The sequence below is a fragment of the Molothrus aeneus genome, chromosome 15 (genome assembly GCF_037042795.1).
Source record: "Molothrus aeneus isolate 106 chromosome 15, BPBGC_Maene_1.0, whole genome shotgun sequence".
Lineage (NCBI taxonomy): Eukaryota > Metazoa > Chordata > Aves > Passeriformes > Icteridae > Molothrus > Molothrus aeneus.
In genome coordinates this window covers 11152149-11436800 of record NC_089660.1, presented here as the reverse complement: position 1 = coordinate 11436800, position 284652 = coordinate 11152149, and the positions used below count along the sequence as shown (strand labels likewise).

Genomic DNA, 284652 nt, shown 5'->3' with positions numbered 1-284652 from the left:
AAATGTGTTCATGTGCCCTGGATACATTATGTGATAAATACAGGCACAGGCTATCTGTGAAAGTTTATCACAGTGCAGGATAAATCACAGTGACTTCACAGATGTTTAGGACAGAAATGTAGTACAATCCTACCAATGAGGAAAGCTTCATTCACTGATTAAACACAGGAAGAAGAAAATAAAAGAGGCTTTCAAAACATGAATGGTGGCCTTGGTTTTTATAAGGTAGAATTAACAGCTTCTTATTGCAGTGAACACTTTACTGTTGTGATATGCAAAATCCCCTTAGGAGAAAGGCTTGTCAATGGCTTTTCACAAACAGGAATTTTTCAGGGCACCATTACAAAACTGTTAGGCAAAAAGTGTCCCTTCCAGGAATAGCACATGCACTATTTTAGTTAATAGAAGATGGATATTTTAATCCACATGCAAATGACAAAGAAAAATTGTTTTCTCACATTGTTTCTCTGAACTGGATGATGACACAAGTTACCAAATGGCACTCCAGAATCTACAGAAAGAGTGTGCCAGTGCTCCTTTTGTTGCAAAGAAATTCTCTTTTTTCAATAGCTGCCTGATGACACTGTGAATGATACCATTTTAATTTACAGTGTATCATTCACTTCATTCTTCCATCAAATATCAGAAATCTTGAAAACTTTCTGGGACACCCTTTCTTCCACAGCTTTTTGGGGGAGGTGTAAAGGTTTTCACACTTTTGTTACTGCTTCATATTTCAGACATTTTGATGCAGCTTGTGAAATAGTGTGAGTACTGCATCTACCCTCCTGCACTGACACCATCTTGCACATTTATCATCTCACATCTTAGTGTAACTGAGTGTCTAGCTGACATATTTCTGTATGGGAAGTCACCTTTGCTATAATTAGATAGTAGTTTAATCACTTCTGTGTTGCTGGTCTGGTTCATTCCAGATGCAGAAGTTTAGGGATTGAGATACCTAGATATGTTTTAGATTTTTGCCCGTCTCTTAGGACTATAGTACCTCCACTGGAAGCACAGAGGAGTGACAAAAAATTGGACTGTGGGGAGGAGTGCTTTTCCTAAAAGGAAGAATAAAAGAGGTAATGATCTGTTATAATTTTATATAATGAATATATCTCTGTGGGTTCAGAAATTCTGAGGGGCATCTACACAAGAGGGGAGGGGGCATGTCCTAGGCTAGACTGCACTAGAAAACCATGTGGGAATTACAGATGGGCAAACTGTATCTGCCCTGTTGAAAACTGCCCACAATGCATCCATCAGTAATAGAATAGAAAGAAAGAGAGTAAATAGTTCCTTGAAACTGAAACTTTTTTCGGTTTTTAATTAGGGAATGATCATAACAGCATTAATTGACTGAAAGTTTACAAAAGACTGAACAAAAGCTTCTGCTATATGATTATATAGCAATAGAGGGGGAATTGTCATGGATATTCCTCTGCATGGCTTACCTGCAGTGGCTGCCTCCTACCTATTAGTTCTTTGAGTTTAAGAACATAGATGACTTCTTTTTGTCCCCCTTTTGTCAAGTCTGGCAGTGCTGAGCTGCAGCTCAGCCATGGCTTGTCCATGTATTTCTCAGGGACAGGGTGACAGTACAGTGCCACTTTCTGCAGCCCTGCCTGCTGTGTCTGACCTTGTCCCATGGAAAGTCTCAAAGTCCCAGTCAGAAATCAAGCAGGAGCTTCCTGGTTCCTTTTGAAGGCAATATTTCGGAAGTGGCTGTCAAAGGGGAGCTCAGGCAAGGCTGCAATAGCTCTAAATGTGCCAGCACTGGAAAAATCACCTGTTGTAACCTCTATGCTGAAGTGGAATAGGTGGCAAATCCCAAACAAGATGGTGTTGGAAAAGTCTGCATCCCCTTGATGTTTCTCTTTCAGGATATGGATTGTGGTGCTGAAGCTTCACTAACCAGATGAAAGCAAGCCAGTGACTTTTGTAAAAGTATGTTGAAAAAAATCCACACTTCATGGGTTCTTTCAATGCTATCTCTGTGAAAATATAAATCAAACAAGTGTGTAAAATATTCCAGAATTGCAGAAAATGGATTTTAAGATGCTTTTTCAGAAAGAGTTGGGACAAACACATTAAATATATTGCCAAAGGAGAGCAATATTCTTTGTAGATTTCCTGCCATACAGAAGATGGTATAACACAACAAACTTCCAGCAAGCTGGAATATTCTTGTGAGTTGTCTGAATTATAGAAAACTGTCGTTTTACAGAAGGATGTATCTTTGGGTTCTTTCTTCTTTCCTGTTAGGTGATTTGCTAACACTGATGGCACATCTGGTATCCTTTATGTTTTTAGTGATCTGAAATTAAAAGTTTTGTTTGCTTCTGCTACTTTTTCACTCTCAGCACTGAAGTTCACAGGTCAGGAAAGCCATTATCTTGCTGTTTTCATTATGTAGTTGTGTAATTCCCCCCACAGAGCACTTTAGTTCTGTGTGGTTTATGAGGAATTTCTGCATTTCCTGCAACACATTCGGTTGCCTGATGGCAGCAATTGGCCTCTCTCCGTGGATATGGCACTGTTTGACCACTGCTTTTCAAAGACACTTGGGAGGAGGGCTGAATTCCAAACTGAATAAAACTAAGTCATTCCATTAATTCATTTGTACAGTAAGAAATTTTGTTAAGATGGAGAGCAGAGAGACCCTCTCTTGAATGTCAAGCAGGCTTTCCTAATTGTGATTTGTGAAGCTTTAGAAAAAGTTTCCCAGGGGAAGTTGTGGAAGACATGGTTCTATTATGTGTAAAGCTGCCTTAATTAATCTTGTCTGCTTTTATTTTTAGCAATATGCCTGAAATTATTGCTTTTTTCATTTATAAATTCTAAGGAATTTCAACCTACCTTGATGTATCTCAGACACAGAATGAGGTGCTCTGATAGGTAGTGAATAACTCTGTCAACTGCAGCTTATATGAGGAGACATGTATATGTATAATGTGGTTAAAAATGTATGTAGTACAATCTGTATCTGGGTCACTTTTCCATCCACTGTTCAGACCTTAATTTAAGCTGAAATCAGCTGGGGAGTTAATTGCTCAGAACAAGAGCAAGGTGGCAGAATTTTCCAGGTGTCCAGCCTTTAACTTGGAAAATCTAAGCTGCATCATTTCCCTACAGTGTTTTCACTGAGTACTCACTGTGTGGTTTTGGTAAACACCAACAATGGAATTTCTGCCTTTTCATTATGAAATCCTTCAGCACCACAGTTTAAGGATTACACTGTAAGGACATGGCTCTAAGGTAGTATATGTTGAATATAACTTTGATTTCAGTCAAATACTCGTTAATTTGCCCACTGGCAGAGTAGTTTTCTCTTCTTCCAAGACTCAAATGTACATATATTTTTGAATATGATTAAGGATTTGGTTTTTTCCTAAAGAAAGCCACATACTCTGTATTTCTCCCAGTCTAAATTAGGTGGATTCAGTTCATGTTTTGTTCAGTGGAACCTTGAAGCTGCACAAGGCCAGTACCTTTTATTTTTGGTTTGCTTTTGCACATTTAGTGCCTTGTCACTGTATGGCAGTTTTCTGTTCTCAAACTCACGCTGTTTGAGTGAGATTTTGCTGTGTTCAGATTGAGCATTACAGCAGCTACTCTTGTGTGGCTGGAGCCCAAGTATCACACCTGCAGCTGTGAATGTGTGAGCAAACCAGGAGACAAATTTTCAGTGATAATAGGATTAACATTGGGAGATTTAATTCCTTTATCTCTCCAACCCATAAAACATCCATTGTTTTAATGCTGGCTGGGGTTTTTCTTTCAAATCAGATTTCCTTGAAGAAATTTGGAAAACTGTTACCTGTGTGTGAATGTGATTAAGCTGATGCTGCAGCTCTTTATTATCTGAGCTATTAAGATTCAAAACCTGAACCAGTCCTGCTATAAGTAAGAATGAACAGGAAAAGTATTGTAAGAAAGTCAGACATTTTAAGAAAAATGCCTGAATTGATTTGGTGGCACTTTGCAATTTGAAATATAGGATACAGGATTCATGATGGAAAAGTCGATGTTCACCACTGTTAAATTGGCTTTATCTCTGTCAATTTGCTGTTCTAAGACACAGAAAATAGATTTTAGATATTTTTTTCGTCCCCAGAGATAGAAATAGATTTTCTCATATTGAAGATTTTGTTTTGTCTTTTATTCTCTGCATTCTCTACAGAAGTTCTGAGATCGAAGAACATGCACTGCACTGAGCAGGAGAATTGTCTTTGTGTTAAACCTCAGCTTGCAAAACACGAAGGGAGTTTTCTACCAGAGTGGAATTGGATTTCAGCCCTTGCCATGCATTTGTCTTTCAGGCTGCCCTCCCTGCTGAGAATGGCTTTGTCTGTGGACTCGGCTCGGTACCGCTGGCAGCGACGGGGAGCTCGCGGTCCCTCCCAGCCTCTGTCAGAATCAACACCTCTGCTGCTTTCTGCCAGTGCCAAACCAAAACTCTGTCTAAACACATGGAGGATTGTGCTGCCTGACAATGGGAGACAGTGGAAGGACTGGAAACAAGCTTCTACAGTTTATTCTAGAAACAGGATACAGACCACGAAGTACACATGGTTCACTTTTTTGCCCCGAAATCTTTTGAGACAGTTCCACAGGTAAAAAAATTCATTCAGTGTAGGCACAGAGTTTGTGGTGATTGCAGTGGGGCTGGCCCAGCCCCATGCCCATGGGCACAGCTGTGAGCAGCAGGTGAGCAGCACTGCCAGCAATGAGCCATGGAGTGCCCAGGGGCACTGAGCAACCACCAAAGGGAGCAGAGGGCACACAGGGGCAGGGCATCAGCATGAGGGGATAAAAGGTTGGGCTGAAGAACAGGAAGGGCAGATGCTTGCAGCCTTCTGAAGTGGTCAGTTGTTACTCTGTATGGGTTGAAGCTTTCTGAAATTGTGTAGTGATACTTTGTGTATCGTGGCTGTCTCCACTGCAACAATTCAATGATCCTTGAGATTCAAGAACTCTCTCTGAAACTGTGATACTTGAGTGTGATGGAGAAGGGCTGCTTTCGTAGTTGTAACTGCACTAAAATTCAGGTGATGGTAATTTTTAACAAAATGGCACTCAGTTGACACTGAAATGGTGGATTAAAGCAAGCAAGGGACTGCTTAACCACTGCTGTGACCAGCTTTCTTAATTGAATGCTGCAAGAGTTCTCTTTGTAAAAAAAATCAAGTTTTTATTTAAAAATCCTTCTGGTTTTGTGTTGTATAAACATCTGGTTTTTAGAGCACAAAAGGAATTCATTGAATGTGTTGAGAACACCTCTGAAATTTTGTAGATTTCAGCAGCTCAATTTTGATATATTTTTAATGTTACAAAGTGACTGTCTACCAATGTAGATATGTCTACCAATAGTATATATGTATGTGCAAGTGCAAGGTCAGGTTTCTTTCGAAGGGCTGGTTTAAAATTATGTAAACCCCCCCCCCGCCCCCAGCATAAAGAATCAAGTCAAAAAGGACTCGATTCCAGGGAACCATCATCACAATAAAGAGAAATGGAAGTTGTAGATCCATCTCTAGCTTTGAAATTTTAATTCTGTATACTAGCTTGGCCCATTCATAATTTGACCTGCCATTTGCAGAATCCTTCATGGATTCCTGATGGGTACATTTCTATAAATTCATTGGTTTGTTTTTTGAGGTTTGTTTGGCTTTTGTTTAATTTTGTGCTTATTTTCAAGACTGAGGGGCCATTAAAGACCTTGGAGATCCCACAGACAGATATTGTTTCCAACATGTGAGAAAACTAGAGCTAGCTATAATAGTATGAAAATTTATGTCACAAGTCTTCTGAAGAAAAAATTTGCATCTGGGTTAAGCAGCTGATTAATTTTTTCTGGAGAAAGGAAAAACAAGGTAGAAGAGAAAAATTATTAATGTTCCTTTGACACAGAATGGGGGTTGTTCATTAAGAAAAGGATAGATTCTAATTTCTGACTACTTTTAATTTATTTTATACCTTTTCAGGTTGGGTAATCTTTACTTTTTCTTTATGGTGGTTCTGAACTGGTTCCCACAAGTGGAAGTCTTCCACAGGGAGGTTACCATGCTGCCTCTGGTCATGGTGCTGCTTTTCAGCATGATTAAGGATGCTCTTGAAGACTACAGAAAATACCAGTATGATAAGACAATAAACTTCACTAAAACCAGGGTATATGACAAGTAAGTAAACTAAATCTATTATTTCTTTCATTGCTTCTGTTGTCATAGAAACTGCTCATCTGATTTTACAGGAACTCCCTCACTGACCTTTCAGAGTACTCTAAGTTTGGAAGAACCATTACAAAATATTTTTTTCTACCTTTAAAAATGCCTTATTTATCTTACTTAAATCATCTCAATATCACTGAGGCTTTGTTTCATATCACAACAGCGTGTGCTGATACATACAGGTTTTCATTTCAAGTTTTTAGAGCAGCTTGTCAACACACACAACATCCTCTCCTCATAGCAGAAGGATCTGGAGGATAAATGGAACTTACTCAAGCCTGGAAGAGAAAACTGGGGCTGTACAGAAACTGGAACAAAGTCTTTCTAATGTCTCACAATAAAGCCAGTAATACAGAAATTAATGATCAACTACATTCAAGGTGAATCATATAATAATAATCAGGAGGTGAAAAAGTAGGATTCAAAATCATATAATAATCAGGAGATGAAAAAGTTTTCGGACTTCCAGTAAGCAGAGAGATCAATACAAGCCAGCTTGGCTTTGGAGCTGGTGCAATACCTGTGGGAAGCTGTTTGCTCAGGACTGACTCAGAAGGAAGAAATCATTTCACTGCAATTCTTGTTGCAACATTTCGATTTCATCAGAGTTTCTTGTTCAAGTACTAACTTGAGACTGCTTACCTTGTCACTGCATCGTGAAGCAAACAGGAGTTTTCATTTAAAATAAGCTTAAATATTTGTGTGCTTTCCTTTTTTCACCTGCTCTTAAGCCCAAGCCACAGAGAAAAAGATTGCTGTGTTTTACATACATGTCATTAGCTCTTGTGGAAATGAGCCCTCATCTGTGCTGACATATTTATGTGTCAGAGGAAGAAGGCTCAAAGGGGAAGGGGTGTCCAGGTAGAGAAAGGAAGGCCTGGGGAGAAGGATCAGGCTGAGGGGCAATCCAGGTACATTGTACTTCCCTTGTTTCTGTCTGTGTCTGATTCCTCTGGCTACAAAATCAGAGGTTTACTTAGCTTGGGGGAATGGGGTTGGTTGTTTGTTTAATAATAATCGATCTTATGGCCATGAAAACAAACAATAGATAGAGGAAATAAAAGAGAAATACTGTCTGTTCTGAGGCTGGTAGCAATCCTTTGTTGACATCTGGGACACAGAGCTCTGCCCATTACCTTTGAGCTTCCTGGCAACTCCCAGGGCTATAAAGTGATCCTGAAACTGCTGGAGTGACCTGTGAACACCGTGTGTGTGTGTGTGTTCCCAGCTTTGCCACAGCTCTGTGGTAAAGCAGAGACACTTCACACGAGCAGGGGAGGGAAATGGTCTGAGCAGGGCCTCCAGGCATCTGCTGGCAGGAAGAACAAAACATTCAGGATGCTTTTGGCAGACGTGAGGTGCAGCTGCCCCAGCAGGATCTAGGAGCTGGTGCAGCTGAGTCAGGATGATCCCTGGCCCTGGCTACGTGGAGGTTGGAGTGGAGGAGGCAGCCCTGGGATTCAGACATCTCAACTCTTCTCTTCACCATTTGGGAGTTCATTTGGACTACTGAACTCTTCTGACTTCATTGGTTTTCAACTTGGAGCTACTTTTTGAAAGAAAAACAAGATGTCAAGGAAAATTGCTCCAGGCTGCTTCTCTACAATGGCATGGAAAAAACATTTTTTCAAGGAAACCTGCTGCCAGTGTGGTGCTTCAGACACGGAAATCCAAAATGAGGAGCTGGAGAAGAGAGGAAAAGTAAGGAAAAGAAAGAAGAAAAATGAAAATAAACGTGTGATCATCTCCAATTTGCCCTTTGGAAGCAAGAAGTGGAAGGAAAATCCAAACAGATACTATGACACCAATGAAATTAAGACCACAAAATATACCATCATAACTTTCCTCCCTAAAAATATCTATGAGCAGTTTCACCGCTTTGCCAATATTTATTTTGTGTTCATTGCACTGCTGAATTTTGTGCCAGTGGTGAATGCTTTCCAACCAGAGGTGTCTGTGATCCCAATTTGTGGCATAATGGCCATCACAGCCATTAAAGATGCTTGGGAGGACTTCAGGAGGTATAAACTGGACAAAGAAATCAATCACATGGGATGCTACATTTACAGCAGGTAAGTTTTGTACAGCTTTTATTGCCAAAAACATTGGGTCAAGATCTTTGATCAATGGTGAGGCTTTTTCTTTAAAAAAATTAACAAATAACTGCTGAAAAATCACAGTCATTAGGTGAAATAGGGAAAAGTCATGGGCACTATATATCGCCTGGAATTTGTTCTCATACAGGGATTTTTTTTTTTGTAAGTATTACTGTATTATTTAAGTTGTTTTGTTTGGGTTTTTTTTAAAGTATTATTTTACTGGAAAGTTAAGTTTGAGTTTCATTGTATTGGTGTGTCTACCAGCATCTTAGACAAACAGGTGCCTAAAGAGCTACCAGCAGCTGAATTTCTGAGACATTTTCAAGAGGGTTTAATTCTACCGACCTAAGGTAGCACAGAACAAGATCTGTCATGGGACTTGTTTGCATTCTTAGATGCCAAGAAATCACTGAAAAACCTGGCTCTTTGAACTACATTTTATTTTATACTCTATGTTGTTATCTAGCTTTCAGTTATTTTTTCTTTCTTAGGCAGTATGTAAAAGGAACCTGTAAAAACACAGTCTAGAAAGGAAAGATAGTAATTTATACCTCTGTTTAGTCACCTCTAAATGAATTAACTACGTGTGCCTGTGCTCGCTTCCTCAAAGTGCTTCAAGAGTTCTTGCTTTTAGGAGATTCAGAAGATTGAAAATTATGTTTTATTGTATCAAAACTGTTCTCTCAGCAAAGTAGCAAATGACTTCTCCCTGATAAAGTCAGAAGTGCAAAACTTTCCATCTCCATGAATGTACCTGTCATCCCTCAAAATAATCAACAGTGCTTTATATAGCATGTGCTTTCATGGGCAAGATCCTGCAGAGCTGTGGCTTTTATCACATGGGGCTGTCATTTCTGTTTGTTTCTCCTGCATGTGTTGGACAGATTTTTATTTTTATGTGCTGCAGGTTAAATAGGAGAGTAATAGGTTTGCTTGTACAGGGACTAAACTTAGGCCCACATATAGATAATGATTTGTCATTAAAAAAAACTGCACTCCTCTCCTTGCCAACTTTTAATAAAAAGCTGGAATTTCACAAGTTTCTAAATATTGAGGATTTAAGGTCTCATATGTGGTGAAGAATGTCAATAATTGTAGCTCTTTGGGTAGGATGGCAAACTGCCTCTTCTGTCTATCTTTGAAATTTCCATCTGGCTGAATATTCTAGCTTTTCAGTGTTGCATTAGCCTATGAGGCAATGGATTATCTGTTAATACTTGTTAAAACCAGCACGGGACAGCATAAGTGGGGCAGTAGGTGCTAATGAATAAATCTGGAGAGGGATCTTATTTATTTCCTCTTTACACACAGAAACCATGCCAGTTTAAATCTGAAAGCCTTTTACCATGGGAACATGAGAAGTAGGGAATACAATAGAACTTGTTTTGTATAAGGGAAAAATATCCACCATGGAATTATAACATATATTCCACTCCAGATTCAAGATTGTTATGCAGAAACATGAGTCAGGCCTGCCTTAAAATTGGTTATTCCATCCCATAGAAAAGATTTTGATCTATGAATCAGTCTTGTCTAAGATCTTGTCTTTCACCAAAGTTTTATGGCCCAAAAAGGTGGTGTAAGGGAAAGGAAAATGTGAAGGGTTTCAGACTACAGCATTCATCCTCTCTGGAAAAATTGTGGGTAATAATATTTGCCATCAGATCAGTCACTACAGCTTAATATATTATGAATAATTTCAATCAGGCTTCTCTAGTGCTTCGGGAAGCTGCAAAGTCATGGAAGGGCATGATGTCTTCTAATTTTATTCCATATGAATCATGAAAATAAGTAATTGTTTTAGCATAGGTGAAAGTCTTTTTGGGACACTGCAAATTTTGTTAATATTGTGGCAGCAAAAAGTTATTTCTAATAGAACAACTGATCTCCCATCCAAGATGAAATATTACTTAGATTTTAAGAGATAATCTTGGAGTGTATGTTGTCTTTATTTCATATTTTAATAAGGACTCTGGCACCTGTTCCAAAAGAAATACAAAGCAAACCAAACTTTTCCAGATACTGAATGTTCTCCAAAATTTTCTTGAGGACCAGGGGAAATGCAGTAAATTGCCTTCTTTCAACAGAGAGCAAGGGAAATTAAAATTAAATAGGCTGGCCTGTAAACATATTTATTCTAATTTTCTTTTCACAGAGATCAGCTGAAATGGGAAATCTGGTCTGCTGGTCAAATGAAAGAAAAGACACTTCCAGTAGTGTATTTAAAGAATGTTTAATTGAAAAAATGAGAAACAATTAATAGGCATTAAAGTGTCCTGGGGAGATGCAATAACCCAGATGTTTGATGGAGGAGTTTGTACTTTCGGAACCAAAACTTTTGAAATCATACTCTGTAGACAATCTGCTGTGCTGTTGGAATGAATCACACACAAAAAGGAAAGAACAGAAATCTGAATTGCAGATGGTTCAGACCTATTTAATGCCTGCTTTCTCATGGTGTTCTTTGAAATACACTTTATCTACTTATCATTTTCCAAGCAAGGCAGACTTCCATTACTACAAAACACCAAAGCATTTTCTATGATGCTATACTTTATTATGCCTCTTTAATTGCATTTACATTTCTCAAGTCGCCTGGTTTCATGGAACCCTAATTAGTTAGACTCCATCCATAGCAGTTAATTATAATCTTCAAATATGTGTGATTTTTATCATATTCATTTTGTTGCACCCAGATGTGGGTGAGGGTCCATAGTGACACAGAGTCCCCAGGCAGGTGCAAAGGAGAGCTGCTTTATTGCACAAACCAGGCCTTTTTAAGGAGTTTGCCCATTATCAGTTACATAGTTTTAAAGCATAACAACCATAATTCAACCAACCACCATAAACCACAATGTGAACACACAATGGTTTATAACTCGTTTTCATACCCCTAATTCAGCTGAGTCCCTTCCCCACAGTCCTTTTCTACTTAGCCACAGTAGCAGGCCTGAGCCATGGTTTTACAGGGGTAACAAGGCCCTTGTTTTACAAGGCTGTACCTATATGCAACACCCAGAGACATTTTAGTCAAGACTGGCACAGATTGCTCTCTTCATCCTTCTAGTCAGTCAGTCCCTCCAAAGCTCCCATGGTTATTTTTCTCTAAACTCTCTCATCAGTTTGTCATTAACTTACTAACAGGGGCCAGCACTGAATGTGGTACACAAACCTGAAAGTGAATGCCAATGCAATAGTTGCTAAAAGCTATTCTATATATTCAATTTTCTTGAAGTTCTATAATGTTCAAGGAACTAATTGTTGTGTAGTTATTATGTAGCTTGGCTGTGATGTACCCCAAGGGTTATATCAAGCTCTGTAAACACTCCATAGCATTCAGACAGGTTTTTGCATCAATTGCACATTTTTAGAAGATTAAACCTATTTTTTCCTCAGTGTTTTAGTAGACATAAAGATACAAATGCAAAGGTTATGCACAGTTCACTATGGCACAGCAGCAGTCACAAAAACATTAACATTATTTAAGCAATTCATATTTCTTAATTGTAAGAACCTAAATCCAGGTATCTGAGACAGTGACTCAGAGAAACCTTGTTTATGTGCCTTGAATCATCCTGTGGCCCTTTTGGAGAAGCAGCTAAGCCAACAGGCATCCTAAATGAGCTGGCCTGATTACTCTTTCCATAGAAAGTTCCTCTGTAATACTTTCAGACCTTGTCATTTTCAGGTAGTTCCTACAAGCATCAATCTCCTCCTCCTCCTCTCTCAGTCCACTGATGCCTGTGGCACAAAAAGTTTAGGCTGGCCTTCACTCTGACTCTTTGTCTACTTAGTGTAAGGTTTTAAAACATTTAAAGATTTTTGCATCAGCACTAACTCTGGGTTAGCCCTGGAGCAGAGGTATAGAAAGAAGGAAAAAACAAAGTGCTCATTATTGTGGTGCATGAAATGAGAACTGCCAACAGCAGAAAAACTGAAAGTGGCTTAATCTGGACCCACTGTTTTGAAAGAGAATTAAAGTTTTTCAGTCAGCTGAAGTACTCTGAGTCTGTGCTGCAATTTTCTCTCTGGCAGCAATGGAGATTTGCTTGCCTGCAGGTGACCATCCATACTTTATGGGAAGCTGGGCAGCAAAGGCTGCCCTTCTGTTTGAACCTCCTTCACCTGCTCTGTGTAACTGGATTTCTGAACAGAGGAGAGATTGTATCTCCTGTAGGTGCTCCCCCTGTCTGGGATAGTGCCTGGGACTGGCCAGGGATGCAGTGACCAACAGAGGTATGGGGCATCTGGAAAAGAGCAGAGAAAGGGGAACATGCTTGAAAGCAGGGATTGACCTACTGTCAAAACTCGGAGTTTAAAGAAAAACAATTTTTCTCTGGACTCAGAAATATCATAAGCAACTCATTCAACCCAAGGTGAACTGAAAGTTTGTAAAGTAGAAAGCAGGATGAGAGAAAATTCCCATTCCTACAAGGGCATAAGAACTGAAAGATTTCTTGCCAACACTTAATTAAAAGTGTTGGTCAGCAGCACTGAGTTTTCTCTTGTTAAAGAGCCTTTTCTTTCTGCTTTGTTATTTTTGTTTTCTGACAAAGCATAACTGTAAAGACTAGGAGCCTGCTGGAGGCCTTAGTGGGTTCATTTTACACACAAAAAAAAAAGGGCTAAAGTCTGTGTCCCACTTAAAACCTCACCACAGGTAAAATTGCAAGCAGTTTTCTTGGGCATAGCAATATCAAGGCTTCAGTGGTACCTTCCCTGAACAGTGTAGGAATCTCACCAGCTGGAGGCTGAAGACCTCCTGAATAGGTGAATTCCTGTGACAGCCACAAAGCAGGCACTTGGACTAGTTGCAAGTTACTATCCCCCTGCCTAATGTTAAACATGAGTGTTGTTCTCTGGTAATGGGCATCCCCTGCTCTGCCATCCCTGGCATTTTTGTCTGCTCTTCATGTACTGTGGAAATTTTGTCCCTAGTTTAGCTGTGGATACCTGAATTAGCAGTGAGTTTGACACAAACAGTGCCTTCTGCTTGAGGAATTCTTCAGCCTTGCAGTGAGAGAGAGAAAATGTCCTTACCCAACAGAACACCCAGGTGCGTTGTGTCACCATGGCACTGCTTGAAACCAGTGCTACTAAAATCATGAAGAAATTAAAACACCTTGTGTGGGATATGATGATTGCATTGTGAAGAATTATGGACAAGCTGAACCGAATAAATGCAAAGAACTCTCAGCTGGTCCAGGCAGCAGCACCTGAAGGTGGAAGAGCAGTGAGCTGCAATTGTTGTCAGTCAGGGTGTATTGCTACAGCAGGATCCTCAATCTCTGTGGAACAAAATCCATAAAATGCATTACTAAAGCTACCACTGCTTCATGTATTGCTTGATCAGAGCTTTCTTCAAGATCTATTACCTGCCAAGACAATTAAAGCTGCTTCACAGAAAAGGTGCAATGGCTTAGCAGCAGGAGCTAATGACTAAACATTAAGACCAAATAAATAAGAATCTCTGGCTTTGGCTCAGAGACCTGCAAAATCATGGCCTCATGGCATTAAGATTCAACCTAACTGTCTGAACTTTTAAAATACCACTAAACCTGGAGAGAGGAGGGTTTCTACCATGTGACCTCAAGAGCTACATGGTCATATAAAGATATGACTATCAAAAAGCTGATGTAGGCTGTGCTTTCCAGAAACTTTACCAGTTAATGAGAGTCCATAGAAACTAATGCTAATGATTAGGAGACATCAACTGAGTCACCTTGAAATTATCTGTTCCTTCCAGCTGGTGCCAGGAATAATTGTAACAATAGTATTTTGTTCAAGGCAGTAAAAAAAAAAAAAATACATTTTCCTAAATACAAAAATCTACAATTTACAAAATTAACCTAGTAAAGTCTAAGTAACATGCTGTTTATGTCTGTTTTATTTTATTTCTTCAAAGATGAGTTAAAATAAATTCAAAACCATTTATATGAACAAATAATACATTTAGAAAGATCTGGTACTTACTTAAAGTTTACATAAGGTTCAGTTGTTTATGGAAGTGGAGCATAGGCTTGTAGCATTGAGACAGTAAGTTGCTTGTTATGATGCTATAGGCAGTTTAAGCATATGGAAAGATAGGATCTGTTATTAGCATTGAGGAATTTGGAATGCCAGTATGATACAAGTGTATGTACTTTATTAGACTTTAGAAATATTCAGTTATTTTTAAAAGATAATTTTTATTAGTTTCAGTTATTTTTAAAAGACAATTTTGCTGTCTTAACATAGTGTTCAAATCCTGAGAGTTTGGTGCTGTGGGGAAAGGCTGGGGCTGGGTACAGGACTGGGCACTGATAAATGGAACCATTGGTGCTGCTGGGCTGGTGTGCTGGAACAAAAACTGGGATGGGATGGGATGGGATGGGATGGGATGGGATGGGATGGGATGGGATGGGATGGGATGGGATGGGATGGGGTGGGATGGGATGGGATGGGATGGGATGGTGGCAGGAGCAGTGACAAACCCACACACACACCCTGGCACCTTCCCATGCCCAGGCAGCGTGTGCAGATCAGGAACATCATCAGCCAATTGACCTATGGACAGTTTCCAGAATCAGTTCCTGTCTGACCTAGTGACTTCTTTGAGTCCTAAATCTGCTCCTTTGATGTCAGGCTTTTTTGCTTTGTGGCAGTAGCTCTTGATGGTGAGGTCATGGACATAAAGTGATCTTTGAAAATATTTTGTGAGGGGTTTGCATATAAAAGCTATATAATCTTTGATAGCATAAAACTGGGCAAGATTTTTATTTGCAAAAAAAACTGTAAAGAGTAAGCAGCTGTGTGATTCAGCCTGTTGCCATGTAGACCCAGGATCCCAGGATATTGTTTTTTTATAAAATAGGTGGTGTTTGAAGGAGGCCATTTTCAAATACAGCATTCTAGCAAATTAACATACAACAAAATATAAATATGTAGATTTCTCTATTGATAACACTGATATATTTTTCTATGTGCCATGACCTGGTGACAATTTGGGGGGATATAGTGCAGAGCAAACAATATCTTTATTTTGAACTGCAAAGGATCTTGAGATAGAGCTTGCAGTAATTCTAGGGAATAAGATTCACTGGAGTAATTGTCTGATAAAATGTTTTTATATGACAAAAATTTCTGAAGATCTTTCTTTAAGACAATTTAGCAGACACACATACTGTGGAGTGCATGTGAAAAATTACTTTTATTTAATCTTTTCTGTATAGCAGAAAAATAACTTTTATTTCCCTCCATTCACCATGCATTTTGATCCAGTTTTGCTTTGAAATTTATCTTTATTGAATCCAAGAAAGTGAAATCAAATTGTTGACACAAAGTCAATAATTTATTCAAGTTCCCCCACAATCTCCAACTGCAGCAGGATTTTTTTATGATCCTTTTTTTTTCCCAGAAATTACTTCATAAAATCTGTTTAGTTCAGGCCTTCTGTTCAGATTTGATGAGTTCAATAACAGTTCTGGCAGACATCATTTTGACTGTTCAAGGCCTCTTTTCATTGGCAGTATCCTCTGATGGGCATCATCATGATATCTATGAGCAAGGGAACACTTTTTGAATGTGCTTTTGATCAATTCCCTGGTAAAAGAGAGCAGGAACTGAGGAACTTTCATCTTACCTCTTGTCTTCAGTGTGCCACAGCCCTGACACCACACGCTGTACGAATCAAGGGTCCAGATTCCCACCTATGGAAAATCCCCACATCTGGTGATTTTTATTTTATTGGTTCAATAGATTTGCCCTTTTTGTGTGTTTCTCATCAGACCATCTTGGGTTTATTAAGCTCCTCTGTTTATTTAGCAACCAGAGCTTGTGCTGTTAACTTTCATCAGTGAACAGAAAATGGGCAGTGTTCCAGTTACAGGGATTGCTGAAAGGAAACTGCTTCATCTGAAAAATCTTGTTAGACAACTAGGACAGAGCTGCCGTGGGGTGCACCAGTTTCATCATGAAGTGCTTTCTTCCTTTCATCCACTGGCAATTCCCTACAAAGTTGTAGAAAAGCTTTGTACTATTTTTAGTATTTTTAATTATTAATCTTATAATATAATCAAAATTTTAATCTTACAGGTTCAGATGAAGTTTTCTTCAGGAGCAGAAAATTCTTTGAATACTCATTGGGATAGAGTGACAGTTCCCCTGAATGCAGGTTTGGGATTCCAGCAATCCCTGAGCTGCAGTCCCTGTGCCTGCAGCTTTTCCTCTGATCTGAAAGAGGTCATTTGGCTTTTCTGACTCACTGTCTTCTCTCTAATTAGTGACTGGCTAGAAGCCTGAAGCTTTACACGTAATGTAGGTTTCATAGCGAGCTATTGGGAAAAAAAAATTACAAATCCATTATTTCTGTGGATTATTTGGGCTAATCTGATTTCTTTCAGCTGATGTGGAACACAGACAGATAGACAAGGCCCTTCTATAGCATTTTATGAGTGGACAAAATCAGAAATATGTTCTGTAAACTTCTGACTTGTGCAAGAATTGACGTACAGAGAGGTAGGATTACCATGGAGAAGCCACAGTAAACATTATATGCAAACTATAAATGGCATCCAAATGTCTAGGATGGCAAGACGAGACATCTGCTTCCTCTAAACTGATCTTGTATTCTTTCTTTCATGTTTTAGGCAAACAAATTAAGAAGTCCTATTCAGAAGTTGTTTGGCATGGAAAGGATTGGTGCTTACATAGTTGATTTGTTATATTAACTTAGTATCTGCTTTGTAGAGGATTAAATACTCAGCATACACTTGCTAAAATACTTTTCAAATAGAAATTTAATTTGATTTTTTTAAAATGCATAGCAGCACCTAATTAACTTACAAAAACCTCTGTTCTTCTGTGTGGTCTTTTATGTCTGTTGTTGCACAAAAGAAAAGGGACATGCAGGTAAGCAGAATCAGACAAAATGAGAAGAATTAAAAATTCAAGAAAGAAAAATCAATGTAAGATGAAAAAATATTGCTACAACCCCATTGTTCAGTAAGTGCTTCAAAAGCAGCAGTAAAGGGATTCAAATCATCAGTCTGGAGGGTTCTGTTTTTTTAATGAAAATTCAGAACTACTGGGAAATGGACAGAATTTAACTTCTTGCATAAGCTGCACAGGTGCCTGCTTGTTGTTGTTTGTGGCTGAGGGCGCAAGCCCAGTGAGAGGCTTTGCCTGGCAGTGCCGTGGCTGGCTCTGCACCAGCCCAGCAAAGTGGGTGAGCAGGGAGCAGCCCTTGGCCTGGCAGGGAGGCAGGGCTTGGATGTGGGCTTTGAACTGCAGCAAAACACTTTATCTCTCCCATCACTGCTCCCCTTCTCTGACACAGACACTTCAATGGAAGATAGTATTCTCCATCCAATAGATGAGGATGATTAAAAACTTAACCAAAAATGAGACTCTGAGTCATTACAAAAAGCCTTTAATTGTCTGTCTGGTAAAGTATCCTGAGCATTTTCCCTCTCACAGAGCAAGGCATAAGATGATTCAGTTATTCATCCTGAAAAAATAAATTTCTCTCAAGGAGTTAGAGGAACCAAGCCATTGTTGCAGTGGTTTTTTTTCCCATTAACTAATTTTAAAGCTTATTGTGTTGTTTCTGGTCTGCTTAGATGGTTAAGAGCAGTTGAAGGATTAATTGCTGAAAATGCAATGTCAAAAAATGTCTGCTATTTGCTGAGCTTAGTTCATTGATGAAATAGTAATTTCTTTTCTTTGAACCCCATAAGCTCTTTTTTTTTTAATTTTTTGTTAATTTACAAGCTCTTTGTTTCTTACTTTAACTTTTCCATTAAATTTGGGCTCTGGTTGTATTTTTTTTGCTTAATACTAAGGGACCATTTGTCAGCTCTTCCACCTTTTGAAGTTGTTTCTCTGCACTAAGCTAAAAATTTGTAACTACCCCTTGAGAGTTACAAACTGGAGAGACCTGAAGCAAGTGCAGCTGAAGTATCAGTTTACTTCTTTCAGGAGCTATATGCTGATGTTGGAAAGTGTCTAGGAAACAGTCACAGTCAAAAACAATAATCTGAATTTCTTCAGTAAGATACTCAAAAATACCGCTGTTAGTCTGAACTGCCTGCAATATTTTGTTGTGCAGATTATAGGACTAGTGCTAGAATGAAAGAGAACTGCTGAAAATGTTTTATTCCATGTAAAGATTTAGTTTGAATATGACAAATTATGAAGTTGCACTGTGGAAGTGTCTGAATCCTTAATTTCTAGCTTCTGTTCTGTGTTCTTTAAAAAAGGTTCTTTAAAAATGGTGTGCCCCCATGCCCTGTTTTCTGTTTTTGAAGCCCCCCAACCCAGCAGTCCTGCCTTCCTAATGCCCCTCATCGCCCTCGTTGTTCTTTCAATGCCACAGGGAGGAACACGCTTACGTGGAGAAATGCTGGAAAGATGTCAGAGTGGGGGACTTTGTGCAGCTGCAGTGCAACGAGATTGTCCCAGCAGACATCCTGCTGCTCCACTCCTCTGACCAGAACGGGATCTGCCACCTGGAGACCGCCAACCTGGACGGGGAGACCAACCTCAAGCAGCGCCGCGTGGTGATGGGCTTCAGCAGCCAGGTCAGTCTGGGCAGGGCAGCCCACAAATGGCTGTGCCGCCCACAAAATGGGCACACTTGTCTCCAGACACTGCACAGAGGGGTTTATTTCTGCATGGCAGCTGGAAGAAAGCTCGTGGTCCCCTGCCACAGCATCCGTGGGTTTCCTTATGGATTCTGTGTCTCTGGTGTCCTGGCACACCGAACTCACTGCGTAGGCAGGTGGAGGTGTGAGAGCTCAGCTGGAGCTGCTCTAAGGCACTATGGGCTGGCAGTTTAATAGGAACCCAAAGTAAATTAGTTGTTTTTTTTTTAAAGTTAAATGTTTGACATCAGTTTGTGATTCACTTGGAATTCTTAAAATCACCATTTTTTTTTCATAGGCAGTATCATTTCCTTTTTACCTTTTCCCTTTACTTTCCTTTCCTTTCCTTTACTCATGTGGCTCATGTTGGAAAAACCTGAAATAAACTAGAAAATATGACTTACATATTGCTGTTACATTTTCAAGTATCTTTAAACACACAGCAGGGCAGTTTTTCAAATAACCCAGAACGAGGAGTGGTAGCACACGAGGAGGAAAACTTTGTTCCATTGGAATCACTCCAGCAGACAGGAAATAAAACCTCACAGATAATTCTAGGAATTACATTAATTTATTCAGCAATTAGTACCAGTGCCACTAGGAAGATCTTTTGGGATTACTGGTGTGTGGGACACAGCTGCCATGGAGCAACCAGACATTAAACAAAGCACACCATTTCCATGGCCAGTTGAGATCAGGGGTGTACTCGTGTTATTTGCTTGTTGTTCAAATGGAAATCACTTTTCAAAGACAATTAAGGACTGTCTCATATTGTGGTATAGCACAGGCCCTTTCCAGTGCCTTCCAGTGATGATTAGGGAGAGGTTTTGTTCCTGAGACACACTCTAAATTTTAATATGTAAAGATTTAGCAGAAAAACAGTAAACTGGCTACTTAACGTTTTTAAAATGTTGCATTTTTGTCACATAGTTCTAATTTACATGTTAGATTTTCTACCTATTTTTCCTTTTAGACAAGAACAGGGTGCTCTACCATTACACAAAATGCAAACTTTTGCCTCAGTTGTTCATAACGTGTGGAAGTCTTCCACTATATCAGAAAATACTCCTGTGCTAAATTATGCCCCTGACTGCCTATTCATGGTGATTTTCTTTAGACTTTGAGTTATTATTGAGATAAACTGTATGCCCAGGAATGTCTATACTTAAGAACTCCTGTTACATGAACAGGGTGGAATGCAATTCTGGCCCTGGTGGCAGCCAGTGCTCAGGAGGTCAGAGCTGACAAAACTTCCTGGATCACCCTGCTCTTGTGGTGTGCTTGTGTAAACAGTGTGCTGGATAAAAAACCCCAGTGGATGTGGTATCACACTGCAGGTTTTAGTGTGCCAGCTTCTTCCTTGTTCTTTGAGCTTTGCTTAGTCCTGTGATTTATGAACTTCCTGAAACCCCCTCAGATGTAATTCTGCCTATAAAGTGACTCTTTAAATGGGGAGGAAGTAAATACATATCAGTTAGTTCTTCAGTTGGGTTAGAACTAACTGGGCTTAGTTCTTCAGTTTAGGATGCAAGAAAGGTGGAGAGAGACTATTGACAAGAGCATGGAGGGACAGGACAAGGGTAATGGCTTAAAACTGACAGAGAGTAGGTTTAGATGAAATGTTAGGAAGAAATTCTTCCCTTTCAGGGGGTGAAGCCCTGGCATAGGTGGTCCAGAGAACTTTTGGGTGCCCTATCCCTGGAAGTGTCCAAGGCCAGGTTAAACTGGGCTCTGAATCAGCCTGGCCTAGTGGAAGGTGTCCCTGCCCATGAGTCCTTGCTCAGAGCCCCATCCAGCCTGGCCTTGGACACTCCCAGGGATGGGGCACCCACAGCTCTGGGCAGCTGTGCCAGGGCCTCACCACCCTCACAGGGAAGCATTTCCTCCTAATATTTAATCTAAATCTCCTATCTTTGTTATATTCACTTAAAATGAAGACAGGTGTTTCCACTAATTGGCATCTGTGATGTCTTGTTCATTACACAGCATTTTCTTCACTTAATTTAACCACTTGTTATTCCAAGAGGAGGAAAATGCTCAGCCCTTCTGAAGCTCTGCTTCAGGCTGAATGAGTTAAAATGTCTTTGTATCTCCTGCTAGGGCAAGTGTTCCAGCCCTGGTGGTCTAAATTAAGCTTTTTTTGGTGTTTAGCATTTCAAATACTCACTGGATCTGACACTCAGTGTGTTTTCTCTTGTAGGATACTGTGTTTGAACCGGAATTTTTCCAAAACACCATCGTCTGTGAAATGCCAAACAATGATCTCAATAAATTCAAAGGTTATATGTAAGTATTTGTTTTCCATAAATGCATTTTTGATCTGTGCTTTGATAGTCCTCTTGGAGGAATTGGATGGAAGGAACATATTTTGAGGAAATTGATGGTTGTCACTATTAGCTATTCCCAGATCCAGAAGTCAATATAAAATGTAGACTTGGACTCTGTTTTGTGGCAAGGTAGAACCAAGGCTTGGCATTGCATTTACAGTTGTTTCCTACAAATTATTTTCACAGAGATTCAGCTCTCTTCAAAACTTAGACATAAGCTCATGTACATTTGACCTGATGATTGGACTAAACTAGATTTTAGATAAATCCTTCCAATTGTTTAAGGTATCCATCTGCATGGCTCTGGTTTCTTCACCTTTACAGCCACAGGGAAAAGGTGTCCAAGATCTAATAATCCAGAGTTTCTTCTTATTAGAAAGGTAGAAAAGTCAAACATGCATGCAAAATGCTATTGAACTGATGCACTAGACTAGTATAAAAAAGTAGGGTAGCTTTCTTTTTTGTCTTTCTTCATTAAATAATTCTGGTACAGGCATAACAGCAAATTCAGCAGATTTAACCCCATTTATGAATTATAAGGCAAATTTCTGTGTCATGGCTCATGTCTTAAAATTCTCTTACCCTCCAACACAGAGCAGGTTATTCCCACACCACAGCAGAGAGTTGTCCAAAGTTCCTACTGCCCCAGACCAAATGCCTGCCCCATTGTCATGCAAATAATTGAACTGCATGAGTGTGCCAGCATCCTCATCCATGCCCCAGCTTTGCTAAATTTACCAATAGCTAAACTAGGAATTAATGGCTCTGCAAGAAGCAGTGAGAGTGTTGCACCTGGAGGAGCTGCAGATGGCTGGCTCTCTGACAGAGCAAACCAGGGATTATCTCCATTAGCACTGACCATACCTAATCTGGTTTTGAGGCTGTGCCCTGTAAGAATGGTGCCTCTAATAGCAATGCCAATTCTCCTCTGCTGCAATTTCTTACAAGGGAAAAAGAGGTCGAGTTTGTATTGATTGCTGGCTGTGGTTGTTGGCTTCAGGGATCACTGGGTACAATCTAAATTGAAGCAACCCCTCCAATTAGCAAAGAGCACTTAGATTATAGAAAAGGAGGAGATATGACACAAGGAAACACACACACAAATACACACCCTTAGCACTCAGGACTGGCTTCAAAATATTCAACTCTCAGCTGAAAGTCTGTGACAGAAATCTCCTCGGTGAATGCCTATTATCTCACTTGCTTGATGGAACATGGAATTAGCTGCCTTTCTCTCCCCTCTTCAGGAATAGAAGAAAGGATTTGGTGGGGAAAATTCCTTGCTGAGAGTTAGTGAAGTTTCTGTCTTTGGTCTGCTGAGATTTGAGCTATTTTGTAAACACAAATTATTTGGAGCAGGCTACCTTCTTGTCCATGAACCCTTAATAAATTATTGAGGCTCTACCGCCTTTCTATAAAATAGCAGGAGCAGTCTCTGATAAAAAATGATAAGAAATAACTTAGTGACATCCATCTGACATGTCCAATCACAGAAAATTCTGTTCAAGGGGATGCAAGAAGGCTTCTATTAAATGAGTTCCCCAAGGCTGAATTTAGATTCCAAGAAAAATAGATTTCTGGCATTACGTTTTTACAATTCCACCAGCTGTAGGTTGTTGACACCTACACCTTTTCCCTTGGCAAGTTTAAGTTGTGTAATCATGTGTAGCTGCACTTAGACATTGGACTTCACTTAGCTCTAATGTAACACCTAGCCTTGCCCCTCATTTGAGAGATGAGACTATTTGCTGGTAAATGAAACACAAAATACCAAATAGAAAGTAGAGAGAAATTATTATTCTAGGAAAAAGAAGGTCTTTTCCCACCCTGACCTTTATATAACAGAACAAGACAGAGCATCTGAAATAGAAGCTCTCAGCTTTGGTAAAGATCTCAGGAAGAACCTACCAGTGTAAAATGAAAGCTGTGGGTAGGGGTAGGTGTGTGCCATCAATTTTCAGAGGCAAGCAACAAATTTCCTGCCTGATGGGCACTGACATTTTGGTTTTCACCAGTTTGTGCTGCAAGCAGAAGGATCTGGTGAGTGATGGGGCACCTCTGGCCAGGATGAAAAGTCTTCTGTCCAGGATGAGAACGAGGAAGAGCTCCTCAGCCCAAAGGCTGCTTCAGTGAAGTGAGATTCACAAAGACTTTTGGTGGCTGATGGAGTCACAGAGGCTCTTGCAGGGTGAAGATGTATTCATCTGAACCTCTGCTCATCTTTCTAAAATAAATTTGGCTGTAAGAAGTTGCAAAATGACTCTTGTTTTCTTTCATAAGATATTGAATCTGCCAGATAAATTTCCAAATGAAAGCCAAACTTGCTTTGTATTGGCATCATGACACACAGTGTGCAAGTGGTCTTTAAAAGAAAGACTCGGACTTCTCTGTAACATTTTGCTGGAAAAGTTTCCTTGGAGCTGAGGGAAATAAAAGCAAAAAAGGGCCTACAAAATTACTTCAGCTTGAAACAGACATGCACGTGAAAATTTTCTTTAACACTCCATTAGAAGAGAAAAATTAATTGCTCTATTTGATTATATTTCTTCTAGGGAGCAGCCAAACCATGAACAGGTAGGTCTCAACATTGAAAACCTCTTGCTTCGTGGATGTACAATCAGAAATACTGAGGCTGCAGTAGGAATCGTTATATATGCAGGTAAGATGTACTTTTTATTTAGGTAAACTGAGAACTTCCCTGTAAATATCCTTAAAAAAATAACTATATAGTCTAATATTGCAACATAATATGACATTTTGTTTTAAAAACTGGTAGTGCACAGAAAAGGTGTATAACTTTTTTTTTAAGGTACTACTTATCCATCTCCAAAGCCAGCAAGTCTTGCACTGGGTCTTTGGCAAGTGACAGTATCCTTGTGCATGTCAAATATCTTGTAAAAATATCCAGACAAGTAAAAAATTGCTCAGGTGTATTTAACCCTCAGCTCTTGCTATATTACTAATTCCATCTGTCATAAAATCTACACAGCTGCCCTAAGGGAGGTCTCACTGGCTCCTCAGGGTAGAAACTGGAGCAGCTAAAGAGCTAATTAGGAAAAAAAAAAAGTCATCTGTGAATTTCATTCATCCATTCAATCTGTGCCAGTGCCAGCACGCAGGAGGAAGTGAGGCAGCAGCTGGAGGTGGCAGAAAAGGCAGCAGCAGCTCAGGTTTGTGCTGACACAGACAGAGTGTGTCTGTGCAACCACGAACTTCATGCAGGAGACATGGACAAAGAGAGGCAGTGTTGGTGCCCAGACCAAATGCAGCAGTGGCAGGTTCAGCAGTGGGTCACTTTATCTGTTCCTCAGCATCTTTTACCTTTGGAGTGTTACCACTGCTTTTACTCAGTGAGCATGATTTATCATTGGCTTTGCCAGCTGTGTCCTCTTCTGCATCAGATAGAGTGTATCAGCTTCCTTCTTCTTTGCAGATTAAATAAAAGTCAATTAAAGCACAATAATTAATCCCATTAGCTATTATTATCTTTCCAGTAGAGTTATATTAACTAGTTATGCCTAATCAGCAGCAAGGGGTTCAGGGTTGAGCCACCTAAGAGAAAAGAGAAGTTACGCCTTTATGAGAGTCATTTAGCTTAGATTAATCTCCACAGCCTGGCACAATTTTCCTGACAACAGACTGTCTGTTTCATTGCTCCACAACTGGACTCTGAATGTCTGCAGCTCCCAAATGTTTCCAAGGCAGCTTTGCCTTTGCAGGTCTCTCACTGTGTGTCTCTGTGAACACCACATGCAAGGGTGGCGCCCACTGGGCAGAGGAGGAGAGCCAGAGCCAAACTCTGTAATCCTTTTTTTTTCCAAAGCAGCTACTGTATAAAAATCTCAGTGGGGATCATTCCTGATATAATTGGAGTAATTTATCTTCCCTTCTCCTGTTGCAGTTCCTCATTTTCTCCTGTTTAGCTCAGATTTCCCAGTATGTTCCCTTCATCAGCAGCACAGATCCTAATGTGGATCTGCATTTATGTTATTTAAGCTGCCAGTAGAAAAGGTTGGAGTTTTAAAGTTTTACCCAAGACATGGTGGTTTTCATATGAGTAGGTCTTCAAATCAATTTCCAACTGAGTTCTTATTGTTAATGTCAACATAAAAGTTTTGGGGTTTTTTTTCCCTAAAATTAGACTGGCTTCAGTCAGTATCAGCCTCATTTCTAGGATTCTTTGACATTGATTATACTCTGGCTTTTAATCATGGTCTGTGACCTTTTCTGAACAATCAAGATCAGTCACATAATAAGATGGCACACTTTCCATTTTTATGACTCTATTACTCCTCAAACTTTCTTTCTAATGGGAGCCTTTGTGAGGAGTGCAGCCATCACTTAGTGCAATTGCTTGGTCTGTGCAGTTCCCATCTGACCCGAGGACAGTTCTACTTTTCATGGCTACCCAAATTGTTCTACACAAAGCAATAGCATAAAACACAAAAACCTCATTACAGAGTGACAGCCAATGTAGTTTTCTCATTCTGATTGGGACAGCAGTAAGAATTATATGCTTTTCATATACTAAAGTGCCAGAAAATTTTAGATGAGCCCATCAGCATCTAGAAATAGAGACAAGGTACCAATAGGGGGGTAGGTGAGGTGCTGTGCTTTACAGCACAGGAAAGCGTGAGGATTAGAGGAGAACAAAGCTGTTTATTTCTTATATTTCTGATTTTCTGGTCCTTAGAAGGTGATAACTGTTACAGAACTGTTCTTTTCCTGATGATCACCTGAAGTGGAAAGGAATGGTAGAACTGATATTTGGACATAAGCTCATCACGATTTCTTCCTGAAATAAATTCATCAACACTTCTTTGAGGGCTTTCTGGGAGGGATTAGAGGGCTTTGGCTTGTTTTGATTTCAATACAGAGCATTCCATTACACCTGACATAAAAGAAAAGTGTGGAATAAGATTCACACAGCTGCTGGAGGAACAGAAATGCAAGCAGCAGTGCTGTCCCCTTCAGTGTAGCTCTGTGGTTAAGAGATTTTACTCATCAAAGGGAAGGCTTAGGGTTTGTTCTGAGTTCAGCCTGTATGGGAGTGAGCACAAATCTCCTGCCTGTACACTGAATAGCTGCCTAAGTGGAACAAGAGGCTTTGTGCTTATGTGTGAGTTGGAAGGACAGAAGCACTGGTAGCATAAACTGGTCCCACTGACACAGCTCCAGGTTTTGTAAATAATTACATATCCATTGGAATATTAAGCCAGGATCCCCAGCTCTTGAGTGAATGTCCTGAACATAAGGCTGGAGACTAATTTTCTCTCTAGCTCCCTTCTTAATTAATAACCACTGATGTAAACCTGGAATGAATCCAGCAGGTGTGATTGAACTGCACCTAACTTCCAGTTCTTGAGTTAAATCACTTCCCTAGAGAAACCTAAAAGGCAGTTTGGAAAACAGTCCTTGTCACACACATCATGCACATACAAATGAAAACTAAATACAAGCCTGCAGGGTCTGTGTTTTCAGGGAAAAGGACTGCAGAAATAAACATAAAATATACAAATCAATATAACAACAGATGGTGTCCAGATATCCCAGTTGTGGAGCCACAATTTAGATAACATTAATAGAACTGAAAAAGTAATTTCTGCTTCTTGACTTCTTGCAGCACTCCTTTTTTTTTTCATTATTATTATTATAGCTGCTCATCTCTATCTCACTAAGTTTAAGGATTGGGGATTTTTTTATTTCTCATATGACTGTTTTGTCAGCACTTTACAATCAAATAATGAAAAGCTAAATATTACTGTTTTTCACTGACTTGTTGAATTTTATTTAATATACAAAATGTATCTAGTGGCTTTTGAATTGCTGCTGAAAAATATTCAAATCTAGGTTTCAGGAATCTGTATAGCACCTAAACAATTTGTTCATAAAATTCAAGAATATAATACTACCATTCATTTTCTTGTTCTTCTTGTGGATATTTGGCTTTGATATTTTATATAAACCTTATGATCCTACTTAATCTGCTATCATTGGGACAGAAAAATGTATATGACAGCTGAAACCTGTGATATAATGGAGGTGTTTGGTAAACTGCAATATTTAGACTCTGTCAAATAGGAAGATGGACAAGGAAAGTTCTGAATGTCAACATTAGTCAGCCTGCCCTCAGCTGGGGGGAGAATACTTTTTTAAAAACCAGACCAAAATGCAAACTATTACATAACCATGATAATATCATTTGTGTTTGGAAGGTCATGAGACGAAGGCCATGCTGAACAACAGCGGCCCTCGCTACAAGCGCAGCAGGATCGAGCAGAGGATGAACAGGGACATTTTCTCATGTGTGGGACTCCTGCTTGTGATGTGCCTTGTTGGAGCTGTAGGTATGAACCACTGACAAAAATCTATTTCCCAAATGGTGATTAAAATGGATGTTACAGACATGAGATCTACAGCTGAATGCTCTTGGGGTCTTTAGGCTCCTTGGTCTTTCCAATGAGTTAAAATGGCAAATCTGAGCAATTCAGGTGAAGAAAACGTGGCTATAAATGTTTCAGATAAGATTCATCCCCACCATTGTATCAAACATGTAAAGCAAGAGAAAGCCATCCTGTAGGACTTGTAGGAATCATTGTAGGAATGGATATTTGTCAGCTGAGATTTTCCTTCCCTCCTGAGGGGGTGTTTGTTCCTTGTGCATAGCAGCAAAAGTTAAATGATTTTGCTTTACTTTCATTTCAGTAGTGTCTTCCTCTGATATGTTTGGGAGTGGTATTAATCAGAGCAGAGACACACAATTTAGAACCCATGAGCTGCTCTTAACTAATTCATTCAGTTTACATCCTCCACAGCTTGCTTCCTTCTCAAAAGCCCCTTTACATCAGGCTGTGAAATGGATTAATTGCTTGTGTTGGAATATCCTGCATTTTTCTGGGGTCCTTGCAGGTGACCACGTGTGAATTTATTAACTGGTGTTTGGTAACTGACTGGAGTTTACTGGACTGGTAATCTCACAAGGATCATCTTCACTGTGTGCAAGCACCTGCTTGCCTTGCAGCTCTGATGGCAATCTGTCCCAGGCAGGCCAGAATTAACAGGATCTCATAATTCAGAGCAAAGGACCAAATTTTAAGTGTACTGACTTTTGAATAGGGCAATGCTTTAAGGAGATGACAGGGGCTCCCATGAGCCCCTTTTCCTTTTAATGGATCTTGTTTCAGTGCCAGCTTACTCAGTGCTACTGCTCTGATTTAGCAACAGCCAAATCAAGTTTTCCTGTGCCTGCCCTGGAGGAATGTCATGTGGCACCAGTCAGTCATCAGGTGGGATGCCATGGGAAGTAAGGACCATCCAAAACAGATGAACAACTGAACAGGCTTGATCACTGCTTTAGCATCACTGCTTCATGTTGCAGTGGGACTTTTGGCACCAAAATGGGATTTCACTTTCACAACTGAGATCTGTGTGAACGAGAGATTTTATTTTCCTTGTTCCCTGGCTGCTGTCATGTGAATTTAGAGACTTGCCTTGTCTGGTGTGTAGGGGCTCTTGAGTAATAAAGTCCTTCAATTTAAGAAGTCTGAGATGAAAAAAATCAGCATTTGAAAAATAATTTATCTAGTCAGGTTAAAACAAAATATTCTTCGTCTAAGTTAAACATGTAAAAGCATAAAAAGTCCATTACCTTTCAGCCATCCCAAATGTCCAGAGACTCTGCCATGAGTTGTTGCTTTGCAGCCTCTGAATTTAGGGTTCTAGGAAAAAGTATCACTGATGGATCAGTTATCAGAATTGTTCATGCACACAGTGATAAATTGGGGTAAGAAGTGGCTTGTAGAGCAGAGTTCTCCTTGTTCAGATGTGACTGTGGTCTGAAGCAGCCAGAGAGCATTGCTGAAATAATTTGAATATTTTTGGCAGCATTTCAGTAGGCAGATGCTGCAAAACAACTGCTTGGTTAACTGCTGTTAATGGAAGTTTGATTTGAGCTGGACTGATAGAGGTTTTGGCATCTGAACAAATTATGCAATGAGGAAAACCAAGTTGTTTGCCTTAGCTCTGTGGGAAGCTTCTGATGCTGTAAATTTAGTACCCTCCTTTACAAAAGTTTATTTCAATAAGGAAAGTATGGAAAGTGGTAAAACAATTGTGATGGGATGCTGTTAAGTCCTGGAACAGAGGCTTTGTTGTAGCAGTGCAATGATATCTACTGCTGGTATTTAAAACACAGAGGGAGAAGCAGTTTGAGGTATGATTTAATTGAAGGAATGTAAAGATGAGTGGCCCAGACTGAATTTAGGGGATTTGTCAACTCTTAGCAAAGACAGACTGAAACCAAGAATGGTCAGGGAGGATAAGAAATATTTTAGTTTGTCTATATACAAAGATTCTAAGGTTTACTTCTGTGAGAGGAAAAAGAGTCTTCAGCTCTGAGGATTTTTATGGATAGGTGATAGAGATGGAGTCTTCCAGCAGGGAAACACAGAGTGAGAAAAGATATGTGCAGAGCTAAGAGCTGTGGGAAACACCTGATGAAGCAGAGGTGAATGAAAATATCCCTGAATACTCCTTTGTCACTTACATATCAATCATGTGCATGTGCTGCAGAGCTCTGCAGGTGCTCTGCATTCTCCAAAAGATTTGCAGCATTGCTTGGGGAGCATTGTTTTGGAAATGCTCTCTCTGTTTTGTTAGAGCAGTCCATATCTGCACATTTCAGAAGCTTTGTCCCTCACTCCACTGCCCAGCCCATTTCAGTCTTGTACCTCATTCCTACAGGGCATGGCATCTGGACAGGAAAGTTTTGGGAGCATCCACCTTACGATGTCCCAGACCAGAATGGCAATTTTGTGGCTCCAGTTCTTGCTGGTTTCTACATGTTCCTGACAATGATAATCCTGTTGCAGGTAAAAGACAAAAACCTCTCTGTTACCTCCACAGAAGAAGCTACGCAAAATTGAGTATAATCGCTAATGAACAATTAATATCAATTAATAGCTGTGCAGTGCCTTCTTAATCCTACTTGAAAATATTGCTAGGAGTGTTTCAAACCAGCCAAGTGTGAAATAATGTTTCTTTTTTCTTTTTTTTTTTCTTTCTAACTTCATATTTTCTTGCTATTGAAACCCCACAAGGATACACATGTACAATATCTTTAACTCAGAATATCTAGCAAACGCAAAAAAGATATTTACATCTAAATGCCAGCTTTTTTTTTTCTGCCTATATCCAGAATTCCAAAATAAGAAGGCCACTTAGCAGCTCAGAAAAACAGTGAAACAAAAATTGCCATTTGCCAGTGGGGAATAATAACTAGGTATGGTTCATCTGGTCTAGGAAAGAAGCTAAATTAGAAGTAGGATACTTGTATATCTGAGTGTGATTAAGCCTAATTGGGAAAGAATATTTTATTGGGTGAGGGAAAAAATTACATTTGCTTTTCAGATTTCTTGATGTCAGCACTGAGATTTAAGTGGACAGAATTTCTTTAATATTAACAAAATTTGAATATAACTTTCAGAGCTGCTCAGAGATTCCTTGGGGGATTACTCTTCATTACTGAAACAGAATATTTGTGCATCTTAAGAATTCATTATTCTTTGAGGGCAAGGAAGCTTGTGGGTGGGAAGTGTTGTGTGCAAAGTAATGGTTTGTGAAACTTTTCTGCACTAAGAGTCTGTGCTAGTCCATCCTTTCAGAGTTTCAGAAGGGTAAGAGGGAGAATGATCCTATGTCCAGAAAATGTGTTTTGTAAGGGCATCCTATGAAAGACCCACCATTGAATTTAGTACTCTAGGAATTGAGTCTTATGTTTGCCACTTATCCCTGTTTCTCCATCACAATTGTGTGCAGGAATTTTTTTCACCCCTGAATTCATCAGTCCTAAAATAAGTCTCTAGGAAGAGCTGTTTCTTTGGAAATCATTCAACCTGTGCCAGGACTAATTGCCTGTAGAAAGCAGTGAAATTTATCTCACCCCTCACTGAGAATTTAAACTTTCTTTCAGATTTTAATCCCCATATCTCTTTATGTGTCAATTGAATTGGTCAAACTGGGCCAAGTCTTCTTAATTCACAATGACATTGACCTGTATGATGAAGAAGCAGATTTGCCCATCCAGTGCCGTGCCCTCACCATTACTGAAGACCTTGGACAGATCCAGTACATCTTCTCAGACAAAACTGGGACACTAACAGAAAATAAAATGGTATTTCGACGCTGTACTATTGATGGAATTGAGTTTTCCCATCAGGAAAATGGTGAGAGACAGTTTTTTATACTTGATTTTTTTGTCTGAACAATTAAATGTCATTAATTTAAATATTAATACCTAATCATACTGAGCCCTCTGATCAAATGTAGAGTTTTGTGGAATAGTCACTTTTTTGTGGGAGACTGCTGTTACAGAGATTCACAAAAGTGAAGGTGTTTTAAATTATTCAGAAGGCAGATGGGAAAGGTTTTCCAGATCCCTCTGCAGGCACCTCCAGGATCTGCCCTGCATTCAAAGAGAACACTTTCTCTTTCATTTCTAAATGAACACCGGACAACCTTTTTTATAAGCTCACAAACTGATGCTAGTTAATATTTAAACTCAGTGGGTCCAAGAGTAATTATTTCTGTGACTATGTAAACGTACACTTCTGTGTGATATGAAAAATACAGGTACTCATTTCCTGGAGTGGATCCTGGCTGCAGTCCGGGTCTGGAGGATCGTGGCACTCGTGCTCTGAATTCATGGTGTTGACTCAGGCTCCTTCTTCGTCATTACTTTCATGCTCTGTGTAGTGGAAAGGATCCTGTTAAGCTGGCAAGCAGCTGCCAAAAAGATGTGTTTGTCCTGTGACTGAAAACATTAGCAGATTTGTGAATTACCATATTTCACTCTCCTGTTCCAACTGCAAAAAGCAGCTGAAGAGACAGAACATTAAGAGAAGCCCATAAAAGTGACTGATCACTTTGAAAACACATTTTTATTTTCTTGCAATAATGACAGTGGCAATTGCCAGAAACTGCTGGACAGTGGGCAGTGAAATTTTTCTGGTGATGGCTTTTGAAATGTTTTGGCTTTGGTTTAGTTTGTTTCAGGTTTTTTAACTGATCAAGGAATTCCTCTCAAACAATGAAAAAAAAAAAAAAAATCAGTGAAGAATCAGAAGCCAGGTTTCATTTTTCTTTTACAGACAGGCGACTGAAAACACAGAGAGAGCTGGATTTAGACAATGTGGATTTTGCAAAGCTTCAGCACTTCACTCTTCCTCCCATGAATCTGGAGAGACCAGCCACCTACAAGCCCAACACCATGAGGCCTTTGAGGAGGTGCCAGAGCGACCGGGCGCATTCCAAGGGCCACACCAGGAGCAGGTCCGTGGGTCGGCGTGACAGCAGCCAGTCCCAGGTGGCCTTCAGCAGCCCCATCGTGAGTACCAGCAGCCTGGGCCAACACCTTCTAACTTACCCCACCTGCTGCTTTTGGGATGGAAAGCTGTGGGAACCCGAAAGATAAATCTCCACTGACTCAAGAGGGTTTGATTCACAGCCTTAGAGATGTCTAGATTGGTGTGAAAGGAAGGTACACAGACATTGAACAGAGAAATCATAAGCTTCTGTTTCTATAGAATATGCCTTGAGTAAGAAAGTGTATTAGATAAGATGATGAAGGGTTTTATAGTGTAGTATTGATTTGTGGAACAAACAAACTCCACAACTTTTGTGAAAGTTGTAAAGCCGGTATGTTTATTACAGCGCTGAATGCATGTGGGAATTGTTCCCCTAAAATGACATGTGTGCCTCTGGGAGCTCCAGATTCTTTTTTATCTCCCTCTCAAATACATATGCATGCAATTTCACAATAGGTCCATACATATTCATTCTACTGATTTCAAGTGACATTTGCCGCTAATTTTTTTTTATCCGAAAGAATCTCTGGGTCAGGAGTCAGACCAAACAGCTATGTTTGCAAGCTACAGATCTAACTCAAAGATGTACATTTCACCTAAATCAAAATGGATTTCTACTCTGGAAAATTTCAGTGTCTCAGTATTGTGGTTTGAATAGAATAAGCTAAGAGTTATAAGAGAGCTAAATGTTATAACAGAGACATATGTGTGTGCATGTAACAAGACCTTATTGGACAAAACTATCCACATTGCAGCAGAAAGAAGTCAAGGGGACAGGTTAGAAAAGCAAAACACTCTGTGGCGAGTTTTCTGTCCATTGGATTAGAAAGTTATATACTGTCTGCAACAAAGAACTTGTGACCATCTTAGACTGACTGCTTGCTGTCTTATAAATCTCATGGCCTTTGAGACTGATGTTATCTAAGCAATAAATCATTCTTAGTCTAATTGTGGTCCTGACCCTTCAATTAATGTGATAACAGCCACAGGTAGAGAGGAGAAATCCAAGCCTTGCTGGAGCTAAGAGAGGGAAGGGGGAGACAAAGAATCAGAGTCCTCAATTGGAGCGTGCAGGCTGCAGTCTGGGGGGAGCAGGATCTGTTGCAATTTAGGTCTGAAGCTTCCCAAATTCACCCACAGCCTAATTAAAGTCAGACTGTTCTGCTCTTCTTGAAAGTTTTTTAACAGACGTTTCAGACAAGGCTTTTGTGAACACTAAAAGGTCATACACTCTCAAAATTAGAATTCCAATTAAGGTTAAAGGCCTGGAAAACCCATCCAAATCTTTTTATTAAAAAAAATTAGTCTGATAAATGCAGAATTCTCAGAACTCTGCTGCAGTTGTTATAAGATTCTACTTACCTCATTCAGTTCTGCTGTCATGTAGTAAGTTCCACTCAGAACTCCTACTGTTCTTGGAATAAGGGAGTTCTGTAAGTTGTTATCCCAGTATTTTCCAGCCCAAACCTCATGAGTTGATGAGAACATCTCCATGGATTCTTGAGAGCCCATGAGCCATGACTTCTGAGAACTTCTTATAGGTCATGACTATTGAAGGATGATAAAGAAATTTCTTGCCAGTATATTTTCCAATTACATTTTTTACTGCCAAGCCTTTTCTTTTTCTTCTAGAAATAAACATTTTTTTTAATTCACTGTGAAGGAGTATCTGAGGAACTAGTATCAAATGCCTCTTTTGTAGAAAACCATTGAGCTGCTGTTATGGAAATAACCAGCCTTCGCTGCTCAAAGGTGTGACTCTAACTGGATAAATTGTTTTAATGTCCTATGACAATTGTGAAAATAGAAACATTTAGATATTGCACAGAGCCTGCCCTGTATGATCTTTAAATGAGACCTAGTACTATCCTTTGCCACCTGAGCCAATTCCCTATTAATAAAATGGGAATAATAAATTTTTGGTGTCTCTATAGTTCCTGCCCTTTGGAATTTGCGTCACCTCATCTGATGCATTTTTACTCTGCTACAAATCTGCAGCATCCTGAGTACTCCTGGTATACAGAGTGTGTTTGTAGACTTGTGTGTATGTCAGCAGAGAGAAGTTTGTAAGAAAAATCCATTTTTCAACACTGGAACATGACAGAAAATTAACATTTACTCTCTACCTTTAGGAGTTCTTATGAATTAAGGGATAGTACATTTCCTTCTAGATTTAATAGTTCCAATAAGTAGTGCCTTGCTATTAGAAATATTTAACAAAGATTTTCATTGTCTCATGGTCATCAGGTTTTCATGCCATCAAGTAGAAGAAATGCTATCAGGTTAATGAGGAAACCTTAAAACTGAATGGCACTAGCCATTTTTTATTGGCATTTTCACTAACAAAATTGTTAACATTGAAAAGATGGCAAATTTAAATGATTATCATCATTAGTGCTGTTTTATTCAGTTTTCTTTTTAGCTTAGTTAGGGTTTTTAATATATGTTCAGGCTGAAAATTCAGGTCAGCGCTGTTTTCACTTAATGTGAAAAAGATGAGAAAAATTGTTCTGATAAATATTGATTTTTTTTTTTATTGTTTTGTTTTTAAAACCTGTCTCTGATGCCACAATTAGCCTATCAATTTTTTCAATTTTTCCAGAGGAAACTTTTGAGTTCAGAAAGTTGCTGCTGAAGTGAAGTGCACAGTAGTGAATTTTCTGATTTTTAGTAGATCTCAAAAGGAATAAAATTCTGAGATCATCTTCGTTTTGAAGATGCATTTCCTTCTAATTATCTAGTGATGCAGCTTTTTGAAAGACACCATCTTTCCATAGATGTTAAGTACAAAAGGCATTTTCTAGGTCTAAATTCAAGAAGTCTATGAAGTTGCCAGTTATTCCTTGAGGACAAGAGTGAATGAAAATAATCCTGAGTAATTTCTCTTCCAGGAAAAGGACGTGACTCCTGATAGCAGGCTGCTGCGGCGAGTGCGAGAAGCTGCCCTCCAGACTGAGAGCTTCTCTCCTTTTATACACATGAAGACTTCCACATCCTTTACTGATTTTTTTCTTGCTCTTGCCATTTGCAACACGGTTCTGGTCTCCACAGCTACTAAGCCAAGACAAAGGGTAATCTAACTTTAAATACACAAGGAAAATGGGTCATGCTTCCATTTAACGACGTAGTGTCCAGTGAAAACTGAAGTGGTGAAAAATGCTTTGTTTGATTGTTGTCCTCTAGTTCCTTTACATTTTCTGTAATGTCTACTGCTTCCATGCCTGTGTATCCCTTCCTAGCTTGTCTTATAATGTTTGATGATAGCTAGGGCTACCCCAGGATCTGCACTTTTTCTGTTAGATTTTGTATTATATATGCTGTAAGAAGTTTGTTGAACACACTGGGTTTTCTCTGATCTGCCAGGCAATTGACAGAACTACAAGAGCTTCATTACATCTTTGCTTCAGAAGCAGAAATACAAATCACCATCAAATTTGGATGGCATCTCTCATATGACTTCTCTATTAAATCCTTCCACCACGGTTAAATGGAAGGAGAGGGGAAAAGGGGAATTTGCAGTTATTGTCATTTAGGTGCAGAAAAGTAGAGAGGGGTTTTGAGAAGGCTCTTGAAGTTCACATTTATTTATTTTTAACCTTTGTTTTTCTCCTATTTCTAGGTCACAATCCCACCACCAATAAAACCTTCAGGAATCACCCTGGAGAAGATTCATCAGATATTTCAAAGGCTAAAATTAGCAAGCCTTAGTCAATCTTTTTCATCATCTCAGTCTAGCTCACAGCTTGGTGCCAGCTTCAGTGCAAAGAACACCGAGGAGCCTCTTGCTGTGCCGGAGAGCTGTGACAATGACAATGACAACGACGGCTCTGCCAGCAGTGGGGGCCAGGAACTCCAGGACAAGGGCAGCACAGAGATTGGTGCTGCTTCCTTGGATGAAGTTTTTAGGTCTGCAACAAACATTTCTCTGCCAGCAGACTTTTGTTACGAGGCTGAGAGCCCGGACGAGGCAGCTCTGGTCTATGCTGCCCAGGCCTACGGCTTCATGCTGGTGTCGCGGACGCCCGAGCAGGTCACGGTGCAGCTGCCCCAGGGCACACTCCTGACCTTTGATATCCTCTACACCCTGGGGTTTGACTCAGTCAGGAAAAGGATGTCTGTAGTGGTGAGACACCCTCTAACCAAGGAGATTGTGGTCTACACAAAAGGCGCTGACTCTGTAATAATGGACCTGCTGGACAACTCCACCAAAGGTAATGAGCCAGGGAGGTTTTCTGTTGTGTCTCCTAACAAGAAGTGTGCTCTGGTCTTTTCTGCATGACATAGTATATCTAGATATTAGGAGTATAAAGAAAGAATAAGCTTTGTCTAGTATTATCCTTGCAGATCAGAACTGAGATATTTATTCAACTTCAGAAGGGCTTAGAATATGGAATGGGATAGTTAAAATTCACTGAAAATGCTAACCCATGGGGATTGTGTACTCTGCAATAATACTGTCATAAGGCCCCAACCATTGCTTTTCAGGTTGTCAGCAAGAGTGCTGTAATGTTAATTTAAAAAAACACAAGTAATGTTATTTTAAAGGAAACAGGAATTTTTAGCAAGATTTCAGCTTCTGCACAGCCAATACTTTTGAGCTTTTCAAGAACTTGGTATTGTAATGGAATCCACTTTTCTCCAATGCCCACTCTTTTTTAATCTTGGGCCATTAGATTGAAAATTATCTGTACTTAAAATATGGAATCTTTTCCTTGTGTTTCACAGGTGACATTAGCTCAGACAAGAGACTGAAAAGAATAAAAGAAAGAACACAGAAGCATCTGGACTACTATGCCCATGATGGACTGAGAACCCTGTGCATAGCTAAGAAGGTGGGAGAGCACCAGGTTCTGTACATGGCAATAGAATTGCTAGAAAAATATAGTGGTTATAATTCTCCTTCAGACAACCAGCCAGATATAGCCCATCTCTTTGTCCATCTATTTGCCTTGTCTGGAGTCTTTTTTTCCTCAGTGTGACCAAATGAGGGATTTTTAGTCAGTCTCAAATCTCATTTATTTCTGTTTCTCCCATAGTACTCAGCTGACCAACTCAACAGTGCTTCCAAGCAAGAAACAGAGTCTGCAGAGCAGCCAACCTTTTTCTCTTTTGCTTGGCATTCAACTTTCAAAAATCTTTCTCTCAGCCTGAATTACTAAATTTTAGTGTCATATTGTCAATGTGGAACAAATAGATCATATTCAAGCTCTGGAGAAATGTAGATCAGCCCTCAGAAACTGTGTGCTCCCAGCTAAGCAAGAGTTGTGTGAGCAGGAGTTTCTCTACGTCATATTTTTGAGTCTCAGCTGTAGGTCATTTGTACAAACTACTTGTTCTTGCAGTTTTCTCTTGGAAAAGTCTGAGTTATTTTAAAGATGACACAGTACTTTACCAGTTTGGATACAAGTTAAGTCTCTGTGATCCAGAATGTTGGCATTCCTCTCTTATTTAAATTTCAAATAAACACTGTTTAAATTGTGTTATGCAGGTCTTGAATGAAGATGACTTTCAAAAATGGGCCAACTTTCGTCAGGAGGCAGAAGCTGCAATTGACAACAGAGAGGAGCTGTTAATAGAGACAGCACAGCATCTGGAGACCAAACTCACCCTGCTGGGTAGCTAAAAATAAGAATTGTCATTGCATGAAGTATCACTTGCTCTCCTGTGATAGTCCTGGCAGTATGGCAAACAGCTTATACTAATTTATATCTAAAATACTTCCTCTGTGGTTTGGAAATCTCCAGGCTAGGGAGATAAAATCCAATGACAGTGTCTGTACAAGTTCTTGTGCATTTGGGGCAGCAGTAACTTTGAAAAAGTTACTTGAAGCTATTGTGTGCCCTGAGCAAAGAACATGCACATCAGCTGTTACTGTGGCTCAGCTGACACAGTAGAGAATGAAGTTCCCACAATTCAATCATGCATACATATCCTTAGATAAACCTATAAAATACCAGAAATTAACTTCAGTTTTGGGCATGAATTTTGAGGGAATTTTGGTAGTTGAACTGCATTATAAAATCCAGTAACTTGAACATGTAGGCGTCTTGCTGCTGAGTTCCTACTGTTGTTGCATTGTTGTGCTTGCTTTGTGCACTTTGTAAAAGGATGTTTAGCATTAAAACTTACATTGATTGACATTTCTGCATTGTTCATCTCATATCTAACAGCATCATTCTGTTAAATTATGGAGTACTTCAGTGCTTTCTGTTCTATTTTGTTTGCAAACATTTTGTTCTTTATGACTTTGATTTTTGGAGTTGTCATTTTTCTTTGACTGCAATTTGTGCCCATATTTTGTTAAATTTCTGTGATTGCAAGTAATAGCTTATATTATGGCTTCTCATAATCTCTGCAGTGATTTAAAAAATTAGAGTAATAATGCTAAATGCCATAAGCAGACCACATAAGAGGTAATGCAGATTTTGTCAGAGTCTGTTACCTTTGTCAATTACTAAGGCTCTATGTGCTTTCACACTTTAATTTGCAAAAAGTGTTCCCTTAGCCTAAATCAATATCTATCTTTAATGTACCGCAGTTACAGCATCTTCAAACTGACCTCTAGTGGAAGGGATAAGGAGTATTGTAACATTCAGATGGTCATTTCCCAACATCATCAGGATGAATGTTGGCATCTGCTTCTAAGTTTGTGCATGTTCAAAAAGAAAATGTACTGTTCTGTTTCTTCTGCCTTTGATGGCTGAAGCATCTGACTTGACAACAGGGACAGCATCCATTTAAACAGTCAAAGTTCATCTTTTCTGGTTGCTTTGATGGGACTTAATGCAGCATTTTTAAAATTCATATGCTGTGATTCCTCTGCCAGCACATTGTCATTTTGGATTATTAGGAAGAAATGAAATGCATTGTTCTTGCAATAAGCAAAATGAAGAGACAGAACTTGATTGTTGACACATTCAGACCTTAATCCAAATGCAGATCATGTGCCTGCATGTTTGTTTGTTGGAAAAAACCTTGGTTCAATTCTCAATAAGTTCAGCAACGTGATTGGAAAGCAAAGAGCTTTTTTTAAACAAGAAAATAGCAACTTGATTTTCAATAAAAAGATAATTATTTCTCTTCTTTTCCTGTTTGCCCAGGAGCAACAGGGATTGAAGATCGCCTGCAAGATGGAGTACCTGACACTATTGTGTCCCTCCGAGAAGCTGGGATTAAAATTTGGGTGTTGACAGGAGACAAACAGGAGACAGCAATTAACATTGCATACTCCTGTAAGCTTCTGAACCAAAGGGACACTGTCTTCACCATTAACACTGAAAATAAGGTGAGTAAAGAAAGACAAAATGCAGAGAATTTCCTATCTTACCTTTTCTTTGTGTCTTGCAGTTTGGCATTCCGTTGCTTTAGACCTCACTTAACAAAGAACAGTCAAAAAGCCCCAAATAGCATTAGGAGCAAGAGGCACAGTGAGCTCAGCTCTTCCAAGGGCTGGCACGAGGCTGTGGAGGGCAGGCAGGGCTTCCCTGTGTGACCAGACAAGTTACCCACCTGGGTCGCCTCAGCTTTTCTCCCCAGAGAACCAGTGTTCCCAAGACAAGCTTGCTTTTCTCAATAAAGCTATTGTGAGGATTAAGTAAATACTGTTAAAATACTGACTGGTTTAGGCAGTTGCATGGAGCAGTGAGATGGCCTGGTTTCTAACTGCTTTTGTCTGCAGCTAGTACCTCTCCAAACGAGAAAAAACCCTGTGCAAGTATCTGTCTCTTTCAATGTCATGGAAATAGAGAAACAGGCAAAGATGATGTGGAATCTGGCACAGAAAACATTCCAAGGTGTAATTCCATTTGAAACAGATATCTGCTTTTACAGGAAGCAGAATGAATACATTAGGGATGGAAATTAGACAGGGGTGGTGCGAGAGCAGAGATGCTACAGGCAGGACCACCCTGGCTCCCAGAAATGCCAGCATGGGCATTTACTCACAGCAGCCTCTGTGCCCTGGTTCCAGGCTCAGAAACAACCTGCATACACATGGGGACTTTGGGAATCCCCTTGGTTCAGGGGACACTGGAGTTTCTCTACAATAAGATTTAGTTCCCTCACTTTCAAAATTAAACCAAAGACAAACTTCTGAAAGAGGCTCCCAATAGCAGCAGCAAGGGACACAAGTAATATATACAAAGCATTTAACCTGTTCCTTTTGTCAGAGTTAGGTCTTGAAGTGGTGTCAGTGGGAAGGGCCTCTCCTTACCCCTGAGCCCAGCAGATTATTCAAACACTGAAAATGAGATATCTTCCAAGAAGATGCAACATAATTAGGTAGCTTGGCAGATTTGTTTCAAAAGGCAAGTCCAGGCAAACCAGGATTTCCACTACTGTTTTTGGTTTGTTCACAGAAAGATGACGTTTCTTCAATATTTTTAGGGGTTTTAGGTGTTCATGCTAGATGCAGGTTTTTATTAGATGTCAGAGGTACATTTGATTCCAGAACCTCCCACTTAAGTGTAATTTAAATCTTGCAAACATCCTACACATGTACTTTATGCTACATAAAGTGAAAATAACATTATAGAACTGAATCATCACTCAATAAAGCTGACAGAAAAGGCAGAAAGAGGAGTGATTAGCTCCTCAGATATTCAGGGCCACAGAAGGAGGACTCTGAGTACTAAGAGGGAGCAAAATAACTTTGATATCATTTTGGATTTTCTCTGATAGTGATGTGCCAGTTTAGGAGATCTGGATGGGAGAGGTGAGAGTTTTCCCCTTAAATCTGTTTCCATCTAGTAATAAGTCAATTCCAGTTGTTGGCATCTAAAAGGAGACTTGATCCAATATGAAACAGGTTTGCTAAGACAGAAGGACTTTGTGTTTGAGGCACAGTGCTTGAAAATATGAAGTTCTGTTTCTGTTTCTAATTATGACACACACCTGATATGTGACTTAGAAAAGACCTAACTCTGAAAGTTTTGGATAATTTTGAAAATGTGGACCTCTTGTTTCTCTTACCACAGTTTATTTTTTGTGGAAGCCAATGCTGCAATATCTCACATCATTCATATCAGAACTAGATTTTTCAATCTCCTTAAAAGAAAATATTTTTTTTTAATTTCTGAACTCTCAGCATAAATGCACACATGCCTTCCTGATGTAAAGATTATTATATTTTCTTTTACAATAATTTCTTACCTCAGTTAACTGGCTGATAAAATGTGCAGTGTTTTCACTGAGGGATTGGATGGTGTCCTATTGAAATAATCTCCAATCAGATGAATCAGTGCATTTTCTCAGTAAATTTCTCAGTAAATTTCCCCTCATGTTTATCTGATAGGCTTAAACCCACTGGCATGATTATACAAACACACATTTGGCAAGGTGCTGTGCTGTAGATGGAGATAACTATTTCTAGAACCACTTCTGTTTTCTCACAGGAAACTTGTGAATCTCTCTTGAATTTAACCCTGGAAGAGGTGAAGAAGAATTACGAGTGCAACAAACCACGGAGGAAGTTTTTTGGCATCATCCCAACACCTTTGCCAGCCCCTGAGGTGCCCAGCCCCGAGTTTGGGCTGGTGCTGGATGGGAGGACGCTGAGCATCATCTTCCAGGGAGGTTTGGAGGAGAAGCTCCTGGAGCTGGCGCAGCACTGCCGCTCCGTGCTCTGCTGCCGCTCCACGCCCCTGCAGAAGAGCATGGTGGTCAAGCTGGTCCGGAGGCAGCTGAAAGCCATGACCCTCTCCATAGGTACCTCCACTCTGCACCTCACACAGACAGGGGAAGCGGGTTCTTTCCTGGAGAGAAATGTGGGGGGTGTATTGTACAGGGCAGATTTTTGTGCCTCAGGTAGATGCAGTGAGGAAACAGCAGTGATTAATCTGTCCTGATCAAAGACCATATAAAAGTCCTGCTTCAGCTTTCATGAAGCAAATCCACTCCCCTTTAAATAGGCTGAAGGCACTACAAATTCAGAATCTCCCAGCAGTCCCTTTCATGCACATCAGTACAAACACATGCACATATTGCCTCCAAAACGTCCTTGTTTTGGGCCTGGAAATCACTCATCATTAGTCACTATTTTATCTTTTCATAAAGCCCTTTTCCTGAAGGATTTTCCCTGGTGAAAACAGAATTATCAGAGTGGTATTAAGCACTGACTCATTTGCCTTTTACCTCCAAATATTGTGAAATGCTTTGAGTTTCCTTCCACACTTGGTAAGTGATGCCACTAAAATCCTTGATGAATTGATTTAGATGACTCCAAACTAAACAAATACACCTCTGTGGACAAAACAGAAAAGTCTATTGTATTTTTGAAATATTACTTTGCCTTACAGTTCAAACCATAAGCTTTCAACCTTCTGCTTCATTTACTTTATCAACTAACCTAATTTGCCATCTCCATATTGCAAGCAATAAGCATGGCTGTTCTTTCCCTGGAAATTTGGTTACATACTTAACATATTGCTGTGAGTTGAAATGAGCAAAATAATTCTTGAAACTGGCTTGTTACATTGTCATCTGCAATCAAATTTGTCATAGATTCAGAGAATTCAGTGAAATAGGGTGTTGCAAAACATGTTCCTGAGCATATGGATTTGGCCAAGCAGAAACACAAAATGATGCTGATGTAAAGGGTGTTGGGGTTGCTGTGTCACCACCCAGCTTGTCCCAGTGCTGGATTGTGCTCTGGTGGAGCCAGGGAAGGAGGGAGACCAAGACCAGAGCCTTGATGTCATGCTTGATGCCACGCATCAGTTCTGATCAAGCTGCACGGTAGTACACAATATTTGAAATAATCAGCCTTGCTGAGATTATTTCCTGCTTCTGATGGAGGCAGCCTTTCTTGCATTGTTATTGTTCCCTCCTGTCTTCCCACTCTAGGGGATGGTGCAAACGATGTGAGTATGATTCAAGCAGCTGATGTTGGAATTGGAATTTCTGGCCAAGAAGGCATGCAGGTATCCTCTCAGTTTCTTTCCTCTTTTGTCAGGTAGTTCCTTAAGGCTTAATAAGTTTCATAGCAGCCCTACACTCTCAAGAGTCATCTTAAAAATGCAAGTTGGCATCATAAATTAATACGCAGTTTGTAATTAAGGGTTCAGCCGCAAAAAGAAAAAGAGCATTTTGAGCCAAAAATTATCATGTGAGGACAAACCTGTGTTTGCTCATGAGACTGGAAAATTAGCAGATGTCTGCCCAGTGTTAGGTGAGCATCTGGTTTCTGAATCTTCTCAGCTGCTGCGTTTCCAGGTTTCCAGGTTTTGTGGATTCCCTTCCACCGGCTTCTGCCCTGTATCCTTTCCCACACATCCCCCTTCCTTACTCTCCTTAAATGGAGAGCTCTGCAGAGATAGAAAGTTCCAGCTATGTTCTTGAGGTCTGTTGGTTTGTTTCTTCTACAATATTCAATAGTAGGAAATTACTTCAATGTCTATGTTCAAATTTCATTACATAGCATGTAAAAAGGATGTATTGTAAATGACCTTCTATTTCTTTTCCCCAAGGCTGTGATGGCCAGTGACTTTGCAATATCCCGATTTAAGCATCTCAAAAAGCTCCTTCTTGTCCATGGACATTGGTGCTATGCTCGCCTGGCAAAGATGGTGATTTACTTTTTCTACAAAAATGTGGTAAGATGATTAAGATTCTTAAGTGTTCATCCTAGCAAAGGTTAATTCCAGGTCTGAGGGTTTTCTTGGTTGTTTGTTTTTGGTTTTTGCAGGTTATACTCTTACTTTTTATGAAGCTACAGTTCATGTTTCTTCACTTTGCAAGTTTATCGTATGCCCCTTCCTTCTTAGCAAGGTGCTGCATAAAGCATTGAGAAACATACAGGCTCTAAATATATTTTGAAATAGCATTATTCCAGAGGGAAAAAGGACTCAAGGCTTAGTAATTTTATATGGCAGCACAAGAACTTTATTAATGATACCCATGAGCCTCAAAATAAAATTTGCATGAGGGAGATCAGATTCTTAGCACTCGAATGTAGATGAGTGTGTACTAAGAACTGCCTGCCTTGAAACCTCTGAATTTTTATAGAAACCACTTGCAAGTAATGATGCATTCATATCTGTCATTTTTATTAAAAATTTAATGTATATGCAAATGATCTATGCATTGAAGTCTGATATAAAGTGGAAAAAATGACCGGGAAAAGAAAAATGAAAATGGTCTACAAGACCGGGAAAACAAGTCCATTTGACATGAAATACACTCTGAGCATGTGAGGCTTTTTACCTAGAATTCAAGGTATCTGGTTTTTTGTGAAGTTTTTAATAATTTTCAATAAGGATTACTTCTTATTACTGTTAAAATTTGTAGTGGAAATGAACACTGCTTTTTTTGACTGGACATCCTTTTACAGTTCAAAGGCTGTAAATTTGCAATGTGAAATAGTTCTCCAGACTAGGATGCTGCTGTTCTTTAATCTCCCCCATAGCATTAGGGAGCAGCAGGCCTTTGATTCCACATGGACAACGAGATTCCAAAAGGATTCTGAAATCTGGTGCTCAGGGCTGTGAACAGTTCACTTAATTATTCTTTGATATGTTCTCAAAGAACCATAATGGCTTTTAAAAAGCTTTGTCACAGTGGATCACTGTGAGACAGTCCCTTAGGGTATATTGCTCTATGGAATGAAGTGCAGTGCCTTTAACCAAAATCTTGTCCTCAGAGGAGGCCCTGTTAATAACCAGTGTCTCAATAAACACCACAGGTGTAACTACTCTGTCTGTTTGTCTGTGCCTCTTCCAGTGCTACGTCAACCTGCTCTTCTGGTACCAGTTCTTCTGTGGCTTCTCAGGCAGCACCATGCTAGATTACTGGCAGATGATTTTCTTCAACCTCTTCTTCACCTCAGTGCCCCCTCTTCTCTTTGGAGCCCTTGACAAAGATGTTTCTGCAGAAACGCTCCTACGTCTGCCTGAGCTGTACAAGAATGGACAAAATTCAGAGGTATGTCATGACTGCTGAAATAACTGCTTGATAACCCAAAGGACCACAGGGGGTTTTTGTTCAGGAATAAGGGAAGGAAGAAAAGAGTTTAGACGTACTTGGAATGTTGAAACAGGGGCCCAATCTTCTGTCTCTCCAGTAATGCATTCCACTCCATGGGAGCTGTGACACCATAGGTCACTAGATACATTTAAATATGGCAAATAGTCAAATTAAAATGACACAAAATAAGTGTTGCATTAGAAGAAAGGATTTTTGACAAATTTTATAACTCTAGAAGGAGCTTGGATAAAGAATTTGAGGAATAACATCCCTTGTGAAGAGATTTGACATTGGCAAAATTTGGCTTTTAATACTCTTGGTAGACTTGGTAAAATTCCTAAGGTCTGTCTTTACTTAACACAGATAAAATGCCTGTTTAGAGATAAGCCTTTGGTTTAATCAGCTGCTCAGGAGGTATTTATTCATAGAAAGAAACCAGTTAGCAATAATTAGTAGTGTGAATGGAAGACAAACAGCAATTATGTTTGCAGGACAGGCTAGAGACGTATATCCCATCATAATGACTGTTATCTGTAAACTCCTGCAGATATACAACTTGTCAGCTTTTATTATTACAATGTTGGATGCCTTCTATCAAAGCCTCATTTGCTTCTTTGTCCCCTATTTGGTAAGTAACAGGCTTATTAATATTCTCACTCTCCTGTCCTCCTTAGAAGTAGTAAATTCAGTTCTGAATAGTCAGGGCTCACCACAGTCTCTCTGCCTGTTTTGTAGACGTACAAAGACTCTGACATAGATGTGTTTTCCTTTGGAAACCCCATCAACACCATCTCCCTCCTGACCATTCTCTTGCACCAGGCTCTAGAAATGAAAACATGGGTATGTATTTGACCTGTCCTGTTGAAAGCACTGGATTTGGGGGTATTTTGGTGAATGTTGCATCTTGTATAGGGATAGAATTCTCTTTCAGAGTCATTTACCTGAATTCTGGGTCACAAAAGGTAAGTAACAGGTACACTAAGATTTCACAAAGTGCCAGAATTTTTTAGTAGCCCCAGGTTAATACTTTCATGTGCACAATGACAGAATTTGTTTCTATCATGCCTTTGGACAGGAGAGTACCAAATATTTGCATACCTCAGTATATGAGGAAGTGTTACTTGGAGAACTATATTCACTGCTGTTTTCTAAATTACTTTCCGGCTATTTCTCCTACTGCAGATTTCAGTAAAATGCACTGTTAGATGCACTCTTTGCAGCTGCCTTTGTCCCCTCCTGTCTCACACCCAGTCAGGGTCTCACTGGCATCCCTTGTGCTTGCAGACCGTGCTGCAGCTGGTGACAATGATCTGCAGTGTGGCTTTGTACCTCATCTTCTCCGTCATCTACAACGCTGCCTGCCTGCTCTGCAACCCCCCCACCAACCCCTACTGGATCATGGAGAGGCAGCTCCAGGACCCCACCTTCTATTTACTGTGCCTCATCACCCCCGTCATCGCGCTCTTACCAAGGTTTGAACGCTCTCCTCTTTCCTTTTGTGGGTTTGCAGACATGGGAGTGAAGAAGCGACAGGGATGTGTACAGATATGTGATGTGTCAGACACGTGCTGCACAGGATAACTGATCACAGTGGAAGTCAGATGCCTGAGTTCAACCTTCCAGTTCATGAACCATTCATTTATTCAGTTATATAACCCTAGGTCAGTCACTACATATTTTCTACTTTTGCCATCAGGAAAACCTTTTTTCTTGGGGTGCATCAAAATTTACCAGTACAGATCTGCTACCTAATTATTCACTGTCATGACCACAATGTTGTTGAGGAAATCAAGATTATAAACAAATCTTTGAATTATTCCTGTATGTTTGAGAGTTACTAAATGTATTCTTGGTTTTAAGTACATTATGATGCATTACTAAGCTGAATTTAAGAGCATTTCTATATGACAAATATTCCTTGCATCCAAAATTTTAGTTTAACTTTGTATTGCAAAAAACCAGATATGTTAAAGATAACTTTAATTGAGACTGGATAATATTTGGAGAGGGATAGTTATTGAGATGTGTTGCTGAAAAAATGGTTTAAAAAACAGAATTATTCTGTTCCCATATACATATGGGAACATTACTACTTTTGGTGTTCAATAATTCTTAAAGCAGGTATGTTTTGAGTTACACCATTTGTTTCAAATATTTATTTGCTATTTGCTTGGACATTGAAAAAAATGGGTTGGTTTGACTATCTTGCTAGTTTCCTTCTCATCCTAATTCCCATGAAGTAATGCAGCATGCTGGTATTACAAAATTCAGGACAATATTTTTAGTATCTGATTTTGTAAGTGCTTTAAGGGATTAGAATCTGAGCCTTAACTCTGACAGAAAAGGAACTTTTCAACAATAGATGGTGTTTTTCTTCAAACTATTATTATTTTCCCATTTGAGTTGAGATGCTCTTGTGATTTTTATGTTATATAATATAAGTTCAGATCAGAATAAAGAACACAATTCAGTAAGGTCTTATGTCTTCTAGGCAGGGCATCCTTTTCCAGTCTGCTTTGCTCCTGCATGACTTTTGTTTTCCTATCAGCCCTCATTCACAGTGACATTTTTGACCCTGAGCTTTCTGCTGAGAGCTGCATCAAGCACGTGGTTAGAGAGCTCGTGTCTCCATCTTGGGAATTCAGCACACTTAAGATCCTTGCTGCCTCAGCAGGTTACTGAGGTTAAGGGTTGTATATTCATATCCTCAAGTGCTGTTCCTTCATATTGGTACCCCAGATTATTTTCTGCACACTCCTTCACCTGCAGAATATCCAGGCCCTGTTTCTACTCCAACTGAGCCGCGCCACCAGATCTCAGCAGTGGTGAAACCACCCTTTGCTGAAATGCACTAAATTTTAACTTCCATTCCATTCCATGGTCCATTGCACTGTTCTGCCTGCTCCTTATCTCCTCACTCGGTGTCTGGAGGTTCCTTCTAACAGGTTTTTTTAAAATAATTGCCCTCCTGGGTTCCTCCCTTCCATGCTGCCTTTTGTATGAGCTGCAGCATTCAGGGGGAGACTTGGCCTGTGCCCTGCCAGGGCTGTGGGAGGGCAGGAGCAACTGAGAGCAGTTTACAGGATGGGAGACACAGTTTCCCACTCCTTCTCTGTCATCCTGTCTGATTTACCTGGAACTTGCACAAAAGATACAGAAAACGAGCTGAGGGGAAAGACACAGGACATTGTGATCCACAGCAAATCTACAAAGAAAGTCTTGGGCTCTCCCATGCTCTTCACTTCCTGAGCAGATCCAAGATTCTGTTGGGATTGACCAGCCTGAGCACAGGCACTGCAAATAAACTTTATCCACTCCTGCTTGTGCAAGCCCAAGAAATCCATTGCCTTAAAAGCCCTTTCTGTACCTTGTTAGCCTTTTTGATCTTGTAAATCTTGTTTATAGATACATTGAGCAGCAGGATGTGAGGATGGCACCTTTCAAAATGCAATTTCACAGAGTACCCATGTTTGTTATAAAATACATGTTGAAGCCACCTATGTAAAGGTCAAATCCTAATAAAAAGATGCTTTGAAAGAGACTTTGATTTTCACACAAAGCTGACATGACATGGAGAGAGGATGTATGCAGTCTCACAACACACAATATTTAGTTACTAAGTTCTCTGTCCTGCAAAGGGCAGAGAGGACATTTCTGTTGTTGCTTTCTGAAAAAAATCCAAAAGGTGAGGTTTTTAACTTCTGATTTTCTCTTATCTAACAAATTAAGATCTCTTCTTTAGCCTATTTTAGCAGTATAAACGCAACTTCCATATTTTCAAATATTGCATCTCTTGGGATTTTTTTTCTATTTTTCTTCACTGTTCAGCAAACAAGTAGTTATGAATACTAAAAAAATTATAATCTATACATGTAGTTGACTCTATACAGGTTAAGCTAAATATGTAGTAACATGTTGTGTTAAGATCCAGGAGTCAACTTTCATCTGCCAGGTATAAGGTGTCTACCAAATGTCTGTAAAGCAATGGAAAATTAGTATCTGTATTTGGGATATGTGATGTAGATTATGGAATGAGCCCACTGATAAAAAAATCCATTCCCTTCCTCCTTCATCAGGTTCTTTATTTTTGCTCTGCGAGGAACCCTTGGAGCATCTCTTGTTCTGAAAGCACAGCAAGTAGAAAAACTTCCTAAGGAGCAACAGGACCTTGAAATCCAGAAACTAAGATCAAGAAAAGAAGGTACTTGTAGTGCACCTGTGGCCTCACCTGCATCTAATGATGACCTTGACCAAAGCATCAGCCACTTATGTGTGTCACCATTTCTACATCCAGCAGCAGCCTTGTCTCCCAGGGACACAGAAAATCTGGGAGTTTCTGCCTCTAATCCCCTCGGAAGAAGGACATTTGAGGAAGGCTATTTCTTCTTTAACAGGTGGGCAGAGGAAGAATCTGCTGCTACTGATTCTTCAGCAGGGCCTTCCTCTGGCCATCATCCCCTTGTAGCCAGCAGGGAAACAGCTCCTGGGCAGGATGATAAAGATTATCTCAAAAACTTTAATTACGGAAGCCACCGGCGGTCAGTGAGCTCAGTGACACTCTGAAGAAACTTTCAGAAATGGAACCCACAGCCCATGTGGAGAAGGACTCAACAGGGAAAATAAAAATGTTTCTGCTTAGCCATTATTCTCACCAGAAATGGAGAGAGAGGCAGCTGGAGTAGTGCAATAGCAACTCCAATATGCAACTTTAGCTGTATGCGTCATTGTCTGGGTTTATCAGTACACGACTTTTTTATTTTCCTGGTTTGGTCATGTCACAGGAACATTACATGAGCATCACACAGTTGCTGAGAATTGCACAATTACTTTCTTTCAACAAATATTTTTGTATCATATTAATAGGGAATACTTGTGAAGTTTCAATGTTGTTATTATTATGCTATTGAGTTAATAGAAAGAGAATCCATTCTTTATTAAATCAACTCTTAAAGCAACACATCCCACTCTAGATTTTTACTCTCAAAGTCTTAAAAGGAGTTTATTAACTTAAAAATTATAATTGTGCATAAAAAATTACTACCTGCAGATACTAAAGGTACTTGCAGAATAATAGCAACGGAGAGACATTAGAGAATGTCCCAGATTTTAATATATGTACTTTACACATACAACAATATCAGCTCTACAGCCTGTGTTCCCTGAAGAGTATGATTTTTATGCAGAGAGCAGATTGACCTGATAATGTTAAGGAAAGGACAAATGAGCTTATAAAGATGAAGAATACAAATACTGAACTACAGGAACTGCCAAGACAACTTGGTGGTAAGAGGAGTCTACTTCTTCATACCTACAAAAGTAGACAGATATAACAAGTCACATTCAAGGATTTATGTCCTGGAATTCTTAAATTGTCCCTGATTTTTCTTCTAGAAATTCAGTTTCTCAGTTCCTTATATTGTTATGTGGTGCTGTTACATTCAATCAAGTATGAATCATGCTCCTCCCCACAGTGGGTCACATTCATTAGTTGATGGATCTCAATAATGGAGATTTTGACAAGACAGATATATGAAGGTCCCCAATTACATTGTAGGAAGTACATGTTGTAAAATTACCAAAATATGCATAATATGTTATCCCTTTTTTGGTATCTCAGGGCAAAAAGATGCAGAAGAAAACCATAAGATGTCACCATCATAACTACTTATTGCAATGCAATGAAAGGTGACTGATATTTCTTATAGAAATGTTGACTAGTAAGACCATTTCCCAAGGTTTTCTTCACAATGCGGTATGAAATCTTACCTAGTTTCAAATTCAACCCATCCGTACTTTTGTGAATCTATCACTGGTTCTGATTTAATAGGTTTTTAGCCTTTTTTATACATGCTGTGTTTAGCTATTTACTACCTATGACAACATGTGATCTTTCTAATAACCTATTTAGCAAATGCTAATTTAACTTCTGTATGTTATAATAATTACTGTAGCTAGAGTCTTCAAGTTCTTACTTTAAAACAACTCAGGCAAAATTGAGTAGCATATCTCCCACTGGGATTTCTGGTAGCCAGAGCAAGAGCATATGTAAGAACTCCTTTTGTTAAGAGTATTAATTGTCAGCAATTAATTCAGTAAAAGATTTTTTTGCTTGATGAGCAGAATGAAGTAAAATAGGTATAGATGACATTATTGTTAATGGAGGGTAAGATTGCTCAAATGTTTGCTCACTAGCTGGGAACAGACCTGGGGCAGCAAGACTAAAGAGAAATCCTTTACCATTCACAGCTTTTTTTACATTAAATGGTCCATTTCCTTTGAGCTTAAAGAAGATGTCCATTGCTTACACATTGTACTAAAAATCTGAAGTGTTTTATAGAAATAAGTGTGATAAGGTCATGCCTTGCTGTGCTGTTGAGGGGACAAAAACAGAGGTGGAGAAATGTTTTTCCTACTGTCACCCCTGAGCAGCAAACTCCTGTTTCCAGAGGCTGCTCCTCTGCACAGCAGGAGCCCTTATCAGAAGAGCTGCATGACAAATGTATCTGAATGTGCACAGGGCCAGACAGGAGATGTTTCACCAGTTCTGGAAGACTTCCTGAACTGAATGCCAGTTGTACGCCTTTCCTGAATTGAAAGCCAAGAATTAATCTCATGTTTTCTCATCAGTCTCTGCAAAATGGTTCTACCAATGGATTTTGCCCTGGCTTAGGGTTAGAAATAGCATAGAGGGGAGGGAAAACAGGATTGATTAGGAACTCCAACAAAATAACCACTAAAAGCTATTTAGTGATGCGTATCCTGCTGTGTCTGGGAATAAAAGAAGTGGAAGAGTCATTTTCTAAGTATTTTCTAAGCTGTAACCAAAAATAGTTATGTTGGTTAAAATAAATAAATAAATAAATAAATGCAAATCCAATTTTGCATGGGTGCAATTTTGCATGCCTTAAATAATTCTGTAGCTAAACATACAGACTGATAATTCTATTGTGTGGTGGATTGCCACAAATGGTCCAATGGATGAATTTACCTGGAGAGTTTGCAACATAGAAGAAAACTACCCCTTCATTTTCCTTGATCCTAGAGGAGAGAGAAAGCTGAAATAAACAGAAAAGAAAGGCAGCACCATGCAAGGCTTGACCTCTGCATTGCAGCTGGCTCCAGAGCTTTCTGTGCATCCCCTCCTGGGTGACAGCCATCCTCTGGAGCAGATGCTGCCTCAGTTTGGACCCACAATAACTGCTAAACAGAGTCATCTTCCTTCTGCTCCTGGCTATGCACTTACCATGAACTATCTCATGTTTAAAAAAATGTTGAACAGGCACTTACTTCCCTTTGATCATGAGGTAAATTAGCTGAGACTGTCCTTCCTTTGGGGATGTAAGATCAAGAGAAAAAACTTCATTTTCCAGTGAAAACAAGCCTCCAGCAAGACAGATAGTCTCCTAAGGAATTTCTTTGGAAGAAGGGAAGTGTATTTACTAAATGGGTTATTTAGACCTAACTGGATTTCCAAGGTAGCTTTATTTATTTATTTCAAGACATATTTAATAATACTGTCAAGGTCCATGTTCCATTAATTCTAATGTGAATGCTTCATGACAGAACAGGCGTCTCATTTTTAATGTATCCTCTGGTGATATTCAATATTTCATATGCTTGGACAATAAAATAATTAAATTAATGGAGGGATGTGTGAAATTACTGCATTCTTTTTATTCCTGTCTATGGTGTTATTTTAATGATTCTGCATATGGAGCAGTGAGCTATACATAGCTTTACCTAATGAAAAAGAGGAGGTGACATCTCACACAGAGGTGAGGCAGAACTGGCCTGCCAGGTCTGTTGGAGGTCATGGATGGAGTCCTCTGCTGCTTGCAGTGGTCAGTGAAGAGCCATCCCTCATGTTCTCAGAACAGGCAAATTCTGGGCTCTTTTAACACGAGATGCAGGCAGTGCAAACACAAACACACCTTGTTCATGTCTGTCTCAATACAGACAGCTGGAGAGGTCTCTGGCATTATTGCTGATTATCTGCTGCAAGTCAGCAATAACTGTGCAGTGTAAAACCCAGAACTATTCAGGTGTGAGAGAGGAAGGATTCCAGCTTGCTCTCTCCTTACATATCTCACTTTTAATACTCTGTGGAGATGGGTTCTCTGCTGAAGCAGAGTGAGCAGCCACTTTTCTCAAAGATGAATTGCATTTACTTTCCCACTTTGTTGGCTGATGCTGAAATGTTTAATTCATTTGTTTGGCTGGAGTTAGAGGTATGAGTACAGAGCTATTAGCTTTAGGGGTAAGGTGACTGCAGGCAGGATGTGGCATGATTAGATACTTGTAAGCAGCACTGATGAGTAAAAATACAAACTTGGAGACAAGAGGCTCTTGGAGATAATGATCACAGAGGGTGGGATTTAAAGAGAAGACCCAATAATACTGAAGAGCTATAAAGTACTTTTGACATTGCCAGGGACCGGAACTTGCTGCAATTATCAGTACATGAGACAACTGCAAATAGAACTCGCTGTCTGGCCTCTTTAATATAACACCAACTTAGGCTCATTTACATGAAAAAGTTTGAGACTGAATAGAGCCTGAATCATTATTTTTCAAAAAAGGTCTGAGGATCTGTTGTCTGAAGGCATAGAAGGCAACAGTTATTCCCCCACATTCCCAGTGAAGCTACTGAAGGATGCTTCCACATCCAGCCATACTTTTCCTGTGGGTGCCCAGAGAACTGGTGTGCTTATTGTGTTCTCCAGCAGGAGAGCAGAGCGCTATAAATTATCAACATAAATGACAAAAAGGTCAAGTTTTGGCTCACAGAGATTAAATTTTGACCTTCACAGAAACCATGTCATGCTGCTGCTTTCTTGTAACCATTACTGTACAGCACCACAAAGCTGAGACAAAAATTTAATGGAAGTGGGAAGGGAAGCAGTAAAAATATTTGCAATAAGTAGACAATACAATGGAAGAAGAGTCTAAACAGAGATGGTTCCTGCCTTTTGTATTCCTCTTTATTTTGCTAACATTTTTCTATTTAACGTCAAACAAATCACTTAGGGAACTTCCAGACATTTATTGGTTTTATTCAAAAAAGGACAAACAGAAATCAATAGACTGCAGGCAGGTCAGTTCGGTGCATTTGAAATCAGCTGGCTTCCACTGGAGTTTTATTAGTGCCTATCTCATTTTGTTAATACTTTAATTCTAAGGACTTTTGCCAGGAAGGACAAATATGTCAAAGCTCAGTCTGAATGGATCCTCTTTCACAATGCTTAGGCAGCTTGTGGCCAGTGATTTCATGGTCTGAGTCAAGATGTGAAGAGCAGAGGAGACTTTCATCCTGTTCCTGTCTACATGGCATGGAATGGGAGTGAACTATCAGTATCAAGACCAGGAGTAATGATAAAGGAAGAGCATGAGCAAATCCAAGACCTTCTGGAGCTTTCCAAACAAATTCTGGAACTGCTTTCCATCACTGTACACACATCATTAAGGGCTTTAAGTGTCCATCTAACATCCTTTATGAGTAGAACAAGTGAAGTGTGCATGTTCTTGATTAACTGCAGAGAACTGTGAAGAATGGCCACTCTCTTGCAGTAGCTAAAATGAGCATAGTTTTAATGAGTAAATAAGCTAAAATGAGCATGGTTTTAATAATGTTTTAAGAGGAGGTAATGCTGTAAAGACTCAAATTGGATTTCTCAAAAATTTTAACATATAAATACTGGGAATTTGTTCTTAGGATCCTCTGCTCAATTTCATAATCTTCAATATCACAGTAGGGAAGGAATATAGCACACAGACATCAAAGAGACAGAATTGTGCTTGCAGCTATTAGTTCTTACATAAAAGACCCAAAGCTAAAATTTAGAGCCAATAGGAGTCTAACTCTCCAACACTCTTCAATAATGCAGTCCAAGCACCACACCAAATAAACATTTTAATTCCTAATACTGATTTTGAAGTCAGCTTATTTAAAAGGAATATTCTGGCACTGCATTTGACTTGCATTCTTTAACATTTAAAATTATTTGCAGTTTCTTGAGATTACTTAACTCCTTATTTGTGATATACTTTCACAGAATCAAACAAAAGTCCAGTGTCTCAGGAGAGAAAGACAATCCATGCCTATGCAAGTATTTATTAACAAAAAAACCAAACTCAAACCCTGTGAGAAAGAGGATTAGCCCTGCAGTTGAGCATGCTTGAGGAGAACCTGCTACTGGAGTTTTGAAGATTTATCCACTATCTGTCATCAAAATAGTTTTTCTTTACTTCCAGTTTGTAGAAATAGATCACAATAATGGTAGGGATCTGGAACAAGCTCATATGCTGTGAAGACTTCCATGAGTATCAGAATCTGTTTCATAACTCATCTGTTATTGTAAGCATAAAATGTGCAAATGTTCCCCACTGCTGTAAATGTCAGCATGCTGGGGGCAAGTGCTTTGATTTTCTATCAGCAAATAATGTTAAATTATATAGTGTTTAATCATGCTTGGTGAGAGTGATGAACTTTAAGGAATGAGTTTCCTTCCAATCCCTCCATCTTCAGTTATGAAAATCATTTACAGGATCCTGAAAAAAACTTCCTCAGCCTGCAGAGCACTAAAATGCAAACCATTTAGACATAAACATTACTTTGATTGAGGAAACCAGGTATTTGAGCATATAGTTTCCAAATAAACTTAGAAAATCAGACCTCTGATTTTCTGACACCTCTAGGCAGTGAAATTTTCTGCATTTTTAAAAGAGTATACATTATCTGGCAGGACACAGCCTAAAAACTGTTGATTTCTAAATAAAGCAATTGTATTTACCAGGCAGAATGTAAGTGGTTAGAAGGTAGGAGTGCTCTGCTAGAATAACTGAAGTCTGGGGTTTTTCATGTGTGAGAATCTCACCTACACTCCCCACCTGCTCATTCCTAAAGAAAAGGTGCAGGTAAAGGCATAAAGGAGACTTGTACAGGGCTTAAAAATATAAAATTTCAAATACCAAAGGCACAGTGGAAGATAATACTGGTAGTATCTTAGCAACCAGTGAAACTTCAGGAAAAGCTGTACAGGGAAATCAGCTACAGCCCATTTTAAGGCCTCTCTCTGGTTTACATTTGTTATGTGTTTCTGAAACTGGCTTTTTATTCACAGTATTTGAAAATATTTTTTATTGGAGAACTTCATCATCTTCGGTTTCTGCTGAGGGAAGATACATTTTTATATTTGGATCAGTAATTATTACTGATTTATTAGAGCAATTTCATTAGTGTGTGCCTGCCTCGAGGGCAGAGTAGAAGAGCCAGTAGTGAAAGGAGGGGCTGGTGCTGGACATGGCAGCTTGCTACCCCCAAATAAATGCTGAGCCCACAGTGTGGGGCCAGTGCCAAAGCCTCTGGTCCTTCAATGGCACAGAGACAGGGCCTGCATGTCCTGAATCAGGACAGTTTTCTATGTGGTAACTTCACCTTTTTTTCTGATTATAGTGGTTTCATCACTGTAACTGCAGTCTAGATTTTCAGGATTTCTATGTAACCCCAATATATAGAAAATTACACCTTTTTTTTTTTAATCATCTGAAGTAAAGATATTTGTTTCATAGCAGTCAAGGGGCTTATGGCAAAATTTTATCACAATGCAGAATTAATATGACATCAGTCTGTTTTCAAAACATCAGATTTCTATTCAGTGCTTTTGGTATAAAAATGCAGAAATCTTGAAGGAAAATGGAATTTGCAGAGTTAGTAAAATATTAGAATAATTGGTGCACATAAATGCCAATACATTAAAGTTTCATATTCACTTTGTTGCTCTTTGATTGTGGGAGTTTCAGCACCTATTTCCTGATGTTATTTCTATCATTTTTAACCTTCATGATAATGACCACAAACATCAAAATCTGAAAACTATTTCATTGAAAGTATGTCCTTAAATATGTTCTATTTGTTACATATAATACTGTTTGATTCTCATACTGGAAAGTTACAATTACCTAAGGAAAAGCAGAAAATAGCTTAAAGTGAAAACTAGTTTTGTTTTAGATATCCAAAGTCATTTTGTGAGGAAACCTCTGTTTAGCAATTTATTCAGATCTGCTTGCTGTTCAGTGATAAATGAAAATCTTTCTAAAGATTGACAAGAAATAGGAAATTATCCAGAATCCCCTAAATGCTCACCTTCAAGAAATATATTGTCTTAACAGTCTTTATCTTGCTCTAATCAATACTGTCACAATCAAACAGATTGTTTCAGCTCTCAAAAGGCAAGCAGATCATTTATTGTAAAAGCATTTTTATTGGCTTGTGTATAGGTCTTTCTTTGTTAAGCCACTAATGGTTCAGCTGTGCTAAATAATCAGACTTTTGGGAAGAGGAAAATAAATAATTTTACTGAATTTCTGATAAAGAAACTATACATAAGTAGTTTTAATCATATTTCAGTAAGACTGAAGCTCTATGTATTGAAACTCTCTGTTACCCACAATAAGGTCTTACAGGTCTTGCTATTTACTGTAAATTCATCCCTCTCCAGGGCCTTTTGTCTTGCTGCCTGACCTGGAGCTGGCTCAAGGGCAGTTTTTAATTAGTATTTTGAGGTTAAGGTGTCGCTTGCTCGTTCCCTGAGCTGTCCCTGGCCAGCCCCTAAGGATGGGCTTCCCTCAGTACAGAGGTCCCAGGTCAGAAAGATGCAGGTGCCAGCAGCAAAATGGATAATTGTGCTGCTAAAACAGAAACAAAACATGCCTTGGCAAATGTCTTTTTCCCAGATCTATCTGTGCAACAAATGCTTTAAAAGTTTCTCCCTCTGCAACAGCACTCAAACAAAACCAAAATGCATAAATACTTTAAACCTTAATAAATACCTTATTATGCATAAATACCTTAAACCCACCAAGTCAGGCTGCCTTGCAGGCTCACATCCCCCAGCAGGGTCTGGCCCTGGGGAGTTCTCACACAGGTAAATAAATGATCTGCTGCTGGTTTCAGCAGTCACAGGTGCCATTCAGGGATTCTGACAGAGGAAAATACCTGCCAGGAAATGGGAGCCATCTCTCCATGCTTCCCTCCCAGACTGTAAAAGGAAATAATAATCCTTTCCTCTACAAGTGATATGAGAATAAACAGGCTTTCAGCTGTAGTGGCTGGAATGCTGGCAGAAGTGGGGGATGCTGGGCAGAAAATATTTGTGCCAAATGTGGAGAGAATACAGATCAGATTTATCAGGAGAAATCCCTACTAATGTCTTTACCTTATGAGAACTAAATTTCAGAGAGAAATCTGAATAGATTCACAAAAGGGAAATTTTAAGCAGTGCTAATGTCAATAGTTAACACCTTGGACAATGAACTGGAATTGCCTCTTGTGCAAGTACAAACATTCATCAGCACTGCTTCAGGTCCTGCCACTCCAGCAGCTGACACCCATGACATTCACATTTCTTTAAGTCTTTCCAGACAATATTAACAAGACCCTAATGAACACCTGTCCATTAGACTAAATTGACTAGTTTATTGTCTTCATAGTCTTTTGAAGAGTGATAAGAAACAGCTTTTGTTAACAAAGATTTCTGAATTATAACCTTTGCATCCATCCTGGGAGGTAGCTGACGTTGCCCTCTCTGGTTTGGAAACATTAAAATGAGACTGAGTGCCAGCTGGTGATGCTACCTGAGACAGCTTCTGTGCTGGGATACCAGATGATGCCTCAATCCCTCAGTTTGAACATTAAGGGAAAGAGTGGGTGGAGAAGTAAGTAAGGAGAGATAAGCACTGTGTTATTACCTGGAGACCAATTCACAGCAGAGCGTGAGCTGCTCAGCGTCACTGAGATGGTCTTAACATAGAAGAGAAAGTTTTCATTTGAGGTAATTCTGAGATTCCACTCAGGGCAACAGGCAGGTAAGCAAGGGGTGGCATTCACACTAGCACACTGATCCAGCACTGTCTTTCAGGGAGACTGGGAAGAGTCTTGTGTTTCAGGTTTTTCATTAAGTACTGAGCCCTCAAAATGAGAATCTCAGCCCAGTCATGCAAGGTACCAAGGATTTTTTTTCTTCTGAGAATGTCTAAGAGAAGTGATTCTCAATAATTGAAAGTCTGCATTGCAAAATAACAAGAAATATTCCCCACTGGTTTTTGTACTATATGGGTAGCATTTTTTATTTTCCTTTTTATTTTTCAGCAGCAATGACTTTCTGCAGACACCTGCTGCACTTGCAAACACAAATTTTTATCTGCTCGCTTATGCTGGGAATGATCCAAGATTCCCAGAAAGACAATCATCACCAGGCAGTCAAGTGGGCAACAGAGCTACAAATAGTTCCCTCTTGGCCAGAAGCTGAATGCTTTATTTATGTATGTAAGTGTCTATATATATATATGATGTATACATATTTATATATGTAGAATAGATTGAAATGGTTGGACATGGCAGCTTGCTACCCCCAAATAAATGTGAGCTAAGGCCTGCTGAGCCCACAGTGTCTTTCCTCTGGGCTCACACCCAGCCACGACCCTCCCAGTGGGGCTGAGAGTGCCTGACCGAGGCCAGGGGAGGCAAAATGAGGTCGAGACTCCAGAGGTGAGCACACAATGGCCATGGGCAGGCAAAGAGGCTGCCAGGCTTTGCACCTTGCTCCAGAAACCGACGGGTTTCTCTTCCTAAGTCACTGTTCCTTGCACAGATGCAGCCCAGATTTATATAAAGTTTTATGAAATGAGTTTCCATTTGCAATCCCCATCCTTTGCCTTCTTGCTACTTCTTCTTCTTGGATGTTTTCCTTCTGCTTCTTATTTCTCAAGGAGATCTATAAACATGAAAAGCAAGAATGGAACAGAGCTGAGCTAATTAACAGCTGCTTTAAGCTGTTATTTACCCTGAACAGGAACACATCTTAAATCAATGCCAGTTTGGATCACAAAAATGATGCTGGAAGAGACAGGCCAAAGGCTTGAAAGCCCATGCACCCTCTCTTTTCAAACTCACCATTTTGCTTCAGAGGAGTCCACTGAGAGACATTTCCTGGCTCCACAGGTCTCTGCCTGGAGGAAAATTTTTAGAAACACATTTCTCACCAATTCCAGGTAAGTGAAATCACCTTGTGAACAGTCTGAGTCAGTGCAGCATGATTACTACTTCAAAACAGGGAAGAAAGAAATCGGGAAATATTTTTCTTAAGAAAAAAAAAGGAAAATAAAGAGAAAAATTTAAAGGACTTTTGCTCTTTTCCTCCTTTTCACTGTCATAAAATTCTACTTTTACATGTTATGGCATGAGCTACTGGGAAGGAGCCAGAAAAAAACTGTGCTGGTTCTGGTTAAGGATCCACATTTTCAGCATTGACTCATCTGTCCTGGGTGCCCAAGCACAATGCACATACCTAAGTCTGTGTTACACAGACTGGGTTCCTGTGGGTTTGCAAGTGCTCTGAGTGAGTGTGGAGGAGGCTGCAAAGATGCATTTCAGCTCAGCTGTTCTGCATTTCAGTACAGGCAGCAAAACAAGAATAAATGCAGTTCAGGATCAAAGCTGTGAAATTTGTTAAATTTTCTGGATCACTCTATGTTGTTGCCCATGCAAATATACGAATTTGTTCTGATTTCCATGAAAGCAACATGGAAAAACTTGCATTGGCTTTATGAACTAAATCACAACTGGCAAAAAATGTAATCTGAACTTGCTTGCAGTTCATAAAATTATACAATGATTTGCAGAAAGGAAAAAGCTTCTGTCAAAATGAAAGCAGGATGTTTGGTTGAACACACTGCATCAACATTATGAGCTCTCATTTGTTCAGCAGACTGAGGTGTGCCAGTGTCACCTAGCAACTTCTGAAGGGCATTCAGGCTTGGCCATGCTGAACTCCACTGAAGAACCTGTTTACATTAATTTACAAACCAATATACATCAATTTACAAACCAATACTTTTTATAAATTTGTCAAAAGCACCACATTTGATATTAAAAAATTAACACTGTACAGGAGGAAAGGAATCAAAGAATAATTGTCATGCTGGCAGTAATGCAGTGGGAGGAGTGGAATTGCTAAACATGAAATGCTGTAACCCTGGGAAATAAAGGTGTGCATTTCCAAAGTCTCTCCTCTGACAGGTGTGCATGCACACCCAGGAGATTTATAAACATATATTTATAAATGTGTATCTATGCACATTTCTTTAGATAGGTTCCATGTTTTTCCAGGTACTTATTAACAAAGAGGAAAGATTAAATTTCTTAAGTTTTGTCCAAAGCATTTAATACTTCCTTGTGTGTACAATTCCTTATTCTTCAGTAAGTCTATACTGAGCTGCTCTCAGCTCTCATGAAGACCAAGGCATGGAGCATCATGGTGGGCTGTACTGTGAAAATCCAGTCACTTCCCTGGCATTGGCACTGCCAGGACCAATGGAGAAGACAAATCTGTGTGGAAGAGTTCAGCCAGAACGAACAGGAATGGTGGTCAGCAAAACTTGGGCTGATTTTGGCTGATGCATCAGCTCTGGTGAGGATCAAGTCAACCACTCAGTCTGTAGCCTACGAGCTTAAACTACAAAAAACCAGAATTACTAGAAGTTAATTTAGGCTTATAATAAGTTTAATAGGGTATTTTGAGTGGTTCTACATGAGGCAGGTTTAGGCATTCCTCTGCACAGCTGAAAATGAATGTGTCCCTTGCAGTGATTTTCTGGGTTTTGTTTTAATTATTAAAAGCTTTCAGAGAAGAAAAAAAAAGGAAAATTTCCTAAGAATTTTCAGACTTGTAATGCACGAGGGCATTTGCTAAAAGTAAGAGGAACAGAAATTCTAGAAAAAGCAGGAGTGGGTGCACATCACATTGCATTGTCTGGCTGTTGGTGATTTCCCTTCACCCACGCAGAGTCTGAGGTGAATCAGCTGCTCCCTGCAGCTCAGCCCTGCACTCTGGTTTCTCTGAGTTTACACTTGCAGCCATTCCCCACCCTCCAGGTCACACAGAGGGGCTGCTCCAAGATGGGGAAGGAGCAGGTGCTAATGGGATCTGCCTGCAGGCTTGTCTAAGCAGGCTATTCCAGAGCACATCTGAGAAGTCTACAATGATTTAAATCAAATCTGAGCCTGAAAAAGAGGAAGAAGTTTGAGTGTAGGGGGAAAAATAAAAAAAAAAAAAACTTAACTGGAAGCAAGAGTGGAAAAATCTTTTTCAACAATTCTTAAATGGCTCTACTCCAAAACTTTTCCTGTGTTGCTTTCCTCCCATCTCCTGTGACTCTTGGGCTTAACCTCCTTTCAAAAACCTGTACAGGTTCTGTGGGGGCCACCTGGCTTTGAGACTATTTGAACTCCCAGGTCCCTCCCCATGCAGGAAGGGCTGGCAGGATCAGATCTGAGGGCAGCAGATTTCACACAACAAACATAACTGAGGACACTGATTATTCCTTGAGTCCTCTGTAATTCTCATTTTGACCTGCATCAACCTCTCTTGCTGTGGCTGAGCCATGGGCAGAGCTGAGGTCCCCAGAGCCCTGCAGACCCTCCTGCCTGCCAGGCCTGCAAAGTGGGGTGGGGCTGGCAGGGTCTGGGGGTGCCTAGCACAAAATAAAGGCACTGTGACTACTGCAGCCACTGAGTTATTACTCCTTAATAACATGGATGTTGCAATCTACCTCAACCTACACATTTATATGACCTCAACCTACACGTTTATTTATGCTGCATCATCCCCTTGGCCTCACAAAACATAATTTTTATTGAGCATTATTTCTCTTACAACACCTATATATATATATAAAACAATTATATATAATGAATGATGGTAATTAGAAACTAAATCTGGCCTTGCTGCCTCCAGTCAGAACATTTTCTACTCCATGGGCTAAGATGAAACCACAGCAGATCAGTGAGACAATTTTTAATCATAACAATGCTTCTTATCTCCCTGTTCTTCCCTCAGCTCCCTTCCAAGACTGCTATTTTCTGTGAGAGAACATAAGTAACTTGTTTTCTCCTAAAGTCACTGAGCAATGCAGACTGTCCTGCAAAGAACAGGCAAAAAGCCTTGCTGCCTGGAAACCAAGTGTGGTAAAAGTGAAGTGACACCTCTCAACAGCAGCTGTTCCCACAGCATACAGGGTGTCCTGTTGTCCTTCCCTGCCCCTGGGGAGCAGGAGCAGCCTGGAACCAAGCAGAGGACACCAGAGCAAAAGACTTTGCAACACAAGGGGCTCCCCTTGCAATCAGCAAGAGCATAACATAGGATCCAGCAAAAGAAAGAGTAAAAACCATTGATTTGATGGGCTTTTTCTGACAAACTAATTAATCACTGGGGCAATCTATCAATATTATATATTATGTATATTATATATTATATAATATAGTATATATTATATAATATAATTATATATACTATATATAATATATAATATAATATAATATAATATAATATAATATAATATAATATAATATAATATAATATAATATAATATAATATAATATAATATAATATAATATAATATATATAAATAATATATATTATGTTTCCAGAGTTTTTGGTCCTACCTTCCTGTGGTGGCTGAACAGCAGGCCTGTAAAACTTCATAGACTGGACTTTGGCTCAACCAGACATAGCTGTGAGAAAGCTACCAGCCTTTCCTTAGAGTAGACTCCTGGAACAGTGAAAAACAGCTTGATTCCCTGAGAAAGGATTCTGAGATTGGGACTGTTGCACCTCTATAAGCTGTTCTAAACCATCAAAGAGAAAAATGCAAACAACATCTAAAAACAGATGCTTGCCAGCATGTAGGCATCTCTGGTGAATTCACCAGTTGTTACAGGTAACAACTTGTTACTGACCAATTAGAAATAGGCATGATATGTTTGTAAAACTCTATATAATGAGAGGTGGGAATAAACCTTTACTTTTTTCTTCATGAACAAGAGTGTGTCACATCTCTCTAAAGTGAGGTCAACAGCAATTCCTTCCATCTGCACTAAAAACTGTCTCTGCCTTTTTACTTTTTAAAGCTTCCCCTTTTACTTCACCACTACTTTCACTAACAAATAAACTACATCATTCTACTTCTTTCATTATTACTTTACAGCTGCCGGGGAAAAGTGATGCTGAAGCAAAGCTGTGACCCCAGAAGAAGTCTGGACTTCTTCAGAACTAAGGTCCCATTTAGGAGACAGATGGAAAAAAGTTTAATTAGTTGTACAAATACTTCACAAGCCATGGGCTGATGAAGTGATGAGCTTCAGTTTAATGCTTTCTCCTGTGGTTATGTTATAGCACCAGACACTTGCACTTCTTCTCATTGATAGAAGAAATATGGTAAGAATTCACAGCAAATTCAGTGTTGATAAAAAGATTGCTGGTGGGTGGGATACAAGGCAGAACACCCTGAAAAGTGCCTGGCTGAGAGCACAGGGAGGTACCAGCTGCAGGGTGGCACAGGAAACCCAACACACCTTTCTGTGCAGTGTGGGCAGCTGCAACAGAAAATCAGTTTCTGTTGTAAATGGTTAAAAAAACTCTTTGTGTTTATCAAATAAATGCAAATCATGTAATTTAAATGACTGGCAGCTGTAATGGGCTGTAGAATGATACTCTGCCAGTTTAAGTGGGATTGGGCATGCAATCAGATCTCAGAGCTGAAGAAAGAGCTCCCAACTGAGGCTAAAGGCACAAAGACAGAACAATCTCCCATGGAGTATCCAGAGAATAACAGTGGCAGGGGGTTAATGGGTCTTTCCAAAAGAAACCTCCCATTGATATGTCCCCAGTTCTACTCCTAAAGGCAGGGCTGAAATTGTAGGCATTAGATCAAATCACAATTCCTGATAAATTTATCTTCAGTGATGGAAAAGGCCACTCCCTTCTACTCCACTGGCAGCTGTGGTCTGCTGATTGAGAGGGTGTGCCAAGATGCTGACACTGCATTTCCATCCAGAGCTTCCTTGCAGGGCTGGAGCTGCCCTCAGTCACACAGGGGCAGAGGAGAGTCCCTGGTGAAATTCCCCAGAGCAGGAGCTTTTCCTCACAGCTGTTGTGGCTCTTACACACACTCCTCTGTCATCCATCCCTGGGCAAAGGCACACAGGCTGCTTTTATCTGCCAGTGACACCCAAGGTCACTGTCTGACATTGATGTGCAATGGTATTCCTGTGTTTCATCAGTCCCTGAGCATGTGAACCACACTGTGGGTGCCTTGAGCTCCTACAGACACCAAAGGACGATCAGCTCCGCTGTCTCTGCACCTTGCTGCCCCTTTGTGAAGCACTGCACCTCCCAGGAGGCTGCAGCACCCACTGGCTGAGGCACACAGGAACATCCCTCCTCCCCTGCATCCCCACCTCCAAGCCCAGCAGCCCAGCCAGCCCCAGCACTGCTGCAAATTCCCCTTTGAGGAGCCAATTCTCTGCCAGCTAACACCAGCCTGGGGACCAGGGGCCCCTGCCTTCAGTGCCATTCACCCATCATCAGCTTCTCCTGAAGGTCAGCCCTTCTGAATTCCCACACAGCTGCTCACAGACAAAATACTTAGCTCATTTAGATTAGCTCATTAGACATTTTATTTTTCTTTTTAAGAAATCTTGTAGTATTGCAGTTAGCTCTGCTTTTCTCATCTTATTAATTTTGCTCTGGTTAAATCAAAGCTGATAAATTAGAGACTTCTGTAAGGCCCACAGAAAATTAGGTTATATAACATCTTTTTTATTTATTTAGCTTGATATCCAAGTTGTTTCTTATCGTTCTTCAGGTATATTGTGCTCAGGAAAAAATTCAATTTTCTATTCAACAAGGAGGGGCTGATTTTTCTACTGCTGATTTTCTGTCTTTTTCTCAATTCTCACTCTATTATTGGGGGAAAAATAACAAGCTTAGCTGGAGCTGGAGGAGCCCTTCCAGCTTTGCACATCACACTGTGCCATTCCTCACACGATCCAAGTGGTCCACCTATTGGGCTCTGCTCGACAGAGCAAGCACCAAAGTCAGAAGCACAATGATGTTTTTCTTGACATAGTTACTTGCTGATGTTGACAGAGTGACAGCTGTGCCCTTTTAGGGTGAGATTTGTGCAGAAAACAAAGTCAAATAAATAATTTCCTCGGGTGTTTTTTCCAGCTCCTGCAGCCCCAGCTGTGCTGAGCTCCAGGCTGGCTGAAGCTGCAGCTGGGCCCCAGTTTCCCAAGTGTCAAACCCTGCTGCTGAGGGTTTCTATCAGGTCTTGACTTGCTTCCACCACAAAACTGCCTTATTTTACATACATTGAGATGGGAAGAGTGAGCAGGGACCTCTACACCCCCAAAACTGAGAGAAAGTAAGAAGGAAGGAGAAGCAGGAGGGTAGCTGGAGGCAGAGCTACCTCTTGGGAAAGCCATCAGGGCTGTAGGTTTTGTTAGGGTTTGGTCCCTTCCACATTTACACCTGGCAGTGCCAGGCACAGCAGGATGAGGAGCATTCAGCCACCTCTGGCTGACACTCACTGGAAAAGCTCAAGGTTCCTGCCATGCTGTGTTTCTGCTGGAAAAATCCAGCAAGGAAAACCAGCAACCAGAAAGGGAGCAGGGTTTGGGGTGCAACTGAAACGTTCTCTCTCTGCTCTTCTCTTTGATCACAGGCTGAGCAATCTCAGCCCTTTGCCCTGCTTCCCCCAGACAAGCTGGGGACAGGGTGACAGCTGCATGAGAACTCCATCAGCACCCTGATTCACTGCAAAGCACAGAAGTACCAAAAAACCTTAGGGAAATCTACCTCTGCCTCTCTGACTTCACAGAGTAGGTCTTCCAGAAACCACACTGGTTTTTGGGAAAGCAGAAGCACAGGCCAAGGTGATTTGCTCAAGGCTACCAGCCCAGTTACTGGTGGTTGCAACCACTGCAAATTTCATGTGATAGCTCTCATTTTATGGCTCCATTTTACCCAGAGAGCAGCGTGGGCAGCAGTGCCTCAAGTCACACACAGAGGCAGGAGGAGAAGCTGGGGGTGTGTGGTTGTGTTCACAGGGGTCCCAGGATGAGGGAAGAGATGAGAATCTTGACTCCATGTTTCAGAAGGCTGATTTATTATTTCGTTATATATACTATATATATTATATATATATAAATTACATATATTATATATCTATTTATATATTGTATATAAAATTTTATTTTATACATATAATAACTATATAAATAATATATTACATATATTATTAAATTATCTAAATTTTATATGAATTTCTATAATTTAATTATATAAAATATTATAATTATATAAATTATATATTAAATATATATATTTATATATTACATCAGAAGGCTAGCAAAGAAAGGAACAGAATGATAAAATCTTGTGACTGCTCACAGCCTCAACACAGGTGGCTGTCATTGGTCATCAAGTAAAAACAATTTCACATGCTGGGTAAACAATTCTCCAAATCACATTCCAAAAGAGCAAAAAGCCAAAGCTTCCCAGCTTCTCAGGAGAAAAGATCCTGGCAAAAGGATTTTTCAGAAAATATTTCTGTGACAGGGGTGCTCATGGGCAGGCTGGGACATGGACACCTGTGTGCATGTACACCTGTGTGAATGTACACCCGTGTGAATGTACACCCGTGTGAATGTACACCTGTGTGCATGGACACCTGTGTGAATGTACACCTGTGTGAATGTACACCCGTGTGAATGTACACCTGTGTGCATGTACACCTGTGTGAATGTACACCCGTGTGAATGTACACCCGTGTGAATGTACACCTGTGTGAATGTACACCCGTGTGAATGTACACCTGTGTGCATGGACACCTGTGTGAATGTACACCTGTGTGCATGGACACCCGTGTGAATGTACACCTGTGTGAATGTACACCCGTGTGAATGTACACCTGTGTGCATGTACACCTGTGTGCATGGACACCTGTGTGCATGGACACCTGTGTGAATGTACACCTGTGTGAATGTACACCTGTGTGCATGGACACCTGTGTGAATGTACACCCGTGTGAATGTACACCCGTGTGAATGTACACCTGTGTGAATGTACACCCGTGTGAATGTACACCTGTGTGCATGGACACCCGTGTGAATGTACACCTGTGTGCATGGACACCTGTGTGCATGGACACCCGTGTGAATGTACACCTGTGTGCATGGACACCTGTGTGCATGGACACCTGTGTGCATGGACACCTGTGTGCAAGTACACCTGGGAGGGCCCCTCACTGTGCACTGAAGGGCCTGAGCAGGTCTCTCCCATGGCAAAGTGCTGCAAATGTGTAACTGTTGGAATAACTAATCAGGACCCGACACAGCAAATAGATAAGTAATTGCTGGAAGGCCCCAAGGTTCAGCTCCTGAGCTAATGCTCTAACTGTGTGTCTTAATCTCAATTAGGCAGAAAAGTCCATACTTGGTGTAATTGCAATCTTGGTATTTGATATGTGTCACAGAAAGGGACAAGTCAATGTGTGGGTAACACCGTTGAGAGAGAGCTCGGAGCCCACGGACACAGAAGTCCTCATGTCCTTTTTGGTTTTTAATAAAAAGAGAGTGTGGCATCAAAGCTCCTGCATCTGTCAAGGATCTGCCTTCTCTGGGTACCGTGGTGCTGTTCCAGAAGCACCCAAGTCAGCAGGAGGGGCCATGAAATGAAGGTCCCGGCAATCTGGAACCTTCGGGACATCATTCCAGCACAAAGTTGGAGGAGACACAGTGGGTATCTGTGAAACCAGGGGAGTGACAATAAACTAAGGGCAGGGGAGAGGGACTGGGGCACGAGGCAGGTGGCAAAACAAACCAGAATTGCTGAGGAAGGAAGGAAAAGTAGAAGGGGAGAAGGCAGTTGTTTCTCAGCCAAAGATATATGATACCCACTGAGAAATTTTCCCAGAGCATAGAAATGAAATATTACAGGAGAGAAATACTTTCTGTATCTGTGAGTGTTTACATGTGCTTTGGGGCATAAATGCAGCTAGAAATGACCCTAACATCACACTAATCAGCTGTGATTTTCAGTATGACTTTTTATCCTGTTTCTTCTTCACACCAACTGGCCTGAAAATGGCAGTTCACCTGTTCAGATTTCATCATTAGCTCTGGAAGTTATCAGGCTTGTGCTTATACGAAGGTTATGGACAAATTCAGTTCTTCTGTTTAAACAAAAAGTAAAATAAATCCTTACATTTCCTTTTCTTTTTTTTTTTTTAATTACAACAAAACTGTGAACACAGGTAGGAAAATAATTGATGCTTTCTAAGAAACCATCAGGCGTGAAAAATATTGAAGGCTCAACAACCATATTAATGCTATGAAAAGTGTTAGACAGCAGATTATAAGATATATGTGACAGAAACTAAGACAAAAAAATTCTGTGCAAACACCCAAAATTTTTTCCTTCTAGAATTAGGGCTGATACCCAGCAGCTGGCAGAGGGGAGATGGGGCAGGTCCAGGTCCATCTAGGCAGAGAGCTTTATCAGCAGCAAACACCCCCAGGCAGCCCCACAGGAGCTCTGGGAGCACTGCTGTCTGTGACAAAGGAAGGGCAGAGCTGTGTCATCCCAAAAACAAGTGAGTTCCTATAGTTGTGCTCCTTTGTGAATCTGAGCATGAACACCCCCAAAAAGTCAGGTTCTACTCGTTCTCCAGCATCTGTAACCAGGCTGAATGAGCTGGGGTGCTTTTCAAAGGTGATCTATCTGTGCTGACTGTGGTGCTCCCAGAGGAGCTGGTTCCAGTGAGGATCTCTTTCTCTGCCCCTCGAGGCTGCATCCCTTAACTCAGAGTGCTTGGCATCCTGCCCTAGTCAGGCTTAGGGAAAAGGCACTTTGTCCATCCAGCTGTTGATAAGCCCAGTGAAGAGTATCTGCCAAGTCAGTCTATAGACAAAGGACCGTGACAGAAAAACATCTTTTTCTGTAATAGCCTGAGGTTTTTTCTTTTAATCAAAAGCAAAACAAACCCCCTGAAATGCATCAATTTCCCATTAGAACTGGAAATGTACTGACATCCTACGATATTGCCTTTACATTATAGTGTTCTGCTGACATTTCAGGAATTAAAAATGAAAAATTAGCTTTCAAAAGGCAGGATCTTCTTGATTAGAAAAACTTGTTGAAATTGTAATGGAAAGATCAGAACAATTTCATTAGTCTTCATTAAAGAAAATTAATATTATTTCTATTCCCTCAACATACAATCATCTATTACAATTATTAATATTGCAGATGTTTCTTTTGTCCCAGCACTTAATGTATAAAGCTGCAAACCTTCTTGCATGAAAAACAACTTATGATCACTAGAATGACATGCAGTTCATCTTTTTTAAGTTCATTAATTTTCTGTAAATAGGGCAGAGTCGCTTTGCATTGTTTGCATTAATGGAGAGCTCAGAGCGGTTTACCCTCCCACTCCTTATCATTCATTTGGGTGATAATTTTTAAAAGCTTTTAAATTAAAATAGTAAAGGTATTTAGGGGAAAGATACAGCCTTTCAGAATGTTTCAAGCATGATAGATTATCCCAGCCAAAAAGATGTTTCTCATTTAAGAAATGTGCCAGAGCTGGCTGCACCTCCAACAATTGCATTTCAAGGTATTTTTCAAGCCCCCACCTTGTTTTAGGCAGCTTGCCCACATCAATTTTGGAGCATAACTGACCCAGCCTCGCGCCTGTGTCCCCCCAGGGGCTCAGCCTGTCCCAGGACAGGTGACAGCACCGGGGTGGTGGCTGCACTCTGGTGCCGGGGCTGGGACCTGTGACCCATCACAGCCTGGGGAGCCAGGCCAATGCCACCAGCACAGGGATGGTGACACCTCTGCCTGGGCTGGTCACCCTCAGCCTCCCTCAGGGCAGGATTCAGGGCAGGAGATGGAACAAGGTACAAATTCCAGCACACCTGGTAGCGCATTTGCAACATCTTTTATATAGGGCCTCCTTGTGGAAAACGCCTATTTGTGATGAAAACATTGCAACCAAGGTACTGAGGGAAGAAGGCACCCCTGTTTCCTTGGTTGTCACCCTTCTGCAGTGAGACACCTCTCAGGCCTCTGTTTAACAAGGGAACTCTTCACCACATGTCCCAGTGCCCCTGGGAGCTCCTCAGTCCCACACAGTTCTGGTGGCAGCTGGGACAGTGCCTGTGGGAATGCTTCTCTGGGGAGCTGCTCCTCAGCTCAAGCTTTTGTTTTTAAACTTCAATGTTTCTGGCAATACTCATTCATTGTGTTGCAATCCAGGTGCCCACCATACCAGTCAGGCACTTTTTGAAAATGAAATTTTGCTTAAAATAAAAGAAGTAAAGATTAAATGAGCTCCCAGCACTCATCCAGGCAGGTGAGTCTGTTCTGCCATGGCAGGAGCACAGCCATGGATCCAATAGGCTGATGTGTACTAAAAGTGGTACATTTTGTTTGGTTGGTTTTGTTTGGAGCTCAGTCATAGGCGGTATCAGAGTGATGTGTTAACTCTTCAACCAGCATCTCCCCCTACTCCTGCAAGAATGTCCCTGCCAGAGGGATTTGGGATGGGTAGGAAAACTTGACCAGCTCTGGGGAATGATTTCATTTCCTCTCAAAAATCTGCTTAGAGGCTCTGAGTCAAGAAGGATAAGGAAAGGCAAAACCAACCCAAAACAGTGGCCCACAGTGGCAGGGAGGGAGCCCAAAAGGAGGCTAACTTAGACATAGGCTTGGTGGGCCTAAAAAAATAAAACATAAGTTCACTCAACCATCTTAAGAGACATTTAAGTTTCCTTCTAGAACCATTGTCACCTCATCAGTTTCCATTTCTAAGGCAGAGACCCTTCCAAACCCAATTCCAACCTCAGCCTTGGCTGGTGATGCTGCTCTAAAGCTCACACACCAGCCTGAGGCCACATTTCAGCCCACCCCCAGGCAATTTCAGTGCAGGCACGGGGGATTACTGCCACAGAAAGCAGAACCAAACTGTCAGTGGCCTCATTCAGCAGAGGGCACCTCGGCTCCCTGACCAGGAGAGCAGCACATGGGCCTTTAACAGAACCAGGGCTGCCCAGGCCACTGCAGGGCTCAGGAGGCGTGAGCCCTCCTGCACTGCAAAGGAACCAGCAGAGAGCAAGGTTTGTTAGTTCATACCTTGCCTTTCCTAATGAATGTTACTGATATAGTCCTGAAGTCTTGCTTATCTGACAGGGTAAATTTATTTTCTGTCAAATGGGCACATATGTTTTCCCAGCCAGCTGTGCCCAGGTGTGAACAGACAGAGTTCCTGTGAGCTGTGTCCAACTGGGAGAAGGCATTCAGAGCTCCAAGGCTCACCCTCTCCTATTCAGACTGTCTATAAATCCAGTCTGACAGGCATTTCTACATGGGACTGGAGTGTGCTCAGTGTGTGTGCTTGTTTTCCCCTGTGTGCACACAGCTGTTGTTTCTTGTTATTGCTGGAAACAGCCAGGCTTGTGTCTCCCACCTTCTCTCCCATTCTGCTCCTTCTTTTGCCACAGAGTGAAGGAGCTGTTCACCACTTGCAGGCAAACCTGACCTGGGGCAGATCTGCTGATTGTGAGCTCCATCCCTTCCCACACTGCCAGCACCAAGAGCACAGCTCCACTGTGCCACTGCCCTGATTGCCACCCTCCCAAAACACAGGCACTCCCCTCCTCTAAAGCAGGAGAGGCACCTCACTGAGCACAAAGAGATGCACATGGGCTTGAAATTACCCCTTGGACAAATGTCAGCAAGAGCAGGCTTTTACCCCATAGTCAGCACAGTCTGGGGAGGCAGACTGACACCATCTAAGATGTCACATTCACCAACAGAGCTGTACTCCAAAAGAGAAGAGTTTAGCCCCAGAAATTAGCAGCTCACTGCACTGAAATATTTGTCAGACTCCTCAGTGACTGGGGAATTGTGGTTCCTTTTAAGTGAGTCGATGTTGCCCTGGATCACTACTTTAGTACAAGGCAGGGTCCCCTTCCCTTCACAGAGAGGTTTGAAATCCAATGTCACGTGCAGAACTGAAGAGATGAAAGGTTCCAACAGAAGTGAATGCTTCCAACAAAAGTTAATAGCAAACCTAGGCAACATACACACACAGCTCCCTGGCATCCGTGCTGAGGAGCTGGTTTGAGCCACAAAGCTGGGCTCCAAGGCTGTTGAACCAGCTGGGAATATTGATGTGATTAACAATGATTTGATTTGGAAATCAATGTGAAGGAGGTTGTTTGCTTGCTTTGTCCCATTTAGTCCCAGAAATACTGGGTTCAATACAGGGAGGAATCCAGCCAAAGCAGGAAGAGGATTCTGAGGAGGGCTGGAGTGGGGTGTGTTTTTTATTTTATCAGACATCTGTCTGGATTCTAGCTGGGGAAAACTTGAGCATTCAGTCAAATATTTCATGTGTGTCTATAATAATCCAAACAAAGGAACAGCTGACAGCCCATGGTCATTTAAAGACAGAGCAATTTCTGTTTAGCAATCTTGTGAGTGCATTTTCTCTATCTATGTGCAAGACTTCCTAATAGTTATGTGGGGTTTGCTGCAGTTTAGCTGCTAATGAAATACCATGAATTTAGGGGGAAGCCAACACAAACACTAAGTCTTTAAAAGAAATATTAAGAAGCTATTCCCCTGGGTCACAGAACAAAGAGGCAAAGAGGCACAGCCATTAAATATTGCCAGGTGTAAAACATTGGGCTTATATTCTAACCCTAAGAGGAGTGATAATTCATTAGATATAGTTTGAATTAGAAAGCAGAGAAGCAATTTTTAAACTTTAGTCACATTAAATTGTCTTCTCCACTTCAGCTCCAGGGAGCTGCTTCTGCCAATAACTCCTGGGAGCAGTGCAAGAACCCCTGGATAAAAGTGTTGTGGTGTGGTCTGGGAAGCCAACTAGTAGTGATAGATAAATCTCTCCTGACATTATTATGTTTTTTTAAATGCATGAAAAGCTCAGTGATGATATCCCAGACCCCATATAAAGTTCTCATACTGACATATTACTTTTGCTAAGTAGCCACTTGCTCCATAGAAACCACAATAAAATACCACACAGGGAAGAGTGTCACACCAGAGGGGAAAGCTTATCATCTTAGTATTGCCCTTGGGAAAGTGAACCTCCTTAAAATCAGCAGCTTTGCCTGTTATGATGTAATTATTTTATTATTCACTGTGGGAAAATGAGGTTTTTCCAATCCCCCAGCATCCAACAGGTTACTCAGACTCCCATGAAATGCTGGGTCTCTGTATTTAATTATTTTGGAGCTGTAAGCCTCTCCCTGGCTTGAACAGGGGTAGATGGCTGATGCTCAGGCTTCTGTAAGGGAGGGAAGTCCATGGAGCACAGGAGCAGGACAGATCCTTGTGCAGATGCTTGGCAGCACTGGCTGGCAGGGCAGGGACCAGGAGCTAAGCCCACAGCAGACAGAGCTGGCTGCTCATTCCCATCCCCACAGCTGCTGAGGCTGAACAGCTCTGGGTACAAATGGAGGTGCTGGAGGCTGGGTGAGTTCTGCTGGGCGGAAAGCTGAGAACTGGCTTGGCAGTGAGCAGCACTGCCCATGTCTGAGTGGAGTCACTGACAATCCTGGATACCTCTGGTGAGGCTGCTCACAAACATCCCTTTGCCACCCCTAGGACCATCTTCTCCACAGGAGCTGTTCTCCTTAAAGACTAAAATTTCCACCTTCTCAGAAAGGTATCACCTAACTGATCCAGTACCAGACCTGACAGGAACAAAGTACCTCCTTTTGAGAAAGAAAATCACATCTGCCAGATTTTCACCACAGTTTCAGCATGTCTGTGTAGGCCTGGACTCCTCTGACAGAAGAGCTTCATCAGCTGAAGGTACCTCAGTTCCTTCAAGCAGTGGGACCTCTGCAGCTCTGCTTTCTGTGCCAAGACATGTTTCCCCTTCTAAGAGTTCAGGAAAATTGAAGTAGCCATGGACCAAAAGAAGTGTCAAAATATCAGCTGATGGAGAATGCACTGCTGCTCGGAGCAGATTAACACATTCTGCATACAAAAAGCACTGAATGGAAACATTCTCTGTATTTGGACACTAGGCAATACCAATATAATCCAAAGAAAAGCAGGAGAAGAGTCCTGCAGTGAAAAACACCACCAGCAGTGAGGCTCAGGCCAGACTGCAGCAGTTACCAAGTGAAAATGATCAGAGCAGTTTGGGCTGTGATCACCTTGCACTCTGGAGGCTTTTCACTAACCTTTCTTCTGCAGCTGAATTTCTCATGCATTAGACAATTTAAGTAGTGATTCAATTCACTGCAATCTCCTCCTGAGTCATTACTGGAGCAACTCCTATGCAAAGGTAAAGCATTTTAAACAAATAGCTCTACCTTGCCTGAGATGGGTTGCAAACCCCAGTTGGTCACAACTAGACATTCAGACAAAAGGGATTTCTATTCTCACAGGTGAGATCCATTTACATCCACTAATGCATTTTTATTTCAGCAATTCAGTGCGATCTTCCAGCCTCTTTGTGAAAGTATTCAGTGAGACTCTACCTTTTTTCATGTATTTGAAATATTTACTCATTTACTCAGATAAAAAAGACCTTGATGATTTGGACAGCAGCCATAGCTTTCCAGATGAAAAAAAAAAAAAACCCAAATAGCTTTACCATTAAAATTATTAACTAATTTGAGCAGTTCTTCAGTAATGGCAGAAGAGGAGACTACTCTCTCTCCCATGTGTGAAGAAGCAGTTTTGGTGCTTCTGTGCCTTGTGGAAAGGCAGCTCTACCCACAGGAGGGCAGTGCTAGATCAACTGTTCCTATTTCTGTAATATGCTCTCCCAGCACAGCCCCTGCAGAGCTGCCTCTCTCTCTTTAAATTGTCCCTGTGTGTGGAGAGTGGCAGGCACAGCAGCAGCCCTCCCAGACTCCATGGTGACAGGGTCTCTCACTCTGTGTCCACCCTGAGCCAGATAAAAGCTTTCCTGAGCTGCCCCAGTGGTCTGCACTGGCAGGAATGCTCAGCACTGGGTCAGGGCTCAGCCCTGGTGACAATTGGCTCAGTATTAAGCTCAGCAGCCACCCAGACTTCTACCCTTAATTCCAACACCACTATAGACCAATACCACCACTGTCTGTACAGCAGTAGCTGAGCCAAAGCCAAACTGTGTGTGTGTGTGAGACAGACGCTGCCCAGACTTGGCTTGCCTAACATTAATGGTTTTGCTGTTGTTCATGCTGACATCAGCAGTGTTGACAAAAAGCAAGCAATGCATTTTGATAAATCTGAGGATTGTGTTTGCCTTCCCAAGCAGCTCTGCAGCTTCACAAAAGGGACTGACACACTCCTGCAAACCAGGAGTCTTCAGGGAAGGGGGAACAAGATGAAGCAAATGTTCCTCAGGTTCAGCTCAGCAATTGTCTGTGCAAACAGAAAATTCCCGAAGCAAAGGCAACCACAGAGCTATGTTGACTAAGCCTGGGATCACTGAATCTTTCTTCCTGCTGAATTCTAGAAAGGAATGAGAAAAGTGCCCAGTCCAGTCAGTGAAAGTAACGGTTTTGAGAACACCCCTTTTTTGACTTCACCCCTTGTTCCACTACACCTGTAAATCCTTTGCTAAATTTAGTATTTTTAAAGTAAAATCATGAAAATACAGAAGAGTTTGTGTTGGGAGGGACCTTAAAGATCATCCAGTTCTAACCCCCTGCCATGAGCAAAGACATCTTCCACTATCCCAGGTTGCTCAAAGTCCCATCCAAGCCTTGAACACTTCCAGGATGGGGCAGCCACAGCTGCTCTGGGCAGCCTCTCCCAGGGCCTCTCCACCCTCAGAGGGAGAAATTTCTTTCTAACATCTAATCTAAATCTACTCTCTTTCAGACTAAAGCCATTCCCCTTTTTCTGGACCAAGGCTGCCCCTGCCAGCCAGAGCACAGCTCCACGGTCTCTGCCCTGATTGCCACCCTCCCAAAACACAGGCACTCCCCTCCTCTAAAGCAGGAGAGGCACCTCACTGAGCACAAAGAGATGCACATGGGCTTGAAATTAATCTTTGGGCAAATGTCAGCAAGAGCAGGCTTTTACCCCATAGTCAGCACAGTCTGAGGAGGCAGACTGACACCATCTAAGATGTCACATTCACCAACAGAGCTGTACCCCAAAAGAGAAGAGTCCAGCCCCAGAAATTAGCAGCTCCTGCAGCCTCCTGAGGATGCCACAGCTCCTTCACAGTTTCCAATCTTATAATTACTGGCAAAGGTTCCTCCTCGGTTTCCCAGTCCCCAGAGAGCTCAGCAGGCCCAGCCTGTCCCACTGGCTGCCCACCGTCCCCTCCCTGCTGAAATGAAAGCCGGTTCTTGATCAAACCGGGATCCCCTCAGTGCTCTGCCGCTGCACCCCTGCCCTCTCCCGGGCAAAGGCAGCCTCGCACCGTCTGTGCTGCTCCGAGGAATGGGGAAAAGCCCTGAAAAGCCCTGAAAAGCCCTGAAAAGCCCCGGCCCGGCTGGCTCTGCCCGCTGCCCCGCACGCCAGGAGCGTGCAGAGGATGGCAGCACAAACAACAACCGAGCAGCCAGACGGCAGCACACAGATCTGCTGTAAACACTGGCTTTGCTCAAGTAAATATGCACGTTTTCAGACTCTCAGCCAAATCTGAAGAGTATGCATCAGAGAACTTGGCTTTATCACAAGATTTCTCAGCCCTCAAACCGAGTTTATCAGGGCTGGTTTTGTTTAGCAGAAGTTCAGAGAACTCGGGGGTCAGGAGAAATCAGACAAAAGGTGCCAATGCTCAGTTACACAAACCTGTGGCACCTGAGGAAAATGCCTGCCCACATCTCAGACAGCTCCCATTGCAAACCAGGAGCTTCAAACCTGTCCAGGAAAAAGCAAAAACAAACAAAACCTCGAGAGCGCTGGGGCAGTCACCCAGCGCAGACAACAATCCTGTCACCAGGAGCAAACTCCCCAGCTGCAGCCCTGGGAGCTGCTAGCAAAAACCCCTGGCTGTTACAGCAGTAATTACATAAATCCCTTCCATGCATTTGTGTCAGGACCATTGATCAAGAACCAGCATTAATTAGACCTAATCCACACCTCGGAGGCACCAGAAGGCATCAGCGTGGCTCCAGGGGTTTAGGGCAGCAGACTGTGTGTTTCAGCAAGGCTTCCTTAATTTCATCCTCACGAGTTTGAAGGGGTAAAGGCAGAGAGGAAAGGAAGAGGGAAGAAAACAAAAGAAAAATAGCAGATTTGCAAATTTAACCTTTCCTAGGTGAGTTGTGTGGGAGGTTAAATACTGCTGGGGCTGTGCCTAGGCAAACTGAGTACCCTGTGACAGTCTGTGCCTTTGAGAGAAAACATTGAAATATCATGGAGGTGCCAAATAACCCAACTACAAGCACATCTATTTGCTTCTCTCAGAGCAGACAAGCAACAGGCAATTAATGGGCAAAGGGCTAAATGAACCCCTTGAGTTATTTACTGCAGGAAGGTGAAGTCTGAGATCCCTGGCACTGATCCAGTCTTCTACCAGCACAACTGGTTGCCTTGTCCCTCCAGTAAAGAAACAGGGTCTGCAAGATAGAGTGGAAGGCAGGCACAGACAGGAGGGAGGAGCTGGCACTTGAAAGTGATTCAGGTCTTGGGCTCTGAAGAGTTAAAGCAACCAGAGGAATCGTAAACAAAAACAAAACAAACAAAACAAAACAAAAAAAAGACCAAAAAAAAAAAGCTAAGCAGCAGCCCTTATAATAAAAATGCATTTTCCAAAATTAATGAGATTTTGATAAGCCCCCATTTTAAAAATGCAATATTTCAATTTTAAAATGTAAAACGACTAAAATCTTCATAAATATCCTATTAAGAAACTTCTGATGCTGTTTTAGGTTTTCCATTGAAATACAGTGCATGGAGGTTGCCATAGCTACAAGCAAATTTTTAAATAACTGTTTTTCATCAGAGCAGCTGCAGTATCCTACAGAAATGAAGATGAAGTGGGGAAGCTGGAAGGATTCTGACCAAATTCAAGCTCCTAATCAAATGACTCCAAGATTTTCATAAAAACAGCTTAGAAACTTTTACTATGGGTCCTGGTTTTTAGAGAAAATACCACTCTGTTGACAGGACCCCAGGAAATGCTGTCAGCAGTGCCAGAGATCTCAGTCAAGACAAGAGCTTTGTTTTCATGCTGGAAAACACAAAAATTTCCACTGCTGAGCCCCAGCCTGGTACAGCTCCCCGGGCACCAAGGGATGTGCTGCAGCCTCAGCTTCTCTGAAGGGCTTTCTGAATGAACTGCTTGACTGGCAGTAGTGGGCTTCAAAATGCCCCAAGAGCCACAGATTTCTGTACAAGAAAAGCTCTTCCTTGCCTGAGCTTGTACAGTGAAACACAGAAAGGAGGAAATGTGAAAAACAAGGGGAGCTGTAAAACACTGGCAGGAGGTCTTGAGGAGAGGCTGATTTAGGTGGTTCCCCCTCCAATGGTGTTGGGTGCTTGCTGGGCATCAGGAGGCTGTTTCTTCTTCTGTAGGATCTCTCCCTGCCTTGAACAGGCAGAGCAATGTTCTGTGCAATAGTGTGAGCAGAAAAACAGACATTTCTGCACTGTGGGCACCTGTTTGGGGGAGGCCTAATCTAAGGACAAGATCAAGAGCCTCCTTTCAACCTGTAGCGTTAACTATGGCAAAATTCCTACAAAAAACTTCAAATAAAATCATTTTGTGCCCTCAGGCAAGTATGTCTCTGTGTCCCAGTGCATAAAACAAAAATAAATAAAGAATAAAATTTCCCAACAGAACATCCAAGAGATTTAACTCCACCAAAACAGTAATTGAATTGCCATCTATGGAAGGGGGAAATGCTTGGCTGGGTTTGGGTGATTTTCTTAACAACAAACTAATTATTATTATTAATAACACTATTATGATTCTGAAGAAACCATCTCAGTGATTACTGGTTTTATGCACATTGCCTCATTTATCTACCACCTGTTTCTGAGAGGTACCTCCATAGCATCTTAAAATGAAACAGCTTCCTTTCCCAATGACTGTTTGCTCCAAAATTATTCTGGGGTAAAAGACAAAGAAAAACAAAGGGGAAAAAAGTTAGATAAAAACTTTAAATGAAAGTTAGATAAAGGAAAGTTTAAAAAGCTATCATGGCAGATTCTCCTAACAAATTACATTTTTTTTAACTAATTCCAAGTACTCAAGGAAGTGTTCAAGGCCAGGTGGGATGGGGCTTGGAGCATCTTGGCCCAGTGGAAGGTGGCCCTGCCCATGGCAGGTGGTTGGAAATGGATGATTTTTCAGATTCCTTCCAAACCAAACCATTCCATGATTCTATGGTTCATGGGTACTGAGGCAGTTTAAGTACTATCTTTAGCACAGAACAGAGATTTTCAAGAAAAGATGGAAGAGTCCCTCATTTTAGAAATTAGATACTTCATGGCAGGCAGACACATCTCAGTCACCCAGTGAGATCCTGGCACAAGACTGCTCAGCTGGCTTTGCCCAGCATCCCTCTCCACACTGGCAGTAAGTGATCAGAAAGTGGGAAAAAATAACGGCTACCAGAAAAACAACCTAGTAAATATCTTTTATAATGTAATCTATAAAAATTTCCCTTTGCCAGGGTGAAAAGAGGCTAGCCCAGCAGAGTGAGAGAGGGATGCCAATGAACAGAGAATTCTGTACTGTCCATGTATCCTCTCAGAGGGTCAAAACTTCCTGTATATTTTTAGGCATTAACTTTTCTGATGTAGAGGTTTTTTTCAAGGAAAGAAACAGAAGATTAAAAAAGCACAGCCTGCTGTATGGTTGGGCTGCCAGAAAACCAGATTGTGAGTCACTGCAAGCTACTGACCTTAGTCAGCACTGTGACTCCACAGCTCTCCAGCCCTGCTGTTCCTTCCTTCCCCAGGGCAGGTGAGAGGCTTGTCAAAGCTGCAGAGGCACACTCATACCCACAGGAAAGTGATTTCTCTCAGCTGTGCAGACATCAGGATTGCTGAACCCAACATAACTCAGCATTTTCCTGGAAGGAAAAAGAGATGTTAGCCAAAAAGATGAGCCATGGTCTGCAAGAACTACCTTGTCCTGGAGAGCCAAAGAGCAGGAGGGGCAGAGGAATCTCCAGAGCAGAGAGCAATGCACAGGCACTGTTTGGAGAGTCTGAAATGTTCTCCTGAGAGCCCTCCCTGCAGCCTGCACTGAGCCTCAGCATCCCTGGCAAGGCAGAAATGCAGAGGCTGAAGGAGAGGATGGGAGGCAGCCGAAGGGAGCAGTGCTCAGTGCCACAAGGCTCCTCCTCTCTCACCTGCAAAGGAAACACAGCAGCACCTGCAGGGCAGGGACTGCTGCAGCTCCTCCCTCTGTGCTGCTCTGCTCTTTGCTCCCATTTTGCTTTTGAAGCAGTTCATCAGGCCCTCCAGCACAGGAGGTTTGCTTTTTTCACCAGATTATCTTGAAGCAAGGAGAAGAGAATCTTGAGAGATGAGCTAAAAAAGGAAATAAAATTTTTAAAAAGAGGGAGAGAGAGATAATACACAACATACAGGGGAGAAAAGCAAAAAAAAAATATTCAAGAGATATGCCCTGAGAGAGGCAGGGATGGGCCAAGGAGCAAGAAGTGGGGACAGAATATCAGTCAAGGGAGGGGAAGGCAGCAAACCACACAAGCAGTGTGGTGGCACTGGGGCACGCTCCTACAAGAAGAAGAAGAAGAAGTATGTAGGTGTTTGTCCTCATTTGTTTGTTGTGAATAGTAAGAAGAAAACCACAAGTCAAAAGCAAAAAGCATGCAAGAGAATTCAGGGCTTCTCCATTTAAAGTGTATGGTCTCTCAGTTTGCTCATCTGCAAAATGTAGGTGCCCTGCTGTCTGCCAGAGCTGTGCCAAGGGGGATTCAGCCCATTTATTTGTTTCAGAAAATAAAGAGAGTGAGATCAGAAGGTGCCATAGGTCAGTTTAAAAGAGACATAGATAGAGAGTATATCTTTTTAGGAAAAGCTTTACTTGTGCCAAAAAGTAGGTTTTCATCTATATCAGCACTAAAAAATTCAGGTCAAGTTACCTGAATGCTTCTGTACTGAAAAATAAAGTGAAAAATCAGAATTTCACTTTGGAATTAAAAAGTTTGGATCAACAGATAAATCCTCCAGAAGAGCTGCAGTCATTAGAGTTGTGGTGCTTCAACTTCTGGTGATTGTGCATGGAGCTGGTAGATTCAGTAAAGATTTAGATCCATTAATATCTCCTGATGTGTTTTACATCTGACAGAACCCTGGGACAGGAGCCACTGAGTCATTTTACCTTCAGCTCTGTTACCCTGCCTTCCTCCATGTGCAGGCTGGGGTGTGAGATGCAGGCTGGGCCATCCTGGGGCTGCCCCAGTTAGAGGGAGGCAGAATAAACAGGAATATTGTGAGGCAGCAATGAGACAGACAGAGCTTACACTGGTTTGAAAATGCACACTGAAAATACTTTCTGTTCCGCTGGAAAGGCACAGCAATGTCAGTAGGACAGCCTGGGACTTGAAAAGTTCTCTGGTTTAAATACATCAAGAATATCCCAAAAGGAGATGCTTTGTCATGAAGGGCAAGCAAGCCCCAAAGGCAGCCACAGCAGCCTGGGCCCAAGGAAGGAACCCTGGATGCTTGGTCACTGCAGGGCTGAAAGGCAGCCTTGCATCTGCTTTCAAAATAGCTCTGTACCCATTCATTTATTCTGTTCTCTCAGTGAGCAGCAACTGTAGAGCACAGAAACATCCAGGCAGCTCTGAGAGAAAAAAGGCTTGAGAATAATGAACCTTGGGAACAGCTTTTTCCTTCACCATTTTCCACATAAATGCTCTGATCAGAACATATACCTGCTCAGGACACAAATACTATCGATTTTTTTCATTGCACACAGGCTATGAAAGGTCCTCATTCATGGAGAGCTGGAGCCCAAAGCTGGACAGAGCTTTCCTGACTCTCACCTGGGCACAGCCAGCTCCATGCACTTGGGAATGTTCAGCACCACACAGACATGGCCAGTTTTTGGTAGTGAGATCCCATTTGCAGTTTGCCAAAGGCATGGTGACCTGGGAGGTGTAGGGGGTGAAGAACCTCACTCTGGGGGTACACACACTCCTCTGGCCCAGCCAGGGCACCCCCTGGCCCTCCAGTGAGTAGATCACAAGCACCAGCCAGCACCAGAGTAACAACAGCCCTGTGTGTGCTCCCTGCCTGCAGGACAGTGACTCCTTCACCCCTCTGCTTTCTATTTTGAGACAACATCAGCAGAGCTATTATTAGTTCATTACTTACTGTAGGCTTTTGAGGGAAAAAAAAGAGCATTACGTACACCTCATTTTTTTTTTGTCACAGAGATGGGACTCCAAAGACTTCTGTATTCCTTGATTTCATCTATGTCCTTGTTACTGTTAGCATTCAGGAACACATAATCACAAAAAGATTGTATGTAGGTGCTTTTATTGAAGAGCTCTGGGTGTCAGGGGTACAGGCCCAAATCTGACTCCAACATGGGATGAACACATTTTTATAACCTTTTTGTTATGTACCTACATATTAATTATTAAACTTATATTGTTCTATTGTATACATTGATTTCATCTAAGCATAGATTTTTGTAATTTCCATCAAACCCCCCAAACATCATTTCTCATTATTCTTGTTACAATTAAACAACAATCATATCCAATTACCAAACAATCATCACATTTAACAATCATATCATTTATCATAGTCATTAAATTATTATACAGGGGCAGTTTTGCATGATCCAGTAAAGCCTAACATTTTCCCAGGACCTACCAGGCCCAACCTTTCTCCAGCTCCCCTGAATATTCCCTGATTTTAGAAACATTTTATCCCTATACTATCATTGCCACCACACACACATCACCTTCTGCAGTGCTGCATCACTGTCCCAAGGCTGGGCTGCACAGTGAAGGAAGAGGATGAAGCTCTGCAGCATCCAATATCCAGCACACTGCCTGCATCAGACATACTGTCAATTGTTCCATTGACCTCTCTTCTTTTGAAGATTTTGCCAACTCTGACCTCAAATCTCATTTCCTCTTTCTGACAGGGATGGTAGAGGAAAATAAAAAGTAAAAATTTCAATATCGTCCTTTGCTCAGTTTCTCCATCCTGTTTAATGGGTATTCCCACAGCAGGAGCTGGTGGAACCAGTGAGCTCTTTCAGGAACTGTAATCTCTAAACTGGTGAGCACAATACATCTCAGACAGCTGCAATTGAAACTCTTCAACCCCTAGGATAAAAATTTATATGAAAAGTATATCAGTATGAAGGTACATCTGTATCCACAGGCAACAGTGATTATTATCTGATTTTTTTGTGTGCAAATACATATTCAGAATGAAAGGCACACGGCAGTTTTAAGCTACTTAGCTCAACATGCTCTTCCTGCACCGGTGGGATTTTAGCATTTCTATGCTTTTAAGAGCTTTGTAACACAGGGATAAGATCAGTTATGATCCACTTTACTGAGTTGGAAAAATGTAATTTAGGTGTTATTATTGCAGGAAAGAGGTGGAAAGCTCGTTGCTAATTGTAACTCTTCACATGCTTAGAGACGACAATTACTTTTCCTGATCCCAGGAATGAAAAATGAAAAATTTTAACATAGGTCCTCCAAGAAAAAAATATCAACCTGTGACTTGAATTAATTCCCCCATAGAGGGATGTTTGTGCTACCAAGCCTCCAAACAGCACTTACATTGTCATCACTAATTACACTGGAAACTCCCTAAACCAAACACTTTGGGAGCACATCACTAACTCCAGGAAAGGAAATATCTGTGTTTGTATAAGTGGGCTGGTTGGCTGGTGCAAATGAATAATCTTTATGGTCACAGCTTCTGTCAAAAATGGCATTTGGCACAAGACAAAGCAAATGAGGCAATAAGTGCTCAGCAGTGGTACCAAGAGAACAGGGTACAGTGGATTATTAGTTGGCAAATGTAGTGCTCAGCCCAAGGGAGACCCAGGTGTTCCACAGCCTAAAGGAGCTCACCAGAGCTGGCCACAGGAGAATGCACCACTCAGCAGGGCCTGGGGACCATCATCCATCATCATCATCATCATCCATCATCAAGACCATCTCAGGGATTCAGCTGTAACCTTGATAACAATGAGGGGAAAGAATCAAGCTAATCAAACAGTGGGTAGCACCACAGAGCCCATGAGTTCAGAAGAGGTTCAATCACTGCACAGCTATTTATCCTGAGAGAGCCAGGCCTTTGCAGTGACCCCTCCCTGCTGAAATGATTCACATCACTCGTGCTTCCTCTCCTGCTTGCTGCTATCACCAGAAGAGGTAGAGAATGATCAAGTGCTTCTTTGATCTCCTGTGTATGTGAAGACAGAAATATCCAAGCTGAAGAACTGAGCCCCATGGGTCTGACAGCAGATTCAATTACAACCCATGGAATTCAGTTCTCAAAGCTGAGAATAAAGGACATTCATTTTCAGGCTGTCCCCGCACACGGCAGTAGCTCATACTCCTGCTGGCTCTCTCCAGTGCCTGGCCTTCTTCCAGGAGCTGTAAAACAAGAGTGAAAACTTCACTGCAGCCAAATCAGCTGTTCCCAGACTGTAGGTCAGAAGCAGAATAATGGCTCCAGGATATATATTTTGAAAAATGAGCTATTTTATATATTCCTTTGACACCAGAAGTGGCCACACACACAGGCACAATGTGCCCTAACATGTTGCAGAACTCCTAGTAACACAAAAAAAAAAAAAAAAAGTACAGCCAAGGAATATAACACTAAAACATTTTGCACTTTTCTGGAAACCTTTGGGAATTTCAAAGCGATGAGTTATAAATTTCCTTCTTTTTTTATTTAGTTTTTTTTTCAAATACAACAGCACAAGCACAGAGGTAAAATCTTCCAGAGTCATTCAGCAATCTTGTTAACAAAATAATCCAACCAGAAGCTGAAAAGAAGGAAATCTAGCACTGGTGCAGCCCTGCAGAGTCATCAGAGTCTGTGTGGCAAAAAGGCAAGTGGGAGCCTTCAGCATAACAGCTGCGTGGCTGTGTACTGACACAACTCTGTCAACCTCATCCCAGGGTGACAATCCCACCCAAAGGGGTTCTGGACCACAGAAAAACACTGCTCAAACAGGCTGGAGGTCAAAGTGACACCTCCCACAGGGAAACACCTCATCACCTCTGACAAACCTAAGAGAAGTCACAAGTTTCATTAAACTGCTTACCCCAAACAGGGAAATTTTGAGGAAAAATAGATGTTAGATGCATATAGGACTTTATATAAACAGTGTTGGGTAAGTTATAAAAAATATTTCAGATTTATTCAGAACATTTTAAAGATACTTTTTGTTCCAGTGAGATGAGGTCTCAGAAAAAAATCTCTTTGGTTTCAATTAAAAGAACATTTGGTCTCAATAGAATATTTGGATGTCAAGGGGATGTCAGATTAAATCTTTTAGCTTTAAAAACTAAATTTAAGGAAATTTACTGAACAGAATGGTTCAAATAGATTTATTTTGGTTTAGCATTGATTTTATTAAGTTATAAGTAAGTGGTTTTTTCATTGCTAACACCCCATGCCACTTTCCCAGTACATCAGGCTCACACACAGCCCCAGCAGTGTTGGCAGGAAAGGCAGCAGTGTGCCCATGTTTTTACAGCTCTAATTGTCTTCTCAGGCTGCTGAACCAGTCAACCAAACAACAGAAATTAAAAATATACTTCTTTAACTGTTTCTCTTGCTGGGAGGGAAACCTCTGAACAAACATATTTGCTAAGTAACTGCCATGTGGTACCCACAGCCCAGCTCAGTCCTACCCATCTGTCACTTGACTCTGTGAGACAGGAAAGGAAAATCAAATTAACAAAAGTAACATCTTGTTAAGGCCCTCAAATAGGACAAAACTTCATCTGCAACTTTAAAATAAGGTACTGTAGCAACAAATTTTGCTTGTCTGATATTTCTAATTTGTCACTGGAATACTACTTGCTAAGATCACTGCTGAGTTAATTAAGCAAGACCTTCACAAGCAGCGTTGCCCTTCTGTGGCAATCCCTCTTCCAATGCCAAGCAGGAAAAACATCTCATGATCTTCAATAAAACATCTTATCTTAAAGCAGAGAAAAGGTCAGGAAGAAGACAGGGTGGAAGTGTCCATCCCTTAGGACAGTCTGCCCATGCTATGGAAAGTGGATGGCACTTCCATGGAGGCACCAGTGGGCTCACACCCCAGCTGGGTACAGACAGCTTTGACACTCATCATGGCACAAAATGAAAGGGAAAACACGAAATCCCCCTCCATGAGACCCAGTTAAAGAGCTGCAGCAGCTCTGAGCTGCCCAGAGCAGAAGAGCTGAGCTCTGGGGCGCTCCCCAAGCCTGGTGTCCCCTGTCCCCTGCCCCGGTGAGGTCCTGCAGGGCTGCCTGTCCCCAGGGAGATGGGCTTGGAGAGAGACAGCCCCGAGGCAGGGGAACATGCTCTAAGATTGCTCCCCTCCCTCCCAGAACCCCGGGATGGATCTGTCCCACAGCTGTCCCCAGGGAGGACAGAACAGCCCAGCTCTCCAGCAGCACACCTGATGGTTCAGTGAAATCCCTAAGGAAAGGTGCAGAAGGGCACATCCTCATAATTCCACAGCCATTATCCAGGTAAATTGGCTTTACAGGTTTTTTTAACTAAGTAGGACAAAAGGTCACATTTCCTCTTTCAGTTTGCCTGCAGAGTTTAATATCATTGCAGTGCATTAGTTATCTCTCATCTTCAAAAACATGATGCCAGCTTCTGCTTTGACCCTTCATGAACTTCTTATGTGACATTCTCTATCCTTTCATTGTCCTTCCAGGAATAACTCCCTCCCTCTGAGAACCCACTCACTCCAGGATTAAATTCATGCATTTCCCAACAAGAAGACAGCCCATAAAATCGTATTGTTCTGCTTTTGCAAGAGCAGTGAGGTGGCGAGTCTTTCCAATGGGCCATAAATTTACTTCTTGGAAAAACATTATTTTGTTCTATTCCAGCAAGGTCCCTTAGTACCTCACAGCTTGGAGATCTTATTACACCAGATTTAACAATTCCTACAGGACAGATACTTAATAGACAATCATCCTATAAAGTTTTACTGCTACACCAAAAGGCAAACCTTTTTAGAGTGATTGAATAATGTCAACAGCCTGAAGACTATTCTTCCATAAGCTTCCTTCTTAATTAAATATGTTTTAACAGGAAAAGAACATAAAGATCTTAAAGCCATCGAGTTACTGCAATATGTAAATTCTCTCCATTTTCCTTACCATTCCTTACTTTTATTCTCTATGCTGCCATTAAAACCTTTCTTTTTAGTAAAACATCTGCATTTGTCCAAACATATAACCAAAGAGTGAGATTTTAATGCCTTTTAACCAGTCAATTACCTACTCCAGCTTCACATGAAATCCAGACACTACCAAAATGAGCTCATCATGGGTGGTAATTAATTAACACAGATAGGGAACTTGAAATAACATATGAATATGGTCCCATTTCATTAAGAACATAAAGCATCTTTTTGACCATTATTTCATTAAATACATTTTCCCCACAGCTAGCAGAAAAATACATGTCTCACAGCTACACTGGCAGCTGGGTGGTTGAAACAAGAGGGTGAAATGAAAGATGAAGATATTCTAGAAATTTTGATTTTTTTTTTTTTTAAAGAGGAAAACTCACAGCCAGAAAGGAGCACAGTGGCACCAGAGGCAGGCAAACACCTGAGCCCAGCAGAAGCTCTCAGGTTCAGCTGAGCTGGCTGTGAAATTTCAGTGCAGACCATGGGCTGTGCTCTGCAAAGCCAGAGTGTCCTGCAGGGGAGCTCTGCTCGCTGGGCAGGTCTGCCTTGAGCATCCCCTGCAGCAGCCCCAGACCAGCCTCACGCTGTGAAAACCTCTGCTGGTGCCATGAACCCAGAGCTCAGCCTTTAAAACCCAAATGTTTGGTCCTCTCAATTTAAAAGTTACCAATTTATTTGATTTCACCCTTTTCCCACTCAGCCTCATCTGCTCTCCACAGCAATTCCAGCTCCTGAAGGAGCTGCCTGGGGTGCTGACCTGTGGGGAGCTCTCACCTGGGGTGACCTCCCACCAAAAACAATCCCACCCTTTCTGCACTCAGCAGGTCTCCTTCCATCATTCCCTTTCTCAGCACAGCAGCTCTGCCACACATTAGGGGTCCACAAGAAAGTCTTTGCTGCTTAGGTGCAAGGCAAACACTGCCCATATCCTAATTTTTAATACTGTAAATCCCTCTCAGTACAGCTCATATGCAGGTTTACAGGCAGAGTGCTCACACACAGAAGATCTTTCTGTGCTCTATAAAGATCATGTTCACCCACGAAAAACCCAAGGCTGAAGTTTCAGCTCAGGCTCAAAGAAAAGCCTCAGCTAAGCTCTGCCCTTGAGCCCTGCCAGCAGCAAGCAGCTGCCATCAGACACAGACACTGGTGCCAAGCACACCCTGCTCCCAGGCTCTCCCCAGATCAGTGAAGACCTCAGGCAATGCCAGATGAGGAACTGTAGATATTCCTTCCCCTGAACCCTTCAGGATGAAAAATGGAACAGGGTCCTTAACACCTCTGGCCCGGCAACTACACAGACACTTTCATTATTTCCACACCACAGAGGACAAAAAAAAATCTGGACTGGTTAATTCTTATATTATAAATATCTATTTCAATATAAATATATTCATATTTATATTTAATTTTTATATTTAAATATAGAAATATATATTTAAATATAAATATCTAAATAATTATTTAAATATTTTTTAATATATATATAAACATTTCTCATCTCATGATGAATCAGATTAGCCCAAACACATATTTTGAGTTGTCCAGAAAAAAGTGCATTTGTTCCCAAAATGCTTTCTGGAACTTCCAGTTATTTTCTGGCTGCATTTTTAATTTTGAGATAGCTACATTTCTATTGCCAATGCCTCTTCCACAAATAGAAAACATTCAATTTCTTCTGCTGTAGAATTATCTCTCTCTGCTTATCTTTAGGTTCAATTCTCTTGTTTCCATTTAATCACATTTTCCAACACAGTATTTTGTGCAACAAACCATTTTCCTTCATGGAAGATAAAAATTATTGTATATTCCTTTTTGTTTTTTTAAATGAAATGAAAGTTATTTTTTGACCTACAACTTGCTTATTATTTCTGCATTTTTTCACTAACTTGGAGAAAGACTACATGGCAAAATACACACCCACTAGGCATAAATCACTAAGAAAAAACAACATTTACACTATCAGCCATCTATATACATTACAGCTAGTAAAAACACTAGTATCAAAAGGGCATAATGAAAAGTTATTTCCTATTTTTAAAAAGTTCTCGCTAAAAGCAATAATAAAGACTTCTAATACTAAGTATTATTTTTAGTAATCACTATACCATTTACTTACAGTCTAGTTACAGTATAGTATAGTTTCATTTATACTCAGCCATAATAAGTCACAGCCCTGGAGACAATTTCACCAAGCTTTATGTGTTGAAAAATAGAAACTTTTGTGGGCTCCATGTTCTGGCTTTTTTACATATGCTTTCAGATGAGAGGATGAAACTTAGTGTAGAAGAATGTGGCAGTCTGAAGCACACACTGTGCACATTGACACAACTGAAGTAACAGCTGTACTAACAGTGCCCAGAGGTAAGGAACTGGAAAGCAAATTTTCAGTGTGCTAACAAGGGCAAGGAGAACAGAGATGTTAAAAGCCCTTGCAACTGCTCAACCTCTACCTATTCTTTCTAATTTCAGCAGTAAAATTTTACTGTAAATAAACAGGAAATTTCACACCAGCTGGCTGAGGACAAAGGAAAAGTCCTAACTCTTCAAAGAGCTGACCCAAACCCAGTGACCCTTCTTTCCTTGGCCAGGATATCTGATAACTGTGCCCAGGGCAGATGCTGGAGGTGACAGATGTGCTGTCTCCAGCAGGGTGGGAACTGCTCAGCTGAACTAATTCCTGATAAATGGAGTGGAAAAGCACGAGCTCAAAATGACTGGTTAATTAGTATGTTTCAGAAATAATCTAAACACCCAAAATAGGAAGATATAAAAAACAACAAACAGGAGAGAGTGGATGACCATTTCTTATTCCTTCCTAATTTACGTATTTTTAATGACTCAAGAGTACTGGCAATGTTTCTTCTGTTGAAAGTATGCAGATACTTACAGAATTTATCACTACATAACTACTATACTATGTTACCAACAGAAAAATGGTCTGAGTAAGCACTTAAAAAACAAACAGGCAGACATCAATTAATCACATATTTATAACCCTCCCATTATTTAAAAAAAGGAATGTCATCATCACCTAGCAAGGAATTTACTTGGAGAAAAACAGTGTAATAAACAACTGCAAAGCTAGTAATCCATTAGGAGCCAGAGATTTCTTCAAACAAGTTTTTTATACAAACACGTAAAATACATTAAGTTCCTGTATTTATATTGTAACTATACTGTAGTTATTGAAAATAAAGTATTCTAAAGAGCAAACAACCTTTCAATACACGTGTGGTTTGTGTCAATACTAAGGCACTGAAATAAACGAGTGTAATATCAGAACAATGGAAGAGCCGGAGCAGAGCGGCACTGCCCTCAGCTCAGCGGCACCTGCCAGTCTGAGAGCAGTGAGCTGTGCCCTTAGCCCTGCTCCATTGCCATGGGATGGCTCAGCCCAGGGGCTGTGAGCTCTGCTGCCAGGCCCCAAACCAGGCCATGACCCACTGTGTTTACAACATGACAAACTGGGAGTTGGTTTCTGGAAGCTTCCAGGACTGCCTGCAGGTGCATGTGAAATGGTCCAAGATTTGGTCCCTTTTGGGGCATGTGAAATGGTCCAAGATTTTTGTTTCGTTTGCATCCATTACCAAAGGCTGAGGAATGCTCCCCTACAGCCAGCCAGATACAGTCACCTCCTGGTCAAAATTTTACATCTTGCTCCCTAAACTCATCAGATCTCATTTTAAAGAAAATAATTTAGGTTGTTATTTAGATTCAACACGATCACATCCAGAATATTTAGGCAAGTATGTCGTCTACAACTAAAGATTCCATTAATAACTTAAGATCACTAGAGTTGCCAACAAGGACCTGGATACCCAGTGTGTATTAAAGGTTTAAAAACAGCTTTGAATCAATTTTTTCAGGCTTCTCCTTGATGAAACCCCCAAGACCATCCCAGGCACTCACTGATATATTTGAAACCTCTGTCTTGCAAAAGAGTCCCCCCCTGGAACCCTGGGCCCTTGTCCTGCTATGCTGGCAATCCTCAAACTTCCCCTCCCAAAGAACTCCAGGCCCTGCTTACCCAACAACTGTCTGAAGTCCTGACCCCAAAGCACATTAAATGGAGTCCAGGTATTTGAAAAGCTGCAGAAGAGAGAGCAGCTGGATTTGTTCATGAAATTAGGAAATAGATTCAACAACGATAAACAAAGTCTATTTCAAGCATGAAAACTGATGTTCATCCTCTATTTTGGGAAAAGATGGATAATGTGTTCATTTTGACTGAGAAAAATGCATTTTAAAAACACCAGAAAATTTTATCAAAATAATTCACATTTTCATCACCATTTCCCACAGAAAAACAGTCATTTCAACATTCTCCCAGATGAAGATGAAATGCAACAAAGTTATGGCAATTAGTATTTTTAATCCACTAGCCAAAAGGAAGAAATCATCAGAAAAATGTCATTTGGTTAAATCTGGAATAATTTTTAAAAATTATTTTCTGAAAATAAAATACATACATTTGAGATACATTACATAATATATTTTGGCCTAAAACAAAAAATTATTCTTCTTTTGCCATTATTATTTTTGCATGTGAGAAATTAAAAAAATGCAAATAGGTTTTTTTTAAAGAAAAAAATTAAATTTTAATTCTCAAAATGTTAAAATAAATTTACTTTTTTACTTTTTCTTATTTACCCAAGACTATTTGCTGCAATCAGGTGAGCTTTGTAAATAATTTCAGCTCAGTTAAAGCTGTATTTTTCAGTAAGCAAAGTAATCAGAAAAATTAAAGAGCAACTGCCTGTGTCTAATCACTCTAGCGAAGGGAGGGGAGCTGCCTTATCCTGCAAACCCCAGGAACCCTTCCCTGCACCAACCCAACAGGGAATTTGTTGGAAATTCCACCACTGAAGAGTGGAGATTTCTCCATCCTTTTTTTCCATGCTGCAAAGCAAATTTGGATGCTTAGATAAGCCAGAAGCACATACAAAAAATAAAAATAAACCATTTCAAAAAAGTAAAGAATTTATGCGAAAGAAAACCAAGGACAGCTAGTCAAACTCTTCGGCTACAACCAAACATTGTAGTTTCTAAATCAGTAGCATTTGATAAAAAGAAAAAAATACATACATCAATTAACTCACATCCTCTCCCTATTTAAAGAGTCGTTATTAAGTGGGTTAAGATAGAGACTTAAAAAAAAATGAATATATATGAATCACAATTTCAGGAAAATATTAATGCATATAACGATACCACTACCCCTTATTTCTGAATTCCACTGCATTTGGAATAAAGTCACAACAGCCACAACAGTCACAACATTAGAAGGACAAGAGAAAAAATTCCTGCATGGTGAAGAGAAGCACTAGAAAATGTGCAGATTCCCTGACACAACAGTATTTAAAAGTCATTCAGAATTTCTCATTGCTTTAGCATAAATATAACTCAAAATTACTTCAAAGACTTGATATTCATTATGTTGCATTTACAGAATGTAAACCCATCAAAGCCGACAGAACTGTCCTGGTTCAAAACTGGAGGAATTGAGGAAGAAGTTGACATTTTGATTCAATCTTTAATGTGCAAATTACCTTTCACATATACAAAGTGTACTGGCACTCAGGCAGAAGACAAACATGTAATAAATCAGCTTACGTTTTTTTCGGCTCTTACTCACAGTGGAATTCCCAAAATTCATTTTATTTTATCTTTTTCCCACTCTTCAGCTTTTTTTCTTCCATTTTCCTCCTCTTCAATCAGCACAGGTTTGCATTTCTCATTTTCTAGTCTACACTTTGTTGTCTACAATGGAAAGGCAGACAGACGGACAGACAGCAGGGACAGAGGCACTGCCAGCCCAAGGTAACCTCCTTGGACTCCCACGCTCTGCAGGATCTGATTCTCTCTCAAAAACATTTTAACTTTATAAAGGGAAGGGAATCAAAACTGATTTGCATATGGGTTCATTCCATCTCTGCAGCTCACATGTTCATAGCTCTGGAAAGTCCCTCTCTGATTCCCGAGCTGATAAGGAGCCAGGGAGGTAGCGCGGCCCGGCAGAGGTGAGACCTGTTTTGCTGACCTTGCAAGAGGGGCACACTGAAGCACTCCATTATTCACCGTGCTCAGAGGGCTCAGCTGGGACAGCCGGGTGCTGTTTATCCTTTAGGTTTCAAGGCTCAGAGCATGCAGCAGGGGTGAAGACTCAAGTCAGAGAAACCCCCACTCCTGCACAGGAGGAAGCTCTGGTCAGGCGCTCGATACTTCGGCTTCCTGTCTGTACACTACGCGGTCTCATCTGGGGAAATCCTGAAAACATTATCAGATGCCTGATAAGCTCTTTAGCTTTCAAGTACATAGTGATTCAGTTTCGGTCAAAACCTCATTTGAATACAGTTTTAAAGTCTAAATAAAAAGTGAGACCCTAAAGGAGAAGGCATTAGACTTGCAGCCTAACAGCTGTGCATCCAAAACAATGTGGCTGATGTTTGATACCAGAATAAACAAATCTATGTTTCCATATCTGCACCAAGATGGTCAGAGCATGTGTTCAGGTTATTAAGAAGGAGTGGAATGAGATATCTGGTTAATTACCACTTTTATTTATCCACAAACACAGCAGAAGCAGCAGCACGGATTCCTACTCCATTCCAACGTTGCTTACCATTGACATGAGGCAGATTGTCTCTGAGAAAGTAAGGTTGCTTAAAACTCCAAAGCCCACCCCTCCCATGGGCTTTTCTGGCAAAGCTAGCCAGTGACAAGACTTGTTTTGCTCCACGTAGACTCCTATTTGCCAGGCATCAGACAGATTTTTTCCAAACCCCATTCACAGACTCAGAACAGGTTGACAGCATTTAACCCTGTAGATTTAGCCCTGGAAGAGTAAACCTCCACCACCTCCAACATTTTCCAGTTCACATGGGTATTGTGTGAGGACTCCCCCACAGGAAACCACACCCTCTCCACTGGTTGTCTTCATCCCAGTCAGGCCAGGGGACTTTTCTAGGATACATTCCAGGAGGTTCTCCTTCACACACAACTCCTAAAGACAAAGAAATGCACTCCATCTATGAGTCTGGAAGCAGCTGGGAGCATTTTCCCATGTACTGCATGTCTGCAAGCAGAGAGAGCTCAGCAGCACAGAAAAGCTGTATCAAACACTCTCCATGACAGCTCTGATGTTTTCTGCTGCACTCGCCCCAAGGGTTACCACAAAGGCATGCACAGGTATTTACCAGCTACCTTGGAGAAGAGGAAAACTTGAAAGATATTTATTGTTAATAACCACATTCCTCTTAGTGAGTACAGAAGTTCAGGCTGTCCATACTCAGGGTAGAAATATCTTTTGTTTCATCCCAAGATCTGGTTTACAGATCTTCAACTAGGCTAATACACAGGTTACAATCCACTAGAGCAGGGGTTTCAGACACAAAACCACTCACCATTTTAATATCCACATAACAACAGAGATCCTAAAAGAATGTGAAACTGGGATTTTGCTTTTCAGCAGCATGAAGGATCTGATGGGCTAAAAAATATCATTGTCTGAGCTCTCAGATGCTGCCCTGGGTCACAACTGTACATAGAGAAGCCAAGGCTCCAGTAAGACTTATTGATAAGGATGCGTAAATGGATTTGAATGAGTCATTGCACAGGAAGAGAGGAACAGTGAAATCTCAGGCTGGGATTCATCTGTGTTTGCAGTGCTCACTTGTACAACTTTGAAAATGCCTCCTCACTCTCTCTCCAGTCTCAGATTTAAAAACTTCTTTGTAAAAGACACTGAACTAAATTAATACATTCCCTGCTGAGCAGTATGTCCTTGCTGGTTCTTTAAGTAAAGATAATTCAGGTTTCCTGTGTCCCAGAAGGTGTGTGTCATTTTGTGCATGTGTCACAGCTGGATAATCTCAAGCAGAGAGCAGCTGAACAGAACCCAAGTCCCTTGGTGAGAGCAGCACTTTCCTCAGCCCTCAGCACATCCTCCAAGCAAAAGCAGGAAAGTGAACAGCAAAGCCAAAACATTTACAGAGGCCTTTAGAGGGCAAGGATGACAGGACAGGCTCTTCACTTTGCTTGTGAAACAAATGCAGGGACCAACAGGGGGGCAAGGTAAAGAAAGTTACTACAGCGTGGAAGGGACTGGCAGCATGCTGTGAGCTGCTCCTGACAGCTGACAGTCAGGACATTTCTTATCATCTTAGCATCTCATCTGGAAAGTTTTGAAGTTAATTTCTTTTTTGACAAGAAGTCTAGATCTCAGCCTAATTGAGTGGCTGGAATCTCTTGAGGAAAGATTGTGTTAAACCAAACAAGGTAACACTACAGCCCTGAGTGCAGCACTCTCAGAACCACATGCATGGTGATGCAGTGCATTTTAAGGACACTAAATCACAGCCCAGGTGCCAGAGCACCTGATAATTCCAGCTTCTCTGCTCTCTTTACTGCTGCTCACTGTGTTCCTTATCAACAGAAGAAGCTGCCTTCCTTCCTTCACTGAGGGAGAAGGTCCTCCCAGAAGGAAGGATCTCTCCAAGGGTAGTTAAAATCTTTACAGAAGAATAAAACATGCAGGCATCAGAGATAAATCATGTCCTGTATATAAAATATCTTCCACAAAAATACAGCCTTCAGAAAGCAGAGTAGACATACAGTCATTTCATGCATGTTTTCATAAATCTTTCATCCCTGCTTAGAGTATTTCTTTGTGACAGGCAGTGAGGTATGAGTTATGAATTCCAACAGAAGCTGGAGCTTAGTCCCACTGAAAACTACAGCAAAATCCTCATTACTTTTGAAGAAACTGGAATTTCTCCTTCAATACTCTTAAAAGCAACTTTCATTTTGTTTCCCCTGAGAGGTTAGTGCTGTGGGTCTTTAGCTATACAGAGCCTTATACACATACATATATTATTCTTTACTTTTGTGCATCTGCTTGTCTGGTTTCTTTAAGCTGAATTGACTTACAAATTTTATGAGCTCTCCCTCTGATTTCTGTCTCATTGCTTTAACCCCTAATACATTGAAGAGAGCTTGAGCTGACAGAGAAACTGAGGAAATGCTTTATAAATCATGCACCTTTCATGGAGCACTTGGCAAATTTACAAAGGCTATGGTCATATCACGAGCCAGGTAGGATTTGATTAGCCATTTCACCACCCACTGTGACAGGCATATAAATTAGGACACTGTGCTCCTACCTCTTATGCAAGCATTGAAGAGCTGTCAGGCATGCCTGGGTAGCAGAAAGGAGAGGGGATGGTAGAAATGGCTCTTCTGTGTGCTCCTGATCACCTGTGCAGCCTCCAGAAGCCAGAGCTCTGCTCACAGACAGGGCTCACAAAAGAGAGAGGAACATGCCAAGACAGGAGAGCTGCAGCACCCTCCATGAGATGTTTTTCTAAACTGGGAAATGTTCCCAGTAGGAAATGCCTGCAGAGATTCATACAGAGGCATTAACCTTCCCCCTAGAGCCTGTTTGTGTACATGAGTGCATGTACATGCACATATTTCTTATCCTAAGAGAAGATTTTTGCTCCACAGTGGCACAGAGGGCCGGGCTGTTGCCAGAACAGCCCACAGCCCCTGCAGCTTTGCCCTGTGTCCCTCCTGACAGCCTGATTGCTTGTCCCCGGGCCTTAAAACCTGTCAGAGTTGTTCTACTCGGGTTTATCATTCCCTTAATTATTTTCCTGCGACTGGCTTTAACATCTGTGAAAACAAGAGTCTGAGAGCGAGTGCAACACAGCCAGACCCCACACAAACCACAGGGCACCCAGAGATCTGCTCCCAACCCTACATCCTGGCCCCCATCTCCTCTCGTGCCTCCCTCCCTGGGACAAGTCCTCAGGCTGCCTGCACCCTGCCCTTGAGACAAACAGTGCTCCCTGAGATGAATGCAGCATTTAAACAGGTAAAAATATTCCCCTGTCAGCCAGCTCAAGGGAAAAGAAAACGAGGCAAAGTAGCACCAGGCAGCCCAGTACAATTTCTCTCACAAGCTTCAGAAACAGCTTCACTCTGCAGTCAGAAGTCAGAAAACAGGAAGGTTTCAAGTGAGTTACTAAGGCAGGAAGTGAGTCAGCCCTGAGCAGGAGGGACAGCAAACAGAAACCCCTTCACCACAGACAGGCAGGCACAGACAGGGAGCCAGGCACCAGCACCAGAGTGAGGAGCCTGAGAGCAGAACACATCAGCAGGCAGGAACAGAAAGGAAAAGAGACTCCTCTTCTCCAACCACAGCCCAAAGGAGGGAAGATTTTATCCCTCCAGAGGACTGTCTGCTAACCAGTCTTCCTTCTTGCAGCCCTAACCACGAAGGCACCAGCCCATCCCCTCCCAGCCCTGCCCAGGCACACCAAGGCCTCCTGTGCAGCCCTGCTCAGGAGCAGTTAAAGGAGTCTCCAGAACAGCTCAGCTGTGAGTGGGATTGCAAGTCCCCTGGAGCATCAGAAATCTGAATCCTGGCCTCTCACACACTCATTTAGGTACTTTCTGTTGGAAATAGAAACACCAACACTTCCTCCTCAGCTGCCATCCCACTCTGCCTGCGTTTCATACGAGACAAAATTGCTCTGGAAATGGTCCCATCAGCCTCCACAGGATAAGGAGGCCAAGGAGCATCTTAGCTTAGGGGTGGAGAGGACTCTAGCTGCTTGCCTAGGAACAGATGTTCATCAGAGAATTCATCTACAGCAAACAGAAGAGCCACAAGCCACCAGTGCCACCCCATCTCAGCAGGAGCTATTATGCCATATTATAGCAGCAGTTCTGAGGATCTGCATTTTGGGGATAGGTACAAAAGAGGCTCCAGTCCTTTTTTAAGTGAACCTCCAGGCATAAAAATTACATCCAGAAATAGAACCTAGGTAGGGAAGTCACACAGGCGGAGTTAAAATTAAACTCTATATACTGGACAGCATTCCCCATCACATAAAAATGTTGCACTCCTGGATGCAGTGCCAGGAACAATATTTGGGCCTTAAGCCTGGACAGTCACACAAGCACTGAAACCCTACATGGATAACAAACCCCCACCAACTTTTGCAGATTCCAAAAGTGGGTAGAATACTTAAAGAATTAGCTGTTCCACACATGATGCATTTGGTTCCTATGTGTTGTCCTCGGTTTCAAACTTGTTGTTGAAGATATTAGGAGAACAAATGATGTTTTGCTCTCTGTATTAATCAGAAAACTAGGATGCTAATTCCAACTGAAAAAAAAAAAAATGGAGAAGGACAGACAGAATTGGCTGGGTTCCAGCACTAGAAAAGGCCCTTGCCTGTCAGCTTTTCCTGATAATAATCTTCTCTAAAGCAATCAAATCACTGTAGCAAAAGACTTAATCACAGCATGGTCACATACACCATGTGGGGAAACCAAGACACAACTGAAGAATAAGATGAGCTCCCTCAAAGCAACTAGATCTCAATGCAAAGCATTTCCAGATCCTTCCTAGTTTCAAAAGAAACTCAGACTAAGGCATGGGAAACTATGCACAGAAGAAAGAACTTCAGGAGGAGGTTTTTAATCCTTGAAGGAAGCTGTTAAGAACTTGTTATCTGAACAAAATAAGGCTGGAGCAAGACTGGGTAGAAGGTAAAAAGTAAAATCCAGAACCTAGTTGCAACTTGCAAGTTTTGAATATCTTCCAGTGCAATAATCATTCCTAGAAAAGTGCTGTGCTGTTGGAATAAATATTTCCACAGGAATGTTCCCACTCTCATTTTCATTTTGGCTTTTTTTTTTCCTCACACATGCTTTGAGAGGTCAGCACCCTCTTAGAACCAGGAGGCATTGCATTTACAAAATGAAGTTTTGTAAACTACTTTACATAGCAAGGTTTTTTAAGTCAGCTTTGCAATTAGAATTCTTGGTTTCATAAAAGGGGACCCTTTAACTGACAATTTTAAATATCTTAAAAAAAATGTATAAGCTCCTTTACAAAATCCAGGAGAACATAATAAGCTCTACTCCCAGCAAAGCAACACACAGCTGCTAAAAACAGCTCTCAAAGGTTGTGTATCATTTAAGATGGAATGTGATGGACAAGGACTAAACAACACCTAAACAGCCTCAGGAAGAAAACAGTACAGACAAAACTTTCAAGCTGAGAAAAAGTTCAGAAAAAAGTATTGTTTGCTACTGGATATGTTTAGGTGAACAGAACTTGATACATTCCCTAAAAATAAGCAGAATTCATCAAAGAGAATCACAACTTATTTCTGCTGCCTGAAGTTTTCACAAGCAGCAGGTACCAGAAAACCAATTGTGGTTAAATGCATTTTTAAAAGTAGATTGCCATCATGCTGGCTGAAGTGCAAAATCCTCTGAACTAATAAATCCAACAGCACCTTATATTTGATTAAAGAACCTGATGATAGGTGAGTTAAACATGATGTTAATTTATTGATTCTTGAAGCTGGAATGATTTTGGTCACCTGGCCTTACAGAAAACTGAAGCCAAATAATAGCTGATTCATGCTTGGTTTTCTCTGCTTTTTGTTCTCATTCCAAAACTGAGTCATAGAGACGTTGAAGAACAGGCAAAGAAAACACCCCTGTTTTGGAATCAGATGTTCCCAGATGGGGACATTCCGGCACAGAGGGCGCTGCGACCTGCCCTGAGCACAGCCTGTCGCTGTCACACACGATGGCTCAGCAGCACAGGGGGCCAGCTCTGTGTCCCTGCCCAGCACAGCTGCCCTGAGCCCAGCCTGTCGCTGTCACACACGGTAGCACACGGAGCCAGCTGTGTCCCTGCCCAGCACAGCTGCCCGGAGCCCAGCCTGTCGCTGTCACACACGGAGCCAGCTCTGTGTCCCTGCCCAGCACAGCTGCCCTGAGCCCAGCCTGTCGCTGTCACACACGGAGCCAGCTCTGTGTCCCTGCCCAGCACAGCTGCCCTGAGCCCAGCCTGTCCCTTCGGAAGGGACACCGGCCGCGATACCCACCCACCCCACGGGCTGGGGGAGCTGCAGAGCTCCTCCGTTTGCCGTGCCGAGCTGAGGGCTGCCGGGGCCCTGCGGTCGGGATTGCCCTGAAACAGCCCCAGGAACAGCCCCTGCTGCAGGGCCAGGAGCACATTTGGGCCGTGTCTCTGCGGACAGCGCAGCAGAGAGCAAAGAGGGGAAGGTTTGCACTGCCAGCCCCGGCTCAGCCCGACTCGCTGCACTGGGGGACGGCTCCTCTCCTCCACACCTTTCCCGGGGCACATGCACGCCGCAGCTGGGAAAACACTCCGGGAAAAGGGAATATTTCCAGGGGTTTTTCCTAAAACCCACTCACATCCAGCAGATGGCTATTTACAGAAGACCAATACAGCATCTTGCTTAGATGTCAGAAGAAATTTGAGCAGCAGTGGAGAAAAAAAGTAAAGTAACAAACGGGGAGAGGCCCGCTCAGTGACTGTGCAGCCACCGCCCTGGCCCCGCTCACAGGGAAAGCTCTGCTTGCGTTTTCCAGAGAGGCTCAGGCTTTGCCTTGCGCGAAGACAAGGCTGTGCATGCCGCATCCAGGAGAGCTCTGTGTCTCGCTGGGATCCGTGTTACACACGGATTGCTGTGGCCCCAGAAAGAGGTGGCCTGAGGCTGCAGCGCCCGCGGCAGCCGACCCCGCCCGGCTCTCCCGTGTCCCCGGTTCCAGCGAGTACCGCGGGGCTGTCCCGCGTCCCCGGCCTCCCCGCAGCCGGGGCTCCCTCTCGCGGCCCCGCTCGCAGTCACGGCTGCTGCGGCCGCACAACGCCGCCTGCCAGGGCCTCATCGTTCCCCCCGCATCCCCTCTGCCACCCACGGGTCCCTCCCTCCTAACAGGGAGAAAATGCTCCAGGGAAGAGGCAGCAGTACTGCTTAGTTACACTCACCCTGCAGGGACTTCGTGCAGGCAGCAATAAAGCAGAAATAGTGTATTCTGGGGCACATTAACAGTTTTAAGAGCTATGAAGTTTTGTGTGGAAGAAGCCATGGGTTTTGTGCAGAAGCTACGAGATTCATGGCTTTGCTAACCCTAGAGAGACCAGTTGCCTGCAGGCTTCTCATTTCTGTTCTTTTTAAACAATGGAAGATAGAGTGCCTGGCTGATGGACTGCTCCCTGTAGTCACAGGGTAAAGGCACTCTGAATACCTTCGTGCCCACTCGTATCCTCCATCTCCCACTAATGAGGCGATGAAGCCATCACAGCCACCTACACCGTGTGCGAGGTACCAAAGGCATGCAGCACCACGGCAGCGATTTCAGGCTGCAGGAGGAGCAGCTCTAACAAGGCTGTTACCATGGTGCCACCCACTGCCAGAACTCTGCACACAGGATGGATTGTCTGATGTGCACTGAAGTTACTGAGCCTGCTAAGAGACTCTTCATGTGCATCTCCAAACTCTCCTTACAGAAGTTCAGGTAAGGGCTTCAAGAGAGTCTCACAGGAAGAGCACAGTTCTTTTGCAGAGTGATAACCCACTGAAAAAGACCCTACTCTGTGCATTCCATTACAATCCTGAACTGCCAATTATGTACCCATGAGGTCTATTAAAGGCTGCCACTACACAAGCATTCATTTTCATTACAGCCATGCATTTACAATCCCCAATATCTCAGATCTTTGCAGGAAGCATAAACTGATCAAGCAAGTAAACCCAAACATTAGAAACAGTTTTTAGTAAGATCACTGTTGTGGAACTAAGTACTCAAACAACATTTTGAGCTCAAGTTGCTCAAGTCAGTTATCTTGATAAAATCCCAAGAGAAAATATAACTTAGTAATTATGAAGAGCTGTGTGGGTCATCACAACATTAAAGCAGTAAAAGAAGTTGATTGTTTTTAGCCACCAGTAGAAGTCAGTGTTAACACCTACCTGAAGCAATACAAAATTCCCAGTGCTCCTGTGCCAGCACTTCATGGGCTGACACCCAGCAGGTAAGGCCAGCTCTGAGGCCATGAGCTTACATTTTCCAAAGAGAAGACAGTACCTTGTGACTGATGGGAACCTTGGAGTCACCAAGAGCAGGAAATTCCACCCACAGATGGAGTCTCACCACAGCTTTGTCCCAGGAATGTGCATTTCCCTTTAATCTCAGTCAGAGTTGAAAAGTAAATGAGGAAAATAAAAGCCAGCTGAAACAAGTGGAACTTTCCAATGAATGTTCATAAAATTAAGCTTTGTAAAAGCAAAAGTGTCAACCTGCATTAGTCAGAAATCCTAATGAAAGCAAAAAGCCCGAGATGAGTTTCACTGTAGCAAACAATTTACTTAATCCTACCACTACCATCTTCTTTTCTACACCACATCCCTATGCAGACAGACCACCAATATTCCCAAGCCTGACTTACCCCATCTTTCTGCAAACCCATTCCACCAGCCCCACAAATAACAAGTATTTTAGCTCCAAGATTAAAGTCTATCAGTACCAAGAGGCCTGTGAATCTGAAATGATTTAATCATTACCTTTGTAAACACTATGCAAATACTTGTTCAGTTCACTATGAAATTCTGCAAGCATGTTTTAAATTTTTTAATGTGCATGTGTATACACACATGTGGACATGGTACAAAAGGCTTATTTATTTGACTGTACAAAAAGATCTAGGTTCTTGATCATAGTGAGTATTTCAAAGTAACAAAAAAAATCTCATTTCACCCTGATAAACTTCCATAACACAAACGAAGTACTAGTGCCACTCTCCCAGTGTGGTGTCTAGACATACAGTTACTACCTAAATTCATGTTAAAGTCATAGCCATACTGTGACTCATACCTCTGCTCTCTGGGGCCTCACACACCAATGTCTTCTTACCTGTGTGCTGCCTACCAACAGGCCATGTGATGGCACTGTGTAACCACATTCAGTGCCTCAGTTACAGGCACTTTTCTGCAATAAGCATCTACAGCTGCATAAGAACCCAACACACACCACCTCAGCTGCTGTGAAGGGCAAACAGGTTCAAAGTGAAAACATCAGAAGAATAACAGCTCTAGTGCTTGCTTTACACTAGATACACAAATTGGTTCAAACCATTGCATGTTTGATGGATCAAGAAGGACTTCAACCTGTCACACACACTCCAACCTGCAGGTACCAGCTCCTAGATGAGGTGACAACAGTGCTTCAGAGCCTTGCTTAGGAGTTATCCAGGCTCTGCTTTACCTGCTTGTCAGAATCTCCTCCTCGAAGCTCTATTTTGCTACCTACATGTTGGGCTCACTGTAGGAAAAGTAAAAGTACAATATAGGAAAAGTAAAAGTACAATAGTATATAGGTTAAACTAGCCTTTATTTAAATACAGAACTATATGAAATTGGACCTCAAAAGAAATTTCAGAGCACACATTAGTCATCATATAGTGGAGGTGGCATGTCAATGATCTCATCCAGGGTAGCAAGGAAGTCAGCAGTTGATTGTAGCAAGTCTGAAATTTAGAAATAAATCAAATCAGTTTCTCAAACTCAGAATGCATACAAACATAAGCTAGCTCCCAGCAGCTCTGCATAAACCTGTTGAATAAGCAAGGGAAATATTGCTTCATTGTATAAGTCAATGCCACCAAACTGATCAGTTTGCAATGCACCACAAAAGATTGCTCAGTGCTTTTCACTGGGTAGAGTTAATTTTCCTCACAGCCACTGGTATGGGCTGTGTTTTGCATTTGTGCTGGAAGCACAAATGTTGATAACTCAGGGATGTTTTAGTTGTGTGAGCACTGCTCAGCAACAGTCAAGGCATTTTCTGCTCCCCACCCCACCAGTGAGGAGGAGGCTGGGAGTGCTCAAGCACCTGGAAGGGAGCACAGCCAGAACAGCTGATCCCAAGGGGCCCAGGGGATATCCCAGACCATATGGTGCCATGCTCAGCAGACAAAGCTAGGGGGAGAAGAAAGGAGAGACATTTGGAGTTAGGGCACTTGTCTTCCCAAGCCACCATTGCATGAGATGAAGCCTTGCTGTTGTGAGGATATTGAAGGGAACTGAATTCCTTGTCTTGCTTTTTTTAAATGCATGGCTTTTGCTTTAGTTATCAAAACTACTTTTATCTCAAAGCATGAGGTTTTTTCACATTCTCTCTTCTGATTTCTTCCCCATCCCACAGCAGGGGAGCAAGTTGTGTGGTGCTTGGCTGCAGCTGGGTTAAGCCACAAGTCAGTGACACCACTCTGAGACAATTGCCTGACCTGGCAGCCTTGGCCAGGTACACTGAGCTTGGCTACACAGCAGAAGCTGTTTGACACTGGTGCACTGCTCTGGTGGCTCAGACAGCAGCAGCAATTCACTGCTGCAGCCAGCTGGCTTTTTGCTCTAACCACTGATGAGCATTGTGTGTACTGAAAGTCTGCAAAGTTTCCACTTACTGGATTCCCATGAAATCTCTTCAGTCTTCACTGGGGAAGAAGCCATGTTCACACATCTGTCATATGTCCTCTCAAATACCATGAGGGGAACACCACACAGGTTGATATTGCTGAGTTTGTATTCTTCAGGAAGAGCAAAACTCTCAAAGTCTGTTTAAGAAAGACTGTTAAGTGTGCAGTAGCCTGGGAAGCTGCAAACTCTTCTAGACTACATTAAATAGGAGCCAATCTAAAACACCACAACAGTCTCCTCTTATGGAGTATTTACTTGCAGTTACACCTTTCAGTTGTGCATGAAATCCCATACACCAACCCTGATGGAAACACTAGGCTGCCTAATGGAACTGCTAATGTACAGCAGTTAGTAACTTCAGCAAGCAAAGCATGTACAGTTCATCAACACAGCAGTCTTTGGCACAGTAGTTTGCACACATGAAGAGGAAAGTTAAGGACACACTTTGAAGGACTGAGAATGAAATGGGCTGGCCTAAGAACAACTTTAGAAGTTTCATCTTCAACTCTTATATCCTAGAGCAGAAGGAATCTCTTCAGTTACAAATCTTGGCACACTTTTCTGTATTCCTTCAAATAGTCTATTAGCTATTAGCTACTAGTCACTATTTAATGAACTAAGCTACTACCTGGCTATGTTTCCTGTCACCACAATAAGACTCAGAATAACACATCTGAGGCAGAGCCATTACTGTTAGAAACACCACCTCATTCCTGGTTAAGTACTTCAGAAGCAGAAAGCAGCCTTTGTGTTTCAGAAAAGACTCAGGAGAAATGCAGTGCTGGCTTGTGTGCCACAGTAGCTTGGACAAATTCTCACAACAGTGCCACCACTCATTAAAGCCTTATTGCTAATTTGAATGATTACATCAATAGTTCTTACCTTGAGGATCCAAAGGAAACATATTTTCTATTTCTGGCCAATCTTCTTCAGCCACTGTATGGCAGCTTTCTAATCCAGTCTTGTTGTTAGGCATAAAAAGAGGAAGTAACATTATTTGAGCTGCTGTAGAATATCTGTAGTGGCTTTCTTGTGCTGTTCAGGTCTACAGACAAGCATACCTGTCATACTTTTCTCACTCAGGCCTAAATTCTAATGCCTTCCACACAAATAAGATGAAGATGGGCAAATGTTTCAGCTGAGTTTATGCAGTGCAGTACTCTATGTGACTGCACTAGAACAGGTAACTCTTAAGATGTAATTAAGACAAACTCAGACTATTTTCTCTAGAACCATCTACATAGGTGCCCTGCTTTTAGGCAGGATAGAGTTCTTTTTCTTCCTAGCAATTCATATGAGCCCATGTTTTGGATTCATGATGAAATGTATATAATAGGTCTTTCAGCTATTGCCAAGCAGTGTTTGCACAGTCCAGGCCTCCTCTGCTCCTCACAACCCCAGCAGTGAGGAGGCTGGGGGAGCACAGCCAGGACAGCTGACCCAGCTGGGATAGCCCATATTGAGCATCCATGGCATCTCAGCAAGGAAAACTGGTGGGAAAGCAGGGCTACCACTGCTCTGGGACTGGCAAGGCATTAGTCAACTGGCAGCAAGGAATTGGTTTTGTTTTTCTTTTAGATTTTTCATTACCAGCAAATCACAGCAGGTAAATTATGGATTTCCCCTCCTCCCCAGCATAAGTGTGTTGTACTCACTTTGTTCACAGTGCAAGGCTGATTTTTCTGTTTTAGCTTATCCATCTTGCTCATGACTCCTTCAGTTTTATTCACATTTCCAAGAGCCTTTCTGACAGAGCAAGTTGTGACTGGAGAAGTACTGATTGCTTTTTTAGGAAGTGGAGTGTTAACTTGTTTTCTTTCAGCTAAGACTTTTGCTGGAATGGGGGGGAAGAAAAAAAGCAATCAGCAACCCTAAAGTTTGCCTAAGTAAGTGGACATGCTGGCAAAGTAGCTATCATGGAAATTACTTTTCACTATCTATAACTCATAAGCCACACTTATGACAAAAGCACAGAGTTATCTTCAATTTTATACCAACTGATGAGCTTGGAAGAATGGGTTGGGTAAGTGGATTTATGAATAGAAAACTATTACCATTAAAAGCACTAAAAAAAATATGTGATTTATGCCCTTCACTTGATCCCTTACTGGCTCAGGGCAGCAAATACGCACAAGATCCTGAAGGGAGCTTCAGCTGACTCTTGGGAGCATGAAGTTCACTGTTCTCCTGATCAACAAAGATCAGAGTTGCCATCTTCAGATGGATGAGGCTACCCTGTAGAGTCCAGAGAGGAAAAAGGGAAAGAAAGCATTTTTTATCATTTGTCTCATCACAACACACTTTTTAAGCAAGCCCCATTAAAAATAACAGAGCTGTCACATACTGGTCTCTGGACAAGGGAACAAACCCCTACTTCCCACCGTTATACAGCAGGCCAGCTAAAACCCCTCAGGTCTGAAGGCACTTTTAGTGCTCGTTGCTGCCATTACGCAGGTGAACATGCAATCCCTCATTACAGAGGAGTGCAGGAAAATTCAGAATCACAGTTAGTGAGGCTGGAACAGATCTCTAAATAATCGAATCCAACCTAAACACCACCATAGCACCAAGTGCCGCATCCAGCCTTTCCTTAAAGGCCTCCAGAGACAGTGACTCCACCACCCCCCGGGCAGCCCTTTCTAATGTGTAACCACCCTTTCTGTCTGGAATTCTTCCTAATGGCCAGCTTAAATCCCCCCCAGCACAGCTTGATGCCATTTCCTTTTGTCCGGCTGCTGGTTGTCTGAGAGAAAATACCGATCTCCACCTGGCTGAACGTGCTTTCAGGTGATTATAGGGAGCGATAAAGCCCCCCTGAGCCTCCTCTTCTCCAGGCTGAGCATGGCCCCCGCCCCTCCTCATCACAGCTGCGCCCCAAACCCTTCCCAGCCTTACTGCTTTTCTCTGTACAGCCTGAAGCACAAAGCCCGATGCAAAGTCCCAGTCCGGCCCTACCCCCGAACCCTCAGCTCACCCAGAAAGCGACAGCACAGGAAAGCCCAGAGCTACAAAAGCTGAGCGGCTCTCAAACACCTCAGTGCACCCTGACGGCCAACGGCGCCGGTTTTTAAACCGGCCCCGAGCCGCCCATTGGCCGCTTCGACCCACGCGCGGCAGCCGATTGGCTGAGCCCGCGGCCGCACGCGAGCTCCGGGGCGGGGCGGGCAGGGCAGGGCACGGGGAGGCGGCTCCGCCCCGGAAGCGCGCGGTACCGCGGGGCATTGTGGGGCGGCGCTACGGCCCGGCAGGTAAACAGGGAGGGGGAGCGGGCCGGGATCCGGAAGTGGGACCGGGATCCGGGATCTGGCTTCGGCACCGGCTTCGGCTTCTGGCAGGGTGGTTTCTGTAGGCTCCGAGCAAGTGCTGGCCTAGCGCTGCTTCCCCGCGGTCGTTCTCTCGCGTCTCTTCCGCGGTAGGCACAGGCCCAGCTGCCCGGTTAGCAGTGAGGTAATTCTGTGCTTTCGGTGCTGGGGCTTGTTTGTCAGAACAGCGGTATGTCGGGAACGCGTAATCCGGAGTTAGCTCGTTTCACTGGGTGACACACAGTCACGTTGAAGAGCTGTGATGTCAGAGGGTATTGATCTGTAAGGCTTTTCTTTTGTTTTCTAAATTTTTTTTTTTTTTTTTTTTGCTAAGGAAAAAAGCCAAAATGGCCTCAGGTGCGGTAGCGAACGCCCCTCCTGCCGGAGGGGCAACTGATGTGAGCCTGGAGGAACCAAAAAAAATGACGAGGGAAGATTGGAGGAAAAAGAAAGAATTAGAAGAACAGAGAAAACTGGGGAATGCACCTGCTGAAGTGGATGAAGAAGGAAAGTAAGTTTTAGTAAAGCTGTGGATGTTCTAAAGCTGCTGAGGAAAAATGTCTTTTTGTGTTGTGGTTACAGAGCAATTGTGAGGGTAACTCATGGTTCCAGTGTGAGTTACTATAGAAGTAAATAGCTAAACTTTGTATTTTAATATTCCAGTCATGAGATACTTTCTGGAAAAATGTAGGTTCAGTGTTTATTTTCTGTCAGCTGCTGACAGATCTGCTGAAAAGTCTAAGCCATAAAGCTAATAACACATGGTATTTTAAAAGTGAGCAAAACATAGCACAGGGATCTTTTACAGTGTACCTCATCTCTTGCCTCTGCCTTGCTTTCACAGGGCTTGTTGCTTCTGAGAAATGTTGCTGTTTTTTTTGCTCAGTAACATTACACAGAATAAGCCATTTGGTTTGGAGTCGAGTTTAGGTGAATTAGGTGGCAACAAAGTCTGTGTTTATCAAACTGAGAATTTATTTTGTAGTGTGTTGTTCCAACTTCATTAATTATCATCACTCCTAAAGCATTTGAACTTTAATGTGTGGGTTGTTTGTTAGACTCAGTTGTTTTGGGTTTTTCCCTGCCACGTGTTCATTGCACAACATCTTTTACAGAGATATCAACCCTCATATTCCTCAGTACATCTCCTCAGTGCCATGGTACATAGATCCTTCTAAGAGACCCACACTAAAGCATCAGAGACCTCAGCCAGAGAAGCAGAAGCAGTACAACTCCTCTGGAGATTGGTACAAACGAGGAGTTCAGGAGGTATGCAGGGTGCTTTTCCCCTGAAATAAGGGTTTGGGCTGATTACATGGGGAGTTGTCTGGCTGTGTGCTTTTGAGGGGGGCAGGAATTTTTATCCAGCAGGCAGAACCTGTTTGGGCTTTGGGGGAGGCTCACACTCCTGAGTGGTGTTGCAAGCATGAAGTTGTTGTGGGAGCTGTCCCAGGGCTGACACTGATGTTGTGTTTGCCCCCAGCACGCCGTGGCCACGCGGTACCGCAAGGGAGCCTGCGAGAACTGCGGGGCCCTGACACACAAGAAGAAGGATTGCATGGAGGTGAGGGCTGCATGGGGGTAAGGGCAGGGCTGCAGGGAGGTGAGGGCTGCATGGGGGTAAGGGCAGGGCTGCAGGGAGGTGGGGGCTGCATGGGGGTAAGGGCAGGGCTGCAGGGAGGTAAGGACAGGACTGTGTGGAGGTAATGGCTGCATGGAGGTAAAGGCTGCACAAAGGTAACCCCCCTTTTGGCCCTGCCTTAATGGCCTTGAATGCCACAGGAGTTTCATCTCTGTGAAAAATAGCTGGCTGTAGATGAAATACTGGGCTTGGAAAAGCTGTTTTGGAAAATGTTACAAGTAGTGAGAGACAGCCTAGAAATTTCTAAAGAAATTATTAATGAACAGGGAAAGTGATAGAATTCAGTGTGTCATCCATCAATTCTGCTTGTCATGAGATCTGTGCTCTAATAATAGGTGAAAATGTTATTTTCTTGCTAATTGCATTAACTCAGGTGCTGCTGTGTCTGTCTTCCTGCTTCATCTCAAGTAGAAGCCACCTCCAGAAACTGTTTTAATTGCTTCCTTAATTGTAGAAAATAGGAATTTATGGAGTTTGAAGTCAGTCAGCTACATAAAAGGGCAGAACTACTTGCATTTATTTACAACCCACAGCCTTACAGTACTGAATTTAACTTGCTTTAGAGGAGCTTGATTGATAGCATTTTTTAAAGGATATGTGAGTGAGTAACCTGATGGACTGATCTAACCATCTTTTTTTTTTTTTTCTTTCAGAGACCCAGGAAAGTTGGAGCAAAATACACAGGCATGAACATTGCCCCAGATGAGCATGTGCAGCCCCAGCTGATGTTTGACTACGACGGGAAGCGAGACAGGTGGAATGGGTATAACCCAGAGGAGCACATGAAAATTGTGGAGGAGTACTCCAAGGTTGATTTGGTATGTGGGGGCTGTGGTTTACTGGGGACAGAGTTATGTTTGGTGTGGCTGGGCTGGGAGGAGGGACACTTGTAGCGTGCTCTGCTGATATTAGAGCTGGTGCTAAGAAGAAATATTTAAACAAATGCATTTTTGTGCTGCACAGGCCAAACGTACCCTGAAAGCCCAGAAGCTTCAGGAGGAGTTGGCATCAGGGAAGCTGGAGCAAGTGGTAAGTAAACTTAGCTAATCTATTTTTGCTTAGGCTGAATGAATACAAAACAGGTTATTTCTGCTTTCTGACTCTTTTACTCTCTACACAAGGTCTGCTATTGGGTTTTATGCTCTTCAGTAATTTAAAGGTTTTCCTAGCACCACCATGTTCTGTGTCACACTCGAGAACTTGAAGCATCTTCTTTCAAATGAAAATTGCTTTGTGTTCCCCTTACAGACAGAAATTCTGTGTGACTGTTATTGTTGCTGAAATTATTTACATGGAATTTTGGAGCAGAAGAGCTTGTTTTCCATGCAGTAACTTTTTTTCCTATACCAAAATGCTTTTCTCCTATTTAAATGATTGGTATGGTCTGACTAGTGTTGAGGTGATGACTGTGCACTGATTTAGTAATGTTTAATATAAATTGGGATAGGAAGGTGTTTCCTTTAGAAGAAGAAGCAAATTAGTTTAAGATAAAATCACTGCACAGTGACTTATATGGGCAAAATGGGCAAAAAAACAGAGACTGCCACTGGTCAAGTCCTGACCTAAAGCCTCCTTGCAGAGGCTCCCCCGTGGGTTGTCACTAGATGGCACAGTGAGCTCCATCTGCCACCCAGCCCAGACTACAGTGCTTTTTACAGACCTCCCCAATAGAGGAGATTCTTCCTCTTTTCATGCCCATACTATGAAGCAAACACTGTTGGCTTCTGTGTATTTACTGCTTGTAAGTGGCACTGTAAGAAGCAAAGTGTGTTTAAATTTAAGAACCGTCTCTGAGGGAGAGGACTGAGACTGGTTTGCATAGTCAGTGCTGCTCTGTGTTCCAGGGCTCACAGCTGTTCCCAGCTTCACTGCTGCAAGTATTCTTCAGTTAAAGACTAAGCAGGTTAAAAAAATAAAACCTGGCTGTGTTTGTTGAACTTAATTTCTGCCTAAGTGCTTAGTATTCCTGTAAATCCTGACTAAATTCTTGAATACATATCTCCTGAATTCCTTTTTAAGCTTTCAGAGTTGCAACTTGGTTATATTTACGTGATCTGAAATGTTACAATCTAAATCCTCAGTGTTCAAAGGTGTAACAAGCTCTAAATAACAGCAACAGTTTTAGAATTTGCTGTTCTTGCTAAGAATTGGAAATTTTCTTGGGGATACTGTGAAAAGTTCTCCAAGATGTGTCTGTCACAGAGACAGCTAAGAGCATTCTACTAGAACGTTATGTAGCAGTGTTTCTGCATTTGGGGCCAATGGTAAATTGTATTTTGTATCCAGCATGAAGCTCTGCTTTGATTGCCCTTTGTATCCCTGCTGCCTTGCTTTTTTCCACTATCTTGTCTTCTCTGCTGATGTGCTCTTTGTTTGCTGCAGAACTCCCCAAGACACCAGTGGGGAGAAGAGGAATCAAATTCACAGACAGTAAGATGATTACCCACTGCATCACACCATGGGCAAGGAAAGAGCCTGTAGCTAGTGGAGCAGTAAAACAAGGGTGGTACAAGGGTTTGAATGTTGTGTCCATGCCCCTGCCTACCTCTTCTTTTAGGCAGAGGTTGCTGGATTTCATAAAGAGGCTTTTTGTTTTAATTCCTATGTGTTGTCAAACCTTAGGGATGCAAGCACATAACTACATTTTAACACAGAGTATATTTTGACCAAAATAACTGTTTTCTTAATATCATCATAGTTATGTTTTGATAGTTATTTTCATAGAAGGAAGTAAAAATTCTTTAAGAAGAGTGTTTCTGAAGTGTTGAATGCTAGATTAGCCTGAGAGCACACTTAAGCCCAGGTCAACTGTGCCACCTTGTAACTACAGGGATTGCAGAATTTTAAGGAAACCCCTAAAATCAGATTGTTGTACATGTCTCCAGAGTGAAGGAACTCTTCTAATTAGAAATTCTCCATTTTTTCTCAGGAAAGAGATCATAACAGTGAAGATGAAGATGAAGACAAATATGCAGATGACATTGATATGCCTGGGCAGAACTTTGACTCAAAAAGACGCATCACGGTCCGAAATCTGCGCATTCGGGAGGACATTGCCAAAGTGAGTAAAGAGCTCTGTGCAGATCTTCTGGGTTCCTGGGAGCTAATTTCAACAAATGACACATTCAGTTATTAATGACTTTGTTTATGGGTCTAGGGGTTTGGAAGTTAAGGCCTATTCTCAGTTCTGTTCCTGCCCATGTTATGACTTCATCAAGGTCATCCTTTTGCATAGATAGAACTTCTTAAAGCATCTAAACTGGAGGATGCAAGAGTAACCTCAGTTCCTTCAAAATCATTAACATTAAGTATCTTTTATGTTGTTTTTTTTCCTCTAGTACTTGAGGAATCTAGATCCAAACTCTGCTTATTATGATCCCAAAACAAGAGCAATGAGGGAGAACCCTTATGCCAACACAGGCAAGAATCCAGATGAGTAAGTTAAAATGAGGTCATGCCTCATTTTGTTGTATATCCAACAAAACTCTTAAATTTATATTAATAATTTTATATTTTCTTTTACCTGTATGTCCTTTAGCTAATGAATCTCTAGTCAGTTACATGTACACGTATTAGTTAACCTAGGAAAAAAACTTTTATTTAGAAACACATTTTGGTTTAGTATATAAAAGTGGTATTTTTGTAATACTGACTGATCCTTAATCTTCAGGGACATGTGGACCATGGTTTAGTGTAATTATCTGTACAAGGGCTAGGACACTGCTGCATCTAGAGGTGATGCCTGTAAACAATAATTATATTTATGTAAAATATTTCAGTAACCACATCTTAAACTTTATCCTTTGTTTCTTTGTTCTGGAGACTAGTATGGTGTGTTTGTGGTACCTAACAAAATATTTTTATTAGGAATAAGATCTCCTCCTGTATTAATGGATTCTGCATAGAAAATGCAGCTTTGGCATTGTCTAGATAGCTCAGTGAGAGCTGCCATGGGCTGGCTTTTGGCTGCACACTTGGCTGTCTCCCTTAACCCCCAAGTCAGACACCTGACCTGTGTTGTGCTGTGACTGTACAGAGCCAACAGGCTGTGAGTAAAACGTGTTCAGAGAGCAGTAATTGGGTTAGCTCACTGCCTAAAATAGAATGGCAGTACCTAAATGATAGCAAATATTGCTCTTTCCACCTCTCCTTGCCCCCAGCTACAGTAATGCCAGTCAATTGGTTTTTTTAGATGCAGATGCTTTTGCTTCTCTGTCAGGTCATAATTTGACCTATGTTGAATCTAAATTTCTGCCACAGCTTTTCAGACTGTAAATTTTCAGAGTGGCCTTAGGAAGATGAAGGAGTGGGGAATTGGATTGGTAGCATTTTTTGATCCTCAGTATGTGTTTCATGTGCTGACTGTGCATCTCTTCAAGGGCCATTGATAAGTGTCTCACTTTACTGAGAGCAGTAAAGGCATCCCAGGCTTTCTTAAACTCAGCCAGATATGCTGGGTCTGGACTGAAGAGTCAGAAATCCAGAAGTGAGAATCACTGTGCTGGAATATCACAGACTGGTTTTGCATATTTATTGTGTAACTAGGTCCAAGTTTAACTTCTAGTGCTTGGCATCTCAGACAGAACTCCAGGGCTGTGTCATGTGTCCCTTGAACACAGACATCACAGTTTTTGAGTGGCTGCCTAATGCCAAATGGCTTGGCAGGGAGCATTTTTGCTTCCTGTTTGTTCCAGGTTTTTGTTTCATATATTGAGTTGGATGCACCTTCTTCTCCTTCTGTTAACTCCTAGTGCACAAGAGAATTTTTGCTTGCCTGTTGCACTTCTGTGTTTGTGTTTGAGAGGAAATCATGTTACAAATGCTAAGAATTGTGTTCTTTTCTGCAGAGTTGGTTATGCAGGTGACAACTTCGTTCGCTACACTGGTGATACCATTTCCATGGCACAGACCCAGCGTAAGTGGGCTTTGGGCTTGGGGTTTCTGAAGGAAATGCATTTAAAATACTTAACAATGCTGCTTTCTTGCAAAAGAGAAATAAATAAATCTTTATAAATTGAGCCTTCTTTGAAATTGCTTCAGAATTAAAGGATGTATTTTGTGTCAGTTTTAAAGTACTGAGCAGAACCTCTTGTGTACACAGTGTTTGCCTGGGAGGCTTATGACAAAGGCTCTGAAGTTCATCTTCAAGCAGACCCTACAAAATTAGAGCTCCTCTATAAATCTTTCAAAGTGAAAAAAGAAGATTTCAAGGCACAGCAGAAAGAAAGTATCCTAGAGAAGGTAATAGGCATTTTGGTTTATTTAATAGGAATTCTGTTTGAAGTCTGGGTCTTGGGGAACAAGTAAGATTACTAATCCTATGTGAGAGGGCATCAGCTGTTCTCAGCAGCTTAGACTTAAAATAGTTTTATATTTATACACACAATCTCATCAGTTGATGAATTTTATATAGTTTAGGGACCTTTGAAGGTCTGCTGGTATTGATATTATTGGGAGCTCTTCCCTAAACTGTCAGAATTTCTCCACTGAAGAAATCTGAATTTCTTTCTGACTCGAATTTTGGGTACAGTGTTTTAGATAAATACTTATTCTATTTTGCAACTTGTGTCTTGGACAGCTGAAAAAGAACTAAATAATCCATTTGGATTCTAACTATGTCAACATTCAAGTTTGGAGGGGGGCAGGAAGTATTGCTCTGCTTCTACCCAAGCTGGTCTTTGGCTTAGTCTCTAAAGATTTTCTGCTTTGAGTGAGGAATATCACTGTTGTCATTCTCCAAGCATAAAACAAAACAAAAACAAAAACAAACAACACAACAAAAAACCACATGCACACCAAAAACCCCACAAAACTAAACACCAGAAGACAGCACAGTGGCCATAGGAGATGATGTATTTCTGTCTTAACTCTTCACTAAAGATTAAACTGTCTCTGTCCACTTTTGTGCCTTCTTGACAAGGTACCAAAGGTGCTGTTTTTGAAATGTTTGCTTAACTATATAAAAGGTGGTTTTTTTCCAAAACTACTATATGTCATTTCTATTTGCATTTTAGTATGGAGGACAAGAACATTTAGATGCCCCGCCAGCTGAACTTCTGTTGGCTCAAACAGAAGATTATGTGGAGTATTCTAGGCATGGAACAGTCATCAAAGGACAGGAGAAAGCTATTGCTTGTTCTAAGTATGAAGAGGATGTGAAGATCAACAACCATACAGTAAGTCCTAGGTTGTGTTTAAATTTTTTTTAAATTAAATACCATCCCATTGGAGGTATATTAGGATGCAGTACAATATAATTAATACACCAAATACATTTCTCCTGTCTCAATGTGACACTCTCCCTTTTCTGTTAAGGAGAAACTTCAAATTGTCATAGTTGTGATGTGAATTTAAGGAGTTGCCATGGCAATCTTAAACTAAAGGAGAAGTTACTCTGTTCACCTTCCACTTTGAATATAAGTTGACCACATCCTGTTGTGATTCTCTTTTTTGACAGTGTACCTGTAAGGTTCATGTAAAATAGCAAAAGTATTTCTCTTAGCTTCCTTTTGGATGTTGGAGTAATTTGCTTACCAGGATATCAGCTCAGGAGGAAATTGCAGCCTGCCTCTTACAGGAGTAACTGTGTGTGTGTTCTCCTGCAGTGCATTTGGGGTTCATACTGGAAAGAAGGCAAGTGGGGTTACAAGTGCTGCCACTCCTTTGTCAAGTACTCCTACTGTACAGGAGAAGCTGGGAAGGAAATTGCTGTAAGTATTCTCTTGTTTATTCATATAGAAAGAGCTAAAGAGCATTCATATCCCTTACTTAAGGCTTAGACTGTTTTGCTTTTTGAGGGAGGTTGGTTTTTTAGGGATTGTGGGATTTTTTTGTCCTTCTCCTTTCAGATGTGGTCAGTAACAGGGTATCCTTGTTCTTGTCTGTTGTACAGAATACAGAGGCAAGTTTAATGGAGGAGCAGCCTGAGGATGAAGAACACATGACAAAACCCAAAACACTGATGGAGGTAAGATGTTTCCCTTTCTCAGGAAGACAGGTATTTCTCCTCAACGTTTTATGTACAAAATTCTGTAGAGTCATAATAAGCCTGAAAATTAATAGACTGCATTATTAGAGCATTAACATCTCCATTGAAAACTAGGCTTTCAAATAGCATTAATAGAAGTTTGGATTTAATGGTTTGGGCATTATTAATGTTGGCAAGCTCAATCTTAACAGTAACTTGTTTCCCACCTTACAGATCCACCAAGAGAAACAGAAAGAGAAGAAAAAGAAGAAGCACAAGAAGAGCTCAAACTCAGACAGTGAGGGTGAAGAGAAGAAGAAGCAAGAAAAACTAAAAAAGGTGCATTATAATCTTCAGTGGCTTTGTGGCAAAAGGAACATGACATATTTTACAGTATCAGTTTTATGAAGCCTATAATGTAGTTCTGGTGATCTACCATGGGGTAGTTTGATGCTAAATTAAATTTAAAATGCTGTTAGATGTTCTAAAGTCCATCCCCTATTCCTCAGGCAAACCTTCAATAAATGTTTAGTTTTGAAGATGTAATTTAGATGACTTGGACCATTTCATGTCTAGGCACCTATTACACCTGTAGGTCTAAACAGACATTGCAGAACACAATGATCTGTGTATTGAAGAAAGATGGAGAGATCAAAGCAGTGTTAAATCTTAACTTAGCACTTTGTATCCCAGGCTTGGCCCAGTCTCAGCTGGTGTAACAAATCCATGGCCCAGGCCATCACTGAGCAGCAGTATGCTCCTGTGGCCACAGCAGCCTGCTCTGGGCTGCTCTTAGAGGAAACCTGTTCAGACTCTGCCTAATTAAAGCAGGGTACAAATGCAACTTCTTTTCCAGTAGCAACAGTAGTAGTTTGGGGAATGAGACAGCACACAGCATTTAAAAATTAAAACCCCAAACATATAACAAAAAATAACAAACAATTCATTTGTACTTGCTAGATCACAATTATATTTTAGGTAAATCCTGGGAGTTTCTTCCTTGATTCTGACATTTGGAAAGAGATTATAGTGTCTTGTTTACTAAATAGCATTTTACCATCATTTTATGTTAAACAATAAAAAATAAGCATGTGAAATGTGCTGTGGGTTAGCCAGCCAGATGTGCATTGCTTATCCCACCCTTGTGCTTGCTCTTTGCCCATCATACAAGAATTTAAGACAAACCTTCATTGTTGGGTTTTTTAATCTTAAGTTTCACTGTAGAATTTTTGATTCCCTTTGCTCCCATTTCAGGCTCTAAATGCTGAAGAGGCTCGACTTCTCCACATCAAAGAAATCATGCAGTTGGATGAGAGGAAGAGACCATACAACAGCCAGTATGAAACCAGGGAGCCAACAGAAGAGGAGATGGAGGCTTACAGAATGAAAAGGCAGAGACCTGATGACCCCATGGCGTCCTTCCTTGGGCAGTAGCCACAGGAGGCACCATTCCAGTACATGAGACTTTTCCAGTTGTTTACAGCTCTCTCTAGACACTTGATTGCACCTGTCTAAAATGGCAGAAACCTTTCTGTGCTCTGAAGAAATTTGTGAAAGCTTCTTTCAGCAGACATGAGCAGTACTGGAGTTCTGTAAATGTGTGTGTATGTATACAAATACAGGCATATATACACACACACATATGTCATATATGTATAGATTAAATAAATACACCCACTCTGTAAGATCTTGAAGGAGATCTGACTGAAATCCTAGGTTTATTTGGCCAACTAGTATGTATATATTTATATATTTGGCTAACTAATGCATAGAGTTGTGATACAGTAAAACTGACTAGTTAGAAGAAATGGTCAGCAGGTGTCAATATAGAACAAAAACTGTTGACAAAATTTGGCACAACTACTACTAGAGGTTCTTACTTGTAAATCCTGTATCATGGCTGTAAAAGAATACATAATTTCTTGATCATTTTGCAGTAAGTACTTTGGAAATGTAAAAGTTAATTGCTTTGTTCTGGTTAAATCAATATAAAGATCTTAAGTGCTGTCTAGCCTTTTAAATGAAAGGGTTGGTAGAAGCTGACTGTAGAGTTTTTAAATTCCAGTTGTTTCTTCAGATGTATTTCCACAGAAATTTCAGTTGTAAAGATCTGTGCACTTGGGTTTTCTTTTGATAACAGTGTCCTCTTGCATGGTGTGACACCAAGTGTCAGGCTCTAATCCCATGTGAGAATGTGAAGCAGCATCTGCTTTGGTTTGGCAATGTTAGTCCTTAAACTGGGAGTTTTCCCCTTTTAACTGATTAAAGGTTGAAGAACTGGGTGAAAAACTGCACAGCATGACTTTAGAGTTGGAAGGCTTGGGAATTACTTCTGTTGAGGCTTAAACTGTCTTTCCAAGGAAAAACTGCTCTTTTCCACAAATAATTACATACAGAAAACATACCTGTGAGTGTCTGTGTGTGATTTCACAGCCACTTTGGGGACTGAATGTTTTGATTTGACACACAGCTAATGATGGCAATTCTGCAGTGGTCTGCAATTAGTTCTGTATTAATCTGATATGTGATTCTCTCATTGGTGATCAAAATTTTGAGTATTTACTGTGTGTCTAATCCTCTGCCACACAGAAAAAGCAAACTGTCTGAAATAGCTGGTTTGACAGAGGTGTTCTCAGGGCTGCAGCACCTGAGGTTGTGGCAGCATGCCCTGCAAAGGGCTTGGTCAGTGCTGAGTTCAGATTGAGGGAGGAGGGGCTGTCAGAAGGGTTCCTTGAGCTATTTTCATACCTTTCTCAAAGCTGCAGTTAAATTTTTTTTTAGATAAAAGTCTGAAAGACTTTATAAAGGTAATTCAGAAATAACACAAAGGAAATTTCAAGACTAATTTTGTGGATGCACTGCATGGAAACTTTAACACATCGAGTCTCTTCTGAATTTATGTGAAGTGATTGGTCAGGGATTAAAATTCAGTCCTAAATGTAGGATACTTAGATTTCACCAATTAGTCAATCCCAAGCACTTGGGGCAATAGTTGATCCTTGCCCCATCTTTAGTCTGGACTGTAAAGGAAGAGAGCTCCTTTAAAGGGTTGTCAGGTTATTTATTTTAACCTTGAGAGGACAGTGTGTTATCCTGAGACTTGTTCTTACACAGCTGCAACACTTATCTGATGATTTAAAAAACCTCATGCGTGCATTTCCAGCTGGAATCCTCCAGTCAGATGGATAAACATTTGTCAGAATAAATGGCAGGAAATGTGAAGCAATGCTGATACACTCAGAACCTTCCAGGAATAAACAGACCTGTCTGGTTTTCATCAGGAATATGAAATGGCCTTTCTCCTCTTTGGGGGTTTATTCTGGGTGCAGCATTTCATGCTGGTTTGAGAACTATGTAAGATTATTTCTTAGATCATGAGCTTTTTTGTACTTGCCCCAGTTACTTTACAGGCTTCTTCAAGAACAGGAGATGAGTATGGTCAGAATTTAAAAATACCATTTTGCTCTTCTGCCCAGAAGCAAGTATGCATTGGGCTGTCCACTGAACCTATTAAAATACCAGTCCTGCTTGGAAGCAACTCTTTCATGCTAATAATTTTTATGATAATCAATATAAATTAGCAAGGAGTTTTTATATGGAAAAAAGTTACTAACATAAAATGATAAATACTTACTTTTAGATTGTCAACAACCTTTCCAGGGGTTGAGAAACAAATTGTTTAGATAGTAAAATACTTTTTTGTGGTGAGTGTTGTGACAATCTGAGAGCCGGTAAAACGTAAAGGTTTGACCCAAGGGGTTGTCAGACTTCTGTGACTAATTCCCATGAAGTTAATTGCTGGGGTCTGCTCTTCTGCCTTTGTAATGGCCACACCAGGCTGTACATTTATTGCTACACTTGAATTTTCTGGTATATAAAAATATCACAGGCCATTTTTACAGGCCCATTTTTAGAAGACTCAAGAATTACTTTTCACCATCCATTGCAGAAACCCAAGCCTTTGCAATTTTAAGTTACTGACACTGCCAAAACTGTCCTGAGGAATGAGCAGTGTCAGTTCTCCAAGCTGCCCTGCTGAGCTCTCCAGCCCAGAATCATTTGATTTCTGGTAGGATTCCTTGCCTTGTGCCAGGAATGCTGCTTCACCCAGGCTGGGCTTACTCCCCACGATGGCACATGGCCCCCACTGCTGAGGGATTCATCCATTCTGGTCCTTCCAGCTTAAGATCAGACCCACAATTCATATTTCTGTCTAGTCCAGGCCTAGTGTGGTCATTCTTGTGGCAGGGGTGCAGTTTGCTCCTCTCTCTGCCTCCCTGTTCCTGTTCCTTCACCTCTCCCTACTGCTGGAGGCCATTTGTAGATGCTCCAAGATGATTAAATTCTATGATCAGAGGGGTAAGAGTTCTGTGCTCGTGGTGTTTGCTGCTTTAGCTGCCTCCAGTGCTGGTGGGAGGCCTCAGCAGGAGTTAACCACCTAAAAAAGTGTCTCCCTTTCAGGAGTGTGGGCAGCCCTTGCCAAGTTACTGCCTGCTGGTTACCCTGCATCCCTTGTACACTTTGGTCATTCTTTGATGGTTTTGAATAACCTGGGGGGAAAAGGGGTTAATTTGGGGGGGAATTGGCACAAAAACAAAATCCTGTACTTTCAAGTTTTTTTTTTGTAGATAAGCTGAAAAAATGATTTCTGATATGGTTTGAAGCAATTCTTGCTTAACTGATTCATTTGTCAGACTGAAGATGTGTGTGATGGGACAATGCCAGAAAGCAGTTCCAGGCAGATCTTGGCTGACAAGGTTCATGTCTCTCATGCGTCTACTTGTGCAAAATTTTGAGTTTCCAGTTCCAATCTTAGGAGAATTCCCTACAAACCCTTGACTGCAATAAGTTGATTTACTGGAGACTCTGACTCCCTGTAAGCAGCATCTGTTCCTTGGGAAGCTCAGTTAATATTTCTGCCACGTGGCATTTCCCAGCAAGGGCTGAACAGCCCCACAGATCCAAGAGAGGCAGGAACAGAGCTAAGCTCAGAAGTGCATGGATGCGAGTGGCTCTGGGATGTCCCAGTCCCTCCCTGCCCTTCCTTTGGCCCCAGCTGCTCTCCTTTCCCCAGGCAGATCCAGCACAGAGGAGGCACCTCCATCCCTGGTAAGCAGCATGGGCTGTGGAATTGCTTTGGAATTGCCTCAGGGGGGTTTGGGGGGCTCACCAATGGAATTTGAGCTTATTCCTGCTCTGCTCAGGTCTCTTGGGATTAATCTGTGACCATAACCTGAGGTGACCCTGGCAGTGCCCACAAAGCTGCCTGGGGCACACACAGTTATCTAACATGGGAACTCTGCTCTGGTCAGTGAGCAGGGAACTGGAAATAAACAACTTGCTCCCTTTTGCCCTTAACTTACTGCATGAAAATGGGTAAACAGCAGTGGAGCCCCAAATATGTCCACTGAGGAGCTTTCCTCAGCTCTGTGTCTGAGAAGCACTGAGGTCAAAGCATCTTTATTTATATAAATATATATATATATTGCAAGTAATTTTGCCTAAATTATATAAAACAGAATGGGAAAAGGAATTTCCACATATTAAATAAAAAGGAAAGCTCTTCCAGGTTTGTAAGTCAATTGTCATCATTAGATGAAACTAATAGAATTTCACATGGTCTATCTAGGAAAATTGCTTCTTCTAATGTATTTAAAATCAAATTTGAAAAGCAGAGATCAAGTGTAGCATCTTGTATATGCCCTCATAGGACTTTTAGAACTGACACCTTGTGTGCTTCCTGTTTTCTGTTAATAACTTCTTGCAACTTTACCACATGAAAAGCATCTTGGAATTTGTTCCTATGTTTTTTCTATACTGAAAAGTCTTGCAAAAGTTGTTTGGAAATTTCCATTGTGCATGGCTTGCAGGATAAGGTTCTTATTAGCAGGAATGTTTCATAGAAAAGAAAATATGTGCTTCATAAAATATTAGGTGTAAAATGGCTCTGATATAATTCTGTCATCCCAATGCCTTCTGAAGTTCAGGGAAACTCCAGTATTTAAATGATTAACTGGCATTTCCAGACTTCTGGCCAAACTAACTCTTATCACATCTGAATGTTCTGTTATTAATGAGGCAGGTTTGCTTGGAGCCCTCGGAGACCCTTTTTACTGTTTGATTACTAGAATAATATTGCTTTTACTTGTGAAAATATGTGCTCAAGTTGCACTGGGAGACAGCCTGATTTATTTTTTGAAAAGCTACATTGGTAGAATCACAAGATGGTTTGGGTTGGAAGGGACCTTAACAATGCCCAGCTTGAGCCAGCCTGCCCTGAGCAGGGACCGCTCCCACTGGACCAGGTTGTTCCAAGCTCTGTCCAGCCTTGGCCTTGAGCACTTCCAGGAAGGAGGAGTCCATCCCCAGAGTCCACATGGCAGAGACACAGATCAGATCCTGCTGGGTCTGCACATTGAAAAGCTCCACTGCAGAAAACAAAAGCACATGAGAAAGCAATTCCTGTTGTCAGTCGTTATTCTAAATGAGTGTGTTGTCAAAAGCCAGACCTTCATGTTCTGTATCTCTGCTGTCCCCTGGTAATTTTTGCTGTAAGCCCTCCCCACTGTTGGGTTGTGGTTTCACTGCTGTGCCTTTGTTTGTTGGGACCATGGCAGAGCTGCCCTGCTCTGGATCTGGCACTTCATCGTGTAATGCTCCTTTTTCTTTGACATCTAATGACCAGGATTTATTCAGCCTCCTGTAACAAAGCCCCCTTGTGCTGGAGTGCTGGGAGGGAAAGCAAAGAACCAGCGGCTGCCTTGCTCTGTGACTGCAGTGCCAGCCTGCCAGGAGCCCCCTGGGAATTTATTTCAGAGGGGAGCAGCAGGCACATGGTGACAAAAGCAGGCACAGCTGGCACTGCTGCTCTTCAGCTGGACCCTTGCCCCAGGGGAGCCATCGTGTCCCTCTCTTCTTGCTTCTCTGGCATTTTATAGCGTTTAAGGAAACAAAGAGATCACCCTTCCTGTGGGAGCTGTTTATTTGCACATTGTGCTGCTCTTTTAATACCTGTCTGCAAGTGAAATTCCTGAATACATTCTTTTTAATGTAGTGACAAGTGGTGTTTAAATTCTGATTTTATAAATACCTGGGAAAATGAGAGCATCCAGCTTCTGATGAATGACACATTCCCTGAGCAAAATGCCCCGATTCTTTTTTGAAGGCTATTTCTTTTAAAGAAAAGAGTTTTGATATTAATTTGTGTGGAATCATTACCAGACTGAGTGCAGATTTCTGGTGAATCTCTGTTTGATGGTGGAGTGCTGGATACACATCTGTGTTCCAGGTACACACCTCTGCAAGGAGCTCAGGGATCCCAGGCTGGAGGGACAGGCCCTGATGCTTTTCATGTTTCATGCCCACGCTCCTTTTCATACTGAAGGAAGCTCAGCAGCATTCTCCTCTCTCTTCTCTCTCCTTTCTCCTGACATTGACTCAGAATTCACCCACTTCCTCTCATAACTCTTTCAGCTCAATAAACTACCAGGAAACTAAATAAAAGCCCTGATCAGCTTCTGCCAGATCAGCAAACTGAAGCAGCTCAGCAGAGTTCAAGTTCTAGAGCTGCAGCAGGGCTGCTGTGGAGGGAGGGGAGAGAAGGGGTCAGGGCAATCTCCCTCCTTCCAGCAGCACCTTGGGCTCATTTCCATTGACATGGCTTGAGCAGATTCTGCTCTGAGGCCCAGGGATCACTGGTGATCTGTAAACCATACAAAATGAAGTTCAGCTGCTTTGAGAAAAAAAAAATAAAACTGTGAAATTAATTAAAACCACTTATCCAGGCTGGTACAGCCCCTTGAATCAGAAAGGGAAATGTCTCAGTGCTGTGTGTTAGGATATCCTCTGAAGGTTTTCCTATGGGTTCAAAGAGCCCAGACACTGCTGGTGTAGCACTTAAATGTGCTCACAACATGGCTTCACATGGAAAAACAAAATTGGGTTGGCTAAATATTTGTTTACTTTTCTAATGAGGCTTCCAGACATTATTTCTTGTTCCCACCTAAAAATCTACCCTTATATATTTCACCAGGGACAAATCATGTAACCTTGCTCAGTCCAAACTCCTAGTGAAGATTTACATGACTAAAAGAAGCCATATCAATTTAAGGTAGTTTTTCCAAGTGTGCTTTCCCCAGCACACAGCTGCTTCCTCCTCTTCCATTTTGCAGCCAAAAACCTGTTCCATGCAACTGCTTGTAGTGCTGAGAATTGGGAAACCAGCCTTGGAAGAAGCATGAGGAGAGGAAACTCCCCTAAACTCCTTTGGCTGCAGAACATTTTGTATTAAACCAGGGACTGAAGGAACACAGGGACCTGTCTTTGATCCATGGAACATCAGGATGACTTAGAACAATAGTAGTGACTTTGTCAACCTTTCTTCTATAAACTATTACAAATTAACTTGATAATAGGGAGTGTAAAAAATAGAAGTTGTTTATGTGCTATTATAAGGTCATGCAGAAGGATTAACTCCTGTAGGAATTATTGGATTCTAGTGAAAAAATAATGAATTTTTGTTGGAAATGACACTGCCTTAGTCCTCTGTCCTGGTGTGGTCACTAGGTAGGGCAGCCCCATCTGTGAAGAGTGGGGTTGATGAGATCTCTCAGGGATAATATTCTGTCCTTTAGGCTGCTGTTACTTGGATGGTTTTGGTGGCTAAACCCCAGGGTTTTTATTTTTCCTTGATATCAGTGCTGACCTAGTTCTGCAGTGAGTAACTGCACAGCCATCTGTATCCCAGCTGATGCCAAGGAATGAAAATATCCCTGAAAGGCAGCAGCCTCTGCCTGAGGGGAGCTTTAGGGGCAGCATTTGCTGTTTGTGTTGCTTCCCCTTTGGCCTGCACTTTCCAGCACCTGGAAAAAAGGCTGGGGAGGCAGAAAGAAGTGCTGGGAGCAGCCCCCAGGGCTCAGGGGGTTTGGCCAGCCCTGCCCACAGCTCCTCACTGGGGTTTCCTTTATCCTGCCTTCTGGGTTCCACCAGGCATGGTTTGGTGTATTTGGGGACCCTTTGAGAGAAGAGTCAGTCACAGCCATGAGGAATTATTTTGATGTTGGGTTTCTCTGCTGTCCCTGCTGCCTGAACACATTTCTGTGGTGTTGGCACTGCCCACTGGCAGTAAAGGGACAGTGGCAGAACGTGGGATGCCAGTGAAGGGGAAGCATCATCCCTGCTTGTGTTGAGCATTGATGGCTGCAGGTTTTATCCAGAATTGTAAATTCCTGCTTTAGAAGCTGCACATGAGTGCAGGACACATCCCAGCACAGTGCAGATTAGGCAGCAAACCTGTAAAGTAGCATTAAGATGCAAACTTTGGCCTATAATCCTAATTATTGCTTTTCTACTCTCAAGCACTTTTGTGCAGTGACCATGGCAGTGCTCAGAAATGAAAGTTGTGCCAAAGGCAAACCCTGACATGGTTATCATGAGATTTTATGCCTCTCTGAAAGCACCAGCAGTAAAAATTCAAGGTTTTCCTGAAATCTTAGCTTTCAGTTAAGAAATCCACCATGTACATCAATATTTTGGGGTGTGAAGAAAAGTTTGAAAACATATCAATGTGCTTGAAAAGTTTAGGTACTAAAGGACAAGGAAAATGAACGTCAGCTCTGTTGCTTTTATAAAATCCCTTGTTTATTTTAACTCTTGGCCCTGTTTATTATGGTTACTGTAAGTTTGTCCATTGCAAAACTAAGCAAACTTTGTTATTTGTAAATATGCTGAGAATACTTTGGTTATTCCCCTGTGGTGATGCATGGGTGGTGGAGCACTCGAGGCTGGTACAGGGTGAGGTTTCTGCCTTGCTTCTGCCACCTTCTCTGACATTAATGTGTTCCAGTGTTTTTAATTGCCAAGAGCAGCTGTAGATTCTCTCTTTGGGGATGTCCCCATCACATCTCATTCAGTCATTATTAGTCATTAAACACCTAACCCTGTGATGGAATCCAAGGATAGAGCAAAGGGCAATTATTCAGCCCAAATCTACAGGACTTCATGTGAAGGCAGTGGGAAGGTTTAATTGCTGCCCTTGTGACACATGGATTTCCTGTGACACTGGGGCCCTGAAGGAGCTCCAGCTGCTCCTGTTAGTTCTGCTCAGTGTTCCACGTGTGAGTGGGACCGCAGAGCCCTCCTGGGATCCAGCCTGGGAAGAATTTGCCTCTGTGAGATGCACAGCACTAGAGCTGCAGAGCAGATGAAACATTTAATAACTTCTTTACAAGGCAACTGGTTTATAAGTGAGGAGGAGCATTTGGAACATGTAATTTATAGTTGGGAATATTTTATAATTGGTGAATGCTATTATCACACTCACAGTGGTGTGAATTAGTGAGAGTTTCTGGTGACATTTCCTCTGGTTTAGAGCTCAGGTTGGGTGGCTCTGTGGTGACAGGGCTGTTTTCCCAAGGCTTTGCAGTTCTGCAGAGTTTCAGGTGCTCTGCTGACACTCTGCACCTTGCAGAGGCTTTCAGCACCCTCGGGTTATGCAGGGATTGTGTTTGTTTTCAAGATTCCCACAGTTTTTAATGGGTTTATCCTGACTACAGTGTGGTAAGAAGAGTGTTGTTCATCCCCAATTAACATACAAGAGACACTTCATTGAAGGACCCTTGAACTTGGATGCCTGCACAGCTGTGTCACAGAGACAGAAGTTGGGCACTGTGCTGTGTCTGGAACAGTCTGGACAGTCCTGATGTGTTGAAATGTCTTTTAAAATCTCATTATACATATGAGGGCCAAACCTTACAAAGATGTGTGACAAATCCCAGAGCCAAACCAAACTGCCCAGAGTGAATAACTGCTGCACAGTTATAACTGTTGGAGTCCTGGGAGAGGCAGGAGCTGCTGAATTGACTCTCTGGGGTGCAGGGAGGAATGATGGCTTTGACTTCCTCCATTTTCTCATGTGGCAGGCTGGAACCTGGATTATTCCTGTAGGACTGAGGCCAGGCTTGTCTGCAGCACTGTCCCACACCAGTGCATTCTGTGAAAGACCTGCACAAAGGTTTCACTGGCAAAAGGAATGCACAAAAGCTCCTGTGCAGAGGAGGCACCACTGGAGCTGCCAGATCTGCCCCCAGACCAGAGCTCTGCTCATCACTGGCAGGAGAATTGCTCAGCTTTGCCTTTTCCCCAGTGCAGGATTTTCTTCCTTCTCGTTTCTCAGACTGCTGGAAATGTCCCCTCTCCTCCTACACTTGATCAGATACCAGCCACTGCTGTGTGAAAATGCCATTAAATGCAATGACTAAACCCTCAGTTAGTTACTGAGTAACTTGCCAGGAGCCTTTCTCCATACTTGGGGACTTACTGGACACATGTGCTGGTGAAAAAAACTGATGTGTGGGATGGCCTGTCTGTTTGTACACAGGACTTGGAAGGGGAGCCTGGGGGGTTGCTCACAGAAAAACCTGAAATATTAATTAAATGAATAATCAGTGAATAGTGCCAGAGGCTCTTCCTGCTCAGGAGAAGTGGATTGAGAGAACCAACAAAGGATCCCTGTCCTGTCCAGTAAAGGCAGCTCCAAGCTCTCTGGGATGGTTTTGGCACAGCCTTTGGCATCGCTTGGAGAGCAGGGTGGGGCCAGGCACAGCCCAAAGGCTCAGCCTGGGTCCCACTTCTGTCCTTCCCAAAGTGTAAAACCAGCACAGCCACAGGTCAGCAGCTGATATTTGTGGGAAATGTGGAAGGAATGCCCAGTGCTCCTTGGAGAGACAGTACATAACAAATCATAGAGCTCTGGCCTGCATGGCATTATCCAGCTTAGTTTGAGGGAAAAAATAGTGGCACAAAATCAGCTTATTTTTTAAGCCCATCTGGAAACTAGTGGGAATTCATCTCACTGAATAAGGCCATTATAAATTATATCAGGCTTCATCACATATATTTGGAGGCAGAAAGAACTTATTGCAGAGGCTTGAGTTGATTCAGAGTCACACAACACAGATGAAAGCCTTTGTGCTTTCTGTGCACTTTTATGAAGAAAATATTTAGAAATAATTTTAAAGCCCCACAAAACAAAAACTGTGGCATATAAAACACAGCTTCAGAGTTGCCTTGAGCTGCATTAACTTTTACTGTACAGCCCTTTTTCTCTCCCCCTAAGAAAACAGTACATAATCTCAAGCTGCTTTGTTGGATTATATCTAACTCCTTTCAGTTGGATTTAATTCATTTTTGTCCAGCAGTGCTTCTCAACTTCCCAGAGCAAGGGCTCTTGGCAGGGTGCAGTGACCTCAGGCTGGGGACAGCACAGGATGCTCCTGGAGTGGGGATCCTGGTGGGATGCACAGGAGTGTTTTGGGTTGGAGAGGCCTCACCTGGTCCCTCCTCTGTGGCCTTGGCAGCATTTTCATGGAATTTTTCAGCGGTGCCCACGTGGGAGTGGTGGCAGCCAGCCAAGAGCTGGGGCAGGAGCAGCCCTGTGGTTAATGATTGACTGGTGAGATAAACCCAGCCCAGCCCATGCGTGCTGCTTTCCTGGTGCCCTGCTCTGCTCCCTGAGCACACCGAGAGGGCACTGCCAGCCTGGCACTGCCACCCTGCAGCCAGCATGGCCACAGTGGGAGCATGGCACAGCCCGGGGGCACAGGTGAGACAGGGAATGACACCTGGGAGCATGGAGAGCTGTCAGAGGGGACAGGTGGGACAGGGAATGACACCTGGGAGCATGGAGAGCTGTCAGAGGGGACAGGTGGGACAGGGAATGACACCTGGGAGCATGGAGAGCTGTCAGAGGGGACAGGTGGGACAGGCAATGGCCTCTGACACCTGGGAGCATGGAGAGCTGTCAGTGGGGCAGGTGGGACAGGGAATGACACCTGGGAGCATGGAGAGCTGTCAGAGGGGACAGGTGGGACAGGCAATGGCCTCTGACACCTGGGAGCATGGAGAGCTGTCAGGCTGTGACCTGCACAGGCTCTGCTTCACTGACTGTCAGATCTTCTCAGCTGGGATGTGGGACCAGAGCATTGGCTTCTGTTTTATAGAGAGAATTTTGGAGGTGGAAAATGGGCAGTGTCTGAGCTCATTGGGACCATGCCTGCAGAGTCTGGAGCTAACAGGAACCTGACCTGCTGTGTGCAAGGTGTCCCTGCCCATGGCAGCGAGGGGGGAGCTGGATGAGCTTTCAGGTACTTTCTAACCCAAAGCATTTTGTACTTCTGTGATTCTAACAAAACCAAACAACATCTCTGTGTGTGTTTATGTATTGTGTATGTGTGTGTGTGTTTTAGATGTCTGCACCTGGTACATATTGCCTTCAGCAGTTGCTGTGCTGTCTGCTTGCGTATTTGCTTTCTGCAAGAAAAGAATCAAAAGAACATTCTGGTTACTCTGGTGTTTCTATTGTGTTTGCTGCAAGTCTGGAGAAGATGATTCTGCTGATCCATGGTCTGAGGAGCTGCTCCTCAGCCTGTGGGTCAGTGCCTGTGTTTGGGGAGGGATTCAGGGAGATCCCAGCTGCAGACCTTTGAGGGCCGCAGTGCATGGTGGATGAGCTCACTCATCTCTCCTGACAAGCAGATTTTCCTTTATCTCAGCAGGTCCCTTGAGCAGCTGGGGGACACCACAGTGTCCTTGGCCCTCAGAGGGCTTGGTGCAGTTTGTGTGCTCCCTGGTTTGGTGTTTGAGACGCCCCCAGCCGTGCCAGCTGCTGGTGGCCTTGTGGCACAGGTGCCAGGCTGGGTGCCAGGCTGGGGGCTCATGGCATTGTGGCAGCCACCCAAGGGGTCTGGGGGGCTCAGCAAGAGAGGAGGTGCAGAGTGTGCCATCCCAGCTGGGCAGCCAAAGGCCCCACAGGGGAGGGATGCCTTAAACCTGGTTCATCAGCCCCTCCAGGGCCAGGCAGGAGCTGGAGGATGTGGTGAGAGCAGAAATGCTGGGCAAGCAGGTGCTGTGCTCTCTGTCAGTCCTTTCTCCCCACCAGGGCTGCCTCAGCTCTCAGCTGCAGCTGCTGCCAAAGTCCAGGTGCTCCCACCTCAGCACCCTCTGTGACAGCCAGCCTGGAAACAGAGGAAAGGGGCAGGATGTGTGTTGGAAAATATTAAAACCACATTTTGAAATGTTTAACTTGGGGCTGGAAGCTGTTTTAGGCACATGTGGTTGCATCAGACCACCTGAACCTTCAGGGCTTGTCCTCAGGATCTCTGACTGGGAAAGCTGGCATTGTCATAAGGAAATGTGTCAATGTAACCACACAATTGAGGACAGAATTGACTTTGTAACAGAAAAAAATATCTTTAAAATGCTAAAATTAGCAGTGTGTTGTAGTGTGTAAGGGACCAATTGCACTCCTGCTGTGGGCAGTCTGGAGTGTCACCTGAGTCTGATACAGTCACAGGAGCTCTGCTCTAACCTTGAGTGTACAGGTTGTGTGTGGTTTTTTTAAATAAATAAAATCTAGGTCTGTGTTAACTAGGTCAGGTAAAGGGTCTGGCAGGTAGACATTTTCACACAGAAAGGAGCTACCTTGGTACAAAATGTACTTAATGATTCTCCAGCACAGGCAATGTTTGAGGCTAATGGTGAAATGCAGATTATAGAGGATTTATTTGGGAGCTCAGGGGGAAATTTCTCTAGAATGGGTTAAATATAGAAAGGTGGATCTGCAAAAACTCACAGCTTTCTGTTTGGATGGGGACTAGCTGCTATGAAGTGCTCCTGACAGGAAATCCCTTGGTCCCTTGCTGGTATGTCCCCAGCAGACCCTGTCACTGAACCTGCCCTGCTCTGAGTTACTCACCTGCTACCAGAGGTGAGCGCCTGTCCTGTGATCACCTGCTTGGGGAAAGTCTCACAAAAGCTCTGAGTGCTGCCTTTTCCCAGAATTGAATTAATTTATGCTTCCCCCAGCATTTTTCCTCTGCCATTTCCTGCCAGTCTTGCAGCATGTCTGGAGGGAGGCTGAAGGAGGGTGGGTTCAGTTTGGATTCTGAGCAGAAATTCTCCCCTGTGAGGGTGGGCAGGCCCTGGCACAGGCTGCCCAGATTACTGGGGCTGTCCCTGGATCCCTGGAGGTGTCCAGGACCAGGATGGGCAGGGCTGGGAGCACCCTGGGCCAGTGGAAGCTGTCCCTGTCCCTGGCAGGGGTGGAACTGGGTCATCCTTAAGGACCCTTCCAACCCAAACCGTTCTGTGATTCTGTGATGCTCTTGGCAGACCAAGGGTTTGATTTCTGCCCCTCATCCCACCCCACCACTAAACCTGCTCTCATGTAACTATTGGATATTTCCAGATTATTTTTAACTACTAATCCAGGTTTTCATTTTTGTTGTGGAGACCAGAGATATGTTTAGTGAGGTTAAGCATAAGCACTAATGAATCCTGCCCAAACAAAAGCTATGGGAGAATACTGGAATGCAATATTTGCCAAAGGAACAGAGCAGTCTAATATATTATTTCTTGTGTATATTTGGTGGTTTCCTCTTGTTCCAGTGGAATGTTCTGTTGTAACTGGATATTGCATTACTGTCTGCCCCAGCCCAAAGGCAGGCTTAATTATATTTAACATCTGGATGAATTAGACTGAAAACAGACATCCTCTGGAAAGGAATAGTTTCTGTCTCCTATGTTAAAATAAGAAAGACTGTTTTTAAATTCCACATTAATTGGCATGACTTCATAATCCTTGATTTATATACAAGAAAATGGAAGTGCTAATATTGTTTACCAGTTATATTTTACACTGCTTTTATGAAAGACTGGAAAAGTTACACGATTTCCTGAGGGTAGTAAGGTACTGAAAAAATTAATTTGTAGTTAGGAGGAGTGCTGAGAAGGTTCTGCTCCTGCTGTGGGACTCAAGTGATTTCACGGTAAGGCAGGGTCCTACTGGTGTGGCAGAACAGAATTGAAGTTTGTAAGATGCACTCTGAGGTCCAGGGAGATTGTTTTGTTGGATGCAGCCCCACTTCCACCCCTGTGCTCACTTTCTCTCTGATTCCCTCATGGCTGCAATCTCCTCCTCATCTGTGGTCAGTGTTGGGAAGTTTTCCAGGTACCACCAGCTGTGCTCTCCTGTTCTCAGGGATAATCTAGGTGAGCCAGCTTGACCACAGCACCCTCTGCTCTGGGAAGGTCTGCTGGGATTCTCTGTCCCACATTTTAACTGGGATTCCCTAGATGGAAATGACTTTGGGAATGCAGTGAAGAGAGTGCATTTCTGTATCTTCATGAAGTTCATGGAACACAGTCTAGAGCTTGCAAAGTTCAGCAAAAAGCTTCTTTGTACATTAAGGGAGCAGAGAATGAACTTTTCGATCCATCTGAAGCCATAATTTAAATTATATAAACATAAATTATATATATATAATCCCACTTCATTAAGGTGAACTGGACACTGCTCCTTCCCCAGTCAGTGCCTCTGGATCCATCCTTGCCTAAAACTGGAGCTGCAGCAGGAATGTTTGTTCTCATTGCAGGTTTGTCTATGGAAAACATAGCAGCATGTAAAAGTTGGAATCTGCAGTGCTGCTCTGGCAAGGGGTCTAGGACTGCAATTACAGAGCCATCCATAAAGCTTCTGAGAATAGTTTTATATGAGAATAAAGCATATGTAGGTGCCAGAAAACCACAATTCTTCAAAGATAAGATGACATCATGACACTTCCCAGCCAGCCAACCCTCACTAGTGAGTTTGAGTGAGTGTCAGCTCTCCCAGAGCTCTAATAAAGCTGGAAAAGGCAAATTCTGATCCAGGCAGTGCTGGGATACATTGGGTTTGGGATGTGTGGCTGCTGGTGAAACTGCCTTAATAAGCACTTGGGTTTTTCTAATTATAGGCAATTAATAATGAACATGTTTTTAAAGTGTGCTTGCACAGATTGCTAACCAACTACCAACTCATAGGATTGGGGACTAAAACCATGTCAGTGGAAGCAGATGTTGAATGGATTACCCCTATTTAAAGGTCAGTTTCTTCTCTTGTGAGCTTGACTTGCTTCCTAAGCTGTGGGAAGCTCAGTGCAGCCAGGGACAGGTCAGAGGGACTATGAGAATTTTATTTTTCCCTGATGTTTCTTGGACAGCCTTGCTGGGAAGCAGTCAACATGGCAGAAATAAGTAAACATCTTTATTATAGATATTAATTAAATTCTATTCTATTAATTAGTTAATTTAATAATATATATAGTAATTCTAAAGACATGTTTAAAACTCAAAAGTGTCATTAGATTTTTTTTTTCTTTTTGATTTTTAGTACTTTAGAGTCTGTAATTTTTAATTCTCTTGGTGGTGTTTTTGTAGCCTGTAAAAACAGTATGGGACAAAGTTTATAGCATCAAATGAACTTGATTAGATTTAAAAAAAGAAATAAGGAAAATATGATGACATTAAAAGGGATGAAATGGAATTGGTTAGGAAGAAATGCATACATTAGGGATGAAACCCTGATTTCTGGCAAAATCATTTTCTGAGAAGCACTTCCAGAGTTAGAAGAAACAGCAAGTGTTTGGTGTTTAATAGAATAGAGACTGATGCTGATGGAAACCAAGAGAAATTTTTGAGGCTGAATAAGGAAGTGAGGGAATTCAAGGACAATGGAGAGGTATGCAGTGGGTGACTGCTCTAATTAAAAGGTCAGACTGTGTTGGGTGCTCAGAAAATGTCTCTCTCAGGGCTGTGAAGAATTGCCAAACCTGATCTTCTCATTAATTCCTTGGCCAGAGTCTGGGCCACAGCTCTCACCTCCACAAGCAGTTTATTTGGGCCACAGCTTTCATCAGCCCATAGGCATGTTGGGCAAATTCCAAATGTTCCTGTGCATCAGTGGGATGTCATCCCTTTGGGAGTGACACCAGGAAGGTGGAGGATGGACCCACCCTGGTGCTGTGGCTCCAGCAAAGCTCCCTTGCTGGTCACCAGGGATCTCTTCCTCCTTAGAGAGCCTGGCCTAGCAGGGTGAGGAAGTTCAGGAAGGTTTGTCTGTATCCCCTACACAAAGAAGGGGATATTCAGATGGATTTTTTTAATTATTATTATTACTTTCATCCTTCTCTAAATTTCTCATGGCACTTAGATAGCTCCAGAAGGCCTCAAGTGTGTATCCGTGGGTCTTACTGGAAATGTTTACATTCCTCAAACTATGGTGAAATTTGTTTCTGTGTACACAAGGCATAGACCTCCTCTAAATCCCACTTGGGCTCTCTTTTGGGACTGTGTGACACTTTGACTTCCCTGGCTCCCAGTAGCAGGGTTGATTATAGGCTAGAAAATTGTTGATTATAGGCTAGAAACAAATAATAACAAAGGGAAAGTATCTGTTAAAAAGAAAGAGCAGAAAAATAGAGAAATAGTGACTTTCAGAGATGCTGGGCACACAGGCAGTGCCAGCCACACATCCCTGAATGGAGTGTCCTTCCACTTCTCTCACCCTTTCAACACTCATGTCAGAGGGATGGGATCTGAAGACTTCAGACATTTGTCTGGAATTTCTGGATATTTCAGAGTCTGGTCAAAGAAGCAGCTCTTATTTCCAGACATCTCATATCTCAGAGGTGGAGCCACTGAGAATGCATCCATGTTGTGCAAGGGCATGAGTTTCTGTCCAGATGTTTCCAGTTTCTCCTGGATGGAGACCTGGGAACCTGTGCTAGATCACCAAGTGATGACCTGCTGAAGGTCTCTGGGATGCCAGAGACTGCACCTGACTTCCCCAGGATCCTGCACCTGACTTCCCCAGGATTTCTGCTCTGGGAAAGCCAGGAGGATTACCTGCTATGCTAAAGCAAGAATCTCTCAGGTGATCTCTTGGTAGCAATGAAATCTCAGGGTCTGGGGAGCAGATGGGTCAGGTGCTGCAGCCTGTGCAACAGACTGGAATCTGAAGAATTTCAGTTAATATTTACATCCAGTGTTTACCCTTTGATAAGGAACAGGTCATTCCCTAATGTGGACATGACATATTACTGGGAGGTTGTCAAGGTGTTTGCTTTGTGTTTTGCACACTTGTTCTCCTCTGGAGAACACTTGTGTAATGTAGTTTGATCCAGATCAACAGCTGTGGGTTTCCCCTTTATTTTCATGGAGCCATCTGTATAAAAAGGGCAATTACACAACAAGATAGCTAAGAAGGTTTGAACTCTGCTTGTGTTTATTAAGGAAAATTCTCATTCTTGTTTCTATGATGCAAAGATTGTGTTGGTCACTTCAAGGGAGCTCCTCAAGTGCAGAAATTGTTGCAGACTGTGTTATATGCCAGGGGTCATTTTTCCTGGGTTGTTGAGGGCAAATCAGAGATGGAGAGAATACCTGTGTTTCTGATGGGTGATGATTTGTTTGGGCAAGCATGGTATATCAGTGCAGGTGAGTTACAGATCAATTATGGCACCTGACAAACTCTAAATGAGGTCAAACAAGACCAAACTATAATTATAATAAATCTTATAAGACAGGTGAGTTGTTCAGTGACTGTGGTCTGGAGTCACTAGGTTTTCTCTATACAGAGTTAATTTGCCAGACATGAGGCTTTGGCATACTGAGTTGGCTGCAAAGAATTCAAGATTGTGCAATGCAAATCACCTTTCCCTAGAACAGAACAGGTTGATGTGGATGGAGGTAAAGTTAGCCTCTGTTTTTAACAACAAAAAACAACAAGGAAACAACTTTGGAACATAGCAAATTCATAGTGGCTTCATTTCTTCCTTGGGCAGTGGAGTGGACATGCTTCCTTGCATTCTTACACTGTTAATACACTTCCCTTAATCTTGCAGTGGTTTTGGTTCTGATATACTTTAATTTAACATTTTTCTTCTTGCTTCCAGTGGTTTACAATGCAAGCAAGTGGGTCTGGACTGGCACATTGTATTCCAGCCCTGCCAGAATGTATCTGAGAGCCAGAGGCAGCACAGTCCCTGAGGGAGCTCTGCCACCTCCCCTCTGAGAGCAATAATGTCATCGTCATGTCAGCTGAGTTTTAAGGACATGCATGATTTTCTCTTATATGGGAAAGAGAGGGCAGTTTCCACATAGTTCTTTGAACACATTGAGATAAACAATTCTGCTGCCAGGGTTTAGGAAATATCCTCTTCAAAAGAAACAAGACAAGTTTTTCCTAAGGTGTGTTTCAGTATCAGTAAGAGCTTCTTACCTCAGTTTTCTAAGATACTGAAATAATATTTCCTATTACTTCTGGTGTTATCATCAAATCCTGAGTCAAAAATTCTTCTCTGTATTGCCAACTTCACTGAAAATCCAATGAGGAGCTTGAAACAATGGGGGAAAAGAGATCTTGGGAATGACTGGTATTGGAAACCAGGAGAGCACTTCCATTGATAGACATGAACTAAATCACAGCAGTTACTTGGGTTCTGGACATTGCTGTGAAAAGTTAGAGCCAAATTCTCCCTGTAAATCAGGGTGGCTCCATGAGCTCCCATGGAACTGCACCAGCACATCCCAGCCAAGGACTTGGCTCTGTCTGTTTCCAGCACCAACAGCAAGAGCTGCTTGGAGAGGTTCCACTGGGAGAAAAATTTAATTAAAACAAGGGAGATAGGAATGACAGAGCAATCTGTCTTCTGGATCTCCTGTGGAATGTGGCTCCTGTGGGGTTTGATCCTGTGCACCCACAGCACCTCCAGGTCCTGCTGAGCTCTCCCAGGGGTCACGGCCATGGGCCAGAGCTCCAGGTCACTCCTGGGAAATGTAACTGCACTGGGAGACACCATGGTACTCTCCCATCTGCACTGAGTGTCACTGCAGTCATTCAATGCTTTTTTTCCTCAGCAGTTCCAAAAAATCCAATGTTTTCCTTTCACCAAGTATCTTAGGTTTTTATTTCTTTAAATTCCTCATGGTGAAAAGGATGGGGAATGGCATCACCAGCCACTGATGTTTCCTATTTCCTTTGTGACCCTGTTATTCACAGACAGACAATTAAATTTCACAGCTTTGTTTTAAATCATCAAAAGACAGAGAGAACTCCAGACATCCTTGAATTAGTTTCTTACTAAAATGTTAAAAAACAAGGCAAGCACCCAGAAAAAAAACAAAAAAAAAAAAACAAAAAAAAAAAAAAAAAACAGAAGGCAAATTACCACTTTGTGGTGTTAGGCTGTTTTCATTTCCCAGAAACTAGTTAATTTATTTAGTGTGCCCCACCAGTCCAAGTTTCATTTATAGATTAACTTGTGTATTTTGGCTCCTATCCATCTCTTCCTTTGGCTCAAAATGAATGATACCAGGACTGTCTTTGAAACAAGGCAGGAATGTGATTTTTTTTTTTTTTTTTTTTTAATTAAAGAGAAACATCACCCTGAAACCTCTCTTTCTGCCAGCTTTTTGAGGTCCCACCACAGAAATATGATATTGGGAATGGCAGATTAGTGTCTGGTGAGTTCCACCTTTATGAATAAATCAGACATGTAATATTCTGGAGGGATCTGGACACAGTTTGTGTCTCCTCAGAAGGCCTTTTACAGCAGCTTGTTGATGAAGCTTTTCATGATTGTTTGTTTGCTTTCTTTTAATAACTAATTGGTTTCTAGAGCTGGTTTAAATGAGAATTACTAACCAAGGTTGCTGGTTAGCACCACTCTGGTTCCAGGTTCAGTCTTTTATTTGGGTGCCTCCTGCCTGGGAGCAGGTCAGGGGGTTTGCAGCTGGCAGAGGGGCTGAGAGGGTCAGGCTGTTGGTGTGAGAATCTCCTCCTTGTCTTCTCTTGGCCTGTTGAGCTGCTGCTTGTGGAGATCCATTTGTTAAACTGAACCTCTGGGCATCATGCACAGCAATCAGAGAGCAACTGTCAGGTGCTGCTGATAAACACAGGCTCTTTTCCAGACTGCAAAATCTGTATTTGTTGTACATGAACTCTATGCTGGTGCTTTTTCCTAGTCCATTTGGGGGTTTGCAGGGGCGTTCTGAGCTGCAGCCATAAATATCTGGCCACCTTTTAAAACCGGTGACTTGGGACTGACAGCAGAATGTCTCATCAAGATGCTCTGTCAGTCTCCAGCACCTTTTCCTAGGACTCTGGGAAAGGTTTGCCAAGATGTGCCAGGAGAATCCTCCCACTGAGTCTTTTTCACACATTTCTCTTTCTTTTTAGGTTCCTCTAGATATTATTGGAATGTAACTGTAGAGAAAAATGTTCATTTCTAACAACTCGGTTGGGAGCTTTTAATCAGACTTGGACTTCTGGAAATACTACAACATGACTTCAGCAGGGAATGAGATAGAAAGATGGACTCACAGGCAAGGTGGCAGAGCTGGGAAGCTGGTGGAGCCTGTGACCTCTCCTGAAAATGATCATCTTTTGTCAGTGAAGTCAGTCAGCAGCATGGACCATTTCTTGCACCTCCCTGGAAGGGCAGACTCTGCTTACAGCTCTTTCTCAGGAGGATCAAACATCCCAGAGAACCCCACACCATTGTGCCAAGGTGAATATTTGTGTGTGCCTCCAGAGCAGGCCCCATACATGGACTCAGAATATGTGACAGGAATTTACAACCTCAGTGCTGCCCACTCTGCCCTCAGATCCCCCCAGGCGCCCAAGGCACCAGAGCTGAGCACCCACAGCAGCTCCCAGGGCTGTGCAGTTACTCCTGCCCAAAGGACTCCAAATCAGGGCCCTGCAGCCCTGGCAGCAGCTCTGCTGTCCCCTCCCAGGTGCCTCGAGAGCTGTAACATCACCACCAGGCCCTTGGACACACCAAGAGAGAGAAAAGGCTCTGCAGGGCACACTGAGGGCAGCGTGCAGCCAGCACACAGGGAGGGACCATGGAGTCAGCACTGGGATGCAGTCACAGAGCAAGGTGTAGGGCCTCTTAGGGAAAAGCCTCTGGAAAATAAGGGCTTTTCTTCTGATTTTACAAAGGTATCAAAAGTTCAGCCATTAAAGACAGAGGAAAATGGAGAGTGGAGCCCATCACAACAACCTACAAAGAGAAGCAAACACGTTTTCAGGAGACCTTCTTCGTTCATTTTTCAAGAATACTTAAAGACAGACTCTGTGGCGAATGTCCCCAAAATACTTTCTGCGTATAATTCAGGTCATGGTAACAAAATTCCCAAAGAGATGAACTCCAAATCCTCTCACCAAGCACATTCCAAGCCCAGTGCTGTTAATGATACACAGGAAGTCAAACAGTGTCCCAGGGGTGTGTGTAAGCCAGGTGCCAGAGGAGCAGCTCTGCCAAGCACTGTGCCAGGGCCCAGCCAGAGGAAAGAGTCCTTGCCCTGTGCTCAGGGCCCACTCCACACTGAGTGGCATTCAGACATGGATCAGGATGTGTTTGAGGATAGCTCGGACCTAAAATATATGGAGAATGCTCTTCTAAATAAAAATGCTCCCAGGAAGTTGAACTGTTATGCAGACAAAAATCAGTGCTGTGATTCTGAAGGACAAATTATGAGCAATATTAGGGAACCAGTCCCAAACCAGCAAAACAAAGTGCAGAGATCACCACTGTCCTGCAGCTGCAATGCTGTGGGAGTGGAGCAGCCTCAGCATGAGGAGCTGGGTCAGGGAAGGAAGCAGTGCTGTGATGGCACAAGCCAAATGGCTTTTTTCAGACCAAAGGAAGAGTCCACATCCCAGTCATTACGTGAAGTCCAGAAAGGAAAGCAGGGTAACAACAGCAGTCCTGACCTCAGCACGTGTCTGGAGCAAGAGGAACCTCCTGCTCAGAAACTCCAGCCTGTATTTCAAACAGAGCTCTCAAGACAGCTTCGGGAGGGCCATGCTGGGGAGCAAATCACCAGGCAGGCAACTCCCATGCTTTACTATCTGTCTGCAGGGAAAACCACCAGTTTCCTGCACCCCAGCAAGGACTCAAGGAGCTCACCAAAGGAAATTCCATCAAGCAGCTATGCTCCCTCAGCACAGTGTGTAGAGATACAAAGAGAAGGCCATCAGCCCCAGAGGAGCAGCCACCACCATCAGCGCAGTGCCGATGATCTCCAGCTTCAGAGCAAAGATCTCATTTTGAGGAGTCCTGCCTCATTCACAGAAGAGAGTTTCCAGAATGACTACATAGAGAAACTTAAAGTGGCTCAGAAAAAAGTTCTCAAAGAAACCTCCTTTAAAAGAAAAGACTTACAGATGAGTTTGCCTGTCAGACTGAGACAGAAATCCTCTAAAAGGCCATCGGTTGAACACCTTCGGTCTTTCTCGTTATCCAGTGCAAGTGAGGATGCCAAACCTGTTCCTTGCTCCCCCTCCCATCTAGAATCCTTGGAAAGTTTCAATAGAAATGAAGAAATAAGGAGGCCACAAAAAGGTCAAGCAGGGGGAAGGAAAAGGGTAACCCAAGAGCAAAAGAAACTGTGCTACTCTGAGCCTGAGAAGCTCAATCACCTAATGGATAAGGAGGTATCATGGAGTCAAGTTAGGGATGAAACCACTGAGCAGGGTGCAGTGGCATCCAGGAGAAGGGATCTGGAGAACAGAGGAAAGGCATTTTCCAGTTCAGGTGTCTCCAGGACAGAGCTGAAACAAATCCAGCACAGTGCACTGATCAGATACATGGAACGAAAGATCAGTCAAAGACCAGGGGGATCACAACACCTCCCACTGCATAAACCACCCCTGCAGGAGAGGCTGTCAAATCCCAAAGGTCCTCCTGGCCAGATTTCCAACCCAAATGGAAGCAGGAAGATGCAAAATGATGAAGTTTTCTGCCAACCTGTCTCTGAACAGAAATCACCAGATGTTTTTCCTCCTTTGCCTTTTGCTCCCCCACTGAACATAAGCAGCAGGTATGATCCCAGCCAAGGGGACAGGAGCTGTACCAGCAAGTGTCCATCTGCTGAAAGTCTCCCACAGGCAGGGGGTTCTGCAGCTGGGAGAGCTCCTGAGAGACCAAAATCCACTCCTTCTTCCACACAGGTAAGACACCAGTACCTGCAGGGGGCATAAAGAAACTCAAGAGGGACTCTGGCACTTGAAGATGCCTTTGCAGAGAACATGTGCTGTATGCTGGATGAGGCTGTTTGTGCTCCAGTAGTCTTTATGGTTAATGACAGCAACAAAATCAGAGCCCTATCCCAAAAAAAGGTCATTACAGAGAGAATTATAAATGACCAACATTTTTCGGCTTCTGAATTTGAAAGACAGTAGCTGTCAATATTGTTGAGGAGAATAAAGAAAATAAAGGCCAAAAAATAAATAATTAATACTAATTATCCTAAAATTTACTAATACTAAAATTATCCTACTGAAGAGACAGACAAACTTCCACCAATGCTGAATTTCTGAATTGTTATGACAGTAGAGGTATCTTGTTGACAGCTGTTTTTTGGTTTTCTCGGGGAAAAAAATTGATGCTACCTAGGAAGAGCGTAATAGCAATTTAATTAATAAAAAAGACGTAGACAAAAATACCCCCAAAGATTAAAAAAAAAAAGGAACAAAACCCAAACCTTTCCTCTTCGGGAAAAAAAAAAAAAAACAACCAAACAAAAAAACACCCAAAAAAACAAACGAAACAAATGAAAAAGCACAAACCTCAGTGAGTGTACTTGGAGCTCTACCATCAGCTCCCCTTTGTGGGAATAACAAACATGGGAGCAAAATTAAGCAGCTGCCTCGCCTGCAGTGCTGGCTGCCCCAGTGTGCTGTTTTCCCTTCCAGGACCCGTGCAGATGTGCCAGAGGTGCAGCAGCACCGTGCCCGCGCCGTGGGAGCTGCCCCGGCACCTCCAGGTGAGGCTGCGGGGCTGCGCTGGGCACAGCCATGGCCCAAGGGTGGGACCCCAGCGCTGCTCCCGCCTTCTCTCTCGGAACCCTTCGTTGTCCATAAGGGAATATTCCCCCCGCTGCTCTCTGGGTCAGCCTTTAAAATCGTTTCCACCGCGGGAAGTGCCAGCCCTGAGCAGCTGTCCCTGCTCCATCAGATCTCTGGGATCACAGCTCCCTCCTCCGAGCCTGGAGAAAACAGCATTTCCAAAGGAGATGCCCAGTCCTGGAGAATCTGTGTGATCAGGACTGCAGCAATAGGGGATTCTGGTGTGTTTTGTCAAAGGAAAAAAAAAACTGTGCCATTTACACATCACTAATTAGGAAGTTTGTGGTTTAAGTCTGCATATTTTCTTTGCTAGTTTGAGGAGCATCGAGGGAGATAAACATCTGAACTCTGTCTCAGCAAGGCAGTGATGTTGACTCTTTTGTAGTAAAAAAAATTCCACTCTTTCAAAAATATTCCAGTGGTTTCTGGAGACTTGAATGGCTTATGGAAAAAAAAGAAATTGATTTTTTCTTCAATTTCATAGTTTAGCAGGTTAGCATAAAAGTAACTGAAAGTTCCAGACAAAACCATACCATCAGAAACATCTGATCGTAGCTCTTAAACAGTCTGCAAAAAATCTGTTACAAGAGGGAATGTCTCAAATAAAAGGAACTGTCTTCTTCCTTACAGTGTCCACGACTCTGAGAAAGATGGACCCAAGAATCATGAACATAAGGACATAACTGGACATGGTCAGGATAAAAAGGAGAAGACTCCTGAAACCCCCGTTCCTGTCCCAAGAGGTGGAAGCGAGGAGAGTGCTGGAGTGGAGGAGGAATGCAGAACTCAGTCTCTGGGTGGGAATGCTGCACCCAAGCAGCAGCAGCAGCCTGCAACTTCTCCAGAGCAGGGAATGCATCAGCACACAGCATCAGCTCAGCCTCACCAAGGACACAAACATCCAGCCAAAGGTCTCCTTGCCCAGGAAACATCCTTGCACAGCAACCACAATGATGGTCCCCTGGAGAGGGACACACACCTGCCCCAAAGGAGGCTGCTGCCTCCCCAGGACCAGCGGTACCAGGAGCTTGCTCTGGAGATCATTGCCAAAGACAGGTCTCTGGAGGACATTCTCATGCCTCATCCTCTTAGAAAAACTGCCTTGGACCTGATGGAGGGCTTGTTTCCTGTTAACATTTCCATGCTGGATAAATCCCGCAGGAAAAGGGGAAAGGCACAGCATGTGCAGGAGAACGAGTAAGTAGACAAAGCCAATTATCCAGCACTTTGGTCTATTTTAATGTACAGATACTATCCATACTAGTATGAGAGTAGTAAGATGAACTTGAGCACATTGTTTCATTTTTGTTTAGTTAGAAAAACATATTGCTTTCTGATTTACAACCAAGAAATGTCTGAGGCTAAGGGTATATAATGGAAGAAAAGAGGTTCAGTGGTTCCTTATTAAAGGGACTCTGACAGACCTAGGCTGCAAATCTTTTACTCTATATCTTCTAAAAACTTGGAAGATCTCCTGTGGTGAGAAGAGAGGAGAGTGATCCTGAAGTCAAGATGGATATAACCATTAATTCAGTGTTAGTGAAGAAAAGTGTAAGTGTTTGCTTTGGGTATTTATTTTCTGTTCCAATAGCAGGAAAAGTCATGGAGATGGACCAGAAGAATGTCCAAAATCTGAACATGAAACCAAGCAAAGGAGCAAATATCCTGCCTCTATGAGAAACCAAGTCCTGAAGAGGAACAGAGACAGCACAAACAAGCTAGATGACATCACATCTAAGAAAGTATGTAAATGACCTTCACAGGAACCACTGTATTTCCATCATGACAAAGAAATTCTCATTAATCTCATTATTGCTATGGATATTTTTATCCCAATAACATTTCATAGGTAACTTTGAATCAATTTTTGCCAGTAGGTGAAGTCCTGGCATATTGATCATAGTTGGTGGTCTTTAAATCCTGCCTGATTTGACTCAGATCTCTCATCTATCATCATTAAAGGTTTCCTTGCACAGCCAGCTCCAGTGCAGCAGCAGCAAACTCCCAATTTAACACTCAATTCTAATCTCAAAATCTGTAAAATAAATTAGAACTGGCAGCCTAAATAAGAAATATTCTTTACTCTGAGAGCTGGCAGCAGTTTCTGCACATTCCAGTGTTTGATTAATTCCATACATGCAGAGAAGGGGGGCACAGCTGGACAGTGACAGAAGCCTGGAGCTTGAAAGAGTGATTATGTAGCTTTGCATAGTTAGGTGGGCTTTTCCCCGGCCATGCCCATCTCAGGTAATGACAATCTGCCTTCCTGAGGCTCCTCCTGCTGTCCTACTGCTGCTGCTGTTCATGGTGGCACTGTCCAACTTCTAAAGAACTGATGGCGTGCTCCCACTCAAGTCTTGAGGCCTTTTTCCATATAATTTCCCTATGAAACAGCCTCCTGTGATTACTTTTCTACCCAGGCACCATGGCCTGCTTGAATTGCCCATGGCACTGACTTTTTTTGTGCATATGATAAGTGAAATTCCAATCAATTCTTCCAAAGCTTGGTACAGAGATGGGACTTCATGCTCACATCCTAGAACAACTCTGTGTAATCATGGTGTAATCTTTATTGCAGTTCCCTCCTGACTGATTGGAAGCTCTCTGAGCCAGAGAATATATCAGCAGCTAGGGTGATTACCAGTAATTTGCTTTCCAGACTTTGAGAATTAAGTACAGGTTAGAAAACACTGCTGCTTTTTTTTTTCCCCTTTTTTCTTTCCTGTAGCTTAAAATTATTTTAAAAGTCAAAAATTTGGCCAAGACAACGTGAAGAAAATCCATTCTCTAGAACTGATACGGATTCTCTTTGGCAGTAACGGTTCCTGTGATTTTTTATTTTTTCTCTTTGCAGCTGGAACTCATGGCCAGTCTCCAATCCAGGCTGCAGGCGCTGTGGGAAGAACAGGAGCTGGTTCTCCTGGAAGTCAGGGAATGTGCCAAGTGGGGCGAGGAGCTGGAGGTGCTGGTGAGGGACCTGTGCAAGCCCCAGGAGTTTGAGCGCTACATGATGTTCATCGGGGACCTGGAGAAGGTGCTGAGCCTCCTGCTCTGCCTGTCCAGCCGCCTGGCCCGGGTGCAGAATGCCCTCAGCAGGATGGATGGAAACATGGAGCCTGAGGAGAAGGTGAGAGACAACAGAGCTGCTGGATTTGTTCACTTCACTTATTTCCAGGTGTAACTGAGGCAACTGCGGTGTTTCAGGGTCTCCCTGACCCCAGTCGGTGCCCAGGACAGAGAAGTCCAATTAAGCACGACCTGTCCAGGCCCCTTGTCATCTTATTGCAATGCTCCCATACCTTCTTGGTGATTTCTTATGAGCAGCTCCTCACAGTACTCACCTTCTTTATAGCACAGCCAACAAACTCCAACTCCTCACCCAGCTAACACACTCTTTTATAGCACTCATCTTTATTGGACACAGCTGTGGCCTGTTAAGGGCAGGCCTGTTCCTAATCTTTGTTAATTAGTATAGCTGCAACTCCTCAGGGGTGAGATTACCTTCTGCACTATCTTTATTTTCTTAGATTCTATCCCCCCCAGAATACCAGGACTATGCTAAATTATCAGATTTAAGGAATTACAAGTATGCATGCTAAGAGTACTGAGGATATATAAAAGGTATATAAAAGAAAAGGCAAAAAATCATCTTGGCATCAACGCAGACCTTTTAATAGAAGCCACTCTACCTTTTTAATATGATAGTGGCGCTCAGGCCACATGTAACACACAAAACACAAAGATACATACCTTAAAGAGCTTCTAATTGACTGAAGATTGTTACAGGATACTTTCAAAGGACCAGAATGTTAAGTATATTGATTTTTTTCATGAGGGCAGCATAGGAGAAGTGAGCTTTGATGGCATTTTCTGTGTCTTTACCTTACAAGCCACAAGAATGAGTAACTGAATTGAGAAAAAACTCAGGTGGAACGCAAAGCCCACAAGAGGAAGTAATTAAATTAAATTGACTGTGGCTTCCAAATGAAGAAGCAGAGCCTGCCAGGAATGATGGGTTCTCATGGTTGCTGCTTTGTTTTTTATTCCATTAGCAATCGCTGAATGAACGGCACAAGCTCTTGTCTCGCCAGCGGGAAGATGCAAAGGACCTGAAGGAGAATCTGGACAGGAGAGAACGTGTGGTCTCTGGAATCCTTGCCAAATACCTGACAGAGCAGCAGCTCCAGGACTATCAGCACTTTGTTCAAGTCAAGACCTCCTTGCTGATTGAACAGAAGGACCTCGAGGAGCAGATTAAATTTTTTGAAGAACAATTAGAAAATCTCAAGCAAAGCATCCCCATCTAACACCCACCACCAGGCCAGACATTTTTATATGTCATATGTGATGTTTCCCTGGAAATCCACAGGTACTCTCATCACAGGGCTCAATTTGGCGGATTCTTCTGTTTGTGCCACAGCATTGACAAGTGTTCAGATGCTCTGAGATGCTCCAGGCACACTCTGGACATGCCCTCCACTTGGACAGGCCAGCTGACAGCACCTCACAGTGTGTAACAAACTGCCTTGTGGACATGACTGATAGGATTCACTGCTCCTATTAACGGAATATGTATTTCCCCTTCCTCTTGTCTGTCCATCTGTTTCCAGATTGATATCATCTCAATAAAAGAACCACACAAATATTTGCCTCTTGTGGGTGGGCTGAGTGTTTGAAATGAAAAATTATGTGGGTGTTCAGATTTGAATTGGTGATTGCACAAAGCCATAGGAAATGTTATGGACCACTTCAGTGAAACTCCTGCACTCATTTCTACTGTTTATATGTGTGACACAGTAAAAATACACTGTAATGAAAGAAAATAATTACTTCCTTTCTTGGCAGTTGTCACCCATGAGTCTTTCCTGGCTCTGTGTAATCCTGGTAGGCTGCTCAGAGAAGGTCAGAAAAAGGGTGATCTTCACTGACATCAAAGAGCCAATCAGTGATGTAGACAGTTTAAATGAACAGTTTTGTGAATCACAAACTCTGGTCTTATTCCTGCGCAGTCATTTGCAAAGTCCTTGCTGTGCTTTTGAAGAATTTATTTTTCAAGCAGCACCTTCAGGGCATTGTTTTTAGGTAGTTTTCAATTGTCAGCATGCACAAAACCCTGAACATGTGGGGAAAAGTTCTGCTGCAGACTGTGCCAGGAGGAATCACCAGAAGAGATTATTCAGTTTCAGTGAGACTTTATATAAATCCCTTGGCAAAACTGTTTTAAGCCAATGTTTGCATTGAGTCAAACCAGTGATGTTGCTGTATTTAAAATCTCACTGTGTTTTGTTTGCAAGAATTCAGTGAGAACAATATTCAGCCTAAACTACATACCTAGACCATGAATAAGGCAGCCACTAATTAAACTCAGGTTTCTTCCACAGCCAAAACAGATGTTCATTGTGCCATGATGCTGGGCTTTACCAAGAAGTGTTTTACTAGTGCTGTGTGTCCTGGCTACAGAAGTATCCCCACCCCTGAGAGAAGCTGTCCTGCTCCTGGGGAATCTCTTCTGGAATTGTATGTCACTGGGCACAAGAACTCTGGGAGCACAGTGACCAAGCTGCCAAGTGTGTTTGTCTGAATACCTGAGGGAAAATGGCCAGACACTGTAGAGCCTGTGAGTAATCTGCACAGTGGTTCTCAGAAGGCCACAAACACAGGCTTTTAATACATAAATCAGATAGCTGGCTTTTGAAAATGGTCTTTAAAATAACAGAAGCGATGTTAATGGAGTCAGTGGAGAATTTATAAAATACAAGCAATGTTAAATGAGCTGTTTACATGATTTGAGAAGCCTGACTTGAAGGTGCACTTTATTCTTATTATTCCTAGTTGAGGGAAAAACACCTGATTGCAAATAAGTGTTTTGTAATTGAAGCTAATGCTTGCTTTTAAGGGGAAAAATGGGTCTGCCCTGTTTAGCTTATCTTTTTAGGTCATTGTGCCATGGGGAGGGCAATTGCTACCCATTCCACGACTGGCACTCACATGTATGCTTCAAAGAGCAATAATTAAAAATAACTTTGACTCGGTTAAAAAAAAAAAGGGCTCCTTGGTACAGTGTTGGACTTTAAATTCCAGGCAAAGTGAAAAATGGACACAGTGACAGCATCAGAACCTCTCTGCAGGCAAGTAGAGACCCACTTTCAAAGCACCAGCAGGTCTGGATTGTCAGGTGGGTCTCAGTTTTGATACTGATCATTTGTTAGAAATTTATTAGGAAGGTAATGGTGAAAGTTCATCTGGACTTCAGCCATGTGCAGCATTCCTGGCACACTAGCATACTCAGTCATGGTAAGTGCCCCTTTCTGCTCTGGTCAGCTGTGGCCTCTGAAAGTACAGACTGAAGCCAAGAGCACATGCTCTTGAATCCTATTGCCTTTTGCTGAAAGTTTGGTATTTAGAGCACTAGTTACATCCCCATACCAACACATGGTATGAAGTTTGGTATTTAGAGCACTAGTTACATCCCCATACCAACACATGGCGGCTTTTTCCCCACCTCAACTCATGCAGTAGAAGGCAAGATGGCCAGAAACGCAGAGCATCTTCATTTTACAGCACTGTGACCCCACACTGCTCCACACAGTTTTTTCTGACCCTTTACCATCAGAAGACAAAATCAAGGCTTGAACTCTCAATAGCAGTAACTGGAGGTTTTTGGGGAAGACCTACAGGGATTATGGAAATAAAACCCTGTGCAGTGCTTGTATATAATTACTGCTCATCCATTACTCACTGTGACCTCTGCAGCAAGGGCACTGAGTTACCTCTGACTGGAGCCCTGGAGAGTCTCAGCTGCAAGAGACTTCTGCACCTTGGCAACGCCTCCGTGCCGGGAGACTTCTTATGTAAACGAAGGCAGGTTGTGTGAGTGGGGGGAATGCAAAGAATGAAGAAGTTCCCTGGTACCTGACCCTCCAGGAGAGCAGGCAGGAAATCCCCGCCACCGCCCAGCCTTGGGAGTCTCCTGCTGCTGCCTGCCAGCCTGATCCTTTCCCAGGTAGCGCATAATGTGAGCCCTGCTCCATGGAGAATTGTAATCGGAGCCCTGCGGGGAGCTGTCTCCATGAATTAATGACAGCTGCAGCCAGGACAGTGCGGAACAGCGGGGCTGAGGAGAAGAAAGAGCTGAAAGAGGCAAAACGCAAGCGCCCGGATCTCCCCGTGGTGTGCGGCGTGGGAGGCTGTGGGATTCCAGGAGCGATCTCTGCATCTCGCTTGGCCACCCACACACGAGTGCCGTGGGGGAGACTCTGCAATAGCTCCTGTCGTGCTGGGCGAAGCAGGTGGGCCGAATTTTGGGCTAAGAAGATGGCTGGTACTGCCCGAGGCACAGCATGAGCCGGTGGGGCCGCTGCGGGAGCGGGCACAGGCAGTGGCACTGCACCCCGCCCAGGTGACAGCAGCAGCAGTGCATCTTGCCCGGCTGACAGCAGCAGCAGTGCATCCTGCCCGGCTGGGAGCAGCAGTGCATCCTGCCCAGCTGACAGCAGCAGCAGTGCATCCTGCCCAGGTGACAGCAGTAGCAGTGCATCCTGCCCAGCTCACAGCAGCAGCACTGCATCCTGCCCAGCTCACAGCAGCAGCAGTGCATCCTGCCCAGGTGACAGCAGTAGCAGTGCATCCTGCCTGGCTGGGAGCAGCAGCAGTGCATCCTGCCCGGCTGACAGCAGCAGCAGTGCATCCCGCCCAGGTGACAGCAGCAGCAGTGCATCCTGCCCGGCTGACAGCAGCAGCACTGCATCCTGCCCAGCTGACAGCAGCAGCACTGCATCCTGCCCAGGTGACAGCAGCAGCAGTGCATCCTGCCCAGCTCACAGCAGCAGCAGTGCATCCTGCCCAGGTGACAGCAGCAGCAGTGCATCCCGCCCAGGTGACAGCAGCAGCAGTGCATCCTGCCCGGCTGACAGCAGCAGCAGTGCATCCTGCCTGGCTGGGAGCAGTCCTGGCAGTGACTGAGACATGTTAGACACAGTCGCTCCTGTAGAACTGCATTTAACATCCACTGCAATGTGTGGGAGTCACTGCTGGACCAGGAGCTGCTGTTTCAGCCTTTTGGGCACTAAATGGAAGGATTTTCATTATATTGTTCTAAATCCCAGCCTCATTTTCTTCACTGGAGCATTTTGCATATGGAACAAATTAAATTAAACTAATTAAAGAACAGAGAACTGCAGGAGTTCTCTGTTAGATAGATGTACTCTGCAAAAAGATCTGTTTTGTGCTTGTGAGAGCTGTATTTAATAAGTAGAAGGATGTTCTCTCTGCTTTGAGAATTCATGGCAACCATCTGAATAAATTTTTTAAAATAAACTCAGAGCAGCATTGCAAAGCTAATGTTCTGTGCCTGGAGGGAGCCCACATAGACATTAAAGAATAATCAGCCTGTAGGAATCATGCAACCTCTGGGGTTCACAAAAGGCTCTCAAGAAGCAGCACTTGAATTTCACTGCTAAATGAGAGAGGCATTAAAGGTTATCAGAGACTCTAAAATACCACATGAGCCTCGAAGCTGAGTCATCTCATAGATAAATCCACAGAGAGACAATGTGGGCTGCACTGATAGTCTTTATTTAGAGAATAAGAGACATTTCTAAAAATGTGAATAAAGACCCAGAGGTCTTTCTAATGGGCTCAGCCCATGGTGGAAGAGTAAGAACATCCCAAACTACCTCAAAAGGGAACCACTTGTGAAACAATCTCTCCAGAGACCCCTGCCCTGTGACAGCTCCTGATGGCATGGCTGGTGCCTGCAGGACCCCCATCGGGGTTTCAGCTGCTCCCTGCTGAGCCCAGGGTCACCTGATGTCACAGTGGCTGTTAGAGAGGTCTGGTCTGGAGCTGATCCCAGCCTGGAGTGAAGCTGCAGCTCTTTGTTGCAAAGGGGAAAGTTACCATGGGAGAGTGGTGGAAGAAAAAGCAACACAAAAATCATGGTGAGAAAGCCTGTCTGTACCACTGCAGTTTGTTATTGTCACCATGTTGGTGAATCTTAGTGGTGTGAATGTCTGCCTCATGCAGGAGCCTGTGGGTGAGGACACCAGGGAAGGCCTGGCACCCCAATACCTCCCATCAAGGGCTTTTGTGTTTGGGTATCAGGTTCTGTTCAGTGGAAATGAACATTATTTGGTTTGTGTCAGCTGTGACTCCACAATGCTTGCTGTGCTTCTCAGCTGGAGTCTCTCTCCTTGTCTGGAGGGTCTCAAGGGATGGGGATGGATGATTTTCCTCTTGGGAAATGGTGGTTTGTGTTTGGCTAAGAACTCATGCTTTCAGGTGAACAAAAGTAATGTCCTACCTGGGACAAACACAGAGCAGAGAACTCTGCCAGCATAATTTTTATTGTGCACATCTCTATTTTCTCTTCACAGAAAGGGAAGATGTACTAAAGCTGTGCTAATATTAACAATATGGATCTATTTTGCGTGGTTCCAAGTTACACACACAGTATAAAGGCTCAATGTGCTTAATGACTCGCTTTGTCTTATAAATTACTGAAATAAACCTTGAAGCTGGAATAGAAATATTCTTCATTAGGATACAGAGTTTTTGATCTGTCTGTCCTGCTCTGCCCCTGCTGTCCCCCTTCAGCAAACAAACACCACACTGTTTGTGCCCGTGCTACATGCTGGCCAAGTCCTGTTAACAACCTCTTAATTTGGGGAGTCCCACAATAGTACAAACAACTGGAAAGGGCAAAAACTGCCATGCTGCAATTTTATTCAGATTAATATGCAAATCAGGAGGCAAGTATATCCAAGGAATGTAGGTCATGGTGGAAACATGAAGAGAGGGAGCAAGAGATGAGCAATGGGCAATCAGGGGACTGTCTAGAAATGCTTCCTCTACCTCCAGCCAGTGGCTGCAGCTCCCATTGGTCTTTTGGAATTACTGTGACTTCTTCCACTGGACCTGGGGTTTGTGATGAAGCTGAAATCTCATTAAGACTCCTCTGCAGTGAAGGAATGGTGTCTCCTGGGTTTTTATAGTCCACGTTTCTGTGCAGCACTCACAAGAGAACGGAGACAGCCAAAAATCTCTGTAAGTCTGACCACAACCACACTGTCTCACACTGCTCAAACAGCCACAGCCAGGAGAACAAAGTCTGTCCCTTTGTGCAGAATTGTGGTTTAGGGTTTGTTTGCAGAGCTCTTCAGAGCAGGTTTTTGAGCTGATACTCCTCAGAACAAAATGCCAAGGAACAGACAAACCAAGTTATCCTTAGCAGGCAGACTGAGCCAGGGTCAGGCAAACAGTAGCTTTCCTGATCCCTAGTGCTGCTGAACTAAAATCAGAGCTAGTTTTCATTTGTGTAGGCGCTCCACTGTATGCACATTCGCAGGGTGGGGGAATGACATTGCTCATGCTGCCCACAGGCCTAAAAACATTATCTTGATTTCAATTTGCATATCAGTACTGACTGTGTACTTTAAAGAAGTGACCAAGGTGATTATCTACATTTTACAGCAGGAAAACTGAGGCATGCTGAGAGGGCAGGCTAATAACCAAGCCAAAATTCCACCAAGCTGCTGAGTCCTGCCCCTGTGCCTAATGTGTGCCTTCCACCTCCAGCCTTCCCCACCACTCAGCCCTCTCCAGGGGGCAGGAGCAGAGCCAGGGGGGGCTCAAGTTTTTTGTTTTTTATCTTTCCTGCTTTTAGCTTTGATGGTGCCTTGGGCAGCTCGGGGCTGGACTGGGGATTCAAAGGCTGCCTGCCCAGCCTGTGGCACAGCCCCCGTCCCAGTGTGCTGAGGGAACCCAGTTCTCCTCTCAGCTGTTCCTGTGAAAACATCCTGCATAAACTTCACAGCTGTCATTTGTTCGGGTGAAAATCCCTCTGCCTTCAGCCAGACAGATTTGGGCTTGAAAATGAGAGCTAGGGAGAATCAGTCAAGATTCATAGAACAGTCCTGCCTTTTGCAGGAAAACACTCTCATGATCACTCATCACCCTACAGTGTCCCTTCCCACGGTTTAAAGGGTGACATTGGAACCCAAAACACAGCCAGGCTGATAGACTGGTTTTACTTCAAACTGAAGGCACTACACATACGTGTGAGATGACAGCAGTGTGTTCTCAATACCTCTCAGTACTCATCTGCACCTGAAGCTGTACTGCACTTCATGTACTCATCCCAGCCTCCCTAAATACCATCTTTGCCTTCATCAGCTCAACAAGGAGGAGGAATGAGCTGAGTCACTGCACAAACTTGCTGGCAGAGGCTGGCCCAGCCCACCCCACCCACAGCACCTGGCCTTGTGAGCAGCTCTGTGACATCAGCCTCCTGCCAAGCCTCCAGCACTCCCTGGGGAATGCTGTTAGAGGGCTCTTGCTGCTGGCCATTTTCTATCACAACAGCTCATGGCTTCCATGCCTCTGAGGAAGGAGTAATGCAGAATTTTCTTGGTGATACATGTTGTGTTGCAATAAAGTCTTATCTCAAGTGTGACTTTGATAAAACAATAGAGAAGCAATGAAACCTTCTCCCTACTTTCCCAGGGGTGAAATCACAACCATGCTCTCCAGATTAGTCAGGTGGGGTTTTTAAACACAAAACACTCCATCCTTGAACCCTGCCTCTGGCTCATGCAGCCTTGACTCCGAATGAGCACTAAAGTTCAGCAATGTTGTCTGAACAGGTATCAAGCCTATACTCATAATTATTGAACAAACTTCTCAATAATGCCAAGCCAAACTGCAGTGTTTGCAATTCCCACAGAAACAGAACGTGTTCACCAGGCAGTGTCAGTGCCTCAGAGGTAACTTGAATGTATACACACACTTCTATGGCTTCAGGGGAGAAAAAGAAAAATGTTCTGTGTCTGTACACATGGAAAGACTCTTTAGAACAGAGCCCTGTTTTTCCCAGAACTCTGCAAGCTGGCAGAGTGCAGCACAAATCACAGCTTCAAAGGACCACGCTGGTCAATGGTTACCAACAGCTAGAGAGCAAATTGGATTTTATTTTTTTAAACCCTATTCCAGATATAGAAGTCATGAGGTGCTTGATCATTAACCTCTGCTTAACAACTTAATTAGTTCAATCCAGAAGCAGACCGGTGCAGAATAATCCAGTCTCTTCCTAGAACAGGTGCATCAGAGCTGCTGCAACCTCTGATCACACTCCCAACGAATGTCACCAACTCCAGGAACTTCAGGGAGAGTGTTCTGAAGGAAAGAGGGCAGTGCCTCCATCTTCAGTCTTGCAGCATTCCTTGTGAGTGTTTAGGACAAGCCAATTAGAACCAATTACAAGTACTGGGTTTAATGCAAGGCAGAAAAAACCAAAACATTCCTGAAGTCACTGACCTGGAAGGAAAGGAAAGCATGCAAACTAGTGTTTCAGTGCAGAAACCCAAAGAGAGCCAGTGCAGCACTGCTCTCACCTTCAGCACCTCTCAATGATACAGGTTTCTATCACAGTTTTAGAGAAAACATGCTGGTTTTGCAGACTTGCTCCAGAAGTCAGACAAATTCTGTTCACAGCTCTGCCTCTTTGTGTTAACTTTAACCAAGCAGTAATTAAAATAATAATAATCTTACTGCAAACCTAACATGCACTTAGCATGCTTTTTGAGCTATGTGTAGTTCTATATATAGAACAATTATGTTTATCATTTAAAAGAAGAAGAAGAGTTCATTTTAGGTCAATGATTCTGTTGAGATAAACACTGCTTCAAGAGGTCATGCAGAGGTTCTATCATGAAACACCTAACATTACATATAGCCCCATGTTTATAAATATTTATTGTAAATAGGTCAAAATGGGCCAAGTTTTAAACAAAAATAATCAGACATACAAGCCTAACTTTGTTTCCAGCTGGCTACTCAGAAACTCTGACAGATCCAATTCCCAATTTTTCAGTTCAATTTCAAACTATCAATAAAGCTCTTTATTCAGCTAAAGTTGATTGAACAACAGTGAAGTTTAAATGTTCACAGTATCATCAGACGTGTTAAGTACCACCTGGTCTTTCAGGAGAGTCTTTCAGGAAGAGAGAAAATCTTCAACCACTAGCCAAGCTTTCAAACTGAGGTAGACAAGCCATGGTGACATGAGTGTTGAAGGTCAGGGTCTATCTTTTTAAGTAATTTATCTAATAAAATGCATCAGGCAACAATTGAGATTGTTATGTTAGTATTTCTGATATGAAATACTGAGTGAGAAGCTCTCAAAGTGAGAAACTTTGTTTTGAAAAAGTATACAATTTTTGTAAATAGAAATATCCTTCTTCTGCTACCAAAATAATCAGAAACATCATAGAAAACTATGCATCTTTCCTCTGATAATTTAATCCCATTAGATAACAAGCCTTGTTAAAGTAGCCAGCTACCAGCTTGCTGTTCACAGTGTAAAATATGCAATCCTTCATCTTGCTTCTGCTCTTCAGCTGAAGAACACAGATCAAGAAGGCTGTACCTCAGGCATTTTGACCTGTCCACACACACATAAACTGTTTCAGTTTTTCAACCATTAAGTATAAAGTTTGTGGTCTCCACCAACAGATCAGCACGATGGTACATACAGCATGGATAGCACTTCCTGGCAGCTCCTTTCCACAGGCACCTGGGCTGGGTTTCATGCTGTGGGCTTTGGATGCAGACCCTATCACTGATTCTTTTAAAAATCCAAAAAGACAGACAGACAGAGAAAAAAATCCAAACTGCTTCTGCAAGAGAAAGCTGAGACAGCAGCCGTGCTATTAAACCATTCTGATCACAGTAAGGCAGAGGCTAGTGGCCAAAGAACAGCTCAGAAACGGGTCTGCGTTTCACAACAACCTCTTCCTCCTCCTCCGCTACCTCAGAGAGGGAGGAATATGAAGGGAAGCCCCCTCTGATCTTTGGCTTCCTCCTCGGGCCCGTAGTGGCAGTCAGAAGCTTGTTTAAAGTTGAGGGCTTCCTTAAACCTTTGGTGAGATCATAGAAGGCCATGTCATCGGATATGACTCCCAGGAAAGTGCTAGTGGAGCTCAAGATTGAAGCCGCAAGCTTTGTAGATTTCTTGATGGGCACGGAGTGTTCCATGTTTTGGGAAAGGCTGGGGTCCCCCAGCAAACGCCTAATTGTAAGGGATGTCCCTTCCTTTAAGTACTGGTGCGGCTTCTTCCCGCTGTAGTCCCTCAGGTCAATCTTGGCATGGTAGCTGTAGACGAGCATGTTGATGATCTTCTCCTGGCCGTGAATCGCAGCCAGGTGCAGCGCCGTGTAGCCACCATGAGACCTGGCATCCACGTTGACACGGGAGCCGCCCTTCTCGGCCGCTCGGATGATGTTGGTCACCATGTCGCAGTTGCCGTTCTTGGCGGCCCAGTGCAGGGCGGTGAAGCCGGAGATGAAGTCCCTGCGAGCCGCCAGGCTGGCGTCGCCCAGCAGCAGCCCGTGGAGCTGCTGCGTCCACTGCCCGTCGGCCGCCAGCACCAGCCACTGGTGCTCCGCCTGCTCCAGGGGCACCACGGTCTCCTCGCTGGCCCGGTGGTTCTTGGGCCCCCTCCGCAGCCCGGGCGAGCGAGACCCGGCCTCCTCGTCCAGCGGCGGCGGGGACAGCGGGCTGGCCGCCGGCTCGGGCGGGCCCTGGGCGGCGGGGGCCGGCACGCAGCGCACGGGCAACATGCAGGGCTTGGGCGGCGGCTCCCGCCGGGCCCCCGCCGCGCCCCCGGGCAGGGGCACCCCGCCGCCGCCGCCCTGGAACAGGCCCCGCAGCTCGGCCACGGCCCGCGGCCCCGGCGGCTCCTCGGGGGGCGTCCCGGCGGGGTCCGGGTCAGGGACGGGAATCGGGTCGGGGACGGCAACGGGAACAGGGGGGCCGGCATCGCCCCCCGCCGGCGGGGCAGCGCGGAGCTGCCGCTTCAGCACCACGAACTTGACGCCGTCGATCTCCTTCACCGTGGCCACGGCGTTCACCGCCGCCTTGAACCGCTCCCGCCGCGCCGCCCGCCCCTCCACCTCCCCGGCCCCGGCCCCGGCGGCCTCCAGCAGCGGCCGGAAGGCGCTCACCAGCTCGGTGTTGCGCACCCGCCCGCCGCGCTCCCTCAGGAAGCCCATCACTGCCTCCGCGCTGATGTCGAGCTCCGCCATCCCGCCGCCACAGGTGGTGGTGGCGGAGCCGCCTCCGCTCCCGCCGCCTCCGCGCGGTTCGGATGCCGGGAGCCCGCGGGGGTGGCCGGACTGGCGGGCCGGCGGCACCTGCTGCGGGCAGCGCGTCCCGCGGCCGCTCCCACGGAGGTGCTCCGGCTCCCGCCCCGCCCCGCACACGGAGCGCAGCGGCCCCGGGCCCGGGCCCGCCCCGCCCGCGGGGCGGCGCTGCCGGGAGGGCCCGGCCCGGGCGGGCGGTGGGAGCGGCGGCACCGTGCGGAGGCACGGGCGGGCGGCGGCGAGCGCGGCCCCGGCCCCGGCCCCGACCCCGACCCCGACCCCGACCCCGACCCCGACCCCGACCCCGACCCCGACCCCGACCCCGACTCCAACTCCAACCCGAGAGTGGGTGCGGGCACGAGAGTAACGGAGACTCCTCGGGCGGGACCGAACGCTTCATCATTTACTCGTCTTCTAGCTTCCTAAAACGATTTTTTTGTTTGGTTGGTTGGTTTGGTTTTTGGGTTTTTTTCGGTAGCAAATAGGTGGAGCAGCATTGGTTAGAAATCACTCTGCAGAGTTTGGTCTCCATTCCTAGAAAAGCCTCAGGTGTTCTGTTGGGACCTGTGATCCTGCTGGGCGAGAGGCTGATGCCTCAAAATTTGCCAGAAGATGGGTGGATGGGTCAGTCTTTGGAAATATACTCACCTCTATGTGATACTATATATTATCATATATACATACATAATCATATATTATTATCTGTGTCTTTTACCTATATTGCATCTACAGTGTGGATGTATGTGTCTTTTTAAACAATGAAATATTTACAGCATTTACTGCATCTGTTCATGTCCACCAGGAGAAGAAAGAGCTTCTCTTTTTATAGAGAAGCTGCCTCTGCTGTCTTATCAATTACTTGTGCCTAAGCATTTACCATTACTGTTCTCTGCTCTACAGGAGAAAATAAATCCCAGGAAAATGCTTTTCTCCAGGCAAAGTAGGAGGACTGAGGACCTCTTGGAGGGATGTTCAGCCTGCAAACTTGTTTTCTCCTCTGAATGCTGCAGTTAAGATCACTAAATCAATGCCTGAACAGTTTGTCTGGGAGAAGAGCAGGAGAAACTGAGAACAGAATGAACAGTCAGTGTGATTTGAAGACATAAAAGTAACTGTATGAGGATGGGTAAGAAAATGTAAATAGATCTGGAGTTGTTTTCAGTCTGAGAACTTAAGAAAATTACTTAATAAAATGACCAAATGTAAATGTCCTTTTATGACCAAGTGACTGCCTAGTAGGGAAGTCTCTGCATCTATTCTCCCTGGACTTCAGCAAAGCCTTCATTACTGCTTCCCACAGCATTCTCCTAGAGATGCTGGCAGCCTATGGCTTGGAGCCCACTCTTCTCTAAAGGGTTAAAAACGGCCAGGATGGCTGAGCCCAGAGAGTGGTGGTGAGTGGTGCCACATTAAGTTGGTGACTGGTCACTAGTGGGGCTCCCCAGGGCTCAGTATTGGGCTCAGTCCTGTTTAATATCTTTATTAATCATCTGGACGAGGGGCTGGAGAGCACCCTCAGAAAACTCACAGGTGACACCAAGCTGGGTGGGGTTGTTGATGTGCTGGAGGGTACAAAGGCTCTGCAGAGGGATCTGGACAGGCTGGATCAGTGGGCTGAGGCAGTGTGAGGGTCAGCAAGGTGAAATGCCAGATCCTACACTTCAGCCCTGCAGAGCTACAGGCTGGGGCAGAGTGGCTGGAAAGCCTCTCAGTGGAAAAGAACCTGGAGGTGCTGGCTGACAGTGGCTGAGCATGACACCAGATGGGCAGGACGGCCACTGGTCTCCTGTCTGTGTCAGTAAGTGTGGCCAGCAGGACCAGGGCAGGTCTGGTACCCTGGCACCAGGGCAGGTGCCCAGCACTGGTGAGGCCACACCTCGAGTGCCGTGTCCAGTTCTGGGCCCCTCGATTCAGGAAGGACATTGAGCTGCTGGAGGTTTTTATCCTGGGGTGACCTTATCACTCTACAAGTACTTGAAATGAGGCTGTATGAAGGTGGGGTTTGGCCTTTTCCCCCAGGCAAGCAGTGACAGGACAAGAGGAAATGGCCTCAAGCTGCAGCAGGGGAGGGTCAGGTTGGGCATCAGAAGGAATTTCTTTACAGTAAAGATTTCAAACTCTGGAATGGTCTGCCCAGGGAGGTGGTGGGGTGTCCATCCCTGAAGTGTTCAAGGAATGACTGGACATAGCACTTAGTGCTATGCTTTAGTAGACAAGGTGGTGTTTAGTCAAAGACTGGACTTGATGATCTTGGAGGTCTTTTCCAACTTTAATGATTCTCTGATCAGTTTGTGTCAAAGTCTCCATTTTGAAGGCGATGTGAGGTGTGTCCTTCTTACTGATGCTGACTTCCCTTCTGGCTCTTTCTTACCTTTACTGAGGGTAAAGAGCCTTTTCCCACAGATTGCATTTGGCTCTTTCCCCTTCCCTCTCCATCATCTTTGTGCAAATGTCTGTAAAACTATTTCATGTTTTGCTAACAACCTGGCACTAAACCAGTTCCTCAAAATAATTTTGCTGCTCTAATGCTCTTTCACATAATAATAGTGTGCAATCTTGTATTAGTTCTGTATTTCTATGTGAATTGCACACCTCCTATTACTGCCTTTCACATGGCCTGAACAGCAGCCTTGCCCTTGCTGAGACAGCCACTTGAGCAGTGCTGCAATGCTCTATAGCTCATGGCATTGCCTGCCCTATGTAGAGAGCTAAAAATGACCCTGCATCCAAATACTAATTGCTGTGCCTTGTTTTCACTGTTTAGATCCTTACCAGAATCCCTTGCAGGCATAAGAAAATCTCAGCAGTCTGTGATTTTTGCATTGCAAACTTTCAGCTGTACCCTGGGATTATAGTTCATATCTGCAAATGAGAGCGAGGAGGAGGGAAAATGATTCAGAAGAACAGGCTCTTATAAAAAACATTTTATGTTACAAATGTTAAAGGGAGAAGTTGCTCCAGTTGCTGAATTGGTTCAAGCATGGGGGTGGGGGAGAGAGGAGAATCTCAAGCTCACTGCAGTCTGTCTCTGTGCACAGCATCACACCCCTGCCCCCCTGTATCCTTTGAGACCCACGAGGCTGCTGTGACATCCCACCTGTGTTATCCCCAGCCCAGCACCATTCCTGCAGAGGGATCTCCCTGCACCAGGCTCCCAGAACACCTCACTGCTCCACACCCACACAGCCAAGCCTCTCTGAGCACTTGCAATGGGTCAAGGTCCAAAAAAAGGGGAGTTACTGAGGCTGTTCCCCTCTGCAGATCCGGGCATTCCCCATTGCTGCAGAGCAGAAGAACACATAGCCAGGAGGTCACAGAAGAGGAGACAGGATGTTTACACATGCACCTCGTGCCAAGCAAGTCTGAACTGGTTGCTCTGGTTTAACACAATGACCTCTTTGCCCAGGTACTGCCTCCAGCCACCTGTTCCACACACGGTCTCTTCATGGGCAACCCATGGAATGTGGTTGTGCTCCTTTTCACAATCTCTCAGTGGGTTTTAGTAACCTAGCACATTAACACATTTTTAGTAACCTAACACATTCATGTGGTTGTGCTCCTTTTCACAATTTGTCAGCGGGTTTTAGTAACCTAACACATTAACCTCCTATATTATTTGTAATAAAGAAGAAAATAACACTTCTGGCTAATTACCCATACCAGTTCAGACCAGACACATCCTGTTTGCCAGTCTTTCCCTTTATCTGTTGATGCCTTTTGGTTGCCCACCATTCAGGATGAGTGCTGAAGACCAGGGCACCAGCTCCCAGTGAGCCCCTTTTAATCTGCTGAGTGCTGGTCACACTGATCAGATTGTGGAGCAGAAATTAAACCCTTTGAATGAATTTTATTAATATAGATAATAAAATCCTGGAATATTATGGGTGTTATATTCATCAGTCATCCAAAATTTCCAGCCTTAAAAAAACATGAGAAGTTTTGCCTCTTTCTGTGTCACCAAAAACCTACAAAGCAAATATTTCTTGTTGGGCTATTTACAGAATACTGTGGGCTGCTTCGTAGGAGATCTCAAGCCAACTGTCTTGATATTTTTCATTTATTGGCTGAGACAAAAACAATATACATAAGCTCATGATTAGATTAATTTACTACTACTTTTTTAAACACAAATATTGCAGTTTGTTATTTCTGCATCATAGGTTCTAGAGAGCTGGCCTCTCTAACCATTTTACTGATGTTAGTTACCTTTCCTGGAAGAAGTCTCCTAAACTCTATTATTATTATTATTATTATTATTATTATTATTATTATTATTATTATTATTATTATTATTATTATTATTATTATTATTACAGTGAAGTAAACTGCACAGTGAACCTGGGAGCTTTTCCCACTCCCTCAGAGGAGGAAGGTGAAGGTTGTATGACTGCAATTATCCACACCACATAAACCAGGAAATAAAGTGGGAGATCAAGCACAGTATCTAGTCAAAGCAAAGAAGTTTCTACTGCCCAAAACTGAAGGAAATGGTACCCTAGGTCTTGCTCTTTGATATTCTCAGAGCCACAGGGAAAATGAGATGCCAGGCTGGAAGCAAAAGGGGAAGAAAAGGGAATGAGAAGGATAGTCCCAGTCAGACAGGATGCTGCTGCTTTGTAGAAAGGCAAAGCTTAGCTGCTAATGACTACAGATGGGACTTTTACCTCAAGGAAAACTTATTTTCCTCCAAAATGAAATCAGGGTTCCCAGAATAAATAGGATGACAAAGCCAACAATTTCCTACTTTTCTTGTTAATATATTCATGTGAAACAAAGAGGGCACATTGTGAGGGAAAATAGCTCTTTCTTTGTTCCATGGAGAAATGCAGTAACCTTCCACAGATAAACAATTGAGCAAAAGTCTGTGAAGGGGTGGGGGGGAAGATGGAAGGGGGGGAAGGGGAGAGGAGATTATTTACAGATAAAAGGGATTTTCTCATAAATGAGAAGGATTCAGCTCTAACTCAAGGACCTCAGGAACCAGTTCAGAAGATGTTTCTTAACAGCAGCCATTCAAACAGAGTTTTCTGTTTATCTCAGACTCTGTATTTATTAAACACTGCTTGTTCACACAGATGGGGCAAGGATTCATCCCAAGCATCCTCTGGTTTTCAGATGATGCCTGTGAACTTGATGGGATTTTAGCAGGATAATGCAAACCTGGTGTGAGGTTCAGTGTGGTGAAAGAATCATCAGCTCACAGAATGCTTTGGGTTGGAAGGGACCTTAAGGCTCCCAGCCTCCCTGTCATGGGCAGGGACACCTTCCACTATCCCAGGTTGTTCCAAGGCCAATCCAACCTGGCCTTGAACACTTCCAGGGACGGGGCAGCCACAGTTTCTGTGGACAGCCTGTGCCAGGGCCTCTCCACCCTAATGGGGAGGAGTTTTCTTCTAACAGCTAATCTAAATCTGCCCTCTGCTGCACTTTAGCATTAGGCAGCAGGGAAATTTGGGGTCTCTTTCTGTACAGAAATGGACCTCCAGCTCCTATTGATGTCCAGCTTAGAAAGACAGCACTTCTGTAGTAATACCTTATAAGATCCATATATTGTCAGTATAACCAATGAAAGTTTAATAAAGTGCTTGGTGGTGTTGAGGCTAAAAGAGCAGCTATAAACCATTTGATTTCTAGTAATCCCCAGGACACATAGTGAAAAATGTACAGTTATCCAAAAGCTGCTTTGTCTGGCCTGTGTTGAAAACCCTGAAGGAGATCTGTTTATCTGCACCACCTGGATTTAAAAATCAAGGATTTTATTTGGCCCTGAAAAGTTGGAGCCATCCTCAAAAAGCCTTGGTCTTGTTTCTATACTCATGTGGCAGGTGGGATGATCTCTTGCTCTCTGTGTCTGCCTAGGAAGTCAAAGGGGCTGTGTGATAGCATTTATTTCCACTTTTATTGCCTCTACCTGTGCTCACAATGTGAGGAAGTAAAGCACCTCCTGCTGATCTCCCCAGCCATCAGAACTGTGCTGCTGCAATGCTCACCCATGCCGAGAGGGGCTTTTCCCCTGCTCTCCCCAGGACAAAGAGATTCCAGGGACACATTTGTGCCTCTCCAGTCCTTCGTGCTCTCTGCCCAAGGTCTTCACCTGTAAAAAACCCACAGCTCATCTTAAATTTGCTGTGGTTTTAGCAGGTACTAATATTCCATGAAATTTAAAGTCCTTGCAGGAGCATCCAGCAGTATAATATAAATTTAATTACGGAGGTATAAGGAATAATTTGCATAATAATTAGCAATTAAAGTAGTCACCAAATCTAAGTCACTTCTCTTGAAGCAGTTTTAATGCAACTGAACCTTTTGAAAACAGCAGGGTTTCTCTTGATGTGCCATTAGAAACAGTGTGCTTTTTGAAATAACAAGGTGATTAAAAATAACTGTAAGCTTTTGTACAGTGCTCTGCTGTCACAGAGACCTGCCCCATGCTGGTGGCAGCGCTGCTGGACAGAGGGACAGAGGACTCCAGCTCCAGGAGGTCTGAGCAGCACAGCTCAGAGCCAGGAGGCAGCAGCACTGCTCTTGATCTGTTCCAATGTCTCACGATTTCCTTTGTGCTGCGAATCTTTGCAGCTGACCTGCAGCTCACAGAAACCAGCAGCTGTTTGGGAATGAAAGGAACGAGAAGGAGGTGTCTTAACAAACAAACTGTGGGCCTGATGGGACATAAGGCCAGATACAGAGAGGTAAAAGAAGCGATGGGGGAACCATAAATTCCATAGGAATTCCACTAATTGACACAGACTGTTACTCACTCAAGACTGTGCTACATCTCTGGGTTTAGAGAAAAAGAACAGAGATACGAGGAAAAAGAAAAATGGGGGATATACATTAGAAGGGGGTATCAGGCATTTTGGGAAGTTTGTACCTCTCAGTACAAACTGTACCTCAGCCAATGGGGAAAGAGAGAGGGAAATGTAGCCGGGAAATTAGGATAAAAAGGAGGCTGTGTCCTCTAAAAATTTTGAGAGATCCCAGGGGAAATGCCCCATGGCCTCTCCTTTTTCTCAAATAAAGTTACAGGACTCTGTCTCCTTTTTGACATAAACTTTTGGTATTTGTAGATTAGTTTTCCTGACAGGAATCAGCTTTTGTAACCCTTGTCTTGTTACACTGTGCACTTTATTGTAACAGAATAGAGCTCTTAATGAATCAAAACCAATTGCTTATCCAAAAGTACCTGGCATTGTGGCATTCAGGTGTGTGTTAAGCAAGAGTTTTACATTGTCATAAATAAGGACTCACAAAGCTGATTGTAAAGTAAAACAAACAAACAAACAAACAAACAAAGTTTGTGCCTTCAAGACCGGCTCTGAAGAGTGAAAGGTTTGTTTTGGTTTTGCTATCAGCCGCTCCCCCACAGCTGGCGGGACACAGAGACAGGGCAGTGCATGGTGCTGCTTTTGCTTTTTGCTTGGCTCTTCGTTTTGCTCTTGCTCTTGCTTCTGCTTTGCTCTTGCTTTTTGCTTCTGCTCATTAGTTAGTAGCTAAGCAGTCCAAATTTTTCCTGGACTGTTTCTCCTTTCCCTTTTTTTGCACCTACTCAAACCTGCTCTGGACTGGGACCTGGGAAACACCGAGAGTTTGCACCTTGTGGCTGCAGCAGCTGCCCCAGCACCACAGGGACTGATAACAGAGCGACCACCCCCAAGAGAGACTTTATGAATTTGTCATCTTTTTCAGAGCGGTGACAGAGTGGTGTCACCCAGTATTGTTCATTTTGTGTGCTGGGGGGTGCTGTGCCTGTTAAATAAACAGGTTCTTTCCACTTCTCTTCGAGGAATCCTTCCCGACCCTGTTGTGGGGAAGGGCCATGTGGGTTTGCTTTCTGGAGGGGCCTCCTTTTGGCAGTTTTCTCCCAGATTTGCCCTAAACCAGAACAACTGTTTGCCTTGCATCTGTACACCAGAAATACCAGAATTTAGCTTCCACTTTTTTGCTGAGAGAGCCAGGGAGCTGCCCGGGCACAGCCCCCAGCCCAGCCCGCAGCCGCCGCCGTGCGCAGCCCGAGCCCACCCGTACCGAACCGCGACCCCACCGGCCTCTGCCGTAGCACCAGCCCGCAGGGACCGACCTGTCACCGCCGCCCGCGCCCCTGCCCCGCGAACCTGCAGGCGTTCGGGAGTGTGCCCGTGGCCAGGGCAGCCCGTTCCCCGCCCATGGAGGGACACGCAGCCTGCTCTGCTCGGGAGTGTGCCCCTGGCCAGGGCAGCCCGTTCCCCGCCCATGGAGGGACACGCAGCCTGCTCTGCTCGGGAGTGTGCCCCTGGCCAGGGCAGCCCGTTCCCCGCCCATGGAGGGACACGCAGCCTGCTCTGCTCGGGAGTGTGCCCGTGGCCAGAGCAGCCTGTTCCCCGCCTGCTGCTCGGGAATCGCGCCCAGCCCGCCGCGGGAGCCACGCACACGCCCCGCGGCTGCAGCACGCACCTTCCACCTGCCGGGTTGATGCTGACAGACGACCGGGGTTCTTGTGGTAACGCTGTCCCTGTCTTCTGTTTCCTTCTCCTCTCTTTTTCTCCTCTCTGCTCCTTTTCCTGTCCCCCTTTAGTAAAAACACCCTTTTAAATCAATAAACGGTTCTCAGATATAATATTGTTTGGTTTGCCCTTTATTTTCGTCCGAGAAATCTATCAAAAGATAGATTTTATCTCTCCCCGAGTCCCCCCTTTATAGTGGAACGGGACAAGTGGTAGAAGGAATTATTTTCTTGGGGGGTTAAAAATGATCCTCGTGAGTCCCTTCGTCGCAAAAAGCATTGTAGGCAGAAGTATTTGGTCTCTTTGACCAAATTCAGCTCTCCAAATGTACAGAGTGGATTGCTCCAAGAGAGAGGGTGAGGAGGAAAGGTGAGGACATAAGCAGGGACAGAGGGGAGAGCCTCAGACGAAACCAGGGCAACAGAGAGATGAGCGGGGCAGGTCTGGTCTAGTGACCCAGCAGCACCGGGAGCGCACATGGCTCTGGTGAGCTGCTCCTGGGAAGCTGCACTGCAGCAGAGGGCACCAGAAAGCAACAGAACCCGCTCTGTGCTGGCAGCTCCTGAAATACCGATGTCTGCGTTACAGAGACTGGCGGTGGCCTTGGCTCTGTGCCCTTAGGTGGGAAGGAACGACGAAGAAAGACTCCACAGCTCTCTGTTGCATACTTTAAATCAGCATAAATGCGGGCAGCGTTAATGGCGCTGCGTGTCCCGGCTCAAACCCACGCCGCAGCTGCCACTTCGGTGTGGCTGCCGCGTCTTACAGAGGCACCGCTGCCCTGCGGGATGCCATGTCCCGGGTCCGTGCGACCCCTGCGGGATGCCATGTCCCGGGTCTGTGAGACCCCTGCGGAACGCCATGTCCCGGGTCTGTGAGACCCCTGCGGGATGCCATGTCCCGGGTCTGTGAGACCCCTGCGGAGGATGCTCCCGGCCCTTCCGCAGCCACACTGTCGCTTCTCCTGCCAGGGCCACCCGTACCGTGTGCTCGCCCCCAGACCGGCACCTGACCCCCGGCAGGGAGCCCTCCGGGGCAACGCGACCGCTCCTCCTCGGTTCCACTGCCCTCCGCGCTGGGAGCGGCGGGCCCGCCCCGCCGGCCGAGGGGAGGCTGTCCCGGCCCTGCCCCGGCCCGGCGGGGCCCGTCCCCTCGGTTCCCCGGTCCGGCGGGCGGGCGGCGCCTGCGGCGGGCGGAGGGCGGTTCCAGGAAGTGGCCATATTGGATCCATTCAGCCGCAGCCACTCGCGGCGGGCAGCGGCAGCAGCGCTCCCGCCGCCGGAGCCGCGCCAGCCCCGGCCATGGCCGCCACCGACCTGGAGCGCTTCTCGGTGAGCACCGCCCCGCTCTCGGCCGCGCCACTTGCGGTCTCTTTGTCGCTCGGGTGCCGGGGAATAACCCAGCGGGTGGCGGGTCTAGGGCACGGCGGGGGATGCGCGGCCGCTGCCCCGCCGGCGGCGCGGGGGAGCTGGGGCGGGAGCGGGCGATGCCGGTGCCGGTGCTCAGCCGCGGCGGGCGCGGGGAAAGTCCTTGCGGGAAGGCGGAGGGAGCAGCCCGTGAAGGGTTCCGGGGCCTCGCAGCCGCCTCTGGTGCTGGCACCGGCCCCGGCACGCTCGGGGAGTCCTGCCGGGATGGCCGGGATGCTCCTACAGGGTACCCGACCCTGTGTCTGCGGGCACGCATCACCCCGCAAAGACAGGCGGCAGGAAATGGGGTCAGACCTTCCCAAACAGCGATTGTTTACATACCGCTGCTATCCAAACACTCCGCAGTAGTAACTTAGCGGTGTGTATATAACACAGGGAGAGGCACGCTGGTTGAAACACGGGTAAAGCAAACCCTTGAGGCTGGCTGCTCTCTGAGCCAATGTATGAGGAATGCTGTACAGCAAATATGGAGCGTGACCCGTGCACTGCCGCCTCTCTGCAGCTCACATGTTGTATAACTGCTATCGGAAGTCAATCTGGTTAAAATCTGTCGGCCCAAAACTATTCTTTGTCTACAGCTTGAATTTTTTGTTGCTGTTGAAAGGGCTGCTCTCGTTAAATAGCTTGGTGTTGTGTCTTGTACTGTCTTAGAGCTAAAAAACATTTTTACCGCATTAAATAGCATTGCTCTCCAAAGTCAAAATAGTCTGGTGTGATATTACTAAATAAATGGGAAGAGCAGAGGTGGCTGTCTGAATTACAGGCATGCCCTTTGAGCACAAACAAGTCCCTGCTACTGTTTTCTCTGTAAGCTACTTTTTGCCGAGGATCTCAAACCCTGCTTCATTTCCTTGAATGCTGGCCCAAAAGTTTCCAGCTCAGGAATGACTTTTCAAGACTGTAACTTACTTAAAACTTGCATAAAGGAAAATTGAACTGGGGCTCTTATTTAAGAAAGCTAATGTTTCTAGGCTCTGGGAGGAGTAGATTAAGGTAATGACAGTGACAGAGAATGAAAACACCAAGACTCTCTCATGGCAGTTCTTTCCGCATTTGTATCATATAAAATACTTTTAATGTTAATTTGGTGTGCCTGCTGTTGCCTGTGCAGGTTTTCATAGGCATTACAGGAATCTAAAATATTGCCTAGTTCTGGAGAAAAATTAATTAATTTCCTTTTTTTGTGTACCTACATCAATACTCTGTCACTTTGATTTTAAAAGAAGAAAGGGTAAAAAAAATCCTCCTGACGGTGTTTGGCTCTCGTTTGGGCACCAGAGGGAAGTGGCTGGGCTCCAGCATGGCTTGAGTGCCCAATTCCATTAGCAAGAAACCTGCTTGCTTTGTGCACTGAGCAGGGATGGGTTTATAGGGATTTTGAGGGTGGGAGAGCACCCTCTCATTTCTACTTGATGTGGGGCAGACATCTGTCCCAGCTGTTGTTTCCTTTACCCCTAGCTTCCATCTCAGCTGTTGCTCCTCCAGCATCATGGAAACCTCGTGATTCAGGTGTTCTGAGTTGTTCTTTCTGCAGGGCTTACAGGTTTCTTGTTGCCATTTTATATTACCATACCTCAGCTCCCTGAGCATGAAGTCCATGTGGGAGTAGCTTGTCACTGCCAAGCAAAGGTGCTGATAAATTCACTTATTTTTACCAGCTGTTTGTATTTGCAGTAGGAAGTAATGCTGAAAAAGCCTCTGAAGTGGGGTTTTGATACACAATGGGTCATGATTGGTGAAGCTATTTATAGTGTCCAGCTGACAATGATATCCTGGAATGTAGTGACCCTAAGGTTTGGATAATGTGTTTTGAAAACTCCCCAGATGCACACTTCCCTTGTGCAGTCCTCCAGATTGCCTCTGTCTCCAGCACAATAAAGTTCCCTTCAAGTGCTGCTGTTGGAAATGACCAACAAAAACAAATGAAAGGAAGCTCACCCATGGAAAGCTGCCTCTGAGGCAGCAGGATCAGATCAGTGGTGCTCAACATGACCTTTGTTTTTGTGGCTGTATTGTTGTGAGAGAAATTTGCTTCAACCCCTGGAGACTGAAGTTTTCTGTTCATCTGCTCTGGTAGCCACAGCTGTGTTCAGGGCTTGGGCTGCAAGCATCACTTCTGGAGCTGCTCACCACCAGGGTGGAAGGAGAACAGATAAAGTTTGCTTCATCTATGAAATACTTTTATTTTGTCATTAAAGCTTCTCCATTGCCTGGGCTGGGCAGTGCTGAGTTAGCACATGTGGTGACTGCACTGGAGCAGACACTAGCAGTATTAGCAAGGATGTTGGGATATTGAGTGGGAAACAGCCCAACCACCTCGTGCAAGTGGAAGCCAGAAGGTGCTTGAAATGTAGGAGCTCTGAAGGAGCTTGGAAAAGCTGGAATAAGAAAAAGTGACAGTGAAATGACTGGAGATGCATTGGAGAATAAATGGGATGAGATGTGAGACTGAGACTGTAAGACTTCTGCTTTCCCAAATCTGTTGCTTTCTCTCTTTTAAAATAAAGCACATTGAGCTCACAAAACTGTCTGCACTAACTCATAGCCTGACATGGTGGTGCAGAGGCAGTGGGCTCCAAACTGAGCAGTTCTGGGAGAAGAAGCAGGTGTCTTCAGTCTCAGGGTTGGACTCAGACAAGAGTGCAACATGAAAAGCTAACTTTGGCTGATTGCTCTGTGTGAACACTGTGACTGCCTTCATGGACAGGGATGTGTGAGCATTGATGCCCAGGGCAGAGAGCACTGGACACTTCACATGTACCTGGCAGTGTGTGAGCTGTGGCAGGGGACAGCTGTCCATGTGCAATCCTGAGATTTCCCTTCATGTAAGTGATTGACAGCTGGGCTGGTACAGGCAGCTTTACAATAAATTAATGTCCCTTAGAAGATCTTGGAGAGAAAACACCACTTTATACAGAGGAAAGCTGAAGAGCAATTTCTTTGCTGGAAGTAGATGATGGGATTTGCTTTGTCTCAGAGAGTTGCTGAGCTTGGGGGAGGATCTGGCAAGTTTGTCAGCTGTGTGTGAGTGTTACCTGTTTACACACCACTGCCTTCTTGTCACCTGCTCCCAGCTCTGTGGGAGGAGAGGAACCTTTGGATGGTGCCTGTTCCTGCCACAACTGCCATTGTGATAAACTTCATGTGTTGCTGCTGCTTTCTGTAAGCTCAGGTTCACTTAATGACTGCACAGCCTAAACCCACTCTTCCAGTGTGATGCCTTAGTCTATGAGAGATGGGCTTGGGGAGTGAGCTGAGAACCACTCTGTGTTTCATGACCAGAAGTCTTATCACTGCAGGTCCTAAGCACACGCTTACTTTTTCTTCGAAACAAACTCTAAAGGAAACCTTTCCATGGCTCAATTCCAGTGGAAAACGGGGTTGATTTGAATTCAGACGTTCCCTCTGCTCTCTTTTTCACCCAGGCAGTTGGCACCGTTTGGGAGTTCCAGTATTAAATATCTTTGTCTGTTTCTGCTATTCAGTTATTTTACCTTTTGCCTGGATAAACTCAAGTGGTCCCCCATGCAGCGTGGAGCACAAGTGACAGATTTTTCTCCAAGCTGGTAGCAGGCACCAGAAAGCCAACCCAGCAGGAGCAGCCCTTCTCCTCCTGTGCTGGCCAACTCTTCTGCCTGTAGTGTATGCTTTTTTGGGAGGGAACGGTGCAGAAAATGGCCTTCCACTGGAGGGGACAAATTGCTGGTTGCATCTCCAAGCTTGTGATCCCTCCCCTGGAATTTCGCCTGTCCTCACGCAGGAAGCCAGCTCTGACTGCCTCAACCACAGAATCAATTACCTCAACCACAGCCCATGGCAGTTCAACACTTACTTTCAATGTATGCACTGGGTACAAACGTTGCCCAGAATAAGATGTTTTTTTGGGTTTTTTTCCCTCTTCCCCGCTGTGGTGCTGTCAGTGCTGGTGAATCCGGGGTGTCTCTTCCTCCTGCAGCATGTTGTTGTGCGTGGGAGCTGCCGAGCTCTCCGGAGCTCTCCTGCCTGCAGTGGGTGCAGGCCGTGGGTGGAGGGACGTGAGCTGGCGGAGCCTGAGGCCGCGTGTGCCCTCAGCACCGGCAAAACAAACGCGGGCCTGAAGAATGGCTCCCTTTCAGGAGCCGGCACGGTGTCAGGCCTTGTCAAGAATGACTCCCTTTCAGGAGCCGGCACGGTGTCAGGCCTTGTCGTCTGTGCTGGGATGGCAGCTGTCAGCCAGTCCCCAGCGTTGCTGGAGGGCCAGAAGCTCCCTAAATATTATCTTGTGTGGCAGAACAGCAGGGCTGTCTCCAGCTGCGGGGAGAGGCACAGCCCTGGCTCTGAGTGCCCCCGCTGTGCCCAGTCCTGTCGTCTCAAGGCACCACTGTGCAAACCAGGGCCCATCACTGGGCTGTTTTTCTGTCTGCAGGAGCAGCAGTCACGCTCATCTCCTCTCCTTCCCTTTGGCTCCGAGCTTGGGAGGGGGAGAAGCTGGCATGATGCTGAATTGGCTTTTCCTGGGTTGTGCAATGAAGAGGAGGAATTTGGGAGGTGATGGGACTGAGGAGACGGGCGGGGTGTGGGCAGGCTGCACGCTTCACCCCACCTGTGTAGGGTAAGGGCACGTTTGTGGGATTAGTTTTGATTATTCGGAATGTTTTGAACACACTTCAGGCTGTGTTGGGAGCAGCTGCCCTGTTTGTTTCAGATGCCCTGTTTGTGCAGCCTTTAGAAGTAACATTGTCCTGTCCCATACTTGTTTTGTTGAGATGGGCCTTGTGTTTATGCCGAATCTGCTCGTTTCTCTTCTTCCCCACATGTGCATAGCTGCAGCAAGCTCTGGGTTTATACCTGAAGCTTTGCATTTATATTCACTTATCATGAAAGTGTCAGACAGCTAAGAGAGCCAACCTCTTCTCCTAGAGAAGCCCAAGTGAGGAAAAAAATATCCTGAAAGTGCTCTTTGTCCTCAGTCCCAGCCACGTGCTTTCCTTCCAGAGCCTCTCCTCTGGCATAAGCAGCCATGCTCATCCAGTTTGTGACATTGGGATGCAGAAGGTAAACCCAGACAGGGAATCAGCATCCTCCAAATGGGGTGATGGGAGACTTTCAGAGAGGAGTGGTGTCAGTGAGAACCACAGGATTCTTGGACACAGCCCTAATCACCGCTCTCGGCTTGTGGCTGACCAGGTCAGCGCTGTGAAGGCACCACTTTTAGACGTTCAGATTCCTTTGTGAAACCAGAAAGTGTCTGTCTCCCACAGGCATGAAATTCCAGGGATGTCAGACAGCTGGAGCAAGGTTCCCATCGAGCTCTGTCTCAGGGCTCTTGCCCTCGCTGGCTGCATGGCCTCAGCCCCAGACTGTCACAGGGAGCTGTGGAGCCAGAGAGCCTGGGCTGGGTTTCCATCCAAGGCTTGGGGTTCTCCCATCCTCATCACCATTGCATGAGATGCTGTGATGAGTTTGCATTTTGTGTGCAAGGAAACATGTGGGGAATGCATTGAGTCCCCCACAGGCAGCCCTCAGCTGGCTCTGGCTGTGACAGAGGCAGGGCTCAGCCCCCAGCTCTGCTCTGCTGAGTTCATGTCTGCCTGCACAGGGCTGTACAGGCATGCCTTCAGCTGTGGTTGTGTGCAGCATGTTCCCTGAGCTTGTGGTGATGCTGGAAAATGGAACCTTCCCATGTCTGCCAGGACCTCCCTGCAGCCCTAGGTCTGCTGCTGGGAGAGGAGACCATCCCTGCTGTGTTGCAGTGTGTGCATTGCTGGGTGCCCGGGCTCTGGGGGCACAAGGGCATTGCCAGGTCTCTGCTCCACACCCTGCTCACAGCAGCCTTCCCTCCTGAGCCACACTGATCCTGGCTTTCAGCTCTGCCACAGGGAAATGCTGCCTGGGGAAGGTGGCAGCTGGCCTCCCAGCAACATCCCCCTTCCCTTTTTCTGCAGCAAAGGTGCTTCCAGCTCATATTCCTAAATATAGATTTATTCTGTGTTTTCATACAGAACAAATAGTGCTTTCAGCTTATCTTTTTGCTGTGAGGATTTTTCAAATAGAGGTTTTTCTTTTCCTTTTTTCTGTTGCCTTGATTTTTCAGATTAAAGGCATTCTGTGCTAATACACTTGGAGGCTTTCTGGAGGCATGTGTTAATAGGATATATAGTAGTCAGCTTATTAGTATGATGACTCTGGTGTAGCCCTCAGAGGAGCTGAGTTGCTGTGGTATATTCTGGGATATTCTCTTTCTAATGTCTTCCAGTTATTATTACAAGAAGATGTGGTCAGTAGCTGGAAGATCTGTTGGTGGAGATGCTGTGGGATGGTTGCATAAGGCAAACTGGAAGAAGCATACAGTGGTGACCAAAAGCTCTTGGGTTCCCATTATATCTCTGTTCCCTTCTCTAAAAATATACTGGATAATAGTATTTATTGTAATTGGGCAATAAATTCTGGAAACGTATGTGGGAATTAGCCATGTTTATTTTAAGTGGTAACTAAAGCAAATAAGCTTGGTGACTGCTATCCAGCATGGCTTGTTTGGAGTGATGGGGATCCAGATCCTTTTTCCCCTCTGCCACTTTTCTTTTAAACTGCTCCAAACCTTTTTCATTCCAGTCCTTAAGGGTAGGCACTCAGTTTATCTCCTGGCTTTGTCCGACAGCCACTTGTGTTTACCAAGTGTCTCCTCATGGAAGGATGCTGGGAAACCAAAGAGATTGCTCAGCTTAGAGCAGCTGAGTAAACTGGGAATGCATCTCTGCCTTGGGTGAACTTGGAGAAAGTCTGCACTAGATAAGGTGCTAAGATTAGGCTCTTGACAGGGTTATTGGGAAGTCCATTAACTGAAAAGACTCAGCAGCTTCTGAATAAATAATTTTAAAAAGAAACTAACTAGGGCAGTGTTGAGTGGCTTTGTTTGTATTTCAGGATCTTTTTTTTCAGTCTGTTTAAAAAGTTTCATTTGTGTTTTGGACTTTGCTTGGTTTTGAATAGCTTATGGGGGATGGAATTCTCAGGCTGCAGAGAAGCTGAACTTTCTCATCCATTAAGGTCATTTTGGAGGAAATGTCTTTCATTTTTGGTTCCATAGCTTTCTTTTATTTTTAACCAACTTTCCTTATTCTCAAAGGCAGCCTTCATGTTTGCAAAACACTGTATGCAAAATGCCTGGTAAATCCTGCTTTGCTCATTGTAAACTCTCGTCCAGGACTTGTGATAGAGGCAAAATGCCCATTTAATCCTCTCTTGATTAAGAAAAACCTCACAGTTAATTAATTAGGCCTTATAAATGTTATAGGGAAATCACTAAATAACAGCTTAAGAAAAGAAGCATGTGGGAATTTTGCTTGTGGTGGAAAAACAGGGAGGAATTTAAGCCAGAAACAGTCAGTTTGTTTGCAGAAAATTAAAACTGATGTTGCATTCACAGGTTGTGAATGGATCAACTTGGATGTGTGTGGTGTAAGAAGATGAGGAGCTTTACTCTCCCTTGAGACTTGGCTTTGAGCATCAGCAAAAACTGTTGTTTTAAGCCTGTGCCATTTGATGCTGCAGATGCGTGTAGGATTTTTATTTTGTGTTCTGTGGTTTGTGTTTTTCTGAAGGAGGAAAGGCTGCTGGGGCTGAAGAGAAGCTGAAGGCAGTGTTCAGCTCAGCTGTGTGCTCACAAGTGCTGAAGGAGCAGGCTGGAGCAGAAGGGGAGCAGTGGAGGTGCAGATCCGTGCTGGGAGTGCCCAGCATCCGGCTGGTGCTGGGACACAGCCCAAGGTGTGCCCAGCGATGGACACAGCCCAAGGTGTGCCCAGCGATGGACACAGCCCAAGGTGTGCCCAGCAATCCAGAGTGCTTTGGCACCAGCCTCGGATACAGGAAAGCAATTAAGGAGCTTGCCTAAGGAGTTCCTCCCTTAAAGGAGCTTGGCTTCTCGCTGAAATCCCTGTCCACCTCCTTAGGGAGGAAGCTGCAGTGTGTGCTCAGCACTGGGTTTCGCTGCTGTGCAGCAGAGCCTTTGCTTCCCCGAGACTGCCCTGGGGCATGTGCGGCATTGTGAAACCTTGGCTCTAGCCCAGGGATATTTTGAAATATTTGTTTTCCATAGGTGCTGAGCATTGCACTTCACGATGCATTCGCTGGTCACTTGCTGGTCTTAAAGTTTGTGAATAGATCTTAAAAATGGGTCCAAAAGTTAAAGGCAAGAACCTCAGCTCTTGACTCTTCTTGCTTCTGTAATATAAAGTGGTAAAGTGGCTCTGATTTTTACTTGGCATGTCTTGGTGGTGACTCCATATGTGGTTTCTTCAGTGATGTTTTTGCCTGCCTGCAGTGCAGCTGGGAGCCAGGAGGGATATGAATAAAGGCTTGAGTGTCTGGGAAAATTCTTGGCATTCTTAGAAGAGCGGGTTTAACGGGGAGGGGGGCTGGGAATTGTGTTGGTTTTGTGGGAGGTTTTTTGGGGGGGACTCCAGTGTAGGCTGGAAGCTTATTGTGAGCATGCAGCAACTGGAGATGGCTGGCTGGCACAGCGTCCCACGCACAGAGAGCTGGCTTGGATGTGGCTGTGCTGCCTGTTGGAAAACAGAAGGAAGGAAAGGCACTTGCCATTGCTGGAGGGAAGAGCAATGCTAGGCATCACCATGTTACCTTTTACAGCTCTTTAGGGTTGCTACAAACAGGGAAAAACTACAGTTGCCCTCCCTGCACAGGCGTGGAAGGTTCATGATCTCAGGTGCAGCCTGGCTGACTGACCATGTACCACCACCAGAGCGGGCAGGAGCAGGAGGCAGCAGAGAAGATGGAGCTCTTCATCTTCTATTGTTGATATTGTGATAAACCAGCAGAAACTCCACATCTGTGGGCTTGTTTTTCTTCCTTTCTTCTTTCCCCAGCCTGTTATTAAATGCTCCACGATGGGGATCTGAAATTTTAAGCCCATGCTTAAGATTAACTGAAAACCTTCAGAATTGGCTGTGTGCTTGCATTTTGCAAATCTCCTTGAGATTAGGTGCCATTTAGACGTGACAATTTTAGCCTAAGAGGTGCTGAGAGCTCCACTGGTCAGCCCCAGTGAGCTGAGTGTGCTTCATTTTGTCTCCAGTGCCAAAGGCACCCACAAGGTCACGCCTACTCCACCTCTGTTGAGCCCTCTGCTAAGACTGACTATGCTCAGAATCCTCTCACTGTCAAATCTGGTCTCATTACCTCTCTTGGACCATCTCCTTCTGCTTAATAGGCTGCAAAGTGCAATCTCATTCACTGGTGCTGTTATACATCTAATAGTCATTAGCCTGTTGAGTACAAGACAGGTGATGTTTTCATGTGTGCTAGTGAGTGTTTTGAATGTTGCTCATACCACAGAGGTATTTTCCTTACATGGGGTGTGGTGTTGCTGTTAAGTGCCCCTCAGCTCTGAGCTGGGCAAAAGAGGGATTTTCTTCATGGAAACATGACTCCCTACTCACTGCTGTCGCTTTGCAAATGTCAAGTGGCATTTATTGAGCCAGCATTCAGAGATGGAGAGATTCTCCAGAGAGAGGTAATTTGTCAAATTTCTCTGCATTGATCCAGAAGCTGGGCCAAGCCCAGGGAGTGCCTGCTTGGACAAAGAAGCTGAATTTGGCATCTGACACTGTTTGCCCAAAAGTCTCTAGGCAAGTACTCAACTGCTCCATGACTCAGTGCACTTGTGAAATGATGATAACTACAAGTGCCCTTGTAAGGAATCCTGCAGCAGGGGCATTTGGGGGAGGTTGTGGGGCTGGGTTGGGGACCTGCATGTGCTGGACCCTGAAGCTGCCCCTCTCTTTTTTGTGGTTTGTGGAGCTGCTGCCCCAGGTGCCCAGGCTGAGAGGGGCCAGGCAATGCCTGTGGCTGGCACACATGAGCCTGTACCTGGGACCAGCTTGCCCTGCTTGGGCTGGATAAACAGCCAGATATCACTCAGTCCTTTCTCTGCTCAGTTGCAAAATGAGCCTTCCTGCACCAGGATGGAAAGATTTCCTGATTCCATGTCTTTCCATGCAGGACACAAGGGAATAGCATCCTACAAACACCACTGGTGCATGTATTAATCTTTGTGTTGCACACACTGCTGTGGATTGTAGATGGGGCATGGAGAGGGTGAAGTCATTGTTTTGTGCCCAGCAGCAGTGCCCAGCTGTGCCAGGCCAGCCCCTGAGCTCTGCAGTGGCACCATGGCTGTGCAGGGTTTGGGGAGCCTCCCTGCTCTTCCTCCTGCTGCTCTGAGTCACTCTGCTCAGGAACCTGCAATCTGCTAGCTCTGGATTTTCCTTCTGCTTTGATTTGACTGTAAATCAGAAGGGAGAGGATCTGAGTGTGCCTGGCACTCCACGTCCACGTGTTCCCTGCAGGGCAAAGCAGTGCTCCCCTGGGAACAGCCAGTGCCACAGACCTGCTGCAGGGCATCCGTGTGACACTGATGATGCCTGGACCCAGCAAAGCACTGGAGGATTTGTCATGGTGTAAGGTCAAGGTGGCATCCAGGACTGAGGAATTTAGAAACAAAAGTGTGCCTCAGTAGTGGGAATTGAAGTGCTGTGGAAAAGCACCATGCAGATGTTGTATTGTTGCCTCTTTGTGTTTTCTAAATGTGTGTGTAAAATGTAAGTGAGAAGACTCTGGGAAGAGAAGGACCTGAAATACAGCTGCCTGGTGAGCTCTTGGAAGCCACAAGCTTCTCCCTGTGTGGGGCTGACTGTGGAGAGCTGCAGCCTGGCCACAGATCCCAGGCTGGTGGAGCAGAGGTGCTGGAGGCAGTGTTTGGGAGCAGCAGACACCTTTGGGTTGAAGGTCACTGCTCCAGTGTAAGCCCTATTCATGTAGCAGAAAGGAGAGAAAACTCAATTTCCTTCCTTCTTGCCCTGTAGGTCTTTGCTGTTTGGTCTTGGAAAATGTCAGCTGTTCATCTTTTTCACTTATGTTCTGTTGAGCTGTAGAAATGGGAAAGGGCAGCTCAGATACAGAAAAGTTCTGTGCTATCCCTCAGGGTATACATCTAGAAGTCATCACTGTTTATCAGCTAAACCATGTGATGTTTTGTTTTCCCTCTCAATTTTATTCACCAGTTGCTTGCACGCTGATGAAGCAGAGTTTACATTACAAGTCCCAGCATGCCAGCTTCACCATTTAACAAAAATAAGTATCACCATTTATGATTGTGGCATTCAATTACACTTCGGTTTACCCATATGCTTTCACCTGCATCATTCAGGAAAAAAAGCCTGAGGGTTGTCTCAAGCAGGAAACACAAGCATATGTCACTAAGGAGAAATTTGTGGTGGGATTATTGAAAGATGATACTTCTAGAGATATTTTTTTAACCAACTGATATCAGAGTGATCTTCTCTATACAAGGCCCACTCTGTTTATACTGCTTCTGGTGGAAGCAAAGGAAGCAGGGGCAGCACATCTCGAAGCAGTCTCAGAGCTGCTCTGCACCAGGGTCCCAGCTAGGAGCACTGCAGCTGAGGGGCAGCTGAGCATGGAGCTGGTCCCACTGCTGACATTCCCCTGGGTTGTGCAGGCAGTGGTAAAACCACTTTTCCTGGAACAAGCTGCTGAAAAATGTAATGACGCAGAGTGAAACTGATGCTAATTTGGAGGTGAAGCATGAAGAGAAACTGTGATCAGGTTTTTATTTTTTGAAGAATCATAGTCACACAGTTTGAAGCTGTAGCCTGTGCACTTCTCACAGGTTTCTTTTATCACTGTCTTTGAAGAAGAGCTGAATTAGTATGTGGTGCTGTGTTGACCCTCTTGTGGGGATCTGGATTTGGTCTTTCTGATTGTGTTTCTCTGCTGCCTTTTCTTGTTTGACTTGCAGTAAGGACCAAATAAGATATCATCTGCAGTGGCTGTAGTACTTACAGTAAAGGGCCAAATAATACATCCTCTGCAGTGGCTGTAGTACTTGCAGTAAAGGGCCAAATAATACATCCTCTGCAGTGGCTGTAGTACTTACAGTAAAGGGCCAAATAATACATCATCTGCAGTGGCTGTAGTACTTGCAGTAAGGACCAAACAATACATCCTCTGCAGTGGCTGTGGTCTGTGGCCAGCTGCCTGCTCCATCTGCCTGCCAGCCCTGCCGCAGGGCACAGCTGTGGTGACCCTGCTGGGGATGGGCTCGGAAGCTGATGTGGGTTTGAAGAGCAGATTTTGGTTCCCTGGGCAGCTCTGAGCTGGTGTGGCCACAGGAATGGGCTGGTGTGCCATTGTGCATCCTAAATGCACCCTCGGTTTCCAGCAGGGTGTGTCCAGGAGCTGGGGTGCCTGGGGCATTTGAAGCACTGTGGTTGGAGATTTCATTTCAGTTCTTGTGGTCTCAGCTAAATGCGTCCATCTGTGCTACCAAGGACATGTCTGTCTTTCTGCTGCATGCTAAGAAAATGTTTCCATGATGTTGCTGTCAAATCAGAGCTAAAGATACATAAGATATCTGATACATCCCTCTGGGATGGCTGTTGTTCCTGTGGCCATGCCCCAGGTGCCATTTCTGTGCCTGTTGCCTGGACAGAATATTTGTGAAAATGTAAGGACTTAGGATTTGAAAATACTTAAGTTCTGCTCTGACTTTATGATGAATCTTTCATTTCCCACAAAGTTCGAGATTCAAAATATGATTTATCCCCTTGGCTCTCTGCTTCAAGCCGGAAGATCAGTTCAAGGCACAGAAATCTTTGAAGAGCATGTTCAAAGACTGCAAGCAAAGCCCTGGCAGCTGCCCCATCATAGGATGTTATTAATGACCCAAGAAGGGATGGTCAGGGCTGCAGTTGCTCTTTGAGGTTAAAGTTCCCACCTGGAGCCATTGCAGACTCTTAATTATCATGTTGTGCAATGGTGAAATGGGCTTCAAGAAAGGTTGGCTGCCTCGTGGTTATTGGCAGCCCCAGGAGGGGGTCCTGCCTGGTAAGAAGCAGCAGAGTTGTCTCTGCAGGCTGTGAGATGGAGGTGCCTGGCTCACTGAGTGCTGAGGAGGATAGCAGTGTGCAGGGAGCAGTGCAACTGGGAAGGGCAGGGCTGTGATCCTGCCTGGCTCTGCCCTGGCTGATCCCAGCTGGCTCTGCCATATGACCTGCCCAGCTCCTGTCCTGCAAGGCACTCCCATTGCTGCCAAAAGTATGGAGAAAGCTCTACTGAAATCCTTAGCTTTTGTTTAAAACAAACAGAAACAAACCCCCCTACACTGCTGCATTAGTGCTGCCCTCATTTATTGCAGCATTCGTGTTCTGGATTGATTATTTCTGCTGAGTGTGGCAGGCTGGCTTCTGCTGGAAGGGGTTCTATTTGGAGTGTGACCTTGCCTTCACTAGCAGGTGAACTTTCAAGCTGTCCTTGGGCCACCCTGGCATGTGGGAGCTGGCCAAAAGGGCTGGTCATTTGGGGTGCTGATTCAGGGTGTGGGCAGGTTCCTCTCCAGCACAGGTCCTCACACCAAACTCCACAAGTGAGCAGTGGTTGTATTCACAAGGCTGTCAGGTTTCCAAGCTCAATGGATTGGAGAGAAAGAATAAAACAGTGAAAACTTTCCCCCTCCCCTTTCTTTATTTTCCTAGTCTTCCTTCTTCCCAGCAGCTGTTGCCATTGTTTGTCCTAACACAGCAAAATCCCTTTGGAGCTGAATGACAGCTGAACACAGTGCAAGCACAGCAAATGGTTTTCTGCTTTGGTATCAGCAGTGCCTTGAACTTGAACCAGGTTATTTCTGCTGCTTACAGAAATAAAGGAAACTGCATTTCAAGGTCACTGGCAAAATTTATTCCACTGAAGTTTGGCTCATTGATTTAACAGCTTTGAGAGATGGCGAGCAGCTCTGAGTAGGTGTATTCCTGTCCTGTAGTGAAGAGCTACTGAGTGCCAAAAAAAGAAGAGAAAAAGCCCTGTGTAGATGCATTTGGGTTTCCTGCAGCCAAGGCATGACTGAGTTCTCAATGCAGCCTTGCCTGGCTGGAGCCTATTTAAATGCAGCCTTGCTGAGCTGGAGCCTATTTTAAAATCTCGAGCAGTGGTGCTGCCTGTTGCCTGGAAACCTCCTCCCAGCCTCAGGCACTTTCAGCCCCATCATAGCCATCGGCAGCCTTTATTTATTTCCCATCCAAAATGTCATTCCAGGCTTCTGGTTTGTGTTTTTGTTTGCTTGTTTTTGTTTATTACGTAAAATGAAAAGACACAAAGTGTAACCATCAAACCCGGTGCCTTTCTGTGGGAACAGCCTGCCCGGCTGTCACCGCATTGCAGAGCTGGGAGCTGGCAGCTGGAGCTCTGGGAGGTGCTGGGGAAGATGAGGAGAGTGGGCTGAGAGCCTGAGGAAGCCCCCTGAGCTCAGCTGGTGCCTGCAGTGGCTTCCTGTGCCTTGTGCCAGCCTCTTCCTCCAGGGCAAAGCCAGACCTCAAAAGCTCTGGGTCTCTGCCCAGCTCACACGTGTCCCAGGTTCCCCTTCCCTGTTGAGGTTGTGCCACCCCATGTGGGATCCACAGCTCAGCATTTGCCTGACTGGAGCAACACAGATTCACCTTTAAAACACCCTGTGTATCTTGGGGTCTGGGTTGTAGCACCTTTAATACACCCTGTGTATCCTGGGGTCTGAGTTGTAGCACCTTTAATACACCCTGTGTATCCTGGGGTCTGAGTTGCAGCATCTCCCTGTGCTGAGAGGTGAATGGAAGAGAGTTCAACTTGGAGATCTCCCTGTCTTAGGGGCCGGTTTTATTTTTAATTCACCTAAACTTTGGCCATCTCAAAACTGTAATTGCTGACATCAGTTACACATGGAAATTTTAAATGATTTCTCTTTCTGCTAAGTTAGTGAGTGTGATTGATCCTGAATGGACAGAATAGGATGGATCACAGGAGCCCAGCTATGATTCAATTGTGTTTTTGTTCAGGGAGTCACTTGGGAGAGCACTGGACTAAGATAATCTGAAAGTGGGTAAAAAATGCTAAATGGAACAGCCAGAAGGTTTGTGCGTGAGGCATGGAAGTTGTTTCAGCTGTTCACAGGTTGTTCTTGTGATTTAAATGGTTTATTTTACAAGACTATTTGTTCTACCAAAGGCAGAGCTAAAGGGGGCTTTGACTCAAGATGCAGTTGAACAAAGGTTTGTGTTTTGTTTAGCAACCTTACTGCAGGCACAGAGGCAAGGTTTATCACATCATTTATTTTCCTCTTGACTTCATTTAAGTTTGACAGGCAGCTTAGGCTCTTCTCAGGGATGCTCTTGTCTCTCAAGAGCATCCCTCTCTTAGTGCTGGGACATTAAATTCCAATTGTCAGAAACAGACAGAAGAACCAGTGCCAAACCAAGGGCAGACTTTTTTTCCGTTCCCATCTTCTGTGTGCTGGTGGTTAAGAAAACAATCAATTGCCAAAGAAATTGTGAGGGTGAATTAATCACAATTCATTCTCTGAAATCCTGTCTCCTTGCTTTTCCATGGGTGGGTAAGAGCCTGAGGGGCTCCAGGGATGGTGGTCTGGTCTCTGGGTTCAGACATCATTTCTTAGTTGTGCAGAGAGGTGTGCATCTGTTGAAATTCTAAACATTTCTGGTTTTATCCACTAGAAAGAGAAATGACCCTTCTGTCAGCTCCTCTTTGCTGGACTTTATGTCTGCTCTCCTCTTCCCTTCTGTCTAGCACAGGTCACAGAGCCGCTGTCTCCTCGGATTTTGTTGTCTTAGTTCCTAAGCAAAGCCTCTACAGGTGATCAGCTTCTGTGGGGGAGGGAGGGAACAGAAGGGAGAGCAAAGTGCACACGGGGGAGGCAGGAACAGGAACAGCAGAGGAACAGAGGAAAGCTGTGTGCTCACAGATGGCAAAGCAAGAGGGTTCCTTGCCCTGTCTGTGCCAGCGGCACCCCCAGCGCCGAGCGAGCAAACCTCGCTGCTTGTGGCCATGGCAAGGGGGAATGACAAGTACTCAGGGAAAATGTACAGTCTGTCTGCTGAATTCACTGCTGGAGGGTTTGAGAAAATAAAATAAAAAAAGTCCAAGAGAAATGAGTGCTAAAACACACCGTGGTAGGTTTTCCTTTGCTAATCTCTCCCAGCTGCATGTAGTGAAAGCTCTCACTGGTGTTTTCTTTACTTTGGAGCCTGGTAGCTTGGTTCTCCCAGCTCCCCACGAAGATCAGTATTTCACACCCTCTCCTGCTGTTGGGGGTTTGTACTGGGGTGTGTCAAACACAGGCCCTTAGGGGCACTGCTGGGCTTTGCAGTGCCCAGGAGGGTGGGTGATCTTGGTCTCATCAGCCTGCTTTGCCATCTCAGTGCAGTTTGCTAATCTGGCTTCTTCTCCCTGGCAGAATGAAGAGAAGAGGAACCTGTCCCTGGGGGGCCATGTGGGCTTCGACAGCCTCCCGGATCAGCTGGTCAGCAAGTCTGTCACACAAGGCTTCAGCTTCAACATCCTCTGTGTGGGTGAGCACTGTCCTTGCAAACAGCCATGGGGGGAGGCTGGGACCAGCATTTATTGAGTGTCCTGCTGTGCCACCAGCCTTGGCAGTGACTTCAGCAAGTCAGAAATGCCAAACTCTTAAAAAACACACTGAGTCAAGGCAGAAGGATTTCTGTAATCAGTGGGTTATTGCTCATCATCTCTGCTGCAATAGCTTTGCAATAGGAGGGAGCAAAGGAAGGCTGTATATAGCAAGTTAAGTGTTTCCATATGCTAGCTGGGGTGGCTGCATGAGCAGCTTTTGCTGGGTATGATGTCTAGGTAGATACAGTCAGATGCACCATGGGTTATGTGAGAGCTGCTGTTGGTAACTTGGTTATTTCTGAGTGTGAGCCTGCACCCCAAATCTGGGCACAAGAGGTTTGTGTCTGAGCTGTGCCTAGTCAGTGCTTTCCAGGTGTCAGCATGGTCATCTCTGTGCTTAGAAAAGGAGGGGGACTGTTCCTTACTGACTTTAAAATAACCTTATTATATCCTTGGCTTTTAATTTTGTTATTGATGTGATCTAGCAAGCAATGCTGACTGGAGTACTAGAGACCAATTCTTTTCAGTGATGAGATGAGCATCATTTCTTTTTTGGCTGGTTCTTGTATGGTGTATGAGGTCTGAAGTATTGTAACCTGCTAGACCAGCAGAAATACAGCAGCTCCTACAGCTTTCTATAGACTGTGCAGTGAAGGTTATTTCCTCAGATTTTGCCTCTCTTCACCCCCATGACCAGTAGGGCTATGTATAGTGAATAAGGAGTTTAAATAAGGCCCCTTCTAGGCCAAACTGGAAAATATCAGTCTTGTTTCATTACCAGGAACAGCAGTTCAAAGCCTTTCTGCTCACAAACAGCTTGTCAGCCAAATATTCTGGGACAGAGGTTTTTGTGATGCATCCCAGGTGTCCTTTAATGGCTGCTAAAACTGTCCTCTGCACAGCTTCTCTAGTGCAGAATCCCAGGCAAAGTCAGGGGTCATGGAAAGGAAAACAGTGTGCTTTGCTGTGCTGCTGTGTTTTGTGTGATACTGGGAGGCAGGCCCCAAGTGCTCTGCGCTGTTTGCATTAAGCATGGGAGACCTTCAGGAAGGCAGACACCTGTGTGTGACACCCGTGTGACAATTGCATGTCTGTGCACGAGCCACTCAGAGTGACCTTCCACAGTGTCATTCAGTTCTCTAATTAATGTGCTTTGAAGTGGCAAATTCACACTGCAGTGAGCTGCTGGTTTGTCCCCCCAGGTGAGACTGGCATTGGGAAGTCCACGCTGATGAACACCCTGTTCAACACCACCTTTGAGACGGAGGAAGCCAGCCACTACGAGAGCGCCGTGCGCCTGCGCCCGCGCACCTACGACCTGCAGGAGAGCAACGTGCACCTGAAGCTGACCATCGTGGATGCAGTTGGATTTGGGGATCAGATCAATAAGGACGAAAGGCAGGTCTTGTGCCATCTGCTCGGTGTTTCTGCCTCGTGCTTAGACATCAACTGCCTGCAGTTCCCCTCGCAGCGCTGCAGAAGTGTCTGTGTCTCTGGTAAAGGAGTCGCTGCCTGTAGTGGTTCTGGGGACAAAGGGTAGAGGGTGAACAGCCAGAAAGAGAGGTCACAGGAGGTCTTTCCAGCAGAGATTGCTATCTTCCAGGAGCGTGAGCTGTTAACCAGCTGTCCTCAGAGCAGGGTCAGGAATTATCTGTTCTGAACTTGTCTCACTTAACTACACAGACATCTTGTTCAAGCCCCAGGTAAAGGCTTTCTGGGATTCCAGGGTGTCTCCTTGTCATGTTGGGTTGCTACAGACAGATGGCTGAACCCTGAAATCTGGGCAGAGTTTGAGATGGGGAAGTAGTCATCTTTCTGTGCTCCACTGTCCTTAGACTTTGCAGTGCAGCCTCAAGAATCTCCAGCAACCTTTGGATTATAAGGTCTGTGTGTAAATCCCACACTTTCCCATTGAAGAGCTAAATTGTTTGAGTCTTACAACTTATTTTTAGTGATATCATGGAACATCTAGGAGAATTCCTTCAGCCTTTAGGCAGTCTAGATTTGTGCTGCAGTGGCTGGTTTGCTAATGGGATGGTTTTAGTTACAGGCCAATCGTAGAGTACATTGATACGCAGTTTGAAAACTATTTGCAAGAGGAGCTGAAAATCCGCCGGTCTCTGTTCAACTACCACGACACAAGGATCCACGTCTGCCTCTACTTCATCACCCCCACCGGGCACTCACTCAAGTCCTTGGACCTGGTGACAATGAAGAAGCTGGATAGCAAGGTAGGGCCTTGGAGACTACAGTCCCTCTTTCTGGAATGCTTTTGTTGGTGCTGATTGTCCTGTGGAAGGTTTTGTTCCTTCTGTGCAGTGCTGGACTCCTTCCTGCATGGCAGCTGAGCCATTCTTAGGACTCTGGTAAAGCTTTGGCCTGGGGTGGCTGACGTCCTGTGCTTGTTTTCTCACTGACTTTCCTGAAGAATGTCAGGGAAAGCCTGTTTTCCTGTTGGTTGTGTAAATTCCAGAGTGTCCCTCTACTGTAAGAATCTCACCCAGATTAGCTGATATTTATCAGAGCCATCAGCTGCAGCTCCATTGGGTGTGCTGGTGAGGATGCCTTCCATCTTCAGCAGTTGAATTGTGGAGTCCCCTTTGCTGTCCTGACCTGTCAGCAGGAACAGAGGGGCTGAGAGCCCCCAAAACTGCAGTTGTCCTAAGCTGGTGGTCAGTGCTGAGGGGACAAGGGCTGAGAGAAGCATTGGCTGTGTGTGCTGGTGCACAGGGAGTGTGTGAGCTGTCACTGCTGGCAGTGCCAAGTGATCTGGATAGGAGATCACAGTATCTTCTTAATGTGTAGATGTGGTGAGGAATTCCCAATGTCGTAGGAATCCTAAAAGTGGGTGATGAGAGGGTCTACTGGGGTTATTTCTTGGTGCATAAGCTGTTCTGCTTTAGGGGGCAGGGTGTTACCTAACCAAGGGCTTGCTTATGTTCCTGCCGCTGGGAGCAAGTTTCTGACATAGTTTTGGGTGTTCCATCTGGCTTTCAGGGAGCTGCAGGAGGCTTCAAAGGTCACTAGTGGCAGCAGAATCTCTTCTTTTCTTCTCAATGGTTTCCTGTCTTTCAGAGTATTGTTTTAGCAGCAGGGTGGTTCCTTTGAGGTGGCAGGTGCTGTTCAGCCTGCAGAGGGACAGGCATGGGACCCTGCAGGACCTGGGGATCCCCTGGATTACTGAGGGAGCACTCTCTCCTCTGGCTGTTGTTCACGTGCTGCCCTGTTGGACTTTGCTGCTGGGTTGAGTTCCCCTGTGCAGTCCCTGCTGCCTGCCCTTGCTACCTAGGGCTCATGGCCAGGTTTCCCTTGGCCCCAGTCCAGAGCAGGCACTGGCTTCCTGTTGCAGTGGGCTGTTTGTAGCTTTGGCTGTTACACTGACTTCATCAGGAATCCAAAAACTTTCCCTTAATAAACTTTTGTCTCTTGGTACGGTGCCAGCATTACATATTCCCAGAAAAATTTTTGGAGGAAAGCTTTTGCACTATTCCCCTTGGTGCTGGTCCCACAAAGCATTTCTCTCCTTTCCTTCTCATTCCCTACTTTTCACATCTCCCTGTGGTTGCCTTTAATGTCGTCCTTTGGTAGTACCAAAATAAATCCTTTGTGCTTGTGCACAGATGAAAACTTTGTGCGCAGGCAAACTTTTTATATTTCCAAACTTCCACTTTAATAGCCCTCTCTGGAGCCATTTTATGCCTTTGTTCTCATCTCCCTTCTTGCCACAGCATGAGAACATCCTGGATTTCATGCTGTGGTGGCCTCACACAAGTGGGCACATGGAAATGAATAAGCAAGTGGAGCCCATTGATATTTTCTGGGCATCAGGGATTTATGTTGCATTTCTGCAGTGGTGTCATCCCAGGACATGGGAGCGCTTCCCAGGCACTCCCTGAGGGGTTGTGCAGTGCTGTGCCCCTTTCCCAGATGAACCATTTGTGCTGGGGGCTGCTGTGTGGGCAGGGGGAAGGGGATGTCAGCAGAGCCCAGGCAGTTCTGCCCTGTCAGTGGGAGCAGTGGGTGGTCACTGAGCAGAGGGGATGTGCACTGGCTCATGTCTGCTGCTGTGTGAGCACACTGGTGTGGTTAATTGTTGTGCTGTTGTGTGTCCCAGGATGAGGTGAGAGATGAGAATTTGACTCCCAAGTTCTCAGAAGGCTAATTTATTATTTTATGATATTATATTAAAAGAAAATTATGTACTAAAACTACACTAAAGAAAGAGAAAGGAGACATCAGAAGGCTAGACAAGAATGAATAATAGAAACTCGTGACAGACTCAGAGAGTCCAATACCTCTGGCTGGGATTGGTCATTAAGTTAAAACAATTCACGTGGAACCAATCAAAGATGCACCTGTTGGTAAGCAGCCAACCACATTCCAAGCAATCAGATAATTCTTGTTTACATTTCTTTTCTGAGGCTTCTCAGGAGAAAAATCCTGGTGAAGGGATTTTTCATAAAATATCACAGTGACACACCTGAACCTGCTGTTCTTGGGAGCTTTGTGTGGCCCTTGTTTTACAGTTCAAGGATGGAGCTGTGGAGATGGAAGGTACATCAGAGGCAATGCTGTGCTCTGTGCTCTGATCTCAGCCTCTGCGACTGGTTTAGCAGGGAGTTTGTAGGACTGTGGCTCAGTTCCACCTTTGCTTTAGCCCACAAGTGACATGATGTGTGGTCCTGGGCAGGCTTTTGGCTCTCTGTGACAATTTCAATAACCAGTCTTGCTTTTAGTGTAAAGTCTACAAAATCCCTTCTGGGTAAAGCTTTGTAAACAAAATCTTCCATTGTACTGTAAGACAATATCTGTTTGGCTGAGCTCATGGCCAGCTGTTATCTGGGGTTTTTAGTTACAGCCAGAGAGCAGAAGCATCTTCACAAGTGGTTGTAGATAAGTGGAATTTGGCTGGCTGGCTGCTAGTGGGAAGCACACAGGGCCTGACAGGTGTAGACTTTCCACTGGGTTTAACCTGGGACAAGAAGGAGATAAATCATTGTGCATTTATATCAGATGAGAAGGTGATTTATTGATTTAAAACCCAGCCCTGTCAGGGGAAATGGTGGTGCAGTGTGTGCAGCCATAAGGGTCCTGGAGCTCACTGCTTGTCCTGGATGGTTTTCAGTCACCATGTGCTGCTTGAGCTGTGGCTGAGTGCCTGCCCTCCGAGAGATGACACATCCTGGGCAGGTGGGGATGCTTCAGGCAGCCTGTGCCTCAGCTCTTTGGCTTCCAAAGTAGGATTTGCCTGTTGGCTTCACTGCAGCTTCCATTCAGGAACAGTTTGGAGATGGGGAAAAATTCAGCTGTGTTTCACATGGCAGAAGTGCCTACAGTCTTATTGCATCAGCAAAATTATTTTCTACCAAATGACAAGTTCCTGTAAGTTTTATTTTTGGAGGTGAGAAGCAACTCTGGTCAGAAAGACTTGAGAAGGAGGTGCATTTTTGTCTGTGTGCATGGGAGCTCCCTGTCCTGTCTGAAGCACAGACTTCCTCTGCTTATAATTCCAGCTCCAGCAAATCCCTCCAGCACATGGCCTGACAGGCAAGGGGACACTGCACCCCTGTCACTCACACTCAGTGGGGACACATGCCAGCAGTCAACTGCATGATTTTATTACTAGATCTTCAAATAGAGAATATTGCTCTTCCACCATAGATACGAGAATGTTGCTCTAGGATTTTGCCTTCAACCCAAGATCAACATTATTTGTGTAAAAAGACCGGACAGAGAACTGTCTTGTAGTTCTGGCATTCCTTCCTTTTATTTAGGTTATAAAACCTGTCCAGGAGAAGAGGTGGCTTTTCTTCTCTAGCCAGATACGTATCAGTTTGTCACTAATCTCTGTGCCACAGGCTTGGCCCCGGTGTGGAGGTGGGTGTGTGGAAGGTGCTGTGGGGAGGGAGGGTCAGACATGCAGTTCAGTTACATCTCATGTCTCTCTGGTTTCTTGTTTCCAAACTCTTCCATCCTTTCCCTAAGCTGTGAGGGAATGAACCCATTCTAGACCTAGGACACACTCAAATGCCATATCCATGCCTCCCCAGTATTGATGTGGCTGTGGATTATTGAAAACACAACTTGGACAACCCCTTTGTGTTGTGAACTCCATGTCAGCAGGTGTTCACTGAGTTGACTTTTCAAAATACAAGAGATCTGGTTGAGGGCACTCCAGCCAACCTTGGTTTGTGATTTGAGTGGTGCTGAGACCACAGTGGTGACCACAGAGCAGAGCCTGTCTCCCCTGCTGCTAGAAAGCTGCTCCAGGCTCTGCACTCCTGCATTGCTGTGAGCAGGGCTGAACTGGGGTCCCTTGCAAAAAGAAGGGGAAGTTGCTTGGTCTGACTGAAAGTGAGCCCTGAGCTGACCCTTTTTCTGTGGGAGATGGTGAATCCAAGCCTCCTCCGGTCTTAGCAGGTCAGGGAGACACCCAGCTGTGGTCATGGCCCTTTTGCCTTTGTAATGAGGACATGGACCTGCTGAGCAGGGGAGTGAGCAGCTGCAGCCTTTTCTGTGGGGGCTCTGCTCCTTGGTGAAAGAGTCCAGGTCAGCGGCTGAGAAAAAGAGGAATTTATTCTCTCAGATACATTTGCACTGAGTAAATGTAGACTATTTTCATTCAAAGTAAATGCTTTTGTGTTTAGTGAGTGCTAAACTACTAAACAGAGGCAGAGAGGGGGAGTGGGGAGAACCCAAGAAGTGTGGAAAAAACACTGACTTACAAAGAACTTGTGCTGGGAAAGCAAAGCCATTTATTTTAATTGGGCACCCACTGGAGACCAACTGGTTGCTGTGAATTTCAGCTCTGTAGGACAAAAAGCATTGGCTGTAGGGAAATGTTAGATGGCAAATCAGACTTTCCCCTTATTTGTCTAAATTCTTTTGTTTCACTGCTGTGAGTTTGGCTGCTGTTCAGACAGATGAGTTCTGCTGTTTGTTTAAGCAGTGGTTTCAGTATCACACGTGGCTTTTCTGGGCACGGCAGCATTGTCTAGCACAGGTTCCTGTGACAGATCCAGCCTCACTGTAGCTCTCTTAAGCATGAGGCTGTAATGAAGCCCATCACTCCTGATGGATGTGGCTCTGGTTTACTTTTGATCTTGGAGGGTGCTGGGCACAGGGAGGCCTCCTCACTGTGCAGCTGTTGGGTGGCTTTGAAGCCCAGGTGAATGAAGTTGTGTGGGGTATAGTGACTGCTGGCTGATGTGAAACCAAAGCTGAGCAAGAACAGCATGAAAGTAAATAAATGTGGTGTATGGCACCCTGCCCTTTCTCCATATAACCCACGTGGTGCAGCCAAGTTGTGTTCCTCACCAGGAGGCTGATGGAGTCCTTGGGGAGGGTCATCAGCTGCTGTCAGAGCATCTGAGGAGTGCCTGCTCTTCCCACTTGAGCATGGGAAGGCTTCACATCAACGCTCAATGTGCGTTTCACCCTGGTGCTTGTCTTGTAAAACATCCTGTCAGCACAGCCAGCACGGAGGGGTGACAGCTCGGATGTGACAGCTACACTGTGTCTGCCTCAAAACACAGCCAGAGCAGGGCTTTGATTTGCTCCTTGTGTGGTTTATCTGGAGTCCTGTAGCCAAGTGAGTCCTGGAGAACTCTTCCCTCTAGTGTTCAGCGGGGCTGGGCTGCTGCAGCTCCTGTGCAAGCAGACTCCAGGGTGATTTTGGGAGCTGGAGCCAGTGGGGCAGGATCTGGGTCACCCCCGGGTGCTCACTGGGTGTTTGTCCTTCCTTCCTTCCTGCCCTGTGCTCTAGGTGAACATCATCCCCATCATTGCCAAAGCAGACACCATCTCCAAGAGCGAGCTGCACAAGTTCAAGATCAAGATCATGAGCGAGCTGGTCAGCAATGGGGTGCAGATCTACCAGTTCCCCACGGACGACGAGGCCGTGGCTGAGATCAACTCTGTGATGAATGTGGGTAACGCTGCCTCTCCCATCCCTGCACAAAGCCCTGACCAGCTAAATTGCTGCACAAAAACACATCTGAAGGGCAAGTTTCATTGGGAATGCCCAGACACTGAATCTGTTGGAAAGTTGAGCTGTGGGTCTTGCAGCTGTTGCATACAGAATTAATTAAAATGTGGCTTGTGTTTAATCTGGGGGCTCTCTGGAGAAACTTAGTTCTAGAATTTATTTTATTGAATTTTTGAAAAATGCTTTCCTCAAAATTAATTCTGTCTGTTCTTAGGCTATATTGTGTTTGAGGAAGAAGGAACTGTGAATAAAATGTGACAGTTAAGATTTACATTAGTCTTGTGACTTAAGGAGGCTGACCAGAGAAAACCCAATTTAAAGTAAAGAAGAAAAATCTTTAATCTCTATTTTGTCTTTTTTGAAATTCAGAGATCAAATTCAGATCTGACTGAAGCACATGCAAAAACACTTTTAAGCTTCTTCTCTCCCAATTCAGAGTGCAGCTATGGCAGTAGAAAAAACTGAAATGTTTCCATGATCATTTTATAAATCAAAAGTAGCTTTTTCATCAAAATGGCCATTTTCCTGCATAGCTGTTTCTGATTAAATGCTTTGTCTTTTCTTTTACCATTCTCACTGCCATTTTTTTTAAATTCAATCACCAGTTGGTTTCTGGGTGGACTAGGTGCATGTTTTCACTCTAATAGTTCTTTTTTGCTGAAATCATGAAAACCTTGGAGGATTCACTCTTACTTAAATAATTGCAAGCTGTGTGTATTGGGGAGAAAAACAGGAGTCATGCTTGCTTGGCTTTTTTTTTTCTTCCCCTTCCTTCCTCCAATGAAAATGTATTTGGCCACATATGAATTCCACACTTCTGGATCCCTTTCTTTTTAAAAGTGAAGGATTTTGTCAGCCTCACCCTACTGAAGCACCCAGTGTCCTGGTTCCTCCCTGTGCCTGCTGCCGCGCAGGCTTGGCGAGCAGTGGGGACATGTTGTACATGTCTGCACATGTCCCTGCCGTGCCCACACACTCTCTGCTGTGCCAGGGCCTGTGTGGGGATGTCCCTGCCTTTCAGCAGGGCAGGGAGTGCCCCACTGCTGCTGTGTACAGCCTGGCAGAGGATGGAGTGCAGCACTAATGACCATGCTGTTCCTACAATGTTCCCCAGCTGGTGCAGCCCAGACAGCACTGCTGGTAAGATCTGCTGTGGCGCCTCTCCACCCTCTGCAGAATATCCCAGTTTATAACAGAGATTGCTCTGAAATTGGCAGGTTCAGAGAAGGGACTCAGGGAAGCAGCTGCTGTGCCTGGGTGTGGGGGAGCTAAGGGTCAGGCTGATCTCTGGGGGTTACCCCATGCACTGAGTCCCTGCCCCTGGCTCTGTTTCAGGCTCATCTGCCCTTTGCTGTGGTCGGCAGCACGGAGGAGGTGAAGGTTGGGAACAAGTTGGTGCGAGCTCGGCAGTACCCCTGGGGAGTGGTGCAAGGTGAGGGGCCAAGCCCACCCCAAACCCTCCTAGCTCTGCATGAAGGTGCCCTGTGACAAGCAGTGCAGGCACATCCCCTGCAGCCCTTGTGGGTTGGCCAGTCCTTCCTTTGAGTTGCCATCCTACAGCAGGTGGGAAGGTCAGCAGGAATCCCTGCATCCAGGGGTTGTGTTGTGCCCTGAGCAGGACAGCAGGTTCCTCAGGATGAGAGTATCTGGAGCCAATCATGTGTGCCTTGTGTTCCCCCATCACACCTGCAGTTTGCTGACCTGTCCCTTCCCTTTGTCAGTGGAGAATGAGAGTCACTGTGACTTTGTGAAGCTGAGGGAGATGCTGATCCGGGTGAACATGGAGGACCTGCGGGAGCAGACCCACACCCGCCACTACGAGCTCTACCGCAGGTGCAAGCTGGAGGAGATGGGCTTCAAGGACACAGATCCAGACAGCCAGCCCTTCAGGTGAGTGGCCTTCACATCTAGCAGCAGTTTAGAGTGAGGGTTTGGTACTGACAGCCCAAAGAAATGGGAGGTTTGTAGGTAAATCTACAGTGCCAGGCTGGGAAATGCCAGCGCTGGGTTTGAGCTTTGCAGCTGATTTGGATGTTCCCTTCCCTGCCTGTTTTTCCAACAGCACAGACAGGCATGCATTTCCCCATCACTAACTCATCAGCATCCAGAGTCTGGATTTCATTTGCTTTCTTCCCCAGCCTCCAAGAAACATACGAGACCAAAAGGAAAGAGTTCTTGGGTGAGCTCCAGAGGAAAGAGGAAGAAATGAGACAAATGTTTGTTAACAAAGTCAAGGAGACAGAGGCAGAGCTGAAGGAGAAGGAGAGAGAGGTGGGTGTGCCAGAAATTTGCAAGGAACCCAAACTGCAGCCAGCAGGGAATCTGGGTCTGGGCAATGCATGAATCCTGGAAAGCACATTCCAGCAAAGCTCACCAGCCAAAGCACAAACACATCACTGGTGTAGGTGCCTCAGAAACTTGTCCTGTGCCACGTGGAAATGCAGCTGCTGCCTGGGGAGTGAAAGCCAGTGGCAGGACGTTTAGGTGAGCATCCCTGTCACAGAGACTTGCCTCTTGTGGCTCACTGGACAGCAGAGTAAAGAGGGCAGCTGGGCTGGAGTCCCCAGTCAGAGTGAGTCCAGTGGAGTCCCCAGTGTGAGGCCTCAGGAAGCAGCTGTGACTGGGGAGGAATTAAATGGGCCATCCTCAGAACTAGTGAGGATCAAAAGATCCTGCAATGTCCCCAGCCCCTGTGCAGAGCCAAAATCCCCTGTGCTCATCTCCAGGGCCCATGCTGCCTCTGGTTTGCTGTGTGGTGTCAGGCAGAGCTGAATTTATTGTGTCTTCCCTGCTTTTGGTGGCCCTGGGGGCTGTGTTCTGCCAGCAGATTGGTCCCTGTGGTGGGGTTTGTGTGGGAGGTGTGGCAGGGCTCCTGGGGCAGGGAACACAGCCAAAACCAGCTGAATGCCATGCTCAGAGGGTCTGTCTCCTGCCAGCTGCATGAGAAGTTTGAGCACTTAAAAAGGATACACCAGGAAGAGAAAAGGAAGGTGGAGGAGAAGAGGAAGGAGCTGGAGGAGGAGATGAACGCCTTCAACAGGCGGAAAGTGGCAGTGGAAACCTTGCAGTCCCAATCCTTGCAGGCTACCTCACAGCAGCCACTGAAGAAGGACAAAGACAAGAAAAAGTAAGTGTCTGAACTGGAGTCTTCCTCCTCTGCCACTGGAAAGCTGGGAGTCTGCTGACATGCTTTAATGTTTGGTCAGTTGTTTAAACATCATACAGAGAAAAGGGGATTTTGGAATCCTAACTCCCATCCTTCTGATTCTTTGCTTAAAGCAGAGGAGAGATGAGCCCCTCCTGTGCCCAAGCACTGCCCAGAAAAGCCTGGGCAGCTGGAGGTGGGAGGGATTTGCAATTTGAGGCCATTCTTTGATAGATGATGGGCTCATGGGGTTCGTTCTTCCCTCTGTGACAGCCAACTCAGGTTGTGAAATGGGGCTCCGGGGCACAGTACTGATCACAAGAAAATTCTTTTCCCCTAAAGGCAGAGTTCTTATCTTAGCTTGCTGCACATTAATTGACATTGCTAAAGCCAGCAGGAACAGGGGTATGTAAATACTGCTGTTCCAGCCACCTGATTGTGTAGTGATAGGCCAGGAATGGGACAAACAGGTTTAAAGAGAAAAGATATTGGGGGGGTTATCCTGCTTCCAATTCAAGCCAGTCTCTAAGGAGCACTGGCTAGGAGCCAAAATGGAGCACTGTCATGCAAACTGGTCATTCTGCTATTGCAGCATTTTTTGTTACTTCCCCTTGCCTGAAGGAGCTCAAGAGTCAGAACTGCATTCTATCAAACCCAGAGCAGGCTGGTAGCAAAGCTCTCTGAGCCTCTTAATGATGGCAAGACCATGAAGAGTAGCAACACCCAAGTTTGTGCTTGACAGCACAGCATTCAGCTTCTCACTGCTGATAAGATCTTGTGGTCTGTCGTTCCCCTGCTGTGAGCTGCAGCACCAGAGGAGCTCATTCTGTGTACTGACATCCCAGCAATTTGTTTCTTCCTGTGGAAGATAACGGGCTAGATGACTTGAGTGTTTGGTTGGAATGTAAATGTGAAAAGTGCTCTCTTCTGCAGACTGCTCAACATGCTCTGGGCGTGGCCCACCTCACACAGAGTCTAAATGGTTTGTAAAATTCTTTGCTGAAAATAGGGTTTAATCTGAATTAGGAGCTGAATCCTAGCGCTTTCTTGGACCCAGGACTGCTTTGGGAAGGTGAGCACAGTGGTAACTTGGGCAAGTGATGCCAGGGGCAGGCAAGGACTGTGAATATGGGCCAAGAAATGTTGCAGCTTCCCTCTGCTCCTTCTGGCTGCAGCAGAAAAGGTTTTCCTGCACTTTGCTGGGTGTAGCCCACCTCCAGCTGTGAGTCTGGACTGTTCCTTTCGGGATAGCAACAGGAACAAGCCGTGGTCAGGAGCAGGGCTGGGGGGCAGCTCGGTGGTGTGCAGAGGTCCCAGGGACACCCACAGCCTGGGCTCTGCTCACTGGGGGACCCCACATGGTGCTGGGGCAGGGGCTCTAGCTCTGGAGCACAGCCAGAGGAGGTGCTGCACCATCACCAGGATGGTTCTGGATTGGGGTTTTTTTGTTTGTTTTTGTTTCTTTTCAAACCTCTGAGCTAGCTCAAATTATGGGGTTTTGGGATTTCTGCTCAAGTGAAATATTGAGGAGAGCTTGTTGAACTCTTTATCATCTCCTGGTTCAAGGCAGCGTCCTTAGTAGCTTTAATAAGTAAAAAATTGTGATGGAAAAACTGCAGAAGTTGGGGGAAAGACAAGTGTTTGTGGTGCTGAGCAGGTTGTGCCAGGCTGCTCTCACCTGAAGCCTTCAGCTGCCCCAGCAGTGTTTGTCCTCCTCCTCTTTTTTTTTGTTTTAACATACTTGGCTACACCTCACTTTTGTTTGATTTTCATAACTTTAATTCATGCTTTTTTTTTATGTTTTGTTTCTTTCAGTTAATCACACACAGACTTTCAGGCCAAGAGTGGACTTGGTGCTTTCATGTGTTAAGTTGCTTGAGTTTCCCACCCTGAGTGACCCTTCTCATAACATTGTGTGAGTGGACCAAAGTGACAGAGACAATGAGCATCTCCGGTGGTTGCAGTGTTCCAGCCTGCTGTTTTCTTTTCAGAATTATCAGGAGGTTTGCAGGAAGTAACCTTACATGTACATTTTGTTAAACAAAGCCAACTAATCCCTCAAGTAAGATGTTTTGTTCTAAACCCAGTGATGGAGCAGCTGTGTATGAAGTGACCGTGACTGAACTCGTCTTACCACCAGCTAAATAATTCAATAATTGCTTTCTGCATTTTTTTTTTAATTGGCCAAGGTGACTGCTGGAGGCTCATTGACCTCTCCTGTACATGCACAGTGAGAGGAGTGGTCTGAAGAATGCTGAAATGTTTGTTTTTCTAACAAAATTCTCAAGTAGTTTTTAGAATGGGTGGAAAAACACAACATTTAGGCTTTCTGCAGCAATCTTAGTCAGAGTAACCCTCATTCCAGTAATTCTATATTAATTACTGAATTACTCTAAACACTATCTACATCATTTATAATAATAATATATATATATATATATAAGGAGAGAGAGAGGTTAATAAAATTAATGGGACAATGTTTTGAATTTTCTTTACTGCTAAAGTAGAACATTTATAGAGAGGTTTTTCGTAAGAGTTTGTTGTACAAAGTGGAACTACAAGATTTGTGTAACATTTCAGTTGTCACTTACCAATGTATTTACTGTTGTGGGAACTGTTTAAGCCAAGATCTTTTTGCTCCTTAACCTTAAACCTAATATGTGCCTAATAAGGAGAATCCCCTGCTTTTGAGCTGTGCACTGTGTTTATGCTGACAGGCTCTGTCCCTCGGAGAAGGTGCTTCTTTTGACAGCTCCTCATGCCTAGAAATCACAGCCTTGTTTTCCTGGGCAGCTGAGCTTAGAGGAATAATTAGGATCAATATTAATTTTTTCCACTCAAACCATTTTGTGAATAGGCAGGGCAGTAACTGAACAGAGAGTTCCTAGCTGTGTTGTCATGGAAAAATAGTTGGACCCAATTCCATCCATCCATCCATCAGATCCTAGGCTAGATGAAAGGAAATATATTAACCCTCACATAGTGTCTTTAGAGTTTATAAAAACACTGGCTGGCTAAGTGTTAGTTGTGAGTGTGTGTGTTTTTATTTAGTTATTAATGTTACAGGATTTTTCTGATATGTTTTTTGTTAAAGACTTGTCTTTAAGCTGTCAGCAAATTCCTGATGTGCTGTGCAGAAGGAGATGCAGGGCCTGGGTCTGAGCTGTCACAGGGCAGCATTCTGCTGGATTCTGAGGTTCTTTAACTGTCATATTCCATTATAGGAGCTTTTCCCCCCCCCTTTCTAAATACATGCTCAGGAATTAAACTGTTTTCCAATGGACATTGGCCTTTTCTGTGGATATACTGACAGTGCTGCTGCTTGCTTGTAGAAAAGAACCTCACAAAGATCTCACTGGTACCTTTTAGAGCAGGCTTTTGTTGAAAGAATAAAAATTCTGCACTTGTTGGGAGTCTGCTGAAAGCTGGACATTTAATTTTTAAGGCTGTGCCTCCAGGTTAGATGTATTTTAAAGAGTAACTATCAAATGTTAGGAGGGTTAGTGTGGTTTTCTCAAACACAAGGAACCCAACCTTCTGGTATATGCAAGAAGACAATTCCACCTCACCTCTGCCTACAGACCAATCATGTAGCAGATTATTTTTTATTAATCTTTTGCTAATGGGAGAAACTGTGGTGCACTAATGGCCTGAGCAAGCCATGCTCTTTGGTTCATTGTTCTGCCTCCCAAGGCAGTGCTGGGATGAAACAGTAACTGGTGGTACTGGTGTGCACCCAGCTGCCTCGCCAGTGTTCCCAGTCAGCAGTTCTCTCCTGATCTCATGCTGCAGCCAGCAACATCTATGCAAACCATTTCTCTCAGCCCTGGCTCGTCAGAGATCAATTATTTTTTCCTGGAATAACAGGTAGTTAAAAAATATTATTATAACAAAGAGTAAAAATCTTCAAATCCATGGGCATTGTGGAGAAATTTACAGCATTTTCTGAAGAAGACATTCAGAATGTATGTAACAATATTTTCATGATTATTATTATTATATTACTTTGATTTTATGTTGTGACAGATATCCCTTGTCCTAGTAGTTGCTTGTTCAACATCATAATCTCCCCAGGGGGACTCAGTCATATTTTTCTCCCTTGAGTATTTGTTTTTTCCTTTTGTCTTGTCTTGCTGAGACAAGATTTAAGTATTGTGGTAGGGTAGTTGTGTGTCTTGGTTTTATTTAACAAATTACAAATATGTTGTGATGCTGATCTCACCCAGTCTGAAAACTTAAAATCTTGTAGGCTAGAAAAAGTGAACGAAATACCCCTCAGAAATGATTGAAACCATCCAGCTACATGTCCTTCAGCTGTTTTACATATTTATCTGTAAAAGATTGGTATTAATGGCAAAAAACTATCCATTTTTTAAAATAATTTAAATGTTTACCATCCTGTATGTTGTCTGCTTCCTAAATTAAACTGTATTTTGTGTGTCTCTGGGGGGGGCATGCCTGGCTGAGGTGTTTGCCCCAGGGGGTGTGGAGGGGGATTTTTGGAGCCATGGAGGCACCTTGGGGACAGAGGGGGGGACAGAGCCCTCTGGGACCTGCTGCATCCCTTTGCTTTGGCATTCCCAGCGTGTTGGGGTTCATGGTTTGGTTTGGTTTTTTTCTTTCTTTTCTTTCCACTCACTTTGTACTTTTTTTTCTTTAATTAAATCTCACATGTATTTTGAGTTTTTGTGGTGTCATTTATTTAGTGGTGCATTTTCTGTGCAATCTAGTTATTTTCTGTATTATCTGTCACAACAATAGTGTGTTATGATTGCAAGCTCACCAGTCACAGGCTGTCTTACGACTGTTTGGAACATTCAAGAATATAATTAGCTAATTAATTAACAACTAGCTAATCATAGAGTATGTGGAAATGTACTTCCTGTGTAATCTGGGGAGAAATTCCTAGGTATTAATCCAAAAGCTGTCAGTATTTGGGCAGAAGGAGCTTTGAGGCTTGTTGGTACATCTCCTTTGTGAGGTCTGGTGACTGAGCAGGGATGTACCAGCAGCTTTGCTGATCTCATGGTGCCCAAAGAGGTGATTTAAAGGTAGGGTGAAAAGGGAGCAGAGGTGGAGAGGTTTCCTGGGGTGCATCCAAAGCTGTGTTCCTTGTCTGGAGGGGGACATGATACACTTAGGTCAAGGCCAACGAAAGAGCACAGCTTCAGTTTGGTGCTCTGCTTTCAGAAAGATGCTGAAGCTTTACCCAAAGGTTTGTTCTCAGTGTCTGTTCTGGGCCATTGCTAGGTACCAAGTTATATTCACTCAGCTTTGGGCCCTTCTGGGGTTTATTTGGTATTGGACTGAGATCAGTGCTGCCCTTCAGACACTGCCAGTGTGGGGTTTGGCTGATGCACAGTGTTTGCTGTAGCAGTGCTGCTGGTGGGAGGTTTTTCTGCAGCCCCAGCCTGAAGAACAAAACCAGGCTGGTGATCCTGGCTGCCTCTCCAAGCTTTTTAGGAATATGCAGCTGGAAACCTTTTAAGCAAAAGCTTTAGTAAGGAATTACCAGTTGATACCAAGTGGTTTGTATGAAATGTTTACATCCTTTTCCATCCCAATACATTTTAAAGCCGAATGTGGGAGACCAGAGAGGAGCACATGCATTCAGAATTCAGGGAACCAAAGGTGGTGGAGCAGCTGGTGCTTTTAAAGGTGGGCCATGTGGTGATTCGGATGATGTGCGTTGGCAAGTGTCTTTCCAGAGGAGCAGTGTTAAGAGCATTCATTAACACTTGTGCAGAGCTCCTAGATCTGCTTTGAGGAGGAGGAGAAATGCATAGGTTTGTTAGAGAAGCAGTGAGGTAGGTGCTGCCCCTGCTTTGCAGTTCCAGAGCCCAAGCCCAGTGGCCAAGGCCCTGGGACATGGCATGACGGCATTTTCCTTCAGGAGACAGCCCCACAAACCCAGCCTTGTCCTAGGCTGTTCCCTCTGGAGAACTCTGCAGCTGTGAGGGATGGAATGGGGCAAAGCCACTGCTCCATCTGTGGGTGGTTGGCTGCTCTTGGGGGTCTCCATCCCCTGGGATTTCTCCTGTTCCACCAGCAGTCCTTTCATTAAAATTTTAAATCAATCCTTTATTACCAGTTCCAAACAAGATGTTGACAGCTGTGAGAGCTTCTCCAAGTTGCAATGGGTTAAACTCAAATGTCTGTACAATAGATTGGTGCTTTGACCTTTCATGCTGTCTTTACTTAATGTAAATAACTGAAACTTAAACACTGATTTTCTTTTGTTCTTTCTATAGCTTCTTTAGTCTTCCCAGTGCCTACTCCATAACAACAGGAAGATATGTTAATTAGAAGATTTATTAAGGCCAAAACATCTCATGCAGAAGAAATTAATTGGTGCTTACACCTTTAAGCTTGCAATATATTGCACAGAAGAGAATATGTAGCAAGGACTAAAATTCACCGTGTCTTTTGATGGGGAAAAGTTTGCTTAATCAGGTTTCTTGGTAAAGTTGAAATCCAAGATACTTGCAAAAGGTAAACTGCTAATTCACGCTGCTGCACGGCTGGCACTAAATCCAGAATGCTTATTTTGGGGCTCAGCCCAAGGGAGTTAACACTGACTGACTCCAGAGAGGTGAGGGACAAAGCTGGGGTAGTGTGAGGAGCTTTCAGCTTTGCTGCTCGAGCTGCTGCAGTACCAGGGTCCTGCAGGTCCTCTCCTCAGTCTGGTTTTGGGGTGTAACTGGGGAACCTGATGTCCCTAACCTGACATCCCTAATCTTTCAGCTGGATTCTCACCTTTCATAACAATAACTCTTCTGTGCAGCTTGCTTCTGTATACTTACAGGTTTTATAACCAAAATGCCCCAGCCTTCATCTCTTTAGTTTTCTGAGGGCTGCACTTGGTGCCTCACACTGTAACCCCTTCCCCAGAGCTCCCTGCCCACCTCCCCTCTGCTGCTTTGGGCCAGGTAACCCTGCCTGGCCAGTCTGGGCTCTGCTCGTCCTGCTGGGATGTGATGGGTGCAAAGGGAGCCACGTTAAAGCACAACTAAATGTTATTTATTAATGGAGGAGAAATGGTTTAATGCTGGAGACTCAGTGTTCCTGGTGTAAGTTCTGTGTTTGTAACAGACTGACTTCCCCTTACACAAACACTTTTCTTTAAGAAAAGGAAAGGGGAAAAACAAAGTGTGATGTCTGTGCCCCAGTAACTTCACACAGGAACAGGGAGAGGCCCCAGTTTATCTTTGTTTAAAACAACCTTGTAAATGAATCTCAGGAATGACCTGTACCAAAGCTGGGTTTAATAAAAACAAAACTGACTTGTTTAACAAACATCTGTTAAAACCATGGTTTGTACACCAGGTATACCCAGAACCATGTTCTGTGTCCCTCTGTGACCCCAGTTTCCCCTCATTAACCCCGTTGCCCTCTGATTAAAGTGTGATGTCCCCTGTGCACCCCTGTCTTGGCAGCTGCTGTCCCCAGTCTCCCTCCCTTTTCCCCACTGCCCCGAGGCTGGCAGGGGAGGAGTGGCCAAAAGCCAGTCTTCTTCCTGTGGAAGATAACGGGGTAGATGACTTGAGTGTTTGGTTGGAATGTAAATGTGAAAAGTCTTTGGCAGGAGCTTTGAAGTCTCACCCTCACCCTGTTCCCCTACCTCATGCTGGTGGTGTGACCACAGTGGGACAAAGGCTGAGAATGAGAGTGTGGGTGTGTGTGACAGGAGCCCCAAGGCTCCCATAGAGGACTTTGTGTCCCTGTAACCCCTCAAGGGACAGAGAGGCTGTTGTAGATGTTCTGAGGGTGTGTGACAAGTGACAGTCAAAACCCTCTGGCTGCCCTTAGCCTAAGTCAGAGCTGGGAAATAGATTGCAGCTGTAACAGGCACGTGGCCTGAAGAGGACTGAACTGGACACGAGGAGAAGCTGTGGAGACTGCTGTCACGTGCAGGCAGTAGGGATGAAACCCCTTGACAAACACCTTCACCCCGTGCCCTTCACCCCTGCCTGTCCCTGCTGCCACAGTGGGCAGGGATGAGGCGCCACTTGTGCCAGGGGAAGTGGGACCAGGTGGGAAATCTGCTTAGGAGAGCTCTGTCTGTCTTCATGTCTGTGGTGCCTGCACGAAATGTGGGCAAGCTGAAGCTGTGTTTGACCATCAGCCATGGTACAGCTTTGCTGCTGCTTTGAGGACTGTTTTAAACTTGCTTGTGTTCTCTTTTGAGGCAGCCACTCTAATTCCTTTGGCAAAGCTTTCATCCAGCTTGGAGCTTTTGTCAAGTTCGATTCCCAGCAGGATAGGTGAATTGGGAATCAAAGCTTTTTGTTCTTTTTCCAAATTGCTCAGAAGATTTGATTAAGTTCTGTTTGTCATGACCATAGTTAGGTCACCAGGGGGATTCCAGTTGCATGTCTTGCTGAGGAGGAATGGGAGGGGGCTCTGAGACCTGCCAGAAGTTAATGCATCTCTCCATCTCAGTGCACTTTTCTGCCTTCCTAAAGAATTGAACTGTAAGTACTGCTCAAATTCAATTTAACACAGCAAAGTCAATTAGCAGGAGAAAAAAAAAATAACAACTGTATTGCTGCAATGCCACAAATGAGGTATAACTATTGCACTACTCTTCCCTTTGCAGTTTTCTTGTCTCTTGGTCAGTTCTCTGACCGCAGGAGTTTATTATTTGTGCAGCTCTTCTCCTAGGTCATCACACACCCTCCACAATTAGTGCCACTGAGTCAGTTTATTGTCAGAAACACCCCAGTGAGTGCTGTCTTGAAATGGGGCAGCTCCCTCCTCACTGGCAGTGGTTCCTGGGTGACTCCATGAGCTATGACATGATTCCTTTAGCTGGGGTTATGAATGGGGGACATTGTGGTGGGTGGGAGGATCTGAAATGCTTTGCTGTTTCTGTAGGTGGGTTAAAACAGCCACAGAAAACAGTTCTGTGGATGTTTACCATTGGGGATTTCAGGTGCAATTGCAGCTTTGTTTACAAGGTGGTGGTAGCTTCAGGCATCTGGAAATCCTAAAATTAGGCAACAACAAGAGGAGTCTGGGTTTGAGAGCCTCACCTGGGCCAAGATCCCCCAAGGGAAGGGACCTTACCAGGTCAGAGCTCTGAAAATACTCTATAAGCATTCTCTGTAGTTCTTCTGGGAGTGAATAATCCCCAAAACAACAATCCTCACAGAGCTGGCCATAACCACATCAGTCCTGTGCCAGCACTCACTGAATCTCCCCCATTTTCACCAGTAACTGGTGTGTAGTAAATGGGATCTGCAGTGCTGAGTTGAGCTGCATTTGGAATAAACTCATGTTGTACACACAGTCCAAACAGGTAGGCACAGGGGTGAGATGTCATCCTCTCTGAAATTCACTGGGCAAAATAATTGTTCCTGACACTGCTGTGTGTGGGGAGTGTTCATCTTGTCACTCATTACTTGTCCAGGCAGGAAGGGGAAAGGTGTTAAAGCTTCTGACCCTGTACTGCTAGAAAAAAAAGAGAACTGGTGCTATTCTCACTATCCAAAAAGCTCCTTCTGTAACAGGAATGGTCCTGTGCAAGAGCAGCTCCTTCCTGTACCTGGCAGCTCATTCTTTGGGGTAGGAAGCTCCATTCTGAGCAGTGGCAGAATGAAGAGGTAAGTGATGTTTTTAGCCTGTGGAAGCCAAGACAGCAGTGTTTGTTCCTTCCTGGTAACTGCAGTGCTGCAGTAGGTGTGTGGGAGGGAGCTGTGCTGCCAGAGAAGCAGCAGTGTGTCCTGGGAGCACAGGCAGCCTCCAGGTGAACTGTTCCCATCCCAGTGTGGCATCTTGCACCCTGACTGGGAACACAGAGCCCTAAAGGGCCTTCCAGCACTGCCTTCATCTTTTGGAATTAACCCCTGTTAATGTGTGCTTTTGCATGTTGATCATAGAGATCTGCAGAGATTTTGAAAAGCAAGTTTGTTCGTGGGTTTTAACACCTCATCCAGCTGCAGGCAAGAACTGTGTCCGTAGGCTCACAGCTGTGGGGGAAACACGAGATTGGGATTGCTGTGGTGTAGAGTTACAGCATGTTAATCACTGTGTGCAGAGCTCTGCTGCTGGCATTTCCATGGGTACACACAGCTGGGGACAGCGCTTGAGACAGGGCAAAGGGATGGGAGGGAAGCAGAGCCCATCACACAGCCCAGTTTCCTGCAGGGATTGGTGTGGGCATCACCTTTCAGCTGGGCTATTCCAGGGCCACAGAGAACAAACAGACCAAGCTGATGTTTTATTTAGTGGAAACTATAAAAGACAACTCCCCTCCTCCCAAGAGCCAGGCAGTCAACTCACAGCTTGTGAGAGCAAAGGAAGGCACTGCCCAGGAGGAGGGAAGAGCCCTACCATTAAATGAGAACCTTCCCTGTGGTAGCATAAATAAAAATCATGTTCCAAGCATGCTGCTGCCTGACCCCTGAGTATGTGGGGACCTCACAAACCTCATGTGGTCTAAACCAGCCCCAAGTCCTGCTCCTGCAGCATCCCAGGCCTGGGCAGGGCCCCCCTCAGCACAGCATCCACAGCCTGAGGTAGCTTTGACCTGGCTCAAGGGAATTCTGTGGCTTTCACTGCTGTTCAGGTCATGTCTGTTCACACAGGTTATTTGCACTAAGTCTCCATTACTGGATGTTACTGGAACACTTGGGGGCTTCCTTTGTGGTTTCAAGAGCTGCAGGGCTTTCTCCCTGCACACACAGAGCTCACTCTGGCAGATTTAACACTTGAGAAAGTGTGAACAGCTGCTCAGCACATCCGTCCTGCAGGGTTGGTGCAGGAATTCCTCTCCTACAGGATAAGACAATGAAGAAGGGGAGAAGGCCAGAAATGTTCTTCTTGCCCTGATAAGTTCTGCAGTTACACAGCATTGTCTCCTTGCTCCTGTCCCATCTTTGTCTCCAAGTTATTTATCCCGTGTCATTACATGAGACACCTGCTCAGTATTTGGCCTGTGCCAGTCCATATGAACCCCCCTCCTGTTCTGTGACAGGATGGCAGGTATGGTGCTGTTACCCATCCCATACTGGCTGGAATATAGCCTCAAACTAGGGTAACAATCACCTAAAAATGCCTATGGTTTAAAACAAAACCTCCACTAATTTTAAAAGGATTTGTGAAGCTGGTTTTTAAAAGTGCAAGAGTGGTTTAATCTGACCTTTGTAAAACCACTTTGCTATGAAGATGAAGCAATTTGTAAGAAATAATGTGGTTGTAGCGGTGGAGGGAAATTATTAAAGGCATTTTATTTTGTCTAGTCTAATAAGACAGAATAAATTCTAAAAACTCTGACCAGCACATGCTGGTTGGTGAGAGCTCAAGGCAATGGTGATTGTAGACAAGAAATGATTTCCCACATTTCATAGGAACTGTGATAGAGTCTGTAATGGCCTAACCAGGAAAAAGCACAGATCCCAGACTTCTGGATTACAAGGTAAGGCCTTAAGGAAAACTGGAGGTTTGATTCAAGCGTCTCACTGCTGAATGAAAGCCTTGGTTCTATCTGAGATCTCTTGCAGAGGCAGCAGTGGGGGCTGCCCATTCCTCGACAGCAGCAGCTCCTGTTCAGCTCCCATGGGCCGAGCCAGATCAGCTCTAATGAGAGAACAATGGCATGAGCTGGATGAAAGGCTCAATCTGTCAAACTTCATCATGGCTATTTTAAAAATAAACTCTGAGGCATTTGGTTCTCCATGAAGTTGTAGCTGCCTGCCAACTGGATCCTTGGGCTGTAGGACTGTGACCAAGTCCCTCCTCTCCCCAGCTTTCTGTCTTTACATAGTCTTAAACGTGAGGGGTAGCACATACTGCTTAGGAAGGACATAAAAAATAGACTGAGAATACCAAGTGGTTTTGTCCTCTGAGAAGCACAGTGACACTTTTGCCCTGTTATTTTGGCTGTTCTGTTTGCTGGGAGCTGCTGGTTCTGCAGGTGCTGCTTCCAAGGCAATAATTGGGGAATTATGAGTGGCTGTAAGGGAGGACAGGAGCGGCTCAGTTGAGGGCTCGAGCCTCCTGTGTTCATCCTCCCAGCACTCACCTCCCCATCCTCACTGTGCAGGAGTCTGAATCCATCTCAGCATTCTTCTGTCCCAGGGGTTTGATCAGGAATTTGGGCTGTAGTAGGTGTGAAAGGGGCTGAAACAGGCTGGCTTTCAGCAGCCCTCAGCCTCCTTGTTGGGAACTCTGCCATTCAGAAGGGGGCTGGCAGGGTAGCCTTGCCTTGGGATGGCCCTGCACAGCTTGGCTGATGGGATAGAAAATACTAACAGCATTGGGTGCCTGCAAGCACATTAGCTCTAGATCCACAAGCTCTTTGCAGTGCAAGAATTCAGTGCTGTTCACCTGTAAAGAAAGATGCAGATTTATTTTAAGTTCTGGATATGTGACTCTCTTGTTTGGCCACTGCTCCTGTCACTTTGTAATTAGGGGGAGGGCAGGGACAGGCTGCATGCCTCAGGAGATGCATAGCAGCAATAATATGCTGTTGATCCTGAGGGAAAACACTTATCCAGGAGCTCCTGATAACTATTCCTACAACTATGATTACCCCTTCTACTACACAGAACGTGGGCAAGTTCTTCCTCTTTGCAGGAAACAGCAGGCAGGAGGGACAGCAGGAGGCCAGGTTATTTCAGACAAATTCAAAACCTTAAAATGGGTGGATGGCAAGCTGACAGCATGGGTCTTTACCCTTCTAAGTGTGCTTTCTTAAAAGGCATGTGTTTTATGAAACTGGGGAAAAGCTTTAAAAAAAAAAAGAAATAGAGCTTGTCTTGAATCATCAGAAGTCAAACTGGTTATATTTTTAGAGCTATGTGACTGTACTTAAAAGTTTTCTCAGTGTTCAGAAGGAGGCTGAGGAAACTGGGCAGGTTTCTAGGTGCTCTCAGACTCTCCAATCATGAGAGAATTTCTCCTGGCCCAGGATGCAGGCAGCTATCTGTGGCCAAGAATTTGGAACCCTCCCTGCCCTGCCAAAGGGATGTCCCTCTCCCCAGTCCCACCCCTGAACTGCCCTTTTGTTCCCTTTTGTTAGCACCAGAAGGTCTGCAGCAAAGGCAGAGCAAGGACACAAGTCTCAGGGGCTGCTGAAGAGCAATACTGGCTGTAAATACACATGGCTTTATTCTTTATCATGTCCTGCCTTCAGGATTTGTGACCAAAGGCCATTTTGCTTCCTACCTGTGCTTTTTTTAGCAGATCAGTAATAACAGCAAACCAACCAGGAGTCTGCCTCTCCAGCTCCAAGGTGATGATCACCAAAACCAACGTGGAGCCCTTAAACTGCACAAGTTGGTGGCAGGCCATACAGTGCTGCAGCTGCTTGGTCAAGAGTGCAACGTGGAGGGAAGGATTCCTCTGAGGCAGTCTGGGTGGGAGATGGGGCCAGCTGGACATCACCATGGCATGGAACTGCAGAGAAGACAAAGTGTACATATATATATATACACACATATATATATATGAAAAGAAAAGCAGAGGTTAGTGAAGTTACATGTTTTCATGTCATCACCCTGAAGTACAGATGAATTTCATCTCATATCAGGAGACCTGAAGGCTTCCCCCACCTTTTATTTTTGTGTTTTGTGTTCGTACTTGCCAATCATTGAACTGTTTTTCTGAGGTGATAATGAATGTATGAGGTCTATGTTTCCTAACAATTTCTGAGGTTTCTACATTATCCAGATTGCTGTCCAGGAGATTCAGTTCAGGACAGCAGCTCCAAATCCAGTAAAATCAATAATACTGAACTCTGAATTCACCAAGGAAACAAGCACCTATGAAAGGCAGTTTTCACAATCAGCAGCCTAAAATGGCTTAATATTTGCACATAATTTTAAAATAGGGATCCAGGATATGTTCATATCACATGAATTTTGCCTTACTAGTACATGATCGTTTCTTGAAGACAATTCATTGTTTCTATTAAATGTTTAGTAACTGCAATGTGAACTAAGTGCCAGACCAGGGTAGTCTCATTGCATAAATGAATAATTAGTGGGATGAAAAGGAAAATGGTTTAAGCAAAAACCTATGTGGGAAATGTAGCAAAACTCTGACAGCTTTGTATGTACAGTATTAAGAGAAGGGAAATAGTTAAAAATATTTTTGCAGCTTGTATTAAAAAAAAAATAAAGAAGGCATATAGTTGTGCATTATGAGAATCTTTTTAATGTCCTTTCAGTTCTCCTATAAAGACAAGAGTAAATTTTTTTTGAGCAAAATAGAAGGTTTTAAATAGTAGAAAATTTTAAAAAATTTTAAAAATATAATTACTGTAATATTCTTTAAAAGGCTTGAAGATAGGTAGGAATAGGTAGTTTGCTAAGAATCTTGGGAAGGATGTGTGGGTGGGTGTGTGTGTGTGTGCATCTGTGTTTTTTAGTCTTATTTGATAAGGTGTTGTTTCTTTAAAGAAAAAACATTGCAAAACGTAGTGCTTACAATGTTTAAGAAATCCATTGGTGTTTCTGTGTAAAGATCCCACTGAGGCTTATCCAGTATAATTCTTTCCATTCTCAAGATCTCGGCTGGAGAGTGTTTACATCTGCTCTGCACTGCTAGCGTCTGCACTGATGGTATTATCTGTAAAAAATTTTTAAAAATTACAAAAAAATAAAGAAACCAACATCCTATACAGTGCTGTGTGTGCTTGTCTGTATTGTGAAGGGATCTGACAAGTTTACACAAGTTTGTGTTAAGCAGAATGCTCATTCAGGAGCTCTCATCCTAGGTACTTCCCATCCTAAATGAAGGGTGGTCCCTGCTCAGCCCAGGGCAGCTGCTGCTGACCCAGCCCACAGCAAGAATGAAGCCATGGGCTCCCCAGTGTGGCATCAGTGATGCACCTTCCCTGCTACCACTGGTTTTACTCAGAGGAGGCTTCCTGCCAACCTGTTTTACAAGGCCTGCTGTGGTTTCCTGTGGTCATTGACACAGCTTATTCTTTGTAGCTGAGAGGAAAAGAACAATAACCTCAGTGTAACACCACCTAAGAAAGGCTGTGAAGAACATTTCACTACCACAGTGGCTGTTTGAAGAGATGTGTATGTCTGACTCCAGCTCCTGGTTTTCCTCTTCTTTTGCAAAGCAGAAGGAAGAAAAGAGGAATCCAATCTGAAATGCTTTTAGCTAGTGCTTGTAAATGCCTGCAGAAGTCTATTCCCTGCATTTTTGCCATGAGAGCTATCCTGTGTAATTTCTCACTGGCTGCTGGCTTTATTTTCTCATCTTGAGGTGCAGACATGAGTCAGTTCTTCACTGGATTCAGAAACCAGTTTTGGCTCCAAGCAAACTCATCTATTTAAAGCTTCCTCTGAAGAGCCTCTGCTCTGTCACACCTGCTGTGCCCTGCCAGGAGGAATGGGAATTACTGCCCTCACATGGGCATCTTGACTGTGCCCTCAGACTAAGCTCTACTGTGAGCCAAGGATTCTGAAAAGAGGAGAGAGGTTTGGGGACAGGACAGAAACACATCCATGACATAAACAAAAACAAGTCATCCATAAAGGTCACAATTCTTTGGAGCAACAATGAAACAGGACTGAAAATGCTACTCTCACCTCTTTAGGACTACTTAGGGTAAACAAATTAACCCTCCTTGATTATGTCCAAGTTGATGAAAGATCTGGAAACATGAACAACTTTTAGTGTGTTTAAAATGAAACATACAGACCGCATCTTCATTGGTTTCTGCTGCAAGGACAAGGCAGGAAATTGCAATGCACTGCAGATATTTTAATTAAGCCTGAAGGGAGAAGAAGAAAACACTGAGTAAAGAAGATAAGAGTCTTAAGGGAAATAATTGTCATTCTATGATACATACACAAGTTTGAAACTTTCCTTTAAGTTACAGTTGCTTCTGGATTAGTTTAGCTACAAAAGTTGGAAATAGAAGAAGGAAATTCAAAGTGAAGCAGAATAAATCCTCTTATAGGTACCATTTTTATTCATGTCTCTCACAACTTTTAGACTCTGCAAATACTCTGTCACAGTATTTACACTGCAATGTTGCTCCTCACTTTCAGATATTGGTTCAGGTTGGACTTCTTCAGGAAGTATTTCTTCATGGAAAGGGTTATTAAATATTGGAACAGGCTGTCCAGGGAGGTGGGAGAGTCAGCATCCGTGGGGGTGTTCAAGAAACTAGATGTGGCACTTAGTACTATGGTTTAGTTGATAGGGTGGTGATCACTCAAATGCTGGACTTGATCTTAGAGGCCTTTTCCAACCTAAATGATTCTGTGATTGTATATGCCAGTATCAACCTAAATAGAATGGGGAGCTGCAAGGCTCAGCTCAATTCCTACCTTTGCTGTAGCTTCAGTGGCAGAAAAGCTCAGCCCCACAGTTTAATTAAAAATAGTAGTCTAAAAACCAGAATATTCAAAGTGATAATGCAAATAATTTCTGTTTAGCAGAGAAAATCAGATGAGTTCTTTGTACTTACCACAACAGCTGGACTGAGTTCACACAAACAATTCTAATGAGGTCAGTGGAATTTCATCAAACACTCAAGTTCATACATGTGTGTGTATATATATATATTTGCTTAATGGTCTTCCCCAGCAACGACCCTGACTGCTCCCTAACTCTGCTGCCAAACATCATCCCTGCTTTGTGTATAAACTGATTACATGCTCCTTACATTCCCAGTCAGTAATCTAGCCAGGGAAAAGCTGACAGAGATCTTTACCTTTACTGATGCCAACAGCCTGTTGAAGATGCTGGTGGATAAGACAAACATTTATGGGCAAAACTGGAACTGGGAGCTGATTTCTGGAATCCAGAGAACTGCTTTTTTGTAACCTGACAGAGAGAGATCTGTGCCCTGAGGGGAAGGAAAAGTTAGAAGAAAAATACAGTTAGTGCTTTGATGATTTTGTTAACATATCTCCAAAGGAAGACTCAAATCCTTTTAAGTGCTCTAATTAGCATTTTAGATGGCTGGAGGCTTGAAATTAAGGAAGTTGTCAGCTGTGTCCACAGAGGGAGGGCAAGGGCACGTTTTGGAGCAGTTTAAAGCACATGTTCCACTCAGCCAGCCTCAACAGAGAAACCGGAGTCAGGAGCAGGTTTTGATTTACTCTGTGAGAGTTTTAACAGCCCTTGGATTTGCTGAGTGTTGGGACCAGAGCCAGGTTTGTGACTCCCCAAAGGTACATGGCAAAATGTACTGAGTTTTTTCTTTCTTATATCTTATTTGAAGCTGCATTCAGGTGAAAGAGAGGACTGTGGCTGCTGTGAGAACAGCACCCAGGAGCCATGGAACACACCTGAGCATTGTTGTAGGAGAAGTAAAAAGGCCAAGCAGCTACACAAACCAGACAAAATTAAACACCAACTAGTTTGATATTACTCATCCCATTATCTGTTTCACTATTTTGCTTAATTTGATAGTAAAGGTACTAGGTAAAAAGTAGCATTTCTAGACTGTTGCAAAGAAGAGACAAGGCTGCTGAGGCACTTCTGTGCATTCTTCCATGGTTCTGATGCACTTACAGAAGCAGCCAAGCAAAACGGTTTTGCATTGTTCACAGAGGCCATGGAGTCTTGTAGCTTCCTAAGGCAGCTTAGAATGGGGCTGGGTTTCTGTTAGGCCTCAGTGAATTCCATCTTCTCCCACCTTAACAGATGGAATTCACAGACAGTGCTGAACACAATTAATATGTCAAATTTATGGTTTTACCATCAATTGGCTCCTCTTACCTGCTCTACCACATTATCCCAAACTATTTCACATTTCCCAAAACTACTTTTCTGACTGAGCCAGAGATAAATGCAAAGCCCTTGGTTTATACAAGGCGTCAATAAAATATAAAATGGGATAAATACAGACCCTCCTGCCCCTCCATTCCTTAAGCCTAGCCCATGAGGGATGACTTTTGCATTCAGGTGAATCAGATGGCATGATCAGCACTGCATCTTTGCAGGGTTCTTTAGGGAATTCCAAAGAGGACAGGGAGGATACCTTCACAGTGGGATTCTGGAAAACTGGCACTTTTCAAATGCTGGCCTCTCTGGCTAAGGCATTTTCCAGAAAAAAAAAGGCAAATTGTGAGCTCTCTATATGCCCAGGACACTTCATGGCAGCTGTTTGAACCAGTTTCCTGATGGGAGCCACTGACAAAAACAAACAAAATTGTGAAACAACATCCCAGCTCCTTGTGTTAAGGATGATTTCCTCTTTTGATGCTTTTCCAGTGCTGAGAACTGAGAAGCAGCCACAGGACTTGTTTGTTTGCAGACAGAGCAATCCTGATATGCATTTCCCCTGGAAGTTCCTGATGAAAGAAAACATGTCAGATGGCTGAACAACAACACAGCCCAGCTTCTTCACTGCTGGGCTGTGTAATGGCTAGAGAATAGAGAAACCTTGGGTCAAACAGTCCAGGTTACTCCATTTATCCTCTTTCACACATGTGGCTCTCCGTTTGCCGAGCTATTACTCTGCAACCTGTTATCACATGATTTCAAGTTTCTGGCAAATAGAGGCTTATGGCTTTCACAAAAAGGCTCAAAGTTGACTGTTCTTAGGAAATTTATGAATTCCCAATTAAAAGTTTTCCTCAGAGCAGTTTAATCTTTGGAGATACCACTTTGGAAATCCCACTCTCCAGACTAAGGGAAGTATTTACAGGAAATAAACATCTCTGAATCATATCAGTACCAAGTGAATGAGAACATCCAGCCTGAAACTATTTCAAGGCTTACATTTTGGTGTCTCTTTAACAACAGAAACGAGATGTTACTAGATATAAAATTCTTGCTTTTCTTTCCAAGGAGTGGTGAATGTGGGCATCCTCACAGTTTTTTTCTGGAAGCTCACACCATTATCTCTGCAGTTCCATTAAAAAACCCAAAGTGACATGAATCTTCTGGAAACTGTTCTACATTTCTAAAGCTGGAGCTCTGTGAGGTTTCCCTCAAAGCAGGAACCACATATGACTAACTTTGGCTGCCACTGGATGTCAGTCAGAGCATCCAAAGCCGGACCGTTTCACAGAGGGAGAGCTGGCAATGATTTATCTGACGGCTTTGATGCACGGAGAAGTTTACCCTTGTGTAGCTGGAGGGAAATAATAATAATTAAAATCTCGCCCTCTGGCTAGTTTCGACTGTCCTTGAGAACCGAGCAGCTCCCGCACCGCCAGCGCTCAGACAGCCCCTCCAGCCCTGCAGAGCGCCCGGGGGGCGATGGGGACCCCCGTCCGATCCTGTCCCGTCCCGTCCCGACCGTGTCCTGACCTGTCCGGCCGGGGTACCGGGAACCGGGCACGGGAACCCGGTGCCGCGGCTGCGGCGGAGAGCGGGGCGATCCCTGCCGGGAGCAGCCCCAGGCTGCTGGGCGCCTCCCCCGGAGCTTCGGAGGCCGATCCCTGGGGCACGGCTCGGCGGGAACACCCAGCGCATCCCTCGGGGCCCGCGGGGCGCCGCCCAGGTGAGCGCTGCCCCGGCCCGTGGGGGTCTGCCCTACCTGCCCAGAGATCACTGTGCCAGGCAAAGCGCTCCCGGGATCCGGGTGAAATCCTGCCACGGGGATAAACTCTGTAACCTTCAGCACAGCCCCCAAATCCGCTTGCTCCCTTCTCTGGCACCGGTTATTGCCTTGACAGATGCACTGTCCCTTCTCTTCGACTTGGCCTGCTCCAAAACACACATTTGCTGGATCCACGCAATCCCAGCACCTGCCAGGACCTATTTTCCTTCCAGTCACAGGAAGTATCTTTTCTCCATGTGTTTTTCATGGAGCGTATGCACTCTTGTCCCCTCCCAGGGCTGGACCTCTCTGCCAGCATCCGTGTTTTCACCCCACATTTTCTTCCACCCAGGATCTCTCCATGTCTCAAAGCCACTCTCAGCTTTCCCCTCAGATCCTGGACCCCTTTGTTTTCCTCCTGCAGCATTTTCTGCGGGAAGCTGGTTCCAACATTTTATGTTAAACCTTTTCTCGTTACGCAGCTTTGCCTGCCTACACATGAGTCTGCTCTCTCACCAGCCCCTCGGGCTATACATTTTCTGGTGCTAAATTATTAGTCCACAAACCTGTGCGTGCAGCACAGCTGAGTAACACTACAGCAGCGTGTGAAGAGCAAAGAGGCTTTGCTGAATAGCTGGTCTTCAGTTTCCTGACTCACCTGATTACACACACCTGGGGCTGAGGGAATGGCCCTGTGCTGTCATTACCGGTGTGTGCCCAGCCCTGTGACACACCGGTCAGTTTGGTGGGGGAGATCTGTCAGGTACAGAGCAGCTCTGTCCACATTCCTGCTGCTGCTTATATCCCTCTGGCAAAAATACAGCACAGCCCAGGTATAGCCCTTGGTTTGTGTCTGTGCCTGGCGCTGGGGATTCCTGGCCTTGCCTGGGGATCCCAGTGGTCCGCAGCAAAGGCAATGAGGGGAGGAGTGGGGCTGGAGCAATGCTCTGTGACCTGCCAACAGGATTTGGGTGTGCAGGGATACCTGGGGGAATAAGACAAAGGTGATTCAGGGCATCATGTACTGGGGAGACTATTCATGGACCTCTCCTGTTGAGTAAAATTGTCTTTGACTCTTAAGGACATAGATTATGAAAGGACAAAGTCAGATTGTTGGAATAATTTAATCTAATTCCTTTAAGTAGCTGACACGTGGGCAGTGTGATGTAAAATGCTGAGTATGAGAGGAGCAGGTGAAGCTGTGGAGGATCCCAGCAGTGCGCTGCGAAACTTTACACTAAATTACAAATAACTTGGCAATGTGCTTCTTTAGTGTGGGACTAACTGATTTATGTGCCACTTGGACTGTATTGCTTGTTTATATTTTACTCTGCAGTCCCTCTATTTCATCAGCAATTCAGAACGTTACAGTCAGGAAAAGAAGGAGATGGATTTTGTTCCTTGTGTGGAGAACAGGCTGGGGCTTGCAGCCCTGTCAGAGACCCAGAGCCCCTTCAGACCCCCTGGAGCCCTTCCAGAGCAGTGGAGCCTTGTCAGAGCCTCTGGAGCCCTGTCAAACCCGCTGGAGATCCCTCAGAGCCCATCGGGCCCGCGGCCGGCCCCGCTGTGAGCCCTGTCACCCCTCACAGCCCCCGCTATCCCCGCTGTGAGCCCTGTCACCCCTCATAGCCCCCGCTATCCCCGCTGTGATCCCTGTCACCCCTCACAGCCCCCGCTATCCCCGCTGTGAGCCCTGTCACCCCTCATAGCCCCCGCTATCCCCGCTGTGATCCCTGTCACCCCTCACAGCCCCCGCTGTCCCCGCTGCCCCCAGGCCGTGTCCAGCTCGCCCCGCCCGCCCGCCGTTCCCATGCCGACGGGACGCTCCGCCCCCCGCCGCCGCTCCGCCGCTGCCATTGGTTGAGCTCCCCCCAGCCCCGCCTCCCCCCGCCCGCCATTGGCCGCGCGGCCGCCGCAGCGCGCGGGGGCCGGCCGCGGGGCGGGGCGCGCAGGCGCGGTGCTGTTATTGTTCCGCGGTGCCGCCGCCTGGCCCGGGCTGCCGCGGCCGCCATCGCCATCGCCATGCCGGTGAGATGCGGGGGGAACGCGGGGTGTGGCACCTGGGGCTGTCCGGGCACTGCGCACCGCTGCCCGCCGCGCCCGGGGTTCTCAGAGCCCGTCGGCTCCGTGCCCATGTGCGCGCGGGAGAGGCAGGGCGGGCGGTGCCTGTCAGGCCGAGCGGGCCGGGGGTGATGAGGGGCGGCGGCGGCACCTTGACAGCGGGGAGCGGCGGTCGGGCCGCCCCGGAGGGTCCCGTCCCATATCCCCAGGGCTCGTGGTGACACCCGCATCCCGCTCCCGGTTTTGGCTGGCGCCTCGTGTGCCGTCCCTCCCCCGCCCAAGTGGGGCTGAGCCGCTCTCTGCGTTCAGCAGGACGCAAAAGCCGCTGCTGAGGCCTGAGAGGAATCGGGGCAGGTGGCAGCTGCAGGGAGAGGCGCTTGGAAAGGGTTTGTTTCGGCTTGACAGCCAGTGTAGCTGCTCCAGGAGCGGTTAAACGCTCAGCTGCAGCACCTCTAGCCCACGGGAGTGTCTCTTAACTAGATTCATCAGTCGTGCTTCAAAATTTGTTTTGGTAACTACATGAAAGAAAATGAATGTGAGGTTTTATAATACAACATTCAGGTATTCTAAAGGATTAAACTTAAGCATGTATACTGAGGGTTGTAATTAAAATGAATTCCCTTCAGCCAGCACTCCCTGGTATCTGGTTCTGTGCTCTGTGGGGTTTGAGAGTGTATAGTAGGTGTTACTGAAAAAGAATTCATGACTGCACCGAATTCCAGCAAACTTCTTGCAGATTGCAAGGTGAAATTGATTCTTGAAAAAAATTCTTAGATGATGTTGAATGTGAAATGCTCAAGGTTTACTCATTCAATTTCCATGTTGGCCAACCAAAGAAGATCCCATTGCCTGAATAAGTGTGTTATTCTCTCAGCTTTAATTATAAACCAGTCCTGGTTTTAAGTCCCCAAGTTTATGATCCTCTGGAGATGTAGCTGCCCACGCTGATTCAAGAGTATTTGTGCTTAAACACACAGCAGTTTTATAGTGGGAAATGGCAGGGCCTATTGGCTATTAGGAAGAAATTCTTCCCTGTGAGGGTGGTGAGACTGTGGCACAGGTTGTCCAGAGCAGCTGTGCTTGTCTCATCCCTGGAAGTGTTCAAGGCCAGGCTGGAGCAACCTGCTCCAGTGGAAGGTGTTTCTGCCCATGGCAGGGGTTGGAACTGGGTTTCTTGCACCCCAGACCTTTCTGTGATTCTGTGTTAGCACTAGTGTTCCAGGCTGTGTATTTTTGTTTAAATGATTACAGATTAACAAGCCAGAGAAGCCGGACAGGCCGGAGAGCTGTGACAATGTCAAGGTGGTTGTGCGCTGCCGGCCTCTCAATGACCGGGAGAAGGCCACGGGCTACAAAATGGCAGTGAACGTGGATGAGATGAGGGGAACCATCACTGTCCATAAAACAGACTCATCCAATGAGCCTCCTAAGACATTCACATTTGACACAGTGTTTGGACCAGAGAGTAAACAGCTGGATGTCTATAATTTAACAGCGAGACCTATTATAGATTCTGTCCTAGAGGGATACAATGGTAAGTCCCTTGTTTTAAGGGAAGGATCCCATCCTGTCTCTTATTCTTTGCCTTGTTAAAATTCTTGCTGATCTTGTGTAAGGGAGTTTCACCTTCTGGGGGCTGTAGCCTGAGATCATTTCTGTTGTGGCCTCTAACTTAAAATAGCCTGAAGGCACTTGCTGTTCTGAGTGCTCTGTGGTTGTACCCACTGCTGTCATTAAGAGTGGTAGATGGGTGATGAAGGAGACTCCTCTGAGGTCAGTTAGCTGCATGTTGTCATCCTTTATCTTCTCTTTGCAAAATATATGCACTTATGTCATTATCAGAATTCTCAGTGGCTTCTCACTGTACAATTCAGTCCCCAGTGGAACTGAAGTGTGCTAGCATTCCATGCTTTAGTCACTCTGCACTTTTAAAACAAGCTGACTTTTTATTAGACATCTTGCAGGCTGGATTAAGCAACAGATAGGTGCTGTTTGCCCAGCATTTCTGTTACTCCAGTCTTGTATTCCAACACCCACTGGAGTGGGTGGAAAATTTTAACTCCATGAAAATAGAGGTGTCTTGTGCTGTCAGGCTAGGAAGGGATTAAGTAAAACTGCAGTTAGAGTTTAGAGAAGACTCAACTTCTTAAAGTTTGTTCTTTTATCTTATTCTTCAGGTACTATTTTTGCATATGGGCAGACTGGAACAGGCAAAACCTTCACCATGGAAGGGGTCCGAGCAGTTCCTGAGCTCAGAGGCATCATTCCCAATTCCTTTGCCCATATATTTGGTCACATTGCCAAGGCAGAGGGGGATACAAGGTAAATGCCTTCCCTTGACTGCTTCTGTTTTTGTTTTTGATTTTTAATGTGAGTCCATGTGTAGCAGGAGCCTGACCTCGACAATGACAACAGAAATGGTACTTCTCCCAAGATGAAAGGCTCCCATGCGGGCAGTTCTTGAGGGGCAGCAGGACTGTGTTGGTATTTCAGTGTTTTCTCTGCACTCTGTGACTGTGTTTGTGGGACTTCAGCAAGTGTTTTGCTAAGTGAACTACCCAGCTGTTCATCTGCAGGTTTTTAGTTCGTGTCTCTTACCTGGAAATTTACAATGAGGAAGTGCGGGACCTGCTGGGAAAGGACCAGACACAGAGGTTAGAGGTGAGCCTCCTCTTCTGAATTTGCTGTTTGTTTTGAATCAGAGCAATATTCTGTTTTAAAGTTCAGAGAAGCACTTGCAGGGAAGTGGGAGGTTGGGCTCCTCACCAGTCCCCTTTCCTTTGCTGTGCAATAGCTGGATGTTACTGCTGGCTTCTTTAAATCTTTTCCACTTGGTCAGTTGCACAAATTGGCTGTTCCACCTGAGGCACTTTCATACCTGCAGTTCTACCCCAAATGCCCCTCATCATTCCTAAGAATTGGCAACTGGGATTTAAAATCATGTCTTTACAAAGGAAAACTGTAGCATATTGTCATGCATGAGTCTTCATTCCTTATCTGCTCTGAGTGTTTTATGTCCAAGCCAGAAAATGGAGGAGTAAACCACCATACTGTTACAGTATCACTAGAATTGCTGTGGGGGATCTCCTAGGGATGCTCAGTCTGAACTGTTTCTCTCTTAGGTGAAAGAGAGACCTGATGTGGGAGTTTATATCAAAGACCTTTCAGCTTATGTTGTAAACAATGCAGATGATATGGACAGAATCATGACTCTGGGCCACAAGAACCGTACGTAGCCTTGCTGTGGGCAGGTTTATAGCTCAGACAGAGTAAAGATCTGGTTGCCAGACCACAGTAGGAGGTCCTAGTCCTGTTTCTGGGAATAGTGTTTGGCTGAACAGAACAAAAAGGGTATCTCCTCCCAAGCCCCTTTAGTGCAGGGCCAGGAAAAGAAGGCTGTGCTTCCCACAGTGGCCCGTGCCAGTGGGGATCAGCAAAGGGAGGATGCAATGAGGGCAGTCAGTGTTGTCAGAACTGCTTGTGTGTCTCTTGGTCCTTTTTCCACTTCAGTTCTGATCAGGATGAACATCAGCCCTGTGCTGTGAGTGGGAGGTAATTTATGTTCTGGAAGACTTCTTAGTTAAGCTCAGATTATTTAATGACTTAAAGTTCTGATGCCAGTTCCCTTTGGCATGGATTGCTGTGTTCTTATTTCCCAAAATACAACTGTTTTCAGGGATCTGCTATGAACACCTTAAGCTATTCATCTTTAATCAGATGAGGACAGTTGCTGGTTTTGGGAGTCTGTGGTTGGCTTAGAGCTGTAGCAGACTGCAGGACCTTCTACTAGTCCAGGCTGGAAGTGTACTGCAACTTCAGTGCCCAAGAACAGACTTTGCTGCTGAGTCTGAGCATCCCTCTGCCATCTTCTGAAGTACAGGGTTGGGTAAAGAGGTGGGATTGAGTCTCCTCAGAGAGCAGGAAGAGTTAGAAGATGTGATTAACTCTGAAGACAACACTGCTTTTTTCTCTGTTGAAAGGTTCTGTTGGTGCCACAAACATGAACGAGCACAGCTCTCGCTCACACGCCATCTTCACGATCACCATCGAGTGCAGTGAGAAGGGCGTGGATGGCAACATGCACGTGCGCATGGGCAAGCTGCACCTCGTTGATCTTGCTGTGAGTATGACCAGCCAGCTCTTTGGCAAGACACTTGGTTTGGGTTGCTGAGGTTTTTCCAGAGGGTTGTGACCATGTTGTTCATCACTTGCAGGTTTCTTCTCTCAGTGTCACACTTTGAACCAGTGTAATTGTTGTAATTGCTGGTAAAACATGGCTTTAGCCCAAGATTTAAACTGAGGTACCTTTCCTTAGGGAGGATGCAGAAAAAGTGAGACTAAAGGCATTCAACTTATTTGAATGCATTTTAACTTATTTACATGATGTGTTATATAGGATGCTCTATGAAACTCTTTAAAATAATTGCAGTATTGCTGTTTGCTCTTTCTCTGCTGATAGGAAGGGCTGTAGTTGGCAGTTGGTAGCTCCAGCTGGCGTGCCTTTTAACTGCTGACTGACTTCTCTAATGTTTTTGTTCATGGGGAGGAGAATTTCCATTTTCCCAGCTGCATTGCTTTAAGCAATCCAGAATTTGCTGGCACTGAAAGCTTCTATTAAAGACTTGTTTGCCTTGTCTCTTTAACAATGTCTGTGATACTTGGCCAGGTTCTCTAATAATGGATGAAGTGGTTAGTGACATGACTGCTAGCAAGATTTCACCTGATCCTGTTTGGAGGGAGATGTATTAGAGGATCTGTTTTAACTCCTGCTTCATGATCCCTTTTGCAGGGTTCTGAAAGACAGACAAAAACTGGAGCCACAGGGCAGAGACTGAAGGAAGCCACTAAGATCAACCTCTCTCTCTCCACACTGGGCAATGTTATCTCTGCCCTGGTGGATGGCAAGAGCACCCACGTGCCCTACCGTAACTCCAAACTCACCCGGCTGCTGCAGGACTCCCTGGGGGGCAACTCCAAAACCATGATGGTGAGCTAAGAGATGCCCTTTCCAGTTCCAGCTATTGGGCTGCATTTTTGCAGGGATAGCATAGTGACTTGAACAGCCTGGCATTTACCTCACTAATCCTAAGCTGTTTGCAGCTTAGAGAACCTTCTGTGTGCATCTCTTTCTATCTTTTCTCTTTGCCTCTGTATGGATGAGGTTCTAAACACAGCACATGGGTACATACATGCATGAGATCAAACAGAACCTGTGCTTGGGTAGTCAAAAGTGGCATCAGTGTAGAAGCAGCAGGAAAGCTTGGGTGAGTGTAGCAGTGTGAGACTGTCAGAGCTGGGGTTGGGTTCCTGCACTCCTTGTGCTGGGCTCTGACACTGTCATCCACATGTTGCAGTGTGCAAACATTGGACCAGCAGACTACAACTATGATGAGACCATCAGCACACTCAGGTATGCAAACAGAGCCAAGAACATAAAGAACAAGGCCAGGATTAATGAGGATCCCAAGGATGCTATGCTCCGCCAGTTCCAAAAAGAAATTGAAGAGCTTAAGAAGAAACTGGAAGAAGGTGAGACTCTCCTTCCCCCTTGTGTTCCTCTCTGCACTATGCTTGTTCTGTTTGAATGGGAACATTCTTTGCTACTTGAATATGTATCACATGAGGTTGGCTGCTGGTGCATGTCAGTGTTATGGTTTTGTTTGCCCTGCTGGATGCCAGGAGAGGTGTCTAAGGCTGCTTGTGGGGGTCCAGCTTTCCCACTAGGTGGCACTTGGCACTAGGGTGAGTGGTGGCCTCCAGGCTGGGAGCAGTGTGCCCAGGTTTTCCTGGGTTTCCCTAGCAAGCACAACTGACATGGTACAGGAAATTAAACTGGACTGTAACAGTAGATCACTCTTCTCTGACTGGGGAGGAGGGATGCATTTATCAGCAGGAAAATTAAACTAAATTTTTGGGGCTGGAGCTGGTTTTCTAAACACTGTAGAGCAACAAGAAGCCTCTAAGCCATGTGACTTCATAGCCTCATGTCTCTTATTAATCCATCAATATGGAGTGACCCTGCTAGAGGTATGCTTGCTAAACAGTGACTACATGTCACAACATCTCTCTCCAGAGCTGGAGGTCTCACAGAACAACTGTAGCAGTAACTCCAGCATGATTTGCTGTTTGTTGTCTGCCCCATTCAGGAGAAGCAGGAAGTGGTCAGTAATGCTTCTTTCTTTTTCTTTCCTCTGAGATGGAAGTGTAAGGTGGAAGAGAAAGTATCGTAGAATCCTGCTAGGAAAACTTCATAGCTTCAGCTGTGCAAAGATGCTCTATTTTCCATAAAAAGTAGCCTCTTGAGTTTTAATACATACACACTGACATCACAGCATTCAGTTGCTTGTCTTGATTGTCCTTAAGTTTCCTGAGCCATGGCAAGCTGTCTGCTTGTGCAACAGTTAAGGACTTCGGCAAGTACTCATAAGCTGATGTCAGGCACTACTGTGTTTGGATAAATGCTGCTGTCAGAATAAAAAGCTGATCCAAGGTAAAGGAAAGCTTTTGATAAAAGCACACTCTTTTCTTCTAGGGGAAGAAATCTCCGGTTCTGAAACCAGTGATTCTGAAGAAGAGGATGAAGATGGGGAGATTGGAGAGGAGAAGCGCAAGAAACGGCGGGGTAAGGCAGCAGAGAGTCCTGTCAGTGCCACCAGTGTCCTCTTGCCCACACGCTGCTGTTGGAAGTGTAGCCAGAGCCAGGCAGGGACAAGAGCAGTTGTGAGATGCCCTATGCCGCTGCAATTATCATGCCCCTCCTAGAAACGAAGGCCTTTGGTGCCGTGTGTGCAGAGGGACAGCTCCAGAGCTGTGTAGTCCCTGCTTCCACTCGGGTTAGCTGTTGTGTAGTCCCTGCTTCCACTCGGGTTAGCTGTGCTTGTTGTGACATCATCCCTGTGGTGGCTCCCTGGGTACCGCGAGGTGGCTGCGTATGGCTTGTGGTGGTGTGGAACTTCCCCTGCTGACGGAGGTGGGAGGAAGAAGACACCAAAGATCATTTGTAGGCAGGTGTGGTTTTTATAGCCATGGGTATGATTGGAGGGGAATTCTGGCTGTGGTTTAGGCAAAGGATTCATCTGTCTTACAGATCTTCAGTAATTGACTCTACTGGTGTCCTATTTTATGTTGATAGAGGGAAAACTTGACCTTTGGGTGTCTTTGTGCTGACTGAAAAGCTTAATGGGAGCTGCACATGCTTTTTTTGGGAGCAGTCTGAAAATCCCATGGTGGAGTTTCCTTTGTCCCACATCAGTGTTAAACTGCTGTGTATAATCTAAACTCCAGGGAATGTTGCTGAACCTGGAACTGCAGGTCACTGTACCATGGGATGCTGTGGCTTCTTGGGAGCTTGCTCTTCTCCTAGAACCCTGCTGGTAATTCCTCAAGCCCACTGCTACATCCCAACTTCCAGCTTCTCTACTAAACTTATTTTGATATTCAAACTGCCTTCCTGTCCTGAAGCACCCACATCTGTTGAAAAAAAATTCCAATTAAAGCATTCCTACTTTTAGGTGTACTCTTTTCATTTTGGTGTCTGTCCAAGTAGTCATAAATTACTTTTGCCATGCCTTTGGTGATAGCTGTAACAAGTTCATTTTTCACCTTTTGGTTATTTCTAGAAGTGGAAAGCTTGACCACTGTCTCCAAATGTCCTGCCCAAATCTCCTCCCAAGAGGAGACCACCTTCAAAGTGCTGCTTGGAAGGAGCAGAGGGTGAATAACTCACTTATTCAACTCCCAGACAAGTTACTCTAGTTAAGTTCCCTAAGGGAGCTGCTTCACAGGAGTACACACTGACTGTCCCTGTGTAAGCTGATTCTGCCTTCCAGAGTGAGAAATGCACATTGCCATGTGTGTAAGACTGGAAAGGATTCATGGTCACTGAATCCTCTGCTATGGCAGATATCCACAGCCTTCTCCACTATGATCTGGTGTTCTCTGCTGTTGTTGCTTGAAAAGGAAGCTGCCTTGGCATGTTGTTTTAAGCTGTAGTCTGATTAAGATGGGTTTTAACTGAAATGTCTTTCTGAGCATGCAGTTTTGTGCTGGGAAATGGTGGCTTTGCAAGCTGAGTCTGGGAGGGATCCTAGCAAGTGCTTCCTAATGGGAACCTGTGCTTTTTTGAACTAGGTTGCTGGCTCTTCTGGGTTTCTTTCCTTTAGAACTAACTTCCCATCTGCATGTTTCTTCCTCTCTGGGTTTTTCTGTGGGACGCATTTCTGTTTTCCAGGCAGTAGCAGCAGCAGTAGTTCAGACTCCACATGCTCTGTCATAGAGAAACCTCTGGATAAGTCCTTCACTAGTGAGTGGGAGCTCTTAAGTCCTTTAAGCTTTGGCCTTTCCATAATCTGCACACTCCATTTTGCAATGTTGCACTCTTCCCTGCTTTGTCTGTTGGAAAGATAAACCTCAAGCTGTAACTCTGCTAAAGCATGCCTTTCCTTTGCTGCTTCCATGCTTGAAACAGTTACTCAATGTGCACATTGTTAGTCAGATATGAGAGACAATAGGAAACAATGTAGTAGGCTGCTTGAGCAAGATTTAAAGGTAACTGAGAAATAATAGGTTAAAAAATTCCAGTTTGCAGTTTGTGTTAAATGCACCTTTTAAAATACAGGGGAAAAAATCTGAGCTAAATTTTGTATGGGAATTGCTACAATATGAATTCATAAAAAGGACTGCTAGATATGTATTCTATGTTATATTGGACTCTGCCTTCTCAAAATTAGTATTGGAGAACAGTCAATCAGCATGAGACTTATACTAGCAAAGAAAATGTGACAATGCTTAGTTGATTTGCTTTATTTTTGCAGATACTTTAAAAAAATATCCTTGGTGGTTGGGGTTTAAGGGCCCCATAATACTAAGCTCTTGATCTCTGTGGGACCTTAGTTCAGAGGAACAGGAGATCCAGATTTTGGTCTAATAGTAAGGAAACTCTGGGCTGCTCCTGGGCAGAGAGGTCACTGTGCCTGTAAAAACTTACAGTCAGTGAGGATTGAGGAAACAAATCACATCTTGGGACTTGGCTTGTGGGGACTTCACCTGGTGTTGTTTTTATTCTGGACAGAAGCACTCCACTCTTCTCCCTGTGTGGAGAGACCCTGGAAAGTATTACTGTGTAGTTCACTCACTTCTACACTGTTAGTGGAAAGCCTCAGCTCAGAGAAGGGTGGTAGCAGGGTTAGAGGGAACACAGCCCAGGGGATCCCTTGGTGGATCCTATGACTGTAGCCTGGGAATTCCAATTGCTTCAATCCTGCTCCTTTAAAGCTTGCTTGGAACCTGTTTTATTTGGATGAGGACAGTTAATAGCAAACTGCTGATGTGTCAGCAGGTGGATGAGTCCATCTCCTGCAGCTTTGGAGACAGCTCTGCAGGAAAAGTTGTGCTGGGCTTTTGGCATTTGGGATAAGTGTAGCTTTTTGTGGTTTGGGATATTAACTGTCCTCTAGTGTGACCCTTCTGCATGTGGTGTCTTTCATTATCCCTTTCCTATCCTGCCTTTTTTGTTGCACTTGCTTGAATAACCAAAAGTGGCTCTATACCTCTATGGAAGCACCAGTTACTGCAAATTAACCCACTAATCCCCTGTGTAATTAAATGGAGAAATCTTGTGTTGAGACTCCCTGTGTGCAACTGTATTGTATCTTGCAAAGAATTGGCTTGGAAATCTTGGTTAAAACTTAGAACATGTATTCTGGATGCTAATATTTTACAGGTAATATAACAGAATTGGCTCTCTTGAGTGTGGGGAGCACTAAGTTTGTTAATTGAAGGAGAAATCCACCCCCTTTAACTGTTTCTTAGGTCATGATCCTTGCAGCTGGCTCCTAATGTTGTGGTTAGATCCAGCATTGCATTGAATGGGCAGAAGAATGCAAGAGTGAGCTGAAGAATATCCTGGATTTGCAAAGCACTCTGAAGCACAGACACATTCTCTGCTTTAGCTTAACATGATGCATTAGTGTTTGCTCTAATAGAGGGGTTTTTAGTTATGATTCTCATATTTTCTACCTTAGAAACATGAATATAAAATTTGTTGTTTGTTCTGGTGCTGATGATCTTTGTCCAAAATGATCAAAGCAATAACATTTTCTCTCCTCCTCTTTTTATGTGTTTGCTGCCTCTCTGCGATTTGCTTTCTACTTCCTCTTAATGCAAGATCAAGCAGGTTGGTGTAATTGATTTTCACCTCCTTACATTTGCAAAGCTTGTAAAATGATCTTACAACTTGCTTCACTTCACCTTTTTCCCCTTAACTGAGAATATATAGGTCTATGTCCTAATAATAAGAAGCCTTTATCTGGCTTATCTCATATGATGAGCCCTGTATAGCACTTCCAGAAAGCTTCTTACTCAAAGACTAATTAGTGAGGGATTTTTGCACCACAGGCCCAGAAAGAAGTGCTTATTATCTGATTCTGAAGTGTAGCAGATGGCAATGATGATGTTTGCTGTAGTGGTGAAGTCCTTGCCTTGCAACAAAATTAATTAAAGCTCTTGTGCACATGAAGTACTATATATGCAGATGTGAAAATATGTTCATGCATGTTTACATATGCAGGACACTTTGCTGGAGTGTTTATGTGTATAATGTATATATGATTATAAACAAAATGCATGTATATAAATGAAGCTGAGTATTGTGAAGACTGGAGGAGGAGAAGCCTTTTACTGAACAGCTTCCTTGACTGTGTTCTGACTGTGTGCTTTATGTCACTGTGAAAACACTCAGGTGGCAGTCAGTGGCTCCTGTTAGTTTCAAGTACAGCTGGATTCTACAGAGTAGGGTTTTTTCATGTCTAGAAAAGCAAAACAAGAAAATTATGAATTCACTTGTGAATAAATGGATATTTAGGTGTTGTGGATTTGAGGAAATGCATTCTTATTCGACATAACCCCCCAGGATCTCTGTGTTCACCTGCCTTAGGCACTCCTGGGATTGCAATGAAAGTTGGCTCAAGACTTGCAGAGTGGCTTTCTAGAGCAGCAGCCTGACACTTTGTTTCAAATTTGGGGTGTTTGGGACCAAATCTTGAGGTCAGTAGGTTCAGTGAGTTGCTCTGGCCACTCCCTTTGTAGCCCTACAAGACTTGGATCTGGTGTGCTGCTGTGGCAGTTCTGTTGTAAAGACACAGATCATTAAGCCAGATCCAACTTGGTATTTTCAAATCTGTGGGTAGTCACTGTTACATAGACCAAATATCATCAAGAAGTTTCTTTAGTTGACTGATTTTCATAGGGCTGTTCTGAATTTCTCTATCTCCATAACAGTGTTTTCTTAAAAATAGTTACATGTTCACTTTGGAATGGGTAAGCCTGTAAGGAGGGGAATGGTAGAGATGCTAATTTGAAATTTGAGTATGTAACTCTTGGCAGCTGAGCTCTTGTAGCTGTGGGTCCTGTGGCCTGACCTGCATTGTTAGAACATCAGGGTTTCCAGATTGGGCTTCTCTTCAGGCAGTGTTCCTTCTCCAGGTGTTTTTTGTATGTTTTATATTTTGGGGACATTAGGTTCCAGTGATAGTTACACAGCATTGCTGCTCAGTAGGAGCTGGTGACAACTGGCCAATGTTAAAATGAGGTTTGAAGGATTGAGCTTTGCTCATTTTGAAGCTGATACCTAATGAAATTTTTGTTAATTGCAAATATTGAATGTGAACTTGGAAAAAATGCTGTGATACAGAGGTTTTTACTTTTCAGTGAACTAACTTGTTTTCCCCATATCTTTCAAAGGCAAAAAGAAAGTTTCCCCTGATAAGATGGTAGAGATGCAAGCAAAGATTGAAGAGGAGAGAAAAGCTCTTGAAACTAAGCTTGATATGGAAGAAGAAGAAAGAAATAAAGCCAGAGCTGAACTGGAGAAGAGAGAAAAAGACTTGCTCAAAGCTCAGTGAGTACTATGCTCTGAGCAGTTTGTGTGGTTGTGTGGGTTGTTCCTTCCTTAATCATACAAATATCTGGAGATGCATGGTAGGGTGCCTGTCAAACTTTGCAGAAAGTGAACACCTTGCTATTGTCAAGGTGAAGAGCTTATTCTGCTTTGAGAGCATAGAGTATATGGGAAAGACAGACATTTATCCTTTTGCCACTTCTTTTCTTAACTTTACTTAGTTGTGCAAGATAGCCTAGAAACATAAATTAATCTCCCAAGAGCTGTGAGGAGCAGCAGTACTGCTCTGTAACAGGCCAGGTTTCCTGCAGCACAGTCACAAGCATGTCATTTGGGGTTAGGGGTGCTCTGTTCTGAAGCCAGAAAGCTGCTAAGGTCACACTGCCCCATGCAAATAGACTGCTCCAGCAGCAGCCAGCATTCCTGCTTTGCACTTCAGCAGCTGCCTTGATCTCTGTTCACTCCCCTCTATTTCAGCAGCTGCCTCTGGGCATTGCTGTGCTGGCAGGGCCCTTTTGGGCAGAGGGTGCCTTGAGTAGCCTGGGGATGTCACTGGGTGCTTGCAGCCCCTCATAGAGGTCACTTGCTGTGGGAGGCACTTCTCTGCTGACTTGGTTTTGCTTGAGAGAAAGTGGTGGGAGCTGGAGCTTGAGGAATTTGCTTTCACTTGCACTGCCTCACCCCCAGTTAAACCCTCAGCAGCAGGACAAGTTTTTCCAGCCCTGTCAGTGCTGTCTGGGCTATAAAACCAAGCTGGACCTGATGCCTGCTGAGCATGGCAGGACAGGAAGACTCACACCTACCTGTCTGTCTAGGCAAGAGCACCAGTCCCTGTTGGAGAAACTCTCTGCATTAGAGAAAAAGGTGATTGTGGGAGGAGTGGACTTGCTGGCAAAAGCAGAGGAGCAAGAGAAGCTTTTAGAAGAATCAAACATGGAACTGGAGGAGCGAAGGAAGAGAGCGGAGCAGCTTCGCAAGGAGCTCGAGGAGAAGGAGGTGGGCTTATCTGCTGTGGCTGTGACAGCAGCAATGGCAGGGCACACCAGGATAAGGTACCCAGGTGGGCTCTGCTCTGGAAGCACTGCAGGAGCCACCCCTCCACAGGCCACGTATTGGCTGTGCAGCTCCTGCAGGTCTGAGCCAGCCTGCCTCAGCCAGGGCTCTGTGCTCTTGGCAAATGCTTTGTTTGTTCAGGTAGAGTTTTTCCTCTTGTTCTCACTGTTGCAGAGAGTTTCTGTGATTGTTAATGTGTCTGTGTCTGTGCTAAATGTTGTCCACAGCAAGAACGTTTGGATATTGAGGAGAAGTACACCAACCTCCAGGAGGAAGCACAGGGGAAAACCAAAAAACTGAAGAAAGTTTGGACCATGCTTATGGCTGCAAAGTCAGAGGTTAGTATCTAAAGTCCTCAGCCAGTGATCCTGGAGGCACTAGAGCTGGGAAGGGTAAGCCATCAGCTTTGTAATGCTGGAAAATGTGCTGTATGTTTAGAAATGTTTTTCTGTACTGTGCATTTCACTCACATAATTAAAAAATACTAAGTCTGGAGTTGGAGTTTCAGAACAGCATGCTGTAGAGCTTTTCCCCCGGCCAGGCTGAGAAGGGTTATGTGTGACACCTTAAGATATCAAGAGCTTCAAGGAAAACCACTGATTATTTCTGAAACAAAATGCAAGTTGCTTTTTGGCAGCCCCATGTCCTGCTTTGGTGCAGCCCAAAGGTTTCTCTGCTCTGAGCTGCCTGTCCTTTAGGACTGATGCCCTTGTTACCTCATCCTCAGTCACTGGATCAGTGTATCTTTGGCTGGTAGCTGGAGCTCCTGTTTCATAAAAAATGCATTTGGTTTTTGGGATCAGAGATTTTCCTTGAAACCTTGCCAGTGATGCAACTTGTCTCATGCTCTTCATCTAGTCTTAGCTGAATCAGCTTGGCAGAAGACCAGTTTTGGGTTTATGAAACTGAGAACTTAATGTTGTTTTCAGCCATCTCTGAGCTGAAATGTTTCAGACGATTTATTGTTCAGAGATATTCTGGTACTAATAACCAGAAATAGCTCTTGTTTTCCAAAAACCTCATACAGACAAAAGATGCTGTTACCATGTCTAAAGATAAGTCTGATGCCTCTCAAATGCCTGGTTTATTTTCAGATGGCAGATCTACAGCAAGAGCATCAGAGAGAGATTGAAGGGTTGCTGGAAAACATTCGGCAGCTGAGCAGGGAGCTTCGGCTTCAGATTCTCATCATCGACAACTTCATTCCTCAGGACTACCAGGTGAGGGCAAAGCACCTGAGCCTGGGGCAGGAGTTGTGCTGTGCTAATTTCAGTTCTCTTGCAGCATATTTTCCTAAAGGCTTATAAAAATAAGAAAACCACATTGACCACATAGTTAACTGGTATATTCATTCTGTGCCCATGCAGTGGGTCTGTTCAAAGTCTTTTGTTTTTCCACTAGCTTGAAGTTGTCCTTACTGATGTCTGATATTAACACAAAGACTGGATTTTTAAATCTTTGACATTCTTTGTGACTCCAGTATACAGAAAATTCACAATGAGCTTAAATATAATGCACACTATTTAATGGAAAAAGGAAAATTCTTTTTATAGTTTTCATTTATTCTGTATTACAGTGTTTGCTTACTGCTGTCTTGATGGTGTTGGCATAATGGAAATCCCATGCTTTAGGGGGCTCTCCAGTACATACAATTTGGGAGTGGTATTTTTCTCTTCTGTAGACTTCAGGGTATAAATGGGGGGGGTTTGCTCAGGATGTAGCTGTCCTGATAGGAACAACTTGTAAGGAATCAAGACTGTTCTCAAGCAGCTTGCCCAGGCCTTAGGATGTATGTTCTGGAAAGTGCACCTGGAGGGTAGATTGTGCAAGTCTAACACTTACTGTCCTAACTGCTTTGTAGGAAATGATTGAGAACTACGTTCACTGGAACGAGGACATAGGAGAGTGGCAGCTGGTAAGAGCGGTTGCCTGGCTTGTGTACAAGCTAATGTTAGTATGAGCTTCTGAGGGGTTTCATTGAGCCCAGGAAGAAGCTGATGAAGCTGTAGTCAGTTTCACTATGCACAGTGGACTTTACTAACAAACCTTTTTTTCTGCTTACAGAAATGTGTCGCATACACAGGAAACAATATGAGGAAACAGACGCCTGTCCTGGATAAAAAAGAGAAAGATGTGAGTGACTGTTGAATTAATTGAACTGTACAGGCCCAGGTCCCGCCTGAGATTGCTGCTCTGTATTTAGAGCCAAACTGTCCAATCTCAATTTTATTTTCTTTTGTAGATATGAGTCTTTGAGTATCATGAGAGCACCATTGATGAGTGTATAAAATTATTCTGATGACTTTGTCTTATGAGATTTTTCTGGTGTTTTTCTAGCCCTTTGAAGTGGACCTTTCCCATGTTTACTTAGCCTACACTGAGGAAAGCTTGAGGCAATCTCTGATGAAGCTGGAGAGGCCGAGGACTTCAAAAGGAAGATCCAGACCCAAGACAGGGAGAAGGTGAAGAACTCTGGGGTATTTATATGGAATGAGGGATTTACCCAAGGGAAGGCTGAAGTTTGTATATGCAAACTTACCACAAGTCTTCAAACATTTGCTTAATGAGAAGGCAAAGGACAAAATTTTTGCATGGTATAGTTCAGTGTTGCCACGTGTGACAGAACCAAGTCTCTTTACCACACTAAATCTTGTCCAGAAAGACTTGTCTAGGGATTTACTGGTGTTCTTTTGCTGCATTCTCCTCTTCCAGCTCCTTACTTTATTTTGCTGCATTTGGTGGTCCAGTTTAACCCAATCTGGCACAGTGCAAGTGCAAACACTGGTACCAATGGAGAGGAGAGGGCTGTTGGGGGAGATTTCAGCATAAGCTTTCTTGTGCTTTTTGTGTGGTTGGTTTTGCTTATGGAGAAGTCATGTCATGTCATGTAGTTCTGACTTTAAATGTGGCTGGTCCCTGTCTTTCCTAGACAGCATAATGATGTGTGTGTGGTGTTGTTTTTCCCTTTCCTTTCTGCTCTCCAAACAGAAAACGCTCGGCCAAGCCAGGAGCTGTCATTGACTCCCTGCTGCAGTAGTGTCACCTGGTCAGAATTCCTGTAAAAATCAGTGAGTGTACAAGGTTTGGCCAGAGTATGGAATTCAAGAGATGGCACAATTTGACATGGCTATAATTTTTTTATTTAAAAAAATGTATTTTTCCTTAGTTGCCTGTATATTGTATGTTATATTAACATAATATTAAACTGGTATGTATGGTTGATGGTTGTGAAATTCCATGTATTAAATGTGTTGTGCAGGGAAACTCGTTGGTAATCCTTGTTGAAATGTATAGAAAATAGGGTTCTAGATGTGTGTTTAAGTGCTAGATGTGTTAGTTCAAAACAGTTAATGAAATTCTGAAATTAAGGCTGGTAAATCTGACTTATGCCCTGCTTTGCACATAACTGGCAGCTTTCACTGTTGTCCTCTGTTGCACTGATCTGTGTTTGAATGTAGTTGCTGCAAACCTTTAAGAGCATCAGATCTTTTTATTTAATATTCCTCACTGTGGCTGTTAATACACTGTGTTGTGTGTTGAATACACAGTCCTTTTCCCTTCTTGCTGTACAGAGAAAGTAGCTGGGTAGGAAGAACATGAACCACAAAAGTCTTAAGTCTTGAGATTTCTGAAAAGGGACCATGGGTGTCTAATAGTTCCTTTAATTTTATCAGTTTGTTTGTTTGTGATCTGCTGGCACTGTGGAGAATGAGACCTTGGATATTAAGGCAGAAGAGAGCTTTTTTCCTTCTTTTAAGGGGGTGTTACTTTGGCAGCTTTCTATGCTTCAGGGCTGGTATTTTTGTGAGTAGTTTTGTAATCTGAGCAGCTGAGATGCTTTAAGGAGGATGCTGTAATAACACCAGGACTTGGTGTCAGCCATGGGGCTGTGGCTCTATTTCCTCATCCCTGGCTACAAGGCACTGGGCCACTGCCCTACAGTGAGGATAAATTTGACTCTCCTTTAGTAAACCAGAAAGAATTGTCCAATTTTCCCAGAACAATATCCCCTGACCTAGCTGGTGCTGTGTTCCTGTGTATACTGTGTGCCTCTCTGGCTGTGCTCTGAGAGGAAAAAAAATTGGTCTCTGATAATAACCATTTATTTGTGATGGCTGCTCTTTTTATTTGATATTTATGCTGCTAATAGATACATATCACTTTAATATGTTGCTTTTGTGTCACAGAGAAAATGCTTCTCCTTCAGACTGTGTGTGTTTTATAACTCCTCTCATCAGCTGTGGGTGTCTCAGCAGCTCCTGTGCAGGGTGGAGGGATGAGCTGTGACCTCATCTTAGTTCCTGGAGGATTAAAAGCTGTGATTGCTCACAGGGGAAGTGGAGTCCTTCAGTGTTACAGAAAACAAGGCAGCTCCTCAGGTGTTTTGAGTCCTTGCTAACAGCCACATCTGCTTTTACCAGAATGTTCCTGTGAAGCACTTAAAGACATCAAATTCCCTTTCTTTTTGTCACGATGGTTATCTGGAGGTACCTTGGGGTCTGTGACAGGATCTATAATAGTTAAAATTGGTCTTGTAAGGACATTTTGCTCTGAAGGATATATTCAGTGCTATTCTAAACAAGTTGTGAGCTTTTTCATGGCGTTTTAATGGGTTTTTTTTCAGGATCATGACCTGGAAGAACATGCTGCCCTCTCTACTGGGGGGAGTGTCACCTGAATTAATACAACATACAGATACAAACACTAGCATTTGTTTTTTCTAGCCTAGGGGTAAATACTCAGAAATTTTCTTGATTGAAGCTGTAGTTGGTTTTGCTTGTGAAGAGCTGACCTTATCTTAAATGTGTTTGACTAGTGTTGGATTATTTCTTATTACATACATACATACTTCTCATCAAAATATCCAGACTGAAAATGGCTTAAATGCTGCTTAAAGTCTTCCAGTTCTGAGTCCAAGCAGATAGATGCATAGCTGTGGCCTGTACTAGTTCTCAGAACCAGGGATAACTTCTGTTTCCTTTTTGTGTTCTATCTTGTGCTAACATTTATTGAATTATCTGGTTTTGCAGGAGTTAACCAGAACTGTGCTTTCAGAAATACCATTAAAAATCCTTTTACCTGACAGGTATCTGTCCCTCCAAGATACTGCTGTGAACCATGGCACTCCATTTAAAATATTGAAATATTTAAAAGACTTCAGATGTAAAGGCATGTGATTTACAAACAACATAACAGTCCTGCTGCTGAAAGCCTTGGTACTCTGCATGTTTAAGTGAGCCTTGGAGCAGGGGTAAACAATAAGTAATTTCTTGCACACCTTTAATTGGCAGATTGGAGAAACTGGTTATCTCTTGTTGCAGAGGCTTGGAGGACAAATGATTTGCTCTGTAAGAGGATTTTAAATAAAGTGGAACACTCTCATGGTCGTGTGCCCTGTCAGTTGGGCTCACCTGTTAAGTTCTGGGAAGTTTCTTGTAAAACCAGGGAGTTTGGCTTGTGGATTTACCACATGGGGCCTCTCTATAGGCCTGCCCATCTGTGAATGTCTCATGGGCCCATAGTGTGTTTTAATAAGGAAAGGATTTGATTTATATGGACTTTAAAGAGCTTAATACAGCCTTTCTTATTGTGGGTCAGTATGTGCTCTATGGCATTTATCAAAACTCATCTTGCATAACATACACTGTGTGTGCTCATCTTTGCATTTGCTAACAGAAGAGTCTCCTCATTCCAGAACATTGACCTTAACAATGAGGTTTTTGCTTAATGTTGTGTAAATGAATTATTTAATATTTAACTTGTTCCTAATCCTTTAAGAGGAGGGGAAATGGTCCTTAGTGCCTTTTACTGACTACACTGTCTGCACATGTCCAGCTTTCACCTTTCTCCACAGTTCTGCTTAGCCAGGCCTGCATAGAGGGAAAAACTGCTACTTTGTATAATTTGTCTTTCTGTTTATTGTTTTTTTAACTGTTTATTTCTGACTATTTCTTGTTTTATTAAAGCTAATTCATTATACTGTATATATCAATATTGTGTCCCTGGAGCATGTTCATACCATGCAATAAAATTCTTGATTCCTAATTCCACCCTGTGTGCATGTTTTCCAAATAACATCATGCATAGCATATCTTTTTAACTCAGTTGTGTGAGGAAGGGTGGGTGAGGTGCCTCTGTAGCTCTGAGCTGTCCAGCATGCTGGAGAAGTGGTTGGGGTGTGTTGGAGCCTTGTTGCCCAGCCTCAGTGAAGTGGGGAGAGACCATCAGCCCTGGCTGCTCCCTTTGCAGCTCCAGCATGTCCTTTGGGGTTCCCAGCTTTCAGGAGCATGCCCCATTTGTGGCCTGGCTTCTCCCCTCTTGGGCTTTTCTTTCTGTTTAGACCTGTGTTCCTCATGTTAGCATGAGCTTAATGCCAGAGCAGGACAAATTGTTTGGCAATTCCTAGTCACACTATGTCAAAGACACATTTTATGAAAAATCCTTTCCTTAGGATTTTTTCTCCTGAGAAGCTGAGAGGCCTCAGAAACAAAATGTAACCAATGGTTATCTGCTGCTGTGGAATGCAACAGGTGGGTCTGGGATTGGTCCCATGTGGTTGTTTCTAATTAATGGCCAATCACAGCTGGCTCGGACTCTCTGGTCAGCCACAAGATTTTATTATCATTCCATTCTTTTCTTTTCCTTGCAAGCCTTCTGATGAAATCCTTTCTTCTATTCTTTTAGTATAGTTTTAATATATATATCATAATAAATCAGCCTTCTGGAACATGGAGTCAAATCCTCATCTCTTCCCTCATCCTGGGACCCCTGTGAACATCACCACAACACTACCCTTGCTCCCTAAACTTGGAACTCTCTTAACTGTTGCCTTGTGTAATGTCCTATACAATGCCAGCACATTTAATCCAAAAATACATTTATTTAAAGAATTATTATACATAATCTTTGAAAAATAGGGTCATAGTTTAAAAAGCCAAAGTTTTTTCACTTCTGACTCTTAAACTCTTCTTGGAGGACGTGGTGTAATTCCTTGAGGAAATTCTTCAGTGAGGTGGTGCTGCCTGGTGCCACAGGACATGGCTTCTGGAATGGGAAAAGGGCTGTTAAAAAGCTTGCTGGGGTGGGGTTGGGTTCTGCAGCTTGGCTTGGGCTCCTAAGGGTGGTGGGAGAGTAAAACAAAAACAGTGACCAAGGGAGAAGCCTGAGGACAGTGGCACTGCTGTGGGCAGTGCAAGGAGAACTGTGCCTCACCTTGTGCCTTGCTCTGCTCTCTGGGCCCAGGCTGAGCAAGTTGTAGTAAATGCCCCCGAGGTTCCTGTGGCATCTCTTGGTCTCCTGAGCAATTGTGGCAGCTTTGCAGAAAATCTCTGTATTGTTACCTCTCTGGAAAAAGACACCTGGCTTTTTAAAAACTTTTGTATAGTCATTGCTCTTATTAGCAGCAGATTAAAACACTACAAGTAATAAATTTCTATCCTAAAGGATAGGTGAAGATTGTGGTTTGAGGTGCCAAAGCCTCCCTGAAGCTTCCCAGTTCCATCTGTGCACAGCTGGCCCTGGTCCCATCCCTTTCCTGGTGAGGAGGAGTCGAGCCCTGGCAGAAGCTGTGGCACAGAGGGAGCAGCCTGTGCTGGAGCATCGTGCTCCTGCTGCAGTGTGCATGTGGGACCCTGTGGAGCTGGTTTGAGCAGGCAGGGAGGCTGCAGGAATAACAAAAGCACCTGAGAAGAGTTTGCCTTCCTCAGAGGCTTTGAGAAGCCCTATAGCAGAAGCACGTGGAAGATGAGCAGTGCTGGTGGCAATAAAAACTGATTTGACTTTCTTCCCTGGGGGATGTTCCCAGTGCTGCCTGCTCTATCTCAGCTTTCACAGTGTCTTCAAACAAGTGACCAGCCTGTCCCTGTGAGTGTGGGGCTGTGCAGCATCTCAGGCATCTCCTCTTGTGAGGGCATCGGCTTTCTGTGAAAACAGGAACTCAGGGGCTGAGGAGCGCAGCTTAGGCAGCAGTTTTCAGAGCAGAAAGAGGCCTTATTATCTGCTATTAAATCTTGTGCTAACTGCAGAGGCTTCCCCAGATAAGGGGCTAAAGAGGGATACCCAGCTCTCAGGATGCTGTGCAATAGGTGTGTGTGGGTGTCTGAGCTGGTGACAGCTCTCCAAGGCAAAGGGAGGTGTTCCTCTCTCTGAAAAGCTGAAACCTCTGTCTGCTGCCCAAGCACAGGTGCCCATCCCTGCCCTTCCTCTGGGCTCTCCCTGTACCCAGGGTGGCCAGAAGCCACCAATGCTGCTTTGGCTGGAGGTGGAGATGGGTGTGGGAAGATGAGGGGCACCTGTGCAGGGCACTGGGAGTGGTGAGAACCAGCTGGGCAGCCCAGCATTTGTGCTGGGGGCTCACAGAGGGCTCCTGCTCCTCCTCAGCACCACACCAGGACAGGCAGGATCCCAGGCTCCCCACCTGCCTCCCACCTCCCTGTGCTCTCCTCTGGCCCCCAGCACCCTCCCAGCACCCATCAGGGCTACATGGTTGGGGTTTTGTCTTACCTTATCATCTGCAAAAATATTTATCACATTCATCTTGTCACAGGAAACCTTGAAGACACAAAGGAGAGGAGCAGTCAGGCTCCAGACAGCACAGATCCATCCTGACGTGCACACACAGACACACATCCATCCCCCTCAGGCCCCAGGAGCGTTGTGACCCCTGTGCTCATCACCTTCCTCTGGCTCAGCATCATTCCCTCCAAGCCTGGTGAAACAATCTGTTCCTCCCATCGGTGGGTAAAGCACCAACCAGCCCTACCTCCTGCTTCTGCTGGACCATCTCCAGCAGCTTCATGGTCTCCTTCAGTATCCTGGTCCGTAGTGTGTGTGACTGTGGAGCAACCACGTCACCCAGGCAGGCTGACAGCACCAGGAGGGTGAGCAGCACCTGCACCAGGATACTCATGGCCTGCTTGGGCTGGACCCCTTCAGCTCTTAGTCTCTGGATTCTTTGGTGACCTGTAACTGTGTGCGCTTTTCTGGAGGAAGCACCTCAATTTATTACTGTAAAATTGCTGAACCAGAAGGAAAAACTTATTTTTCCCTTATAGGCACTTTCCAAAGTTGCTCCCAATTAGGAGAGCAACAGGTCTTTTTTTGTGCAAGTCAAAATTTTCTTCTGATCTTGCATTATGAAATTTCCACTGTAAGATGAGAGTGGCAGGAGTAAGGTCACATATAAGCCTGGTTTGGGGATTCTCCGTTTCTCCATATCTCGAGGCTTCCTCTAGAGGGTGAATTGGAAGTGGTTAAACTGGGTAGCCCACTGCTCTGACACTCTCCAATAGCAACACTTTTCTTTTTATTTTCCTTTGAGTATCCTGCAAGTTCTTCTATGGTGTTTCATTTGAATATCTCCAGATCACGTAAAGCATCCTTCAGCTGCACTCTGATTTCTGCCCCTGGGTTTCTCAGCCTGGGGAGGAACAGAAAGAACGGTAGAGCTGTGTGGGGACAAACCTGGGCAGAGCAGAGCATCAGCCTGGGGGGTTTGTGGAGAGCTGGGGACCCCCTGACCAAAGAGGGTCCCCAAAGCAGTGTGGCATCCTGCAGGGCTGTGTGCGGGGGTGCTGTGGGAATCAGGGTCCTGCTGGGAAACCAAGGGTTTGTGGCCCTGTTCCAGAGTTTCAGGGAGCTGGAGGCTGCCCTGTCCATCCATCCTGCCCTGTCCATCCTGCCCTGCCTGGGGAGCAGCAGCCTGAGCTTTCAGACCATGGGCTCTGCCAGCCCCACCAGCCACTGCTGCCACAGGAAATGGCACTGAGAAACGCTGAGCTGGGAAACTTTGGAGTTTTGTAATAACTAATAGGGATTTTTCTAACTCAAACAGCAACTTGCCACCAGATAACAACTTGTGAGCACTTGATGAATCTGGGAGTAGCCAGACTGAGAGTAATTTTGTTTGTCTGGTGTTCATCCGAGATGCCCTGGATGAAGTTAGGTGAAGTCACTGACACAGAGAGACCTTAGTGAGGGATTTGCCAGTGGAGAGCTGTGCTGTGCTATGGAGAGCAGACAAGGGAGCATTCTCTGGCTGTGTGACTGCACCCATGGCCTCCAGGGATGGTGGCACAGAGCTGTCCCACTGGGCTGGGATGGGGGATCGTGGTGGTGGTGGTAGGATCCCTGCCTAAAAGTGATGCTGGAGAAGGTGATGGAGGCAGTAGCCCCATCCTGCAGACACAGGGATGCCCCAGTGATCATGGTGGAAAGCTCTAAATCAGTGAAGAGAAAATGCTCAAATCACAGAAAAAGTTAACCTTTGCTCTACTCAGGCTGAATCATGGTGGAAAACTGCATTGCAGTGTGATAAGAGTCACCAGTTGTGTTGGGTTTGCATGGCAAGGTTTTGATAGTGGGGAGCTACGGGGCTGGGTTCTATGGGAAGCTGCTGGGGGGTTTCCCAATGCCTGATGGAGCCAACTCCAGCTGCTCCAAGAGGGACCTGCTGCTGGACAGGGCCCAGCCCATTGGCAACAATGGCAGTGCCCTGGGGAAAATCCCTGCACAGCTGCAGCTGGAAGAGAAAGGAGAGAAAATCAGGAGTGAAGTTAAGCCTGGGAGGAGGGGAGAGGTGGGGCTAAGGTGTTTTAAGATTTAATTTTTGTCTTATTATCCTATTCTGATTTATTCACAATAAATTGAATAATTAAATCATTAAACTAATTTTCCCCTAAGTTGAATCTATTGTGCCTGTGACAGTAATTGCTGATTGTGTTTTCTTTGTCCTTACTCTGACTCACAAGCCTTTTGTTATGTTTTCTCCCCACTGCCCAGCTGAGGGTGACTGGGGTGCTGTGGTGGGACCCTGACATCCCTCCAGGGTCAATAATCCAACACAACAGCAAATGACAAATTCCCATGTCCTTTCCCAAGGATGGGATGGAGCTGATGGCAGTGATGGCCCCATTGCTCTCTGAAGGGGCAGCTGCAGCCCCCGTGGGGTCCCCACGGCTTCTGGAGCCCTGGCTGTGCCTTCATCCCAGCCACCATCCAGGGATGAACCTGCCCTGTGTCCCCACCAAAGAAAGGTGCTTGATTCAGAAATGTGTCCTCAGTTTTTCCCCTCTTGGAGCTCCTTGTGCTCTGTGGAGCCTTTCCCATCCCACAGGGATCCTGCCCAGGCTCTCCAGCACCAATTTGCCTGTGGCTGCTGAGCCTGGGCTCTGCCAGAAGTCACAGCCACCAGCTCAGATCTCCCTTCTTTGTCCCAGCCAGAAATATTCCAGAACAGCCACCGAGACAGAGCCTTGAGGGTCTGCCCAGCTGTCACCTCCTGCCTGTGGGGACTGGCAGCTGGTGGCAGCAAGGATCACGGAATCCCAGAATCCCAGAACAGGTTGGAAGGGACCCACAGGGGTCATTGAGTCCAGCTCCTGGCCCTGTACAGCACCATCCCAAGGGTTACACCATGTGCCTCAGGGAATTGTCCATGTTCTGATCTCATGCATTTCTGCAGCGGCTGACAGTGCTGGGGTTTATCCAGGGCAAATCCCAAGGCTGCAGCTGAGCCCCTGGTGCAGGCACTTGGAGCATGAATAACAATTTCCAGCAGTTTTGTGGATTTGTTTCCTCCATGTGTGCAGTGGCACCAAGCAGGTTCTGGTCTGTAGGGCAGCCCCGTCCCTTCCCTCTCCCATCAGACAAAGCTTCCCCTGCCTGCAGCTCCCCCTGGGCTCCTGCTGGCTCCCCCTCAGCCCCCAGACCTCAGCCTGCACCCCAAAACCCCCCTGCACCCTGGCCCCATGCACAAGGCCCTCTTCCCAAACAAAGGCTCCCATCCTTCCTGCTCCAGCCCTTCCTTTCACCAATTTCCTAAGCCACAAGCCAGGTGGATTCTTTGGTGCCTTTTCCTTTCTCAAGGCTTTGCTCCCAGTGGCAGAGTGGGTAAATTACTGTGCACTGCCCCAAAAATGCCAGCATTCCTGACCAAGGAGCACCCCCCAGTGCTCCTCACTAACTGCTGGAGGCAAGAGGGAAATGACAGCACAAACTATGGACACCAAGAGCTCTTAACTCAGTTGTTTATTGCTTAAGCCCAGGGACACTTCAATAAAATCAGTGCATAGTTGTTATTAACAAAATAATAAAATGAAGACATTCAAATACATGGGAACTTGAATATATTAACTCTCATAATACCAATATTTTAAATAGAAGAACAATAAATTACAAATCAGCACATGTTCATTCGTTGTTGTGCAAAGGCAATCAGACTGTAAGAGTTCCCTAAAATGAGGTAGCAGTACTTTAAATATGATTGTATTCTACAGAACTACCATGTAATTTCAAAATAAACCTTGAATACTGACTTTTCCTTTTTATTTTAGGTCCCCAGCAAAGAAAAGCTTTCAACAGCCAGGACTTTTTCTAGGTTACACATTATAAAAATAAGTTATTTAAATAACATATAAAAATAAATAAACAAATTTCAAAGTAAGATGCCAGTGAGCAGCCATTAGATTCAAAGTCATCCTACAGACCCTCCTGTCTTCAGTATTAATAACTTAAAAGCCGCCTACAATAGAAGAGACACACTCAAATTGCAGTAACAGGTCCAGCCCCTCTGATCCCTTTCCCCCCCAGCTTTTGCTCTCGGCTTCTGCACTTCCCCAGCTCTGCTCCCAGAAATCGGCCTCCCCCCAGCTGCACCCAGTCACACATCAGAGAAAAATTCACCATTTCAGACGAGATTTTGATCTCTTTAGGAAGAGAAGATGATTGTGAAGAAACGTCCCGTCGCTAAGCGGAACAGGAAGCAGATAACCGGGTTTTGGTTTTGGCAGGGGCTGCGGGAGCAGGTGGATGAGTCAAGAGCTCCGCAGCTGCCAAGGGATGCTCAGCCCTGCCCTGCCCGCGGATCCCATCCCGGAGCGGGGCTCAGGGCAGCCTTGTGCAGGTGACACCTGGCCCTAAGGCTGAGTGAATGGAGCACACGGCACTGCACGGGGAATTTGGGAGATGCCAGGTGCCTGGCACAGGGGACATTCCAGCCAGGAGGAGCCGGGTGCCCTCCGAGGCTCATCCTGCCCGGGAGAGCCGGCTGGGACCGGGAGGGATGGAGCAGGGCTGGGGGAATGCACGAAACCAGGAGCAAACAGAAACACAAAACAAAACAAAACAAAACAAAACCTCTGGGCAGAACCCGTGCGAGGGCTGGCAGCACTGGGGTCCCGGGCTCGGGCTGGCAGCGGTGCCGGCCATCATCATCATCATCATCATCATCAGTGCGCAGCCCAGCCCCCGCGCCGGAACATCGCCTGCGTGAAGTTCCCCAGCGCGGGCAAGAAGTGGCGCAGGTAGATCTCATTGTCATCGCTCAGGACGCAGCTCTGGGGAAGGAAAAGCTCAATGCATCAGGGCTGCTGCAGGGTTTGGCAGCTGGCTCGGTGGGTAGCTGGGCTCCCAGCTCACACAGATGCTTTGTTTGCCTCCGGTGCCTCATAAATAACTCAGCAAATAACTCAGAGTTGGTGCTGACCCGGGAGGTCAGGAATTTTCCTTTGCTCAGGACAAACATCTGTCCCCTGTGGCCAGCAGTGTGACCCACATGGCCCCTGCTCCGGGCTGGCTGGGGACGGTGGGAGCTGTCGTGCCCCCACAGGGGCAGATGAACCCAAGCACTGGCAGGTTTGCCATGCCCAGCTCTGGCCCCCATTTGCAAGAGAGCAAATTCTGATCAGCCCCATGGCACCCCCAGAGGAGGACACAGGCAGCGTGGGGCAGAGCTGTGGAGCGCAGCACAAGGAGGAGAGGAGCAGCACCCCCTGCTTACCTTCTTGCCATGCAGGAGCTTCAGGTTGCTGATGAGAGGCTTGTAGGTGTCCTTGCACCTGGTGACTTTGGTGAGCGCCACCTCTGCCTGGCACAGCAGCTCCTGCTCTGGCAGCTGGGGACATGGAGGGGGATCATTAGAGCCATGTAGCTGAATTAAGCTGAAGTTGCTTATTCAGGTGTCCGGGGCTGGCAGGAGGCTCCACAGGGAGTTCCTAACGCGGTCCATGTCAGAGCAGTGGCCCAGGGCTGGGGGCAGAGCTGGGGGCTGGAGGCACAGCCAGCATGGAGCTGCACTCTCACCCCAGGGACTGGCACTGAGCAGCCCCTCAGGGACTGATGGAGCCACCTCAGCTACAGGAGCTGTGCCCCACCGGGAGGAGGGCCCTGGCTATGTCTGCATTTATGATAAAAGCATTTTCCGCCTATCTCTGCATGGGTATTTACCTTTGGATCCGTGAAGGGAACCTGTGCCACTCGGGTGTCATTGCAGGGCACCTGCAGAGGCAACACAAGGGAGAGCCATGGTTATGAGGCTGCCATTGTAGGACCATCACTGTGAGACCATCCCCAGGGAGCCACCTGCTGTGCCCTCTCCCAGGAAGGGGCACCATGTGCCCGTCCCTCTCCAGCAGGCCATGGCATGGATGCACCCTTGCTGCTGCCAGCACTGAGATCCATCTCTCAGCAAATTGCTTCCAAACAGGCTCCTGGACACAGGACCTGGGTCTGCAGAGCATTTGTCTGAGAAAGCACAGGAGAATCCCTGTGTGCCCAGTGGGAGTAGAGGAGAGACCCCCTAGCAGCTCACACTGCCCAGACCACCATGTCCATGTCCCTGAGCTGCCTCTGTCACCCTGACACAGAAGGTTTTCTTGTACCTCAGCACTTTTTTTCTGCAAAGTAGATAATGTCAGGTGGAAAACTTCATCTGACCCCCAGGAGCTGCTTGTACCACCAAGTGCTGATCACACAAAGTCTAGGCTGAAATGGGCCAGGGTGCCCAAATGATCGGTGGGACAGGGTGGATTGAGCCAGCAGGAAGGGCTCCTGCCACCCCGGTGGGCACCAGTCCCTGTGGTGGCAGTCCAGTAGCTGGCCTTGGACACTGAAGAACATCATCCTCATCATCCTCCTCATCATCAATAAGGAGGTCAGAAAGCAAAGCAAAGCTGAGAGGTGCAGCAGCATTTACCTGTGGTCCTGAGTTGAACCGGATCCAGCGGGTGACCTCCTTCAGTGGTTGCTGAAGGTGAGATGGAGCTGCAGAGATGAGCTGGAGCAGGGAGAGCAGGGTGAAAGCTGCCTTCAGTGGGGGGAGCATCCTGCCACCGCTCTCTGAGCACGGCCTGGGCTGGCTGGGCTGGATGGCTGGGGTCTCTCTGCCTCTCTGCTTCAGACAGCACCATTTTTATAGCGTGAAGAAGGAGCTGTGTCTCCATTACAACTGCCAAATTAGGTGTCTTCCTGTGCACAGAGGATGCAGTGGGAAGCGAGACACCCCTAAGGCATTACGTAATGGTGGCAAAGATTTCTCCATGCCTTGAATAACCTTATCTATTATTGTATGTATACATGCAGATTTTAATCACCTAGCTGATAAGCAAGGAGATACTGGGATGAGAAGATGAGAATTTCTTCTCAGTGTTCAAGGATCTGTTTACTATCGAGCGTGTTGGTAATGGGCTGGACTGAACCAAGCACCTTGCAAGGCTTGAGTGAAGTCAAGGCATGACCAGAGAAACATCCATTGGTGCTTTCCTGGTCTCCACAATGGGAAGGACAAACAGTTATGCAGGAGGATCAGCTCTAGATGGGCAGGGCTGGGTGCCTGCCAGACTCCTGCCTCGGGTGTTGGTGCCTCATGGGGGATGATGTGGAACCAGTGGGTGCCTGGACCTCTCCTCCTGCAAAGCTCCTTGTGCCAGAAGTCTCTGGGCCATGCTGGGACCTCATGCAGTGCCCTACAGCTCAGCCTCCAGCAGCAGAAAGGGGAATCATGAGCATTAGCAGCCTTCAGGGAAGGGCCTGTCACAGGGATGCTGTTGGAGAGGAAGAGCTGAACTGTGTGCCAGAAAATATTCATGTCCTTTGGCCATAGTAGCAGTAGCCCCAGCAAGCTCAAGTCATCAAAGATTTGAAGGAAAAGAAAACCTCAAAACTTTTATCAAGATGTTGAACATCTGCAAAACCAAAAAAAGTGCTCTTGTTTGTAAAGGAAGAAGCATCTGAGGGTGTTTTCTGGCATGTGGGTATTTGGTTTCAAGCAGGACTTACTCAGCTCTGTAGCACAAATCCCGTTGTGGGAGGATGGCTCTGGTAGAGCCCAGCTTGGCCTCCCACAGCATCCCATGGTGTCCCATGCTGTTCCATGCCATGCCATGCCATGCCACATTGTCCCTCTCATGGCATCCAAGGGGACATCAGAAAACCAGCAGTAGTTCAGGGATTCAAACCACCACATTCCCGAGCAAGAGAACAGACAAAAACCCAGAGTTGTTTCCCACCATGGCTGGTCTTGCCAGCAGAAATTTTGTGGGGGAAAAAAAGTTGACTTGACAAAATGGCTCATTTCTTCTCCAAATTCTTAAATTACTTTTGCTGCTTCCTCCTGCAGGCACAGGTGAAGCAGCACTTGTGGCTCTGCTGTCACCAGCTCCCCATGGCCCCGCAGTGCTGCTGCCCCAGCTGGGGCAAGCCCTGTCCAGGGAGCCCAGCTTCAGCTGGTACCTGCTTAGAGGCTTACAAATAGTGCAAGCTCTTAAATGAAGTTAGAAATTATAGAAATATTTAAGTTCAAACCTTTTTTTTTTCCCCACAAATTTTCAGTGAAGCCAAGGTGTCACAGGGCCTGAGGGGGCCTGAGGAAGCCTGAACTCCATATTTCAAACAATCCCCTTCCCACTGCACTGGACTCCTTCTCCATGGGATGACCACGGACCTAAGGGTGCAGTGGCAGGACTGGACTGCAGCACTCACCATTTGCTCCTGTGTTAGCCTGACAAACTTTGTTTTCCTGAAAAAAAAGATGGTGACAGTTCCCAGTCATTGAATTTCCTGTGAATTTGAGAGGCTGGGTCAGAGCCAGGGGGGAGCCTGGAGTGCTCCCATGGCTGCAGGTGGAGGGGCTGGTGTACATCCAGGGCTGCACAGTGCACAGTGTGCTCTGTCCACCTGTCCAAGGCCCCTGTCCCTGGCTCCCCTGAGCCAGGCTGCTGGAGCAGGATGCACCATGACCCCAGGAAAGATCCTGTGCTCCCAGCACTGTGCCCTGGTGCAGTGTCCCAGCGGGGTCACAGGGCTATGGGGGCATGAGGAGAGTGCTCCCATGGGTTTGGATCACCCCACTCTGCAAACCATGCATTGGAGAGTACAGGCCACCTCCCCCAAAGGCAGATAGAATCATTCCCCAAACTATTGATAATGCAACATGAACCTGCTGATGGGAAAAGCTGACATGTGCCAGTTTGGGTTGTGGGGGCAGAAAATGATACCTGGAAAGGGAAGCCCAGTTCTGAGAAACAGCATTGAGGGGGGGTTCATGTGAGAGAGGATCAGAGCTGCTTGGAGCATGGGAGCTGCAGGGAACTGAAACTGCTCCTTCCAAGAGTCTTGGTCCTTCCCAAAGAGACTGGGGTGCTGGGACACCACCACCATGAGCCCCGTGCTGCTGATCAGAGTGGACACAGAACCCCAGGTATGTGAGCCTAGCCTGAACTGGGACTACTTGTCATAGAAGAAATGGTTTTGCTTTTGCTGTTTTTTGCCATGCATGTCCAGCTGCAGCTACAGGCAGAGTACAGAGGGGTCCCAGAGGTCTGTGCCCACCCTGCCTTGCCCCTCCATGCTCTTCATGCTTGATTTAAGCCACCCCAAATAGGTCCCAAGCAAATCAGAGAAATGATCCAAGTGGTTATTTTAGGTACATCACGGTCCTCATGCCCCCATTTGGAGGAGAGCCCAGGGGGTGATGGTGAACATTGGACCAGCACTGGTGGGGCCTTTCCACAGCTGCATTTCTGATGATGACACCAGAAAACAGAGAAATCATCTGAATAGACCCTCAGTGCAACCAAACCCAGAAATTTTGCTTTGTTCTATACCCAAAGCCAAAGCTTTTTTCTTTGTTTTATTTTTTTTTCCAGTAGCAAAGCCAAGGATGGATGCCACAATCACCACACACAAGAAGAGTAGAGGGGTTGGCTGGAGTCATGGCCATGACCAGCTGGGATGGCATTGGTGGATATGGATGGAATTGGTGGAAATCAGTGGAAAGAAATGGGTATGACCAATGGCTGTCAGATTTACTGGGGCCACAGCTCCTGTGGCAGCGCTCCCTTCTCTACCCTGGCTCTGCAGGAAATGGGGGAATGCCAGTCCATCATTTTAGCTGGGCTCAATTTGTGCCTCCCCAGTCCAACAGGCGGTAATTTCACCTTGGTACTGGGCCATCCCCGGGGCTGTTGGCCAGCAGGAGGGGTGGAAATGATCCCCCCCAGCTGCCTTGGCCATCCCTGGCTCAGCATGGGAAGAGGACCCAGCACAGCTGGCAAGGAAGGCCCCTGCTTCTCCCAGGTGCCTTCCCTTTCCTTTCCCTGCAGTCTCCTCATGCTCAGCTCCCTCTCCCTGGCAGTTTGAGCAAGGGGAGGCACCTGAGTCACCTTCCCACCTTCCCTTTAGCAGCCAAATTCATCCTTGTGGTAGGTGGAGGATTTGTGGAGGGACAGGATGGGATCATGGCATTAAGAAACAATGTCAGAACTCAGGAGGTCCAGAGAATACTTTCATTGAGGTGATATAAATAACTTCAGTTTGTCCTTGGTGGCCTGATTTTGGGTGACCCTACAAACCATTTTCTCATTTCCAACACTGTTCCAGCCTTGCCTTCTATGAAATTCTCATGGAGAAGCCGCCACACATCTTCCGGGCCATTGTCTCCTGTGTGCTGCTCCTTACTGAGCAGAGCAATTCAATAAAACATTTTATAAGCTGAAAAAACCCAAATGTGGGTCACAGCATAATGTATAGCATCAGCACATGTAGTATCTCTTGAATCAGTGGTTGGGTTTATTGGCTTTACAAAGTTCTCCCTTGTGCAGGGTTGGCAGTGCTGGAACCTTCCTGCTTCCTTCAGCCGCTGCAGCTGGAGGGAAGGCTGCACTACAGCTCCAGAAATTCACTTTTCCTGCACAGATCAAATTACACAAGTAGGATGGAGCCAGATGAAGGAGAATTTGCAAACTGCATGGTATTCCCCAACGGTGCCATCTTGCAGTAGGCAGAGAGTAAACGCTGGCTCCTGGTAGATTGCCCAGGGGGGCAGCAAACCCTGTCATACTGAAATAGATGAGATGATACTTGATGTGACATTTAATGCAAAGTTGCAGGGAGACAGCAAATGATTAAGCTTTTGAAAGCATCATCTATATTTATTGCTTTGGTTTGTGGTGTTTGTTTGTAGATAAGCTCATCTGCTTGTGTTTTTTAATGTAATTTCTAGGGCACGTAAAACTCTTTGCCTAAAATGTGGCACGTAGGAGAAAGCTGCACCCAGGAGTAGTGAGTTAAGTCAGCTTTTTACTTCAGGCAGGTCATAAAGCAGTTTTTGTTAAAAAAATAATTTAAAAACTTATCTTTGAAGTTTGCAAACCCAAAGTACTTCAGGGCAGGCTGTAAACAGGCAGCAGAGATGTATTGCAGAAGTAATACTGAAGGAAGCATCAGAAAATTCAAGTATTGGTTTCCTATTCCTAATGTAGTAATGTAATTCCTAATGTATTCCTAATGTTCCTAATGTGTTCCTAATTCCACTTCTAAACAGAATGTTTAGACAGGAGTGTCTTGGAGACCTCTGGGTTTTTCTTCCTAGTGAAAGCAGTTCTTGCTGACTAAGTGCAGAAAAAGCAAAAATAATCACGGTACTGAAGAAATGGATGCTGTGGCACAGAGGTGGAAGGACAGTTTCCCACCTGAGCAGTGCATGCCAACACCCTCCATGTCCTGCAGATCCCTGGCTTCAAAAGCATTTGCCAGGGCTGAGGCTGCAGCCAGACTAAATTACCTGGAATGGATTTGCACCCAACCAACCCTTCCAGGCCAACAAGCACGATGGGTGTGTGGTGCTCCCAGACAAGTGGCTTTGCCATTACCATCCAGACAAGTGTCTGAATCTCAGCTCAATCCCCTGCTGCAATTCCACTGACTTGATATTTTTGTTGGTTTGCAGCTGTAATTTGTGGCTCTTAACCACAATGTATCTGAGTGTGTGCATGGATTGTTGTCTGGAGGCTGGGTGCTGTGGTCTCCCTGCTGGAAAACCACCCCCACTCCCACCAAAATGGGAACTGGACAGAAACTTTCTTCACCTCTTTGCCACCTGCCCAGTGAGTTACAGCAATAATTCTGCGCCTTGTTTGCCATAAAATGTCTCTGCTTGGTCCTGCACTTTGTGTATTATCATGCAGGGGCAAGAATCCCTCTGCTGGGATGTCCTGCTCTTGTGCCACCCTCCCCTCCCAACAGCAGAATATCATGGAAGTGCTTGAAGTTTCTCTTACACTTGATTCACATAAACACATTTTTTATTTTCCAGTCCACATGAAAACCATAGGGCTGGCACAGTCTCTTTTCCATGCTGTTGGCTGTCAAGGATTATTCAAATTATTCAGTGAATTTTTTTGAAATAATTTTAATTGATTTGATATAGGAGAAGTTGTTTTCCCAATACATTTCCTGTGTTTTCCCTATCTTTTGGAAAAAATGTTTGATGTCAAAGTGAGGATAAACTTGGGAAAGGCCAATTAGGCAAAAATGCACCCAAAGTGCTTCAGGAAAGAACTGTGAGCCATGGCTTTAAGCTGGAAAAAATAGCAGGACAGAATTTACCAAGTCTGGGGAGTCACTTCTGGTGACGGTGCAGAGCTGGGGTGTACATGTCATGCTAAAATAAACAGGTTGTACAGTAAAATTTGAAAAGACAAAGCACATTTTTTTTCTGTTGACCGTATCTTTCAGAAAATTTCCCTTCCGGAAGTAGTACTAGAGTCAGTGAAGCTTCTTATTTAAAACCTGCAAAGATAATGCAGGTTAATGGCATTTTCCTATCCCTGCCCTCCCCCCTCCCTCCCTAGTTGTGTGTTCGTTGCTTTTTTGGGGAATTGGTGAAATCGTAATTGCTAGGAAGCCCCATTCATTTTCTTATCTTTGAGTGGTTTCCCGATGACTGGGGTCACCCTGACACTGGTTTCAGAAAATTCAGGTAGAAAAAAATCCTTAGCTGAAGGTCTTGGTTTCTGCCACTACTCTTTGAGGCACTTACTGCCATTCACCCTGGCCAAGGCTGAGCCTGAGAGCCTTTGCCATGGAGAAGAACCAGAGCTGGGGGGTATTGGGCTCTGTGCCTTTCTGTGCAGATATCCACACTCCTCAGGAGGTGTGTGATCTGTGAGGGGCTCAGCTGCACCATCCTCAGGGGCAAAAGCCCTGGTCCATCATGCTCAGCCAGCCTCAGGCCCTGCCTACACCAGCCAGGTCTGCTTGCACCCCTCCCCTGTCAACTTCTCCTTATCCCTGCAAAATAAAGGGATTCCTGCACCCTGGAAGAGAAGGAAGACCGCATGCAATGTTCCTAGGCTCATTTAAGCATCTGTCAAAGAGAATGTCCTGATGTTACAGAAATTAAATTTAATGGCTGTTTAAAGATTTTTCCTCTGAAATTGTGCTTTGGTCATACACTGATTGCTGAGGAGGGTCAGCCCATTGCTGCTGTTTGAAAGGATTTAAAGAACTGCATGTCCAGCCTCTGCCTGTGGACTCCTACCAAGAATTCAAGGTAGCCCCTGACTTGCTTACAAAGAAATAGGGATCCAGAAATTCCTTCCCTCGGGGCTTGCATGGCTTTGGAAGCAGCAAGGCACAGTTTGTGCAGCCTCAGGACTCTGATGATCAGGCTCTTTGCATTTTGCAGCAGGCCACCCCCATGGCTTTCCACTGTCACTCCCCTTGAGAAGCAGGTTCCCTGGGGCTGCCAAGCTGCAGGGCTGTTGGCACCCCAAGGAAAAGAGCTTCAGGAAGAGCTCAGAGCAGGGCAGGTGAAGCTCAGCATCCACACTAAATCTCTGAGACACTTATGCTCCATTTTCCCCTTTGCAGACACTGCCATGAAGAATCAGAACATAACTCCCTGAGCAGAATTCACCCATTCATCTGGTTAGAGATGGGCCTTTGCTTTATTCTGAAGCAAGGGTAAATTCTGTCTTTGAACAGCCAGAGTTAGGTTACCTTGTAGAGAAAGTAGTAAAAGTTCTCTTTGAAGCTTGTCAATTTTGGGTAGATTAGGAGATAGCAATGAACACACCTTGAACAAAGTGACACCCATCACTGCTGACCTTGCCAGAGATAGAGAGCAAGCTGTATTCCCCTAGCAGAGCCACAGCTATTCCAGAGAATCTGCAACTTGTGCAACTTGTCCCACACAACATGCAAAATAACATCACAACTTTATTTTCACTTTTAAAGCATAAAATACATCAAAATTTAACTGTGTGGCATTCATTTAAATTCTTTCAAATTATGGTGATTCTTAGCCCAGGCACAGAAAGATGTAGAAATGTATGTTGAGAAGTCTCTCAGTTTTAGACTCTGGCTAAAATTGTAACAAAGTTTCAGTAGAATACGATAGGAAGGAACTACATTTTCAGACACCGATGCTGAGCTCTATCAAGGCAGGCAGTGTACAATGTGTCAGGTCAGGCTGCCTGTAGTATGTAATCACTTGGCATTCTAATGAACATAGGAACCTAAGGAACTGACACTGCATTTCATGATCTCAGAGCACTGGTCAATGTTCTTCTTTATCCTGTAGAATGTCTCCACATACTCAGAACGGCCCAGAAGTTCCACAAAATCTTCATCGTGAGTAATCACCAGCAGCTGAAAGTTGCGTTGGTGTAAGCGGCTCTTTATTATCCTACAAAGAGAAATTACCCAGTGTGCATTTCCCTACAGCCCATGCCAGCATCAGAGAACTTGCCAATACACAGCACTAAAATATTTCAATATCGATAATGAATGATATGAACCACCGAGTAATTTAATGCTGATTACCCACTCTTTTTAACATAAAAAATCCCCAGAAATTATATAAGAAATACCTTTTTCTTTTTCAGATAGAGATGGAATCTAAAACTACTCACAACAAAGACATTCCAGCTTAAAATATAATGCCAAATGGGTATTGAAAAATCCCCATTGTAAAGCACCACTAGAAAAGCTCACTTACTCTACCAGGGCATGTGCCAGGGACTCAATGTTTTCTCGGTCAAGGTTGGTTGTAGGCTCGTCCAGGGCCAGAATGCCACAGTTGATACAGAATGTTTCTGCTAGGGCAAGGCGAATGATGAGAGAAGCAAGCACCTGAGGGAAAGGAAAAACCACAGAAATCTCAGGCTTCAAACTGTTTGAAGAGGATCTACACAAAACAACTTGTTTTTAATCCATTACAAACCGTGACTGAAGTTTACAGAACAATGTGCTGACACTTGACAAAATGACAGTAACTAACTTCTTACTGAAAAACTACATTGAAACTTCTAGTTTGAATTCAAAGATTGACTCTACAAAGAAGCACTCAAAATTCAGAAGACAGTGGAAGTAAGGATTCTGATCTGAGGTAAAGCTGCTATGACACTGCCAATTGCATTACCCCAACACTCTGCTCGAGCCCACTCCACTGCAGCAGGTGGAAATTTGTCTGCATATTACTCAGCTGCTGAACTCTTGACTTACTATAATGGAAGACAGTAGGATTTGCCACCTGCTATGTTAACTTTGCATCAAATGATGCGTAATCATCTTTACAAGATCTCCTGAACCACTAAAAACTACAGAACACTCAATGGAAACTGCGCTGCCAAAAATATTTTCCAATTATCATGCGTGCTGGCATCACATTTCATCATCAAAGAATTCTCAGAACTTCAGCTAAGACACTTGTTCAAGTTTCACTCTCACTTACATAGGACTGTAACGCAACATCCTAAGGCACTCCAGGAGGGGACACATTTAATAGAACAGACAGGTGGAAAGAACCCTTAGCATGTGTGGTGTGGTTAACTTGATGAACTCTGACCACAGGTACTGTCGCAGCTGGTGTGTCACCAGGCAGCTTGGCCAGTGTGTGTTACTGAAAAGGAATGGACAGCCCACAGAGCTGCAAGCTGAGAGCACAGGAGAAGATGCAATGCCTGGAAGTATGGCTAGGTGTGATATTGGTGACATGAACTGAAAGGCTGCAGTCAGCAGCAGGTGAAAGCATGAAAGCAGCATAATTTGGAGGAAGAGAGATCCTATCAACTTAGAAGTAGATGCAGGTGCAAAAAGACCCACAGCACACAAAGAAAAAAAAAGAGGAAGCAAGTTGATAGACCTGAAGCTGAGGTAACCTCAGTGGTAACCAGAAAGAGACAAAATGGGAGGACTTGAACCTGAGGACAGAGGAAGTCAAACCCTTCACTCCTGCAGGGCATCAGCCCAGTGCCCATCTGAAACAATGGATTTTGGCAGCCCAAAGCAGGGGTCAGATGCTGAGTCACATATGGTATGTGAGACACCCAGAGAGAGTGAAGGGAAGTTGTACACAATAATAAATTAGATCTGGAGCTGCCTGTGGTTTGGTCACTTGACTCCTGTGCGTTGATGTGAGTCAGGTTTCAGCATCCCCGTGGTTGTGTACTGAAGACAGAGCCATTACCTTTTGCCCAGCACTGCACCTTCCTCTCATATCCAGGGCTGTATCTCCCTTCACCATCACCACCCTGTAATTGTAATTTCTTCTTTTGTCAGTGGCTGAGACATTCTCATCTGCATCAGAGCGGATTTCTATATATTCAATATCTGAAAATGGGAAGGAGACAGCTCATACATTATCAAAAATCTTGAAAAATATCATAGGATTAGTGGGAGATGAGAGGTAAAATATGTAGTAACAATAAAAATTCCATTCAGAACTCCCACTGACAGTGGAGTTCTAGGAACTAGAACTCCATCTAGGAAATTAACTTTTCCAAAGTGGAAGGAATGAACTCATGCACTGTCCTGTGACAAAGAAACCTAACCTTTGGAAAACAAAGAGAAGTGAAAATTAACTCTATCGATCTTGCACGTTACTACATAATGTACAATAATAAGATTATAGTGGTGAAGAACAGATACAGACTTTAGAATGGAACCAGCTATTTCTCATCTTGCCAACAAACACTCTTCCTTATGCAGTGCCCAATATCAAATGGATACATTTGAGTAAAACTTAAAAAAAATATTATTACATACCTTGTCCTCTGTAAATGCTTCGCCACAGGTCCCGAATTATTTTGTTAATTTCTTCCATTTTCATGCTATGAAATGTCATTATTGCTCTAAAAAACAGCAAAAAATGTAAACTATTAGAGATGCAACCATGGACTGCTATGGACTGCTAGGGACTTTAAGGGAGGTGGCAGCTCCCTTTCCATTCCCTTAATACTTTTACTAAAAATACAGAAAATACCAGTTTATTTTGGACAGAGAAGTAACTAAAGAGTAACAACATGCCATTGTGTAAATAACTCTATGCTCACAAACAGCTCAGTTCTAAGAAGTAGGAAAGTAATGACAACAAATATATTTGCAGTCACTCAATGGAGAATGACTTTACCTGACTTTTTAAGAGATTTATGATTTATGTGTGAGGTTTATTTTCAGCCTGACACCAAGAAGATGAATTTGATGTTAAGCTTTCCAGAACAGGAGTGTTATTCTGGCACAGTCTACCAACAGGGCAAACAACAGCAGGAAAGGAGAACCTGAAGTCACCTCAGAGCAGAAAATTCCTACTGAAAATATAATTCGCAATTACCCAAACAGGCACTATGACAAGAAATACTTTTCAGCAGCAAGAGTAACACAGGATATCATTAATAACTTTTAATTTAATCTCTATGGTTAACACAGTAGCATGACTTTATTAACAGATGAAATCTTATAAAACACTCAGAAAAGGACAGGACACTGCATTTCTAACTTGTCTTTTTACAGAAAAGCTAGTCTGTAATGAAAGAAATGCTCACTTGCTTTATGGCAACATCTTCTTTCCAAAAATATGGTGGAAATAAAATATCCTTCTGAAATGGACTTTTACCCATGCTTTTTCTACCTTTGCTCTTCCACCTGTTCTGGGGAATACTGAGGTATCAACTCTGATAGGTTTTGTTAAGTAAAAATGAAGCATTTTCAACTATTTGCTTAGGCCCAAGAATGCATTCCTCATCAATATTTATCATAAATCTCTAAATAGAGTCAATAAATATCATCTGATAGCATGGAACACCCCAAATGCTGGTTTTCCCAGCCCCAGATACAGCTCTGGCCATTAGAGTTAGCATTTTGCCTTGCTGATTTTTCAGACGATTACCGCTAAGTGATGCTTATCTATTTTTCTTGAAATTACAAGACTGTTTTCCTGTTTAGCCTTAAATAGAAACAATAGATGATTTGATACCATACAAAAAAATTCTAAAAAGGAAATTCTTGGAGTGCATTTCCATTACAACTGAAAGGGAAGACTTATAACGCTCTGCATAACTTAGATCTTCACAAAGATTTTGGATTAGCTTACATTTTAATATCATGTTTACTTTATTTAATGTTATTATCAAACCAGCTTAGAACAGTGTTCCTCTAGAATGTCCTTTCAACTTGGAAAGTTCTCATTTATTTTGTTTCTCTTCTTGACCATTATGCTGTATCCTCAACCACGTAATTACTCTTTTGTGCTCCTTTTCCAGCACTAGCAAACCCTTTTAAAGAGAAGGCCAAAATTCCATACTTTATTCAAGACACGGGTGTATTGAGAATTCCTACAGTGGCCAAAATGTTTATCTTTCTTTCTCTTCTTTCATTCCTAATATTTATCCTCCTGCCACTGAGCATCAGTTTTCTGTTTCCTGGAATGTATCCACTGATTCCAAAATCCTCTCCCACTGTCCATCAAGTTGTTCACTCCTATTCCATCATTATAACCAAACAAACAGGGTTTTTAGGGAGCTACATGTTTTATTTTGTATATGGTTACCAATTTTGAGATGCTCTTTTTGCCCAGTCAGTCTAAGACTAGCAAACAAGCTTCCAGAGGAAACAGAAACAAGAACAAACTTGCTGCACTTTCCATCAAATGACAGATATGTTTCTTATGACCTTACTTTCTTTAATATAAGCACAAAACCACCCACACTGGAAAAGGGCAAAAAAACCCTCTACATTGTAATATTCTTTAAAACACAATTATTTACCTGAGAAAATGCCAGAGGAAACAAGAAATTTACCTGGCATATCTTACTCATGGTTAAGATATGAGCAGAAGATGCTAAAATCTGTTGCTATAGAAATGAAAGTAGAAGGGCTCAGGTTAAAAATGAAGGATTTAAACATCAATCTCACCTTGCCTTATCTCTCTCCTACTGCAGTACTGCAAATATAAGTCCTAACATGTACAATCAAAACTCCAAATAAATCTTTCAGAGAATTGGGAATACAAATATCAGACTCATCTATGACTGTATTAAATTCCAATTATTACCATCAAAGCATTTAATATATGTATATTATAGACATTAACTTACAAATTTCCTATATCATATCAATCCTGTGCAGTTTCCAGTATAGTTTCATTAATTTACTTAGGAAGTTATACCTTATGTTTTCTTAATATTTAAATGTCAGAATATATGAAGAGAAATTATGTATCTCAGGGAATCATCAATTTCCTTTAAGTCACCCCGGAAGCCTGAAATTGAAAGCTGCTTTGATGTGGAAACCCAGGGCACTGGGAATGTTTCTCTCTCTGCTCTGGGGTGCCCTGACCCCCAGGGCAGCACTGACTCTGACCCTCATTCATGGAGAAAGTTTCCCAGACTTCAAGATAGATTAGAATCCACAAAAGTGTGAAATAGATTATAGAGAGCAGTGTAGGTGCATCACTTGGTGAGAAATTGAGGTTTTGGGATTTTTAGTATGTTGTGGATGGAAGCAAGATGGAGGGCACAGGGTGTCATCCTGGGTTTGTTCTTCATGCTTCTTCTTCCTTCTTCTCCATGGGTTTGGGTGGCATTTTGAAATTGGGCAGAAAAGTTCACATTGCAGGTTCTGTGGGATCAGTTATTGGGTTAAAAGGGAAAATAATCCAGGTGTCAGCTCTTAACTGGATAGTTTAATCTTAAAAGACCTTGTAACCAGAGATTGTTGGCCATTTTGTGCCTTCTAATGAAAAGCTGCCAAACTCACAGTAGTGAGACTGTTTTACTGATAAGAAATAATAAACACCTGAGTCTGAACATGAGCTACCATCTCAAGTGCCTTCAATGCAGACCCAGAGAAACCCACAACTGGGACCCCCACATTTTTGCATCAAGGTGATCAATACCAATAAAGATGAAAACAATTAAGAATCACCCTCATTTGACAACACTTACTTATCAAGAGCCTTGTAATAAAGGTCCAGATCTTTGTTGACCAGCTCTGTTGTTCTCATGACAATCATCATGTCCCTGTATTTCTCCTCTGCATCTCTGAACTGTGGCTCTCGGAGCTCCTTCCTGAAGCGAACAATCTCCTCCTCAAAGCCGCGCTGCCGGCCAAGGGCCACGTGATGGTTCCTCTTCAGAGATTCTATTTTCTCCTCCAAATGCTTCCTCTCACTGGCAAACCAGAATTGATACGCTTGTCTTTTGTACTTAGCATTTCAATTTTTTAATCAGGTTTCTAATTTTGAGTTCATGTTGGACAACAGCTCATTGGGTCATATCTATAAAGTCTGTAACAGTTAAAATTATAGTACTAACCCCACTGAAATGAAGATATTATTGAAATAAAAATAGCTTTAAATTTGTTGAGAATATATTCTAATCACTATTCTGAGGGGGAGAAGCAAGTTGTCAAGTTCAAATGCTAAAGTGCCACATGTATAAACAAAAAAAATTAATTTTATAGATGGGTACTGAGCAAAATAAGATGAATTACTGGGTAAGCTCTAGCATGCTAAATAAATATTCCACATGCAAGAATCAGCAAAGGGGTAATTACTTTTCAAAAGTGTTTATTATCTAAGCAATTATTACTAAACTACTGAAATAAACACAAAATTTGCTGCTGGGAATTAAGTGAGCAGACTGAAAATAAAAACTAAATACTCTCATCCAGAAGCATAAATTATTTAAATGTGGATTTCTCAGTAAGCATCATTAAAAGGACTGGATTGGAACAGGTATGAGCAGATATCTCTTTTTCTAGCCAGAAGCACTGCATAATTTCACAGAATCATTCACACTGTTGCCACAGGGACATGAACCAAACACAGGTGTGAAGGAGAAAGTGGCCTGCATGAATGGGGTGAGAAGAGGATCAGACACCCTAAAACGCAGTGACTACAACATCCAGATGTTCCATGAATTCTTGGGCAAAGCACACCATTCTGATTTGAAGGTGCTTACTTTTTCATCTGGGGGACTTTCATTTCTCCCATCTCCTTCATAAGTTTTTTTATATCGTCTTCAACTTCTTTTAGCTCTTCATTCCTCTTCCTCAAAGTGAGATTATCCTCCAGCCACCTTTCCTGTATCTAGCTCCAAAGAAACAAGAAATTGTATCGTGTTTCAGTATGTTGGTTATCAATTACAATGTATCAGTTCTGCACAGCTCTGAAACATGCTGCAAGCATAAAATAATTGAAAACAACAAAAATTATCACAGGGAGAACTTACCTTGTCCCAGAAACAGAGTAAAATGGAAATCAGCAGTATTATTTCATCTTCCAAACTGGAATAACACTTAGCAGTGTTTACTGTCACAAGTGAACACAAGACTGATTGTTTTTAAGAATATTAATCCATGTTTCAACCATGGATTTCTGGAGTAGTAGTTTTCACCAAGGATGGATTTAACCAAGTCCCCTATTGGAGTTCTACAACAGTAGACAGTAACTGAAAGGGCAGAATGGGGAAGGACATATTTCCTATAAGGAATGTGAACAGTATTTGAAACATACACACAAGAATTCAAAGTACGTGATAAATCTGGAATAGCAGGCAACTCTTGGTACCTGCAGTTTGTACTTTACTTATAAAGGCATGTATCCTCCACATAAAGATACTCCTGAAAATGCTGACTACTATCCCACCAGACTTAACTCTTAGAAATACCATCAGATGATAGTTAGAGATAAATGGTTTTTAAATTTCCACATACAAATCTCAAGGCTATTTTCAGCCTAATGCATGTATAGCAACTATCCTGACTAACAATTGATTAAATAAACCAAAAGGAAGCTAATTTCACACCACTACAGACAAACCAGAACTAGGAATTATTTCAACTATGCCAAGTATACTTTAAACAATATATCCACCTTTTGAGTGTCAATATCTTGTCGGGTCATTTCCATCTCTTTACTTATCTTTTCCTTCTGTTTCTCACAGGCAGCCAAACGAGAATTTACTTCTTCAAGTTCAGACTCCTTTTGCTAAAGAAATATGAAGAAAATGGCATATGATTGAAAAACATAAGTAATTTTGATGCTAACTTTTTACTGATTTAAAAAAAGATTTAGATTTTAGATTACCTTTTTATAGTCTTCTTTTCCTTGTTGAATATAGTTTTCAATTTCTTTCACGTACTTGTTTATATCTTTAACTTTCTCATTTATGCTATTCATCTGCAGAGAAAAGATATCAAATGAAATATGGACTTCTGTCCAAGAACAGATATGCTCTGTATCAAAGATACTGGATAACACTACTACAATTCCTTATGGTAACTCCCTTTAGTTTTCTAATAAAATCTTCAGCTTCTACAATCCCAGTACTTCTGTGAGCATGAAAATGTTTCCCAAAACAAATGAGGGCCAGTTAACCTGGGAAGAACCAGTGTGTCTCTTGGCAAGGATGGGTGATGGTCATCCTTGCTGTTCCTCTTGGGTCTACTTAGGAAGGGTTTTCGAATGCCATCAGCCAATAAATACTGCAAAATGTCCCAAGAAGTCTTTTTTCAAGACTGCCAAAAGTGAATTACAATTGAGTTCATGCCCTGACTGACATGTTCCTCTTCTTCCCTAAAAGCTCTACCAATCTAAAGCACCTCCTGGTGTTGATGTTTCCTAAAAGCAAACTCTGTACCACAGCTTCCATCCACTGAAAAACAATATCTAATCCTATCTCACAGCTATGCCAAGAGCAAACAAACCTTCTCTTGTGTTTCTTTATTACTTGCAGTCCTTTTATTCACTAGTTCCTCCTTCTCCTGCTGCAATCTGTCTAACTTTGCTTCCAAAGGAAGTACCTGTTCTTCTGCTTCCTGAAAAGTAATTGGAAAAAGTAGTTTTTATTTTTGCATTCTGGTGAAGATCAATAATTTTTCAAGCAGTAAAAAAAGTAATATGGTTACTTATTTCTTTTTTGTGTGTATTAAAAAAAAGGAAATATGAAAATATGTATTTAAAAAATTCTGTAAATTCCCAAATATACACAACAGCAACACAGTACAAACATTTAAAAATCCATCCATCCCATTGTCTAGGACTAGAGACAATATTAAGTATGATGAAATTATTATTTTTTATTTCAAGGCCAGCAAAGCTAAGGGTTAGACAGCTGAGAGTATTTCTCACCTTGATCTCTCTGCACAAGGACTGAACCTCAGTGGTTAACTCCACAGTCTGCTCCTCCAGCTGCCGCCGCCGCTGCATGCTGCTGACAATCTGCAGCTTCTCTGCCTTGAGCTCATTCACTGCACTCTTCAGCTGCTGAATCTGGCTTTGCTGGTCCTGCTTGTGTTTTTGATTTAACTCAATTTTACTGGTAACTGCAGATGAAAACAGAGTCAACCTGTTATCAAAACCATTGTTGTAATCCTTATGAAAATTCTTCTCTAAATGAAGCTGGTATGATTCCAAAAACCAGTAACAACAAACTAGGAGAATAGAGTTATTTAAGAACATAAAATAAGTAAACTAAAATTTTAAGGGCAAGAATTTTGGAACATTACTTTTAGTAAAAAGTTAAATAACAGGTTTGTAGGACCTACCTGTATCCCACAGTTGTTTTTTCTCTTGTTTTTCTCTGCTTACTTGAAGCACAGTCCTACTTAAATTGACACCTAGCAGCTTAGCCTCTTGCTGAGCAATTTTTCGTTCAACATCCCTGATATCAGTCTGAAAGTATGAGGAAAAGTACCATCACTACTGAATTAGTCTTTAACAATGTATTTTTTCACCTTTGGCACATAAGAACAAGCTCAGGGCTTGAGGCACTCAAGAGCTTCCAATTTCCTTCCCTTGCAGAGCAATGTCACATCATTAGCAGTAGGGTTATGTCAGCTGCTAGGAACTGGAATTCCTAATTGTGGATGGAATCAGCCAATAAGGATGCACAGGCCTTTAACATCCCCAGCCCAGTTCAGGACAGTTCCATGTGCAATCTGTCCCTGCAACACTGGAATTGTTGGAGCCTCAGGAGCTGCTGACATCTCCACCTTGTGAAATACTCTCAGTCCTTTGCCTGGCCCCAGGTTTCCTAAGTGCTCCTCTGAAGGTTCTCAGTCAAGCAAAGATTTCATGCTGGTAATAGAGCCATGAAGATTGCTAAAAATGGTCTCCTATGCCAGGATAATAAAAAGTGCAGGATTTATCTTTCCCTTTACCATATACTCAGATGGCACAGAACCAGGAAACACGTGTGAGATGCTGGGAATACAGAGACCTATAATGACTATGAGGACTAAAAACTCTTAGGTGTACTCATGGTTGTGCTCAGTTCTGGATTACATCTCTTTTTTTAAGTTCACATAGCACAGAATTGAATCAGAACTCAAGGGACACTGTGGTGCTCAAAAAAACCTTTTGTAAATCAAAGTTTTATTAGTACAAGATCATCTAGGTTATACTGTCGTTGGAAGTATTTCAAAATAAGGTCCTCAAAGTTACGTCACATTAGTGAACAACTCCATATTTAAATGCAAAGGAGTATCATTTTATGTATTAAAATAAAGTTACCAAAGCTTACCTGATACCTTTCCATCAGAGTTATATCCTGTAAACGTGCTTTGGCACCTTCTTCCTCAGACAAAGCTGTCTGGAGAAGTGATTCCTGTTCTTCTATCTCACCCTTCAGGCCTGTTAAATCTCTGTTTGCATTCTGGATCTTGTTCCTCAGGTCTGGAATTTCCTTATCTTGGAGTTCAACTACAGTTCGCCTAAAATAAAACATAAATCCCTAAAATTTCCTTGGTCAGAAACAACAGCACAAATTGAACACATTCAAGATCACAAAAATCTGTGATATGATTTAGTAGTGGAAGACTAAATTTAGCTAAAATAGTACCCCCTTAACCTTGCCCACATTTAAGGTTATATTACATGCCCAGCCAAGGTAATACATCCCTCATTTTAGGTGGGATTACACAAACAAGCAAACAAAATCTCTTCTGGTTTTTAACTTCATTACAGCAAGTGCTCAGAAGCACTGAACAAGAGTGCCCTCTTGTGAAGGACAGCTCTACCCTCATCCATCCTCAAATTCTCTCAAAGTATTTCACCCAACAATGACATTTTGAAATTCATTAACCAGCTCTAGAATAAAGCCTCCTTGATGTCTGCATAGTTTTTAATAATCAAACCCCACACATTGAAGAGAAAACAGCCTGTAACAATCTGCTTCCCCAAGCACTTTACCGCAGGGGTTTAAGACTCATCATTTCATCCCGTTTTTTCTCTTTTCTTTTAAGCTCAGACTCTGTGGACTTCAGTTTGTCTGGGGCCAGGCGCAGTTTAGACTGCAGATCACTGATGACATCCTGCAGCTCAGCCTCTGTCTGAAAAACTCTTTGGCAAACTGGACAACAAGACTGGTTCTCCTCTGTCAGTTGGGTAATGAACTGTGAATAAACTGCAGTGGCTCCAGCAAGCACAGCTGGGTGAAAAACAAACAGAACACTTAGGTTGGATCAACAGTGAATAATCAGCTAAATTAGTGCTTCAGAGAAAAAAGTCAAACTATACACAAATTTACCTCGCTGTTTGGAACTTTTTTCAATTTCATCTTGAAGTTTGTTCAGGTCACTATCAAAATCTTGACTTCCACAAACATCAAAAAGTTTTGCTTCATGACTGGACAACTGGGCTTCTTTTTTCTTTAGCTCATTACTGGCGTAAGTTTTATCATACTCTACTGATGCCAGTCGCTTGCTGAAATATCAAGGCAGAAACACTTTTATTACCTAAACACAAAGATTTAGACTGTTTAAGCAAAACCAAAAACCCTGGAAAGGTAATCTGAAATTGGACTTCTAGAACTATTCACCAGTTCTTCTTTATTCATTTTTCATGCAATCTATAGCATGACCTTTTTATTCATCTAAGTACAGCATAAGTGTTTCATTTTAAATCCCTTTTGTTTCCTAGATGACTACTGATGAGAAACTTCCTACTCTTTCTAACTAATTGTTTTATCTAATCAAATGAAACCAAGAACAGGTAATCACACATGAATTTGTGATAGTCACTAACCACTCTGTGACTTATCAGAAAATTAGAAGACCAGCAATTTCCAGCCCCAGGCACATTCATTCAGCTAGAATTAGTACAAACAACGAAGGATGTTCCAGATCACTATTTTGCTATCTGCTTTTAGTGCTGTCTTTGACACACTACAAATATTGTGATTTTATTAACTAGCACAGACTGTATCAGCTCTGTATCACAGGAACTCTGCAGTTTTCTCTGATTTTGTAGATACCTAAATAAACACTAATGAATTAAAGTAAAAAGTATTTTGAACATATGAAACTTTCCAACATTTAAATTCATTATTACTAAAAACTTGTGAAGAAATAATCTATTAAATTAATACCTACTTCAGATTAGCAAGAGTATCCCTTGTCTGATTAATCTTTTTATTTTTACCATGAAGCCAGTCTTCAAGTTGTTTTTTATTGGGAAAGTATCCCAGCAGTGATGTTAGTTCCTCAGAATGTCTCGACTTTACTTTTCTGATCTGATCTTCCTTCTCTGCCTGAGGAAATGAAGCATTTAAAATGAAATTTTTCTATAATTTTTCAGGTTTATAGCCATCAATGCATTTATTAAGCTAATAGCTTCTATCAAGTCAGACAGAAGCTCTACATTTGATTGTTGATAAATACACAAATACGCTGAAAAATACACAAATGTTGGAGGAACTGTATCAATTTCATGTCCTCTCATGAGATATTGATAAAAACATTACTTTGTCTTTCTTCAGCATCTCCAATTGGGTAATGGTTGTGGTGTGTAGATTCAGCTGCTCCATCTCTTGATCCAACCTCCTAAGAGCTTTGTCCAGATTTATTTTCTCATTTTGTAGAGTCTGTACTTCCTGTTCCAGTGTTTCTATATTGCTGTTCCTCTCAGCCTTCTCCAGCTCATGTTCCTATACAAAAAATAAAAGCCCAGAAGACACAATAATTACAAAAATCAATAAAGTTCTAGCTAAAGGAAACAGAAGAAACCTCTTCAGCTGCCTGGCAGCAGCATCAGTAGCTGTTACAGGAATGACACAAGATTTGTAAAGAATAAATGCAAAAGGACAAAGGCTGTCACTGGTGTGGGGCAAGAAAAGCCACAGGAAGATACTGGATGCAGTCCTGGAATGCAGCACTGCTCCAACTTGCTCATGCTTTTACCAGAAGCTCACTCATACTTAGTTTGATTTGTCTGTATTTTAGTATCTACTGTATATTAAATTTGGAATTACCCTAGTGAGGAGGTTAGAAAAAACACTGTCAAGCAGAATTCATATACTGCTAACAAACATAAAATATTTGGCTCCAAAGGCATAACCAGCTGTTCAGCTGGAACATAAAATGCTTGTAATCTTACTTCATCAGATAAAATACTTATAAACAACTAGTCCATCTCACAGGCAAGTTATCTCCAAAAATGTAGGTAGAATGGAACTTTCAATTCAAAGTTTCTGGCCCAATAATTTGAGAGTAACCCATCTCTTAATTGCCAGCTGTGCTATTACCCAGTTTACACCTCACCAAGCAGAAGCAGCCATTCTATGTGTGGACTGTACAAAAGGCAGTGAACAGACCCTGCCCCAAAGGGTGCACTATCTGAACAAAGCATAAAGGGTATTAAAAGGGCAGAAACACATCTGAAAGAGTAAGCATCAAGGGGGGGAGGGTTATGGGTTTTGGTATATTTTTTTAATGATAAAGCCACAAGCTTTTACTTCAAGCTTCTATAATTTCTTCAATTACACACTAACTTACCATCTTGCCAATCTCCTCATCCAACTCACTAATCCTGTCAGAAAACCCCTCCAACTGCTGCAATTCACATTTGACATTCTTCAGCTCTGCTTGTTTCTTATTTTGAATGTCTGATTTCAGGTCAATGGTTCTTTCTAATCCAGTTTTCTTGTCTCTTATTTCATCTATCTGTTTTTGTTTCATTGTTTCTTTCTGTGTAAATTCTCTCTGAAAGAAGATCAGCAATAATATATTCATTATTTTTTCACAGGAAAATATTTTAAAATACTTGTTCACACTAGTGTGCCAATATTCACCACAGTAAAACATTGAAATACTGAGAAAATTACAACTTGGCCAAAATTATCTGCTGAAATGTTTCTGATAACAAAATGCAGATGCATCATACCAGTAGCATTCTGTGACAGCAACTCCATTTTGAACATGACTTCAACAAAAAGTTGGTTATTTTTAAACCAGGTGCCCACTGTAATTCTTCCTCAGGTTTTTGAGCTTATCAGTGATGCAGCTGCATGAGGACTGCTAGAAGAACCTCTCTGATGAACTGCCTGTTCAATAGCCTTGGTGACCACTCCTGATTCCAAAATTTCCATGGAAAGATGCAGATGGCACATTACCAAGAATTCTAAAAAAGCCAGCTTCAGCTCCCCTGCACCAACACTTTCTGCCAGCACCATAAAGACCAAGGGGCACCAATGGCCCATACAAATGACACTACTTAAACAACAAAATTCTCACCAGCATACGATTTGCAGCTTCTGTGTCTCTGTCCTGCCTGTCCTTCACCAGCCTGTGAAAACTGGCAATGTGCCTGTCAGTGAAAGGGGCTCTCTCAAAGCCATCCAACTCCAGCTGGGCTGCCAGAGACTGAATTAAGGAATCCCTGGTCACAATGTACTCCTGGTGACGATCTGCCTGCAGTTGAAGACGACCTCCACAAAAAGAAAAAGTGACATAAATGTTCAAAAACTGAGGCAGAAGACATGCTCAAGATTCAAAGCCAGTTGAAAGCCTTTGTAACCTTGAAGTATTTTTCAACAACACAAAAAGAATAAAAAGCTATAGATAGAGATTGATATTTCAGGTAACTAAATTTTTATGAATTAAATAAATCAATAATTCAAAAGTAAGCCCCTAAAATCAATATATAATTCTGATAAAAAACAAAGCCGAAATATATTTTATGAAAGCATGTATTCTGTGACTCAATAATACAGCTTTGATGAAATTCCCATAATAAATCAAAAAAGGATACACAATTGAAAGAACCTTAAATTCAAGCCCTCTGACTTGTCCCCAGTCCCCACATGAGACATGAACAATGCCAGGCATTTAGCTTTCATGCTTTTTCTCTGTTATATGACAAAATGTGCCACATATTGTAATTATAGCTCAGAAAAAATGCCCGTTAGAAACTCCATGAGAAAAACACCTAAACTTGTCCACCAGCAGGACTCTCCCACCCCACTGTGCAGGTGAACCTGAACTAACACACATTTTAGGAGTTCAGATCACTTCAATTATCATTAGTTCCATTTCAGATTTATTTACATTATAAAACACACAGGAAAATAAATGAAGTCTGAATTACCTCGTTCAATAAGCAGCTCTGATTTCTCACTGTTAAATCTCTGGCACTCCTTAGTGGCTCTGTCTAAATCACGCTTAGAGTCCAACAATCTCTTCTCCTTCTCCTTCACTATTCTCTGGTGGTTCTCGTATCTATCCCTTAGTTGTTCATCTGTTCCTTGAAAAACCTGTACACCACATACAAATTCATAAGTCAATTATTGATGTTTTAAAAATGTATAGTTTTTACCACAATAGAATTAAAGGAATGAGAGTTTAACACCTCACATGCAGATTTTCTGTAAGACATACAGGGGGAAAACCATCAGCAAGCAAAATAGGAAAACTGTTTTTCTTAGACTGATAAAGTAAAATAATCTAAGTTTTTTGTCATAAAAGCAACCTTTTCCATCTTCTGTTGCAAATCTTGATTATCTTTTTCCATCTGCCGCTTCCTGCTCTCCAGGGCCTTCACATCATTGTCCAACCTCATTACTTTTGTGAGATTCTGCTCAACCATTGCCAGAGAGCTCTGCAAAACAATGTAGTAAGTAAAATATCTCATCAGCTCATGAACCTCATAATCAATTATTTTAAGTGCAAAACCTCCAGTTTCCTTAAATATGTTTTTAAAATACGGAACATCAAGTTTTGGTTTGGCTTTTGTTTTAATTATAGCTTAAAATGGTTTTAGATACCAGCTAAATTTGAGAGAGATTTTAAATTGACAAAAACCCAGTGCTGCTATAAGAATTCGTTCTTAACCCTTCAATGACTGTTTACAGATTAGAGCAGCATCTGCCAGGTGAGTTGAGGTATGCTTGAGTCTGCTGCAGGGCAGCAGAGGATTAGATTTAAAAGTGCAAGATTTTAACCAAGAAATTCATCCACCTTTCACTTCTTTTATTGCTTCATATTAAAGTATTAACATAATCCTCATGGAAATTACCTTTAGAGGCTCAAGCTGGTTCTCAATTGATATTACATTCTCCTTAGAAGCAGCCAGTTGAGCTTCTCTGTTGCTGAGATGATCCTGGATTTCCTGTGCTTTCTCTTTATTCTGTTTCAGATATTTCAGTTCTGTCTGACACTCCTTTACTTTCAAGCTTTGTTTCAGCCGTACCTGACGCAGAGCTTCGAGTGCTTTGATATACCTTTAAAAAAAGCAAAATTTCAGCTGCTTGGGCAATACAGCAATACTGATGTATGAAACCGTGTCTTAGACATTTTTATTAACATTTATGTTATGAGAAGACTTTTTTTACTTAGTTTTTATTTAATTACAATAAAGGGAAAAACCTTGTTGCTGAGAAGATCTCATCAAATTTTTGTTTCAGGGCCTTCCCTTCACTTAAGGGCCAGTTGGATTCTTCTTGGTGGCAGAAAATGACATTGTTAAGCACAGCTTTGGAAACACCAAGGGCATTGATCATCTCCCGATCTATTTCAGCACACTTGGAACTCAGACTGACCTTCTCACCATGCCTGTGGAGACAAAGAAAATCCCCAAAGAAGTTACTGGCAAGTTCTTCAAAAAGTGAACTGCATTTTAACAGTATAACCTCATTTTAACATACCCATTCAAAAAAATTAACAAGTAATAATTTTTAAGCACAAAATTGCCATGCTCAACAAAGGCATTTAACACTGCCAATTTTTGAAGTCTGTTTCACATATTAGAACTCTGAGGAACCACCAGAGGGGGCAGGACAACTCTTGAATTAAAGGAATATACTTAAACAGTGGAGATGGGAGTTAAACACGGGCCAGAAACGATGTGAAACTGAAAATGGTACTAAAGGAAGTAAAGCCTACATACTCCACACAAAGATACTTTCAAACTGTGCCCTACAATCACAGAATCATGGAATGATTTGGGTTGGAAATGTCCATGCCACCCACCTCATTCCCTCTGCCAGGAGCAGGGATGCTACTCACAGAACCAGGTTGCTCCAAGCCCCATCCACCCTGGCCTTGAACACTTGCAGAAATGGGGCAGCCACAGCTTCTGTGGGGAACCTCTGCCAGTGCCTCACCACCCTTATTACCAATAAAGTTTACAAATAAATACAAGTCAACAGATATAAGTATTTCTTAACACCACAGCTATCAGATGTGGGATTTTTCAATCACTTAACAGATAAAGTAATGAAACTACACAGCTTTATAACCTAAAAGCGCTAGTAGCTATGTCAAAGACTACATTATGTAATTTTCTCTTATCCGATGCATAAAAATATACCAAATCCAAACCTATCTTCATGCCAAAGTAAGAAGAAACACTTGACAACTTACTTTGTTCTAGTAATGACAGATTCCAGTGTTTTAAACTCAGGTTCCTTGCTTTTCTGGGTACAGACCATGGAGCGCTGCACAGCCATGACCTCCCCGTTGACATCTCGGAACTGTAAGCGAATCTGAGCTCGGACGTCGGTTTCATTGGCAATCTTTGGCAGAATCAAAAATAAAAACAGATTGAGGGGAATTCTTCTCAAGGGCCAAAGGAATGTGTGCCTCTCCAGCTGTGGGGCATGTTCTAATCACCCCCAGCTCTCTGCTTTTCTTGATTTCAGCTCAAGGCTGGCTACGACTTGAGCATCCCTGCTTTATTTGCCACCTGCATGCAGTGGAGTATTTTACTGAGGAGTAAACACACATTGCATCTAGTCACTATGACTTACCTTTGGATCATGAACAAATGTTTTTCCTTTGGTGCCAGGAGGAAAATCACCAGTGGATATATATTTAAGACATTCAATGATAGTCTAAGAAAACAAAAGTAAGTATATAGTTATAAAGACAAATTTAGAGTAATTAAGATAGACTACAGGCAAATCCACAGTAACAGCCCAAACACAAATGAGTTAGATATGTAAAGAGAGAGAAATAACATTTTAATTTTTGACTACCATGAAAATATGATACTTTGCAAAAGCAGTTTTGACCAGGATCTGAATCAATTTCCTATGAAAAAATATCAACCAGTGTTCTGCAAATTCCAAGCATGAAAGCAGATTCTAATAACACTAAACAATACAATATTTATAGCAAACAGCATGACTTTTACAATAACATTAAATATCTTTCTGTAGAAATTATTATTCACATGTTATGGCCTTCCAGAGCTATTTACAGCTCAAATCCAAACATAAAATGAGGCTTACCGTTTTTCCTGCACCATTTGGTCCCACCAAAATAGTTAATGGATTAAAGAAAGTGATAATTTGTTTGTCTTTATCTTCTATCCCGAAACTCCTCACTCCGAGGATACTCATTTTTTCAATCCTCGACATTTCTGCTGAACTTCTGTTCCAAAGTCAAAGGTGAAAATAGTGTAAATCCTGTAAAACAGAGCTTTGTGAAAAATCTAGTAGGCAGAAATCACGATAGATTACTGAAAGATGACTAAACACCTATACAAGGAAGTAAAGCCTACATACTCCATGCATTGATACTTTCAAACTGTACCCTACAATCATGGAATCATGGAATGATTGGATCATGGATCATATATGACAAATATATTTAAAAATACAGCTAAAGTTCTTCAGTTACTGTTCAAGGTACAAAATATACAAAGGCAAAACCTTACTTCTTTCAAACTAAGAAATTAATCAACTCCAAGCTAAGTGCCATACTATGTATCATGAAATCAAACACAATGGCCCGAATAACCCTTTATTCCACTTCACAAACACTATGCACGTGCCTTCAGAATGCCCCAAACACAAGAAAAGCCCCAATATTTTTTCCCCTTTGAAAACCCACTGTTGTACTGCAACACCCAAGCTTTGCCAATGCCTGTTCCTCACAGGCACATGCAGCACCATATCCAGCACCATATCCATCGCCTTATCCCAGTTCCCACTGTTGTACTGCAACACTCAACACTGTGTAAGCTTTGCCAATGCCTGTTTCTCACAGGCACATGCAGCACCATATCCATCACCTTGTCCCAGTTCCCACTCTTGTACTGCAACACCCAACACCGTGCAAGCTGTGCCAGTGTCTGTTTCTCACAGGCATATCCAGCACCATATCCAGCACCTTGTCCCCATTCGTGCTGTATAGAGAAGGCTGGAGCCTCCCCAGGCCATGGGGCGGGCACAGACATTGAGCTGTACTCGGGTGGGAGATGCCCCGGGCACGGGAAGGCTCTGGGGGAGGGAGGCACCTCGGCCTCCAAGGCCGGTCCCCCGCCCGTGTGGCGTGTGTGTGGCTGCGGGGGTACTCCGGGGGTGTTCACCATGGCCCGGGCTCGGCCCTCCCGCGGCTCCTCCGGGGGTGCCCGGCGGGGCTCGGCCCGGGCCAGGGCATTTCCTGCCGAGGCAGAGGTGGCAGCGGGGTTTTCCCGCCCGGAGCTCCGCGCCGCGCCGGGGGCGGACATTTTCCAGGGAGCCATCCCTTCCCCACCCGCAGCTGAGCCGAGCCCGCCGCGGTACCGCGCCCCCGGCCCGGCCGCCCCGCTCCCCCATCCCGCCGTCACCTCCGCCCGCCGCCGCCGCCGGCCCGCGCCCCGGCAGCCCCCGCGCCCGCCCCGCCCCGGCCCCGCCATGGCGGCCCGCCCGCCGCTCGCACCGCCCCCCGCCGCCTGGGCCCGCTCTGCCCCCTGAGGGCGCTTGCCCGGCTGTGGTGGCATGTGAGGGCTCGCAATGGAGCGATGGAATTTTGAGGCGGTATCGTGGTTTGAACCTAGCTGGAAACCACAGAATCACAGAATAAGCTGAGTTGGAGGGACCCACAAGGGTCACCGAGTCCAGCTGCTGGCCCTGCGCAGCACCGTTCCTAAGAGTCACAGCTTCGCCTTGAGCCCTGTCCGAACGCCTCTTCAGCGCTGTCAGCCTCCATGCTGTGACCGCTTCCCTGGGGAGACCGTGCAGTGCCAACCACCCTCTGGGAGAAGAGCCTTTTCCTGATTCCCAGCCTAAACCTCCCCTGACACAGTTTCAGGCCATCCCTCAAGTCCTATCAGTGCTCACCACAGAGAACAGATCGGTATCTGCCGCTGTACCCTGCTGCAAGATGTACCCTCAGTGTCATCCAGCTGAACACACCGAGTACCCACAGCTGCTCCTCACATGGCTTCTTCTCCAGACCCTTCCCCATCCTCATTGTCTTCCCTTGGACACTCCCTAAGAGCTTTAATGTCTGTCTTATATTGTGATGATGGGGCACCACGAAGCCTCCGACTCTTCCCCCTCAGCTGCAGTGGAATGGGGAGAAGAATCAACTCTAAAACTTGTGGGTTGAGATAAGAGCAGTTTAATAACAGAAAACAAACCAAAATACAATAATAATGGTAAATAATAATAATGAAAATAAATAGGGAAAAAACCACAAATAACTGATGCCAAATAAAATTGCTCACCGCCTGCTGACCAATGACAGCCCCTTTCCAGGTAATCCCCCAGCTTATCTTCTGCTGGGCATAATGTTCCCTGGTGTGGAATATTCCTTTGGCCAGTTTGGGTCACCTCTCCTGGCTGTGCTCCTTCATTGTTTCTTTTCTGTACCTCTTCACTGGCAGACCACAAGACACCAAAAAAAAAAATCCTTGACTTAGACTACAACAACTTAGAAAAAACCCAGAAATTAGCTCCAGCTCAGCTGAAACCAAGACAGGCAGTTTTAGGGACTGCAGGAAAGTTTGAGATGATCAGGGGAAGGAAAGGGGATCACTCCCTTTGGCTGGTCATGTTCATTTCTTCAAGGGCCAACAGAGCTCCTTGCCCCCTTGTACCAGTCTTCTTCCACAACTTCTTCCTCTTTGATCCCTACCCTCTATTCATCATCCAGCTGGCAAAAAGTCCGAGCTAGAGGACTGTCCCTTCCTCCTGCTTCTCTGGAGCTTTGTTATCCTACTCCTGAGGACCTGGAGTCCCTCCAGAGCTACACACAGGGTCAGGCTGCACGTGCCATGCACACCCTTGCCTTGACCCAGCAGCCCCTGGCCAGCTGGGAGCCATCTCAGGTTCACTGTATGAGCTGACAGCTCAGATTGGGAACCTAATTCATCTACACTTTCAGCCAACTCCAAAACTGATTAATAACCTGCCAGCATATTTTAGTATTATATTATATTACAGTATTTTTTACTGGATTTTCGCCGTGAAGGGAAACAACATAAGTAGTTCTTGTGTCAGATCAAGTTCATGGTTAGGTAACAGAGGCAAACTTTGGAAAACAGCCCTTTGTGCTCAATCTCAGCGTCATCTGTAATTAAAATGAGTAACGGAGATGATAAGTGAAGTAAGTCTGGACCTTATCAGAAGTTGGTAGCCAGCAGGTGGTTTTGTGGCCAGCAATTCAGGCTTTCACTACAGTTGTACTCTGGTGATAATTGTACCTTTTATGAGTGCAAAAATGGTTCACAAAACATAAGCTATGGCCACTTCACATTTTGAGACAAGAAGAAATTAGTGTCCATATTGGCTGAACAGCCTGTAAAAATATTGCCAGAGTTCACACCCATCTTTGAGAAGCCAGTACAGCTCCTCTGGAGAGGAGACACCAGATTATACTCCATTTGCGTGTCACCTCCTGCCCTGCAGCTGCCTCAGTATGACTCAGTTGTTCAGCAGCACAATACTTTCTCTATGGCAATATTTTTCCACATTGCCTTTAGATGATGCATGCATCATACCCTGATTCTGTAGCCAGTCTCACCTCCAGAATATTCTGTGAAAGTTCATGATTAGGAGACAATTTTTGGCACTGTTTCTGGTAGAGTTTTCTGTTTCACACACACTATTTTTCCCACCAATATGAAATCTATTCTATAAATAGTGTGTGTGTATATGCTGCTGTGGGATGGTTTAGTGGGAATTATTTCTTGGCTTGTGATTGTTCTCCTTTGACCAGCGCAGTTATCAGCTTTTCAGAGTATATAAATCTATGAATTTGAGTGTGAACATGAAAGGCTGAGGACTAGAAGAAACAACCTCTTTCCTGCAACATTTATTATCATGTCATCCCTTCTAGAAATCTGTCAATCTGTTTGGAACTTAGGTAGAAGAACAAAAGCAATTAGACACTTTTATCTTTCCAGTCTAAACTACTATAAGAGCATCCAAATGCTGATTTCTGTGGAGGAATGGAAGTATATCTTGTATTATTGCTACATACTCTTGTAAGAGCCCAACATTTTCATCTGGGGACCTCTTGTACTTTGGCTGAGGCATGACAACAGAATGTTTCATAAGTTTAGTGTTAAAAGCTTTATCAGGAGCTTTTTCAGTTAAGATCAAAAGATCCTTTCAAGATGGCTTTTTTAACTCATAGTTACGCTTTTCTTCCAGAATTTTAGGACAAGAATTTTAAAAGAGTATTTAAAAACGTAGTTAAGCAGTATTTTCAACAAAACTTAAACAGATCTGCTCATGAAATGATGTGTTGAGAAACTGATAATTCAATGTGCACAAGGTCTTTTCTCTTTCTGGGCCGCTCAAGCAGGTAGCTATGGAAAACCAGATGACTCCTCTCACATCATTGAATGATTTGTCCAATTTTGCTGGAAAATTGTAACCTTTTAATGAGTGAGTGTTACCTTCTCATAAGCCCTTGCCAGTCATCTGAAAGTAGTTTCAGCCATCTTTAAGCACTTTGGTTTTTTTCAGTAGATAGAATTTTTCCACTTACATTAAGGGACAAGGTATTCACCTGATGCCAGGACAGCTAATTCCAGCCATTAATACCTGCCATGCTTTCACTGATGGGCTGCTAATTAAATCCATGCCTTTTCCAGCCATGTGTTCTATGCTGAATTTCCCCAAACAGTGAGGGTGAGGGAGGAAGGGTAAAGAATCCAAACTGGTTAAGTAGCATTAGTGTCTGTGTATGTCTAAGAAGTCACTGGTATTTTTTGCTCAGCTTTGAACTGCTGTTCATCTTAGAAAATCCCACTGAACAAAGGATGGCATATTACTGAGTGACATGTAAAAACTACATAGCTTTTCAGATCTCCATCTCTCTGATTATGTGATACAAGAATAAGAACCACATAAAGATCAATGTTACAGAAGGAATGCTCCTATTTCCTGTGATGAATTTTTGATATCATGTAAGTAAATGGCATCACTTATCCACAAAGGTATTTTCCCCTTACTTGATGTCAGAAGGAAGGAAACCCCCAACCAGTCCCCAGTGAGGCATCCCACAATGCTTATGATAACTCACCCCATGGTCTTGTGCCTTTTCCTATATGAGAAAACTTTCCCTTTCATCTAATATTCAAGGTATATATATATAGGCAGCATATGGTGCATAAATCAAACACAGCTTTCCTTGAACCCAAAATGCTGTTGCTCTGTATTTTCTTGGTGAGTTGCTGCTTACCTGGCTGCTTACCTGGCTCAATGGAAGGTGCAGTAGAAGAATTTCAAGCAAACCTCAAGGCTCTAGTGCATCTAGCAAATGAAGAGGTGGGTCGTTATCTCTTTTTCTTCATTTCCTACAGTTCTTTTGATGGAAGTATAAAATGAAGTCTGGGTTAGTTTCAGCTCTAGTTTGTATGTCCTGTATTTTGTTTGTTAATGTTGAGATGCTCAAGGCACTGCGTGTCAATCTTTCCTCAGAAGCTGGTAATTGTTTCCCCAAAGGAAGTTCAGAAATAGAAAACCTGATGAAGATGATATGTAGTTCTAGATGTTTAACAATGTGGCAGTCACTTAGATGAGAAATACCTTCTAACAGTATATTCTTTTTTAAAATTTTAGGTCTTTCTTCCAGTATCCAAGGGGAAATTTCAGGTAAGACTTTCAAACTTCTTTTTTCTGCTGTTGTTAATTATTTGAAAAATGATGATGCTTTGTAGCAGATCTTGAAGGAAAGAGAATTAGACTACAAAAAAAGACCAAATCCTACTAAAAGGGAATACATATGCTAATTTTTCATGAGCAGTTCTGTCAAATTCAGTGAAGCTATGGAAATAAAGAACCAGTTCTGTGACCATGGTCTCTGAGACTTGGTTGTACTCCTGCTGAAGGCAATCTCAGGAGTTCTTGCAGAGAGTTTACTTCTGAGGCTGTTCTCAACATTGCTGTCTGAGCTGTAGACCCTGAACATCACCTGCTGTCATTTAGAACCAAAGGTGGGTGAATAGGGTTAGTACTTGAAGCACTAAAATGTTCTTACCACTTGGCAAACAAACAAGTTGAGTGTTATAAAGGACCATAAAGTTTGTGTCTGAAGAAAGCAATTTGTTGGCATGAGAAGTTATTGCCCACAATAATAAACCTGTTGATCAGTGGTTTCAGTTTGTGGTCTGCAGATTTCTCAAGTTCTGTGAACTGAAAAAAGGTTCATGAAAAATAATTAAGAACAGCCAGCCTGTTGTTTTGAAGGAAAAAAAATGTTTAGAGCTTGCAGCTTTAAAGAAGGCTAAGATACAGACAGATGGGTACAGTGCTTCTGTCCTGTGTGGGAGGTACAGCTGGGAGAGGGAGTTGGCAGATCTACCATTCTCAGGCTACTCAGTGTGGTTTTGATAAAACTGCAACCCCAGTGGATTTTAGTCTGCCTTTACAATACTTTTCTCTATTTTCCTTAATAACAATTTTTAAAATGTGTTTACTTACTCTCCTGCTGTAGATTTTTTATCAAACCGCAGAAAACACAGGAAAGTACCTTCTTCTGTATTTATACAGAATTTCTGTTTCTGCTATGCATGCAAATAGTTATTGAATTTACTAAAAGATAAAAGTTAACTCATTTGTCAGAACATAATTTTACTGTTATTTGATATTTTTTTTTTTAGTGCAGTCAAGTTCCCTGTCAACTGAAAAGAACCATAGAAAGACTGAAAGTTTCCTTTGAGAATGATCCAGCAAGAACCCGTATTTCTGTGATGGAGAAAAACATAAATCACATAACATCAACTTTAAAGAAAACACATAAAGTAAGTTTCTCATGAATTATTTATAGTCATAGAACCATGGAACAGTTTGGGTTGGAAGGGACCTTAAACCTCATCTAGTCCCAACTCCCCTGGCTGGACTAGGGACACCTTAGGTAAAAATATGAAATTATGTGAATGTACCACTCACTTGTTTTCAAAACATGAAATTAATCATCTCAGTATCCTGGCTGACTAAAGTCAACAGCAAAATTTTGATGGCATCTCTGCAAAACCGCTACAACATCCTTAGTTTCACAGTGTTGAGCATTACAGCTGCTGCTCAGCAGTGGTTTTACAGGAACTACCTGAATTCATGGAGTCTGGATGGAAGGTAGAGTTTCCTAAAAGATGCATCACCTGTATACAAATCCTGGGACTTGTCATTAGCCAGGACACCAGTAAGAACAGGCCCTAAGGCACATCTCAGTAAGCAAAGTCAGCCAGGAAGAAGTATTCCCAATACTCAAATGTCTTCTCTCTGTTCATTCATGCAGATCTGTCTTTCCTTCTGATTAAACATTCCCTTGAACAACCACCAACACCTTCTCAGGAATATGTTCTTCTTATTTCCTCCATTATTTTGACTGTTACATTTTGCTATTTTTTTTTGCTTTTATCATTATTGTAGCAACCCCAGAACATCATACCCTGTCCTACGAAAAACGTGACCCTACGGGAAGCCCTGGCTCACTTCAAGAAATACTTTGAGAAGGTGAACGAGAACTGCTGGGAGTCCTGGTGACAGGTGTTGGCACCCCAAATACTTGGAGACAACTCTTACCCAACACTAGAGCTGGTTCTGATGGAAGACAGAGCACCACAAAGAGACGCCACAATGTTAATATGAATGTTTCATATATGAATTATCAGATATTTATGTCTTATTGCAATTGTTAGTGTATTTATTTAATTTATAGAGTGCTTCTATATTTTTACATTTATGTTCAAAGTGATCATGAATAAAATGACTTAAAATATTATAAATAAAATAATAAAATATTATTATAATAATATATAATATTTTATTGTGGAGGTTGTGCACTATAATAACTATAGTATAAGTCAAGGCTATAGGAGTGAAATCAAAAAAATATACAGATTTAGAGTCAGATCCACTGATGTGCATTTCTGCAGGCACATAATTGTCAAATATTTACCATCTGAAGGCAGGAATAAAAAGGAGAGGAGGTGTCTTTTAAATATATTCATAATTAAATTTGAGAACAATGTGTTTCCCTCTAATTCTACAACTTAATTTTGTTGCATTATATGTGCATGATACACATTTTTAAACTAAAATATTTAGTGTGCGAGCAGATCATATTCATTTTAATATTATCCCAAATATATTTTCAACTGTGGTATCATCAAATTTTGTAGTAGAGTCAGGAATTAGTGTTGTTGGCTCAATGACAAGCCAAAACCAAACCCTGAGAGGGTCTCTGGGTTATTGCCATAGAAATATAATGATAATTATCAAACAGACACAGTGGTGGTAGCAAAGCTTGTCTAATTTAGGCTGGATTGGTTTGTTTGGTTTTTCTTCTCAGGACTGCCTAAAGCTGTATTTTCTATGAAGTGAAGACTGTGATTACAAGTCACTTTTCTTAAATAAAAATATGGCATTTTTCTAGAACCTGAAGTGTCAGAGGAAAACAACACTTTTGCTAGTGATGGAAGCATTCCCTGAATTCCAAATGAATTGAGTTGATTCATGGAGCTGGCTTTTGGGTCATGAAGCAGCTTGAAGACCTGCCCAGCTAGACATTGTGTAACTTCTAAGTGAAAAATACTTGGCATAGATGTATTTTTGGGAAGTTGTAGCCCATCTCTACTGCAATAAACAATAGGATTAAGTAATCAAGCATAGTTATGTCGAAGGCACCATCTGGTTTGTGATGATTGTAGCAGAGAGACAGGATTTTACAAGAAACGAAAGGGTGCACATCAAAGAGATTCCCATCTTGGTGACTGAGAAAAGCTATGATAAATCCAGACATTGGTATTAGCAGTGTGACAGTGGCTAATCCAGTCACTAATTGAAACTAATAAATCTTCTCCAGAACAAAGAGTGGTAATGAGGAGACCTGGAGAACGCTGTCCCACAAAACCAAGCCCACATCATTAGTCACTGCTGGAGGTTTAGCAAGAGCAGACAAGAGCAAAACAATGAACTTTGAATGAACAAACATGAGAAGGCATCTCTCTAAACAGGGCCCTTCTGACACAGCTCTCAAGGAATCAAAAATGCCTTCAGAGAAACACAGGAAGCAGGAAAACCTGTCTCACACAGAGGAGATGTTCAAGTACTTCAACATCAGCTCTCACAAGTAACTGTAAATGATGTACAGCTGCTAAAATTGAGGCAAGACTGGGAAACATCACTTTTTTCTAGTGTTGTATGTTTCACTCCGGCTTTCTGTATAAAACTGAAGAGTAGGAGCAAAGGCAGGATTTTACCACAAAGTTTACAGAAGCTCTATAATCTTAGTCAAAACAAACCCCTTTCAACCAAACATTGCTGAATGATTGTAATGTTAACACAGGTTAAGAACTCATCTTTCCTTCTAAAACCTGCTAAAAGTGTGAGCTATAATGTGCTGTACCTGCATTGGAGACAATGCTGCTCACCCACACCAAGCTAAACCTCACAAGACAAGCACAGAGAAATGCTACTAAGTGCTTAAATGACCAGACTGGACTTTAATTAGCTAATTAGGCAGAAGATATCTCTAATTACAATTATGCAACTTTGCATAAGCTCAGCTCACACTTTAAAGTGTATTCATTCACGGTTCCATCTCTTTACTTTGTGGTGGGTCCATCCAAGCAGCAAAATCTCTTTTCTTTCCATTTTGTTCTTCTGGAAGTGCTTTCCTGCTTTAGCACAGGTTAACAGGGCATCGCTGCTACCATAAAAATCAGAAAACAAAGAAACAAAACGTTTAAGGACAAATATACAGAGTGGTTTAGGGTGAAAAACTCATATTCACAGGTTTGTGAGCTCCTACAGTTTTCATTTTCTGGTGAGGGAAGCCAAAGGATTTAGGAAACAGAAGAGATGCTAAAGCTGCCAGAAGGAAATCCTGAGATCTGAAGCAATAAGGATCCCACCACTGTTCTTCTGCCTTGGCACTTCAGGGAGATACATGACAATGGATTCAGGGTTTTTTTAAATATTTCACTATTCTGGCTACCATTCCACTGGAATTTTCCATGGTGCTTAAAAGCTTTCTAATACAATTGGGGCCAGCCAACAGTTGTGCTTTTGCTCCAGCCCAGAGCAGAGAGCAAGCAGGAGATGACATCCACACTTTGTCTGAATCTCAAGCAACAGTTCCCTTCGTTGTCTTTTCTGCCTTTATTTTTCACTACAGGAAGCATCCCATTTTGTGCAACAGCTCAGTCAAGCTGGTCTCAGAATAGTATCTGACAGGTCCCCACTGATGGCAGTGTCCAGTGCTAAAAGGGGGATGTGCAAAAACTGGCCAGGTATTGCACACACTGTTTCCAGAAAACAGTCACTCCCACAGACTGTCACAGAAGTGTAAATAAAACAGCCTGTTTCCCAGGAAAAGTTGTCATTTAATGTAATTTAGGTCAAAACCAGTCTTCCCCAAATTTCACAATCTCCCTGGTTTGTAAGTGGCCTTTATAGAATCACCAGGACAGTTTTGGGACAGAGATGCTCCAGGAGCAGCACTACTTTGGAATGCAAGAACTAAGTCCAGGCATTTATCTTTGCTGCCTGTTGTAGGAAGCAGGAATTCTGCTCACTGCTAGAGCATCCAGATATGCACATGCACCTTGCTGTATCAGCCACCCTCACAAGGGACATGTACTGCTGAAAGCCAGCAAAAAGCTAAAAAATCATTCATTAAATATGATGAATATGACTCCCTTCTAGTGACCTGCTTTTTTTGCACTCACCTAGTTCTCTCCATTACTGTCTGTTACAAAGGAGAGTATCACTAAGCTTGAAGCAGGTTCTACAACCCCAGGAGATTAGATGAGTTTGAGGATCAGAAAATTTGTCAGGATAAGAGAAAACTCCATTTCGAATGATAGGCTTTAAACTAAGTTCCCTGCACAACCATGTGAGAAAGCATTCCAGAGCATCTCTGCAGGAGTTGTTCCCTGGTTTCCAGAACTTTCCATTTTCTTGAGCCTGGCAGGCCAGGGAGGCACAAGACTACTGCACCACAGCAGTGCTACATTTTATATTCACAGCAGTAAAGAAACCTTATCTAAATATTGTAACTTCACATGCGTCTACATGGAAGAGCAAAACCAGCTCCTACAAAGAGTTGCAGCTCAGTTCATACAAGGCATTCTCTGAGTCCATCACCCTCATGCAGGCACATGCCTGCAGGAATCATCTGCATTTCTTGACCCAAGAAGCCCTTGCCTGAGATGATCCCAGCTGGCATCAGCAGCATCTTATACAGCCATTAGGATAACTTTATTTTCACACTCAGCATCATCTGATTATTTTCTTGAGTAATATTCCTAAACCAGATCTAATGTGAACACTTATCACACCCTGACTCACACCAAAATGCCTTTTTCATTAGTATCAAAAGTTGTGAATTAACTGACTAGATTATTTATTCACTTCACTTCCATGCTCCTGATCATTCAAAATTGAAATAGAGACACTTTGGATAAATTCAGCAGTGTGGATTTCCACTTGCTGTCTGTTACTCTAGTCTCCAAAATTTCTTCTGAAATATTTTCTTTGCTTATTCTTATTCCTATTCCTACCAATTCTATTCATGTTTGTGATGCCTTCACTCTGCTCATACTCCCAGATCAGACCAATTTGAGAATTCTAAGTACCAGGGATTACAGTATTGAGGCCAGGACCTGTTGCTTACATTGCCCTGTTTTTTTCTTACATCTTTCTTCAACTTCTTAACCCTGCATTCACATTAAAAACAAAACCCCAAACCATCAGTACAATAATGAACCTCTCAGGAGATGGGACTATGATTTGTGTAGGGGCACTGAGCCAGCTTAGAGAGAAAAAAAGGCTCTTGAGCAGTTCTATTACCTCAAGTAAAATAAGGAAAAAAAGTGAAAGAAAAGGAAAAATCCCTGTATTGAGAAGTAAGTGAGTTTGGAGTATGTCACAAGCAGAGACAGTAGTAAAACAGCAAGCAGTGAAGGACCAGTCTTGTTCCTTTGGAGCTGGGAAAAGCTGAAAGTAAAAGTAGCTCATGCTAGTGTTGTATTTAACAAAAATACTGTGAATTCTTCAGAACTGGGAATTATCTTCTGCAAACTAAGTTTATCAAGGGGAAAAGAACAGTCATGCAGGTCATAAGAATTTCTGGGACAGTGCTGGGATTCTGCAGAAGTGTCTGCAAATACCAAATGCAAGTGAGGGAAGAAAAGAAAAAGGCTGAGACACGATGTGTTGGCAGATGTGCGGGCCAGGAATGGAATTGGACACAGATGTGCTCTCTGTGCTAAGCAGCCCCAGCGTGGGGAGGTCTGAGGGGGGGACACAGCAGGGTCCAGCAGCCCCAGGGGCAATCCTTAGCAGTGGGGACAGGAAATGTCATGCTATAATGGATGGTCATTTCCAACTGTTGGCCAAGGAAAAGGTGATAAAAGTGGGGTTTTCCGACAAACCTTGAGTGGAAACTGAGTTGCCCACAGAAGTCTCTAATGGTGGGGTGGAACACCAGCCTGGCTGGCAGTGCAGCCCAGGTACCAGCCAAAGGGGAGAGGAGGCTTTGCCTGCAAACCAGTGTGAGTCTGAAGGAGACCAAAGGAAGCAAGCTGTGAAACACCAAAAACACAGGGAGCCAAGAGTGGGTTCTTACTCTTTTCAGTTTTATGGCTTACAAATTCAGCCCAAGGGCAGCTGGTAGGGCCAGGCAGGTTCTTTGCCTTTGCATCTCCCAGAGATGCACTTATGTAGAGTCCACAAAATCAGAGTTGTTTGAATTCGAAGGAACCCTAAAGACCATTCAGTTCCAAACCCCTTGCCATGAGCAGGGGCACCTTCCACTAGACCAGCTTGCTCAGAGCCCAACCCAAGCTTGTTCTTGCACTCAGGGATGAGGCTTTTCCAGACAGTCTGTGCCACTGTTTTACCTCCTCATTGTAAACATTTTTTTCCTTATTACTTGCCACATTCCTACAAGGACAC

The 284652-nt window shown here is 43.9% G+C and overlaps 10 protein-coding genes and 1 long non-coding RNA gene across 18 annotated transcripts; 7 read left to right on the top strand and 4 right to left on the bottom strand.

Moving 5' to 3' along the window:
- Positions 1-7802: 7802 nt before the first annotated feature.
- Positions 7803-50167, top strand: ATP10B (ATPase phospholipid transporting 10B (putative)). The gene is made up of 21 exons (XM_066559932.1): positions 7803-8305; positions 18687-18891; positions 21155-21240; positions 23834-23940; positions 27497-27628; positions 30024-30151; positions 31252-31504; positions 32429-32664; positions 35536-35715; positions 36264-36855; positions 37370-37476; positions 38133-38259; positions 39745-39929; positions 42037-42349; positions 43487-43563; positions 44110-44235; positions 45362-45562; positions 46152-46232; positions 46340-46444; positions 46889-47076; positions 49681-50167. Exons 1-21 carry the CDS (start codon positions 7803-7805, stop codon positions 50165-50167), a joined length of 4419 nt encoding a protein of 1472 aa, XP_066416029.1.
- A 54880-nt stretch (positions 50168-105047) lies between these two features.
- On the bottom strand, positions 105048-109253 carry PTTG1 (PTTG1 regulator of sister chromatid separation, securin). Its single transcript, XM_066560241.1, has 6 exons — positions 109124-109253; positions 108282-108384; positions 107805-107983; positions 107032-107110; positions 106137-106286; positions 105048-105200 (listed from the first exon to the last, which is right to left on the bottom strand). Exons 2-6 carry the CDS (start codon positions 108361-108363, stop codon positions 105121-105123), a joined length of 570 nt encoding a protein of 189 aa, XP_066416338.1. The 5' UTR covers positions 108364-108384; positions 109124-109253; the 3' UTR covers positions 105048-105120.
- Positions 109254-109338: 85 nt separating this feature from the next.
- Positions 109339-120464, top strand: SLU7 (SLU7 homolog, splicing factor). Of its 3 annotated transcripts, none has more exons than XM_066560143.1 (16): positions 109339-109397; positions 109786-109962; positions 110567-110720; positions 110935-111015; positions 111747-111911; positions 112057-112122; positions 113476-113523; positions 114023-114154; positions 114432-114529; positions 115941-116008; positions 116195-116334; positions 117108-117269; positions 117699-117803; positions 117986-118060; positions 118295-118399; positions 119315-120464. In XM_066560143.1, exons 2-16 carry the CDS (start codon positions 109799-109801, stop codon positions 119492-119494), a joined length of 1743 nt encoding a protein of 580 aa, XP_066416240.1. In that variant the 5' UTR covers positions 109339-109397; positions 109786-109798; the 3' UTR covers positions 119495-120464. The 3 variants fall into 3 exon arrangements, with proteins under 3 accessions (XP_066416240.1, XP_066416239.1, XP_066416241.1); XM_066560142.1 differs by lacking the exon at positions 109339-109397 and adding an exon at positions 109431-109596; XM_066560144.1 differs by lacking the exons at positions 109339-109397; positions 113476-113523 and adding an exon at positions 109431-109596.
- Positions 120465-140219: 19755 nt separating this feature from the next.
- On the top strand, positions 140220-142925 carry LOC136563203 (protein Shroom1-like). The gene is made up of 2 exons (XM_066560442.1): positions 140220-141707; positions 141744-142925. The coding sequence occupies exons 1-2, from the start codon at positions 140220-140222 to the stop codon at positions 142923-142925; spliced, it is 2670 nt and encodes an 889-aa protein (XP_066416539.1).
- Positions 142926-143640: 715 nt separating this feature from the next.
- Positions 143641-148100, top strand: LOC136563147 (protein Shroom1-like). Its single transcript, XM_066560360.1, has 5 exons — positions 143641-143710; positions 144423-144989; positions 145384-145534; positions 146647-146919; positions 147845-148100. Exons 2-5 carry the CDS (start codon positions 144646-144648, stop codon positions 148097-148099), a joined length of 1023 nt encoding a protein of 340 aa, XP_066416457.1. The 5' UTR covers positions 143641-143710; positions 144423-144645; the 3' UTR covers position 148100.
- A 7638-nt stretch (positions 148101-155738) lies between these two features.
- Positions 155739-159002, bottom strand: SOWAHA (sosondowah ankyrin repeat domain family member A). The gene has a single exon (XM_066560304.1). The coding sequence runs from the start codon at positions 158871-158873 to the stop codon at positions 157530-157532; it is 1344 nt and encodes a 447-aa protein (XP_066416401.1). The 5' UTR covers positions 158874-159002; the 3' UTR covers positions 155739-157529.
- Positions 159003-159275: 273 nt separating this feature from the next.
- Positions 159276-160137, top strand: LOC136563161 (uncharacterized). Its single transcript, XR_010784607.1, has 2 exons — positions 159276-159554; positions 159831-160137. It is a non-coding gene; the product is annotated as an uncharacterized lncRNA (long non-coding RNA).
- Positions 160138-168636: 8499 nt separating this feature from the next.
- On the top strand, positions 168637-203735 carry SEPTIN8 (septin 8). 3 transcript variants are annotated; one of them, XM_066560249.1, is made up of 10 exons: positions 168637-168741; positions 185132-185246; positions 186510-186705; positions 187352-187538; positions 193073-193234; positions 194630-194726; positions 195016-195184; positions 195433-195565; positions 196231-196421; positions 202691-203735. In XM_066560249.1, exons 1-10 carry the CDS (start codon positions 168712-168714, stop codon positions 202743-202745), a joined length of 1335 nt encoding a protein of 444 aa, XP_066416346.1. In that variant the 5' UTR covers positions 168637-168711; the 3' UTR covers positions 202746-203735. The 3 variants fall into 3 exon arrangements, with proteins under 3 accessions (XP_066416346.1, XP_066416347.1, XP_066416348.1); XM_066560250.1 differs by lacking the exon at positions 202691-203735 and adding an exon at positions 198255-201121; XM_066560251.1 differs by lacking the exon at positions 202691-203735 and having other exon boundaries at positions 187358-187538; positions 196231-196425.
- A 2669-nt stretch (positions 203736-206404) lies between these two features.
- Positions 206405-214515, bottom strand: CCNI2 (cyclin I family member 2). Its single transcript, XM_066560441.1, is given in 8 exon segments — positions 206405-206410; positions 208465-208598; positions 208601-208769; positions 209610-209840; positions 210873-211013; positions 212104-212175; positions 213124-213258; positions 214399-214515. Coding segments are annotated over 8 exon segments (1005 nt in total).
- Positions 214516-217841: 3326 nt separating this feature from the next.
- KIF3A (kinesin family member 3A) lies at positions 217842-236967 on the top strand. Of its 2 annotated transcripts, XM_066559858.1 has the most exons (19): positions 217842-217935; positions 219220-219502; positions 220146-220290; positions 220545-220629; positions 221091-221196; positions 221949-222088; positions 222758-222955; positions 223323-223497; positions 224501-224590; positions 226199-226270; positions 228134-228142; positions 229708-229864; positions 230680-230860; positions 231145-231255; positions 232012-232137; positions 232779-232832; positions 232982-233050; positions 233255-233379; positions 233906-236967. In XM_066559858.1, the coding sequence occupies exons 1-19, from the start codon at positions 217930-217932 to the stop codon at positions 233952-233954; spliced, it is 2181 nt and encodes a 726-aa protein (XP_066415955.1). In that variant the 5' UTR covers positions 217842-217929; the 3' UTR covers positions 233955-236967. The 2 variants fall into 2 exon arrangements, with proteins under 2 accessions (XP_066415955.1, XP_066415954.1); XM_066559857.1 differs by lacking the exons at positions 226199-226270; positions 228134-228142.
- Positions 236968-253172: 16205 nt separating this feature from the next.
- Positions 253173-273098, bottom strand: RAD50 (RAD50 double strand break repair protein). Of its 3 annotated transcripts, XM_066560270.1 has the most exons (27): positions 273084-273098; positions 271762-271938; positions 271279-271362; positions 270893-271044; positions 270536-270637; positions 269897-270082; positions 269547-269751; positions 269001-269129; positions 268620-268785; positions 267767-267960; positions 267029-267235; positions 265999-266181; positions 265628-265785; positions 264784-264959; positions 264447-264684; positions 263779-263968; positions 262802-262928; positions 262386-262579; positions 261962-262072; positions 261342-261434; positions 261129-261242; positions 260215-260342; positions 259198-259422; positions 256022-256107; positions 255444-255586; positions 253974-254107; positions 253173-253661 (listed from the first exon to the last, which is right to left on the bottom strand). In XM_066560270.1, the coding sequence occupies exons 2-27, from the start codon at positions 271888-271890 to the stop codon at positions 253475-253477; spliced, it is 4041 nt and encodes a 1346-aa protein (XP_066416367.1). In that variant the 5' UTR covers positions 271891-271938; positions 273084-273098; the 3' UTR covers positions 253173-253474. The 3 variants fall into 3 exon arrangements, with proteins under 3 accessions (XP_066416367.1, XP_066416368.1, XP_066416369.1); XM_066560271.1 differs by lacking the exon at positions 273084-273098 and having other exon boundaries at positions 271762-271950; XM_066560272.1 differs by lacking the exons at positions 270536-270637; positions 273084-273098.
- Between the last annotated feature and the right edge of the window lie 11554 nt (positions 273099-284652).

Excerpts from the sequence above, each read along its gene's own strand:
- ATP10B (XM_066559932.1), top strand. The coding sequence starts at position 7,803 with ATGTCAAGGAAAATTGCTCCAGGCTGCTTCTCTACAATGGCATGGAAA. Across the intron at positions 27,629-30,023 it reads GTGCCTTGTTGGAGCTGTAG|GGCATGGCATCTGGACAGGA; the intron begins GTATGAACCACT and ends TCATTCCTACAG. Across the intron at positions 36,856-37,369 it reads GCTGGACAACTCCACCAAAG|GTGACATTAGCTCAGACAAG; the intron begins GTAATGAGCCAG and ends TGTGTTTCACAG.
- PTTG1 (XM_066560241.1), bottom strand. The coding sequence starts at position 108,363 with ATGGCAACTCTGATCTTTGTTGATCAGGAGAACAGTGAACTTCATGCT. Across the intron at positions 106,287-107,031 it reads GTTTCCTTTGGATCCTCAAG|ACTTTGAGAGTTTTGCTCTT; the intron begins GTAAGAACTATT and ends TTTCTTAAACAG. Across the intron at positions 105,201-106,136 it reads AGAGATTTCATGGGAATCCA|ACTTGCTACAATCAACTGCT; the intron begins GTAAGTGGAAAC and ends TCTAAATTTCAG.
- SLU7 (XM_066560143.1), top strand. The coding sequence starts at position 109,799 with ATGGCCTCAGGTGCGGTAGCGAACGCCCCTCCTGCCGGAGGGGCAACT. Across the intron at positions 109,963-110,566 it reads GAAGTGGATGAAGAAGGAAA|AGATATCAACCCTCATATTC; the intron begins GTAAGTTTTAGT and ends CATCTTTTACAG. Across the intron at positions 114,155-114,431 it reads TTCGGGAGGACATTGCCAAA|TACTTGAGGAATCTAGATCC; the intron begins GTGAGTAAAGAG and ends TTTTTCCTCTAG.
- LOC136563203 (XM_066560442.1), top strand. The coding sequence starts at position 140,220 with ATGACTTCAGCAGGGAATGAGATAGAAAGATGGACTCACAGGCAAGGT. Across the intron at positions 141,708-141,743 it reads CTGCTCAGAAACTCCAGCCT|GGCCATGCTGGGGAGCAAAT; the intron begins GTATTTCAAACA and ends CAGCTTCGGGAG.
- LOC136563147 (XM_066560360.1), top strand. The coding sequence starts at position 144,646 with ATGCATCAGCACACAGCATCAGCTCAGCCTCACCAAGGACACAAACAT. Across the intron at positions 144,990-145,383 it reads CAGCATGTGCAGGAGAACGA|CAGGAAAAGTCATGGAGATG; the intron begins GTAAGTAGACAA and ends CTGTTCCAATAG. Across the intron at positions 146,920-147,844 it reads ACATGGAGCCTGAGGAGAAG|CAATCGCTGAATGAACGGCA; the intron begins GTGAGAGACAAC and ends TTATTCCATTAG.
- SOWAHA (XM_066560304.1), bottom strand. The coding sequence starts at position 158,873 with ATGGCGGAGCTCGACATCAGCGCGGAGGCAGTGATGGGCTTCCTGAGG.
- SEPTIN8 (XM_066560249.1), top strand. The coding sequence starts at position 168,712 with ATGGCCGCCACCGACCTGGAGCGCTTCTCG. Across the intron at positions 168,742-185,131 it reads CCGACCTGGAGCGCTTCTCG|AATGAAGAGAAGAGGAACCT; the intron begins GTGAGCACCGCC and ends TCTCCCTGGCAG. Across the intron at positions 195,566-196,230 it reads TGAAGGAGAAGGAGAGAGAG|CTGCATGAGAAGTTTGAGCA; the intron begins GTGGGTGTGCCA and ends GTCTCCTGCCAG.
- KIF3A (XM_066559858.1), top strand. Across the intron at positions 220,291-220,544 it reads AAGGCAGAGGGGGATACAAG|GTTTTTAGTTCGTGTCTCTT; the intron begins GTAAATGCCTTC and ends GTTCATCTGCAG. Across the intron at positions 232,138-232,778 it reads TCATTCCTCAGGACTACCAG|GAAATGATTGAGAACTACGT; the intron begins GTGAGGGCAAAG and ends ACTGCTTTGTAG.
- RAD50 (XM_066560270.1), bottom strand. The coding sequence starts at position 271,890 with ATGTCGAGGATTGAAAAAATGAGTATCCTCGGAGTGAGGAGTTTCGGG. Across the intron at positions 271,363-271,761 it reads CAAATGGTGCAGGAAAAACG|ACTATCATTGAATGTCTTAA; the intron begins GTAAGCCTCATT and ends TTGTTTTCTTAG. Across the intron at positions 260,343-261,128 it reads AAGATATTGACACTCAAAAG|ATACAGGAAAGGTGGCTGGA; the intron begins GTGGATATATTG and ends CTTTGGAGCTAG.